This window comes from Vulpes lagopus, chromosome 7 (assembly GCF_018345385.1).
Source record: "Vulpes lagopus strain Blue_001 chromosome 7, ASM1834538v1, whole genome shotgun sequence".
In the NCBI taxonomy this organism is placed as follows: domain Eukaryota; kingdom Metazoa; phylum Chordata; class Mammalia; order Carnivora; family Canidae; genus Vulpes; species Vulpes lagopus.
This window is the reverse complement of record NC_054830.1, coordinates 66,625,281-66,867,395: the sequence shown is the minus strand read 5'-3', so window position 1 is coordinate 66,867,395 and position 242,115 is coordinate 66,625,281. Positions and strand designations below refer to the sequence as shown.

Sequence of the window (242,115 nt, the reverse complement as noted above, 5' to 3'; positions counted from 1 at the left end):
CAGATTTCAAGTTCTATTACAAAGCTACAGTAATCAAAACAGTATAGTACTGGCACAAAAACAGACACATAGATCAACAGAACAGAATAGAAGGCCCAGAAATAAACCCATGATTATATGGTCAATTAATCCTTGAGAAAGGAGGCAAGAACATGCCATGGGAAAAAGACCATTTCTTCAACAAATGCTGTTGGGAAAACCGGACAGCAACATGCAAAAGAATGAAATTGGACCACTTTCTTACATCATACACAAAAATAAATTCAAAATGATTAAGGGCCTACATGTCAGACCTGAAACCATAAAAATCCTAGAAGAGAGCACAGGCAGTAATTTCCCTGACATGGGCCATAACAACATCTTTTTAGATATGTCTCCTGAGGCAAGGGAAACAAAAGCAAAAATAAACTATTGGGACTATATCAAAATAGAAAGCTTCTGCACAGGAAAAGAAATAATCAACAAAACTAAAAGACAACCTACAGAATGGGAGAATATATTTGCAAATGACATATCCAATAAAAGATTAGTATTCAAAATATATAAGGAGCTTAAACAATTCAATACCAAAAAATCAAATAATCCAATTAAACAATGAGCAGAAGACACGAACAAACATTTCTCTAAAGAAGACATACAGATGGCCAACAGACACATGAAAGGATGTTTAATATCACTGATCATCAGAGAAATGTAAATCAAAACCACAGTGAAACATTACCTCGCATGTGTCAGAATGGCAAAAATCAAAAACACAAGACGCAAGTGTTGGCAAATATGTGGAGAAAAAGGAACTCTGGGCACTATCAGTGGGAATGCAAACAGGTGCAATCACTATGGAAGACAGTATGGAGGTTCCTCAAAAAACTAAAAATAGAATTACAATATGTCATAGTAATCATACTACTGTTTATTTACCCAAAGAATATGAAAATACTGAGTTGAAGGGTATATACACCCCAATGTTTATTTTATAGTCAAATTATGGAAGCAGCCCAGGTATATACCAATAGATGAATGGGTAAGAAAATGTGGTGTACATTCATATATACACACATATATACATATATATAATAGAATATTATTCAGCCATAAAAAAGAATGAAATCATGCGATTTTTAGCAAAATGGATGGATCTAGAGAGTAGAACACTAAATGAAATAAGTCAGTCAGAAAAATACCATATTTCACTCATTTGTGGAATTTAAGAAATAAAACAAATGATCAAAAGGGGGAAAAGAGAGACAAACTAAAACCAATATAAAACAAATTTTAAAAACCCTAGACTCTTAACTATAGAGACAAACTGATGGTCACCAGAGGGGAGGTGGGTAGGGGGATGGGTGAAATAGGTGAAGGGATTAAGGAGGGCACTTATGACAAACACTAAGTCATGTAGAGAATTGTTGAATCCCTATTTTGTATATCTGAAGCTAATGTAACACCATATGTTAACTATCCTGAAATTAAAACAATATTTTTTTAAATGTGCCCTGTGAATTAGTAATGAATGAATGAGTCAATGAAAGGTTAAATTTAAAAAATGTAAATGACTACAAAAATTACTAAGGAATGTAAAAGTATTTGAAAAGATGAAAAGACAAATCGTGATTTAAGTTATAAAGATAATTGTGTAAATATTCTTCCCAAAACAACCATAACTTTAATGCAAGCCTAATGAAATTCCAAAGCGTGTAGGAAATTGACAAAAAGGGGCACCTGGTGGTTCCATTGGTTAAAGCATCTGCCTTTGACTCAGGTCATGATCCTGGGGTCCTGGGATCGAGCCCCAGATCAGGCTCCCTCTCTCCAACCCCTGCTCATGCTCCTCTCTCACTATCTCTCACTCTCTTTTAAATAAATAAATAAAATCTTTAAAAAAAAGAAATTGACAAAAATATTCTGCAGTTCACCTGAATGAAAAAAACAGGAATTTTTTTAATCCAGACTAAAAGGGGGAATTACACTACTAGATTAAAATATATAATGAAATAATATTAACAGCAATGTGAGAGATGGGCAGGAAAAAAACCTCAGATGATATTAATCCCCTAAATGATAAGAGACAGAAACAGACCCAAGTGTAACATTAGAATTTAGTACAAAAATCATGTATTGCTTCTCATGATTCTGAAATTTTGGTGGAGCTCCAATCAGACAGTTTATTTCCCCCTCACATTGTGTGGACTATAGCCACTTAGCTGGGGCTGAAAGTTCCAAGGTGGCTTTCACCATGTGTCTGGTGCTTCAGCTGGGGTAGCAGGACTTGGATTGAGACTGGATGGACCCTCTTCCCTCTTCCCTACCCTTTCCCTTCCTTGACCTTCTTTCCTCTCTTCTGTCTCTGTCTCAGTCACACACCTCTCTCCCTTCCCTACCATCAATCTCTCTCTCTTCCCCTGGACTCTTATCTGTCAGTAATCTAGTGTGAGTTCTTTTACACGGTGGCTGATATGTTACGAGAGCAAGAACCCAAGCTGCCTGGTCTTTTAAGACCTACAGCTAGCACAGTGCAGTCATAGCTGCTTCCATTGGCCAAAGCAAGGGACACCAGCCCAGCCTCAACAAAAGGTAACTAACTCTTGACTGGAGGACTTTCATGTGCATACATTGTCCCATTGCTCATGTCTACATTAGCAGACAACCTACCAGAATAAATTTGTTACTATTATGAAATACGTCTGCACACGTGCATGCACACTTGGGCCCATTTGGTTTTGCAGACTAAGTCTATCAAATATTCTCTTCCAAAAGATAGAAAAATAAGGAATGCTCCCCCAGCTCACTTTATATTGCTTATATAATCTTGATTTCAAAAGCATACTGAAGTACTACTGCAGGAAAGGAAAATTCACTGGTCTTATTTAATTTTTTTTTTAATTTTATTTATTTATGATAGTCATACAGAGAGAAAGAGAGAGAGGCAGAGACACAGGCAGAGGGAGAAGCAGGCTCCATGCGCCGGGAGCCCGACGTGGGATTCGATCCCGGGTCTCCAGGATCGCGCCCTGGGCCAAAGGCAGGCGCCAAACCGCTGCGCCACCCAGGGATCCCAACTGGTCTTATTTAAAAATATAAATCAAAAAGTATTCTAATAAATCTTTAAAAAAACAAAAAGTATCTAGATAAAATATTATCAAATCAAATCCAGCAATGTATAAAATAAATAATACATGGCATCCAAATGCAGATGGGTTCACATCTGAAGGTCTAATATAATCCAATCACTCTAATGAAATAAAATAGTGGATGAGGGAATTGATTTTTTATCATTCAAAAATAATTCATGACTTTAAAGAACTCTTAGAAAATAAAAATAAAAGTGAGCTTCCTTAACCTGATAAACAGAATCTACTGAAAGCCAACAACAATCACCCTGAACGGTGAGAAGCCATAGCATTCCTTTTGAACATGATAAGGATACCCACAATCAATACTTCCATTCAACATTGTACCAGACGCCCTAGCCAGAGGGGTAAGGAAAGAAGAAAAGATAAGTGGCATATAGGTTGGAGAGGAGAAACAAAACAATTATTTCCTGATGACATTTTTTAACACTTAGAAACTCCAAGAAGCCCATCAAATGAACTACCAAACACACAATTTAGCTAAGTTGTTGTATCAAAGGTGAATATATAAAATCGATGCATTCTCCTACATTAATAATCCAACAAAGCTGGTATGGGTTATTCAAAAAATGACCATAACATTAGCTATTATAAATTTAAAACAAAATATCCCGTAATCCCAAAGAAACTCTTACAAATTAATGTTAATTTTTTAAAATGAAATTATTGGACTTTCAGAAATTATAGATGAATGTCTATGTAAATGGAAAGAGATTTTCCAAGTGTGAAGGCCATGGAAAGACTCATAAAGCAAATAATTGATAAACTAAACTCCATAAAGTATGTTAAAGGATATAAAAAATAACACTTAAATGATGAACTGGAAAAATAGCCACTAATAAGGCAAATAAAGTGGCTACCCTTAAGATACAAAGCATACGTCTTAAAATCCATTGGAAAAACACTATTGCTGCCAATAAACATAGTAGCAAAGAAAATTCATGCAAGGAAGTATCACTTATAATCATGTGAAAAAAAGGTGAGCTTTACCATAACAAAATTACTTGCTTAGTAATATAACAGTGATGTGTTACTTTTTAGCCAGCAAATGGAAAATAACACCAAGAAAATGTAATTTGTGTGCTATGAGACAGGTCCTCTCCTACACTGCTGTTTGGAGTTGAAAGACTACAACCAGCCCCCAGGCTGTGTTTATGTCATGAGCCTAATACAACACTCTGTGCCTGACCCGCTATCTGGGTCTGTATCTATTTATATATCCCAGAGAAATAATTATATATTTATATTTATATTATATGTATGCATATATTTTACACATAATCATATTTAATATATACTTATATTATGTAGTATGTGAATGCATATATGTATGTACAAAATTGCCCATGATATTACTCAAACTATAGAAAAACTGGCTATGCAACAAATGCCAAATGGTTAAATAAACTACGGCTCACCAGTAACTCATCTCAAATTCTGATATGCTTGGGAACCCTTCTTCAAGGAGAATTTTGTGCAGAAGCCCAATATACAAATTAGTTAAGTGTGGAGCTGCTCTTTGACAAGCACAAGGGGAGCCTTGGCCCAAATGAACTCAGTGGCTTCCCTCCCAATTCTTACTTCTTCCCAAGCCCTGTGGTGGCCCTCAAGACACCTTAATGAATCCCCATGACTACATGGAAAACTGAGGGGAAAAAAAAATACCACTATACTATACCACTATATAGTATAAGACTACTAAAGTCACACTTTGACAAATTTGTAATAAGAGCAAAGGCTCAGGATACAATATCACATAAAAATTAATAAACACAAAACTGCATTCGGTATGATCACAACTAGATAAAGAGATATGACATGTATCTACAAATAGATATTTACATGTATGTAAATATCCAGTGATTTCTTTTTCTACTTTCTTTTTTTATAGTTATCTATAATTTTCAACTTTCTTACCAAAACCATAAATTCCTTTCGTAATTAAGGGGAAATGGAAAATTATTAACAAACATGTGTAGTTTGCAGTCAGGCCCACTAGTTCATGCTAGAATTATTATATGCATCTGTAGGGGAAAAAAATCTTGGAATTTTTAAGAAAGTTTTATTAGAAACAGCTAAAGAGCTCTCCAATAATCTACCTCTGGGACATTTATCTTCAGTGTTATTCAGAGCACATCTGAAATCAATTACAGCCCCCCAACTGGCTTCAGGAGCCTCTGTGCGCCTCGAGCCATCTCCACAGCAAATTGCCTCAGCCGTGGTCAAAGTCAGAATTTCTCAGTTGCCTTGGTTGACCTAGAAATGTTTTATGTAATTTGCCATTATCTGGAAGGAAAACAGTTGTTAGAAAATAAGTCTTTTTTTGGCTTTGTCTTGTTAAAGGGGTGCCAAGAAATATTCTTCATCGTTCAGACATACCAGAAGAAAAATAAGAAATATTCAGTAAAATAAATGGACTCTCTAAAGTAAATTCAAATAAAAATCACTGTTAATCTACCTCTAGAGTGACAACGTGTAGGGTGATTTGTTTTTTAACCTTTGACTATCAGAAGTAGGGCATCTATAAGGACTGAACATGGAAATAAGAGGCAGAATTTTAATTTTTCTTTGCTTCCTCCGTTCACTGCATATTTGCCAAAAAAAAAATCTTTAACAAGAAGATAATATAGTAGGGGCTGGGAATAGAAATTCGTGCATAGTGGAGGAGAGAGTGGAGGCAGAAATGTAAAGAAATGATTGCAGTTTATTGAAGAGTGCTATAATAGAGGTGTGTGTGTAGGCAATTTGGGAAGCGCAAAAGAAGACCACTCACTTTCCTAGGAGTGGAGGAACAAGGAAAAAACTGTGAAGGGGGAGATGGAAGGGAGGATGGAGACAGAACTCTCCAGTGTTTCTAATAACTCATGCAGCTTTACATTGATCACTAATCTGAAATGGTCCCTTAGAGCCTCTGGGCAATTCAACTGTATTTCAGTAGCTCATTACTCGCCTACTCTCCGCCACTGGTTTGTACCCTCTCCTGTCTCCTCAAACCTCCAACACTTCCTCCCCTCCCTCTATCTCAGATGCTGAGACTGCTTGCTTTCGATGTGCTCCCAACCCACATCCACCTCATTCTCCACCATCCCTCCTGTGGCTGTGGATAAACTCGTGGCCTCTGAGCTAAGGCCAACCCTCCACTTGTGTGGTAGATCTCATCCCTCTTGCCAACACAAGAACACTACTTCAACGATTGTTTCCTCTCTCCCCTGCATCTTCAATTTCCCTCTCTCTCTGAGTCATTCACATCAGCGCACAAAAATGCTAGATCTTAAAATAAAACCCTCACTTGACCCCATGTTCCCTCCCAACTACCACAACACGTCTCTGCCGTCCTCTACTGCAAAAATTCAGTTGAAAGGTTGACCTACAGACAGTGTCTCAAATCCCACTCTTCCCATTCTCTCTTGCAAGCATTCCTGTCAGGCTTTCTTCCCAACCACTCCACTGAAACAGCTTTCATAAACATCCCCAAGCCTGTCTCCCTCACTCACACGCCATCCTTCCCCTCCCTTGCCCCATCACCATTTGACATATCATATATTTACTTGCTTGTTTGTTGCTTCTCTCCCCCACTAGTCTGTAGTCTCCAGAAACTCTACCCCCAAGGCCCCAGAACATCGCCTGGCACAAGTATTCAATAAATTTGTGTTATGTAGATAAGTGAGAAAAACAAATTACCATGCCTAAGATTATGCAATGATCCAGTTGGGGAGCAGAGATCTCAACCCAGCCGTACCTCACCTTCACATTGTGTACCCCAAAGCTTCATGGTACAACCTGGGACCCTGGTGAGGTGATTGAAACAGATGGCAGTATTGTTAGTGGCATAGGGTCTATGTCAGGAGGAAGATTTGCCATGGAGAGTTGTGAAATCATTTAATAGTTTGCAAAATAAGCATAACATTAGAGAAATTGCCTACTTACTCAGAGGTGAGTAATCTGGCAATCTCATAGATCTACGACCCAATCCAGAATGAGAAATGGAACAACCACAGTCTCTAAATGACCTAAGCAGATGTCACAAAGCCCAAGCTTACACATGGGGAGCTTAGTGGGTTCTCTCAGGGCCGCAAGTTTAGGGTTAGGTATTCCAACCACAGAAGCGTAAAAGCAACCAACTCTGAGGTACTAGAGGGAGCACATCCCCATACACACACACACACACACACACACACACACACACACACACACACAATTTCCAGAAGCCTCTGCAAGAACTTAAATGACCTAGTGTGGTTTTGCTCAGCCTTACCACAGCCCTTCACACCTCACAGCCCCGTTACACCTCAGCAGTGATTCTCCTGAAAGATGAATCAAATGCAGGGAAGCTTAAGACAATAATTGTTTAAAACAATGATCTGAGGTTATGACTGAGTTGTATTTAGTATCTTCTATTTTTTAAAAATTTATTTTATTTATATTCAATTAATGTATCTTCTATTTTAAAAAGGCAGATAGAGAACCCATATATTTTAGAGATATCCATAGAATCTGGCTGCAAGGTTTTTTGTTTTTTGTTTTGTTTTGTTTTTGTTTTTTTTTTTGGCTGCAAGGTTTTAAAGCCTGAAGTTGAAGAAGCAACATCTCAGTGGGGGGTGGGGGTGGGGTCAAGAATCTATTTGATACAAGAGCCCAACCCCCAACCATTCTAAATAAACAGGACATTAGTGTACTGCTTCAAAGGCTAAAAAAGAGAATCAAAGTGGATTTAAGTGGATAAGTGGATTTGATTTTTATTTTTAATTTGCGTTTAAGTCATGCCAAAGGCATTTGAGAGGTGATAAATATATCACAACTTGCATCATGGAAGTAACATCTGATATCAACAATCCAACACAGGTTGGTACTCACTGGTCCAGGGAATGGGAGGTTGCTGACATTAGGTCTAGATCTTCTATAGAAATATGATAGTCTTGTGGATAATTAAGTATACTTTTTCCAGGCAAGAGATTGAGTTTTCTAAGATTAGCAGTATAGTGTTTTCAAAACTGAAAACATATTAGCAGTACCAAAGAAATCTCCAATAATCAGGCTGTTAACTCTGCAGACCAAAAAGAGAGAGAAAAAAGAGCTTAATATCAAAATTTTCAAATTTTTTCCACCCTTATTAGCACTTCTGGTCTCAGATTTCCCTGCCAGCATTACCAATAGCGTATGGAAGCTTGTTTTTGTCACATATGTGAAGATTTATTTAACTTGAAAGCCCTCCCCCATTCATGTGGATTGAAACCATAACCAAACACCTTGTCACATGTTTCCTATTGTGAATAGGCATACATGGCTTTCCAAAGAATAATTATATCCCAGTGTGCAGATTTTGCCCAGACTTTCAAAAGGTAGGTTATAGATCTTGAAAAACTAAAAAACTTATTTGTGATTTTTAATCAGGAAAAGACTGTTCAAAATAAGACATGGAAAACAACTCATTCTCTGGAAAATAGGAAAATAAAGCTTTGGAAAACCAATTTCCCCTTTTCTTTGAGCCAGATTGTAAAATCTATGGTAAAAAGATATTACATGAGGGGGAAAAAATCTTTTTTTCTGGATTCAGTAGTCCAAATATCATACGAGATACTTTAAAGATAGAATTTTTGCTTTGGGGGGGAGTGGAATGGCTTCTTAAATGTCATTAGGATCATCATTCTGCCTTGTGGCCAAATCTTTCTAAAGTCCCTATAATCTGATACACAAACATAAAATTCAAGGCAATAGAACAAAGGAATTAAGACTATTGGCTCTCAAATCAGACCTGTGTATGAATTCTCGATTGCACTTAATATCCTTGAGCTATTAACTTCTATGACCCTCATTTTTCTCATCTGAAAAATGGGGTAAAAGTATGGCCTGTTTCATACTTTCAGAGTTACTAAAAGAATTAATGAAATAACAAATGGAAACTACCTACCATAGAGTAAATGCTCAACCACTGTTATTAGTGATTTCAGTTATAAATGTGATTGTGAATCATGGTAAGTAGCATAGACGGCTGTGAGTCTTTAACCCTACTTGCCTGCCTGACACATAGTCACATAATGCTTCCTTCTTCAATATTTTATAACAGACTGCTGAAAGGATGAGTTTTAGCCTGGATCCATGCTCTTAAAAGTTGAGAAATGTAGTGACTCTTCTCTATTCCTTTTGATCTGCCCCCATTGTTCCTTCAACTTTCTTCCCTACTTCCAGAAACAACTAGAGAAGGAAAGAATGAGAAGACTTGATGACAAACAAGAGAGGATCTGGACACCGGACAGTATGAGGTTTACTCTTGAGAGAGTTGAAATGGGGTAACATAAGATGAAATACGAAGGACGGTGAGCCCACGTGAGAAAACAAATCCTGACACATAGATGTCAATCTGCGGTATGACTGAAAAGCAGTCTAGCAGCTAGTTTTTGCCCCCACACTCCATGATTGTGCCTTGAGCCTTTTCCATCTCCTTAAGACTAACTCCCTTCATGTGAAAACTGTATTTAAAAAGTACCAGTGGGGATGCCTGGGTGGCTCAGCGTTTGAGCGTCTGCCTTTGGCCCAGGGCCTGATCCTGGAGCCCCGGGATTGAGTCCCACATCGGGCTCCCTGCATGGAGCCTGCTTCTCCCTCTGCCTGTGTCTCTGCCCACCCCCCACTCTCTGTCTCTCATGAATAAATAAATCTTTAAAAAAAAAAAAGAAGTACCAGTGAACAAAAAGCTAAATTAACCCAGTAAATTACAAACCAAGAAATGATGACAACAAAGAAGGTGTCAGCAACATTACTGGAAGAGTGACAAGGAGTGTTCAGGTAAATTCAGTGGGTCCCAGACTTACTTTGTAGCCTTCCCTCCAAATCCTATCCAAAAAATGAAAGTTCAGTCCCTTCTGTTTTCATACGGGGCTTGATGGGCATGTTTTGTCAATTACTCTCAATGACTGACCATGACATTAGAAAATGTTATTTCTTCAAACTAAAAAGAACCTGCGCTGCCCCTTCTCCGTTCTGCTTCCCCTTCCCCCCACGTAACTATGCCCCTTCACCTCTGGTGGGTTTTTTCTTCTTCTTCTTCTTTCTTCTTCTTCTTTTACTTCAGGATTTATAAAATCCTTTGAAACATGTTGTTTCCAGATGTAGGTCCCAAGTGCCCTGTCATTTACTTCCTGTCCAAGCACAGAGCAGATGGAATTACACAAGTTTGGCCGTCTGATTCCACCCTCCAATGCCTTCATTAAACTCCAGGATTTTAAAAGAGTCTGCCCAGTTCCTGGCAGGGACCTTTCCATACTTCCACCCCCAAAGCTGTAAATTACTACCTCATTAAACTCAATTGTAAATGATGAGGTGTCTGGAATGTACTTTCCCTACAGCCTCCGTGGACTAATTACTGCATCCCAGGTCTCCCTCCTTAACTTAGCACATTATTCAAGCGGTAGAGTGTTGGAGTAGCTCATCGAGGGAGATTTTATTTCTCTGAAGGTATTATAACTCTATCTTTCGGTTCCCAAAGTAGAAGATTTGTGATCTTTCAGTTCCCATGGAGCCGTCTCTCTTTTAACAAGAGAAAGCTGTAATCAACAGGCCTTTTTCAAGAATTCATTTTTCTTTCTACCACACAGGCAGTTGCAACTACAGAACTTTTGTTTTTTCCTGAGTATCAGTGAGAAACAACATTTTTAAAAGGCTGCTGTTACTGCCATTAATTTCCACAGGTAGAGGTCACCTGAAATATGTTTAAACATTTGTTGTTGTTGTTGTTGTTGTTATTTTGCTTTTGTTGTTTTTTTGTTTTGGTGGGGGGGGTTGAGACAAAGAGATACAAAGGAAACTCAGGTAACCATTGCCTAGCCACCTAAGTCTGATTCTTTGATGCCCTTTGTTTTACAAAACCTTGAAGAGTCTGGAAAGGTCATGAGTAAAGAGTGGGAGGGGGAGAAAGAGGAGGAGGAGCTGTCACATTGAATAAATAATCTATCCCGTGTTCCCAGCCTGGTTGCCATCACGTTAGCAGAAAAGGTAAAACTAATATTCCCTGAGGGGCAAAAGCTCAGGAGGTCAGTCCTCTTTCTTACGGAGATTTTGCCTCTTTAGTTGATTCATTGATGTAGAGTCAAGATTTTTCACTATGCCTGTCTTGGGTTTCTCTTGACACTTGTTTCACTATAGTCAACCAGTTGTGCTTCACTTTGTCACTGGAATGTAGGTAAAGATAATGACTTGTCATATGGAGAAAGGAAATGAGGGCCATTGAACACAATGCTTTAGCTGAGGTCAAACAAGTATTAGCAATATAGTCATTGCTGAAGTAGAATTTCCACCTTGTATGAAGGAAAATGCAAAAATTGATAATGGAATGGAGCATCATTCATTTCTAACTCAGCCTAAAAATATGTTCTTGGGTATTATAGATGATCCTAAAGGAGATTTGTTCAGATTTGGACATGACACATAAGGGGTGGACCAGGTAACGTAGGTGTTCATTTGTGTGTAGAGAAAGTTCAAATGAACTTTGCTCTTTACTCTCTAACTGGGAAGGAATAAAAGGATATAACTTAGCCTTGGTTCCTAGCCTAGGACCTTGGAGTAGACAGCAGGAAAGAGGTAAAGGAGCTATTTCCCCGAGGAAGGAAAAGAAGCATAGTGTTACACAGGTGACAAAGAGTAACAGAGTCAGGAAGGGTACAGGCTCCTCCCTTCTGCCCACACACAACATAGCTTTGGTGTGGTGAGGACTGAAGGAACTGCAGTGTTTGCCAGACACCGCCAGGGCCTGAGGATTTGGGAAACCATCTTTTGGCAATGTCATCAATGTTGTCATGGCGGACACCAGCAGCAGTGATGATGCTGAGTTACCATTCTCAGAAAATTTCATAAACCTCAGATATTCAAAAGGGTACAGGGTGTGGAACAACAGGAGCTAAAGGAAGACATCACAGAAATAACCAAGACTTGAAAAATAAGACTTGAAAAGGATGGACATCCTTTGTGTTACACAAGTGCCAGTAGAATTTATGACTATAGTCGCCTTATCCAGACCTATAGTCTGGTGAGTTCTGGGAACGTCAATTTACACAAAGGAACACTATTTAAATTAGGACCACAAAATGGGCACAGAAAAAAATTAGCTATTGAAGTAGACCAAATGGAAGCAAAGCCGGCTTGAGAAATACTTCATGTTAACTATGTTTTAAGCGATTCACTCTGATTAATTTTTTATTGCTTTTATTGGATTGTTTAAAAGGCGATTCCAATTTTAAGATTATTTTTCCCCCACAGAGGAGAAGAAATAAAAAAGGATGTATGCCAAAAACCCTACTGTAGGGCTGCAGTTTTATGCAATTCAATTCCAGGCAAAACTAATCTATGACGAGAGATACCCCCAATGTAATTACTTCTGGATTGGGGCTATTGCCTGGGAAGGAACATAAGGAAACTTTCCAGGGATATGAAAATGTTCTAGGTCTTGTGTAGTGGTCATAAGGGATAAACACATTTATAGAAATTCATTGAGCTATAAAATCAAAATTTGAAAAAAAAAAATCAAAATTTGTACATTTTACTATATTAATTACACTTCACTAAAAACAGTGTTAAAAAAAAAAAGGTTTATTGCATATGTATTGCACATTCTTGACTTCATATGCTTCCACAAAGAAAAAACTGACATCCAAAATATCTATGTTGGTGTCTTGCTTAGAGTCATTTTTTTTTTTTTTTTTTTTTGGAGAAAGAGAGAGAACGAAAAAGAATGCACAAAGAGGGGGGGCAGGGCAGAGGGAGAGAAAGAGAATCCTAAGCAGACTCCATGCCCAGTGCAGAGCCCAACAGGGGCCTCCATCTCACAACCCAGAGATCATGATCCACGTGGAAATCAAGAGTCAGATGCTTAACTGACTGAGCCACCCAGGTGCCCCTAGAGTCATATTAAATATCTAAGTTAACCTAAAAAGAATTGATAATATATTGGGTCAACCTATCAGAAACACATTACATCTTCATTTATTCCTTCTTATTTGAATACTCTCTAAATACATTGTTTTAAGCTTTTTCCTCAATTTAAAAATTACTTTTGTAGAAATTTTAATTCTGTATTTTTCCGTCATTTGTACCAGTGAGTTGTTTCTCATGTATAGGAAAATAATAGTATAGTTATTTTAACTGACTTCCTTATCTCCATTACTCTTTTCTTTCTAGAATGTGTCGTTTTTGTTTGCTTTCATTGAGCATATAACTAAGAAATAAGAACAGTATTACCTTGTTCTTGGCTTGAACTACCAAAAAGGTATTTTTAAAAAGTGATGAAAAATATATATGTCAATTGTATATCAGTGAAACTGAAAGGAAAAAAAATGATAAAAGCTAGTATTCCTGTCCTCTTTGTAGTCTTGATAAAATGCCCTTAGCATTTACTACTAGGAGGATGCTGACGTTAAACTGAGAGAAAGATTTACTCTCATATTAAGATATTATCATCTAGGGACACCTTGGTGGCTCAGTGGTTGAGCGCCTGCCTTTGGCTCAGGGCGTGACCCCAGGGTGCCGGAATCAAGTCCCGCATCGGGCTCCCTGCATGGAGCCTGCTTCTCCCTCTGCCTGTGTCTCTGCCTCTCTCTCTGTCTTTCATGAATAAATAAATAAAATTTTTATTAAAAAAAAGATATCACCTATCCTTAGTTTTCCTTCAATTTTTGTCATAGTAAACTACAGAATTTTATATCTCCAGGTACAGAAAATAGGGATAGAAAATTCATCTCAACAGTTCATTAAAACATTCCAATGGTTTCCCTCCTTCGATCTAATAATGCCATGATCACATTGTGTTAATAGAGTTTCTAATATTAAATCATTCCAGATTCCTAGAAATCATATTTCTATGATTTTCAATGTAGTTCTACATATGGTTTGTGAAGAATTTATGGTATTTTTTCCCGCTGGAGTTGTAAATATACAGCTTTATTTTTTATAAGCATTTTAGGTCCACTTCTTTTGCCCCCTATAAGTGTAAATGGTGAACTTTTTTTCCTGTGGTAAGCATTTCAGGAAGTTTGGCCTCAGTGATAATTTAAAAAAAAAAATTTTTTTAATTTTGTATGTTTCGGTATGTGTGCTGCCGAAGCGAGCACAATTTTGTATGCTTTGGTACCAGCTCTTAGCCAGTTTTATACAATGAATTGGGGAACTTTCCTTCCTTTTGTGGACCCTAGAACGTTTCATGTATTGTGGCAATTACCAGTTATTGGAAGGTTTGAAAAAAGTCACATGTAAAAATGACTCAGGTCTTCATCCAGCTTGGAGAAAATTCATTTTGAAGGTTATTGGTGTATTCAATTTTTCTGTATCCTGACTCAATTTGAGCAATATATATTTTCCTAAAAAACTGCCAATTTGGGATCCCTGGGTGGCGCAGCGGTTTGGCGCCTGCCTTTGGCCCAGGGCGCGATCCTGGAGACCCGGGATCGAATCCCACGTCAGGCTCCCGGTGCATGGAGCCTGCTTCTCTCCCTCTGCCTATGTCTCTGCCTCTCTCTCTCTCTGTGACTATAATAAATAAATAAATAAAAAAACTGCCAATTTTCATATGCGTTAATTTTAAATATCATATTCTAACTTTTTATAACTTAAAGTTAGATCCCATTTTAGTTAATACACCATATGTTTTGTACAGGGTGACTTAACTTTGCTGGTGGTTTCTCTGTTTTATCTGTCTTGATTAATATGTCTGCTTTTACCTTTAATCCTTTTCTCTTGCTTGCCTCAGATTAATTTGATTGTTTTCCAACTCTTTGATGATGATAGGTTATTTTCATTCTTTCTGGTTTAATAGAAATGCACTGAAAGAACACATTCTGGAGATACTTTTAGCTTCCGTTGTGTAAGATCTTATGTTCAGTGTCCTCATTACCATCTTTAATAACCTCAGCTTCAATTTTTTTTCCCACTTACTCAAGAAAAGAAACATACTAGTTAGAAATCAGGTCTGGCTTGTGAGAGGCCCTGACAGTGGCTGAAATCAGGTAAATGTCCATGTAGGAGCTTAGGGCTGAGGGCAGTGCAGTCTTTTTCTATATTGCTAGGATATATGCCACCAGTCTCCACAGTATGCAGTTTCCACATCATGATTTCAGATCACTGAAGTAGTTCTTAACATCATAGCCACATTCTAGCCCAGAGAAGGAGCAGAAGAGGGTAGGAAAGGATTTACAAAACATATGTTGCACATATCATTAGAATTTAGTCACATGGCCACATCTAGAATCAAGGGATCCTGAGATATATGGTCTTTCCCTGGTTATCCAGGTGCTCAATTAAAAATTCTATTACTATGTAAAATGGGAGAACAGATAAACAGGGGGAAAGAATTGTACCTGCTTGACAGTTGTTTTTTTTTTTTTTCCTGCCAGAGTGTTTTAAAATTTTTCCAGTGAGCTGATTTGTTTAATTTCTAATTTTGTTTCAGTGGAGCAAACAATGGGATATGAATTATTCCTAGTTTTTAAATTTATTGACAATTGTTTTCACTGAAGTATACTTGACACACAGTGTTACCTTAGTCTCAGGTGTACAGCGCAGTGATTGGCCAAGGCTGTATGTTAACACTATGCTTGCCGGAAGTGGAGCTCCCATCAGTCACCATACAACACTATTATGATTCCATTGACTATATTCCCTGTGTTTTACCTTTTATTCCTACAACTTATTCTTTCCATAACTGGAACTCTGTACCTCCCACACCCCTTACCCATTTTGTGCATCCACCCACCCCTTCCTCCCACAAACCAATACTTCTGCTAGTTTCCTTTTACTTGCTTCCGAGTTTTCTCCAGCTTCTCTGAATAGATGCTTAGAAAAGGCAGAGTTAGAGGGAGATGACAGTTTTATATATCCCATTGTCATAATTCTGTTAAATGTAACTTATTTTAGAAATGGCTGGTTTGCTATTTTTCACTAATATTAATAAATATCTTGGACAAATATGCCTCTCTAATAAAGAATTAGGGGCTACATTTACTCAAATAATAATTTGGGCTTTTTTTCAAGTTGTAGTTTCACTATAAATTCTTGTTCCTAAAAAACATTTTTATTTTTTTATTTTTTTTCTAAAAAAAAAACATTTTAAACTAATATAATTTGGGGTACTTTTAATTAAAAATTTAGACACTACTGTACCTTGTTGCCCAAATTTTTATACAGCCTTTCTATATTTTCCAGTGTTAATAAACATTATTCCATGACTATGGCATGTTTCCACTATTTTAGATTTTTAAAAAACTATACCAGTATTTATTTTATTCATTTTACAAATTATCATTTCAAATATTGCCGAAGACATTGTGTAATATTTTCTAACAAATCCAAAATTTTTCATTTTATAAAATAGAGCCTCTTGTAATTAAGGCAAAACTGGGAAGTTAATAATGAGATGTAGGTCTGCAGCTGATGAAGAAATATGCTAAAAACTCTGTAGAGTTAAAAATTATAAAGGCTAAATTGTTAGTCAGAAGATGTTTTCCCAATGTCAGGTTAATAATTTTGTGTGTCTGGCACTGTGGTTCAACTGTAAAAACAATAGAACTCCAACAAGATGGGATTGTTATGGGGGAGGGGAAGAAGAAAGCCAAGAAGGGCGAGGAGGATATGATTTTAACATCTGAAACTCAACTTTATAATGAGAAACAGAGGAGACATGATGTCATACTGTAGAAGGTAACTCCACTGTATTTTTTTTTTCAAGCTGGCCTGACCTGAGGTTTTCAACAAAGTCCAGATGGAAAGAAGGGAGAAATACATATATTCCAAGTTTGAAACAAAGACTTAAAACATGGGGTTTCTCACTCATGAATTTAACATGCTTGCTTTTAATACGGACCAAATAAAGCCACCTCATTATTCCCTCTTCCTGGCCTCCTTACCCCAAATCTGTTAACCTCACGCTGAATTTGCAGGATGCTGTCTGGCCTGGGTAGTCTTCTAACCACTAAGTGAGGGAGGAGGTTCCTTCTTTCCCACTGATGGAAAAGTCATCTATTGTCCTTCATCAACTCTAAAGATTCAGGTTTGGTTTACTGTGTTTAGTTTTTGTCCTTGTTTGGTTTGGTTTTCATATTTTACCACTTCTGCAATCAGGATGGATCTAACAATCTATGATGCTTTGTTGTTTGACTGGCAAAGGATTTTTGTTGTTGTTGTTATTTGCTTGCCTGCTTGCTTTTCTATTTTCCTTAGTGAAATATAAAATAATGCTGCGCCCATCGTTAATGCCGTCTTAAAATTTACAAAATATAGTAACTCTAATGCAGTGACTGATGAGGCACAAGGGCTTTATTTGCTTTGTTTTGCTTGGCTTTCCTTTTATTCTGAGGTGATATATTTTTTAATTTATTTATTTCTGTATGTGTGTATATATGTATTTGAGAGAGAACAAGGGAGAGGGGAAGAGGGTAAAGGAGAGAGAGAGAACTCCAAGCAGACTCCCTATGGAGCATGGAGCCCTACACGGGGCTTAATCCCTTGACTCCTAGATCATGACCCAAGCGGAAACCAAGAGTTCAATGCTCAACTGACTGAATCACCCAGGCACCTCCTAGGGTGACATCTTAATTGAAGACACCCAGAAAGAAGCTCCCCATGACCTGGTCTGTGTTCAGTGAAAGTTCACTTCTGCGGCTGCTCTTGATTATGCAAATATAAAGCCAGCAGTTCTTTTTCACCTGGAGAAAGTCTGTCCATCTTCCCTGAAAGCTCAAGGTAGGAAGTGCATCAACTTGCTTAAGAAAACCAGAGTCTACAAAGAAGAAAGGATAGAGACTGCAGCCCCTGTCCCCCTTAAACTCCAAAGTCAGGGAAATGAGGGATGAACCAGGGTGCCAATGAGCAAGAGATGCTGGAAGAAAGTGCAAGTACATGAAAGGAGAAATTGTTGAGAGAAAACGAAAAAGGTTTTTTTCTTGAGTAGGTGGTACAGCCTCCAGACAAGCCTAAGTTTTAGGGAGAAAAGCAGTGGGTGGCTAGGACAATAAGCCCTGCAGACTTGACCACTCTAGCATACTGCTGAACTTCTTGAAGAATAGTGACCAAGCCCAGGGCACAGCAGCCCTGCCAGGAACCACTGCTGCACTGGCAAGAATCCAGACCTTTAAGAGCATTTCCTCAACTGCAGACAGGCATCTATCTGGCTGAGCAGGACTAGCCTTATAACAGCAACAACACACTGCAGGAGCCAAAGCAATGGTCCAACAAACCATTCAACTGGCTAGTCCCCCTTCTCCCTCTGGCATTTGAAAGACTGACACCCTCTGGACTGGGTATGGCCCTGCATTCATGGAAAATTCATTGAAAATGAAGACACCTGCCAATCTTTGTATCCCAGCTGCTAGAGCAGACCATTCACCTAACACGTACTTAGTACTTTTTTCAGATCAGACACCACAGAAGAAGCTTCTAAAATGTTCCCTACAATGAATGACAAGTTGTGATTATTCTAAGGAAACAAAGTCACAAGGGTTTAAAAAAAAATGTTGTCCAAAGACACAAAGCTAGTAAGCACTGGATTAAAAATTCAAAGGAAGGCCAACCTGACTTGGAAAGTCATACTCTTTTCAAAATATCATACTGGCTATCTCCGGAGAGATGAGAATTCTTACAAGGTCAAGTTCCTCAGAGATCATCCACAATGCTTAACTGGTTGTTTTACTCTGGATTAGATAATATAACCTGGGTTTAGAATATGAGGAGGCAATAGCTAGGCCTAGAACCAGCCATCCCTTCCAGTGATGCAGAAGTCGCCAGTCAAACTTCCTTGGGTTCACTGTGAACTGATGAATATGAACAATTGACAAATGTAGGAGTTCCTGAAAGTGTCCAAGGTTTTCTGAAAAACAGAGGAGACTGACTAAGCTTCCTCAGAAAGAAATACACAAGATGCTATAGAGAAGCCCTGAAAATCTGTCTTTCATAGTCTTGTTTCATATGTCAATAAGGAAAGGTAGAGGGGTCTGTCACGAATCTAAACTCCATTTACTTGGTTGCCTGAGGGGTGGGAGAGTGGGAGAACGGGCCACCCAGGTACAAGGGAGTGGGAAATATAGGCTTCCAGGTATGGGATGAATAAGTCAGGAAAATAAAAAGCACAGCGCAGAGAATATAATCAATGACATTGCAGTTGCCTTATATGGTGACAGACTATGCTATGCTCATGGTGAGCATAGAATAAGATAAATCACTTTGTTGCACACCTGAAAATGATGCAACATTGTACATCAACTACAGTAAAAATTTTTTTTAATAAATAAAAATAAAATCCACCAACTAGAGGATTGATGGGGCACCTCTAGAACTTTCTGGACATTGAACTTCTTAAGGCAAAAGAGACCACTAGCATTTTTCGCATTATTTTTATATCCTTTTTCTGGTTATAAAATATGACATGACTTTGTGTAAATTGTGGGATGAAAACCATTTCCATGAATAAAAGGTATAACAATAGTTGATCCATAATCTTCCCATGAAGTGATAAGAAAAGTTACCAGTTCAAATTACTATTTCCAGTCATAGCTATTAAAAAAATCATAATTAGTACCACACATGGAAAGAGTTGTATATCCTTCTGCTCAATATTACATCATGAACTTTCCCTTAGCCATTACAAATTTCCAGAATGTGCCAAGCTTGTAATTTTGGGCATGGGCCATCAAGGATTCTAGTCAAAGAACACAGTGCCTGCCTGCTAATAGGTTCATAGAAAAAGGCAACCATAGTCAGCAAAGGGGAGGGCATGCCTGCAAGGCAATGGGAAACCTGAAGTATTTTAAAAGGCATGAGTAGAAAACAAAACAACAAAAAAAATCAGAAAACATCTGCTCCACACAATAGGGAACATGGGTTAAACTAGGTAGGGATTTAAAACTCCATAGAGATTTACTGGGATAATGACACCCGGGGAGGGGGGGGGACCTTTTATACATACATAATTTATCACTCAACCTGGAACACTGTTGATAATTGCACTGCAACGACAATGGCAAACAGGACATTCCTAGGGAAACTGATACAAATAGTTGCCTTATTTATAGTTCCTTTAGAGCCAGTCAAGAAGATAGGAGGGTGAAGAGTCCTTAAGGGCTCCTAGACTGCTTGCATATTCTCACAATGGCAATAATTCCTTCACAATACTGTGTACTAACAATGGCATTAAGAATTCTTATTCTGATTCTGTTTCACTGTTTTCACTATTACATACTGTGCTACTCACCGATGGAAGCAATGCTTTAATGTGGTACACACACACACACACACACACACACACACACACACGGTCCAGTGGGATTCATGAGGCAAAAACTAGAAAGTTGCCTAGGGGGTGATAGTGCACAAGTGCCCATTGATTATGCAATGCTTTTTCATTATTTCATTATTCAGTATTTTGTAATTACATAAATAACATTCAGGGATCACTGGGTGGCCCAGCGGTTTGGCGCCTGCCTTCAGCCCAGGGCATGATCCTGGGGTCCCAGGATCGAGTCCCGCGTCGGGCTCCCAGCATGGAGCCTGCTTCTCCCTCTGCCTATGTTTCTGCCTCTCTCTCTCTCTCTCTCTCTCTCTCTCTCTGGCTCTCATAAATAAATAAAAATAAAATCTTTTTAAAAAATAACATTCATTATACAGTATTGGTCTCTGCACTATTGTGTCAGTCCCCACAGTCATCCCAGAGCATCGTCATGATTCCAGGATTTCCCTATGTCTTTGGTCCATTCTCTGTCACAGGAACGCTAAGTGGAGAATGAGACTTTGGTGGGATAAATGAATGAGAAATAGGGAAAGATAGGGTGGATTTGTGTGGGAAAACCACCTGGATCCCAAAGGTTGTGGGATTGGCAACTCCCACTATGACTCCTTAGGGACACAGATAGCATGGAGCCATTGGCCAGCATGAGAAGCTAGTGTGTTGGAGGCAAAGAGATGGATTTTCTGGGGTCTGAGTTGGTTGGTGTACATTTTTGAACTGTCCTTTGCTCAAGAGGGGATACCCAGAGGATTTTCCTATTACTTCAACATTCTAAGGAATTTTAATAAAGACTTTTTCTGCTTTAATCAGCCAAAAACATTTCTATTGCATACAACTAATCCCTCTGACTGATAAAGCTATTTAGACAGAGTGTGCCTTTCATCCCAACAACTCTCTACTAGCTGTATTAAATCCTTATGCCCTGAACACATAAAGTGGCTATCTTCCACATAGTTTCTATTGTCTTTCATATGCAGAGAAACGTATCTAGAAAGTAACTTCGAATTTGAAATAATTTTATACTTAAGAAGGTGCAGAGAGGCACAGGAATGGTGGTGGTCAGAGGAGACATGCCTTAAATCTGTAATGTTCTGATTTTTAATGAAAAGAATATATTACTATGTGTGCAACAAAAAATTCATTTAAAATGCAATTATAGGGGCAGCCTGGGTGGCTCAGTGGTTTAGCGCTGCCTTCAGCCCAGGGTGTGGTCCTGGAGACCTGGGATCAAGTACCCACGTCAGGCTCCCTGCATGGAATGGAGCCTGCTTCTCCCTCTGCCTGTGTCTATGCCTCTCTGTCTCTCATGAATATATAAGTTGACAATAAATAAATAAATAAATGAATAAATAAATAAATAAATAAATCAAAAGCAACTAGAATATCTAGCATAGATCTAGCACAGGTATACATTCAATAAGTACTTTCTGGGAGAATGGGCAAATATCGAATAATTGCAGACTGTTATTTTAGAGACAAAGCAGATGACACTGTAAACTGTGGCTGGTATACAGCACCACTGTGCTCGGTCTGGAATGTTAGGTGTCCATGTTTGGGTAATAAATAAAATGGAAGTTTGGTAGTAGGATGGACCTAAAATGTATGGAGACGCGGTCATGTTACTTTTAGTTGGTTGTGGAGATTTATAGCCATTAGTTACAAGCAAAAGGATAAATTATGGCTGAATTAAGTGATAAGAAGTTTATTAAAATTGCTGGGAAGTCTTTTCCTAGCAGAATGAGGGCAGGCTGAGCAACTTGACCCCAGCCAAGATCACATCAGAGGACCAGTCTGGCACACTGCTATCACCACTGAGAAAAGTTAAGCAACCTGCCCAAGATCCTACAGCTAAGAAATGGTAGAGCTGAGCAGCCGGATTCCAGACTCTTCACTACCCAATTTAGATATGTGGAATCTGTAAAATCTACTGCACCAAGAGGAATGGATGGTATCTTTAGGGTACTGTGAACAACTGCTTCAAACTCTCTTGCTGGCATTTTTGGTGACCTTGTATCTAATCTGAATGCTCTCTGAGCTACTGGGCCTCTAGGGTGTCTTGTCGCTCCCAGGGCACGGCGAAGACATGGACAAGAACAATCCTCACCACCTCTTGTCTAATGTGTATAACAATGCACTAACAAAAGAGAATGCAAGAGCATGTGGCAACATTCATCGGCAGTGAAAATTGAGAGAAATCTAGGGCATTAGATAAGAAAATGGTTTATTTGTTATCAAAATACAGAAGAAAAAAATTAATGACTTGATAATCTCATTAGTAACAAATGTTAATGCTTTAAATCAATCACACTCTAAAATTGTCCTACTCTAAGTAGTATTTGTGTCAACAATCTGTGTGTGTGTATGTGTCTCTCTCTTTCACTCAGCATCATTTCAAAGTCAAATATAGATGGTCCTTAGTTACAATGGCATGTTTCCTGTTCCTCAATAACTCAGCTCTTCGGAAGGAGTTAATGTCTACCATAAATTCTATTTTGTCTTGCTGGAGTAAAATTCCAACGGTAAACCACCTTTTTCTGTGACAAAGCTTTCTGGCTGAGCGTTAAACTTTTTTTTTAATTTATTTATGCATGAGAGACATAGAGAGAGAGAGGCAGAGACACAGGCAGAGGGAAAAGCAGGCTCCACACAGGGAGCCCAACATAGGACTCGATCCTGGGTCCCCAGGATCCCACCCCAGGCCGAAGGCGGTGCTAAACCGCTGAGCCACCAGGGCTGCCCAACAAACTTCTTTATAAAAGACAGAGACCAGGAACATGAAGAAGACCCAAGCTAAACATTGTGCACACAGTTATTGAGTATGAGAGAATCCAAAATATGTTTGACAGAAAAAATGTGCTCCAAAAAAAAAAAAAAATGCTCCATTTGTTACATACACCATAGCAATACACGAACTTGAAACCTTAACTTCTCAAAAAATTTTCACTGAGATTCGTAACAGTCACATCAACTTTCACCACACTCATCTGTTATTTAGGGATGCCAGATTAAATATTTATAAAAGTAGAAGAAATTTTCAGCCTTATTTTCTTTTTAGGATAGAGAGTGCCTGATGGTGTGTGGAGCACATACATTTTAAGAAATAATCTATAGCCTTTCACATTCTCGAAGAATTCTGGGAAAAGACTATTTTATACAGAGAAGTGTCTGGAAATTTCCCTTAGTCTTGAAATGCTTTCTAAACAACTATTATACTATTGAGAATTTAGACATAATAAGATTTCACAGCAACTATGGCAGCACCCAAAATGTTGGTAGTGGAGTATAATGAGCACAGTATACTGCAATATTCAACTGATTGTGGGAGAGAACATCTTTGTTATTAGAACAGGACTATTTGGTGATAATGAGGCAGCATGACATGGAGAAAAAAACAGAATCTGGAGATAGTCAGATCTGGGCTAAAAAACATGTAGTTAAGAATGCCTGTATGGGGCAGCCCCAGTGGCTCAGGGGTTTAGCGCTGCCTTCAGCCCAGGGTGTGATCCTGGAGACCCAGGATCAAGTCCCAAGTCGGGCTCCCTGCATGGAGTCTGCTTCTCCCTCTGCCTGTGTCTCTGCCTCTCTCTCTCTCTCTCTCATTAATAAATAAATAAAATCTTAAAAAAAAAAAAAAGAATGCCTGTATGTCCATCTGTAAGCCCCCAACCACCCTTCCTCTATAGAGATAGAAACACTCCTGTCTTCAGGGACACTATGTCAGAATGGGTGAAAAGTCTGCAAATGGCCACGAGCTGCTTCAAAAAAAAAGAGTGCAGTGTAAACATCAAATTATTAATTCTTCTATGGGTCACAGATCATTCATTCTTGGCCCAGGGATAAATATGATAGTGTTTACCCAGGATGCTGAGTGGACCATTAGCCTAATAACATACAGAAGCATTCTGTGTTTGCAACCTGGCTTGGACATTCTAAGTATTATTACTTTTTGAAGTTTTATATTATTTTAGTCTTAGCGATTTGGCTACTTCTGTTAAAATAAAAACTCATCTCATGTATTCATTTATTATTGCTGCCCCTCCAAATTCCAAAGAGGATTTTAAGAGACTTAAAAAGAAATGAAAGGAAAGACTAACAGACATTGTATGAAAATGGTAGACTAAGTAATTATGGGAGAAAACTATGTTGAGGAAAAACTTTCTTTTTTTAAGTAGGCTCCACACTTAGGATGGAGTCCAACATGGGGCTCGAACTCACAATCCTAAGATCCTGCGATGGAGACCTGAGCCGAATTCAAGAGTCGGACACTTACCCAACTGAGCCACCCAGGCACCTCAAGGAAAGATATTTCAGTTGAACACAAGACTTACATATTTCCACCAGGTAGAAGGAAATATAAGACTTTGGTATAAAATGGCATCTACTTAGCAACTTCTGTAGCAATTGTTCCTGAAAACATTCTGACACTGTGGTAAAGATTCCAAAAACGATGAGGGCAGCAATAACATTAATAGACGCTATAGTGGAAATGTGCGGAAGGAAAGGAATTGTCACTGACTAAAATGTCAATGGAGCTGGATTGAGAAAAAATAATCCAGAGCTTCTTAAGCCTCAGCAAGTGAAAGAAAGTGCTCTGCTTAGTTGAAAAATGACAGTACAGACACTTCATCCTTCTGCTCTCTTTCTCTAGCTCCAAACAAGGAGAGCTGTATCGCAAAGGCAAAAATAGGGAGAGAGCCTTGATAAGAGGGTACAATGCTGGCTGTGATGTTTCACATGCCCTTTGGTTCACAGAGTGGAAATGGGAGAAAACCATGCCCTGTCCCAGCAATATGTACTCTATAAGTGTATGGAACATGGTGCCATTTTGGCTATAAGACGCCTAATAAGATGGTGCCCAAAGTTCAAGGAAAATCCACTCACCTTGACTGATGAGATAAACATCAGGTTTGAGTAGGTCTTTCCATTTATTAAAAAGAAGAAGGGGCACGTGGGTGGCTCAGTCAGTTAAGTGTCTGCCTTTGGCTCAGGTCATGACCTCAGGGTCCTGGGATGGAGCCCTACATCAGGCTCCCTGCTCAATGGGGAGTTTGCTTCTCCCTCTCCCTCTGCCCCTCCACTCCCTGCTCATACTCTTGCTCTCTCAAATAAATAAAATCTTTTTTAAAAAAAGATGTTTAATGTCAATTTCTTAATTTAAAATATTTTCATTTTAAAAATAAATAAAGTATTTTAATTTGGATATTTAAAATGGTTTTAATTTTGGGATGCCTGGGTGGCTCAGTGGTTGAGCACCTGCCTTTAGCTAAGGGTGTGATCCCAGGGTCCTGGGATTGAGTCCCACAGTCCCCTGTGGGGAGCCTGCTTCTCCCTCTGCCTATGTCTCTGCCTCTCTCTGTGCCTCTCATGAATAAATAAATAAAATCTTTTAAAAATATAAAAAGGTCTTAATTTTAAATTTTTTTATTTAAATTTTTGTCAAAATTTATAACTTCAGATTTCTTCCAAAACAGAAAAAAAAAAAAAAAAAGCAAATGGGCCCTGTGGAAAAAATAATGCATCACAAGGAAAACATATTATCAATCTGATGATCTAAAAGAGACTTTCCTATCTTTGAAAATGGTATTTGGGGATCCCTGGGTGGCGCAGCGGTTTAGCGCTTGCCTTTGGCCCAGGGCGCGATCCTGGAGACCCAGGATCGAATCCCACATCGGGCTCCCGGTGCATGGAGCCTGCTTCTCTCTCTGCCTATGTCTCTGCGCCTCTCTCTCTCTCTGTGTGACTATCATAAAATAATAAATTAAAAAAAAAAAGAAAAGAAAATGGTATTTGGTGGGAACCAAAGGATAATTTCATACAACTTGGCATCTTCAATAGGGATGCAGGACAATGAGCAAATGTGAAAGAGGGAGAACAGGAACTGGTAAAACAGTGCAACAAATTGAGAAACCAGGATAGTAATTAGAGATAAACAGGGGTTGGAGTGAGAGAGAGAAGAACAAAAAGGAAACTGGTACGGAAATAGCAGAATTAAGATCTGCAAAGAGAAGAAATGATGTGGCAAAGAAACCAAACATGAAAAATAACTTGAAGAGTTATTTCAAAAACATAGTTGTAAAGGACAATGAACTGAGTATCATGTGGGAAGTTATAGATATTAAGGATTTATAGGACAGTCTAACCAAGGAATCAATGATGGTCACATCTCTAAGCCAGAACAATTTTAAGTCACATATCTTCTCTGAGCTTAAAAACACAAAGACTAGAATATCATATCAATAGTAATGAACACATTCTATGTGAAATTACCAAAAAGTGACCTATGCTGAAATTTCTGAATTACAAGGAAAAAGAAAATATCCTGTAAGATCGAGCCCCATGCTGGCTCCATGCAGGGCATGGAACCTGCTTAAGATACTCTCTCTCCCTCTCTTTTTGCTCCTTCCTCTGTTTACACACACACACACACACACACACACACACACACACACACACACCTTTCAAGCTTTCATGGACACAAAGAAAATTTAAAAGACCACAGCAACAACCAAAAAAAAAAAACCCAAAATTATACTATACTATAATAATATAATATAATATAATACTATATTATACTACTGGCCTCAAGATTTTCTCCAATTTAAAAAAAATCAAAACAAAAGAGAAGTCTATAGGATTTTCTGGAGATAAAGTCCTAAAGTAAGAATATCATTTCCATGTAAGTTGTTACTCCTCTGTGAAAGAAAAAAATCATCATTCCAGATATAAAAAAAAAAACAGAAAATATAGAATCCAAGTGCCTTTATTTTGTAGAATAAACTTTTCCTTTCTGATTATAAAATGTATATAACAAATGCATTATAAAAAATATTTGAATTAGCAATAGGTATGACAGCAATCACCCTAAGTCTACCACCCAGAGATGACCTTCTAGCTTCAGATTGCAATATGTCCCAAATTGTTGCCCATCTCATTAAAATTTTCCCATAGCATCATTTATAATGTTGGGATTAGAAGTTAAGGTTCATTCCAATATGAAAAATAATAAATTATGAGTGTGCCACCATTTATCTAATCTATTCCCTGTGCCCTAAATGTCCACTTGGTCAAAAGTCCAGTGCCTTCTCCCAAGATTTTGCATATTTCTAGGGAAATTAAATTCCAATGTTACCCCTGGCTTTCAGCTCTAGCTCTCCACTGAGTTCATTTAGAACATGATTGCTTTGGCATATGCTATATTTGAGCCTGTCACTTCTCTGCTACAAACCTTATAATAAATACTTTTCCATTGCCCTTGTAATAAAGTGTAAATTACACAGCCTGACTTACAAACCCTGCCTGTGACTCCAGCCTCATTTCCAGACACTGCCCCTTCCCACTACCTATTCTCCTCCTTTCCCCTCTGTTCCAACCGCATGAACAATTTTAGCTTCCCAAATAAGTCAAATTCTCTCTTACCTCCAGACCTCTGGCAAGTTGTTCAAAAAATATTTACTAATCTGTTTTCTAGGCACTCTGCTAGAGACCTAAAGGCCCTGGTCCAAAACAGACAAATCAGAATATGTAGCAAGAACAGATTTTCTTATGTATAAGAATGTAACACATAACATATATAATATGTTACAAAGTGTCACACACCAGTGGAAACATAATTATCTAACAAATATTGTGGGAGAACCTTGGCTTCCATCCAGAAAAAAAATTCAAGAATAATAAAGATGAAAGCCCCACCTAACACTACATATAATAATTAACAAGCGAGATTTAAGAAGGTAATGTAGATGGGAAACCCTTAAAAATGGAAGATTTTACAATCAGTTATTTAATTGATCTTGAGGTGTGGAAGGAATCTCTAAGCATATAGTAACAGAGGTATCTTTACAGGAAAAATTTAACAGATTGGATAACATAAAAATTAAGAACTTTGGCAATTAGGGAAAACAAAGAGCAAATAACAAACTGAGCAATGGAGTTTTAGTTGTAATGAATGCTTTATATTTTAGGGGACTCCCAGCTCACTCAGAGAGAAGGTCCCAGTCCACATAACCCAGCAGTTCCATGGCCTCATTTCCCCCCTGCCAACCCCCTTGACTCACAGCCACATGAACTCCTTCCTGTCCTTCAACTCACCCCGCATGCTTCTACCTCAATGCCTTAGTCCTTGCTACACTTTCCTCTGGGCTTCCTTTTTCTCCACTTACCTATAAGCCTTTGCTTCTTTCCTATTGCTGCTGTAACAAATTACCATAAGTTTAGTGGCTTAAAAACAATCTAAATTTATTATCTTCCACTTCTGGAGGTCAGAAATCTTAAAATCCAGGTGCCAGCAGGGCTGCATTCCCTTTTGGACACTCTAGGGAGAATCTGTTTGTATGACATTTTCAACTTCTAGGAGCTGCCTGCATTCTTCGCTACATGGCCCCTTCCTCCATCTTCTAGCCAAGAGCACAGCATCTTCAAATCTCCCTTACTTTACTTCCCCCATGTTGTATCTCCTTCTCTGGTTGACCCTCTTACCACCCTCTTATAAAGACCCTCAGGCCTTGTAACAATCCCTTACATTGGGCCTAACCTTCCCATCTTAATATCATTAACTTAATCACATCTGCAAGTTCCCTTCACTTGTAAGGTAACATATGTACAGGTTTCAAAGATTCAGACATAGAAATCTTTGGAGGGGGGCATTATTCTGTCTACAAAATTTCCTTCTGATCTTTCCTCAAATGTTACTTTATCAGAAAGACTATGCTGCACCTAAATAAAACAGAACGAGCTTCTGTTCCACCCCTAAACCTATGCTTCTCACTGTATTTTATTCTTCTGTGTAGTACTTTTGCCAACTAACTTATGCAATCTCCATCAGGCCACGGATTTTTATATTACCTACCCATGTATTCTCATAGTTAGAAGAATGGGAAGCACATGGTAGGTGCTCCATACATGTTTGCTGAATGAATAAATGAACCAGAAAAAATAAAAATGGCTTGTTTCTAGGGCAAACAAGAAAAATACCAGAGGGACACCTGGGTGGTTCAGTCCATTGAGCATCTGCCTTTGGCTCAGGTCATGATCCCAGAGTCTTGGGACTTGAGCTCCCTGCTCGGTGCGGAGCCTACTTCTCCCCACTCACACTCTCACCCATTATCTCTGTCACTATCTCTGTCTCTGTCTCTCAAATAAATAAAATCTTTTTTAAAGGAAAGAAAGAAAAATACCAGAAATGATAAATTTTCTCTTGTATCAAGAAAGAAAAAATAACAAAAAGAAAGGAAGAAAGGATGGACTGCCTCTTCTTGAATAGCTGTTGAATCATGGAAGTTCCCTATTATGGGTCCATAAAACTTTCCCTAAATCATGCATTAGATTTTCTTTAAATTTGGGCCAGCACAGGATAATTCACTGTAATGATGGCAAGATGTGAAAAGTCTATACGTTTCCCAAGGAAAGTCTCAATTCTTAAATGTTCTTCTTGCCTCCATGGTAACCTAAGGAAGGTAACTCTAAGCAAAATCAAAAAGGGAGAAGGAATGTTGGGCCCACATGGCCAGTTCACAACAAAAGTCTGTTCCACTGTGATTTGTAGTCTGTTATTCAGCAGGAAAGAATCTTGGAAAAACAAGCATCTCGTTCTTGGAATGTCAGAGAGAATCAAAATAATTCAAAATCCAATCAGTGGCTTTGAGAAAAACACATATTCTTTCCTCCTGCTAGATCTGGACAATAATTCCTCACACAGGAGATTTTATAGAGCTTGAGACTCTACTGCAATAATGAACAAGTCTAGGGAAACTTTGAACCACACTGGCTTGCTAAGAGTTGGGGTTGGTGCAGGGTTCTACTGGGAGACCAAGGGAGGGAATGGAAGAGGGAGCAAAGTGTGAGATGCAAGAGTGGATTCTGGCAAAGGAATTGCCTGCTCTGGGATTTGCATAGCAGAATGACACTTGAAACCTTTGCTTTTATTTTTCCTTAAAATGTATGAAGCCACATGATTGCTACAGTCACTCTTGCTGTATAAAATGTATCCCATGGTTTAGTGGTATAAACTTCAATCATTTGATTTTGCTCACAATTTTGAGAGTCAGGAATTTGGGAAAGTCTTTGCTAAGTCTCTCTTTGGGGTCTCTCATGCCATTGCATTCAGATGTCAACTGAGGCTGCAGTCACCCAAAGATTTGCTTGGCTACACATCCAAGTTCGCTCAGTCACATGGTTGGCAAAGTGAGGTCTTTATTGTATCCAGTACATAATTATTGAACATATATCACCTGCTAAGCACTGTGCTAAGTAATTAGAATTATTACTCACTGAAGTAGGAAAAAGGAAGGAGGGAAGAATTTATTTCAGTTTGTCACATTTCACCTTAAAAATAATGTTCTTCTTGGCATGCAGATAAACTGTAGTTCACTTGGGCTTTTGTCCTCCAAAATTCCAAGCATTTAAAGGGAGACCTTAAAGGATTAAGTTCATAAATCAATGTTTGGGAATAGCAGAAAGAAGAGTGTGGGGCTTCCACTTGCTCTCCACCCAATATCAGAATCATGTTCCCCTGGATAGAGTGAAGAACACAGGAAGCAGGAAGTGGAAGCGGTCTGCATGGGACTTATCTCCAAAGTGGGGCCCAGGAGTAGCAGAGAGAGCTATGTGGCTCCCCCTGTATGGCAATGAAGCAGGGGTCTCCTGGTTGGGAGAGAGGCTTTGCAGAAGACACAGGGCTTTCAGTACCGGCCTCAGTGACCCAATGACCAAGGGGGAGAGAGGCCTCCCACGCATACCTTAGTTCAGTGTAAGCCCTCTTGAACTTCAACACAACCCCAGGAGAATTGGCACAGAACCCACAAAAGCTAAAAATAGATTTTCTATCTGTCAGACATGATAGGACTAGAAATAGAAATCTATTTAAGTCATCAAAAGTAAAGCACAGCTCTTCTTCTTCCTCCTCCTCCTCCCTTTCACTATGCTCTCTGCCTCTGTGGTCACACTGCTTCCTCCACTTCAGTCTGTGTGTCTGTCTAACCTCACTTTGCCTCTCTCTTGTAAGGACTTTTGGAGCCTAGCTGGATAATAGAGAATAATCTCTCCAGGTCAAAATCCTGAACTTATTCATGTAAAGATCCTTTCTCCCTGTGTAACATCTACAAGTTCCAGAGAGGAGAACCTGGTACCTTGAGGGCTATCATTCTGCCCATCTCACCCACTAAAGTATTTGGCAGTAATGAAGCATCAAGTTGACAAATTTTCCTTAAATATTGAGACTGTTTTTCCTGTGCTTCCAACTTTTTAATGACTTTGTTTTAAAAAAAAAGAAAATGCAGTTCAGTTGTGGTCTGAGACTCTACCAGCTGCATTATATCTACTTGTACATAGTTACTACACACACCTACATATTTACATACACAAACTATTAAACTATTTACCTACACAAACCTAAGAAGTTTAGGTCATGTACCCAAAGACACAGAGCCTCTTCCGATCTACTTACTAACTTGGGAGGCAAGAGAATTTTTCTACTGCTTTTGTGGAAGATTTTAAAGGAATGCCCACCCCCACCCCCCGCCCCCGCCAAAAAAAAAAAAAAAAACTCTCTTCCATCTCTCTCTATTTTTTTATTTTCTTTTTTTTTTTTCTTTTGGAGAGAGATAGATTGTGGGCACATGAGCAGTAGGGGAGGGGTGGAGGGAAAGAGAGAGAGAGAGAACCTCAAGCAGGCTCCACACTGAGCACAGAGCCCTACCCGGGGCTCAAACCCACAACCTGAGCCGAAACCAAAAGTTGGCCACTCAACCAACTGCACCACTCAGGCTCCCTTCTTCTCTCTTTTTAAAGTACTGATGTGTACGTTATAATAAAATGTTTAGCTATTCAGTGTACACTTCACTGAATTTGATACATGTATGCAACTGTGTAACTACTACCCCAGTCAAGATATAGAAAACCTCTATTAACCCAGAAAGTTCCTTTGTGCTCTTTCCCAGCCCTTTTTCGGGATATGACAAATTAAATTTACATGAATGTTCATGTCAAAGTTTTTATGTACATGGCTTTTCATTTCTCTTGGGTAAATAGAGTAGAATTGCTAAGTCATAGGGTACATGTACATTTTTAATCCATGCTCTCTTTTTTGCCAATACATTATTCACGGGGGGTTCTTATTCTCTACATTTTCTTCAGTAATAAGTTGATAATAATCTTTAACCTGTTTGACTATCCATTCCTTTCTTCCTTGGTATGCCAAGCCACTGTTCCTTTAACCAGTCTTTAGTCAGTTTAACTGTTCCTTTCTTCCTTTTTTTTTTTTCACTTTCAAAAATCTGATTTTATTTTTTCTGAATCAAAAGGAAGTGTATTCACGTTAAATGTAGAATGTTTACTGTCCATTGATCTCTCAAAACGCTTTCCAGATATTGTTAACAGTGCTTAGAACTGTGTAAAAAGTCAACATCCAATACTATGTTTTAAAGAAAAAAGTTTAAATGTAGGACTCATTTCTAAGAAACCCTTCTCAAAGGTCAAGGCATTGGCAATTCCAATTTAAAAAGAATTTTAATCATTATTGGAAATTTAAGTGACAATGGTTTAGCTAAAAATCAGATCTCTTTTAAAACAGAAAAAATTTTAATTTCTGAGGGACTTGGTATATCTCACTTTGAACAATGCTCCACTTGTTTTATGCTGGAATGTATTGCTGATTCTTAGTGGTTATCTTTGCAATTTATTTGCTGCTTAAGGGGGAATTTGCTTCCCTCCAAAATTTGCCATACGATGCAGATTAAGCCTATGCGATGCTGCAGCTCCCTGTGTCTCTATCCTGAACTGATTCTGCCTTTTTTCATAGGCAACTCTGTCTTTCTAACCCAATGACCATCCTTTGGGGAAATGGAAAAAAAGAATATAAATGCTCCGTTTGGTTCCTCAATATGTGCTTGAAAGATGTCATGAGGTTTCCTTTGTAACCCCAATCATCATTTTCCTAGGTAAGTATGCCACTCATATTGCCATATAATCACTTCCTACACAATACTATGTAGGGTACAATTACTATGCCAACTGAAGCTGTTTGCACTTAATTCCATCAAAAAGTATCTCATGATATGAAAATACTATGAAGAATTACTCACAAAGGAAAACAGATGTGGAAAAAAAAACTAAACATGTCCTTGAACTAAGCCTAACTCATCTCTCAGATTTATATGCTGAGTATGACTCTCTCCATATACCCCTGAAGTCATCAAGATTATTAGAATGTCACCAATGGCATAAGTGATTAAAAGATCAGCATAAAAAGATCTTGAACTATACTGGAGGTACATCTTCCATATTTTTAATAAATAAGCTGAATTGCTTTATTGGATTATCCATTACCTTCTTCAGTATTAATTTTACAAGAAAAAAATGAAGATCCTTAAAAGAAATCTTGAAGGCGTGCCTGGATGGCACAGTCAGTTAAGCACCCAACTCTTAGGTTTCATCTCAGGTTGTGATCTCAGTGTTGTGAGATTGAGCCCCATATCAAGCTCTGCACTCAGGGCAGAGTATGCTTAAGTTATTCTCTCTCTCTTCCTCTGCTCCTCCCCACCCCATAATGTTCATTCAACACTCTCTCTTTCAAGTAAATAAATAAATCAAAGAAAGAAAGAAGAAGAAGAAAAAGAAAGAAAGAAAGAAAGAATCAATCGAAGCCTTGAAGATTTCATTTGTAGCAGCCTTTGTCTTTGTCTTTAAGGGAAAAATCATTTTTATACTATATTGTTTCACAAAGTGGTTTATGATAATGTCTAAACTATTTAGATTGCTTTGGGGACACATTTTAAGCCTTCATAAAAAAAAAAAAACAGCTGAACCTTGCATTACAGTAACTCAGTGATCCCTGGATCCTGTGTGTTGTGGGCTTACAAATGGTTTCTTTTGCATTACCATTGTGAAATTTTTTCCAATGAACTCCGTGCAACATAATGAATATCCACATTTGGGATATAAGAAGTCACTCTGGCCTCTAAACTCCATTATGTGAACACCCATTATTTCTTAAATATGGATTTTAACGTTCACAATGAAAACATGCATGATTGTGTGGCATGACAGACCACCAGCCTAAGGTAAGACCATCCTCTGGATCTAGATAGAACAAAATCAATGTTCTATGTCTGTGACCTTGTAAGACTAGCTGATAGAGCTTCATTCCTGCTTCCTCCCACCTCCTCTTCCTCAGCTCTTGGAGTTTCCAGAAAAATTCCTGATGGCTCCAGAAGTCTCTGCTGTGACCAAGTTACTTCCTCACAGCTTGTCTCATTCAGCCATGGCTGCTTCCTCTCTCATCCCTGCCATTCCTGCTGCTCTGCAGTCCTAAGCAGCTGTAAGAGCAAAAGGGAATGAGGCATTCCCATCCCAAAATGGGTTGTACTATTGCCAAAAGCCTGAGGCCCCAGAAGCATCTGGGCATAACTGTATGTTCATGAAGAGCTTTCTCTTACTTCTACTTCCTAGGATGTGGCATATCAGAAATCCATAAAGAATAAAGGAGAACTTTCCACATTTTTTCAAGGCTAAGAAATAACTTATCACATAATGACTTAAATATTGAAGCAGAAATGGAAAAACAAATTATATGAGCTAAAGACATGGATAAACTATAAACATTATAGTGGTTGATCTGCTAATTCCTTCTACTGCTCTTTCTATTCCACTAGATGAAAAGATTAATAACAACTGGAAACTTTCAAGGATGATGTTCAAATGCCTGGTAGTTTGAGAGATTTTCTTACTGTAAATAATTTTTGGAAAAATTCACCTCTGGCATGCAATGATCTGGGAATACTTTCTGTGAAAAACAAAATAAGAATGCCTTTTATTGGTATTGGTACTGGTTTTTAAAAATTACAAATAACAGGAACATATATTATTCCATTTGATCCTCAAAGCAACTCCACAAAGTATACAGGAAATTCATACTATGGTCACCATTTTAAGATAAGGAAACTAAGGACCAAAAAATCATAAAGCTCCTGATCAAGATCTTATAAATAGTAAATGGCAATATTTGGTCTTGATCTCAAGTTCGGTGTATTTCCCATTTAGCCATAATGCCCCTTCATCTAACTCTTTTTTTCTTTCTGGAAAAAATCAAGGCACTCCTGTTTTTTAAATTAAAAACTTGTTGAATTTAAAGGAAAAAAACTTTCTCCTTTTTAAAATTACATGAACAACAGATCATTACAGAAAAAAAAAAACTTTGAAAGGCAAAAGGGGTAGAAATCTTTGAGTTATCACCTAGAGACAGCAATAACACATAGAATTAATAACTTGGTCTATTTCCTTTCAGAATATTTCCTATGCAAGTTTTTCATGTAAATAACTATGTATTTGCTTACAAAAATGGTACCATCTTTACAGACTGCTTTCATGCATTGCCTTTTACATTGAATATATGTGGAACAACTTTTTATATCAATATTTAAGTATCTGTAATTATCATTTTGATGACTACATACTATCTCATATTATATGTTAACTTATTTAATCAAACCCTTAAGATGCCAGAGTTAGATTGTTTCCAAATTTTCTCTATTATAAGTAAGTAATGTGACTGTTTCCTTAAGAAACATCAGACAAATCTAAATTGAAGAACATTCTAGAAAATAATTGTCTTCAATCTCCAAAAAATCAAGGTCAGGAAACATAAATAAAAAAATGAACTGCTCCAGATAAAGAGATGAAAGAGAACAAGAGGTAAATGGCTATAAAAGACATAATTGGATGTCAACAAATTGGACAACCTAGAAGAAATGGATAAGTACCTAATAACCTACCAAAACTGGAGCAGTAAGAAAATTTGAACAGACCAGTTACCAATAAAACTGAATCAGTAATTTAAAAACTCCAACTAAAACACTCCAGGACTAGATGGCTTCACAGATAAATTCTATCAAACATTTAAAAACCATTAATACCTATTCTTCTCAAACTTTTCCATAAAATAAAGGAGGAAGGAAAACTTCCAAATCCATTCTATGAAGCCAGTGTTACTCAGATACCAAAACCAGATAATTGTACGAGAGAGAGACAGAGAGAGAGAGAGAGAGAGAAGTACAGGCCAATACCTCTGACGAACATAGATGAAAAAAAAAAAAACTTCAATAAAATATTAGCAAACCAAATTCAACAATACATTTAAAAAATCATTTACCATAATCAAGTGGGACTTATTCCAGGGATGCCAGGGTGGTTCAATATTCACAAATCAATCAATGTGATACATCATGCCACTAAACAAAAGAATAAAAATCATATGATCATTTCAATAGATCCAGAAAAAGCACTCAACAAAGTACAAATTCCATTCATGATAAAAATCCTCACCAAAGTTGATTTAGAGAGAATATAGCTCAACATAATAAAGCCCTTATATGAAAAATGCACAGCAAACATCATACTCAATAGGAAAAACTAAGAGCTTTTCTCCTAAGGTCAAGAACAAGACAAGGATTTCTATTCTCACCATTTTTACTCATCATAGTATTAGAAATCTTAGCCACAGCTAGGAAAAGGAACAAAAGGTATCCAAATTGGTAAGGAAGAAGTAAAATTTTCACTATTTGCAAGTGAAAGTTTACTATTTCCATATACAGAGAATCTGAAAAACCCCACTAGGGTGCTGGGTGGCTCAGTGGTTGAGGATCTGCCTCTGGATCAGATCATAATCCCAGGGTCCTGGGATGGAGACCCACATCAGGCTCCCCACAAGGAGCCTGCTTCTTCCTCTGCTTATGTCTCTGCCTCTCTCTGTGTATCTTTCATGAATAAATAAAATCTTAAAAAAAAAAAACTCCACCAAAAAACTACTAGAACTGATAAAGGAATTCAGTAAAGTTGTAGGACACAAAATCAATGTGTAGAAATCCATTGCATTTCTACACACTAATGAAGCATCAGAAAGAAATTTTTTAAAAAATCTCATTTACAATTGCACCAAAAATAATAAAATACCTAGGAATAAATTTAACCAAGGACGTGAAAGACCTGTCCTATGAAAACTATAAAACATCAATAAAAGAAATTGAAGACGACACAAATGACTGCAAAGACATTCCATGCTCATGGATCAGAAGAATAAATATTGTTAAAACGTCCATACTGCCTAAAGCAACCTACAGATTTAATGCAATTTGCATCGAAACACCACCAGCATTTTCCACAGAATGAGAACAATCCTAAAATTTGAATGGAATCAAAAAAGACCCCCAGGAGCCAAAGAAATCTCAAAAAAGAAAAGCAACAATAGAGGTATCACAATTCCAGATTTCAAGTTCTATTACAAAGCTGCAGTAACCAAAACAGTATGGTACTGGCACAAAAACAGACACATAGATCAACAGAACAGAATAGAAGGCCCAGAAATAAACCCATGATCAATTTATATTGAGAAAGGAGGCAAGAACATGCCATGGGAAAAAGACCATTTCTTCAACAAATGCTGTTGGGAAAACTGGATAGTAACATGCAAAAGAATGAAACTGGACCACTTTCTTACACCATACACAAAAATAAATTTAAAAATGGATTAGGACCTAAATGCTTGACCTAAAACCATAAAAATCCTAGAAGAGAGCACAGGCAATAATGTCCCTGACATTGGCCATAACAACATCTTTTTAGATATGTCTCCTGAGGCAAGGGAAACAAAAGCAAAAATAAACTATTGGGACTATATTAAAATAGAAAGTTTCTGCACAGTAAAGGAAATAACAAAACTACAAGACAACCCACAGAATGGGAGAATAGATTTCCAAATGACATATCCAATAAGAGATTAGTATCCAAAATATATGAAGAACTTAAACAATTCAATACCAAAAAATCAAATAATCCAATTAAACAATGGGCAGAAGACATGAACAGACATTTCTCCAAAGACGACATACAGATGGCCAACAGACACATAAAGGTGACACATGAAAAGATGTTCAATATCACTAATCATCAGGGAAATGCAAATCAAAACCACAATGAAACATCACCTGAATGGCTAAAATTGAAAGCACAAGAAACCAGTGTTGGTGAGGACGTGGAGAAAAAGGAACCTTCTTCTACTATTGGTAGGTATGCAACTGGTGCGGCCACTGTGGAAGGCAGTATGGAGGTTCCTCAAAAAATTGAAAATATAGTTACCATATGATCCAGTAATCACACTACTGGGTATTTACCCAACGAATATGAAAACACCAAGTTGAAGAGTATATGCGTCCCTATATTTACTGCAGCTTTATTTATAATAGCCAAATTCATGGAAGCAGCCCAAGTATCTGTCAATAGATGAATGGATAAAGAAGATGTGAGATATATATATATAGATAGATAGAGATAGATATATAATGGAATATTATTCAGTCATAAAAAAGAATGAAATATTGCCCTTTGCAATAAGATGGAAGGATGTAGAGAGTATAATGCTCAGTGAAATAAGTCAGAGAAAAACAGATACCGTATAACTGATTTCACTCATAGGTGGAATTTAAGAAACAGAACTAATGAACAACAACAACAAAAAGAAAAACCAAAATAATGAGACTCTTAACTATAGAGAATAAACAGATGGTCACCAGAGGGAGGTGGGGTGGAGGGAATATGTGAAATAGGTAAAGGGGATTGAGAGTACACTTATGTTGATGAGCCCTGAGTAACATATGGAATTGCCGAATCACTATGCTGTACACTTGAAACTAAAATAACACCATATTCTAACTGTACCGGAATTAAAATTTTTTAAAAGACATAATTAGAACAATTAAAATTTGAATATAAACTGTGGATTAGATAATAGTATTATATCAATGTTTCTGATGTTGTTATTTGCTGTATAAAAGAATGTTCCTACTCTTGGGAAATATACATTGAAGTATTTGAAGGTAAGAAAGCATGGTTACTTCCATTTAGTCTCAAGTGGCTCAAAAAGTTTACCCACCCACATACCCACACGCTCCACAGAGGGAATGGGAAAGCAGATAGGACAGTAATGTAAAATATTGGTGATCTCAGTAAAGAGATAAGGTAGTTGTTTGTCAACTTACCTTTAAGTTTGAAATTATATCAAAATAAAAAGTTACCCCCAAGCAACCATGAAGAAATCTATACAAAAAGAAATCTATACACAAAAACTTGATATAAATAAATTAAGATGGAATCCCAGAAAATGTTCAAGTAACCCACAGGAAGGGGAAAAAAGAGAAATAGAAGAAAGAGAGATGGAGGAAACAATCAGAAGCAAACAAAACACAGACTTATGCCCTAATATATCAATTATGACCTCCTGATGTATGTTAACTAGGCTTATTGTCATTATTTCACAATATGTACAAATATTGAAACATTATGTTGTACACCTGAAACCAAAGTCAATTATTTCTCATTTAAAAAATCACCTTCAATGTACATTATCTGGGGATCCCTGGGTGGCTCAGCAGTTTGGCGCCTCCCTTTGGCCCAGGGCATGATCCTGGAGTCCCGGGATCGAGTTCCGCATCCAGCTCCCTGCATGGAGCCTGCTTCTCCCTCCTCCTGTGTCTCTGCCCCGCCCCCATCATAAATAAATAAATAAATAAATAAATAAATAAATAAATAAATAGTAAATCTATCTTTTTAAAAAATGTACATTATCAAAAAAAATGTACATTATCTAAAAATACCAATTAAAAGGCTGAAATCGCCATGGTAGATTTCTTTTAAATGATCTATCAATATGAGGTCTATAAGAAACTCACTTCAAGTATAACTGCATAGATATGTTGAAAGTAAAAGCATGAAAAAAAAATGGATCACATAAACATGAATCCAAAAGTTGCCCCCACCCCCAAGAAAGTCAACTGATGTTTAAAGCACAAAGAATGACAACAATGGTGGAGCTTAAATATAGGACAGTAACATCACAAGGAAAATGAGAGGGTCACATCTCCTGAAGAACGTCAGAGGCTCCCCATTTCACCAAGAGTTAAAGCTGAAGTCTTAACAAAGTCCTACAAGCCCCCATGCCATCTATCCCTGTTAATTCTCTCACTTCCTCTCCTACTGTTCTCCCCTCTTGCTCACTATGCTCCAATCACACTAACCTATGGGCTGTTTTTAGGACATTCTGGACAAAGTCCCACCTTCGGACCTGAGACTGGTGGCTATCTCTGCTCAGAAGACTCTCCCACCAAGATGACCAGCGGCTAACACACTTCTAAATGTGGACCACCTGGATGAATCTAGGTACAGATGTACCCACACAACTCGTCCCTAGTCCCATGCCCTACTCTAATTTTTCTCATAGTGCTTATCATCTTTTAACATACTATATAATTTCCTTGTTTCCTGAGTTTATTATTCATTTTCTGTTTCTCCCTGCTAGGATGTAATAGAGTATGAATTTTGTGTGTGTTTTTTGATAAATGTATTCCAAGGCCATATACCAGTGGCTGGTATATAACAGTTGCTTTAATATATGTTTATTTGTTGAATGAATGAATATTTGCTGGAGGAGGGAGAGAGGGAAATATGTTAGTGATACAGTATAAATATTACTGAGAACACAGAGCACCAAAAGAGAGGACATGGCTACTAAAGTGGGCAGTTCAAACTCATTTTAGCGTTTTGTATAAAGGAGTGTCCTGATGAAAATGGTATTTTACGAATATCAGTTTAGCAGAAGTTAAACGAGTTTAACTTCAGGTACAAGTCTATTTTTTACAAAGAGGATACCACGTAAGTGAGAAGCCACACGGTTCAACTGCATTCAACTACATTCAAACCGCATATCCTACGCTTAAGAGTCACCTGACGTAAGAATAACATGTTTGCACATAGCACCTGGATGTGTGTGTCCTTCATTCTCTATTCCTTTTATTCATTAAAAAAAAAAACTCATTGCACATAAAATGCTAAAAGCTAAGGGATTTGCAGAACATCCATTAGAGATAAGAAACCTCTAGTTGCTGTTTGTTCATTTTCAACTAGCAGACATCACTAGGCATAGGTGTCACCCGGAGTAGTAATGTAAATAGGTCATTTAAACAAGGAATTCAGGTAGAAAATGGAAATCATCGAAGTACCATTAGTGCCCACGCTGGCTTGCTTCAGCTAGAAACAAAGAGGAAATATGCACCCACCATGTGAGCTGATGGTCACAGGGCACATAAAATTGTCCTATCCTTCTACAAGCCTGCTAGCACCTGGGTAGCACCTACCCAAATGAAAATGTAGTCAGTCTTCAAGAACCAGCTCAAATGTTCTCTCCTTCATGAAGATTAGGTGATTCCCAAAAATGAATGGTATACTGGCTTCTGTTGGACCCTAGCACCACACTGATATCAACTTGTGGCACTTACCTTATCTCTTAGATATATAGGTATGGGTATTCGATATTATTACCACCATGAGGGCAGGAATCCTGGGTTTTTCATCTTTTATATGTCCTTTGGCACTTCACACATATATCCAACATTCCTCATTGAACCAAATCAAAGGCTTCTAATATGATCTCCCATTCCAGTAGGCCAGCAAAGATCTTTGTATATAGTAGGTATCTGCTGAATTAATTTGGATGGAATCACAAGGAGATTTATATTTCTGGAAACTCTTTTTCTACTAGTTCTGAGCCCAAGTAGACTACTAGTAACAAGGCCAGCAGCTTTCACTTGGTCTTATTCTTTCAATTAACCAAAATTTTTCTCTTTAGCCAAATTTTATTGATTTCTGATATAAAATGGCATATGGTCTGAATGGTTGCCTAAATCATTCAAATGTAGACTCCATGAAGACAGCAGAGTTTTTTGACTCTTGGTTTACTGCTGTTACAATGATTAAAACAGTCCCTCGGGGCACCTGGGTGGCACGGTTAGTTAAGCATCAGACTCATGGTTTTGGCGCAGGTCATGACCTTAGGGTCATGAGATTGAGCCTCGTGCTGGGCTCTGCACTCAACATGGAGTCTGTTTGAGACTCTCTTTCTCTCTCCCTCTCCTCCACCCTCAAATAAATAAATAAGTCTTAAAAAGAAACAATCCCTGACACATAGTAGATATTCAATAATAATTATTGAATGCAGTTGTTCAGGAAACCATGAAAACCCCAGCTTTCTACCAACGGACTATGAAAAGCAGACTTACGACAAACACAGTGGCAGACCATTTCCTAGGAGCCTCCAACTAGTCCTCCATCCCTGTAGGCACATATCTCTCTGCACATTAAGAGGGAGAGTTTCCTTTCCCCTTGAGTCTTAGCTGGCCTTGTGACTTGCTTGGAACAAGAGAACGCATGGAAGGGATGTTCTGGAACTTACACACCCAGATTTTAAAACACTTGTAGCCTCTGCTTTCTCCTTCTTGGGATCCACAGAATAATAAGAACCCATGGAAAAAGAGAAGTCTAGCCAGTAGGCTCTGAGCCACCCGAGCCATCCTAGCAGAAGTTCCTAACATGGAAGTGATCTTAGATGTTCCAACCTCACCCAAGTTCCCAGCTGAATGCAACTACACGAGCAACTCCAGCCAACATGTGGAATGAAGACAGGCAACCTACCAAGCTCTGCTCCACGGCCGAATCAGGGGTAAATAACTGAACTTTGTTGCCATAGTCACAAAGTTTAGAGATGGTTTGTTATACATACTACATAATTGGGGCAATCCTAATGTATTTGTCGATGTGTCTGTCCTGTTTATATGCATAAAAGATACTGTGAAATGATTGTCACTTAATATGTGTTTCTGGGTGGTAACATATTTGGTGGGGCTTTTATTTTATTGTCTTTAGTTTTTTGCTTAGTACTTCATATTGCTAGAATTGCATTAATAAAATATATTTCAGAAAAACAGTAACTATTCTATAATCATTTAAAACATTTATAGATATAAAAAGAATGTTTATAAAATATACAGAGAATATAAACAATTTTTTAAATACCTGTATACCCACCACCCAGTTTAAGAAATAGAACGCTATATTTAAAGCTTTCTTGTGTGCTCCTCCCATGACCCCACCTTCCCTCAACTTCTGCTTCATCAACTTTGCCTTGCTTGCCTATGAAAATTTCCCCAAATAGGATTATGTATCCAACTATAAAATCATATGGTCTCACGTTTGTGAATAGAAGGAATTCTATTTTATTGCTGTATTGTATTCCATTTCGTTAACACAGTATCCAGCTCCGTCCAGGCTGCAGAAACACAACACCGCATAGTGGGTGGCTTGCAAACAGCAGCAGTTTATTTCTCACAGTTCTGGAGTTTGGGTAGTGCAAGATCAAGGTGCCAGAAGACCTGAGGTCTGATAAGGATGTCCTCCAATGGCAGCAGGGGGGACAAAGCTCCCCTGGGTCTCTTTTCTTTTTTAATATTTTATTTATTTATTCATGAGACACAGAGAGAGAGAGAGAGAGGCAAAGACACAGGAGAGGGAGAAGCAGGCTCTATGCAGGGAGCCCGATGCAGGATTCAATCCCGGGACTCCAAGATCACACCCCAGGCCGAAGGCAGGCGCTAAACCGCTGAGCCACCCTGGGATCCCCCTGGGCCTCTTTTATAAAAACATTCATTTTATTCATGGGAGCTCCACCTTCATGACCTAATCACTACTCCTGCTACCATCATATCGAGGATCAGGACTCTAACACACGAATTTGGAGTGCGGGGGTGGGGGAGAGGGTGGACACAGACATTCAATCTTAGAACACGCCACAGTTTATTTATCCATTCTGCTGTGGTTGAACACTTCTATCTGTTTCTAGATTCCACCCATCACAAAAAGAGCTGCTATGAATATTCTTATACAAGTGCCCCTGGTACAAGAATTATCAGGTACATGCCCAGGAGTGGGAAATACTCTGAGAGGCCATATAGTTAGAGACGTTAAGATGAGACTCTAAAATCTAAGAACGCTGGATTCCAACCCCTACTCTATCACTCCATCAGCCCCAGGCCCTTGCACTGGTTACTTAACCACTCTAACGGTATTTCTAACCTTCAGTGCACTTGGTAACCACCTGGGGAGCTCTAAAAAATTACAGAAGCCCGGGTCCCACCTTCAGAGGTCCTGATTTAATTGGTCCAGGTGGATGGTAGCCTAAGCACTGACCGTGCTTTAGAGCCCACCCCCACCCCCACCCACACAAATGGGCAGCCCTAGCCAAGAACCACTTCTCGAAGGCCTGGTTTCCCCATCTGTGAAACCCGGCTGAGAAGGCTAAAAAGGGTTGCCAGAAGGAGGAGACACAGTGCGCGTGACAGGGCCTGGTAGTCAACAGCTTTAACTCTTATGGTTAAACCCATCACTCTATTTCGTTTTCAAGTTTGAGTACAAGTGATATTGAAGTATCATAAGAAATAGGATTTGAGGGGCACCTGAGTGGCTCAGTCGGTTAAGCATCCAACCCTTGATTTTGGCTCAAGTCATGATTTCAGGGTTGTGAGATCGAGCCCTGGGTCGGGTTCTGTGCTGGGCGGGGAACCTGCTTAAGATTCATTCTCTCTCTCTCTTTCTCTCTCTCTCTCTCTCTCTCCCCCTGCTCCTCCCCCTGCTCTAAAAAAAGAAGAAGAAAAGGAAGAAGGAGGAGGAGAAGGAGGAGGAAGAGGAGGAGGAAGAGGAGGAGGAAGAGGAGGAGGAAGAGGAGGAGGAAGAGGAGGAGGAAGAGGAGGAGGAAGAGGAGGAGGAAGAGGAGGAGGAAGAGGAGGAGAAAGAGGAGGAGAAAGAGGAGGAGAAAGAGGAGGAGAAAGAGGAGGAGAAAGAGGAGGAGAAAGAGGAGGAGAAAGAGGAGAGAAGAAGAAGAAGAGGAGGAAGAGGAAGAGGAAGAAGAGGAAGAAGAAGAAAAAAATAATAGGATTTGATGACAAGCTTGATACAGAGAAATAAAAGACAGGAGGTAGGTGTGCTCCAACAGAGTAAGAAACAGAAAAGGGAGCAGATCAGTCTTTTGACTCGAACTATCTAAACACGATCTTGCAGTTACTCTTTGTTATAATTCTCTAAATTTATGTGAGGGATTCAAAACCCAGCTAAAGGCTTGGCTTTATTGTTTGCTGGCCTTACTGTGGGTGGAATCTTAGAAATGCTAGTGTCTTACAGAGATAATGTTCTCTTTGTTGGAAAATTTTGTTTTCCAACCAAGGAAATAATTAATTAAGCTTAAATTCTCCCATCCCCCCTCGATGCTCTTCTAAACAGCTGGTACTTATTTGGGACAGAATATTAATTTTATTTGGAATCCATGGTGACAGTATTTGTTTCTTGCCATGAACATATTACAAGGTAGATTCATGATTTTCTAAACCAATCAGTAATCATTCATTGCACTAGGAAGCTTCCTCCATGTAGACAAAATTAAAAATTCACCTCAATCTCAGACATCAAAATTATATATATATAATTATATGTATATAATTATATATATATATATATATATATAATTCAGTTAATGAATTAGTTAGGCTTCCAAGTGAAAAAAAAAAAGCATTAAATCTCTGAAATTCATAGCAACATGAAATTTTAAGTAAACTGATTTGTCACTTTTAAAAAACCACTTCAGTTGAAGAGGTTATTATGCTTATTCCCTTAAACTGTCGGTTAGCAAATAAACACTGAAGTAGAATGTTCACCAAAAGGGACAAAAATGTGATGAGATGCCTTAAAAAGGGAGAAACTTATGGGGATGGCGAGTTAAGGGAATCTGTGGACTGGCTGGGCTGGGCCCCCAGCTAGATTTCATCTCGTCCACCTGTCAGATGCCAAGAAAAATAAGTGCATTTTGCAGAGGCTGATATCTCTAGCTCTCCCCCTTTGACCTCCTTCCTTCCTGACCCTTTGACCTTCCCTGTAGGAGCTGCTCTGAGCAACTGTGCCCAGCACCTGGGAGGCTAAGCACTCTGCAGAGGCCAACAAGTCAACATTCCACTGGGAACACTGGGGCTGGATAATTCAACAGATTCAGCTGTTAGCCTCACCACACCCTCAGTCGAGGCTTCCACCCAAGCCTCCTCCTTCTTCACTTATGAAAATCATAAGCCAAGGCCCCCCAGGCTCTTTCCTCACCCCTTCCAGCCCACTGCCCCCCTGCTTCCTACCCCCATGCCTCGCTGTCTGCAAGCCTCCCCACGGTGCCTTGTGAAACCTCAACTCTATAAGGAACGAACTCCCTTTGATCTACAGACATTTCCTTGAGCGCTCCCCCAATGTTACCAATAAGTGGTTTTATTAGCTTCCCTCTCAAACCTGTCATTCCATTAGGCACAGTCACCCCCTTCGTCACGAAGACACTAACCATTAGAGTGAACGTGATTTTCTGCCATCTGCCTCCTGTATCCAGTCTCTGGCTGTGTCTTGACAACTATAACTCCAGTGACTTCATGAAGCAGGGAACTAGTTGGGCCCATGTTCAGTTATTAGCCCTCCTATTATTTAAAAGATCTTTTTGGGGATCCCTGGGTGGCGCAGCGGTTTGGCGCCTGCCTTTGGCCCAGGGCGCGATCCTGGAGACCCGGGATCGAATCCCACATCGGGCTCCCGGTGCATGGAGCCTGCTTCTCCCTCTGCCTGTGTCTCTGCCTCTCTCTCTCTCTCTCTGTGACTATCATAAATAAAAAAATAAAAAAATAAAAAATTAAAAAATTAAAAAAAAGTCTAATAAAAAAAATAAATAAAAGATCTTTTTGTTATGAAAATTTTTAAACATACTTAAACATGGTGAATGGCACAAAAATCCCACATCCCCACCACCCAACTTCCTCAGATCATAACATTCTACAACACTGTATTTGATTCCATTTCCATTCAATGCTTTTTCTTCTAATAGATGATGCTCAAAAACATTGAATGACTTTCCCCAGATCGACAGCCCACAGCCAGCACACTAAGACACATATGCAAAGCATCATTCGCTCAATAGCACTTGCCTAATTTATGAGCCTCCTTGAGTCCCTTGGGTCCTTTTTCTCCCTATCTCCCTTGCCAATCTGCTTCCTTTGAATATATATATTTCCGTGTGCCTTGTCTCTCAGTATTTTCCTTGTAATATCTTAATATTTTCTATGTATGGTATCTCCCTATTTCCTCTTATTTTTTTCTCCCCATGCCATTCATTCTTTAATTTGAGAACTATGTCATAAGCACCTACTATGTACCAGGCACTATGCTAAGCCCTTTGGATATGCATCTGCCCACCCTTTTTTCTAGGGAGCTTTCTCTTTGCTGAGAAAGAGATTTTCAGACCGTCTGTCAACATGAATTTCTTCTCCTTTTTCCTTTCGTTGTCTCTACCTTCATCAGCTCTTCCCACACTTTTCTCACCTCGCTGATTACAAAACAGAACCATTATTTTACTTATTGCATTCTTACACTAGAATGATGCGTTCTCTGTATCCTGATGTTTAACGATTAAAAAGATAATATCCTATTGAATAATATTCAGATATTTGACAGCAGCACCAGGTCTTCAAAGAAACTTTAATTTCCCACCAAGCAACCTGTATCCCAACCATACCTGGATATCCTCCATGCTACAGATTCATTCCCAGGCCTTTCCTTATGCTGGTCCTCATTATATGGGATGCTCTCAACCTGGATTTGTCAAGGTTCTCGTGAGACTTGGCTGCACTGTCTGCTTTTTTTGGCCATGTCTCCGTCTCCAGCATTTAGCACAATGCCTGGTGCACAGGAATTGCTCAAGGAATGCTCGTTGTAGTTTTTAACAATTAGGATTAAAATTAAGTTACTCATTACTTGGGACAGCATATTTTCTTTTAGCTGCTGGGCCACCTCAGAAACAAATCTTTCAGCTTGAACGGACCAGCCAAGATGGAGAAAGAGAAGGTAAGAACAGACAAGGAAGAGAAACATGTCACTCTGAGGAGGACTGAGAAACTCAGAGGTTGTTCTTTCTCATGGGGTTAAAGAACTGTCAGAGGTGGGGCAGGAACAACTGCAAATAGTTTGCCTCCCTCTTAATCCTTCAGGGGAGGGAAACCTGTTCTAAGTAGAAGATGTAACAGCTGCACTACTACCAGCACATTCCACAAAAGTCACAAGAAAATTGATGAGAATTCAAATACTCCGATAGCAGCAAGAAAAAGCCTCCGAAGGAAAACACCAGGGAAAGGGACTTGGAGACTTTTCTCCCTTGGAGAGGTGAATGGCTAAACCACATGCATCTGGTAGACCGCCAGGAATCAGAGGTCACAGAGCGGCCTCGGATGCCCCAGTGAAGGCTGACGCCAAGGGGCACAGCACTGGTGCGAAATCAGACAGCCAGAACTTTAAGAACTATAATAATCTCCCCTCTCTAGACGCCACCCTGGTCCACGCTGGTTTAGAGCACCAGGGGTGAGGTCATTCACCTGTACCAAGAGATAAAGCCCTTTGCGGATCATTCCCTTAGGAGCTTGGCAATTAAGATCATTTAGAAAATGAGTAAGAGCTGTTGGAGAAGACAGGCATTCCTGGTCAAGCAGGGCTGCAGACTCCTGGAGCAGCTGGATCTTTGCCGGGGTTGCGGGGGGCAGTGCTGAGTAAACCACATCCTTAGAAAAGAACGATATTTTGCAGCACCTACCTGCAGTGAAAGCGCCCAGGGTGTTTGTTAAGAGCTCAGATCTGGGGGGTTGGGGGGCAACTCTTTTGAATATCTAGGGAGTTTAGAACGAAGCAAAACAAATCTCTCCTGTCTCCGCCTCACTCAGATCTAAACTGCTTTATGACACTTCTGTGAGATCTTTCATTTCCACACACAGAGAGAGATACCGTTTGTGAGGGTCAAATGTGTGTCAGCAAGTTTCCCTGGTGGTTAACACCCACTAAAGTGTGAGAAGAGCCCCAGAGGTCTGAAGACCATTAACATGGTACATGTAAAGGGCACCAGCCTTTCATGTGAGCCAAAAAGCCACCTGCCCTGAGGTTTCTCTGCTCTGGGACCATCCTCCCCTGACCTCAGGCCTGAGGAACTGTGGTCAGGAAACCCTTCCTGTGTTTCAGAGCCTCTATGTCCTTGCTTTTTTTTTTCTGAATTTTTATTTATTTATGAGAGACAGAGAGAGGCAGAGCTCAGGCAGAGGGAGAAGTAGGCTCCCTGCAAGATCCTGATGCAGGATTCGATCCCAGGACCCTGGCATCACGACCTGAGCTGAAGGCAGACGCTCAACCACTGAGCCACCCAGGTGTCCCTATGTCTTTGCTCTTGCATAGAATTGTTACATTGAGCTTTGTACTCCTAACAGCTGCTTATATCTGTCACATTATCCTATTTAGTTTTCTCTTTCAGCAGATTCATGTACTTTTTTGATATTACTATTTCATTATTCTAATGTACTCTTCTTGCTAAACTCGGATTTCTTACTAAATTGTAAAAATAATTCATCATCCTTGCTGTTTAAGTGATATAGCAAATCATTATAGCATCTAGGTAGTGAATTTATTGCTTTTCACTGAACAGTTCTTTAAACTTTCTGTATGTTTAAAATTTTGCATAATATAACACTGGGGAGGAGGAATTCTGAAAGTACAGAAAGTGAGAGAATGAAAAGTAAACTCCTCCCCTCTCCTTATGCTCTCTTCAATCCAATTCCCAGAAAATAGTCACTGTCAGCAATTTTTTAAATGATATGTTTCAGAGGTACAGCTTTATAATTTGACATCTGTACATGCTACAAAGTGATTACCACTACAAGTCTAGTTACTATCCATCCCCATACAGTTGAACCCCTTCGACGTTTTCTTATATATTCTTCCAGAAGTTGTCTCTGGATAAAGAAGCATATTTTTTTCTACTTGATAGCATACATATGACATAAGTGCCTAACAGCAAGTCCAAACTTGCTTTTGTCAATAACTGGCATATCAGGAACTTCTTTTCAAATAAATGTAAAGAGACCAGTCCATTTTCTCTAGTTTCTATATAAAATTTCACTTTATGAATATACATAATTTGAGCAATACCATGCTGAGAGATATACAGGCCATGCAGACAGTTCACAGTTTGGTTATTCGCTTTGTAGATACATATACATAAAAATACAAATGTCACAAGGAACAACCTCATGCTATCCTTTTACATTCAAGTATTTGTACAAGATAATATCCTAGAAGTGAAAATGATGGGCCATATTTGCATTGAAATGTTTTAAAATATTGCAAAATTGAATCCTAAAAAGTCACACCAATTTATACGCCTATAAAGAATTTGTTTCCCTACATCTTCAAATATGTTTAATATTTTCAAATTTTTTCCTCTTTACTAATCCGATAAGTGAAAAAAAACTCAGATTTTAATTTCATTGATTTAACTAAACAAAATGAGCATCTTTTCTCATATTTGCCATTTGTATTTTTTCCATAAGCTGCTGACTCATGCTCTTCACCTAAATTATATTAGGGTTTTCAACTTCTTTGTTGATTTATTTAAAAGCTCTTTGTATATTAAGAAAGTTAACCTATTTGCCATATATGCTGTAAAAAAGACATTGCCAGTTGGTCCTTTGCCATCTTATTTGCAGTATTTTTTGCATTGCAGAAGTTGGGAATGAGGTTTTACCCCAAGAAAAGTTTTTCACAATCACACAAATAAGTGATCATTACAATGAATTGGAACAATGCATAAAGTATCAGGTGGCCGACCTATATGTGGAATTTAAAAACAAACAGCAGCAACAACAACAAAACTATATCCATAGTTACAAAGAACAGACTGATGGTTGCCAGAGGTGGAAGCTGTATAGCTGGGGAATTGGATGAAGGTGGTCAAAAGATAAAAATTTCCAGTTATAGAATAAATTCTGGTGATATAACATATAGCATGGCAACTACAGCTAGCAATATTGTATTATATATTCAAAAGTTTCTAAGAAAGTATATGTATATATAGAGATGGATGGATGGATGGATGGATGGATGGATGGATACATAGATACAGAAAACAACCTAAACCATTTATATGGTATAACTACTTCTATAGGTCATTCCTATAAATGGAATATCATGCATCCAATTAAGAAGTGTATTGTAGTTTGTCACATGGAAAAGCAGTTTACAAAAGCATACACACTCACACACACATACAATGCTTTGCTATTTACAACCTACATCCCACCATGTGATACATCCAACAACTCTGAAATATGCCGCTGTCGCCATCCTATAGGTGATAAAGCAGAGTCATATAACCAAGTGATTTCTCTGAATTGACATAATTAATAAATGTGAGATCCAGAACTTATACTTAGAACTTCTAACTCTACATCACCTGGTTTGTTTGTTTTTCACTTTATCATGCTACCTCAGCGGGGAGAGCAAGAATGCCGCATAGTATTTATATGGAGTGATGTTTCTATAAGTATGTAGGAGTCTTTTGAATTATCATGGTAGTAGCATATATCCCAAATCACACATTTATTTTCAAAATTCAAATTTTCTTTCTTTTTTTAAGATTTTATTTACTTATTCATGAGAGACACAGAGAGAGAGAGAGAGAGGCAGAGACACAGGCAGAGGGAGAAGCAGGCTCCATGCAGGGAGCCTGACGTGGGACTCGATCCTGGGTCTCCAGGATCCTGCCCTGGGCCGAAGGCAGCGCTAAACCGCTGAGCCACCCAGGCTGCCCCAAATTTTCAACATAATTCTAATGTACACAAATTACTGAATATTTATTAGGCTCACTTAAAACTTATCTTAAATGTTTCCCAAAAAAAAAGTGCTCCATAGGGAATGTGTCTAGTGACACACACCATAATGATCCCCCACTCCCTCATATTTCTCATGAAGCAATATCTTTTATTAAAACCATCAATGACTAATATAACAGGCAGTCCTCCCTTGTTTTCTACGTTAAATTAGAATTGCATTTCCTCCTCTGTCAATTCAATTTTGTTTTCCATAGAAAGTCAAGAAGGAACATTTGGTGCTAAATGTCCCATTAGCATTCTCTGACCTTCTGCACAGTTGGGCTGCAACTGTGAACCCGCTGTGGCCACTGAGACACACAAAAGAAGTGGAAAAAGCCACTTAATGTCTAGAGTGATCCAAAATGCCAAGGAGCAACTAAATCATACCCGGTAAAGGAAAGAAAAGAACTAAGTAGGCCCTTCTGGGCTACTAGAAATAAAAGAGGCAGGAATCCTCAGGATCTGGGGCCCAAAATCATCTTCATCCAAAAAGAAACCCCCCAAAAAACAAAAATAGAACGACAAGGACACCTTTGCAGAAGCTGGTAACATAAACACATATTTTAAAATCTCCTGTTCATAAAATGGACTATATTTTTTTAAAAAAAAGGAAGCATAATTATTAAATGTAATCCATGTAAAATCCAAAGAAAAGTTCCAACCTCATAATGCCAATGTCAACAAATATTGAATCCACTTATCACTGTTCTTGAATAACTGTGCAGTGTGGTATGATAATGCGGAAGAAACTCGGGGGTAAATGCTAAGATCCTCTAATTTAGAGGGACAGAGGCTTGAAGGCAGTAGATGCAGAAAAGAAAACCCACTTAGAGCCACACCCCCTCCAAGCAAATTTTTCTCCTCTGCATAAAAACAGTATTCTGAGGCCACGAATTCTCCTATTCTGGGCTAGGAGAGTTTTCTCTAACCAACAGATGTTGGGAACAAAGAAAGTGGCAGATACCAGAATTTAGCTGACCTACCTCCTTTTCTAACTCCTTTCTTCTTTGCCTGCCTCTCCAACAGAGTCTGTAAAAGATAAAGACTCAATCTACCTTGCTCCAGTGAGCTAGGAGTGGCAATGAGACACACTCCTAACCAAAGAACTGCAGGCAGAAGTTTCTTGGTGTTGCCTCTTCCTCTCCTTCCTTCTCCCTCCTGGAACCCATGCACAGCCTGGAGGTGCAGCAGACTCCATAAAAATGGAAGGGCAGAAAGGTAGAAAGAACCCACACGTGATGGCATCATTGAGTCACCCAACAAGTCCTAGACTGACCACCTCTGTCTTCTTGTTTCCTGCTTAAGCTACCATAGAATGTTTTAGACTATTTGAAATTGAACACAATTCTAATACAACAAAATATCTCCTGGAGCCAAGCCACTATTCAACTGGATGTCAACACCGTAAGAGCAGTACCGAAAATAGAGGCAGGAAGATCCAGCAGGGGACTCCTGCAATAAAGAGTTAAACACGATGGGATACAAGATAAGGCAGTAACAGTGAGGGCGGAATAAAAGGGATAGACTTAAGAGATACTTGGGAAAACAGGGCTCAACTTTCCTCTTTTCCCCCTGAGCCCCATGGAAATGGGAAAAGGAATATAAAACTGGGAGAAAACTTGCATCAGTGCTAAAAATTGAGACAGATGTTTTGTACAGCTTCTGAATGGTTCTAATAAAACCAGATGGAAAGACAACACCTAGAGACAACATTTATGATCTGCTAATGAGAAAAAAAGTGAATAGACAACTTCCTGGCAAACCCTACTAACACTAGCAAGTGTTCAGGAACGAGGGCTGGGAGGAAGGTAGCGGTGGATAAAAGGGAAGCACCGCCTAGAATTATATGTGTAGCCATGGGTGGGTACCACTCCAAGCTATTCAAGGAGATCCCCAGCAGCATGTTGTTATTCCAGCAAGCAGGAAGTTGGCACTGTGGCAAAACTTCTCTGAAGCAGTGTCATTTCTCCCCAGCGAGGCAAGGCTTCTTTTTGAGGCGTTGGCCAGCAGAGCAAGGACGGAGGACAGACAAAGCCATGCCACATGGAAAGCCCCACACAAATCGTTTGCAGCCAGCACAAAGGAAGAAGATAAACACTAAACTCTTGCCCAGGTGTTAGTCCAGGATCCTGCTCCTTCTCCACATAACTTAATCTGCTGGTAATATAAATATATGCCAGTCAGTCTTCAAGCTTAAAATCTAAAACAAATAATTACTATTATAGCCATTTCTATTATTTTAATAGTAATCAGATATGCAGGGAGAAGATCCAAAGATAATTCAACCACCCTGTTGAAACAGGTAAACACCAAAGGTAAATAGACCTCTCTTTATTCAAGAAGACACAAACAGCAGAAAAAAAGGAGCCTATAAAACATATGAGCTTATGAATATGAACAAATTCTGCAGAGGAAGCATATGCATTTGAAAAAGACTTGTAACAGGAAAAAAAATTTGCTTTCCAGAAATTTGAGAAAATATAGACTCATGATTACAGACTTACAGGCAGAGGCTAAGAAATAGGAAGAATTCTTAAAATACACCTGAATTTTGTAACAGCATTGATGGAGGGGGAAGACAATATAATAATAGGAAGCAAAATGTCATTAGAAGAGGTAAGGACCAGAATATACAATGTCAAAAATCAAATTAGGGACAAAGGGGACAAACACTGGAGGTTTTCTCAGACGACAGAGAAAAAGATCAACATGCTGAAATTTCAAGAAATGAAAAATACAGATCATTGGTCTTAAATATATATTCAACATAGGGGGAAAAACAGAACAAAAGTGGTATTAAGAGATATAAAAGAAACAAGCTCTTTTTTACAGATTCAGGCAAACCTATGAAAGAGATACATCAACTTAACCATATTCTGCAGGCATTTTTGAACTTCATGGATGAGAAAAAAAATCTTACAAATACTCAAAGGAGACAAAGTGGATTCATTACTACTGGTTAAAAGTCCCTTGAGTATAGGCGAAAAAAACTCAAATTAGCTTAAGAACAAGAAATTAGCGGAAGCAAAACAAAACACACACAACAACAACAAAAATGCTGTTTGGATTATGTATTCTGGGAAGTTCTGGGAAGTGTAGGATGAATTTGGTTTCAGAACTCAGTTCCAAATGACACCTTCAAGGCTCTCACTCTCTTTCCATTTTGCAGTTCTGCATGCATCTATCTGCCTACCTTCATACCCATATTCATTCTCTCAATTTCTCTCTCTACCTCTTTCTATATCTGTCAGTGTCTGTATCGATCTACCTATGAGTCTAGATATATCTGTATAAGAAGTTAGGAGCAATCATTGTTTCTGCTTGATCTGGTAAGTAAGCAATGAGTCTGGGGCTATGGGGGTTACTGGTAACTATCTACCTTTCTTATCATCTTATCTAGATGTACTTATTATATCTAATATAGAGATATTATATATTGATAGATAAATATGTAATTATATCTGTAGATAGGTAAATAGGCAGGTAGATGGATGGATAATAGGTAGGCTAGGTAGGTAAGTGATAAACAAATAGATAGAACAAGGTACCAGTAACCCCAGTAACTCCAGACTCATATTGCTTACTTACCAAACCTAGCAGAAACAGTTATTTCTCCCAACAACTATATTGGAGTTCCAATTGGTCCTGATTGAGTCAGGATCCCATCTAGAAGCAATTACCATCTCCAGTGATCGTAGCACTCTGCTGATTAGCCTGTATATGAGGTGTGGGGTGGGACCTGAATCACATCATTATTAATAGACTCAGAACCATGTGGATTTTCCCAAAGGAAACATTAACTACCACAGTCTACTAGATATGGTAAGAGAAAACTCAGTCTGGCCCCAGATACTGCTCCGCAACAATAAGTGCTATGCAGCAACGTTTTTCTGAGTTTTGGGCGGGTGGGGACACAATAAAAAGAAATCAGGTATTATATGAGGGCCCCAGAATGATGCCTCCTGAAAATAACTCAAAAAAAAGCATTGTAAATAACAGAGATGAGAAAAATTAAGACAGCTAATGAACAATAAATGTAGGCTTAAAACCAGCAAAACATAACCAAAGCCTCACCTTGCCCACTATTGTAGACCTCTGGCTGAGACAAAGTAGGTCCACAGCAAGATGAAAGAACAGGCATAGAACACATAAGAGAGGGAGAAGGCTGAGTAGGAGAGTATGGCAAACAGTGAGCTGTGGGAATAGAAGATGTAAGGGATGCACACACTGGGTGTGGGGGTGGAGCTAAGGTGTAGTCCTGGAAGCAAGTGTCTGAGACACATTAGACTTTAAAATGTCAAAGAACTATGAAGATAGGGTCCTGGGCCACTGTCCACACGGACACGGTAGTTTCTCAGACAATGCAAGGACTGAGCCAAGGCCCACCTCCATGGACAGGGGAGCAGCAGTCACGGATGACATGAGCCATCTGGAGCTGGAGGGTGGCTTAGCTGGATGGTATGAACTTCACTAGAGGGAAAATTTCCAATGGACCTGGAAGAGGAATGGGGGGGGAGGACCCTTTAGAAAAGAGAGTGAAAATAAGCAGAGTTTGATTAGTAAGGGATGAAGTTCCAGAAGGCACACGGGAAAGGGGTGGGAAGGGGAAAGGAGTCGTGTGAACGTGGATCAAGCAAGAGAACCCTACAATGTTATCAGAATTCGAGCACATAAAGGAATGAGTAAGGGACAAGAAGGGTCTGTATTTTGAGAGGTGGCTGAGGCTGGTAAGAATGCGAGGCCTGGCAGGATTAGACCTCTCCTGTCAATGATGACTCTGGGCAGGCGGACAATAAGCAGCCTCCGAGGTCGGCAGGTTCGTCACCCGTTCCTGCCGCCGGTTGGTACCTGCAGTACAAGATGGTCCACCCGGGACAGAGCGTGCCTCTTAAATCCAACGCTAGCAATACAGAGCTCTCTTGTTCTCATGTCCTAAGCCAGAGGTCATTATTCAGTTTTGGAATCAGGAGCCAGACCTGCTCTCAATCCTGGTGCTTTTCCTCATTCCTGCCAATCACATTTTTCATTTTTCAAGAGGAAGCCTTTTGAGAGGCTGTGTTGACCTCCTGTATTCACCCATGGGGACCAGACAAACAACCGCAAGGATCTGGCTCATGCTTCACTGAACAGCCTTGGTTCTCAGAATGCTGGGAGCTTGCTGTGCCAGAGGTCTCTTGTTCTCGTATGAATTAATTTTCACTCGTGGGGTTCATTTGAAGTTGATAGATCCCACACAGTCTACCTTTGTTCGGCTGCAAGGGTTCTCATACTGCATTTTACTTCATAAAGACTAAAACAGCACAAGATAAAATTGTCCACTGAAACAACACAATTTCAAAGTAAGCGACTTTCCATACTGTCATCTGTAAAGCGAATTGTGGGAACCCAAAGGGTTGTAAACGCCATACACTGAGATCATTCAAAGTAGCAACATTTAGGGTGTCTACAATCAAAAAGATAACAAGCGTTAGCAAAGATTAGAGGAATTAGAACCCTCGTTCATTGCTGCTGGGAATATAAAGTAATACAGCCACTTTGGAAAAAGGTTTGGTAGCTTCTCAACATGAAGCTAAACTTAGAGTTTACATATGACAAAGCAATTCTACTCCTTGCTATCTACCCAGAAGAAACTTGGGCATGAATGTTCACAGCAGCATTTATAACAGCCGAAAAGGAACAATCCAAGTGTTCACCAACAAATGGGTAGATAAAATGAAATGCAATATATCTATAAAATGGAATGGAAATTGGCAATAAAAAGTAATGAAGTATTGACACATGCTATATGACATGAGGGAACCTTGCAAACATTATGCTAGGAGAAAGAAACCAGACATGAAAGACCATTTCTTGTGATTCCATTTATATTAAATATCCAGAATAGGCAAATCTATAGGCAATTTCCAGAATAAGTAAATCATATAAACTGTAAACTTTACATGGGTGAATTTTATGGTGTATGAATTATATCTTGGTAAAGATATTTTTTAAGTGGCAAAAATGAATTCTACGAATTTTATAACCTAGGCCTAGCATATGACAGGCACCAGTAAGTGTTTGCTGGATGAAGAAATGAAGGAATCAGTGGGCTTAAATTCACAGGGGCTGCAAACTGTGTGCCTTAGTAAAACTTCACTGGAGCATCATTTTCACTATATTAATTTGAAATCCACAACAACTGAGGCAGAGACAAGATTGATGTTCACACAAGCAATATCAGTACTTTTGAGTGTGTCAAGCCATTCAAAGTAGCCCTGAGAATGTTTCTTTTAGTGTCCATCATCTCAGCCGCCAGTAAATAGTATTTTCCATAGAGACATCTAGCCCGATAATATGAAAACAGAGTTAGAATCACTTATCACTACCTCCAGAATTCTCCAGAACTACTTCACATTCACTCATTCAGATCTATGCACCTGTCATTTTTCCTAGCTCACTAACTCTGGGTGGTCACAAAGTTGGGATCCAAGTTGAACTGTATGGAGGCTTCTAAATCTAGCCTCATGCCAGCTTCTTGCTCTTATTGCCAGTCTTAGCCATGCTTCTCAGTCTCAAACGGGGCATTGTCCCTCAGAATTCTGGCCCTATACACAACAGCTAGGAGAAGGAGATACTATGACCCAAGCTAGCCTCCACTACAGGGCAATGTGAATCAGGCATTATTCCAGAAATCCTCAACCTATCACTCTGTCCGAAGATAGTAGGTGATATGACACCTTTAAATCCCTGCCTGTGGGGATCAGAAACAGAAGAGGACTTGGCATCTCTGAGATACTGTGTAGATTTAAACCTATCATAGAAATTCCAGCCCTAGAATAAAAAGAAAAGTCTATCAGTCCTTCTCCAATTTAATATTGAGAATAGATACCCAGACACCCCATAAAAGTCAACTTATAAGTAACTGTAATCAGAGGCCCAATTCTTAGAAAAGACTCTGCTGTACTAATACTGCTAGCTGCTAGTCTGCATAATATTGAAGGTGAAGTGCTGAAAGAGCCATATTCATGAGCTACTGCTGCTGGAGAAATGTTGAGTAGAGCTACACAGGAAGTATCCCTGCACTATAGAATCAGACGAGTAATTACTTTTGGCATCCAACAAAGACGCGAATTCCTACCAAAAGAAATAGCCTAAAAAGTTCCCCCTTTAACTCTAGAGTAACATTTCTCAAACTAGGCTGTGCACTTTAGAGTCACTTTGGAAAATATACTGATGTTCAAGTCTCATCCCTACAGAGTACGATTAGTTTTAAAAGATCCCCCCAAGTGAGTCCAGTGGGCATCCAGGGTTCAGAAACACTGTTACAGATTGTCGGACAGCGAAAACCCAGCAGACAGAATTAAAAGCAGGACGGAGCACCAGAGGTTCAGACCTTTAGACCCAGCAAACAGACTAATACCTACCCCCAAAGTTAACATCAAACATATGGTGAGCATTTTACTGCACAAATCGTAGAGGATCAAAACTCTGTTCAGAAAGGGAACTCTGAACATTCATAGATGCAAAACTTAAGAACTGTGTGCAAATCCTGATGTGACACCTGAAACAGGCAAGGAACATCCTAAAACAGATATGAAGAAACACAATTTCGGATGCCAGGCTGGATCAGAACCAAATCATTCAGCTTCTACGGGATATCTCCACATACTAAGCAAAGAAAACTTGAACTGATATAGGAATCCCATTTAATAACGTTTCCATGTAGTTATATGTGGATTTTCCCAATTTAGGGCACATAGTTCTTACTTCAGCATGTGGATTCTTGACAAATTATGCCATCATCCTCAAAAGGTCCCGTAAAAATTATGACCAATTGTAAAGCACTTGGACACTGCTTGACTCTTAGAACCAAGAGTTGGCGCTCAAGTGGATAAACCAGGTAAGAAGCCTATTTTACCAACACCTTATCCTTCCTATGTCCCTCCCCTAAATTACACACAGAGAAGGTATCTTGGGAGGTCCTTTGAGTCTTGCGCCCTCCACAAACGCTCAAGATTTTGACCCTTGAAAATCATCAAGTCTGGTTTCTCTGCTTTTTAAAAATATTTTGGAACTTCATCTTTAGCAGAAGCCAGGATAAATTACAGGTTTGATCTGAAAACTGGAAAAGCTCATCCTAAGTCAAAGGACAGCATAACCTCTTTGTCAGGAACTCCTCAAAGGTGGATTGAGGCACTCTGGTGAAATGAGCCTTTTGTTTTAACATTGTCCAGTCAAGTTGATTTGGAAAGTTGGGAAGATTCTAAATACGATCATTTTATTTTTAAATGCTTTGAGGTTCAGGGAGGAAGCAAGATCCAACCTGGCACTCTGCAAGACAAACAACAAAACAAAACAAAATAAAACATCTCTGGGTTCTGAAGGAGAGTGAGACCAATACGAAAAGACAATTACTCTCTTGTACTAAAATCTGCTAAACAGGAAGCATACTAGGGGTTACTTCTCACACTCTCCTGCCTGATCAGCTTTCAGAGGAGAGAGAGAAAGCAGAAAGGTTGCCAGAATATTGTACCAGAACTTGCTGGAAGCTCTGACCCATCTGACAACAGCTTACATCTTCCTGACTCTGCATAATAAAGATAATGGACTTTCTCCTTTATTTTTTTCTGAGCTTAGAGATCATCTACACTTTAGAGCTTGGAGACATGTTCACCCTACTTTCTTGTGTGGTTTATTTATGCTCAGTGTTTTATTTCTTATTATTATTACTAATGTTCACCTTACTTTTGGTAGTCATGAATCTAATTTTTCAAGTTGCCAACTATTAGTAAATGCTATATTTTAAATATTTTTATTACAAAATACTCATAAACACTGAATCCATACAAAGTGGTTTTTTTTAAGATTTTATTTATTTATTCATGAGAGACACAGAGTGGGAGAGACAGAGGGAGAAGCAGACTTCATGCAGGGAGCCTGATGTGGGACTTGATCCCGTGACTCCAGGATCGCACCCTGGGCCAAAGGCAGGCGCTAAACCACTGAGCCACCCAGGGACCCCCTGAATCCATACAAAGTTTAAGAAAATATTATTAACATCTCTCTACTTTCATTCTCACTATCTTAAGGCAAACACAACCACAAAGCATTATTTTTCCATAATCTCTATGAGAAATGAATATATAAATATATTCATCCACAAATATATATGGTTTTATTTTTGTTTTTATAAAAGGAGTATTAAATATACTCAAATCTGGGGGCACCTGTGTAGAGCTGGTTAAGCATCCAACTTTTGATTTTGGCTGAGGTCATGATCTCAGGGTCATGAGATCAAGCCCAGCATCAGGCTCCATGCTCAGCACGCAGTCTGCTTGAGATTCTTTCTCTCCCTCTGCCTAGGCCCCTCCCCTAGTCACATGCTCTCCCTCAAAATAAAGTCTTTTTAAAAAGATAATTTTAGGGGATCCCTGGGTAGCTCAGTGGTTTGGTGCCTGCCTTTGGCCTAGGGCACGACCCTGGAGTCCCGGGATTGAGTCCCGCGTCGGGCTCCCCGCATGGAACCTGCTTCTCCCTCCTCCTGTGTTTCTGCCTCTCTCTCTCCCTCTCACTATGTCTATCATAAAATAAGTAAATAAATCTTTAAAAAGTAAAAATAAAGAGGTTTTAAATTTAATTAAATTTAAATAATTTAATAATTTTAATAATTTTAAATAATGTTAAAAATCTTTAAAAGTCAAAAAATATACACAAATCTGGCACGCGCACATGCACACACACACACACACACACACACACACACACAAAATGCGCCCTAAATTCACAATAACACGATCTGACTGACTCTTTCCTCTTGTTGCCACCTATTCAATTCTCAATCTCAGTAAGATCGCTAATGACCTCCCAACTGGCAAATCCAATGGCCACTTTTCAATCTTTGTCACATTTTAGCATCTTATCCTTGGCACTTGCCAACCTCAACCCCACCTTCTTGCAGCTCCTTTAACACTCTTTCTGTACCATTCTCATATTCCTTCCCTTCATCCTTTGTTGCTCCTCTGACTTCACATATCCTCTCTCCTGAATCTTTTTAGGCCCCTTTTCTCTCACTCTGGCCTATCTCATCATTGCCCACGACCTCAGCTAGCATACAAGTGAAGGAGACTCCAAATTTGCAATTCCCATGGTCTCTCTGTTCCCAATGGTCAACTAGAGGTCTCATATGTCTCAGACCCTAGGTCCCCCACAAAAACCTTTCTCTACTCTGTCACTCCCTATCTCAACAGTCTCCCCATCCATAATACCACAGTAGCCTGAAACTTTCAAGTAGCTTTGTCACTTCACTTTCCTAGCCCTTCTTACCCACCACCACTAACTTCACTGCCACTTTTGCCCTTTTTTAGCCATCCCACAACCTGAACCTAGTACGAATCCTTCTCATTTATTATCTGAATTACTGCAAATCATCTGTCTCTAGTCACTTCCAAAGCATCTTTTATGACACCCTAAGAGTGGATTTTCTTTTTTTTTTTTTTTAAGATTTATGGACTTATTCATGAGAGACAGAGAGAAAGAGTCAGACATAGGCAGAGGGAGAAGCAGACCCCATGCAGGGAGCCCGAATAAGAGTGGATTTTCTAAAATGGCTAGTCTCACCTTGTCAGTCCTCTCAAGATTCCCCTTGATCTCATGGGTAAGTCCCTTTACCTATCAAACAATATTTAAACTCCTTCAGGTAATTCAATATAGTTTCAGTCAGCTCTCCAAATTAGTCTGCAGACACTCCTCTGGTGTAAACTCTTCGTGTGTGAAAACGAGCTCCTAGTCCGTCAAACAAGTTATCTTTGTCTTGTTCTCCCCAGAAAATAAGTAACAGGGATAACTAATGTTTATTGAGTGTGAGCTATGACCTATATATCTGCCCTTTGTTACTCTTTTAGCCTTCATAAAATCCCTGTAAGATAACCACTCTTATTATCTCCACATTTCGGGTAAGGAAACTTGCCCCTGAATGAGAACTCCCAATCTACTCACCCAGTAATAACCTACTTATCCCTCCAGGTGTGGCTCAGATTTTACCTCCTTCCTCTCCTAGTCTTCTTCCAGTCAGAAGTCAAAACATAAAGGATGCTCCATTTGCTGAATGGAATAAGGACAGAGTGGCTGGAAGGTAACTTATCATTAAGTCTTGCATGGAATTCTGAGTGAAATATTCACTGGTGTTTGGGGTTGTGTGAAGCCTTCTTCCATGAGAATTCAAATATCACATATGTGATATTTGAATTCTCATCTGTGCTTGCCATTTTAGTCCCTGGCACTCTTTAGAAACAACTTGTCATATCATGTATGTACCTAAAGAACCAGAGATGATGAGATTCCCTCAATGTTCATTGCCTTCTAAGAAGTAGGTCAGAAACATCATATTTGACATCTTTTCACCGTCTTGAACATATAGAGAACCATTATCTCCCTACTGCCCGAATGGTCCCTATGAAGATGAAGAGCCTGGATAAACTGGCATATAGTGCCAGCATTCCCACAGAAGAAGATTGGCTCAATCCTTCACCATTAAACCCTTAAACTTGGGCAGCCCCGGTGGCGCAGCGGTTTACTGCCGCCTGCAGCCTGGGGTGTGATCCTGGAGACCCAGGATCGAGTCCCACGTCGGGCTCCCTGCATAGGGCCTGCTTCTCCCTCCGCCTCTCTCCCCTCCCCCCCACCCCGTGTGTCTCTATGAATAAATAAATAAAATCTTTTTAAAAAAATAAAATTAAATTAAAAAAAATAAACCCTTAAACTTGAGAATCCCTGGCCTTTTGTGACCATGTTCTTTCTCACAGAGCAAGGCTTTCCTGGAGCCAGGGGTACATGGTCCTACACAGCCTGCATTTCTCCCTCAAGACCATGCTTTTCATACCTGGAACCCTGAATGCCTTGCCAAAATGGCCCTGAGCCTACTTTCAGGCCAGAGCTGGCCTCTTCCCTCAGCCCCATCTCCTGAGTGCAGACTACATCAATGAAGAAAATATTTCTAAGCCCAAAAGGTGGCCAAGAGAGGCCTGTTTGTGAATGTGGATGGCACTTATACCTATAGGCTGGGGTCTCCACACACATGCACATGATCCACAGAGTGAGAGTGAGAAGAGAAGAGAAGAGAAGAGAAGAGAAGAGAAGAGAAGAGAAGAGAAGAGAAGAGAAGAGAAGAGAAGAGAAGAGAAGAGAAGAGAAAGAAGAGAAGAGAAGAGAAAGTCAAAGTATGCACTGGGGGTGCAGGTTCCCTCATGTTGCCATGTTCAGGAGTGGAACTCTTAAAAGTCTAAGAAACTTGACCTTCCAACTCATCATGAAGATATCTAAGTTAAGGTAGGTGGACAGAAGATATTTTATGTAACGATGTGTTAGCTTAAAATATAAGTTATAAATATTAGTCATCATACTATGTGGGCACTCATTTGCATCTTTGCACTAAGCTTGGCAATTTGAGGCAATGGGCCTGCTCTTATACTACAAAGAACTGTTAAGTGGTTCTTTGGTGGCACTCAATAGAGAAAGCTAGAAGAGGCAGGATCAGGAGTCAGGCAAGCAAGGGGTGAAGAGTACTGAGAGCACTTGCACACACACAGAGCATATGCAGGAATTAATTCTCTGTGCTAAACATCTGAGAAAAATAAATCCAGAGGTCTGTAGAGCTAAGTTCTGAATCTGAAACTCCTAGAGAAGGCATAAGGAAACGTCTATGAGTCCTAAGAGTTCTAAGAAAGAAGTCTGGGCCAGCGTCCAGGAGTATACACCAAGCAGGAAGAAACAGGCAGGAAGCCAAGTCCACCCCAGGAGTCAGAGACACTTCATTGTTTGCCCCCGGGAGAGCCATTTGTGATGCTCACTATGTGAGGGGTACCCTGGTGTTTGTACAATGCTGCAGCCCTGCATGGAGGCTAGGAATAGCATTTCCATGTTTCCACAAATATAGATGATCCCTGCAAGTGCCAGCAACACCAGTTATTCCTCCTTTACTCATAATGTCTGCTAAATACTAAGAGCCAGGACCAGCAATACGAGGCTCTAGTAATATAGGTCTCCAGAGGTGGTAGGAGCTATTGACTGGGCTCGTGGGGCTAGAATAATGTCACACTAAGCACATGTAATTGTCACAAGACAACTGTAAATCCTCAGAGTGCTTCTCGATGATCGGAGAGCCAATTGAGCAAAAGTTAATTTGGTATTCCATCCAGCCTGCTACATATTCCCAGAAGAAATGAAACACGGTCCATCCTTTCTAAGTCACGCTCCATATCAAGAGACACAGATGGTTCAATGTCTTACTCTGTCTAGATTCAGAAAAAAAAAAAATCAAATCAGAATATGTGTGGTTAAAAAAATAAAATTCCCTGGAACAATCTCTCAGGAATTCCCATCTCTCGGGATGGACAAGTTTCAGTGATTCTCAGTGCTTTGTTTTCTTTATACAGGAATTTGGATTTCATGAAAAAAAAGCACTCAACTGGCCTAGTCAATCAGCCTACTCAAGGTGAGGCACATGACTAGGCTTGATAACAGGACACCCTGACTAACCGTACTACAAAACAATATCAAATCAGGAAAGTAGCAAATTTTCCCCAAAAGATTACCAACAGAAGGTAAAGTGGACACAATGTAGTCAAAAATTAGTAAAAGTCACTGCAACTTATCATCTATGTGAATATAAGCAAATCACCTACTGCTATGGACTGAGTGTGTGTGTCCCCCCGAAAAATTCATATACTGAAACCCAACGCTCGATGTGATGATATCTGGAGGTGGGGCCTTCGGGAGGTGATTAGGTCATGGGGGGGGGGGCTTTTATGGATGAGATTAGTGCCCTTATAAAAGCCCCACAGTGTCCACTCAAAGGGAAAGCCCCTCACCCCTCCTGCCATCTGAGGACCCAGGGGAAAGACAGCTGTCTGTGAATCAGGGAGCAGGCCCTCACCAGATGTCAGATCTGCTAGCGCCTTGATCTTGGACTTCCCGCCTCCAAAACTGTGAGAATCCAATTTCTGTTGTTTATAAACAACCCAGGCTCTGGTACACTGTTATAGCAGCTCAAACTAACTGAGATACTCACCCACTTTTACTTTCTGCTAAAATGTGACTTCACAGGTCAGGGGTCTTTGTCCTGGTTTATTCATTGATGTATCCCAATTTCCTCAAATGAAACCTGACACATAAAGAGCACTTAGTAAGGGGATCCCTGGGTGGTGCAGCGGTTTGGCGCCTGCCTTTGGCCCAGGGCGCGATCCTGGAGACCCGGGATCGAATCCCACGTTGGGCTCCCGGTGCATGGAGCCTGCTTCTCCCTCTGCCTATGTCTCTGCCTCTCTCTCTCCCTCTGTGACTATCATAAATAAATTAAAAAATTTTTAAAAAAAGAGCACTTAGTAAATATTTGCCAGAACAGCGAATCTCTCCAAGACTCAGTTCCCACATTTGAAACTGAGCGGCCTTGTAGACACATGTAAAGTGTCTGTTACAGCGCTATAACGTAACAGTTCTCCAGAAATTCTGGTTTAGTTCTTGCTTTTCTTGGAATAAATACTGCTAGAGTTATTTACTATAAACAAGTAGAAAACTTCTTCGTGACTAGGACAGCTTACCCCGTGACACCACTACACAGAAGTTATTCGTGATTGATTCAACGAAGCCTGTTACTGAATTTCAGAACAAAGTAAATCATTTGACCAATGATGTAAGGATATGAAAGGAAATGGAAAAGTGAATTTTAAAAAGCTAGCATGTCCTCGGGGGAGTCTGGCAGCCTAAGAGTGGCACCAATCTATCATGAGCTCCAGACCCAAAATGTAATAGCCTGACGATCTCTGGGCCCTCGGTGATGCTCTATCATTCTTTGCATCCATTCTCAGTTGATTTCATTTTCCTTACCTCATACCGGCTACTCCAACAGTATTTGTCCGTCTCTGGGAGCCTCTATTACAATCCATTCCTGCCTCCCTCCCTCTCCAGGGTTGGCCTTTCCATTTCTCTTTTAAAACTAGAAGGCATTAAACCAAATAAGAAAGAAGAGAGGGGAAACTGGGCAGGAACATCCATGACATTCAGCCACATATTCCCCCCGCCTTTCTTTCTGGTTCCATGGAAAGAAGTTTTTCTTCTCCTTTCCAAGGCCTAGCTTTTCCACCCAGACTCCCAATCATAGTTCCCTCTGCTTTTTCCTGGGTGTTATTTCAGAAATCATCTTCCCTCCTTCCTCTGAATATAATCCAGCTCGCCATTCCCCTTCCTAAAACTTCTTCATGACCCTTCTCTCTTGCCATCACTGAGCTTTTTCTCTCTTTCCATCACCAAGCTTTTTTTTTTTTTTTTTTTTTGCCTTTGCCTTTGCCTTTGCCTTTGCCTTCACTGACAAACTGCTTACAAAGCTCTCTCTACACTCACGAGCGCTCCTTCCCACTGACTCCTCAGCCCACGGATGCAGTCTGCTGCCCCCACCACTCCACTGACACTGGCGACAAATGTCTGCAGTGACCTGCCAACTGCCATCCCAGGGCCCACGTTTAACCATCCTCCAGTTCCACACAGCAGATACTTCCATGGGTCCCACTCTGGATCCCCTCCCAGGTATCTGACTGCAAAATTCTAGTTGTTTTCTCTGGTTTGGTCTCTCAGCAAACACAAACTAAGCACGTATCAGGCATGACCCAGAGTGCCAGGAAATAAAAGTAAGACCTAAAAGCAATCAGTATCCTGAATTGAATTATGAAATAGTGAAAGGACAGCAGTGGAAAAACTGATAAAATCTCAAGCAAGTCTGTAGTTTAGTTAATAGGATTGTGCTAATGTTACTTTCTTAGTCTTAAAAAAAATGTACCATAGGGACCTCCTGGACAGCTCGGGCGGTTAAGCATCCAATTCTTGATTTCAGGTCAGGTCATGGTCTCAGGGCTATAAGATTGAGCCCAGTGTGGAGCCTGCTTAGGTGTCTCTCTCTCTCTCTCTCTCTCTCTCTCTCTCTCTCTCTCTCTCTCAAAAATGAAAACCAAGAAAAAAATGCACCATAGTTTTAACATCAGGGGAAACTGTGTAAAGGATATACAGGAATTCTCTATAATATCTTTGCAACTTTTCCACATATCTAAAACTATCCCAAAATAGAAAGTTTTTAAAGGTAATAAAATACGGCCTCTGCCTTCAGAGATGAACCACAGCCTCAGTATAAAAGAGGGAGATAGTCAAATAATCTATGAACCACAGAATCTTCTTTCAGGATTACGTACAGAAACCAATCTGCTTTCCCCAGCATTTTTCCTCATCATGAGTGGTATGATTTTGCATGCACCCGTGCCCTGTGCTCTAAGCATTTTACGAGAATGGGATGAAGGTGTATGTGTATCCAAGGGCCAATTTTTACATTCCTAGTAAATTCTGAGGCTTTGGGAGAGCTCTAACTGATTGAAGCCAACTCTAGCTAAATCATTCCACTTTCTAAGAAGCTGAATTTAAATATGTTACCTACATTCTTTCTTTATTCTTCTCAAGGCAAATAGTTCAAGTTTTGAGGGAGTAGCAGGCCAAATAGAGGTGATTTTTCAGCCTTCTAATTGTCTGGCTGCCAGGGTTCCTGGAAGTGGCAATTTTTAATGAGCTCTTTTTCTTCTGGAGGAGACTTTGATGTGGTTGAAAACTTATTTTCCTCTTGAGTGTAGGCAGGGCACCAATTAATCCACACAGAGCACCCTTGCTGTCCTCCCAGCTTGGAGTTTATTACACTTACTATGCAGTGTATAAAACCCATTATCTCACCTCCTGTTATGCTTCCCTCCTGTGGACTTAAAACAATTTCTAAAGCAGCTTTTGGCTTTCTTGGTCTTTTAAATATCTCCATTTTGCCTTTTCCCACAAATAAACGTATCATAGCAATGGAGATGGAGAGAGGGGAAAGATGACATAGGAAAGCTGCTGCTCTGACCCGCCAGTTGGGTCAGCAATAGTCTAATCACCTCAAGATACATCTGTACGGAACCTACAGCCTGTAACTCAATCGGAGAAAGACAATCATCATATGGTTTCACTCATATGTGGAATATAAGAAATAGTGAAGGGGTGTAAGAGAAAGGAGGGAAACTGAGTAGGGAAAAATGAAAGAGGAAAACAAACCATGAGAGACTCCTAACTCTGGAAAACAAACAAAAGGTTGCAGAAGAGGAGGTGGATGGAGGGATGGGGTAACTGGATGATGGGCAGTAAGGAGGGCACTTGATGGGATGAGCACTGGATGTTATACCGTATGTTGGCAAATTGAATTTAAATTTGAAAAAAAAAAAAAAGAAAGAAAAGAACCTGTGGCATGACAGACATAAAGGTATAAAAATGAATGAAGTAGATATGGACCAAAGACTCAAAGTTTAATGATGGAAACTGTCACAATTTCATATATAACTGTAGTATAAAGCAGAAGGAAAAGAAGGCTGGAATTATTTCCCTAAAATAATTAAATGTAAATAACAGTTAACATTTAAAAATTGTTTTATACAAAACGACATTGCCCTTGGTTAAATGGGAATTATGTAATTCCATGAATTTAAGACTCTTTCAATCTGGTGGTTGGAAACGAACTAAGACAGTTGAAGAAATGTAATTTAAATGTGAAAGTTAGAGGCATCAGACCAAACTGTGCAAGGCCTTGATTTGTCAATATTCTCTCCTCCCCTACGGCTCCAGCATGTTGACTCAGGCTCTCTCTTCTTGTTCTATTTAGGGTCCCAGGAAACTAAAAAAAAAAAAAAAAAAAAAAAAATTTTCATTAAAAAGTCCAGGGGCACCTGGGAAGCTAAATTCATTGAGCATCTGACTCTTGATTTCGGCCCCGATCATGATCTTAGGGTCATGAGATCAAGCCCATGCTCCATGCAGAGTCGACTTAAGATTCTCTCTCTCTCTCTCTCTCTCCTTCCCTCTGCCCCTCCCTACTCACACTCTCTCTCTTTAAAAAAAAAAAAAAAAAAGATTTTAAAAATAGTCCATTCCTTCATCACATGACATTTATCTGCAAGAGAAACTGATAAGTAATTTCCAGCTAAGCAGCCACTTGGCTTTCCAAAATTCCTATTACTGATAGGAAGATGAAAAGAATGACTACTTGGGGAGAATTAGCAGTCTCTGCCACCACAGAAGAATGAAAAGAGTTAATGTTCCCTAAATACAAATTCCTTACCTTCAGTTCAGACCTCGTTTCTGATCTAGGCCTATAAATTTCAAATATATACTGGACGTTTCCATTTGAAAATCAACATACATATGTCAAGTACTGCTGGTTGTTCTCCACTATCCATTCTCCCCTTATTCCTTTAATAATAGAAGACGATCAGGATGCCTGGCCTAGTCAGAAGAGCACATGACTCCAGATCTCCTGATCTCAGGGTTGTGAGTTGAAAGCCCATGTTGAGTGTAGAGATTACATACATACATACATACATACATACATACATACACAAACTTTAAAAAACATAATAGAACATAACGGCCACAGAGCCACCCAAACTAAGACTTTGCCCAGCCTCCTTCACATCTAACTATAGTCCTGTGATTCAGATTGGTCAATGGATGTGAGCAGAATGGATGTAAGCAAAAATGACAAGTTCATCTTCTGAATCATGCCTTTGAAGGAAAGGTGTGTGAACAATATGTATCCACAATGGCAAAGATGGCCCAGCCGTCTTAGATCTTGACATGGAAACCACATGTTGAGAATGACAGCAACAAGAGAGAAGGAGACTAGGTCTCCAAAAGTTTTGAGTTCACTAGACCACCTGTCCTGACATTTACAGGAGAGAAAAATAAACTTTATCTTTTTTTTAAGCCACTGTGTTTTGACGTCTCTATCAAAGGAGCCTAATCTAGAATCCTATTGCTAAGTCTTTACTTCTTTACTGCCTCTCTCTGGGTGTATGGCCACAAAAGTCACTGAGCTTCCCAAGCCAGAGGCAAGAAGTAACCCTTGACTATTCCCTTCACTTTCTCACTTCCAATACCAAAAATATCCATTTATGTCAGATTTATCTCCTAAATATTTTTTAAATCTGTCTCAGCTCTCCATCCCAACTGATAATGCCTATATCCATCTTCTATGGCTTGGACATCTTCATAGCTGCTCTCCATACCTCATGCCTTGCCTACTGTCAATACAGCCTCCTAAGGAACAAAAAAAAAAAAGATCATATCACCCTCTGCTTGACACCTTTCGATTGCTCCCCATTCTCAGAAATGTCAAATCCAAGCTCTTTAGCAAGACACCCAAAGCTCTTTATGATACAACTCCTATTCCCCCAACTGACCTCCCCTTATGACTCTAACACCCCACATTCTTTTATACCTCTGTGCTTTTGCATATACTATTTCCTCTGCCTAGAATTTCTCTGTGTTCCCTTGTCTTCCTGAGGGAAAAATATATTATTTTATATCTTTAAAACTTAGCTCACCTACTATTCTCTCCGAAGTTTTTCCTGAAATTAGCCAATCTCTAATATGCTGCCCTTCATTTTGTACATGATTTTGTTATGTTTATCACATTAAACAATAAACTATGAGAGACTCTAGACCAAGACGGTGACATATGGGGCTCCCCAATTCCCTCCTCCCATAGACATACCCACAGCTACATATGGAGCAATTCATTTTTTTTAATAAATTAATTTTTTATTGGTGTTCAATTTATCAACATACAGAATAACACCCAGTGCTCATCCCGTCAAGTGCCCCCCTCAGTGCCTGTCACCCATTCACCCCCACCCCCCGCCCTCCTCCCCTTTCACCACCCCTAGTTCATTTCCCAGAGTTAGGAGTCTTTATGTTCTGTCTCCCTTTCTGATATTTCCCACACATTTCTTCTCCCTTCCCTTATATTCCCTTTCACTATTATTTATATTCCCCAAATGAATGAGAACATACACTGTTTGTCCTTCTCCGATTGACTTACTTCACTCAGCATAATACCCTCCAGTTCCATCCACGTCGAAGCAAATGGTGGGTATTTGTCATTTCTAATGGCTGAGGAATATTCCATTGTATACATAGACCACATCTTCTTTATCCATTCATCTTTCAATGGACACCGAGGCTCATATGGAGCAATTCATATGGAGCAATTCAATTAATTTCTCTGAAAGAAATCCAGAAGCTAGCTGAGTGACCCCTACACATCCAGCAAATGAGAAAAAAATCCACACAGAAATGAGTAGGAAAGACTAAGACACAATCTCTCCATAAGCTACACTGCTAGCACACTGAAGTTGGGAGGGAATCCCTAACTCCCAGCTTCTCCCTGAGAAATGAAGGCTTTGGACCATACTTTTAGTGCCCCAACTCTTACAGTTCTAGAAACAAAACCAAAGAGTAGGCAAGAATACCTACTCTTGCCACTTTTTTTCAACATAGTACTAGAAGTCCTACCTAGAGTATTGAGGCAAGAAAAAGGAAGAAAAGGCATCCAAATCAGAAAGGAATAAGTAAGACTCCTTCTATTTGCAGATGATGTGATAATATATATAGAAAACCTAAAGACTCCACCAAAAAACTGTTAGAACTAATAAGTTCAGTAAAGTTGCAGGATACAAATTCAATATAGAAAAATCAGGAGGGCAGCCCGGGTGGCTCAGCAGTTTAGCGCCACCTTCAGTCCAGGGCCTGATCTGGAGACCAGGGATGGAGTTCCACGTCAGGCTCCCTGCATGTGTCTCTGCCTCTCTGTGTGTGTGTGTGTGTGTGTGTGTGTGTGTGTGTGTGTGTCTCATGAATAAATAAATAAATAAAATATTTTCCAGAAAAAGGTCATGAGGAAAAATCAGTAGTATGTCTATACACTAACAATGGACTATCAGAATGAGAAATTAAGAAAGCAATGTCTTTTACAATAACATCAAAAGAATAAAATACTTAGGAATAAATTTAACCCAGGAAGTAAAAGATCTACACACTGAAAACTATAAAATATTGATGAAAGAAATTGAAGACACAAATAAATAGAAAAATATTCCATGTTCAGATTAAATTTGTTAAAATGTCCATACTACCCAAAGTGATCTACAGATTCAATACAATCTCTATCAAAATTCCAATGGCATTTTCACAGAAGTGGAAAAACAATCCTAAGTTTATACAGAACCACAAAAGATCCCAAACAGCTGAAGTAATCCTGAGAGAGAACATCAAAACTGGAGGTATCATGCTTCATGATTTCAAACTATATTACAAAGCTATAGTAATTAAAGTAGTATGGTACTGGCATGAAAATAGATGCATAGATCAATGGAACAAAATGGAGAGCCCAGAACAAGCCCATGAATATATGGTCAATTAATTATGCCAAAGGAGCCAAGAATGTATGATGGGGAGAGGAAAGTTCTCTTCAATAAATGGTGTTGGGAAAACACCAATATCCACATGCAAGAATATTAAATTGGACCCCTCTCTTACACCATATATAAAATCAACTCAAAGTGGATTATTGATTTGAATATAAGACCTGAAATTGTAAATCTCCTAGAAGAAAATGTAGAGGGTAAGTTCCTTGGCATTGATCTTAGCAATGAATTTTTGGATGTTCACTGTAGCATGATCTACAATAGCAAGGCATGGAAACAACCGAAGGTGACAGATGGATAAAGAAAATGTGATATTAGATATATAAACACACACAGATATATAATATGATGGAATACTATTCAGCCTTTAAAAAGAAGGAAATGTTACCATTTGCCTGGAGGGTATTATGCTAAGTAAAATAAGCCAGAGAGAGAGAAACACAAATACTGTATGGTATCACTTATATGTGAGTCTTAAAAAAAAAAGTTGAACTCACAGAAACAGAGAGTAGAGAAAGGTGGTTGCCAGAGAATAGAATGGTGGAGAAAACAGGAAGAGGCTGGTAAAGAATACAAACTTTTAGTTATAGAATGAATCAAGACTGAGGATCTATATATGACATGGTGACTATAATCTATAATGCTGTATTGCATAACTAAAATTTACAAATACAGCAGAACTTAAGTATTTCACCAAAAAAAAACTTGAAAAGGTAAATACTGAGGTGGTGAATGTGTTAATTTACTCAATGGTGAATGCTTTCACTATATATACCTATTATCAAATCATCACATTGTATACTTTAAATATATCACAATTTTATTTGTCAATTACTTCTCAATAAAGCTGAAAAAAAGGAATCTAGTAAAAAATAAAATAACATAAATGGATGAATGGATGGAATATGGACAGATAGATCTATACAATAAATGAAAATAATACATTTAAGATTAGAACACAGATTGAAAATTCCATCAGATCTGGCAATAGTAGTAGCTCAGTAGCTTGCCCTGAAACTGGGTCATCTAAAAGTAACTTTCAGCGCCATCTTAAAGACATTTCCAGCTGTTTCGTTAAAAGGAAACTTGGGAAATGTAGATCAGGAACAGAACTATGACTTTTTAACTTTCTGGACTGTTACTTGAGCTATACCCTGTCTTCTTAAAACAGTAAAACTCAAAGCCGTAAAGACAAAATTGCCTCCTTTCAGCACACACACAAAAAAATAGGACCTGAAAATAATAGGGCACCTGGGTGGTTCAGTGACTGAGCCTCTGCCTTTGGTTCAGATCATGATCCCGGGGTCCTGGGATCGAGTCCCGCATTGGGCTTGCCACAGGGAGCCTGCTTCTCCCTCTGCCTATGTCTCTGCCTCTCATGAATAAATAATTTTTTAAAGGATCTGAAAATACTGAAGTTTATGTCAAAAAAAAAATCTGAGAGTTCTATAAGCACAACAGAGACATTTGGAATACAGCTGAGTGCCCTGGGACCTGAAAGGAAGATTAAAGACTCCTGGGAAGCTTACCTTGAACACCCAGAGTTTTCTGATGTGAGTCTTAAAAATATCAATGCCCACCTGCTCTTTTCACCAATTCAGAACTCAAAGTGAAAACTCAGTTTTCCCAAGTTTATACTATTCAGTAGCAGAACTAGACCTAGATCATATAAGAAACGATAAATGTATCCAGGGAAAACCATCCTGTAAGCTACCAAACTAATTCATGGGAAGAAAAAAAAGTGTCAAGATTTTACATAATCATATCGTCTATTCAAAGTTCACCATATGCTACACCAATACCTCCCAAAAGTTTGTGTGAGGGATGAGGGAGTGCAAGTGGTATCGGTATAACAGCATTTAGAATGTGCTCATTCTAAACTGAGATGGGTTGGGGCGTGACTAGATGTTTGGTGGAGGGGCCCATCCAGCGCTGTCTACTCTTAAAAAGTGAGAAGCTTCTTTGTTAAAACCCATTGTAAGAAAAGGGAACAAGGAGCATACACGTTTGGGACCAGAAGTCAGTGCCACCTCCCAGACAGTGTCGTGTGTGCTACTCAGATTTGTCCCAGCACCATCCCTCTCCCCTAAGGCTCTGTGTTGAGGCTCTATGGACAGTGAATGGTAAAACAGAAAAGGGCTGAGTCTAGAAATCTCTTAGGTCACTGAGACACTAGGCAAATTTGCTTCCTAAAGAATTAATCAAGGCGGAATGACGTGTGGTCCAAAGGAATGGGAGAGATGGCAAACGGTATTTTCTGTAAGCAGCAAGCAGACTTCAGGAGGAGGAATGGGGACTCAAGGGAGGCCATTGGCCACAAGATCTGAGGATGTAACAACGGGAGAAATGAGCCACCTCCACCTAGGAGACAGAAGGGACATTCTCAAATCTTGCCACTTGCTTTCATAGCGTGCATTCTTCTTTTACGTTTTTCCTTTCTCCCTAAAAGTTTATCATTACCAATTTTTCAAGTACTTCATGGTCTTGATTTTTCACTGGCTTCCTTACATTTGTTGAATATTTCTTCACCATAAAATTTGTGGAACTATCCCCAGGATTTAAACATTTAAGCTGTTTCCAATATTGTGAAGAAAATGTTCAGGCTTTTCCTGACTCAAGGCATTCTAAATTCTCAGAAGGGGTTGGTTAGTGAATCAAAGTGATGAATCAATTTTGAGTCTTGATAGATAGTGTTTCAATTTGACTTTTTTTTTTCTCTGCAAAATGTACTCATCAAAAACAAAAACAGGGGCACCTGAGTGGCTCAGTGGTTGAGTGTCTGCCTTTGGCTCAGGGTGTAATCCCAGGGTCCTGGGATTGAGTCCCATATTGAGCTCCCCACAGGAATCCTGCTTCTTCCTCTGCTTCTCTCTCTGTGTCTCTCATGAATAAATAAATAAAATCTTTTTTAAAAAATAAAAAATATATATTATCATTTTCATTACTCCCACTTCAAATTTGGGATGCTTCTCCCTCTGCCTGTGTCTCTGCCTCTCTCTCTCTCTCTGTGACTATCATAAATAAATAAATAAATAATAAATAAAGAAGAGCTCCTTTAAAAAAAAAAAAAGCATTCAAGTTCTAGGTGACAATTTTCCTTCTTTCCTTTGTTATTTCACTAAATGTGAGGTGGTATCTATTAGCTCCTTTCCTTTCATTTCAAACAGAGATTTTTTTGCCACAATTATTTAACTTCATTATCTTTCTAAATTATTTTTTCTTTTCCTTTGTCCATTAAAATTCTATTTCACTGCCCTCTCCGGTAATTTTTTTTAATTTTATTTATTTATTCATGAAAGACACAGAGAGAGAGCCAGAGACATAGGCAGAGGGAGAAGCAGTCTCCCTGCAGGGAGCCCGATGTGGGACTTGATCCCAGGACCCCGGGATCACAACCTGAGCCAAAGGCAGATGTTCAACCACTGAGCCACCCAGGAGTCCCTCCAATAATTTTTTATAGGTTTTAGATGACTCTTAATCCAATATTTAGACCTTATGCCCAAGTAGAAAAAGAATCATAGATGCAGGTTATAAATTAATATAAAATGGTATCTACATAAATAATTTGTAAGTTACAGATTTATAATCTTATACTCTTTAATTGTATAAGATGTTTTTGTTATTGACAAAATAAATTGCCAAGGCTAATATAATGCATGCAATTTCTGAAAAAGATGGCAAAAGATGTAAGAATCTGTTTTAAAATTATGTAAGAACCCAAAAGTATGTAATAAAAGTACAATTCATGAACAAAAAACATGCATATTAATAATAGCATTAAGTGAACACTGCTAGGTGCCTAGAATTTTATTTAAAAGACTTATAACAGGGATCCCTGGGTGGCGCAGCGGTTTGGCGCCTGCCTTTGGCCCAGGGCGCGATCCCGGAGACCTGGGATCGAATCCCACGTCGGGCTCCCGGTGCACGGAGCCTGCTTCTCCCTCTGCCTGTGTCTCTGCCTCTCTCTCTCTCTCTGTGACTATCATAAATAAATAAAAAATAAATAAAAACGCGTATGTCAAGCGCTTTGTGTATAAAAAAAAAAAAAAGACTTATAACAAGGACGCCTGGGTGGCTCAGCAGTTGGGCTCCTGCCTTGGCTCGGGTCGTGATCCCAGGATCCGGGATCAAGTCCCACATTGGGGTCTCTGCGAGGAGCCTGCTTCTCCCTCTACCTGTGTCTCTGCGTCTCTCTCAGTCTGTGTCTCTCATGAATAAATAAATAAATCTTTGAAAATAATAAAATAACAGGCTTATAACAAAGTGGATTTTATGCATAAGGAAACTGAGGCTCAAGGTTACATTAAAAAACAATTAAAATCTTGGGGATCCCTGGGTGGCGCAGCGGTTTAGCGCCTGCCTTTGGCCCAGGGCGCGATCCTGGAGACCCAGGATCGAATCCCACGTCGGGCTCCCGGTGCATGGAGCCTGCTTCTCCCTCTGCCATTCTCTCTCTCTCTCTCTCTCTCTCTCTCTCTGTGTGTGTGTGTGTGTGTGTGACTATCATAAATAAATAAAAATTTAAAAAATTAAAAAAAAATCTTGATTGGCATGATTTCATGGTCTTTTCATATGATGCTCTTCTTACCATTGGGTAGCAAATTAAGTCATATGAGTTAAAAGGTCATAAAGCTCCTATGTCCTCTCTAGTCAAACAGTCGTAATTTAATGCCTTTTTAAAAACTGTGTGTTAGTTTGGGAATACGTGCAATTAAATAAGATTCTAATTAGACAAACACAATGCAAATACTAAGACCCTGGAATTGTAAATATTGTTTATACCTACCAAAGTACATCCCAGATATATTTCTTAATCCAAAACAAGTCGAAATTCCTTTTTCAGATAAAGAACACTGACTGACCAGAAATTATTAGGATGAGCTCTCTCTGTCCCAAGGAGAGAAAAGATCTGCCCAAAGTCTCCTAGGAGTCACCAGTTGTTGCATAATATATTATGCAATAATTTCTAGATCAAATGTAATAATAAAAACATAAGCATTCTCTAATATTGGAAGCTGATTTCCTGACTTTCCAGTTTTAAGGAAAATCCCATAGAATTAGTATTGTGCAATGGATACTTTCCTGTTTTAGCAGCTTAGGACAGAAAACAAAGTCACATTTTTTTAATACTTTATCTCTCTCCACATACCACTGCCACATCCAAGATAAGCCAACCAACACCAGGAATTGACTCCTCAGTTCAGGACCTCAGTCCTGGTTATAAGTCCCTTTTAGAGACAAAATTTCATCTGCCAGACAATTCTGTTCTCTACCACCTGGGCCTGACATTGCTACATGGTGTCCCTGTTGAAGCCCAAATAGTTCTACCACTTAGGCATGATCCAGATTTATGGTAAAATGGCACATACTTCCACCAAAAATCTTTCAACCACTGCCAGGGATAGTTCCCTCAGCTCAGGCTTTCCTACCAATGGGAATCAGACTTATCTGACTGAAGTTTATTCAGTTAGCTTGTAGAGTACAAAAGACTGAAAGATAAGCAACCCATGTAGGGAAACTGTGAGAATTTGGACATCATGAACCAAATAAATGACCACTTGTTCAATCATTGCTTTCATTAAAATAAAACCCCAGGAGCAAAATAAAGGAGGGGGCGGTAAACACAGCCCACATGCTATACTGTCTGGGTTCATGTCACTTGGGCTCATGGGCTTCTGGACCTCTCAACACACTGTTCAAATTCAATTCAGCCTCTTAGTTATTTCAGGCTTATCCATATGTCCAAGCAGCCATCTTCTCCAGGACACACTCAGGACCAAATGACGAGATCCAAGATTTCAGATCTCAGCATCTGAAGAATGCTGAGATCTCCTCTCTGCTCTCCTTTCCTCTCTGCTCCCTCTCTCCACCTCTCTCTCTTCCCCTGTCCTCCTCTTTCCCATTCTGTCTGTCCCTAAAATCCCTACCGCCTGAGAGCAGAATACTTTGTATCTTCTCATTCTCAAGATCTGTCCTCCTTTTCTATCTCCAGGAGGTTTTGTTTTTGTTTTTGCTTTTTCAGGAAAAATCCAACCATGTTATAATTGAAAAAGTCTCTTTCAGTGTCTTTTTTGTTTGCAAAGAAATTGTGTCGAGTTGCAAATCTAGCAATGAGCAAATAAATTCATATTGTACGTAAGTCCATCCATGGAATAGGTTCAAGAGTTTGGGATGTGATGAATGAAATATGCTTTGGGGCACAAGAATTTCTAAACCTTACAAGAAGATAGTCTAACCTATGAATGTGTATTAAAATAACACACTTGGGGATCCCTGGGTGGCTCAGCAGTTTAGTGCCTGCCTTCGGCCCCGGGTATGATCCTGGAGTCCCAGGATCAAGTCCCATGTCAGGCTCCCCGCATGGAGCCTACTTCTCTCTCTCTCTCTCTCTCTCTCTCTCTCTCTCTCTCTCTCTCTCTCTCTCATAAATAAATAAATAAAACCTTTTTAAAAAAATAAAATAACACAGTTTGGGCATAGCTGTCTGCTTATGTTAAGAACCTGAATGAACATATTAAATCACCTATTAAACACAGAGCTCTCCAAGGAACTGTCTCTAACATTAAACACTGCTTTCTCCATAACAAGAAAAAAAGCATTAGTACCTCTAAAGAAGGGTCTCAGAGTACACACAAACTCTAGAAAGTTCAGAAAGTGATTATCAAGGGACCTTGATTTTTTTATTCTCTAAGTAAATAATGCACAACAGTTAGAAATGTTTGGTGACATATTAATGAAAGTCAGCCTGCATAACTCTAATTGGGTACTGGAAACTGTTCCTTGCATTGCCAACAAAAACAGATGGAGAATATCATTTCAAAGAAAGAGGTAATGAAACTTCCCTTAAAGAAATTGCTTAAGAAAAATGGTAACACTTGACAATAGAATTAGCTTTATGAACACACACCATATGACATTTAAATGGAAAAAAAAAGAAAAGAAATAAGAGTAAACCAGCTAACTTCATTCCTAACATGTATCAATCTGATGGCTCGAGAGTGCCAGCTTCTTACCCAGCAACTATCTTGTCATTGTACCTCTCATGATATTGCCAGTTACAAGGAAGAGAATGTTCTGGCCATCTGCTTCCTCTGAGGTTTATTCACACAAGTGGTAGAGAACCCAAGTCTAAAAGATAAGGAACACATGTAGGCAGATTATGAGAATCTGGACATCATGAACCAAATAACTTACCAATTGCTTAATCCCTGGCTTCATCAAAATAAAACTCCAGTGGAAAGAAGACTCCCATGACTCATGGGGAAGGGAAATTTTCTCATTCCAGTAAATGAATTTCTGACACATATCCACAGCTGCTAGATAGCCGTAATTAAGACTGGGAATTAGACAATTCAATTTGTGTAGATAATCTATCATCAATCATTCCAAAACAAATAGATACTCCCAACAAAACATATCTTCGTGTGACATTTTAGAATAGCTAGCATAACAAATGCTACTGACTCCTTCAAGTCCCCAGCCAACCTCTTGTGACAAAGCATCACTCTTTCCTACACCCTAGTTCATGTTGTTTTCTCTTATTGTCCACTATCAGCAATGTCTCTGATTCTACTCTTCCATCCTATCCTTGAGCTCCTGGCATCATGTCCACCACAGATGGCCAATTGATCAACTTGTGCTTGATTCACCACTGAACAGTTGAAAACTCATTCTAACTCTAGTCCCTAACATCGGGAATACTGTCTCTAAGCTGATTCTGCTTCTACCTGCCTTTATGGCCTTCAGTGAGTCATGACACTTTCTGGGTTGTAATTTCCCCACTGTTAAAGTGAAGGGTAAGACTTGATAACTGTAAGACTCCCTCCAACAGTCACACTCTCATTCTAGAACTCATAGTAACATCAGACTGGTTTCTAATTCTTAAACTCACTTTCAGTAAATTCATCGCTGAATTTGGCCTTCATACAGCCCCTTGAGATAGGTAAGGTGAGTGCTACTAGTCCCATTTTGGAATGAGGGAGATGGGGCTCAGCATTTTAAACAGTTTATTGAAGGGCCACCTGGGTGGCTCAGTCAGTTAACCAGGAGACTCTTGATTTCAGCTCAGGTTGTGATCTCAGGGTTGTGGGATCCAGCCCTGTGTCGAGCACTGCACTGGGCATACAGCCTGCTTGGGATTCTTTCTCCCCCTCTTCCTCTGCCTCTCCCCTGCTCCCACTCGCATACTCTCTCTAAAGAAATTTTTTTAATGAAAAGAAAAAAATACAATTTAAAAAGTTTATTGAATCCACACCACTTGCTGGTGACAGAAGTCTTCTGAGTCCTAATTTAGTGCTTGCTCCATTCCACTGTGCTATTCCATGATATACTAAGATGAATGGAGGCTTCCAGTAGACATGCCTGAGGACAAGGATGATCAGGATTGGGTTTTCATTTGGTTCACTGCCTTCAGGTGGCCCTTTTCTTGATGGGTGCCTGAATGATATATGCTGGTAGAGTTCTATGAGGGATGAAAAAGGAGATGAAGAGCTTCAAGCAAACAGTGAAGAAGAATAAGAGAAAAGGGAGAAATATAGGAGCCACCATATGGAATGAAACTTGAGAACTTTTCAAAAGTTTTTTCTAAGGCGTGCATTGAAACTTCATCTTCCTTATGCACAAAAAAACAACAGCAAAAATCAACCTCATCTTTTAATGTTTTTTGAGTTAGAGATGTGTTTTCTTCTGATTTTTTAGATGTATGAATTTCTCAGATGGGTCCTAACATTTGAGTTATAATAAAAAATAAAAGGAAGAACAGTTTTACATATCATCAGTCTCACTGAGCAAAATTAGACAAACAAGAAGTTCCCCCACCTCTCTCTCTCCCAATCTCTCTCTCTCAACCTCTCTCTCTCCCTCTCCCTCACACTCACACAAAAAGAAGGTGTTGTTAGTCATTATTTTGACCTGACAATATGTAAACCTCTATTTACCTTTTTACTGAAGGAAATAGCAAACTATGAGCCCATTAACTGTCTGATGCACCTGGGAGAAGTTGGGCCATAGAAGATTACAGATAAAATAGGAGGATGTGAAATTGCCCTTCCATCTGACTCCAACTTAATGCTGAACTTTCAGGGTGGTAAAACTGGTGCCCATTATCCAAATCTTGAGGATTCGTCTGGACTTTAGGGAAACACAGTGTCCTGAAAAAATAAATCAGCATAAAGCCAATGGAAAGATTTGAGTTCCCTGATCTAAATAAGACTCTTTCAATGCTAAAAATGTCTCTCAAAGGGCAGTATTTCCCAATCTGAGAGATCTGAAACTGGAGGGCTGCAAACTGTCTGCAAGGAGTCTACAAATTGATAAGGCATATGCATCTTTTCAACAGATACCTAAAATACAACTAAGGTGGGGAAAATGACATTGCAAACTCAAGAAGTTTATAAACTACTGACATAAGAAGAAGCACAGTGAAGTCCAACTTAATTTCAGATCAACTTACAGGGACTTTTTTGTACTTCACAGCTTCAATCTATCTTCCAAAGCTACTCTTAAAATTGGCCATGCACAAAAGACAACAATAAGTATTTAGCTAATTTGTTTGGCAGTTGAGAGTCTTTTACTCTTTCACCTTGGGAAACCATTTAAAAAAAAAAAAGCACATTCAAAGGAATAATTTTCATAGGCTAATGGGAGTAAAACAGAGTATCTCAAATTTCTTACTAGAAATGGCTGAATATTTAGAAAGCATTCAAATTTAGCACAAACGATGTAGTTACAGTGAAACTCCGGAGTTTCATCTATTAGTTACATCTAATAGTTACATCTATTTCTTTGGATCCACACAGAAAGCAGAAACTTAGACTTTCTGGGTTCCTTCGACATGGCAAGTCCTTCAAGTGTACTACTTATCACTACAAGCTTAAGAGCTAGGTATTATTATTCCCATTTTCAGAAGAAATAAGTAAAGTAAAGCTTAGGTAAAATGCCCAGGGCAACTCAACTATTAAATGATAAAGTGCTATTTACACTTAGGTTTCTCTGATTAGTCTCGGGTGCTATCTCACTATACCATAATCCCACTCCCAACGTGGTCTTTTCCCTCTATTGGAACAATTCCTTCACAGAGTGAGTTGTGTGTACCACAAAGTACAAATATATACCCAGTTTATGCCTCACATTTAGCTCATATTCTTTTGCATTAGAAAAAGCTCATTAAGTGTATAGAGGAAGATGTGGATTTGCACTCCAACGGCATAATGCATTAGGATTTTAAATTACTTAAAGCTATTAGAAAAGCTGCCTTCATATATTAGAGAATTGAGAAAGATTGAGGGAACCCAATTATATGGCATGACTCTTTCTGCCTGAATTCTGAACCTACTGAAAGAGACAGAAAAAGTGAGCAGAGGAGTGCCAAAATAGCTCCTTTATTTCGGATAAAGGCTGGAGGGAAGGACATGGCTTTTGGTCTATATACCAAGTGGGCTTTCTAATATAATATGTAACCCCAGAATCAGGCAGCTTCTCTCCCCACTCCAGACCAACTGGACAATGTCAGCCCTTTCCTCATTAGGGGCCTGTACTTGTAGAGCGCACCACAGAGGAGCCAGTCAGGACTTGGGCTCCCTCAGATAGGCTGTTCCTAAGAAAGGGAAGGAAATAAGAGGCTGAGTTGTGCATGCCCCACTTCTTTCTCAAAATTTTAAATCAGGGGTGCCTGGATGGCTCAGTCGGTTAAGCACCTACCTTCATCTCAAGTCATGACCCAAAAGTCCTGGGATTGAGTTCCACATGAGCCTGCTTCTCACTCTCCCTCTGCCTGCCGCTCCTTCTGCTTGTTCTTTCTGTCTCTCTCTCTCTCTGTCAAATAAATAAATAAAATCTTTAAAAAAAAAAAAAACTTAAATCAGGTAATTTACTCCACCCATGACTGTGTGAGAAGGGTCTAAGGAAAGAATCTAAGAGGAGCATGTAGGAAAAAATCTCATTAAAACCAGGAATATGGAGGATACATTACCTACCTAAGTCGTTTCAATGCCTAAATACGATTTGCTTATAGGGAGGTTGGGCAGCAGAGATGCTAAGGGGCAAAAGCTGGCTGAGCATGTCCTCTACCAAGAACTATACTCAAGCATCCAGACACAGAGACAGCAGGAGACCAGAGAAGGGGAGCTTGAATGGATCAAAACAAGGGGTGGTCAGAAGCCAGTATCTGAAGCTAAAGGATGAAAATCAGAGAAATGGGTACAGAAGGAAAGGGTGAAGCAATGAACAGTAATAGGTGAACACCTGACACAGGCACTATTGTCTATGCCTGTGTTTTACAAGCTCACTGCAGCATGCTACATCAGAAAGGTGCTTACAATCATAAATCTAAAAATGTGCTGACATGAGAAAATGCTCCGCATCACTGGCCATCAGGGAAATACAAATCAAAACCACAATGAGACACCACCTCACACCAGTGAGAATGGGGAAAATTAACAAGGCAGGAAACCACAAATGTTGGAGAGGATGTGGAGAAAGGGGAACCCTCCTGCACTGTTGGTGGGAATGTGAACTGGTGCGGCCACTCTGGAAAACTGTGTGGAGGTTCCTCAAAGAGTTAAAAATAGACCTGCCCTACGACCCAGCAATTGCACTGCTGGGGATTTACCCCAAAGATACAGATGCAGTGAAACGGCAGGACACCTGCACCCCGATGTTGATAGCAGCAATGTCCACAATAGCCAAACTGTGGAAGGAGCCTCGGTATCCATCGAAAGATGAATGGATAAAGAAGATGTGGTCTAGGTATACAATGGAATATTCCTCAGCCATTAGAAACGACAAATACCCACCATTTGCTTCAACGTGGATGGAACTGGAGGGTATTAAGCTGAGTGAAATAAGAGAAGGACAAACATTATATGGTCTCATTCATTTGGGGAATATAAAAAATAGTGAAAGGGAATAAAGGGGAAAGGAGAAAAAAATATGTGGGAAACATCAGAACGGGAGACAGAACATGAAAGACTCCTAACTCTGGGAAACAAACTAGGGGAGGTGGGCAGGGGGTGGGGGTGACTGAGTGGCAGGCACTGAGGGGGGCACTTGACAGGATGAGCACTGGGTGTTATTCTGTATGTTGACAAATTGAACACCAATAAAAAATAAATTTATTTTAAATAAATAAATAATAAAAATGTGCTGAAACCCACCCTTCCCTCACCAATTAAAGTCAAGGTTTCCTTGGGTTTACCTAGTCAGAAGCTTTTAAATATAGAGGGACATCCTTGAGGTGGGATAGAGTTCCATCCATGAGTGTCACTCTTTTTAGCCAGGGCCCCAGGTTCTGAGATTTCCCACAGCACCTGGGGTTTCCCATCATAAGGCATCAGGGCTGGGTGTTCAAGCTTAAAAGTAGAGAGGCGCACTGGGTATGAATGGAGAGCTAGAAGCTGCGATCGGAGCTGAAAGGCCGTGGGCTTGGTGATCTCTATTGGTCTGACAGGTGGTGGCCCTTCGGTTTGGAGCACAAATTAATGGGACATGCATGTCTTAGAGATTCTTTAGAATGTCCTGAAGCTCCCCCAGAAATTAGGTAAATATTGATATAATGTAGATATTATGAAATTTTAACTGTTTAACCATTAAAGTTAGGAATTAGTTTAGTGATTATGAGTAGAAAACTGAAAACAATGGGTTAATCAAATTAGAAGTTTATTTTTTCTGCTACATAACTGACATCCTAAGGTAAGGAAACCAAAGCTATTTTGGCAGTTCCATGAAGCCCAAAGACTTCACGTAGCACCACTCCAGAGACCCAGTTTCCTTCTGGATTTATTATGCCATAATCCCTCAGGTAATATCCTCATATTCATGCTTTTCACGTGGCTACTGACACCCTAGCCTAGCAGATGTCTGCTCTTTTAAGAAACTTTTCAGTAAGCCCCATCTGACAATTTCTGCTTCTATCTCACTGGGTAGAATTATGTCAAGGGCTATCCCATGATAGAGGAAAGTGGCGATTTGCATTGTTTCAGGTGGGCACATCACTAACCCCAATAAAATCAGGTCTGTTGGCAAGGAAGCCAGAGAAGAATAGTACTCAAACGGCAACCCACTATCTCTTACACAGAGGTACAGGGAAAAGGGATGAGGTGGCCCAAAACTCATTATTGCTACCTATGTGGACATTCTGGGTAAAGGATTACAGTGACTTACTAATACTACGCAGATTCTATGGGGGTGCCCCAGGGAAGTTCATGTCTCAAGAATGCGTAGAGCTACTTAGTTCATAAATTTCTAGGCCTGTCCTTTCTGCAGATGCAATATCACAGTTGTCTTGCACTAAATCAGTGGTTCTAAACTGTATCTTTTACAAGAGTGCTGGTCTCTCTATAGCAAATCACCATAATACTTAAACTTACACTCCTAGATCTTGCTGCACAGACACAGTTTAGGCACCATGTTCTATGTGGTACCAAATCAGAAAAGGCTACTAAATGCCATCATGCACTGTGGAGAGGTTTTACTGCAGGGTGTAAATGACTCCAGCTGCAAAGGTCCTCCTGGGCAGTTTGGGCTACCTTTGGAGACAGTGGCAGTATTCTCTGCTGAGAGAGAGAGGTTCTTAAGATAGGACAGCCTCACTTTCCTCCTAATGATGCAGCCTGAGGGACAGAGGCCTTGGCGGGCTTTAGAGCCTTCACAGCCTTCATAGCATTCTTTCAGGAGAGAAGTCAGACCTCTCAAAGAGGAAAGCTCACAATCCCAGGTATTTTGCTGATCCTCCCCCTGCCCCAGCCTCTGCCTCAACTACTTCATGCTGGGAGCACTGGAATGCATCAACACATCAACCAGGATCTTCTTGGAAAAGGTTTTCCCTGCCTCAAAAGTAATCTCCTGCAGCTAGCTAAATCATTTCTCACCTCTTAGTCTCCACACACCTTAAAATTCATCTCTCTACAGATAAATAGTGTTCCAGCACACTGACAGGTACTTACATACATACACATATAGATACATACATAGAGGTTTAAAAGTCTTATGTTAAATTATTCTTTCCTTTAAAAAAATCAGTCCTTTGCATAGAAAGGAAAAGGCTTTTAAAACAAAAACATTTTAAAGGTATAGATCGTATCTAGAAGATAAAACATGAGATGATGGGAAAACACAGAGAAGACGGGGGAGGAGATGCAATATGTGCTATTTACCCCCACATATCAAACTGATCCCAGCAGAAGCTAATTACAAGATCTAAGCAGGAAATGATCAAGCTCCCAAAACTACACTCCTGTCTACATCTTCTACCATGTTTCCAAACCCTATACTAATTCTAGGCCCTTCCTCAAATTCTATTCTTGTATTTTTACTCCATTCAGTCACCATCACATAATAAGCACACTGGTATGAAAACCTCTGTTCTTAGTGGTCCGGATATCCCTTAAGCATAATCTCCCATCTTGACTTCAATCTCACTAAAGTCCAGTCATGTCCCTACCGTAGACATTCTCCAGTCATCTGCCCTCCTTGCAGCCAATTAATGCCCTTGTGTACCCTTAACAGAAATTATCAACATGCTTGTGCATTCAGTGGAGGAACAATGACATTTTAGAGACTGTCACAAAGGAGTGGAAACAAAGGAGCTGCCATTTTATCATCCCCTAGGCTGACCTACTCATGATCTCAGAGTTCACCTGCAAGTCATATTTCATTTTAGTGAAGCACTTATTCATGGTAGCTGGCTAGTTTTTGTAAAAAGTAATTTACATCCATTTCCTCTTATTAGGTCATGTGCCCCACCTATCAGTCCTTCAGGCAGTTATTAATCCATTGTTTTCTCTTGAGACACATTTCCTTCAGCTTTCATAATTTTCATAATTTTTGGTATCCTAATATCCTAAACAGTAAAGCTTCTAAAAGTGACTTAGCCTAAGATGTTACTCATACATCAAAACAGCAGTTTTTTAAGAAATATCTTAAACAGGTAGCTCCTTTCCTCAGATGATTTCTAATGCAGAAATTTGATGTGTAAGTGGCTCTGTTTTTAGGGGAGAACCCAGATAGGTGGGCTTGGGCTCATTCTTGACCTCTGAGGCTTCCCGGAAGGACCTTTCCAGAAATCTGAATCTGTAGACCACATCTTGAAAACACTTGTGCTAAAGGAATCTGAATTCTTTAAATACCTTATAAATATTGACAACTTTTACCCTGATTTGGAGACCATATCCTGCTTGGATAGATTTCAATATTAAAAAGCATATGAATAGCAAATAAGTCAATATAGAATCAAAGAAAATATACTGCAACAAAGAAGGGAGCCAAACATGAAACCCCAGTAAAGAGGTGCTATTAAAAATAACAAAATCATTTCTATAAGAACCAGAAAAAATTCTGGCAACTAGTGTTTCCAAAGATACAGAAGATATGACCTTTGTAAAACAGAAATAGCAAGCTATAATGAAGAAAATAATTGAGTGAGGAAAGATACTGAAGAAACTAGAAGGGCAGGAAAATCCAATATATCATAAGAAAATTAAAAATTCATTGAAGGAGGTCAAAAAGTCAAAAGAAAAAGTGATACTGAATGTACCTGGAACAATAATATTAAAGATAAAGTTGAGAAGATATTACTGCACAGAGAGGAAATGAGAACAAAAATTTTGATAGTGACAAGAAAAAAAGTAATTTTTAAGAACATGGAATTGGCTAGATCACTAAAGAAAATCACTAAAGAATCACCAGCCTTAAACAACACATTAGACCAGATGAACTTAATAGATATCTACACAAGAATAAGGAATAAAATCCAACCTAAGACTGATAGTGTTTTGAACAAAGAAGTCAGAAACAGTAGGACCCTAAAACAAACAAACAAAAAAAAGATAGAAAGAAGAAAAAGAAGAAAAATTTTCTGGATCTTAAAAGGGGGGTAAGGCTGAATCTATTTTTTAAAAAAACAAGGTTCATCGTGTTCCAGGAACAGTTATTGAAATAGAAACCTTTCCTAGACACAAAAGGAAAAACTATTTTAGTTATGTGGATAAAGAAAAGTACTATAAGATTTAAGAAGAAAAGCTTACCTAGAAAGGAAAAAATTCAAGTTTGCCTCAGTCTTCATCACATGTTTAAATTCCACAAGAAAATGGAGGTGTGTCGGCAAAACGTTGAGGGGGAAAATCCTAGTGAGCCAAAATCCCAAACTTAGTCAACTTCTCCTTCACAAACAAAACCAACAGAGAGAACTTCTCATGCGAGGATTCAGCACAAATACCACAAATGTACCCTTCATAGAAATGTCCAGAAGAACATTCTACAGCTGACAAAGTTGAAAGAGCCTTTGAGAAGTCAAAAGTCAAACTATAAAGGCACTGCTGTTGGAACATATAGAAAACCATTTAATGTGGAAAATAACTACAAAGCTTATTGCAAATATAATTTCAAAATTTCATTCAAAGCTAAAAAAAAAAAACTTGCAAGGAAACTTTCACTGGTTAAAATAAAATGCTGTTTAACTAATATCATCCTCAATGGAGAAATACTGAGAGCAGGGGTACAACAGTGTCTGCTCTCACCACATGGTTCAGCATAGTACTAGAAGTCCTAGCCTCAGAAATCAGGCAACAAAAAGAAATAAAAGGCATCCAAATCACCAAGGAAGAAGTCAAACTCTCACTCTTTGCAGATAACATGATACTTTATGTAGAAAACCTGAAAGACTCCACCAAAAAATTGCTATAACTGATAGAGGAATTCAGCAGAGTCATGGGATATAAAATCAACATACAAAAATCTGTTGCATTTCTACACACTATTAATGAAGCAGCAGAAAGAGAAATCAATAAATTAATCCCATTTACAATTGCACCAAAAACCATAAGATACTTAGGAATAAATCAATCCAAAGAGGTAAAATATCTATATGCTGTAAACTGTAGAATGCTTACAAAAGAAATTGAAGACACAAAGAAATGGAAAAACATTCCATGCTCTTGGATTGGAAGAACATTGTTTAAATGTCTATGCTACCCAAAGCAATCTACACATTCAATGCAGTCCCTATAAAAATAACATCAGAATTTTTGACAGAGCTAGAAAAAAACAATTCTAAAATGTATATGGAACCACAAAAGACCTCGAATAGCCAAAGTAATGTTGAAGAAGAAAAACAAAGCTGGTGGGATCACAATTTCAAGCTTCAAGCTGTATTACAAAGCTGTAATCATCAAGACAGTATGGTGTTGGCATAGAAACAGACACATAGATCAATGGAACAGAATAGAGAATTCAGAAATGGACCACAGTTGTATGGCCAAGTAATCTTTGACAAAGCAGGACAGAATATCCAAAGGAAAAAAGTCTCTTCAACAAATGGTATTAGGAAAACTGGACAGCAACATACAATAAAATAAAACTGGACCACTTTCTTAAATCATACAGGAAAATAAATTCAAAATGGATGGAAGACCTAAATATAAGACAGGAAATCATCAAAATCCTAGAAGGAAAAATAGGCAGTAATTTCTTTGACCTTGGCCACAGCAACTTCATACTAGACACATCTCTAGTATGTGGCAGGAGAAACAAAAGGAAAAACCAACTATTGGGACCTCATCAAAATAAAAGCTTCTGCACACCAAAGGAAACAATCAACAAAACTAAAAGGCAACTGACAGAATGGGTGAAGATATTTACAAATGACATATCACATAAAAGGCTAATATCTGAAATCTACAAAGAACTTACCACACTCAACATCCAAAACACAAATAATCCAGTTAAGAAATGGGCAAAAAGGGATGCCTGGGTGGCTCAGTGGTTGGGTGTCTGCCTTTGGCTCAGAGCATGATCCTGCAATCCAGGATCAAGTCCCACATCGGGCTCCTTGCAGAGAGCCTGTTTCTCCTTCTGCCTGTATCTCTGCCTCTCTCTGTGTGTCTCTCATGAATAAATAAATAAAATCTTAAAAAAAAAAAAAAGAAATGGGCAAAAGCCATGAACAGACACTTTTCTAAGGAAGACATCCAGATGGCTAACAGACACATGAAAAGATTCTCAACATCACTCATCATCAGGGAAATACAAATCAAAACCACAGTGAGATACCACCTCACACTGGTCAGAATGGCTAAAATGAACAACTCAGGAAATAACAGATGTTGGTGAGGATGCAGAGAAAGGGGAACTCTTTTTTACTGTTGGTTGGAATGCAAACTGGTGCAGCCACTCTGGAAAAGGAGTACAGAGCTTCCTCAAAAAGTTAAAAATAGAACTATGCTACAACCCAGCAATTGCACTACTAGGTATTTATCTAAAGGTATAAAAGTGCTCATTTGAAGGGGCACATGCACCCCAATGTTTATAGCAATACTATCAACAACAACCAAATTATGGAAAAAGCCCAAATGCCCATCAACTGACAATGAACAGGTAAAGAAGATGTGGTATATACACACAATGGAATATTACTCAGCCATAAAAAACAATGAAATCTTGTCATTTGCAACAACATGGTTGGAACTTGAGTATATTATGCTAAGTGAAATAAGTCAGTCAGAGAAAGACAAATATATGATTTCACTCCTATGTGAAAGTTAAGAAACAAAACAGATAAACATAGGGAAAAGGAGGGGAAAATAAGATAAAAAGCAGAGAGGGAGGCAAACCATAAGAGTCTCTTAACTACAGAGAACAAACTGAGGGTTGCTGGAGGGGAAGGCATGGGGGATGGGCTAGATGGGTGATGGGCATTGAGGGCACTTGTTGGGATAAGCATTGGATGTTGCATGTAAGTAATGAGTCACTAAGTTCTACTTCTGAAATCAATACTACACAATGTTAACTAACTCAAATTTAAATTGAAAAAATAAGAAATTTTTAAAATAAATAAATAAATAAATAAATAAATAAATAAATAAAATGCTGCCTAGAAAGAACTCCATAATAAATCACAGAAAGGACAGGGGATGCCAAAGCTAAGTAAAATTTCTCACCATGAATCAAAAGGAGTTGGAAAGTAACTTTTGAACTTGATTTTTATTTTTAAGGAACCATAAGACTCCCATTTATGATATTCTAATAAACTCAAAAGAAAACTCATTCTACAAGTGGACCCCTACAGGAATCTGAAATTTTGAGGAAATGAATTGTCTGACAACCCGAAACTGAAATTTTAAAGTTGTCCCACTGAATTATTAGTGCCCCCAGGCTCCTCAGAGAAGGAAACAGATATCCTTTTGGAATGAACCAACCCTCAACACAGGCCTCAAAGAATTTTACCTCCCCCCCAAGTATATTCCAAGGATGATGAACAGCATACAGGCAGAAATCACAAAATATACAAGGTGCCATAAGAGACAGTCTACAGTAATAATAGAGAGCAAAAGCAGACTTTCAAAGAGTTCAGATATTATAATTATTAGACATAGAATATGGAAATGTACACTGGATTAAGATATTTAAAGAAATAAAGAAGTGGCTTTTAAATATTTATTTATTTATGATAGACACATAGAGAGAGAGAGAGAGGCAGAGAAACAGGCAGAGGGAGAAGCAAGCTCCATGCTGGGAGCCCGACGTGGGACTCAATCCCGGGACTCCAGGATCAAGCCCTGGGCCAAAGGCAGGTGCCAAACCACTGAGCCACCCAGGGATCCCCTAAAGAAGTGTTTAAAATATGATTAAAGAGGAAGCGGAGAGACTCCTGGGTGGCTCAATTGGTTAAGCATCCAATTATTGGTTTTCGGCTCAGGTCACTATCTCAGGGTCGTAGGATGGAGCCCTGCATGGGGTTCCATGCTCAGCACACAGTCTGCTTAAGATTCTTTCCCTCTGCCCCTCCTTCCACTTGTACTCACTTGTGCTCTCTCTCTTCTCTCTCTCTCTCTCAAATAAATAAATAAATCTTATAGAAAAAAAAAAAAGAGGGGGCATATTGGCAAATGGCCTGCAGAGCAACAAGCCTAAGTTTTATTGTGACTCCTATGACACACACCTCACCCATGACTCTCCCTCTGTGACGAAGACACACTGCAGTGGTAGAAAACACAAAGAGAGGAGATCCCTGGGTGGCTCAGCAGTTTAGCGCCTGCCTTCGGCCCAGGGCATAATCCTGGGGCCCCGGGATCAAGTCCCGCATTGGGCTTCTTGCATGGAACCTGCTTCTCCGTCTGCCTGTGTCTCTACCTCTCTCTCTCTCTCTCTCTCTCTCTCTCTCTCTGTGTGTGTGTGTGTGTGTGTGTGTGTGTGTCTCATGAAGAAATAAATAAAATCTTTAAAAAAAAAAAGAAAACACAAAGAGAATGTGCAAGACTACTATCAGAAGTGGATGAAAGAGTAGGCTCAGAGCTGCATATCAACAAGGAAAGATACCTCCTATTCCATTCTCTGCTCTTCCTCCTGCAGGGACAATGATCCCACCTCTTTCTAGTCTCCCAGGTATGATGTCAGTACTCCACGTGGGGAGCCTTTCCATGATGCCAATGATGGGCCCCTCCTCCTCTTGGATGACACCAGTGAGATGTGCTCCTGGAATGAGGCCACCTATGAGAGGCTACATGCCAAAGATGCCTGGGATCCCAATGATGAGACCTCCTACCCTTCCCACGATGGTGCCTTTTCAGTCAGAATGAATCCACCAAAGAGATAAGGAGAGAGGGGAACCTCCATATCCAATTTAATTACTTGTTCTACTTCACCAGGAGATCATGGTGCTGTGACTCTGAGTGTTTTCTAACAGCATAACAGGGAAGACTTGCTCCCCCTTCCTATCAAAGAGAAAATAGTTTTGGCAAGTGACTAATCGGACCCCCCCCCCAAAAAAAAAGCAATTTTCATTTGTATGGAATGTGGAAATAAAATTGTCAATTGTTTAATTTACTATTAGATAATAATAATAAATAATAATAAAATATGATTAAAATAAATAATAATAAATATGATTAATAAATAAAAATAAAATATTAAATAATAAAATATGATTAAAAATAATAAATAATAATAAAATATTATAAAATAATAATAAATAATAATAAAATATGAAAATTTCAATTTCAGGCAAAATATATCCAGTAAAAAAGAGATTTCAAAACACTAGACTGAATGCTTGTGTCCCTTCAAAATTCATATGTTGAAACCTGACCCCAATGTGACGGTTTTAGAAGTTGGAGTCTTTGGGAATTAGTTAGATCATGAGGATTGAGCCCTTATGAATGGATTAGTGACCTTAAAAAAGAGACTCCAGAGGACTCCTTCACCCCTTCTGCCATGTGAGGACATAGTGAGAAGATGGCTGTCTATGAACCAGGAAGCAGGCTCTCACCAATGCAAACCTTCCAGCACCTTGATCTTAGACTTCCCAGCCTCCAGAGCTGTGAGAAATAAATGTTTGTTATTTAAACCACTCAATCTATGGTATTTTTATTATGGCAGCCTGAAGAGACTAAGACAAAAATAAGCAGATCTGAAAAGAATAAATTGTATTCCTAGTAAAAAAAAAAAATTAATAGTAAAGTCATTGAAACTAACAAATTCCATGGAAGAGTTGAACCAGAAGATTATGCACAAATAATAGTATTAGCAAAATGTTAGGTAGTTATGAAGAATTAATTCAGTATGCACCTTACAGAGACAAAAATATGGAAAACATAATAGGTAGGTGAAAAAAAAAGAAGATAAAGTAAATGTCTAACATAGGTCTAATTGGAGTTTCAGAAGAAAGGGAGAAATAGAATGGAGATGAGGTAATATCTAAAGAGATAATAACTAGTAATTTCTCAGAAGAAACCATACACAGTTTCAGGAAATCCAGCAAATTCCAAAGAGGATAAATAAAAAGAAATCCATACCTAGATTTCATCATAATGAAATATTAGATTATTTAAAAGCAGAAGAAGATTTTTCAAATAGCAACCAGATGGGAAAGACAAATCAGTGTCAAAGAAGTGACAATGTTAACTAATGACCTATCAGCAAAAATGGAAATCAGAAACAGTGAAACAGTATATTCAATGTGATGAGAAAAAATTTAGCAAAATATATCCAGTAAAAAAGAGATTTCAAGAGCAAGTGTAAAATAAATTTTCAGACAAAATTTAAGAATTTGCTACCATTAGAGCATCATTAATGAAAATTCTAAAGCTAAGTTGACCATTAGAAATATAATGAGCAATATGTAAATCTAAATGCTCTAGTATAGAGCCACATTTTTAAATGCAAAAAAAGGTAAAATTAATCTTAATAACAATCTATTTTAAAAAATAAAAATAACAATCTATTTAATCTAATAGATCAAGAATAATTTCAATCATTAATGAGATATTTTACCCTTTTTTGTACTAGGTGTTTGAAATCTAGTATACACCTTATATAACAGCAAATCTCAATTCAGACTAGTTATTATATTTCAGGTGCTCAATATCCACAAGACTGGTGGTTTACCATATTGGTCAGTGCAGCGCTAAAAGATAGAAGGAAAATTATTCCTGGTGAAATGGTAGAGATGCAAGAAGAGAGGATGAGCAAAACAAGTGGGGAAAAGGTGGGTAAACCCAATGTTCCCAAGGAACACTGACTGTATAAAACAATAATTGCACCAGAAATTAGGGAAAGTTTTGACCAGATTCTGTTTGAATCGTTTCAGGCAAGAATACTTCACAAGGATGTTGTATGCCTCATATTACATCACATTAAGAGGTACACAACATCTCATCAGAATTAATAAGTGATCTCTACTGATATTGGACCCAGATCCCATTGAAAGCCTTGGGCCATTTCTCTGTACCCACTCCCAGCCCCAGCTTCCTTCTGCTTTTGCCTCTATGGAACCCATCTGTGACTATCTTCAGAAGATTGCCCTCAGCCACAGACACCATTTTGACTGCCTGCTTGTGCAAAAGGCCAAAAGCATTTAAGAGACAGGGTACCCCTTAGCTTTGTTTGGGTGGCTCTGGGCCATTGAATGACTTCTGAAAGCCCAGATCTTTCAAGTTGGGACAAAATCTGAGCTATAATTTGCTCTCCAAAGCTTTCGGTACAATCCAGCTGAGGCTAGAACTGTGCCAGAAATCGTACCCTTGCTTGGATTCCTTCTTGTCACTGATCCGTTTCTCCTACTCCCTTACCAGTTTCCCCTGAGAGCAATTCCCTAATAAGTCACTGGCACATAAATACTCGATTCAGGGTTGGCATCTGCAGAACCTGACACAAGGCAATCCCTAACTTTGTATGCCATGTTACATCTGGGATACATATAAGAAATACAATCTAATTTTATATACACGTGTGCAAAATGGAACACAAATAGGAATCCTTTCTACTTCCATTTCAAGTGATTGGTTTCTGTTAATACACACTGTAAATAATACATTGTGACTGATCAGTGCAAGGCTGATCCATGAGTGGCAACTACCAGCCAGGGTACAACACTGTACACACCACAGTGTTAACTTGCACTCATACACACAGTATTAGCATTATTGAAAACTCAGCTGTGCATCACTTTTCTGGATGTGTAAAACTTCTTTGGTTCTTGAATACAAGCAAATCACTCACCATTCCTAAAGACTGAATGTGGTGCTTATTGTTTCAGAGACAATGAGTCTAGTGTTTGGCGCTCAGACTACATGTTTCAAAGGGAATCTTTGTCTGCTTCACATGAAATAAATCAGACTCTATATTTATTGGGCAAAGAGCAATCCAGCAAGCTTCACTCAAATCAGCCCTGGCAGCCTTAAGTTACAACTGAGGTAATACAACTTGGGTAAAGCCATAGGTAGCCGTTTAGTAACACAAGACAGAGCCCTTTAAGGGGGGTTGAGAAGAAACCAGTAAATAGAACCTACTCCTCACCTTTCTCTAGCCATTTTTAATCACTGAGAATTTTTTTTGCAATTATGTAAATTATTTTCAAGTACATTTCTACAGGAACTTTTTACAAACCAAAATTTCTCCCAATGACACTATTTAAATATTTACAAATATAAGCACATGACTGTCTGAAGTTCCACAAATAATGTAGAAAAACTTCATCAGGTTAGGTTCTAGTGGCTTATAAGAAATATTTTGGAGATTATCTGCTGAGGTTCATTATTATCCTTTAAGGGACATACATACATACATATATCAATAATGAAACAAGGTCATTAAAAAACATTTTACTATATATAACCTTACATTAAGGTTATATTATATAATAACCTAAACTTATATTAAGGTTATATATGATATAATAACCTTATATTAAGAGTGTAACTTTGGGGGGTACCTGGGTGGCTCAGTCAGTTAAGCATCTGCCTTCAGCTCAGGTCATGATCCCAGGGTCCTGGGATCGAGCCCCATGTTGCCCTCCTTGTTCAACAGCAAGTCTGCTTCTCCCTCTCCCTGCTCATGTGTTCTCTTTCTCTCAAATCAATAAATAAAATCTTTTTAAAAAATACATATTTGGGAGGGAGGAGTTTAGATGGCAGAGTGGTAGGGGGTCCTTGGGCTTGCTTCCTCCCTCTAACACAGCAAGATTAACACCAAATCATTTTGAACTAGGAAATCAATCTGAGGATTAAGAAAACAATCTGTACAATTGGAAAGAGAGAACATGGCAGATGCAAGGTTCAGAGACGTGAACTAAGGGAAAGCACCACGGTGCTGCAGAAGGTGAGGAGCCCTTTTCATGGAGGTAAGTCAGAGAGAGCAGGAAAGAGCAGGAGAGAGAGCAATGTGTAAGGTAAGGTTGGCACAAGGCGTCTTGGTGTAGGGTGTAGAGATCCCCTGGGAGAAAACATTCTCCTTCCTGGAGGACATAGGGATTGCATTAAACGTGGCTCTCCTCCTGGGAGTGGGTCCACACCTTGCCAGGTCCTTTAAGATTTGTAGTTTTGGGAGCACCTGGGTGGCTCAGTGGTTGAGTATCTGCCTTTGGCTCAGGTCATGATCCCAGGGTCCTGGGATTGAGTTCCACATGGGGCTCCCCACAGGAAGCTTGCTTCTCCTTCTGCCTATGTCTCTGCCTTCCTCTCTGGGTCTCTCGTGAATAAATAAATAAAATCTTAAAATTAAAAAAAAGAAGGAAGTATACAGCAATACAGGCCTCCATCAAGAAGCAAGAAAGTTTCAAATCCACAACTTAACCTTACACCTAAAGGAGCTGGGGAAAATAAATAAATAAATAAAGCCAAAAATCAGCAATAGAAGGGAAATAATTAAGATCAGAGCAGAAATAAAAGTTACAGAAACAAACAAAAAACAGTAGAAAAGATCAACAAAACTAGGAAAGGTTCTTTGAAAGAATTAACAAAACTGCTAAACCCCTAGCCAGCCTTATCAAAAAAAAAGGGAGGGAGGGAGGGAGAGAGAGAGAGAGAAAGGACACAAATAAATAAAATCACAAATGAAAGAGGAGAAATCACAACCAACACCACAGAAATACAAACGATTATAAGAGGATATTATTAGCAATTATATGCTAACAAATTGGGCAATCAGGAAGAAATGAATAAATTCCTAGAAACATATAAACTACCAAAACTGAAATAGGAAGAAATACAAAATTTGAACAGACCCATTACCAGCAAAGAAATCGCATCAGTAATCAAAAATCTCCCAACGAACAAGAGTCCAGGGCTGGATGGCTTCCCGGGGGCATTCTACCAAACATTTAAAGATGAATTAATATCTATTCTTCTGAAGCTGTACCAAAAAATAGAAATGGGGGGGGAAAACTTCCAAACTCATTCTATGAAAACAGCATTACCCTGATTCCAAACCCAAAGACCCCACTTAAAAGGAGAATTATAGACCAATATCCTGGATGAACGTGGATACAAAAACTCTTGACAAGATACTAGCTAAAAACTACAGAACACCTATGAAAGAAACTGAAGAAGACACAAAGAAATGGAAAAACATTCCATGCTCTTGGATTGGAAGAACAAATATTAAAATGTCTATACTGGGATCCCTGGGTGGCGCAGCAGTTTGGCGCCTGCCTTTGGCCCAGGGCGCGATCCTGGAGACCCGGGCTCGAATCCCACGTCAGGCTCCCGGTGCATGGAGCCTGCTTCTCCCTCTGCCTATGTCTCTGCCTCTCTCTCTCTCTCTCTCTGTATGACTACATAAATAAATAATAAAAAAAATAATAATAAAAAAATATAAAATAAAATGTCTATACTACCCAAAGCAATCTACACATTCAATGCAATCCCTATTAAAATAACACCAGCATTTTTCACACAGCTAGAAAAAAACAAACCCAAAATTTGCATGTAATCAGAAAAGACTGCAAATAGCCAAGGTAATGTTGAAATAGAAAAGCAAAGTGGGGGATCCCTGGGTGGCGCAGTGGTTTGGCGCCTGCCTTTGGCCCAGGGCACGATCCTGGAGACTCGGGATCGAGTCCCACGTCGGGCTCCCGGTGCATGGAGCCTGCTTCTCCCTCTGCCTGTGTCTCTGCCTCTCTCTCTCACTGTGTGCCTATCATAAATAAATAAAATTTAAAAAAAAAGAAAAAAGAAAAGAAAAGTGGGAGGCATCACAATCCCAGACTTTAAGCTGTGTTTCAAAGCTGTGGTCATCAAGACGGTATGGTACTGGCATGAAAAGAGACACATAGATCAATGGAACAAAACAGACTACTCAGAAATGGATCCGCAACTATGTGGTCAGTCTTCAACAGAGCAGGATAAAATATCAAATGGAGGTGCTCATGGGTGGCTCAGTCAGCTAAATGTCCAGCTCTCGATTTGGGCTCAGGTCATGATCTCAGGGTTGTGGGATCGAGCCCCCGATTAGGCTCCACACTGGGCATGGAGCCTACTTAAGAGTCTCTCTCTCTCTCTCTCCTTCTGCCTCTCCCCCCTACTCTCTCCCTCTCTGAAAAAAAAAAAAAGAATTTCCAATGGAAAGAAGAGTCTCTTCAACAGCATTGAGAAAACTAGACAGCAACATGCAAAAAAATGAAACTGGACCACTTTCTCACACCATACACAAAAATAAATTCAAAATGGGACAAAGGCCTAAATGTAAGACAGGAACCCATCAAAATCCGAGAAGGAATAATAAGCCACATCTCTTTGACCTCAGCCACAGCAACATCTTACCAGACACATCTCTGGAGGCAAGAGAAACAAATGCAAAAATGAACTACTGGGACCTCATCAAGATAAAAAGATTCTGGAAAAAAAAAAAAAAAGCTTCTGCACAGCAAAGGAAAAAAATCAACAAAACTAAAAGGCAACCCATGGAATGGGAGAAGATGCTTGCAAATAACATATTGGATAAAGGATTGGTATCCAAAATCTATAAAGAACTTATCAGGGTACCTGGGTGGCTCAGTCAGTTAAGTGTCTGCCTTCAGCTCAGGTTGGGATCCCAGGGTCCTGGGATCAAGCCCTGCATCAGGCTCCCTGCTCAACTAGGAGTCTGTTTCTCCCTCTCCCTTATCCCTTCCCTTCCCCCCTCCTCCACTCATGCTCTTTTTCTCAAATAAAGGAAAATCTTTAAAAAAAAAAAAAAACTCATCAAAATCAACACCTGAAAAATAAATAATCCAGTTGAGAAATGGGCAGAGGCCATAAATAGACACTTTTCCAAAGAAGACATACAAATGGCTAACAGATACATGAAAAGATGCTCAACATCATTCATCATCATACAAAGCAAAACCACAATGAGGTTACCACCTCACACCTGTCCTGTCAGAATGGCCAAAATGAACAACTCAGGTAACATTCAAAGGGGCATATGTACCCCCAATGTTTATAGCACTTTAGCCAAATTATGGAAAGAGCCTAAATGTCCATCAACTGATAGCGAATGGATAAAGAAAATGTGGTATGTACATACACTGGAATATTACTCAGCCATCAAAAACAATGAAATCTTGCCATTTGCAACAACATGAATGAACTAGAGGGTGTTATGCTAAGTGAAATAAGTCAGTCAGAGAAAGACTAATATATTATTTCACTCCTATGTGGAATTTAAGAAACAAAACAGATGAACAGAGGGGATGGAAAGGAAAAATAAGATAAAAACAAAGAGGAAGGCAAACCATAAGAGTCTCTTAACTATAGAGAACAATCTGAGGGTTGCTGGAGAGGAAAGTGGTGGGAGGATGGGCTAGATGGGGATGGGCATTAAGGAGGGCAATTGTTGGGATGACCTCGGGTGTTGTATGTAAGTGATGAGTCACTAAGTTCTACTCCTAAAACCAATACTACACTATATGCTAACTCACTTGAATTTAAATAAAATAATAATAATAACAATTAAATAAAAGAGTGTAACTTTGTACTGTTGGAAAAGACAAGATATGCCCATCATCTATGACAGACATGCCCAGGAATGCTAAAAAGTAATTGTCCATGCAAACAGGATATGTCTAAAGCCAGTGCCAGAGTACCTCACAGAGGTTCTCACCAAACTAAAGTTGTCCTAAAGGAACCAATTAAGAGAAAAACTAGTTTTAGGCTTTTAGAAGCATTCATTTACAGGCAAAAACTAATGTGCCAATTAAAATCATTCATCTCTATTCACCAGGCAAGGCCTCCAAAGATATCAAATGAGCTCTGATGCCTTACACTAGTCTTCAATACTCTGTGATCTTTAATACAATCCATTTCTATAACCCCTACTGGTCGCCTCCAACATTTTTAGGATATTTTCATTGTATTTCTTTAGCATAAAAGAGAAAAAGAAAGAAAAAAAGAAAAAGAAAAAGGAAATCCAGGAAAAAGAAAGAAAATCTTATCTTAAAATGCAATTTTCTAAATACAAATAAAAATGGGAATCCAATATATGACAAATTCTATGTTTTTATAATCTTGAAGTGATTTGGTTACAGAAAAATGTAAAGTGGCTGCATATGAAAATTCACGTAAGAAAAGCCAAAAGATAAACATAAAGCTGGAAAAAATTTCACAACTCAAATTACAAAGGTCTTGTTTTCTTAATATATTTTTTAAAAATGTTTTTAAGATTTTATTTCTTTATTCGTGAGAGACATAGAGAGAGGCAGAGACATAGGCAGAGGGAGAAGCAGGCTCCATGCGAGAAGCCCGATGTGGGACTCGATTCCAAGACCCCGGGATCATGACCTGAGCCAAAGGCAGATGCTCAACCACTAAGCCACCCAGGTGCCCCTATTTTTAAATATCCTAAAACAAGACTACGAGTCCAATTTCACGTATGTAAAGGATATGAAAAGGCTGTTCACAGGGGAAAAAAACAAAAATGAATCCTAAAACATAACTAATATCACTCATAATAAAAGCGCTTCATTGAAACTGCACTGAAATATCATTTTTACCTAACAAATTATTATCCAAAATGTAATAAATAGTACTGCTAAAGAATATAGGCATTGTTGTGGCTATTACGATAAGTGAAGTAAGTCAGAAACTGTATGATTTCACTTATATGTGGAATTTTAGAAACAAAACAAAACTCAAAGATACAGAGAATATATCAGTGGTTAACAGTGGGGAAGGGGGCTGCAGGGTGTGCGAAAAGCATGAAGTGGGCCAACTGTAAGGTAACTAGACTTACTGCTGTCACCAATCTGTAGTATGTACAAAGATCAAATTACTATGTTGTACATTGAAACTAATACAATGTCATATACCAATTTTTCCTCAGTTAAGAACAAAAATTAAACAAAAAAAGAATATAGGCATTAATGATAAAAATATATATATATTTATATGGGGGGAGGATATAAATATCCTCTACAGAGGGCAGTTTGTTGGTATAAAAATTATAAATGCGCACCGCCTTTCATGTGGCAATTCCTTTTCTAGTAATTTATCCTAAATCTATATCCCAATGAGTGAAAAGATTATATCTACATCTATAGCTATGTCCATATCCACATCCATTTATCTATCTATCTACTCTCAACAGAAAGGTACTCAAGAATGTAGCAGAAGCTGACTTTAGGAAGGGCTGTGAGTAGTAGAGTGCTTTATATCTACTTATATTCATTTGCACTTACTTCTCGGGCTTTGAGCCCTATTATCTTTTCAAAAAAAAATTTTAACAGAAATTTTCAAAAATGCCATGTTGTAAGCATGAATATGAGGCACTAACGAAATAGAGGCTCTAGTTCTGTTGGCTATTTGGTTTATTTCTTTGATTCAAAGTCATTCACAAGACTGATTAAAATACTCTAGAGTGCAGCATGTATTATAAATAGCTCAAATTTATCCTAGGTCTGGGATAGTAGTTATACTTTTTCTTTGACACTGTAGTGCAAGAAATGTGCATACTGTTTTGTATTATTTTCTTCACCCTTGTGAGATTTCTCCGGGGTGATATGGGAACATACAACAATACATAATCACTGGTCTTAAGTAGATGAAAAAGGCAGCATGCTGGATTCCACTGAATACTTTGCTACCTTGACCACTTGACATTAGCGCATTATTTAATCTCTACAAAGCCATTATCATCTGATGAAAGTATTTTTATCCTCATCAGTCTGAGATTCAGAGAATCAAACAAGTGGCCCGAGAGAGCCAGAGGACTAGCAACCCACTGGGGTGGGAAGCAAATTTAGATATATTGGGTGCCTCAGTAGAGTGTAGACAACAGGGGAACAAGAATCATAAATAACTAGCTGCACTTGGTAACTACATAAACAAAGGTGTATTTTTAATAAATGCTTTACAATGCAAATTAATGAGAGCTCATCATTCCTAAAATATTTGTGAACTGATAAAAATGTATTAACTGCACATAGGAAAAAAACAGACAGATCTGATTCTGTTAACATACACAAAAAAAATCAAACATAGATTTAAGAATCTTCTGAGGTTCAACTGGGATAATATGGAAAACAGTTTAAATGCTCACACAACTAGCTTAGCTTTACCAATGAGAAAACTCAAATTGCCCCTAATCAGTTGTGGGGTTTTTTTTTTGTTTTTTTGTTTTTTTTTTTTATTGTGTAATGGTATATCATGATACTGGTCAAATATTTGTGGCTTATTTTATCCCAAATCCCATGAGCCCATTGAAGTCTCAGTCGAAAGGACTTGGGTTTTTAGGTTTACTTTGCAGTGTCTGGTTGAAAAGGAAAAAGGACTCAACGTTACAGCAGGCACCAAACGAGAGAAATAGCAGGAAGGACTGAGAACATGAATTCTTTCTCAGTCCCAAAGAGACGCTGTTCCAACAGGACTCAGGTCAGAGGGCTGGGCACTGCTGGGGCAGGTCACATGGCTGATCTGGGCAAACATGTTTTGTGAAGAAACAGATGATTTCTAGCTACAAGGCTGTTGTTCCTATAACTTTTTAGCAACAGTTAAATCCATTAAATCCAGCAGTTAAATCCATTCCAAAATGACAAGCGAAAGAAAAGAACATTCTGAATAAACTGCAGATGAATGGAGTTCTCTCCTGCCTCCTTGGGAATATTATGAGCATCTTACAAAAGGGGCCATATCCTGTTTCCTTCTCTGGTTGCTACAACTGTGGTTTGTATATTGGCTGTATCGCTAATGTGAATTTATAACCCCAAAACTCCAAAAGAAAAAAATTCAGTACTCCTTCACAAGTATGCATTTTTCTTTCTCTAACTTTCAACAAGCACTGTTTTAAATCATCATTATTTTTTTTTCTGCGCTGGAAGCAAATCTACACGTCTTTTTCATATCCTACTGCTAGCACAGAAGGCGAAATACTGACATAAATGAAAGGAGTTGCAAGTTCAGCATTAATACACACCAGGCAAACTTTACTGGGATATTTAAGACTCAACAGTGCCTCCTAGCGCACCTATAAAAATTAGCAGGAGCCTAAGATCCAAAATACATCCGGCTGGGGGGAAAAAAGTAAATTAGAAGGCATTAATGAATTTATCCTTTTAAATAATCCAGGAATTGGTCTTCGGGGATGAACTTATTTATGTTAACAAGATACGAAAATTACTTTCAACTAAAAAGAGGGTGTTAAGAAAGATCCATATTCAGGCAGGAGGAAATGGCATGAGGGCACGTGGAAAGAGATAATGCAAAATATAAATACGTGTTTTGAAAGAAAGAGAGAGAAAGAAGGGGAAGGAGGAGGAGGAGGAGATGGAAAGAGATTCCTACTGCTCCCCAGAGCAAACCAACTAGAAGAAATACCAAGAACTTGGATTATGATAACATGGCATTTTGCTCTGAGCCAATACCCAGCTTTTTCCTCTTAAGAGAACTCCTATTCTCAATGTTCTTCTTGCACATCTGTTAGCATCGGTAACCTCTGGGCACCAGAGCTCTTCACACCGCTATGCAATTACTGGTGCTTTTTTTCCCACCACAGCCCCTGAAGTGGGAAGTTCGTTTTTTTCTATTTAAATGATCATAGCTTTTTCCAGAAGTTTCTGATATCTGTGGGTCATCTGGGGATCATGAAAACAAATAATGCCATGAAACCCAACAAGAAATTATCCGGATGACCACGGGGCACTTGGTTAACAACCCTAGAATGCCATGCTCAAAAGAATTTCCCCTTGCTGGACCCAACTGATGTCCCCAGGTCCATCCAACATTTCTACTCTCATATCTTCATTCTGTCCTTGTTTCACCAAAAGTTTATGTGGAGTTCTGATCCCTTCTTTGTTTGGATTCTATTGTCCTTCACATTCCATTCACTGTTTTGAAGAAATCTTCCTTCACTGGTACTTTATCTCAATGTCTTCAAAAACGTCATGCAAATTAAACTTCTTCATGACCACTATATAGAAAAGCATCAACAGAACCTAAATTACTTGGGAAGAGAAATCTAAGCCCAATAGAATAAAGAAAGCACTCATAATTACACGTCAGCTGTAAATATGGATATGTTTGTAGTATATAATTCTCCTTAAGTTGACCATTGAAGAGATTATGTACATTTCTTTTCCCATTTTGCCATTTTCAAAAGGTTCAAAGTAAAGGCTCCCTCCATGTAATGATTTGGAAATATATTTTGATGGAGCCAGTCACACTTGACTATTCTATTCAACATTCCATTTTCCAAAATGCAGGGAGGAAAGGTGAGCAGCCCCATCTGTCTTAACAGAATTAATTCTTACTGCTGTGCATATTCTCTGTATTGTAAAAACCACAAGGCACAATAGTGAATCTGTACCATTTTCACACCAACTCAAAATTCTCATTGAAAGAGTCTGCATGTTTTAAGGAAGTAAGAAACATTTATATATTATTTACATATATCCTATTCCTGAGAGAATGCTCTCAAATTGATGAACTTTCCTTTCCTCTACCTTAAATCTGGATCCTCTCCTCTTGATCAGGGACACTCAAAACCCAACCCCATGTTCTCCTAGCTTTTGCTGGAACATGCTAGCTAAATACTACAGGTCCTTTGAGATTATGTTGCTTTTCTGTCTCCAGTACATCCCCTGTGGGTAATGTTGTAACTTAATCCTAATTATAGGCTTTGGGTAGTGAAGGGAAATGGGGGTACACCCTGATGGAGGTAAGGGAGAGTCATCCTTGCATCATCCTCAAGCAAGGAAGGAATTCTAGCCTTTATAAGTAAAGCAGGTCACTTCTGCAGGCTCAAAGACTCAGAAACGTCTGACAATTCACAATTTTTAGGAGGCGTCAATATCACTGTCCCCATCCAAGATGTTGGGGTTCTATTCTTTCCCAACCCTAGTATTAAAGACCTGCTTTGGTTTAGAACTCAACTATTCACAATTAATCTGTGACCCTGGTCCTTTGTTTTCTCTGCCTTCTAGCTATAGGCTATGAGAACATTTGCCTATGATACCAAATAGGCCCTCTGGCTTCACATTAGCTTGTAATTTCAATTATTCTTTCTTAACTTTTCATTATCTTTTTCCAAGGGTCGATTGAGTTTAGCAATAAACATTCAATTTTATTACCCTTATGGCTGCTTTTTCTCTCATTTTTATCACCTGCTTCACACTTCGTACCTGCTAATGCATTACTTTCCACTGATCCATTGTTCCAATTACCCAACAGTGGATGTTTTCCACTGCTTATACTGCTTATATTTGTCAGAGGCTCACCTATACGATTAATAGTCCTCTTTGCCAGTCAGGTAATGCGTGATTCTGCTCCAGGATCTTAAGCCCAGCATGTGTTTTTTGTTTGGGTCTGGTTTGGGATTTTTTTTGGACCACCCACATCAACTCCCATGGATAGGTTCTCTGGCAAGTTATCTTTGAAAGTTTAATTGGGAGTGCTCTGAGAATCAACACATGGGGAAGGAAAGGGAGGATGAGGGAGTAAGATTAAGCAGAAACTGAGCAGTGATACCCTATCAACAGAAGTCTTAGCTGATCTGCTGAAGAGTTCCAAAACTTGGATTACACTTGAGAACTATCCATCCAAAAGGACTGGACTTTGACACCCTCATATGAACAGTCATTGGAGGAGACCACCTGGGAAGAGGGCATGGCCTTGGCAAGGCAGCTGACTTGAGTCAAGGCCATCCCGGATGGCATCTGAGAGTTGCGAATGGTTGGCGGGCAGCACCTCCACAGCTGAGAGTCCTTCACTCCTCATGGGGATTCTGATCAGCGCATCACAGCACTGCCTGCAGAAACTCAGATCCATGCAGCCCCCTGGATGTTCTTATCTCAAAAAGTATACATCTTTTTAATTAAAAATAATGACTATCAAATAACAAAAATCTCAAATATCAACATACGAGATGAGAGAGAGGAAAAAAGGAGGGATTGTATGAATTTTTTTTTAAAGTTCATCTTGTTAAAGGGAAGAACATCCTGGTAAACTGGGTCATTATTCTAACTGTTCTCTTTCCTTAGTAATAGGATCATACACCACACTCTTTGTCATGTAATTTTGCAATGTTCTCATGTTGTCTTCGAGTATATTCCTTATCCTTTTATTCTGTGCTAGGACATGTGACTTGTTAGCAGCTACGAATCAACCAGAGTCTTAAAATGGGCTTCACAGTTAAGCTTACCCTCTTGTGCCTACACCATTGCTATTAAAACATAACCCAGCCTGGTGTTCCAAGAAGAGGATGAGAGACACATGGAGCACAGCCACCCAGCCTCTACAGTCTGAAACAAAGTCATTCCAATCAACCGACAGAGCTACAATGAGTAGCAGAGCTATGTTGCCAAGCCCAACCTAGATCAACTGAATCTCAGCCACTGCACAAATACATGAATGGTGAAAAAGACTGCTATTATTTGGGTTTCTTTGGGGGATAGCCTATTACACAACATCATAATAGCATTAACTAACTTATACAGATGTAGGTATTAATTGATAGACGTTAGAAAACATAAGCTTAAATATGTGTATGGCATTACTTCTAATATATCAGCAGGAGAAAATAAAGAAATAATCAATTCAATAAACTATAGCGTGGGGATGGGGAGAGAAGTAAAAAAAAAAAAAAGAATAGAAAGAATGAGCAAATAAGGGTTACAAACAGGCCTAACTATAAAATAACAATAAATATGAGTAAGTAATATTGATTTTAGAAGACAGACTCACAGATTGGGGGAGGTTAAAATTAAATTCTATTCTATTTAAGAGACAGGCTTAAAATAACAAAGAAGGAAGGAAGAAGATAACAAATCAGGAACTGGAAAACACAACTTGAGTCAGAGGGAAAAGCAATCCCCAAGCCAATGATAAAGACCATAGTTCTATACCAAGTCTAGAGAGTGGCCAGTAAAGACTATAGTAAGTTAGAGGTCTCTGGAGAAGTTTCTGAGGAAAGATTTGTTCAAAAGATGAAACTAATATAATAATTAATGTGGGTGAATATATTAACAGAAGACATATACTCTCTGGCTGATGCTTGGGTTTGAGTTAATAAAAAGAACATTAAGAACTAAACATTAAACCAACAAGTATCAACACAAATAGTTATGCAAGAAAAAAATCCTAATAAATTATAGTAAGCACCCAATAAATTAGAAGAATATACATGATATTCTGTAGGAGCTTAAAAGAAGATGATAGACCCATATGTACTGCCATGATGCTGTTTCCAAGACACATTATTAATTTTTAAAAGCAAATTACAAACAGTACAACATTTGCATAACACCATATACATAAAGTTACACTAAATATTTCTACACCACTTCCATACCATATGCCAAAAGTAAAATGTGGTCTGTGGGCCAGCAACATCAGCATAATTTAAGATCTAATTAGAAAAACATATTCTCATTTCCCACCCAAACCTACTGAACCAGAATTTCTAAAGTAGGGCTGAGGAATCAGGCCATTTGCTTACCACTTGCTTTTCAGGTAAAAAAAAGCAAGTGTCTTTTTTTTAGACACAGCAAAGTTTGAGATCTCCTAGAGTATTGCCTAAGAAAGGTCTGATTAGAGGAATTAACTCTGAGGGTGGTACTGGGATGGAAAGTGGATATATTCAAGGGAGAAGTCTGCTAAAGCATTTTGCTTTAATGGTTTTTACAAGGATGTATTTATTCGTTGACTCTGCAACTTAAAAATATAATAGAAGATAAAGTAATTTTTCAAGGAAAATGTACTTGGGAAAAGATGTGCATAAAATATGACATAGCCCCTGTTTATCAATGTCTCTCTTAAATTGGAAATGCTGTTTCCAGATGTAAATTCCATCGTGCTAACTTCTGCCTGTGGCTGCAAGACAGCAAATGCTAGAAAGGAAATTAAAAAGAATTTTGATGAGCTACTAAAACTCTTCCCCTTGAAGCACAGCTGGCGGGCAATGTGATAGTGGAAGGAGCCTCCCAGGACTGCTCAGAATATTCGAGTAGGTGGTACATTTCCTTTAAGACTAGCAAACATCGCAGGCAAAGCTCTCTGACCCAGATGGAGTAGAACGAGACCAGCCTTAATTGGTTCTGGGCACCATTCACACAACGTCAAGGAAGTGGTCTTCCTGTACGATGGGTCATGAGGAAAAACAGGAAGGGAGCAGAGGGACAGAGAGGAGGTGGTGTGCTGATACTACACTGTGGGCTTGGAAGCTGGGGCCAGAACCTGGCAGTGATGGATACAGGCGGCCCCTAGAAGCTGGAAAGGGTGAGGTACTTGATCCTCCCTGGCCTCCAGAGAGAACCAGCCCTGCTGACATCTTGATTTTAGCTCTTGAAACTGATGTAGGACCTCTGACTCCTAGGATGTTGGTCGCCTGCATCTCTGGTGATAACCGGTCAGCAGAAATGATGGAACGCCTCAAGCAGACAAATGGCACACCCCCACTTGTGCACGCGGAGATGGCTGCACCTTCACAGCTTGGTCCAAGTTTACACCCTGCACCACGAATTGTGAAGCAACCCCAAGGCTGTGGTAACAGCTCACAGGGGAAAACAGGAAGGAGAAATGCCAGGATTTCTGACCTGTACCCTCTTGTGGAAACGGAACTATGCCCTTGTGATATATTTACTTCTCAACCTTATAGAAACTGGTCAGATTGCATTCTTCTAGAAGGCAGAAGGGCTGTCTCAACGAGGATTTCGGGTACAAGGAGACTATAAAGAATGTGCAAAAAGCATGAGCTTTGGAGTAGCAGCTGCTCTGATTAAAAATGGCAGACTTGTTGACCCCTCCCACTGCTGCCCCTCTGATCCCACAGGGAGATGGATGAGGAGCAGTAGATGAGAACGTACATACACAGCCCAGGAGGTGTATCCCTGGTCTAGAATTGGTAGCTTTGTTCTTCAATATTTGTTTGAATATTGAAACAATATTTGTTTTAGCTCTGCTTTGTCAGTAACACGCTGCCTTTCATACAATATAGGCATTTGGAAGGCTCACATCTGTATCTCATTGATTATTTGGAATGTGATTACTTTGGATTCTTGACTCACTTGACTCTACACTTCACCACTGGCCACTTGTTTCACTGTGGATGAGTGCAGTTGCCCTACTTCACTGAAAAAGCCATGTCTAATATGAAATATTAGAATTTTGTGTTATATTTTTAGTGCTCTGATCATACATACGAAGGCATCCAGCCTTGAATATCTCCTCAGTAAGTTGACAATATACCAATGAAAAAGCTCATTTAAAATGTCTCACCAAAAAAAAAAAAAAAATGTCTCACAATAGGCAGCCCTGGTGGCCCAGTGATTTAGTGCCGCCTTCAGCCTGGGGTGTGATCCTGGAGACCCGGGATCGAGTCCCACATTGGGCTCCCTACATGGAGCCTGCTTCTCCCTCTGCCTGTGTCTCTGCCTCTCTCTCTCTCTCTCTCTCTCTCTGTGTGTGTGTGTGTGTGTGTCTCATGAATAAATAATAAAATCTTTAAAAAATAAAATGTCTCACAATATAATATATAAGTATACCCAAATGAATAAAATAAAAGTGTTGGGGGGGAAGTAGGCAATTTGGGAGAGTTTTATGAGCTGTTAATTAGAGAGAAGACTGTCTTTTTTGAACTTTGGGGAGAATTTGAAAGGTATGGGTGAATGGAGAAAAGAATGAAAAATAGATACAAGTAGGGTAAATGTTGATGTGGGAGGCTGAGACTAATGATTACAGTGGAACTTGTGAATTTCATACTCTAGTTTGTGGCTTTTTTTTTCTTTTTTTTAAGACTAAAAGCATTAGGAATTTTACAGATAGTATGAAAGAGAATTCACGTTTGACTTGTTAACTATGGTGGAAAAAAAGATTTGTTTTTGTGTGTGTGTGTGTGTGTGTTTTGTTTTGTTTTGTTTTTATTGGAGTTCAATTTGCCAACATATAGCATAACACCCAGTGCTCATCCCATCAAGTGCCCCCCTCAGTGCCCATCACCCAGTCACCTCCACCCCCCGCCCACCTCCCTTTCCACCACCCCTAGTTCGTTTCCCAGAGTTAGGAGTCTCTCATGTTCTGTCTCCCTCTCTGATATTTCCCACTCATTTTTTCTCCTTTCCCTTTTATTCCCTTTCACTATTTTTTATATTCCCCAAATGAATGAGACCATATAATGTTTGTCCTTCTCCAATTGACTTACTTCACTCAGCATAATACCCTCCAGTTCCATCCCCATTGAAGCAAATGGTGGGTATTTGTCGTTTCTAACGGCTGAGGAATATTCCATTGTATACATAGACCACAGCTTCTTTATCCATTCAGTCTCTGCCATGAAAGTCTTATGTTCTAATAAGCTCTTACAATAATATTAGAAATAGTAAATTGAATTCAGTTCTAACATAGAAGTCAAATAAATGACAGTTTGTCTTCATTGCCAATGGATTAGCTATTCTTTAAGATATGCTCTTATTATTATATAATGAAACTTAAGATTTAATAACTTTTTAATGGATGACATCATGGCTCTGCTTCCTGGGTTACTCTATAAAATTGTTTTCAGTGACTTGACTTGGAGAAACATTAAACACATCACAAGCAAGTAGTGGACCCATTTATGGAAGGCAAAGTATTTGACTCTAAACTTTGTTTCTCTGGGTTTTTTTTTAATATGTTTAGGTTTATTTCCTAAAGACTGCTTTTCCTTCTTCCTATTAAAATATCTTTGACTTACAATGTTGTGTAAATTTACGGTGTACAACATGTTAATCTGACAGATTTTTGGATGGTACTGATTCTAGCGTAGTGATAATTAGCACCTCTATCACATCACATAATGTGGTTGGAATAATTAAGTTCTAGCCTCTTAGCAAGCTTGATTATAATGCACTATTGGTTTGCATATTCACTATACTGTGCATTAAATCTCTAGGACTTATTTATTTTTTTAAAAAAAAAGAGGGAAACATAGGGAAAATTTAAATTTTTAAAAAGTAGGGAAAGTTGTATTGGTTAATCTGGAGGTAAAAAAAAAAGAAAAAAAGAAAAGAGCTACACTGGGAAGATACTTCTTTGCTCAAGGGGCAGTAAAATGCATGCACACCACTCTACTTTTCTTATTCCATATTCTCCACCACCCCTCTGAGATCTTCCCATGGGCCTTTGGGAGAAGCAGCTACTTAACTCTTCAAGTAGTGCAAGAGCATGCCTTTGTTGACAAAACCTACCTAACCAAGACAGTCGTAATGCTTTTCTTTCTCTGCGCCATCTCAGTTCTTCATTATGACACTATTCCCACTACACAGGTACAAGTCACAAACTAGTTCTCACTGCCCTAGAGGGAACTGTGTTTTAACCAAGATTCATTACAGTTTAGAACCCGAGGGGTGTTCATGCCCTGGAAGTGCACGCAGTTAAATAAGACGCTGTGGGACTCAGCCCCATGGGTTAGGCAGTAGGTTAGGAGCAAAGTTGGAAAAATCCAACTAAGACTTATTAGTAAGAGACCTTTTCTTCTCAGAAGTTTCTCCCAAGGGAAGTCTGAAGTGCCTTCAAAGTGCAATAATCTAAAAAAAAAAAAAAAGTGAAATAATCTCTACTTATGAGTAACAGTGAAATATTGAAAGGTGGAGGTGATTCAAAGTACTCATAAAAGGATCCAAAGATAATATCACTCTCAAGCTTAAGAAATTTCCTCTATTTTATACATTGCAAATACCATGAAGTCTCATACTCTGAATGATGCCATAGTGATGGCTATAGGTCACTATATATTTGTACACACTCACAGAATATACAACATCATGAGTAAACTATAATGTAAACTATGGATTGTGGGTGATTGTGATGTGTCAATGTAGTTTCATCAACTGAATAACAAATGTACCCCTCCACTGTGGGGTATTGATAATGGTGGAAGTTGTGGGGACAGAAGCAGGGAGTATATGGGAAATCTCTATGCCTTCCTCTCAGTTCTGCTGTGAACCTAAAACTACTCTAGAAAATAAGGCCTAATGAAAAAAGAATTTTAAGAGAGCCAAGGTACCATGTTAAAGAACTTACCATTTAATCAAGGACATAATAGAGACCATAAAATAAAATGAAATCGGCAAAAAACTTTAATAAACATTTCTATAGATATACAAATGTCCAAAATGTATATGAAAAGATGCTCAGCATCTAATCATTAGAAAAATGAAAGTCCATACCTTACATCAATTAGAATGGTTAATGTATTAAAAAAAAAAAGAAAAGAAAAGAAAAAAACAGAAAGTCACAAGTGTTGATGAGGATGTGGGCGAACTGGAAACCTTGTGCACTGTTGGTGGGAATGTAAAGTAGTGCAGCCACTATGGAAAATAATATGGAAGTTCCTCAAAAAAATTGAAAATAGAATTGTCTCATGATCCAGCAATCTCACTTGCGGTTACATATCCAAAAGAACTGAAAACAGAGTCTCAAAGACATATCTGCACACCCATGTTCACTGCAGCATTATTCACAATAGCCAGGAGGTGGAAGCAGCCCAAATGTCCATCGATGGACGGTGGATAAAGAGAATGTGTCATCTACATACATGGCAAAGGAGATCAAGGTTGCAGATGGAATTAAGGTTGCTAATCAGCTGACCTTACAAAGAGAGATTACCTGCCCTGGCCCAGTGTCATCACAAGGGTCCTTGGAAGTGGAAAGAGAGAGAAGTTCGAAAAAGACATGATGACCCAAGCAGGGTCAGAGCGATGCAATATGAGAAAGACTTAACTCATTTGCTGGCTTTGGAGATGGAGGAAGGGGCCATGCGGTATCTACTGAGGCTACCACTACGACTACCAAAGACCGGGTGACATAAGCAAAGTAAAGAAATTTACTTTTGTACAGTTCTAGAAGCTGGAAGTCTCAGCTTCAGGCACCAAACGGTGAGAGGACAGAGAGAGAAGAGAGGCAATAAGGACTCCTCCCATGCTCTTGGGAGCCACCGTCCCTCCGGTCAGGAAGAAGTGTTCTTTCCTAAGGATTCCAGCTGCCTACCCAGCCACCACTGCTGGTGCTGCCACTGTCACCATGGTACTGGGGATTTGGGCAAGAGGCATAAAAAAAAATCAGGGAATGTACTTCACTCTTTCTGATGTACAGGAGCCCCATTTCTCTCTTTCCAGACCAAAAAGGAAAAGAGAATGTCTCCAGGAGAGCTCTCTGTCTTTCTGTCTGAACTCAGTGTATGGGTTTGGGTTTCAGCCTTCCCTTCAGTCAAGGCCAAGAGATACTGGGGGAGAAGAGGAGACAAGACAGAAAGTCGCCATGGGTTCATTGGTAGCTTGCAAGGTAGTTTCCTTCCTGGGTCAGCTTGCTATCTTACTTTTCAGAGTCCTCAGGTAGCTGCTCCACACATTCCATCTAGAGGATGGATGGATGGATGGATGGATGGATGGATGGATGGATTTATGTTTATTTTCTTTTAATCCCAGTGTAGTTAACATACAGTGGAACATTAGTTTCAGGTGTACAATATCGTGATTCAACACCTCCAGAAATCACCCAGGGCACATCGTGACAACTGCCCTCCTTAATCCTCATTAGCTGTTTCATCCATCATCCCACCCACCTCCCCTCTGGTGACCATCAGTGTGTTCTCTATTGTTAAGGAATTGTTTCGTGATTTCTCTCTCTCTCTCTCTCTCTCTCTCTCTCTCTCTCTCTTTCTCTCTCTTTGCTTATATGTTTTGTTTCTTAAATATCACCCAAGTGAAATCACATAGTATTTCTCTTTCTCTGACTTATTTCATTTAGCATGATACTCTCTAGCTCCACCCATGTCACTGCAAATGCCAAGACTTCATTCTTTCTTACGGCTGAATAATATTCTATTGTATAGGGATCCCTGGGTGGCGCAGCGGTTTGGCGCCTGCCTTTGGCCCAGGGCACGATCCTGGAGATCCGGGATCGAATCCCACGTCGGGCTCCCGGCGCATGGAGCCTGCTTCTCCCTCTGCCTGTCTCTGCCTCTGTCTCTCTCACTGTGTTCCTATCATAAATAAATAAAAATTAAAAAAAATATATTCTATTGTATATATTGCATATATACACCACATCTTCTTTGTCCATTCATCAGCCGATGGACACTTGGGTGCTTAGAGTCTTTAACTGCACTCAGCGGGAGGAACAGGATGGTGTGCGCTTACTTCATCTTGATCAATACTGGAAGCTGAGTCCTGGCTTTTGTCCTCTTCCTACTTAGAGTTCGCTCCCTTTCAATGCCCCTTTGTTGGTTTTTCCTATTTGATGGGCTTTAAATAGGGGTGTTTCTCTAGTTTCTTCTTAGGCAATTTGCTCACTCTATACTCTCTCCCTCAGTTCATGCCAACCACGTTCATCACTTAGCTACAAATGTGCAAATATGTCACGAGTTTGTATCTCCAGGCTGATCTTTCTCATTAATTACAACTGACTGCTTGATATTTCTACTCACATATCTCAAAATCATGGCAAATTCAACATGTCTAAAACGCAATTCATGATTTATCCTTCAACCCACCACCAGCTTTATTTGACACCTAGAAGTCACCTTTGACACTTTCAGGAATGATCGAGTACCTCATTGAATAGCCATCAAAAGTTTATTACATGCATATTTTTATTCATCAGACGTTTACTGGGCAATTGGTCCTTCACAAAAAGTACACACTAAATAAATGCCTTCTCTGTGCCTGACCTTGTGCTAATCCTTAGGTATACAAAGTTAATGAAATTGATACTGCACACTAGTGCAACCGGTATTAAACAAGCAAACCCACAAATTATTATCAAGTTACAAATTATGATAACTGTTCCTAATAAAAGCAGCAGCAAGATATAACACAAAACTTTCATGAAACTAAAAGGAGTTGTGTGTTCCTAGAGCAAAGGATGTAAGTGGCGGATAATTAGATTAAGAATGTCCTTAAATGTCATCGTAAGGACTTCAACTTTTAAGGCAATAAAAGCCACTAAGGGATTTAAGCAGGGAAGTAACATGGTCAGATTGTTCTACAGCGTATATCTGGTTATGTAATCATTCAGGAACTGGTTCTCTCTCAAATGTCATTTTACCTTCTCTGTCAAATATATTCCTCTTTTTAACAATATCTGAAAAGGATCCCTTACCTGAGACTCCAAAAGTTATGACTGCAATTAGCACTGGTTGAGATGGAATCTAATCCAAATGAAGGAATGTATCATTTACCAATAACTAACTTTAGTATCGCCTATAATATATAAAGCATATTTATATTCACTTTGCTTTTCTTTATTTTTTCACTTTGTTTTTCATAGCAACTTTACGTACCATATGGCTGTCACTACTGTAACTCCTAATATCTTGGGCAACAATTGCTACAGAGAGATCTGCCCGGGTCCCATCGTGAGTCCTCTTCTGACATCTGGGTCACTTCTAATCTGTTTTGGTCCCACTTGGGTCCGTATCCCATTCTGAAATTCTTGTTTCCATGACAATTTGATCCATCCCTTGTGTCAAAGTTGGTTACTAATTACAGAGGTTGCTAAGTTGTTGTGTCTTTCAGTTCTCGTAAATCACTCTTCAAAGTAAAATTTTCAGCTATCTCTATAACTCTGGTTATTCCTGTTTATATTTGGTACCACAGATACTACAACTAATTGCGGGAGGCAGATAATCCGTTCTACTCCAACATAAATCCAGCTCTACCGTAACAAAACTCTACCACAGAATGCCACTTGACGATGACTCTGAAATGACCAGGAAATGAATGTGGTATCTAGTTGTGAAGGTTGAGGTATCTTGGCAGAAAAATAATTACTTCTGAGATGAAAGCTTCCTGGTCAGCTCTCCTCTGCTACCCCAAAGCCATTTACTCAAGTCTTTGTTTTCATCCTCCACTATTAAACATCTCTTGGCATCAATATCCTCCACTATCAAATATCTCTTGGGCATCAATTTTGTCCCCTTGCTGCATCACCAGAATTTTTTTAGAGGGAGGGAAGGGCAGAGGGAGAGGAAGAGAAAGAATCTGAAGCAGGCTCCACACCCAGCACAGCCCCTGACTCGGGGCTTGATCCTATGACTCTTAGATCATGACCTGAGCTGAAATCAAGAGTCAGATACTTCACCGACTGAGCTGCCCAGGTGCCCCAGCATTGCCAGAGTTTTGCTGTGTGATTACTTCACATCTCTTGTTGTGTGGGTTACACACTCCTGAACATGTAACAGAAGCCCTGGATCCAAGGGAATGGTCCACGAGTGAAATAATCCAGAACTCAACATCCAATACTAAAAATTTTTAGGTCTTTCATATGTCAAAATATGTCAAGTGAGTTACCCTTCCCCCACTCAAAACCCTCTCCTCCTCCCTACCCTAGAAGTAGAAGTAGGCAAATGAGAAAGTACACAGGGAGGCACGAATGATGGAAGGAAAAACAAAATTAAAAGGCAAAAGGGGAGAAAGGAGAACTAATCCTACTTTTATTTTGGAATGGTAGATTTTTGCTGGAAACAACGTTTCCCCAAGGATGGTCATCTCAAAATCTCTACCAGAATTTCTCCGGATCTATTTTAAATGCAGACTATCAGGACCCTACTCCCAGAGCTACTAAATCAGAATATCAGAGAGCAGAGGCCGAGGGTCTACATTTTTAACAAGCAATATTTTTATATGAATAAAAGTCTTAAAGCAATGAATATAAATCTCATCTTCTGTAGCCATTGGATAGACACCTCATTGCCCTCTGTTGTTCCTTCATTGTTGTCACAGGTGGTACTTACTTCTCAGCCTTAGTTTAAGGCTGGTAAATGTTGTTAGTTTATCAGATGACTGCTGGAAGCATGAAAGATATGATATAACGGGTTTCCTTGCCCTTGTAAAGTCAATCATCTAATAAGGAAAACAGAGACTTGGCACATGGGTGGTATACAGGCAAAGAAACAGATACAATTTATGCAAGTACCTATGTGCTTAGAAAAACAAGGTTGGCAGGTGAGCAACTCAAATAGGTACTAGATGCTTCAGTCCAGAAAGCCAGGAGCTTGACTCAGGAGTTTTGAATGAGGAAGGATAATCAGGGAACCACCACAGTGAGGCAAGTCCCACAAAGACACAAGGGTGAGAGTTGCGGTTCCAGTTCTGCAACTGTGTGATGGGTCAGCGAGTCTTTTCATTTTTCTTGAATGTTCTCTATTATGCATAATCAAGGCCAATCTCTATTATGTGTTCCTTTGTTCCTTATGCTCCCACCTCATTCTAGAAACGACCAAAGGCAGGGAACATACACAAATTTCCTCTGGAGCCAACATTCACTGACTAAGTTCATCCAAGTTTCCTTCAGGGCCAAGTGGGTGAGGATGCTACAGCCCAAAACTTCTCCAACCATGGAACGCAAAAGACAGGAAATATCACCAAATGCAAACTGGAACCCACTATTGTCCATGGGCAATCACTTCGGTGTTCACATATCTCACAACTGTAAAATTACACGGCTAAGGGTGAAACCAGTGTGCGAAGGATGGGGACACTGTGTAGACTTTCTGTGGTGAATTGGGTCAGGAGCACACCTCTGACAAAACTGCTGGCATCTGGTCAGAGATTTTCATGTGTTTGATACAATGGTGTCTGGCCCAGTACTTTTCTCACGGCACCTTTGACTTCTTTGTTTCTTAAACTGTAAATTATGGGGTTCAACATTGGGGTCAGCACTCCATAAAGCAGCGAGATGATCTTATCTACTTCTTGTGAACTTGATGAAGAAGGCTTTAGGTACATAGACAGGGCGGCCCCAAAATACAAGATCACCACAGTCAGGTGGGCACCACAGGTGGAAAAAGCTTTGTTTCTTCCCTCTGCTGAGCTGATTCTCAGAATAGTGGAAAGGATGAAGACATAAGAGATGCAAATCAAGAGCATCGGAATAGGCAGGAGGAGCACGCTGACCACCAGCATGATCATGTCCATGAGCAGTGAACTTGTGCAAGCTAACTTCAGCACGGCCAGGATTTCACACGTGAAGTGATCGATGAGATTCCTACAGAGGGGCACCCGCAGGGCGAAACTGGTTTCCAGCAGGGCGGTCGCACACCCCGTCACCCAGGAGACAGTGGCCATCTGCACACAGACCTGCCTGTTCATGATGATGGGGTATCTCAGTGGGTGGCAAATGGCCACGTAACGGTCATATGCCATCACAGCCAGGAGCACGCACTCTGTGGAGCCCATGGCGAGGGACAAATACATCTGTACCATGCACCCAGAAAAGACAATGGTTTTCTGGGATGAGAGCAAGTTCACCAGCAAAGTGGGAATCGATGCAGATGTGTAACAGATATCCATGAAAGACAGATTTCCAAGGAAAAAGTACATGGGGGTTTGGAGGCGTGAATCTAGGACAGTGATCAAGATCAGAGTGCTGTTGCCCAAGAGAGTTATCAGATACATCACAAGGCTGAAGACGAAGAGAACAATCTCTAACTTCGGGTATCTAGAAAAACCCTCCAGGAAAAAAAAGCTCCAAACGGTGAGGTTTCCTCCTTTCATTTCCCTTTTCTTTTTTTTGCACCTGTAGTTATTCTAATATTATAATTGTGTTCAATTCATCTGAGGACATAAAGAAATGGATCGAGCATCGTGTTCAGTTAGGAAAAGACTTTCAAACTTATTTTCACTATTATAAACACAATTTTGCTACAAGTGATCACAAGCCTTATCTATGGTTCTAAAGGGAGGGGGAACAGGTTTGATCTACATAAAAAGGTGATTATTCTACAACGAAATTTAGAAAAGAGTGAAATTGAAAACAAGATAAACGTATTTCATACCTGAATTTCAGTTCGTTCTCCTATGCTTGGCATAGAAGTTTTTCAGTACAGATTTGAAAGTACTGTGCAACGAAAAATATGAGTGAACACTGACTAAATGGGGCATAGACTAAAAAGTAAACCAGATAAGTGAAGCAAAGAAAACATGTCTAGGGCAGCCCTGGTGGCTCAGCAGTTTAGCGTCGCCTTCAGCCTGGCGTGATCCCAGGGTCCCGGGATCGAGTCCCACATCGGGCTCCCTGCATGGAGCCTGCTTCTCTCTCTGCCTGTGTCTCTGCCTCTCTTTCTCTCTTTCTCTCTCTCCCCCCACCTCATGAATAAATAAGTAATCTTAAAAAAAAAAAAAAGAAAGAAAGAAAACATGCTTGTACAATAAAAACCAGTAATGATCTTCAGTGTAAGAAGAGGAGGGATATTGAAAGAAGCAAATAAATGACTTTGTTCTGGGTCTAAATAAACTCCTTCCTTTCCAGCGAATAGCATGGAGGTCCATACACTTGTCTCAAAAAAATGATGACACTGTTGAAAGCATTGGAAGTACCCATTCTGATTATATTTAAGTACCAGTTTACAAGTCACACAAAATGAGCCACCTTATTTAAACACCGACACATGCACAGCACAGTCTCACTCCTCACTGAGACCCCTACCTTCGTGAGTACGTAAATGTTGCTAAATATTATTCCCAGGCGAAACTCTTCTCATATATTAAAGCCCATGAAGATCTGGAAGATGCAGAAATTAAGCTCCCTTTTTAAGCTCTCTTAAAGTCTCTTGGAAAAGATTATAGATCATCTAGGTATAAACAAGACGCTGAATGTTTGGGTTTTTTTTACATTCCAGTCCATTCTATCTGGGTTTTACATGACACTTCACATTAATAAAAAGAAAAGACAAAAAAGTACCTTGCCTCTGCACTGATACCGCTCTTTATCACCCTTGATCATTTCCCTTTCCCTACTAGTCCTTTCCTTCCTGTTTTCAGATATCCTGGCTCTGCACCATCCCGGCTGGCCGTGTTCCCTGTGCACACTGCCATCCTACCTTTGCTCTTTCTCTCATAGGCAAAGTCCTCCGTGACATGGTTCACCTTACGGTGTTTCGCTCCTCACTTTCTCATCGCCGGGGTTCCTTCGTGGTTTCTCCCTTTCTGCAGTGTTACCCTTCATCTCCCCATTCCCCATATTTCAAAAGTGGGTAAGTGGGGTGATGGTGGAAACGATCTTGTCCTGGGGCCAATATCTTGTATCATGCCCCTAGAGCAGGAGCATAGGATTTTCCCCAATAGTTTCCATCATAGGATGTTATTCTCTGTGACTTCTGCTCCACCGTATCTCATTCCTAGCCTATTAGCAAGCCCTTCCGTTGTTTCCTGTCTTAGTCATCAGTCCCCAAGCAGCTTGCATGGGGACTAAGTCCAAACATTATCTGCTCCAGCCCAGTAGGCTGTTGGTTTTCTAGGGAATGCCTATCAGTTTGCCTTTCCTCTGCGGTACTCGAGTGGAGTTTGTACTTCTCCTTCTACGAGTTCCATTTTTCCTACATCACAGTAGATAATTCTCATTCATTTCTTAGATAACAGGTCCTTTCATAGGGATTTCTCTGCCAGATTTTATATTTAACAAACTCTGTACAAAAAAATTGTATTATATTATCATAGAGATTATTTTAAAGAAACTGAGCATGTGTGTGTATGTGCATGTGTGTGTTACTCTTAAGACTAGCCAAAAAGACACAATTTTTTTTTTTTTTTAAGAATGAAAAATCAGCCCAGTTGCCTGAGACATGATATTTTCCTACTGTTTCAAAAGGGTGCCTGCCTGGCTGGCTGAGTCAGTAGAGCATTAAGACCCTTGATTTCAGGGTTGTGAGCTTGAGCCCCACACTGGGTGCAGACATTACTTTAAAAAAAATTTTTTTTAATCTTTAATAAAAAAAATAGTAACCAGGAAAAATTTGTCGTCCCATCTGAATTCCCTGTTGCCAACTCCAAATAAAATATTGTTTTAGGATGAACTTCATAAAGTTAGCTACGTGCAAGAAAGAATGAATGTATCCATGTTAAAAATGCTAAACATATTATATAAAAATCAACATTGCAATTCATTTCTTTCAGAAGTATTTACTGTCACCTCCATAACTAAAAGTGCCAAAGGACAGCAACTGACATACTACATAAATTTAAATCATCTGTTGTGTGGGGGGAATACCTGTTGTCCCTGAGCAATTTAAATTTCAGCAGCTATAATATGCACAGGTTTGAAACTGCAGATCCTTGAGGGATGATGTCCCAATGATCCAATTATATCAAACTTTTAAAAATTGAGAGTGAGCCATAGTTCTCCAAAATAATTTCAAGGAACTCATAAAAATAAAGTCTTCTATTCCTCCCAGTCCATCCTTGCTTTATCAATATTTTTTTTCTTGAATGACTACAATGTATATTGAACAGTATTTAACAGTTTCTGTATTTAACAGTCTACAAAAAAAAAATCCCTAGAATTCTAAGATATATATTTTTTTCATTTGTGGGACTACTTCCTAGTTTTCAGGGCTTAAGGAATCAAAATTTACTCTTTAAGGCACTTGTGCTAAATAAGTGATCGGAAATTTTACTCAATGCACATATATTGAAGAGGCCCTTAAAACAATGAACCCTCAGGAGCTAAAGACAGACCTAGCACCCAGGTCTTGGTTCTAAATACAATTCTCACCTAAAAAGAGATGTAGTTTTAAGGCTGGAGCAGGAAAAGGACAAGACAAGCTACGAGAGTAGCTTACTGCACTGGAATACCAGGAAGTATGCCAAGAATGACAGGAATATTTCAAAAGGCGGTACGAACCCGTCCGATGAGGCTCCCATTGGCCAAATCTGAGACAAATCCTTTTGAGCATCAAAATAAAAAATGGTTAAAATAGATTATAATCCAGAGAATAAAATAAGAAAGCATGAGTTCTTCTGAAGGTAAGGAAAGTTCTTCCTTACAGGAGGATGCCAAAAAATAAATATGAAAGAATGATGTCATTAGAAAATCATTACGGGTTGTTGTAGTAATAGATTAGAACGGGTAAAATGTTACAGGAGGGAAATGTAAGCTTCATAGTTGTCCAAGGTCAAAGTTGGATGAGAAACAGGGTATTTTACAGGGTGTTGGAGTATCACTGCACAAACTACGAATTAATTTAAAAAATAAGACACTAACAGCTTTACAGCGAGGAGCTCTGGAGGACAAGCACCTTCGCATCACCAACCACGGGACAAACTGACTCCATGTACCTTCTGACACGATGGGCATAGTATCACGTCTACCGTATTCCCACCAAAAATACACGACCCGGGGCAACCCTGGTGGCTCAGGGGTTTAGCGCCGCCTTCAGCCCAGGGCCTGATCCTGGAGACCAGGGATCGAGTCCCACGTCGGGCTCCCTGCATGGAGCCTGCTTCTCCCTCTGCCTGTGTCTCTCTGTGTCTCTCTTGAATAAATAAATAAAATTAAAAAAAAAAAAATACACGACCCGAATCTAAGTACGAGGGAAAACCAGACAAAATTAAATTAAGGGACATTTGAAAATGAGCAACCTATACTCATCAACACTGTCAAGGTCAGGGGATCCCTGGGTGGCGCAGCGATTTGGCGCCTGCCTTTGGCCCAGGGCGCGATCCTGGAGACCCGGAATCGAATCCCACGTCGGGTTCTCGGTGCATGGAGCCTGCTTCTCCCTCTGCCTGTGTCTCTGCCTCTCTCTCTCTCTCTGTGACTATCATAAAAAAAAAAAAAACACTGTCAAGGTCAGGAAACAAAGAAGAAGCCTAAGAAATGTTCCCGTAAACAAAACAAAACAAAACAAAAGAAATGTTCCCGGAGATTAGAGAAAGATGACAACCAAACGCAATGCATGACCCCGCCAGCACTCAGTATCAGAGCGGGGGGGGGGGGGGGGGGGGGGGCTCTAAAGCGTATTAACAGGGCAAGGGGCGAACCTGGAATATGGGCTGTAGCGTAGATCGCAGCGTGTATCATAGTGCAACTGCCTGATCTCCCTAACTACAGCGCGTGGGAGGCAGGAGAACGTCCTTGTTCTAGAACACTTCCGTAGCTGGGGTTCCGGGGCAACACGTCTCCGACTTACTGTCAGAGTCCACAGGAAACACGCGCGTCAAAAGTGGGCTCCCGAGGGGCTGGCCCTGCACGTGGGGCCTGGGCTCCCGGAGCAAAGTCCTGGGGGGCGGCGGTGGGCGGTGGGGTCACAGGCCCCGGGCGGTCCCCGCGGCCCAGGGGGCGACGACGCGGTCGCCCCCGGAGGGCAGGCAGGCGGGCGGGCGGTAGGGGTGCAAAGCCGGGGCGTGGGGCCTGTCCTACGGCCTCTGGGACCCCCACCGCCCCCCCCCCCGAGCCAGGCCCCCACCGCCTGCGGTGCATGCCCGGCCCCGCCCCGCCCCGCCCTCGCCCCGCCCCCTCCCCAGGCCCCGCCCCACCAGGCTCCGCCCGTGGCCCCGCCCCACCGCCTGCAGTTCATGCCCGGCCCCACCCCCGCCCCGCCCCTGCCCCGGGCCCCGCCCCCACCGCCCTTAGCCCACCCCCGGCCCCGCCCTCGCCCCGCCCAGGCCCCGCCCCACCAGGCTCCGCCCGTGGCCCCGCCCCCACCGCCTGCAGTTCATGCCCGGCTCCGCCCCCGCCCCGCCCAGGCCCCGCCCCCACCCCGCCCGCTCCCCCACGGCCCCGCCCAGGCCCCGCCCCCGCCCCGCCCCCTCCGCCGGCGCCCTCGGCTAGCACGTGCGGGGCGCGAGGACCCAGGCGCGCAGGGGGCCGCGCCCCACCCCGACCACCGAGGCCCAGCGCCCCGCGACCTGCCAACCTGCCGCGCCCACCGCGGAGTGCAGGGGAGCCTCGGTGGGGAGACTGTGCGGGGAAACGAGGGCCTCGCGGCCCCCCTGCCAGGGCAGGGACACCGGCCCCTCCTGCGGTTCTTCCTCGCGCTCCCCCCGCGCCGCTGCTCCCGACGGGCCCCCGCAGCTGCGGAGCTCGCGCCCGCGTCCGCCCCGCCGCCAGGTCGGGTGAGCGCGGCCCCGGAGGCCGTGGTCCCGAGCTCCCCGCTGGTGACCCGCCCAGCGCCCCTCTCCTCGCCGACCCGGGCCCTTCGGGTGCGTCTGCTCCTGCAGCCCCCGTGTCCCTGCCGTAGCGCCCGCGTCCCGCCGACCTGGGGTCCCTCTGGCCCGCGGCTCTGGGCACACTGTCCCGTGCGGCACGTGGCTGGTGTTTCGTGTCGTATCTCGTGTGACCCCTGGGGGTCGGCCCGGTCCCCGTCCCCGCCGGGGCTCGTCACCCTGGGCTGCGAGGCTCAGCGCATTCCCGGGGCTGCATCCCTGCTGCCCCCTGCGCCTCCCACCACTGGGCTGGACCGGCCTGGCCTTCCCAGGGCGCAGTGACCCCGAGCCTGTTGGGGGGGGGGGTTACTGCAGTCGTGGGTGAAGAGCAGGTACATTCATTACCACGTTCCTTCGGCGAGGTACGCAGTTCCCCATCCATCCTGTGTCCCTGTGACGGTCCCCACGCTCCGGATCGCCAAGGGTGAATGGACACTCCAGATAAAGAATGAGCAGGGGAACTTGGTCATACCACATGAATAAGCAGATGTTTTCCTTCTTAGGAAAAGAAGTAAGAAATAGATGGAATAATATGAGAATTAAAAATAGAGGGCACCTGGGTGGCTCAGTGGTTGAGCATCTGCCTTTGGCTCAGGTCGTGATCCCGCGGGTCGAGGATCGAGTCCCACGTCGGGCTCCCCGCATCTCTCTCTCTCTCTGTGTCTCTGCCTCTCTCTCTCTCTGTGTCTCTCATGGATAGATAAATAAAATCTTTTTTAAAAAAGAATTAAAAATAGAAATAATTAGTTTGAAGAATGACATTTGGGGGATAATGGACTTGAGTGCCTATTCATGATAAGCTTGAAATGGTTAAACCTGCTACATACACCCCATTGGCTTGTCTGACTGTAGAACACAGGAAACAACACGGAGTTAATGACTTCACAGTGTTAATAAGATTGATCTCGAAATTCTACTTTCCTAAACATCAGCACTCGCAGTAAATCTATCACCAGGCAACAGCGCAACAATAATTTCTCTAGAAGATTGACAATGGGATATTAAGTAGAAATAACAGGCATTGATATTGGAGAAAAGGAGATAAAATTATCACTTGCAAACTGTATGATTGTATGTCTAAAAAGAAGAGATCCAATTAAAACTGTTCCCTAGCAATCGTTTATTAAACTAATAACAGAAATAAATAAAAATCAGTAATTTGCCTGTGGCCAAGTTGGAAAACTTAGAGACCAGAAAAAATTGCTATTATCAATTATATTAAAATTGTGAGGAATCTTAGAATGACTCCAACAGGAACAGTGCAGAAGTTACATGAAGGGAAAAATAACATTTTTAATAACAGTAGTGACATAAGCAGTAAACTAAATGAATCCTGATGCAAAATCTAGAGTCCACCTGCGTTATTTTGATCAATAAATAAAGATAATTCTTTTCTGAGGGGCGCCTGGATGGCTCAGTTGGTTAAGTGTCTGACCCTTGATTCTGACTCAGGTCATGATCTCAGGATCATGAGATCAAGCCCTGTGTTGGGGTCAGCACTGGGTATGGAGCCTGCTTAAGATTCTTTCTCCTTCTCCCTGCACCCCTCCCCACTCCTCCCTCAAAAAAATAAATAGTTCTTTTCTAGTAAAAACACACAATTACTATATTAAAATCATACCTTCAAAATTGAAGCAGAAGTTTCTAAAAAAGATGGTACAGGTGAAAGAGACTTACAGAACCATTTCCCACAAACCAAACAAAAGAACTTAAAGGAAAAACTACTATTTAATAGTAAAACTGACTCTAGCTAATTCAGCTTTCCGAAGAGTAGCATCATTATCTCATCTCCTGGTTGTGTGGTTCTTTTATTTAGAAAAATACCTCTGGGGGCTGTTTGATTGTGAAAGCAGGACCCGGGCTCGTGCAAATGGAAAAGACTATGATAAAGGTAATTAAATTATTCTATTTAAAACGAAGTTATAGGATTGTAAAATTCAATCCTGGCTTCTTCAGAAGGGATTTGAAACACTGGACGAGAGGAGACTGGAGAGAGTCTTAGGAAGAGAGCCTAGAAACCTTGGAGACTTACAGGAATCAAGAGAAACTAGCCAATGAGAAATGTCTAGTTGCAGGGAAGGCTAAGGATATATTTAAATACTGATATGTCATATTGAATTTTAGATTGTTGGCTGGTCTTAGCTATTTTCTACTTCCTCTATTACTCCCAAAATTTCCACTAAAGTCATATAAACACAACAGTCTTGGGTGACAGAGCTTTGGGTAATGGAAAAATAAGAGTAGCTACCCGAATGGAGAACTTAGGCGTGTAATCACTAGCCAACCACGAAGCTAACTGAGCAGAGCCTTCAGTGGTCACATACAATAAAGAACGGAGACCTTACAGAATTAGTTCAGGAAATCACTAAAAAAGAAAACAGCAATAACAACAACTCTTGAATGAGGGGAATCGATTTCCTGAGTTGCCACATAACATTATTTAAATGTCCGATCCTCAACAAAAAAATAAGACAAGGAAACAGGAAAAAGTATGCCTGTGTTTAGTAATGATGGAAGGGTTGATCTATCAAGAAGACATAATAATTGTAAAAAAATATATATATATATATACTTAAAAAACAGAGCCCCCCGGGCACCTGGGTGGCTCAATCGTTTGAGCATCCAACTCTTGATTTTTGGCTCGGATCTCAATCTCAGGGTTGTAGGATTGCGGCTTGTATCAGGTTCCCCACCCGGAGTCTGCTTGTCCCTCTCTCTCTGCTCCTCCCCTGCTCATGCTCTCTTGCTCTGTCAAATAAATAAATAAAATCTTTAAAAAAAAAAAAAAACAGAGCTTCGAAAGACTTGAAACAAACTGACAGAATTAGAGGGAGAAGTAGACAATTCAACAGTAATAGTTGAAGACTTTTAACATACTCAGCTCTCATAACTAGACACCTCTCAAGGATAGAGAAGACTGGAACACTAAACCAAGTAGACTGAACACCATTTCCAGAACACCCCACCCAACATCAGGCACATGCATAACAAAGTAACCAAAACTTAGTGCCTTTGAACAATAGCCATTTTCTTTTATCTCATGGTTGTCTGGGTCAGGAATTCAGACTATTTAAGGGTAATGTTTGTGACAAGCTATGTCCTCCCCTAACCATGTTTCCTTCTCTGCTGTTTCAGTTACCCACAGGCAACTGAGGTCCAGAAGCAGAAGATCCTCCTCCTAATGTAGCATCAGAAAGTCAATAGTAGCTTAACACTAAATAGATTTAATTAAACATTAGTAACATTTCATTAATTTATTAATAATTATGTCATTATTAATATTCCTAGAATGGTAGTCATTAAATTATTAACAGATACCGGGTGCCTGGGTGGCTCAGTCAGTTAAGAGTCCAACTCTTGATTTTGGCTCAGGTCATTATCTCAGGGTTGTGAGATCAAGCCCCTTACCAGGCTCCATGGAGCCTGCTTAAGATTCTCTCCTTTCTTCTGTCCCTCCCTCTCCCTCTCTAAAATTAAAAAAAAATAATAATAATTATAAACAAAAGATAGTAATCTTTGGATAGTTGCATATAGGTGATCTTTCTTTTTTTTAAGATTTTATTTATTCATGAGAGACACAGAGAAAGAGAGGCAGAGACACAGGCAGAGGAAGAATCAGGCTCCTAACAGGGAGCCCGATGTGGGACTCGATCCCAGGATCATGCCCTGAGCCAAAGGCAGATGCTCAACCACTGAGCCACCCAGGTACCCTGTGATCTTTCTTTTTCATCTTTAAAAAGTTTTGTTATGTGTGCAAAAAGCATTACCTTTGTAATCCAAAATAAACCTGTAAAATCTTGTCCTTAGATTTATCTAAAGTGTAATTTATTTTTTATTTTTTAGAGCAGTGTTAGCTTCAGAGCAAAGTTGAGCAGAAAGTACAGAGATTTGCCATATCTTATCTGCCCCCAAACATGAACAAACTCCCCCACTATCAACATTTGTCATATATTTGTTACATTCAGTGAACCTAAACGGATGCATCATTATCACCCAAAGTCCATAGTTTAACAGTAGGATTTACTATGGCATCACACACCATCGTTGTAGTATTATAAAGAATAGTTTCACCGCCTAAAACTTCTCTGCCTTATTCATCCTCCCTCTTCACTCCTCCCTGGTCACCACTGATCTTTTTTGCTATCTGCATAGTTTTGCCTTTTCCAGAACATCATATAGTTGGAATCATAGAGTATTTTAGCCTTTCAGATCTCTTTGACTCAGTAATATGCATTTAAGTTCCTCCATGTCTCTTTTAGGCTTGATAGCTCGTTTATTTTTAGTGCTGGATACTATTCCATTGGATATTCCAGTTAACATATCCATTACCTACTGAAGGATATATTGGTTGCTTTCAAGTGTTGGAAATTATGGATAAAGCTGCTATAAACATCCAGGTTTTTATGTGGACACAAGTTTACAATTCACATGGGTAAATACCAAGGAGTATGACTGCTGGATCATATGGTAGGAGTATAATTATTTTTAATGTAATTTATAAACTTCCCAGAAGACTGACCCTCTTACATAACACCTATAATCTCTAGACAGACTACAGAAACTAATTCTCTTAGGACTCCACAGAGTCAACAAAGGTAGATTTTGGAAAAGAGCTAAAATATGAAAGGGATCAACACACGGTGAGCTTCCTGGATTTGGGGGCTTTGTCTGAAGCGAAACAGCCAAAATGGGGCCAAGAGTTGCTGACATTCTCATTGAAAACCACTTCTTTCTGGCCTGAGGGAGGCAGAGCCCAAGAAGGGAAGTGAAGGGAAAACTCAGGAAAGAATAAAGAGAGGGGAGTTCCACATTTTATGTGTCAACTCTGCCCCAGTCTCTGGCTGACCTCTAAAACCACACATGTTGCAGAGGAGATTGAAAACAGCTCTGAGGGGGGGAAAAAAAAAGAACTGACATCTGAACTGCCACCCACCAAAGGTAAGATAGTTTGCAGTTTGAGTCTAAGCCTGTTAATTTCCTGCTAAAAGAAAAGCAACTCATTGGAGGAATATGTTTAATAGAGTCCAGATTCTCTATAACATGACATTCACAACGTCCAGGATATAACCTCAGAACACTGGACATATGGAGAATCAGGAAAAGGTGGGGCAGTGGGGGGAGGGGGAGTGGCGACCAATAGAGACCAAATCCAAGATGACCCAGATTTGTCACTATCAGACAAGAACTTAAAACCTGTTATTAATATTATAAGTATGTTTTGTGGGATCCCTGGGTGACACAGCGGTTTAGCACCTGCCTTTGGCCCAGGGCGCAATCCTGGAGACTCAGGATCGAATCCCACATTGGGCTCCCGATGCATCTTTTCCCTCTGCCTGTGTCTCTGCCTCTCTCACTGTGTGCCTATCATAAATAAGTAAAAATTTAAAAAAATAAAACACCCTGGGGATTTAAAAAACCTAAGTATGTTTTGTGAACTTTAAGTTTGTAATGAATGAAAAGATTGGAAATATTAGGAAAAGAATATAAAAAAGAATCCGGGGTGCCTGTGTGGCTCAGGTCATGATCTCAGGGTCCTGGGATTGAGCCTTGCATCCGGGCTCCCTGCTCAGCAGAGAGCCTGCTTCTCTCTCTCTCCCCCTCACACTCCTACTCATGCTTTCTCTCATGTCTCTCTCTGTCTCAAATAAATAAATAAAAATCTTTAAAAAAAATAAAAAAGAACCAAGTGGAAATTTTAAAACTGAAAACAATTGGTGAAATAAAAATTCACAGGATGGTATTTAATACCAGAATGGACATAGCAAACAAAATGTCAGTGAATTTAAAGACAGATATTTTTTAAATGCCTCAGAGATCTTTAGAGCAGTATCAAATGTTTTCTCTAAAGATTTATTTTATTTTATTTTTTTAGAGAAAGAGCACAAGCAGGGGGAGGAGCAGAAGGAGAAGGAAGAGAATCCTCAAGTGGACTCTCCACTGAGCGCAGAGCCTGATGCAGGGCTTGATCCCAGGACCCTGAGATTATGACCTGAGTCAAAAATCAAGAGATAGCTGCTCAACTGAGCCACCCAGATGCCCCTAGAACAGTATCAAATGACTTAACATAGCTTTAGTTGGAGTCCCAAGAAGAGAGGAGGGAGCAAATGGCACAGAAAAAAAAACAAAACTTTTGAGTAAATAATGGCCCCAAATATCCCAAATTTGGTGAAGCACAAAAATTTAGAAATTTAAAAACCTAAGCAAACCTCAAATAGAATAAATACAAAGAAAAGTACACCTTGGCATATCATAGTTAAAGTGCTGAAATCCAAAAATAAAATCATGGAAGAAGCCAGGAAAAAAGGACACATCCAGGGAAACAACAATTTGAATGACCAGTTATCACACTGGAAATCATGGAGGCTAAAAACAGTGAAAATCTCATTTGACAAAGTACAGCATCCTTTCTTGATTAAAACTCTTCACAGTGTAGAGGTAGAGGGAACGTAAGTCATAAAACCCATCTACAGGGGATCCCTGGGTGGCGCAGCGGTTTGGCGCCTGCCTTTGGCCCAGGGCGCGATCCTGGAGACCCGGGATCGAATCCCACATCGGGCTCCTGGTGCATGGAGCCTGCTTCTCCCTCTGCCTGTATCTCTGCCTCTCTCTCTCTCTCTGTGACTATCATAAAATTAAAAAAAAAAAAAAAAAAAAAAAAAAAAAAAAAAAACCCATCTACAAAAAGTCCATAGTGAATATCATTCCCAATGAGGAAAAACTGAGAGCTTTTCCCCTAAGGCCAGGAACATAGCAGAAATGTTCACTATTATTACCACTGATGTTCAACATAATACTAGAAGTCCTAGCCTCAGCAGACAACAAAAAGAAATAAAAGGCATCTGAATCAGCAAAGAAGTCACACTGTCACTCTTTGCAGATGACATGATATTCTATATGGAAAACCAAAAAGACTCTACCCCGAAATTGCTAGAACTCATATGGGAATTCACCGAAGTGGCAGGATATAAAATCAATGCATAGAAATCAGCTGCAAAAAAAAAAAAGAAAAGAAAAGAAAAAAAGAAATCAATTGCATTTCTATATACTAACAATGAGATGGAATAAAGAGAAATTAAGGAGTCAATATCATTTACAGTTGCACCCAAAACCATAAGATACCTAGGAATAAACCTAACCAGAGAAGCAAGGAATCTGTACTCCTGAAAAAAATACAGGAAGACACAAAGAAATGGAAAAACGTTCCATGTTCATGGATTGGAAGAACAAATATCATTAAAATGCCTATGCTACCGGGAGCAATCTATACATTCAATGCAATCCCTATCAAAATACCATGCTTTTCAGAGTTGGAACAAATAATCCTAAAATTTGTGTGGAACCAGAAAAGATCCCAAATAGCCAGAGGAATTTCGAAAAAGAAAAGCAAAACTAGTGGCATCACAATTCCAGACTTCAAGCTGTATTACAAAGCTGTAATCATCAAGACAGTATGGTACTAGCACAAAAGCAGACACATAGATCAGTGGAATAGAGAACCCAGAAATAGACCCTCAACTCTATGATCAGCTCATCTTCAACCAAGAAGGAAAAAATATCCAATGGAAAAAAGGCAGTCTCTTCACAGTGTTGTGACAACTGGATAGCTATATGCAGAAGAATGAAACTGGGCCATTTCCTCACACCATACACAAAAATAGACTCAAAATGGATGAAAGACTGAAATATGAGACAAGAATCCATCAAAATCCTAGAGGAGAACACAGGCAGCAACCTTTGTAACCTCAGCCACAGCAATTCCTTCCTAGACACATCTCCAAAAGCAAGGGAAACAAAGACAAAAGTGAACTATTGGGACTTTATCAAGATAAAAAGCTTTTGCACAGCAAAGGAAACAGTTGACAAAACTAAAACACAATCAACAGAATGGGAGAAGATATGTATCAGATAAAGGGCTGGTATCCAAAATCTATAAAGAACTCATCAAAGCCAACACCCAAAGAAAAAATAATCCAATCAAGAAATGGGCAGAAGATATGAACAGACATGTCTCCAAAGAGGACATGCACATGGCCAATAGACACATGAAAAAGTGCTCCACATCACTTGCCATCAGGGAACATAGAGCTTCCCTATGACCCAGTGATTGCACTACTAGGTATTTACCCCAAAGATACAGATGGAATGATTCAAAGGGGCACCTGCACCCCAATGTTTCTAGCAACAATGTCCACAAAAGCCAAACTATGGAAAGAGCCTAGATGTGTATTAGCTGTTGAATAAAGATGTGGTGCACACAATGAGATGCCACCTCACACCAGTGAGAATGGTGAAAATTAACAAGACAGGAAAAAACAAATGTTGGAGAGGATGTGGAGAAAGGGGAACCTTCTTGCACTGTTGATGGGAATGTGAACTGGTGCAGCCGGGACACCTGCACCCCAGTGTTTCTAGCAGCAATGTCCACAATAGCCAAACTGTGGAAGGAGCCTTAGTGTCCATCAAAAGATGAGTGGATAAAGAAGCTGTGGTCTATGTATACAATGGAATATTCCTCACCCATTAGAAACGACAAATACCCACCGTTTGCTTCGATGTGGATGGCACTGGAGGGCATTATGCTGAGTGAAGGAAGTCAATTGGAGAAGGACAAACATTATATGGTTTCACTCATATGGGGAATACAAAAAATAGTGAAAGGGATTAAAGGGGAAAGGAGAGAAAATGAGTGGGAAATATCAGTGAGGGTGACAAAACATGAGAGACTCCTAACTCTGGGAAACCAATAAGGGGTAGTGGGAAGGGAGGTGGGCAGGGGGATGTGGTGACTGCGTGACAGGCGCTGAGGGGGGGACTTGACGGGATGAGCACTGGGTGATATGCTATATGTTGGCAAATCAAACTCCAATTAAAAAAATATACAAAAATAAAGATGTGGTATGTATACAATGGAATACTACTCAGCCATCACAAAGTGCAATCTTGCCATTTGCAACGATGTGGATAGAACTAGAGGATACTACACTAAGTGAAATAAGTCAATTAGAGAAAGACAATGATCTCACTCATATGTGGAATTTAAGAAACAAAACAGAATTATAGGAGAGGAAAAAATAAAACAAAAGAAAGAAAGGGAGACAAACCATAAGAGACTCTTAATCATAGAAAACAAACTGAGGGTCGCTGGAGGGGGGATGGACAGATGGGGTAACATGGTGATGAAAAAAAAAAAGATCACATTCACAGGTTCTATGTACATAAGTTTTGGGGAGCCACTATACAACTCTATACTGGAATGGTGACATTTTTAAAGTAACTCTTTTGAGCTTTTGAGGTATATAATCATATCATTAGAAAATAATTATAATTTGTTACTGTATTTCATTTTATGCCTTACAGACTGCCTAGACCAGAAAAAGTTTTAATAATGTAAATATTCTTAATATAATCTTGATTTTAATGAAAATATTTTGTTCCCTTCAATTTGTTCAATCATCTATGAGATGTTAAAGTTCTACCATTCTATATATTACAGAAATGGGTGTTAAATATTTTCAGCACCTAAGAAAATATTTTAAAAATAAAAAGAAATAAACATAAACCTGTCACTAAAAACAGTAAAAATCTTTATAGTGTTGAAATAAAACAAACCCTTAAAAAAAAGTATTTGCTTCATCTGACGTTTAGGAGAGATTTTGTATTTGAAGATAGGTCTAGAATCAAAAATTACATAATAGAATTATGTATGTAACTGCTAATACCCAAAACTGGTTTTAAAATACTCTTTTCAGGAATGCCCAAACAAAAATTAAGTGTCCTTCAACCACCATCTGTTTTCTCCCTGTACTTTTTAAAGGCAACTTTATCAATGGTCCATAAATGTAAAAGTAATGTGTCATTTCTTAAGATAAACTTACATTTTTAAGTAAGCATTGTTGAAAAGGCTGATTATTTCCAATTTTTGTAGATTATTTTCCACTTTTTAAAAACCAATTGTTAACCCAAGCAATCAATCTGGAACCTTTCAGGGAAAAAGAAAGCAGAAGGGAATGACGTAGGCTTGTTAGCTGCTACTACAGGTAAAGCAAGGTAACTTGCACCTTTTAAGCCTATGTTCCACAGGGTCAAGGTTTGCCTGGCAGTGTATAGTACAGGACGTGCCTGTACCTCTGACATTTTATGTTCATAGCCATGACCATGTATATCTTGGTCAAAAGTAGAACTGTCTATTGTCTGTGTGTTGATCTGGATTACTTTCCTGAAAAAACAAAAACCCACACAAAGAAGACTTCCAATGATTACTTTTCTCCAAGTATTTGACATTTCAAGCGTCCTGCCTTTGTTTCTGCTTTGACCTTGGAACTTCCAGTTAAACCAACAATGTCTGCTCAGTCGAGAGAGCTCAGGATATGACAGGCAATAGGGCCCCTTTCGGTTTTTGAAGTGTAACTAGTCAATTCCCTGAAGTTGAACTCTTTTCCTAGAGAACCAGTAAAAATTAATGTGCTACTTCCAAAGCACTGATCATGCAGCCTTTATTCACCACTTAGTATCTTCTCAGGCACGAGAAGGATTCTCCTTTCAAATAACATAATCCCATGCATCACTCTCTCAGCACATATTGCAAAGGATTCTATGAAGATCTTACATATAAAATACAAAAATCTGTTACATATACATCCAGTTAACAACGGTTTGTACATGACAATGAGTTCCAACGTCCAAATGACTCCCTGCACTTCACAAGCAGCGTGAATGTATTGTGGCAGCAGCCGCAGAAACGCCCCTCATAGGCCAGCGTTCAGTGTAGTCGCTACTACAACATAGATCAACAAGGTCACATCTTTTTTCTCTTGTGGGTGCACACACAAGACAGAAGGGGAGCGCAGGGGAGATTTGGTGGCAGTCCGTTTCACTGGCAGGTAGACTGTCACAGGCAGACCCAGCGGCACTTGTAAACTGGACACAAACGTTCATTAAAGAAACTGCTACTCTTTATCACCAAAAACACAGTTTTATACTTTCATTGTTCTGGCTCCCAGTTGCCAAACTTCGGGTCCCTCCTCACACACCGATACACCTGTGACACTCTAGCTGGTACCCTGAATTCCAGGAATAAGGCATTCAGTAATTCGGCTCTCTGAATCCGAGGCCTGTAGGACAAGTAGCACTGAATGTTCTAGGAAGAAGTAACAGGTATCAGTTCCAGATAGCTGTGGGAAACGAGAGCCAGATCTAAACACACATGGGTCCTTTGGCCACACATCTGCCAGTATGAACATCCCACAAATTCCCGGTGATGAATCCTTTTAATAAATACGTGTACACCCGACACAAGCTGCATTGGGAGACCATGATTTCGCACTACTAGTTGTGCAAATGACTCGGCTGGTCAAGATGATGGCATTAAGAGTGTAAATCAGACTTGTGCTTATGGAAGGTGACAATAAATGAACTAAAACAGCACTGCGCCCAACGGTTCCGGTGTCAGCACCACTCTGAGCACCACGGGAAATTCCCAGCAGTAAATAACAAAAAGTTTGAAAAGCCTAAAACTCGATGAGGTGTAACAGTCCGTATGGGCCTAGAGCACAATTCTTGCCCTGATCTTCTTAACTTTCTGACAACAGCCGGCCGGCGTGGCCTTCTCACCTCGGAGGCGTGTCCCAGGTCCTGTAAATCAAAGTCAGAGGGCACTCAGCAGAGCGGGAAATACTGATCTGGAAAACCCCAAAATTCTATGAAGCCACACGCTTTCTGAAAAACACCCAAAGTTGATTCCTCCCTGCCCCCAAGCAAAAGCCATTCTTGGTGGAAGTCCATGAGAAGCTCCTTTCAATTCATAAGCCTACTCAAACCCACAATCATATTTCGTACCCGCTAGGAGGATGTTTTGATAATAAACACCTGGATTTTCATTCGTAAACCCCCTTCCCAAATCAGAAGTGAACCCAGAACACAGTACACCCAGCCAAAGCCTAAGTCCTATTTATGGCAGGGTTTTTCAAACTGTGCACTGCAACCAATTTCAAAGTCAGGATATGAATGTAGTGGGTCTGAAGAACATTTAAAATGGTGTTGGGGAGGAGGGATCAAAATATATTACACATAGTTAAGAGCTGTGTATTGTTTCACATAACATTTATTTCAGTTAAAGATTTTATATTCACACACACACACACACACACACACACACACACAATTATTCTGGGTTAGGATGTAAGAAGTCATTTTTATTACAGTCACAGTCAATATAATGTCTGTAGAGATCACCAAAAATAATAACCATGGACTTTTCCATCCTGGTATTAATGTCAGTAAGGGGTCAGTCTTGACTGTAAAACCAATTTTGTGCTTGGAATCCAAGGTGAGCTAGAGTTCTATTTACCATAAGTACTTGTCTTAGATTTAGTTTGTCCCCTGACCCTACGCCCTTAGGCAGGGGAATGAGCAGTGCAAAAAAATAAAAAAATAAAGAAACCCTAGCTGCAATTGTTTACTTTGAGTGATATGTTATTCCCAAATGGTTAATTAAGATGCTTGCCTTCCTCCTCTATAGTCATACTGTCAGCACAAAAATGGGTGGAAAATTTTAAATGGTCTTTACAGCTTTGAGATTATAAATGGTCTAAACCAAAGCAGTCATGATTCTGTTGTCGATCTGGCTTTGGCAAAATATGCAACCACACATAGATCCAGACAAACAAGCAATCTTGTCCTAATCTGCTTTCACCTGCCTGTGAAAGGACGATCAGAATTATCACATGGAGGCCAAAGTCTCTCTCAACCTGCGAAGATGCTAAACAATCACTTTCTAAAAACTGATCATCTAAACAAATGACAGTGTTCAGCTTCTCAATTACGAGAACCCAGTGGTACTTAGACATGGGTCAGTCCGACTGCAGCTCAAGGACTGTGTGCACCTCATCTTGGGAGGTACCCGGGCAGCCCAAGGGCAACGCTGATTGACAGCAGCTTATAAACAAAGTGCACTGGGCAGGGCATCTATACCTGGCTCCCAGCCTCAGCACAGGCCTCAGATGGGAAGCCAGGTCATCTCCTAGTCTATTTCTACAGGCGTAAAGCAAGGGACTGAGTTACAGAGTCCCCTCCTGAAAGAACTTTATTTAACTTGGATGTACTTCTAAGACTTTAATCCAGCTTGCTCTGCAACTCTACTGCTTTAATAACAGCTTTAATTCTTTTCCTATTTCTGTCAGTTTCACCAATAACCAACTCTCAAACATCCGAGGTCCCATTAAGCTCACTTGGCCAAGACACTTTTTAAAAAATCAAGAAAAATAAAGCTAATAAGGAACAAAACTTAAGGCATTTTTTTTTTATTTCAGCCAAGGAATGATGCATGCTACAGATTAAACTTTACTTTTCCCCACTTGGTTTTTCAAAGAATACCACCATTTCAACCCCCAATGAACATGGCACTTGTTTCTTTCTTCCCCTTCTAATTTATTCCAGATTTTCAAGTGTTTTCTTCAGTAACGATGCTTTCTCCTGCAGCTCGGGTCTGCTGTCTGTCTCCATAGTAGCTAATGACTCGATCAGGAGCACTCTGCACTCAGATGTCAAACTTTCCCACTGTTTAGATTCTGAATAGAAAAAGAAGAAAAGCAGAATCCTTACAGAATGAGCAAACACAAAAACTAAAGCTATTCTTTCTGCTTTTCCTTCATACAACCTATCCCCCAAATAAATGCAATAAATGATAAAAGTCCTGTATGTGATAATCAGTTCGGTGGTTGTCTCAAAACCTAATTATTGACAATAATCTGAGAGCACGTCAGGGGTTACTGGTGGGCAAAGACAATCTAGGGATGCTGGAGCACACAGTAACTAAAAAGCCATTAACAACACAAAAAAACCTCTTTATAAAATATGCTCAGTAAAAAATAATCTTCAATAGATTTCCCGATTGGGGCACCTGGTTGGCTCAGTGGTTGAGCACCTGCCTTTGGCTCAGGGATCCCGGGGTCCCAGGATCGAGTCCCACATTGGGCTCCCCACAGGGAACCTGCTTCTCCCTTTGCCTGTGTCTCTGCCTCTCTCTCTCTGTGTCTCTCATGAATGAATAAATAATTTTTTTTTTTAATTTCCCAATTGCAAAGTCAGTCTGAACAGATGACTTTATTACGATGCTCTTTAAAGCACCAGAGATCTATACACATACTGAAAATTTTAGAAACTCAGAAAGTATACCAGATCCTAAATCTTGTCTATGAGGTTCTGCTACTTTCTACTGATACGGTTTCAAGCAAGTTGTCTTGCTGCTTGGCCTCATTTTCCTCATCTACAATACATTCATACATATCTGGCTGTGAAAATTCAGTGATGTGACTCGGTGCCTAGCTTTTATTTCAACAAGGAAAAGGAGATAATAAGATGTGTAGCATTACTGAGTCTAAAAGGCCTGCTTCATGGAAGCTTACAAGAGGTCTTTTAATTGCTAAGCAAAGAGAGCAGTAGAAATAGCAAACATACAAGACTCTAGAGAAAACTGTTCCATCTTCTCCTAGTCTATCTCTTCAGGAGTAAAGCCAGATCTATGAGCTTAGAATAATTAAAAAACAAGAGAGAGAGAGAAAAGCGGCCTCCTTTGGAATACACTGCTGGAGAAAATGAGAGCAGTTTTCTTTTACCACTAGAAGAAATCTGCTTATTGATAAAAGATTAAAAAAAAAAAAAAAAAGGAAAAACAAAACAAAACCTAAGATTAAGAAAACTGCTGTCAAATTTGATGACCTGTATAGATAAGCATTAAAAATGTTTTCCCAACTGCACTCTTCACTGTCACTCTTTGCTCACATGTGTACAGTTAGCTCCACTTGGCCACTGTCAACTACACACCGTAAGTAACCCAGATTAAATCAGGAGTCATGGTGGAAACAAAACTTGATTATTTTAAGATAACTATAGCTTCATAATACATTACAGGCATATAAAAAAAAAAGAGTATCAAATTTAAACACAATAAAATGTAAAGGTTCTAGCTTTGTATATTTCCTCAAAGGTACATATACTAATGTGTATTTCAGAATATATGCTTATTAAAAATAAAAACAGAAAAACATTCCTAGAACATTCGCCATAAAGGATTCTGGCTTTCTGATCCTCCAATAAGAAGAATCAAGAACTCACCTTCAAGTTTTTTAAGCAGTAATTCTATCACAGATAAAGCTTCTGTTCTCACAGATGAGTAGGTCTTATTTTCTAAGAAGAAAATCAAATAGCTCACATTATTTTATATGCCTTACAAACTGAACCTCCAAGATTAAGCTAGTGTTGCTGCAAGAAAGATATTTAGAAATTACAAATTCAGGGAGAGATAACATCTGTTCTTAAGTAAGCTTCACTTTGCTCATTACCATCAAATACTTAAAATGTGTTATATGTCCATATATCTTCTTTAAAAAAACTGTCACACAAATATACCAATCATCACAACAAATGGCAATATTAAAGAACCCATTTTAGAAGAGAGAAATCAAAGGACACTACCTTTGAGGACACTACCTCAAACACAGAGTTGTCTTCACATGATGCCTAAGAAAGGTCTTTAGGTTTGTATGACTTGCGCATTTTATCAGAGAACATCACACAACCCCGGACGGTTAAGGGCAATCAGGGACACGACAAAGACTAGTGTCTTAGCTGCCGGTTTTTTATTCAAAAGAATGCTACTTCCAAGAGGTGCAACTGAAACAGGCTTCCCTGGTGTCTATTCTAGTCACAGCATCTAGTTCAGAGTGAAACTGTCTACCAAAAAAATTAATACACAACCATACCTGAGGCAAGGAAAGCACAATATGAGCTTATAACATCCTTTTTATGCTACTAAGTATAGAGGTGCCTAAAGGGATGACAGTGACCTGCCAATAAGACATAGGAGTCAGTTTAAAGGAGCCAAATCTGGAACAATCTGAGCAAGGTTAATTATAAACCAGGGGAGGGGGCACAAATCAGTACTGCTAACAGATTATAAAGAGGTAAGTAGAGGTGGGATCTTTTTACAAGAGGATGCCAACTGCCAAGTGGCAGATAGTGAAGAAACTGCCAGAATTGGAAAATCACACTAGTAAAAATTGGTTCAGGGAAAAACCATCGATGCATGCTAAGTCTAAAGAGGGTATTTTGAAGAGAAGCAGTGTATCTGCATGGTCTTCGGGTAACTGCTCTCTCTGCTGGTTAGACACAGTTTAGAAGAGGAGTGGAGCATCTGGTCTTAAAGAGTCTTCCCACAGACAGCTAATCAGACACAAGGGAGAAAAATAGTAACTATATAATAAAGAAAACTGAGTAGTACCTTAACCAGGTAATCAAAATTAACATCACCAAGCAGGGCAGATGAACACTATGTGCCTCTTGAGGAGAGAGGACACAGCATCACTTTCAGAGTATCCCAGCTGGGAACTCCTAACCTGGATCTAATCATGAGGAAACATCAAACAAACACCAAATGAGAAACATTCTAGTTAAAAACAGGAGGAAGGGCTTTTCTTCAAAATTGTCCATGTCATGTGAGATAAAGGAAGGCTGAGGAAGTGTTCTAGATTCAAGGAAACTTGAAAAAGACGGACAGCTAAATTCAATAAATGATCTTGGATGCCTTGCTGAAGGGGAGAGGGGAAAGTCTACAAAAGATCATTGTTGAATCAAACGGAAACCTGAAATATGAATGGTAAAAATCTGATTAAACTCACTGCATCAGTGTTATCCTACCTACAGCTGTTACCTGTACTGTGGTTGTAACAGGAGGGCACACTGAAGAACCCAGGAGTAAAGGGTGTGACATCAGCAATATACTGTCAAATGGTTCAAGTAAAAAAGATATGTATACAGAGGTACAAATGATGAAGTAAATGGGACAAAATATTAACAGGTGATTTCAGGTAAAAGATATACAGGTATTATATGTACTATTACTGCAACTTCTCTGTAAGTTTGAAATTATTTCCAAATAAAAGTCAAAAAAATTCTTATCACAAATATATTCCTAATCTAGGGGTTAAAAATCCTAAATTACAGTTCTAGATTAATATACCACAGTGTCGGCCGCCCAGGTGGCTCAGCAGTTTAGCGCCACCTTCAGCCCAGTGTGTAATTGTAGAGACCGGGGATCGAGTCCCATGCTGGGCTCCCTGCATGGAGCCTGCTTCTCCCTCTGCCTGTGTCTCTGCCTCTCATGATTAAATAAAGAAAATCTTTTCAAAAAAAAAAAGGATTAAAAAAAGAATATATATATATACACACACACACACACACACACATACATACACCACAGTCTGGGGACACATGTCAAGTATATGAAGTAGTTCATCAGCTGTTCCATAAATCTAGCTCCTAGCAGAAGGGAGGGAGTATCTGAAGCTTCACTTCTTGAGGTTTAAAATTAGGACAAGTTCTTAACAATCTCAGTTCACCACACTCACCTAAAGAATATGTGATTGATTTACAAGTTTCAAGGAGAATTTCAGCCAAAGCCTCAGGATCTGCATGTTCTTCTTCCAAAAGCATTAATCTATAGAAATCAAAAAGCAAGATACAAATTGGAAGCTACTCAGAAACACTCCAAAACCTGTCTGGCACAAACAATTTCTATCTGCATGCATCACTTTATAATGTCACTTCAGTTTTTCAGTTCTAAGATTTAAAAGAATTCCATTGATCAGCCATAAAATGCTAGGGGGGGAGGGAAGGAGGGAGGGAGAGCCAAACAGAGGACTGAACTATGAAGAAAATTACCCCTGAAAAAAGGCATTCATTGACTGCAGGACTCCGAGCTGCACTTGCCACGTGCTCAGTTTTAGCCGTTCACACATCAGCTTGCACAGCTCCCGACGGTAACACCCTGGGGAAAACAGACAGAATGGTCCAGAGCGGGACAGCAAGTGTGCAGGAACAAGGGACAGAGCAGGTGAGGGACACAGGAAGGGAGGACAGAGAGAAATTGGAGCAGAAAAGGAAATAGGGACAGAGAAAGGAGAGCGGGAAAAAAATAAAATTACAAATGCCTTTAATTAAAGCCATGAAACCTCAAAAAAACTTGAGCATGACTTTGCACCCAATTCCCAAGTTTCCCTGATGAGGATCATCCCCCACCACCCCCTTAAAGGGTCCTACATAACAGTTCATAAATGTTCCTTCTCCAAGGAACTAACACAGAATCTTAATGACACTACCTGTCAGGTACCCCAAGTGATCGCCAAAGAAAGCAGAACTCTGGAGGCAGAGAACACAACTCTGGACACTCACAAGCTTCTGCACAGGGCAGGCTTATCATGAGGCAAAACACTTTATTCCAAACATGTTATACCAACTGTACTTGTTATAATTATATAATTAATATTATGCTAACTGATGAAAAGGAGTATAAAACTCAACAAAGCACTCATTCCTTAAATGCTGCAAAATTTAGTAAGGTTCACAAATGTAAAATTGCATGGTGGTAAAAGTCAAGAGCTTTGCACTTATTTCCTAAGAGACTGTAAGTTCTTTTTCTGCTCTAAAGAAACAGAACCCAGAAATTATAGATGCCATGTTACAAGTAAGATATACACAAGAAGCCAATATGGAACAGTTAACCTCTCAAAGGCCATGGCCCGCCCCTCAATGCATATGAGTGGGCATTCCTACACCTTATATGAAAATAAACCACTTTGTGTGTGTATGTCTGCTGGCGTTTCCATAGAATTCCCTACTTTATTTAACCTTTCTACCTATCAAGAAAAGTCAGGAGTCCTAATGGTATCAAATAAAGTGGGCTTCAGCTGTAGTCCTCAACATGATACCAAGAAATAAGACCATTTAACAAATCTCCGTCTTTCAGAAAGTCCTTCCAATACAGAGCAAATACTGGATAACGCTCACACAAAAACCAGCAAGGCTCAGAGACAGCCTTAAATCTGAGTTTAGACATATCCAATCCCGAAGGACCAGCAATGCTCTGGATAATGTTTGAGAATACAGATGTTCAGCAGGGTACACAGCCAGCACGAGGTGAACTTAGGAGCTGCATCGTCCCGAGTCTAAGGCCCTCAGAACTAACTACAACCTAAATCAATAACCAAGGTTTAGTAGTTATTTACTTAATCCTTTGGAAATATACATTCAATTTAAAAATCTCTCAGAAAGTTTCTTCGTGAAATACAGATTTCACTTGTTTACTGAAGATCTGGAAACAAAGGTCTTTAATTTCAAGATAAAAAGAACCCACTCATACAGATTCCTCACAACAGAGCATTTAGAGTAACAGAATTCTTTTAATGGCCAAACTATCTACATAAAATTTACCATGATTGTTATAGGTTGAACTGTGTCCCCCAAATTCACAGGTCGAAGTCTCAATGCCAGCGTACATCAGAATGTGACTGTACCGAAAGCCAGGCATGGGGTCTTTATTTTATTTTATTTTTAAATTTTATTTTATTTATTTATGATAGGCACACAGTGAGAGAGAGAGAGAGGCAGAGACACAGGCAGAGGGAGAAGCAGGCTCCATGCACCGGGAGCCTGACGTGGGTTTCGATCCCGAGTCTCCAGGATCGCGCCCTGGGCCAAAGGCAGGCGCCAAACCGCTGCGCCACCCAGGGATCCCTGCATGGGGTCTTTAAAGAGGTCATCAGGGTGGGCCCTAATCCAGTCTGACTGGTGTCCTTCTAAGAAGGGATTAGGTCACAGACACTGACAGCCATTTACAAGCCAGAGAGAGAGGTTTCAGGAAGAAGCCAACACTGCCAACACCTTAATCTCAGGCTCCCAGCCTCCAGAACCATGAAAAAAATCATTTTTGTTGCTGAAGCCACCCAGTCAGTGGTGCTCTGTTATAGGAACAGCCCTCACCAACCAGACACAGTAGTCAGAGATCACCTGCTAAGGTAGGAGTGCAATTTACACTGGATTCGTACTACTCATCAGTCAAGCTCTATAAGAAATAGTAATTATAATCTGTCGCAAAGAACATCCTCTCCCACTCAGTAACCTATGGTTACAGCACTTCTTCAAATGTAGTTTCTGTGCTTACGTTGGGTCTCCACATTTCGGGGCCAGGCTTTGCCCAGGCTCTCAAAGGCTCCCAGCAGACACTCCAGCTGCAGCTCCTTTTCCTTCTCATTCTCATCTTCATTTTTGGTTGTCCGAACACCAGTGCTTTCAGGTGAATTCTAGGACGTATTATTAAAGCAAAGGAAAGCAAAATTTATTTTCCCTCAAAATTACAGGTATACTACAAAACAATCACGGTGCCAGAGGAGGAGATGTTAACCAAGAATTAAATGCGAAATTCTCTAGCATGGGTTTTCCTGTTTGTAAAAGGAATTTGTTACAGAAATACTATACCTCTCTAATGAATTTGGAAAATCCTTTAAAGGAATCTGTTAGGAAAGGTGACCCCCCCCCAAAAAAATACCATAAGTACACTTATTTTAAGTATAACATAAAAAGTATAACATTTAAGTAGAACATAAAAAGTCTTGCATTAGAATCATGGGATTAAAGATCCAAGAATTTGGTAATCATCTAAATCCAAACTCTTTCTTAATAAGAAAGGAAAATGAGCTGAGAAGTGACTCATCCAACTAGCTGGTGATATCATCAATTTAAAACACAAGTCTCCCAAATCCACATACAATCATTATGTAACAGAAATAATTTAAACAGCCTTTTAGTGAAACAAAACTGCAGATTAGCAGCAATACAAGAAATAAAAGTTATAAAGTATTTCATGTTTCACAAAAAAATAAATGATAAACCACAACCTTCTTTCCCTGACCAAGTGCCTAACCTTTAAAAATGAGGATTTCATTTTCCAAATGAAACCAAAGTATTTTTGATCAAAGTCCCTCAATATATGACAGAGACAATTAGCAGTGACACACCGAGCCCTGTGTACTCACTCTAGGATGCCTGGGGTGCCTTCTGCACACGCTTAAAAGGCAAAGCACATCATCACTACATCAGAGACTGTTCATTCGCTCCAGCATTCACTCCTGGAGCTCACTCACAGCCCCCACAGCCTCGAGCTTCCCGGCATGCAGGTTGAAACCCGTGCAATAAACTCCTCTTTCGGCTCTGTTTACAAAAACCACTCACTCTGTCCTCCTGCCACAGAGGGCAAATGGAAGCCTAGAGGACGCCTTCCCTAGCCTCCCACACAGCAGGGTGCGGCTACCTGGCTGGGGACTGGCCAACGGAACAGAAGGGAGAGTGCCACGCAGCTCCAAGAATGTCCAAGAATTCTCCCCGAGAGAGAACAGACGTGCCTACTTGGACCATTCATCCTTTCTTCACTCCTCTGCCATCACTGCTTGGAAGGCAGTTACACCACGGACCACCGCGACAGTGGCCTGTTGCCCGCACTGCAGGGACTAGCAGCTGTGAAGAGCCAGAACCCCTAAACTATTACCTGGCAGACAAACGTCTATCTTGTTTGAGGCCACGATATTTTGGGATTTTCTGCTATTTGCAGCCACACTAATCCTAGTAAAATTTGTAAACAGAATACCAGGAAAACCTTCCTACCTTTTCTTTCCTTTTTAAATTTTAGTTCTTAAGTATAAAGGAGACCTGAGAGGATACGGGCAGGTGATCATTACCTTCTTGATGAGAGGTATGACAATGTCAGAAAACTCCTGGAATCTGTCTTCTTTGGTGGCCTTCAAGACATCTGCCGCACAGCTGATTGCTACGATCTTGTACTTAAGATTCTCTTTGCAACACTCCTTCAGAACAGCCTGGAGAATTTCATTTGTGCTGGGTTGATTGGGCACAGGCTTTTCCAGCTCTGCACTACAGGATCCACAAAAACATCAGGACAGTTAATAAAGACTTCAGCTTTCAGGTTCAGTTTAAGAAATGGCATCTTCACTGAAAGAACATTTACCTGCACGCTGTCACCACACAGGCAACGGCTTTCAACAGCTCTTCCTACAGGGTTGAAAGATGAGGGAATGCTGTTAAGAACACGTGTGTCATTTACATTCTATGCACTCTGACTACATTACCACAGGAATACTTAATAATCATGATGACAAAAATTAACCAGAGTCATTTTACTATTTAACGAGCACGTCCACAGAGTTTTAGTCCAAACCACAAAAGCAGGACAAGTGTCTTCATCTCCATTTCATAAAGCCTAGAGACCTGACTTGCCCAACGTCAACAGGTGGACGTGTCATTCACGGAATTCTGATTCCCAGTCCAACACTTCCTCTACAGCACTGTGCTGGCCACTACTGACTGTGACATCAAGCAGATCATGATATACTACCACAATCTCACCTTCCCACTGAGTGTTCACTTATAGTTATCCCACCGCCACCTCTGTGTATAATGTGACTAATTCATAGGCTTCAGAAATGGGCACCCTCAGCTCCAAATTTAGACATAGCTAGCTAGCCTTGCTACTCAATTTCACATGTGTCCAACCCTGATCTGTTTATAGGGTCAACAGGGACAAAATGGCGACCAAGTGATTAAGACTTCTCTTAGAAAGCTAAACATGATACATAAAAATCAATCCCCAGCATTACTATTACAATCCCCGTGTATTCAAAAACACACAGGGTTACACTCTGATGACATAGCATATGTAAGCAGGCAAAGTTTACCCAAAGCTTCCCACTGGCTAGGAAATCTGGTTCACAAAAACAATCCATCTGACATCCCACAAAACCAGATTCTACTTTTTAAAGAAAATGAAAGATGAAATCATAATCCTTTAAAGGATACCTTAAATTTAACTGGGCATGAATGGTTCCTTTACCTTTCCTGCCCATGTTCTTCCAGCTAGGCCTTGCAGTAATGCGGTCAGTATCATTCCCAGATATGGAGGTACTAGGGAGCTGGTTTGTTTTGCAATTGATGCCATGGCAATTGCACCCTGGGCTTTCATTTTCCAGGACTGAGACTGCAAAGCCTTCTGGGTAATGGTAATCAACTCCTGCAGGTATAACCGAATGCCACCAAAGGAACCTAGGTTATGGAAAGCAAAATTAAAGCAACTTTTAAGTGACAAAAAAAATTAATCAGCTTTTCTTTTCCAAATCTGAAAAAAAAGTCAGTGACCATCAGCGGTAATTCCCAATGGTTAGATCACACCACTCTCTGAAAGAGGGTAGTGCTGTGATACATCTTTACAGCAGCAGAACTTTACAAACTTGAATATGTCACAGAAGGGTGTCATGGTCGTCATCTGTTTATACATGTGAAGGTAAAGTATGGAATGAAGAAGCATCACTCTAAAATAATACCCTAAGACAACATAAAATCACCACTCATTCATTCCCAACTCAAGTCAGTAAAGCTCTTCTTTGCTTGGGCAGAGGTTCTGCTCTGTCGCATGGGCAGCAATCAGGGAGGAGAGAGAAGAGCCGAGTATCAACCTTGAGAATGCAGCAATTTGGATAGGCTTAAAACCAGACAGGACACATGCTGTTAAGGTCCTGGGAAAGTAACTATCGGAGTTTTATAAATGAAAAATAGGAGTAGAAACTCCAGCTGTGGTTGAATTCACAGGCGCTGTTTACTAACCAGGTACGTTTTCCTGCCACACTTCAGTCCATAAGTCACACTCTTCTTTCTCTGACTTCTCCTCATCAGCGATTTCATGCATGCCCAGAAATGCCAAAGGCAGCACTTCTTTGGCATGGTTCTTCAGTACATCAGGGCTGTACCGTCCAATAGCATGGACGGTCAAAGCACAAGAGGTCTTATAGACAGGTTCTAAAAAGGAGCAGAAATACAATAATCTTTATGATACTTACTGTTGTTAGGATAACTGATCTAAACAGATTGCTCAGCTTGCACCACAGTAAAACAAATCAGTAAAATCAATCAAATTCTCCTAGAAAAAGCACATAATATCACAGAAGGCAAGAGCTGATTTGTATCGTTTTACTATATTGTTAACAACTAAATTAAAAATAATAAAAGGGCGCCTGGGTGGCTCAGTCCAATTCTTGATTTCAGTTCAGGTCATGATCTCAGGGTCATGAGATGGAGCCCCACCCTGCATCCGGCTCCTCACTCAGCATGGAGTCTGCTTCTCTCCCTCTCCCCTATGCTTCCTCCCGCTCACACACTCTCTCGAGCATGCTCTCTCTCTAAAACAAATAAATCTTAAAAAGAGAGAAGAGAAGAGAAGAGAAGAGAAGAGAAGAGAAGAGAAGAGAAGAAGAGAAGAGAAGAGAAGAGAAGAGAAGAGAAGAGAAGAGAAGAGAAGAGAAGAGAAGAGAAGAGAAGAGATCAGTGAAGCATCTGCCTGTGGCTTGGGTTGTGATCCCAGAGTCCTGGGATCAAGCCCTGCATCGGGCTCCCTGCTCAGAGCGGAGTCTGCTTCTCCCTCTTCTCCCCACTCATGCTCTCTCTCGCTAACTCTCTCTCTCAAATAAAATAAATAAAATCTTTTAAAAAAATAATAGAAAATAAAAGGGTACCTTCTTTCTCCATGTACCAGCCATTGAGCTTCTGCAGGAGTTTCTCAGTGCTGCTATCCCGCGAGGTCTGAAAACAAAAACAATCCCTATTTATTTCTTTATAGTTATCAAAGTATAATTACTTTATTAAATAAGAAATTCAACTCACCCGAACTAAATGGCCCATGGCAAACGCACAAGATTTCTGAATTACACTGTTCCGATCTGTCAAGCCACTAAGCAAAGCACTCATAAGTTTACCTATCAGAAATAATGAAGAAAAACCCGATACTTGGTTGACCAAATGTTCTTCTCTAGTTCCAGGATCCAAACAAACTTAACTCTGCAACTTAACTTATTCCACGCTAGTTTAGAACCCTTGTATGTCACATGTGTAATATTCACTTATTCCTTTCACCCGATATAAAATTAAACACTAATCTGTGTCTAGAATATTCTGGGCTAAGTTGTAAAAATTAAGAGGTAAGTATATAAAGTTCATTAGCCTTATATGGGAGTCAATCCAAAAAGAGAGAAATACTGACGTAAAGTTAGGTATAAATGGTAAACAAATCCTACAAAATGGCAGATACATTCACCTCCCTATAACCAGTAAGAATTAATCCAATATTTTTAAAATAGGAACACTTGCTAAACTTGATCATCCCTGCACCTCCTGCATGTGACAAAGAAACAAAGGTAGAAGGGGGAGTTTAAAGGGAGAAAAACCATACGGAAGATCACAAGTGTGTCTGAATGATATTTAATTTTTTTAAAAACCTTGTCACACAAGACATGGCCATACCAAAGTATCACCACACATGATTTTGACAAACTCACCTGAGTAAGGTGTTAGGTCCTGAGGACACTGAGTAGTTAATGACACAATGACACTGGCACAGCCTCCCTACAGGGTTACAAAGGCAAAGGTCTAAATTTGATGGTCACAATGGTCTCTCAAACCCTTTGTCTTATGTGTCAATGATTTAAAGATGAGAAATATATGAAGCCTAACAGTCCCTGCAGGATTCAATCTCGAAAGAGGAAGGTCCTTTTTTAAATTAGCAATGCAAAGATTTTCTTTCAAGGCTTCCAGCAGAAAGATGTGTGCTCTCAGACATGCTACAGGTAAGAAAGAAAACTGAATCTTTTGGGATGGTCACATAGGTCATCTTAGCCATCCTTGTTCTAACATTTCCAATTCTAAAAATTTAATCAGGGATCCCTGGGTGGCGCAGCGGTTTGGCGCCTGCCTTTGGTCCAGGGCGCGATCCTGGAGACCTGGGATCGAATCCCACATCAGGCTCCCGGTGCATGGAGCCTGCTTCTCCCTCCGCCTGTGTCTCTGCCTCTCTCTCTCTCTCTTTGTGACTATCATAAATAAATAAAAAATTAAAAAAAAAATAAAATAAAAATAAAAATTTAATCAAAGGAAATAGCTTCAGATGTGTCCAAAGACATTCATCACAATGCTTTAATATCGAAACAGCTGAAAACCAATCAGATGTTCCTTGATGGACTAAAATAAATGATGCTACAGCCACACGACAGAGTACCCGATAGCCATTAAAAAGGATGGTGTAGCAGACACATACGTGCACAGAAAAGAGACTGGAAGAAAACACTGTGGAATAGAAACAGCAATTACATCTGGGTGCTAAACTTAATGGACAATCTTTAACTTTTTCCTGATCTATAAATGCTAAATTTTTAAATACAAGTATTAATTTTGTCAGGAGAAAAACTAAGAGTTGGCTTTTAAAGTGTGGAGACAGAGTTTGACCCTTGAAAGATCTTGGAGAGGAAGACATTTTTCTAGCCAAATACCTGTTGGCCTCTGTGAAAATGCTAATCACCACCTAAAACCACCGGTTCCTAATACCTACATGAGCATTTCCATTAATAACTGATTGTGGCGAGGACCCAAAGGGCATGTACGTGGCAACCAGGGGACAGAAATGAACCCAGTAAAAAAGTCAGACACTATTTATTGAATAAGTCACAGGTTTTCTATTCTGAGTGAGTTACATATTTTAAGTTATTAGTGCAACCAGAGAAACAAAATGGTTAATGTAAAATATTATTAATTTTAGAGAGAAATATGAATTTCAAACATGATGGCAGTTATATTTTTATGGCCCCAACTAAAGGAGATGCAAATTCCTCTTGTGAAAAATACACTTACTTACCTTAGTTCCAAGACCCACACCACTTCTGATCAATTCACATAATCTAGGAACGAGCTCACCCAGCACCGACACGTCAAGATATTGCAGGCACTTTGGGAAAAGAATAAACATAAGGTTAACCTTAGAAACCTTAGAAAATGATGAAGTCAACTACTACATCATCAATTAAAAGCTGCCATGTCAAGTATGTACACACTGGATTTGACATGAAAAACTGCTGGTTTCATTTTGCACTGATTTCAACATAAAAAACATCATTTTACTACAAAGAGAAAAACCATTCGTCAGTAGTTCAACATTAAAAACAAAACAAAAATTGGGGCACCGGGGTGGCTCAGTTGGGAAGCGCCCGACTTAATTCTTGCTCAGGTTATGATCTCAGGGTCGTGAGACCGAGCCCTGAGTCTGGCTGGCTCTGTGCTCTACATGAAGTCTGCATGTCCCTTCTCCGTCCCCTCTGTACCTCCCCCAGCTCACATGCTCTCAAAAAAATAAAAATCTTTTTTAAAAAAAAAATCATGAAAACACTGACTTACTAAAGAAGAAAATACATTATGACTCCCTAAGAAGAAAGGATTTCTCTGGGCCTATTCTTCCCCTTTACTAATCTCTGTTTTTTAAACCAGACTAAAGAAGATTAGTCTACCAGAGACTAATCACTACCAGAGATTGGTGTAAAAAACAGAGATTAAAACTGACCTTCCACGGGCCTGCTCTACCAAACCATCTTAGTAAAGTCAACTTCTTAGTTGAATTTGCTATACTATGTTTTTAAAAAATGCAATGACATCTATTCTATCATTAATGAGCATATCTGTAAGGTGTTTGCTAATCATTCCTATTTAAGATTTCTTTTCCCCTCAATAATCCTTAGACCAAATTTTGGTGACAATCAAGGCACTAAAAAATATCTTCTTGGGGTGGCTCAGCAGGTTAGCGCAGCCTTCAGCCCAGGGTATGATCCTGGAGACCCGGGATCGAGTCCCATGTAGAGCTCCCTGCATGGAGCCTGCTCCTCCCTCTGCCTGTGACTCTGCCTCTTTCTCTCTCTCTCTCTCTCTCTCTGTGTGTGTGTGTGTGTGTGTGTGTGTGTCTTTCATGAATAAATAAATAAAATCTTTAAAAAAAAAATCTCTTGTCCAGCCTTACGATCTGCTTAAGAAAACAATTTCCAATTAACTCATGAGTTGTCAGTTATACTCCAGGGTATGCACAGCAGAGCTGGCTCTAGACTTTAGAGACCCCTAGTCCCAGACTCCAGGATGTTTAGAATTTAGAACCTCAGTGCCAAGCAGCTCTTTTCTACAAATCCCTTCTTACTACTTCTTACTACCTCAACATTTCAACATTGCTCAGCTCTCTTTCCCTATTTTTTATGCTGCCTACCCTCACTGAATATCTCCAGCTTACACCTTCCTAGGTCCTCCCAAAGACAATGCTCAGGCAGAGACAACTATGTGAACCTTTCTAAACAGGTAGGCCAAAGGCATATAAATAGATTTACAGAGAAATCTTTTAATACACTGTTCTTCTATGTAACACAAATCTGGACTAATAGATTCTAGTATTTGAAAAATGATTTATTCCATTTAGTAATCTAGAAGAAAAAAAGAATTACACTAAGAAAAAAGTGGAGTCCATAGCAGCTTGACTCATCCCGTAAATCTCTATTTCACGTAACTGGCTGTGAAGAGAGAAAAACTGTACCCTAAGATAAGAAAATAAACCAACTTTCTTATTACATTAGGCACTGACCATGTTGATTGTTTCCATCATGGGAGAGGACTTGGCAGCACTGAGTCGAGCACTATCCATCGCAGCCTGAGGACACAAATTCACGTCACTCAGCATCAATTAAGAAGAACCCCCCCACACACCCAAAATGGGGCTTTACTTCTAGAAGAAAAAATTTTTAATAATATATATAATAAAGCAAGGTCAAATATAAGTCCAAGTCTAACTTCTTTTGAACTGCATTCAACAATTACCTATAGAGGCAGCACCTCACTGCAGGTGAGAAGTTCAGACAATAGTTAGAAATTAACTGCAGTTAGAAATTAACACAGTATGGCGCTGTCATCGGCCTTCCTGAACCTCATGTTCTCCATCCACTAAATAAGGAACAGGCTAAATAAATTTCCATCTAAGGTTTTGAAAAATTGTATCTAAGCAATAAAAAAATACATTTATTGCTTTAACTTTGTAAAGAGTCTTCATATCTACAAAGGTATGTCAGTCTAACAATGGCGCTAGCAAGAGAGGCAAACTAACCATACATAGTAATGAGCAAAGGCTGGCCTAGAGAAGTGACTAGCTGAAGGCTGCAAGTTTGGGCTAGACCTTGTTTCCTAATTCTGAGCACAGGTTAACACTTGTGGGAACCTAGGAAGGACAAGTCCACTGTTGAAAAGGAAAGAATGATGAATAAGAAGAAACAGCAACATGAGAGGCAAAGGGAAAGAGCCAGTTTAGCCAAAGTAAAAACCAAACAGCAAACTGAGAGAAAGCATTGGCAATGTACATGACAGAGGTGTGACGGTCCTAATAAACAGAGACCTACGTAAAAACATCAACAAGTACCAAAAGAGGCATGGAGTAAAACAGACCATTCACACAATGTAAGTGACTAACACAGTACGGTAAGACGATGGGCAGCACTAGTACCAGGAAGGTGCAAATCAGAACAATGAGATTCCTGCTTATCAGACTGATGCTATTCAACGCTGGCAAAGGGGTGGAGGAAACAGAAGAGGAACAACCCTTGATGGTGCATAATCTAACAAAAATCTTAAACGACCTCACTGTAGAATACTATTAAAAGGAATGGAACAGCTCTACCTACAGATATGATATACTGTTAATAACAAAAAGCAAATTGTAGAACATTCATAGTCTATTTTTAAACCAGTGTGTGTGTTTGGGTTTGTAGCCTAGGACTACACAGGAGTTTCAAAACAGATCTCGAAGACTGCTGATGGTGGGTACCTTCCAGAAATGATACCACACCAGTAGCGGAGAGGGGACTCCTAGGGGATTACTTTCTATCCTTCTGCATTATTTTTTCACAGTAAATGTTTCATCTACAATTTTTTAAAAGAACTTTGATCAGTTGAGGCAACTACAGTATATATGAAAAGCGGAATAATTCTGGACGCTGCTAAAGTCTAGATACAAATCCTCTTTACTTGTAGAGCAGGAGTGGTCTACTTTGAAAGCGTAAAACCAACCCCTAAAAAAATAAACAAATATGTACAAAAAACTGGAAATGCATTTTTGGAATGGAAGTGTTAATTTTTATCCAATTCACAAAACAGGATGCAAACCTTCCTCGTGCTCCCTCCTACCCCTAGAAAAATACATTTCATGTAGTCATGGGAGCCGAGTTATTTCAAGCATGGTGAAACTATCATTCGAGTCACGGCGTTTGTCTGAGGACACTGGAAAGCTTGTTCCAATGGAACTCAGTACCTTAGCAAGGCTTTTCCTCCTTGATACTCACCAAGATGTCTGTGCTACCAACTCACCTTTTCTTGGTCTGTAGCCCGAAGGCTCAAATAATTGAGAACTTGGGGTTCCAGTACACTTAGGGATTCCAACAGAGCTGGGATGAGTTTCGGTGCATGTGGTTTCAGCATGGCTCCTGCACTTTTGCTAATCTTCACAAGGGTGTTAATGCTACAGACACAGAGAACACAACTCCTAAGTCCTTTTGACAAAAGCTAGAAGCTCTACAAATCTAATCATGAGGACCTTTTGTAGTTTATTGTATTAGGAATACATTCACATGGATGCAATATCTGGTCTTAGCGCTATTTTTTTCTTTACTTTGTATTATAGAAATTTTTGAGCATATGTGAAAGAAGAGAAAATCACAAATTAAATTCTATATATTCTCTACTCAGTTCAGCTATTTGCAACTTTTGACCAATTTTGTTTCATTTTATCTCCTCCATACATACAAGGACACTTCCCCCCTACATATCACATTATCTTGAAGTATCCCCTAACTAAACTTCAGTATATGCCACTAAGAGGTGAGAATTATTTACTATAATCAAAATACCACTTTTATGCCTAGAAAATACTAATTTTTTTCATATAATCTGATATTCAAAATTCCTTGTTTCACAAATGTCTTCAAGAGTTGATTTGTTTTAAACTCAACACCCAAGAAACAAACAATCCAATCATGAAATGGGCAAAAGACATGAAGAGAAATCTCACAGAGGAAGACATAGACATGGCCAACATGCACATGAGAAAATGCTCTGCATCACTTGCCATCAGGGAAATACAAATCAAAACCACAATGAGACACCACCTCACACCAGTGAGAATGGGGAAAATTAACAAGGCAGGAAACAACAAATGTTGGAGAGGATGTGGAGAAAAGGGAACCCTCTTACACTGTTGGTGGGAATGTGAACTGGTGCAGCCACTCTGGAAAACTGTGTGGAGGTTCCTCAAAGAGTTAAAAATAGACCTGCCCTACGACCCAGCAATTGCACTGTTGGGGATTTACCCCAAAGATTCAGAGGCAATGAAACACCGGGACACCTGCACCCCGATGTTTCTAGCAGCAATGTCCACAATAGCCAAACTGTGGAAGGAGCCTCGGTGTCCATCGAAAGATGAATGGATAAAGATGTGGTTTATGTATACAATGGAATATTACTCAGCCATTAGAAATGACAAATACCCACCATTTGCTTCAACGTGGATGGAATCGGAGGGTATTATGCTGAGTGAAGTAAGTCAATCGAAGAAGGACAAACAGTGTATGTTCTCATTCATTTGGGGAATATAAATAATAGTGAAAGGGAATATAAGTGAAGGGAGAAGAAATGTGTGGGAAATATCAGAAAGGGAGACAGAACATAAAGACTCCTAACTCTGGGAAATGAACTAGGGGTGGTAGAAGGGGAGGAGGGTGGGGGGTGGGGGTGAATGGGTGACAGGCACTGAGAGGGACACTTGACGGGATGAGCACTGGGTGTTATTCTGTATGTTGGTAAATTGAACACCAATAAAAAATTAATTTATTAAAAAAACAAAAAATAAAAAATAAATAAATAAATAAAGAGTTGATTTGTTGGGGGGTGCCTGGGTGGCTCAGTCAGTTAAGTGTCCAACTCTTAATTTTGGCTCCGGTCATGATCTCTCGGGGTTGTGAAATTGAGCCCTGCATCAGGCTCCTCACTGGGCTTGAAGCTCACTTAAGATTCTCTCTCTCCCTCTCCATCTGCTCCCCCCTCAAAAAAAAATAAGAAATGAAAAAATAATAATACGTTGGTTTGTTAGAATCGGATCCAGAGTCCACCTACATATCGCACATTGCAATTTACTGTGTTTCTTAAATCCTTTTTAACAATGTCATCCCTCCTCTTTTTTCTCATAATTTATTTGTCCTCAATAACTATTCCAATGGTGTCATTTAACATGTTCCTCTATCTCTTATACAGAACTTCAGGCTAAATCAGATTCAGGTTCAATTTTTTTTTTTAACATGAATTTTTTCTAGGTGGTGGTGTATATCATCACATTAGGATGCATGTAATGTTTGCTTATTCGTTTTTGTGCTATTAAGAATGATTAGTGAATTCAAGTTTGGTTGGCTTGACCATCCATTTAAAGTTTCCCAACAACCTTTGAGCAGTGGATTTAGAAGCCACTAATGATCTTTACTTAATATTATTTTATGGAGAACAGCAAATCAGTAATATCATTTTTATTATTCCTTTGCCTTTGTTATGTGAATTCTTAAAAAATAAAAAATTAAAAAAAAAAAAAAACAAGGTAGCCCAGGTGGCTCAGTGGTTTAGCGCTGCCTTCATCTCAGGGCCTGATCCTGGAGACTCGGGATTGAGTCCCACATTGGGCTCCCTACATGGAGCCTGCTTCTCCCTCTGCCTGTGTCTCTGCCTCTGTGTGTGTGTGTGTGTGTGTGTGTGTCTCATGAATAAATAAATAAAATCCTTAAAAAAAAATAAAAATAAATTTAAAAATAAAAAATAAGAAAAAACAAAACAAAAACAACCTTTGGGGCACCTGGGTGACTCAGTCAATTGAGTAGCCAGCTCTTGGTTTCAGCTCAGTCATGATCTCAGGGTCCTGCGATCCAGCCCTGGACTCTGCACTGAGTGGGGAGTCTGTTTTAGGATTCTCTCTTCCTCTGCCCCTCTCCCTGCTTGTAAGCTCTCTCCCTAAAATTAATTAATTTAAACAAAACACCTTTCCTCATCAACTATTAGTAGTAGTATGAAATAGTTACTATTAGTATGAAATACTGGTGGTACTACTAATTGACCTAATTTTAAGAGTGAAATAAAATGATGGATAAAATTCCTAGCTAGGACTCTAGTTTAAAAACAAACAAACAAAAAATATAAACTAGAATCCCTCACTGTTGAATTTTACAAAATAGCCATATATGCCTAAACATGTAAGTGTATTTTTTAATATTCCATTGTTGCAGGTGGTACAGTTTATTTTTAACTTAGTAACTGGTGAAATATTACTAAATGATAAAACCAATAATAAACCTCCCAAAGACCTGTGGCATAACAGAAAGATGTGCTTGCTGGGGGCAGAGGCTGATGGCACCACAACAACACACCTTACACAAAGTCAAGGCCGAACAGCAGGATGCGGTCCAAAGCAACGTCCCCATGATAATGTTTCTGTGAAAATGTTCTGCCTCAGAGCTTTTCACCAAATGCTCCTGAGTCACTTCAATGGATTCCCCTCAACTCATTCTCTCCATATTTCCAAGAATCTAACACTCAGAGAAACACCATTTCTGCTGAATGGCTAGGAACTAAGGAAATCCATTCATTTTATCAGCTGATTCAAACCTGAGAGCTCGAACTTCTGTCACAGGACTCATCATTCCTTTGTCCAGAAGGCAAGGTAGAAGGACAGCAATGGTTCTCTGGCCAGCTGCTCCTTTGGCAGGGTCACACATTTTCACACAAACCTGACATACACAGAGCATGGAAATTAGTAAAACTGACCTCTTCTTATCCAATAAAGCATTCATCAAACACAATACTTTCTACTTCCCACAGCCATAGAAAAGAATAAGTAAATCAACTTTCTATGACACTTCAGGGAAAAACAGAAAAAGAGTTCTCTGCCAATAACAGGGAATTGGATAATGCCTTCTACTATCTACAGTTCGGTCTTCTCATTTGTAAGACATGGAATGGTTGAAAATAAAGTGAGAAAATGCACTTCTGGACTCTGCAGAAGCATTAAGGTATTATCACCATCATTAACTTTGGGTGGCAGCATAACACAGTGATTAGGAACACAAATCAAGAATAAGAAACACTTGGATTTAAAATCTGTTTTTACTACTTACTAATGATGTGATCTATGGCAAGTTATATAGTTAGAATGTAGAAGTCCCTGAAATACCACAAAATCAAGTTCAAGTAAAAAACTAGTTGTAAAAAGCTTGCCAACCCCATCTGCAAGGCAGATGAATACGAAACCACAGCAACAGTAAGAGGTGAGGTAGATGTGGCTTGAACTAAATGAGTAATGTGTTCTTCAGGGTCAAGTGAAAGTCATACTTTATGCAAAGGCCCAAAGAAGCTGACCATATAAAGAGACCAGACACGCACTATGCTAAAAATACTAGTATTCTAGCATAATGGCACCCAGTTCCCCATTCACTGTAAGAACACTGAACCATAACATGAAACCCATTACTTCATGTTGCTGCAACTCAATGTCTATTTATATGAGAAAAAATAAGTCATTGCTGTCCTGATCACAGGACAAAGCCCTGCCCCACTTCACTCCCAATATAAGATAAGAGTTTTCACCTTGCTCAGAGTTTTCAGAGCTAGTTCTGCAGCTTTCCGTACAGATTCCTAAAAATGAGGAAAGTATGGCATGATACCGATTACTTTTATTCCCATCCACCCCTCAATGTACATTTAAATGCCTCTGACTCTACACAGTTTAGTGAAAAAAAAATCCTACTTTCCATACCAGGTAAAAAAAATGGTGTTTTATTAGGTTCCCTGCCCATTAAGGAACATTTTATAATGGCAAATATTTTTTTCGGTATGACCTATTTTGACCTTACGAAAATATAGCTATCAAGTATAATAGCTTAGAGTGGGTGGAATAGTTGGTTAAGTGTCCAACTCTTAGTTTTGGTTCAAGTCATGATCTCACAGTTCTGAGATGGAGCCCCACTTGGGGCTCTGAGCTCAGCACAGTATGCTTGGGACCTTTGCTCCCTCCCCCTCTGCCCCTCCTTTTCCTTTTCTCTAAAAAACTAAATCTTAAAAAAAAAAAAGCAATACAGTTTAGAAACGAAATGTATTATAAATGCAAATATATAAATATCTCTGTGAGGATTCCAAAAGACTTTTAAAAATTTCTAATAAAGAAAAAAAAAGTAAAATTAAAGTGCCTAATTCTGATGGTGAGATATCAAAATATCTAAAATTTAGATTGCCCAGGAAAAAAAAAATCAAAAGACTTGGTCCCATTATTTGGAAATAACTGATCCAATTCATAAAACTCATCAGATAGAAGTTGTCTGAATTATTTCCAAACTGTTATCTGTCCTAATCAATAGCATCATGAAATAGCTAGTGAAAGAAAGGCTGTAGCGACCTTTAAGAAAAAGTCAATTCAGTTTAGATCTAAGGATACCCAACCTCACGAACACATCAAGACTGAAACTTTAGGAGAAAACTGTAGTCTCTTAAAATTGTCTAGAGAGTGAATTTTGAAACACCTCACATACATATTTCAACAATCCCAGTTAAAGTTATTCTATGAATGAAGGCAGACTTATGTCTATAATACCTTGATATCATCTTGCACCCGAAAAAGAGTTTCCCAAATTTCTGGAAGTTTATCAATGATGTCATCTAGGGGTCTTCCTCTCAATAAATCATTCAGCGCTAAACAGCTGAAAAATAAACAATTTGATTTTCAAGTTTATGATCAAGAAAGCTCAATCTTCTACTATGAAATATTCACACCAAATAAGAATATGGATTCTACCTACATTTCCAGTTCTTGGCACCTCACTCCTGGAGAGCAACGCCCATTCTCTCCTTGGTGCCTTAAATGCACCACAGGTATATAGCATTTACACTCATCAAATGTCTGTGACCCACAACTCTAACACAGCCTCTTAGAGAAAACATCATTTTTTATTTACTGGTGTACCCCCACATAGCACACTGACAAGTATGTAACAGGCAATGAAAAAATTACATATAAATATAGAAAAAAATGATACCCTACAAAGTCATGACAGTATCTATCTTGACGTCTACTAACTTAACAAGTGATCTTTTATGTCATATAAATTAAGACAATTTACATTAACCACTGCCTCGAGTTGGTTTTTTTTTTTTAGAACCTTAAAGATAACTGTCTAACCCAACTAAAAATATGTTTTTTAGTAACGCTAATTTATTTCTTTTGCATAAAGTATAAAGCTTGGAAACTTGAAGAAAAAAAAAACCAGTTGCATTTGACTAGTCTTGTATTTCCAAAAACAGTACCTGGATTCTCGAACTCGCCACATATTGCTGGTAAGGTTCTTAACCAAATCTTGAAGAATTTCCTTCAAATATTTATCCACCTAATGAAAGAAAAGGATAACATTTAAAATGTGAAATTTGGGGGTGCCTGGTGGCTCAGTTGGTTAGGTATCTGTCTTCAGCTCAGGTCATAACCTCAGGACCACAGGGAGCCTGCTTCTCCCTTTGCCACTCCCCTCACTTGTGTGCTCTTTTGCTCTCTCAAATAAATAAAAATTTTAAAAAATGTATCAGCAGTCAAGTTATTAATCTCTCAACTTTACTGACCATGTCTCTGTAGGTAACAGACTAAGCATCTCTAGACATCTTAGCCCACAAGTCTCTTCACACTCTGCTTGCTTGAGCCAGATCAAGAGCTGCCAGAAAGATCATTCTAAAATGCAAACTGGATTCTCTTGTCTTCCTCAGTACATGAGAATAAAATCCAACCACCCAACATAGATAAAAAAAAAAACCCACTGTGATTGATCTAGCTGCAAAGTTATTATGTACGCTCTTGCCTTTATGCCTTCATATATACTACCTCTCCCTATAATCCCCTTCCATCTCTTGCTTGCCTGGCTAATTCCTACTTGTCCTTCAAGATTCAAATCAGCCATCACCTCTGCAGAGAAGACTGGCCTACTCTCCCCTGTGTTCCCACAGCACCTTCTTAAGCATGTCATATCAGAATGTACATAACCACTCTGCTCCATCACACTGAGACCTCAACCAAGGACAGGGATAGCATTTCACTTATCTTCAAATCCCTGGTAACATGCAGTCTGGCACATCAAGAAGTATTACGACTGTTCAGAATGAAAGAGGATTGAATCTTTTAGCCTGTTTTCATTTGAATACACACTTAACAGTTTGGTAACAACAAATACCTTATGGTAGGCTCAGTTTTTAAACTGATCTTGGGGCGCCTGGGTGATTAAGTTGGTTAAGCATCTGACTTTGGTCAGATGATCTCAGGGTCTTGGGATCAAGCCTCATCGGGCTCTGCACTCAACAGGGAGTCTGCTTCCCTCCCTCTCCTTACCCCTTACTATGCCTGCTTGTGACTTCTCACTCTCTCTCTTATAAAGAAATAAATAAAATCTTTAAAACAAACAAACAAAAAAAAAAAAAAACCAAACTTAAGGCTTTTCCACTTTTACTCTTGTAAGTAGGAAAAGTTTTCTGATCTTCACTTATATGGAAGAAAACCAAGACAGGAAAGTAAATAACCCACCTAAGATTTAACAATAGTGATCTCATCCATACCATCTCATCTCTCCAGTGAGACAGACTGATCTCATCTATCACCTTTCACTCATAAGGAGATGATACATCTCGAGAGCGTCGGCCTGTGCACTGGACTCAATCTGTAAAGCCAACTGGCCTATTAGATCTTGACTGACCCAGTGGTACCAAATACTCTCCTCCTAGAGCCTTCAAAGCTCAATTCTCAAATGCCTATCACCAGAACAGGAGCACACTCAACCTGACACCAAACTGAAGAAGTGGAAAAGGCCACATTATGGAGAGACTGCAAAGATAAGGTAAGGATCAATTTACCTAAAGTGAACTATGAAGCCACTAAAGGATTTTAACCCAAAATGGCACAATCCAATTTTTTTTTTAATCACTCTTACTACTGATTAAATGAAGTAAGGCAAAGAGAAGAGAAAGATGACACACTGTTCACCAGGAAAGAATTACAGAAAGAAGAGAGTAGGTTCAAGAGATATTCTGGAAACAGAATCAACAGAATTTGCTACTAGATTCAATGGAAAGTAGGGACACAACAAACAAAATTCAAGATGACACCAAGTTTCCTGGCATGGGTAAATGGACGAATGCTGAGAAGAGAAGGGAAAGGCTGTTTTTTTTAAGTCCTGTCCTGGACATGTTAAGTCTAAGGTATTGTGAAACAACACCCAAGTGAAGATATCAAGCAGGCAAGTAGGTGTGCAAGTTAGGAACAAAAGTCATGTCTGAGCCAAAAGCATAAGAATGGAAACATCACAATTAACATGACATTTATATTCACTGGAATGGATGAGCTCAAAAGATAACACTGAGACAGTAAAAGGTACTCAGAGGCAAGCCCTGAGAAATCCCAATACCTCAAAGTGGAATCAAGTATGAGAAGCAGCCAGATACGAGAAAACCACATATGGTAATTGCCTGTTTCCTTGTCTGTCTCAACAAAGTGATCTCCTTGAAGGCAGAAATATGACCTGGTCTCCACGGTCTCGATAGTAACCTATCGACTCAGTGTTCTAATTGTGTGAATACACTGCCACTTCCTTAGCCAGCCATCCCATGGACATTTAGATTATTTCTATTTTTGAGATTTTAATAAATGTTGCCACAAGCATCTTTGACATCTTAAAAGAAGGGAGAAAGCAAAGAATGAAAGCAAGCTTGTTTGTTTAAACAAGTAAGTATACAAAGTAGAAAGGACGATGCGCACTGGGTTTAAATCCCATGTGTAATTTTGGACAAGGGTTCACAGATACTCACCGTTGATTTGTCAGTGACCAATGCATTCCAAATACTTGTCATGGCCTGTCTAATCCCCAGGTTAGGATCAAACTGATAACGATAAAGACGAGGAACTAGCTGAGGCAGAAAAGGAGCCAGCTGTTCTCCGGCTCTGGTGGCAATCACATTAAAACCAAAAGCAGCACCCTAAAAAGGTAAGAAGATAAAGTGACTCAGATACATCTACTGTGTTAAAATGTTAACATATTAAATATATGAAGATCACAAAGTTCTCTCTCCCAAACTTGTCCCTGAATAGAATCTGATATATTAGGTGTCCCAGCTTTACCAGACATGTGGTAGTCTGGCTCTCTCTAATCCCAGGCTTCTGAAAACACACTGCGTTATCAGTTAGTTGCCACTCTCTGCCAAAGCATCAGGCTTGATTTCAGAAGTAAAAAATAAAAACCGGGATCCCTGGGTGGCTCAGCGGTTTAGGGCCTGCCTTTGGCCCAGGGCATGATCCTGGAGACCAGGGATCGAGTCCCACATCAGGCTCCCTGCATGGAGCCTGCTTCTCCCTCTGCCTGTGTCTCTGCCTCTCTTTCTGAGTCTCTCATGAATAAATAACTAAAATCTTTTAAAAAAAAAAAAAAATAAAAATAATAAAATAAAAACCATCCAGTGATAGCAACTTACCTTCCTAGAGTTCCACATTGCATGATGGTTGGCTAAATTCATAAATTTATATACCAGATCTGGCTGACTAAGATCACTTGCCAGAGAACAGAGCTCCTTGTAAGTAGAGAGGCCCTGGCTTGGAAACAAACAAAAAAGCATACAATTATTATTTCTTTGCCCCCAGCCTAGTGAAAGTTACACCATCAATATTACCAGAACATTTTAAAATTATGTTTGCAATCTTATCACCACACAGGAAAAGAATGAGGTTGAGAGGAATATAAAAAGTCACCTAGTTCAATTATGGATAATGCCAAGTAAATGATCCAGAGGCCTCTGTGATTCCCATGAAGATGGAACCCTCACCATCTGGGAAGCAGCTCAGTAACTCATTACATTGTACACTAATTTTTCTCAGAATTAGGAGATCCCTTAAAGAAAATTCTTTTATTTTCTTTCTCTTTCTTTTTTTTCTTTTAAGTAAAGGGATAGAAGTTTATTTAGTAAAGATACAGAGAAAGCTCTCGGATATGAGAGGGGTCCCGACAGGGTTGCTCCCTTAAAGAAAATTCTAAGTCTTTTCTAAGCGACAGCACCCTGATTGTTTTTTAAGTTTTTATTTTAATTCCAGTTAGTTAACACAGTGTTATATTAGCTTCAGGTGTACAATACCATGATTCAACACTTCCATAAATCACACTCTGCACATCACAAGTGCCCTCCTTGATCCCCATCACCTATTTCACCCATTCTCCCCCTCGGCCTCCTCTCTGGTAACCATCAATCTGTTCTCTATAGTTAAGGGTCTGTTTCTTGGTTTTCTTCTCTATTTTCCCCCATGATCATTTGTTTTGTTACTTAAATTCCACATTAGTGAAATTATACAGAATTTGTCTCTTTCATATCTTGACTATAGAAACTAAGGCTACTATAAACAAAAAGGTGCATGTATCCCTTTGAATTAGTGTTTTTGTATTCCTTGGGTTAATACCCATAGTGTGATTACTGGATCATAGGGTAGTTCTATTTTTAACTTTTTTAGGAACCCCTATTCTGTTTTTCACAGTGATTGCACCAGATTGCATTCCCACTGATAGTATAAGAGGGGTTCTTTTTCTCCACATCCTTGCCAGCATCTGTTGTTTGTGTTGTTGATTTTAGCCATTCTGATGGGTGTGAGATGATATCTCATTATAGTTTTGATTTGCATTTCCCTGATGGTGAATGATGTTGAGCATCTTTTCAGATGTCTGTTGGCCATCTATATGTCTTCTTTGGAGAAATGTCTGTTCATGTCTTCTGCCCATCTCTTGACTGGATTATTTGTTCTTTGGGTGTTGAGTTTGATAAATTCTTTATATATGTTAGATACTAACCCTTTATCAGATATGTTATTTGCAAATATCTTCTCCCACTCTGTCAGGTGCCTTTTAGTTTTGCTGTTTCCTTTACTGTGCAATAACATTTTATTTTGATGTAGTACCAATAGTTTATTTTTGGTTTTGTTTCCCTTGCCTTAGGAGACAAATCTAGAAAGAAGTTGCTTTGGCCAATGTCAAGGAGCTTACTACCTATGCTCTCTTCCAGGATTTTTATGGTTTCAGGTCTCACATTTAGGTCTTTACTCCATTTTAACTTTATTTCTGTGTATGATTTAAGAAAGTGGCCCAGTTTCTTTCTTTTACATGTAGCTTTCCAGTTTTCCTAACACCATTTGTTGAAGAGACTGTCTTTTTCCTACTGGATATTCTTTCCTGCTTTGTCAAAGATTAATTGACCATATAATCACAGGTTTCTGGATTTTCTATTCTGTTCCACTGATATATGTGTTTATTTTTGTGTCAGTACCACACTGGTTGATTACTACAACTTTGTAATATAGCTTGGAGTCTAGAATTGTGATCCCTCCAGCTTTGCTTTTCTTTTTCAAGATAGCTTTGGCTATTCAGGGATCTGCTGTGGTTCCATACAAATTGTAGGACTGCAGCACCCAATCTTGAGATCTCCTTTTGAGTTCTGTTAACTTTCCTCTGAACAAATAATATTTATTCAAATAGCCAATCATTTGTGTTAGTTATTCTGTAAAAGAAAACTCAAAAAAAGTCTATAGGGAGAGTAAGTGGAACAAAAATAACTTTTGATGTGGAAACAGTGAACTATGGGAGAAAGTCAAGGACAGAACAAATGGCTGCTTTCTGAGGTTTTAGATGACACTAAAGCAGGGCTCTGTAATACCCCAGTAAGACCCAGTCAGCTTCACAGTTTGACCTGAGGGTTTTTAGAGGAAAAGCATTAGCATAAAACCACAATGGAATACTGATTAAAGGAGGGAGATAGGCTCCAGGAATTAATTTGAAATGGTAAATTGGTGGACCCCAAAATACCAAACAGAGTCCCCCCCAAAAAAAACAAGGTGTAGTGGATGCCCAGGTGTGCTGCCAGATTGTCCCACAGGACTCAGCTGGCTGGAAGCTACCAGAACTGCCCTCAGTTCAAGGTCAGGTCCTTCCCCAGGGCAGCCCATCACCAACAGCTAGTCATTAAGGAGATGTAAAGGCAAATGAGGGGACATAAAGTTCTGGCCCCTCAAAGCAGGACAACTCTGAAGGGCCAACCCAGCCCAGTTCCAGAGGTCAGGGTCTTCTTAAGTGCTGGCGGCAGGTCAGTTCCTCATTGGGCCACAGGCCCTCTCCTGCCTCCTCACTCCTCCAGGTGATAAGCCTGGGGCACTCATCAGCTGGCTTCCAGCTGACAAACCTCTACCTCAGAGTCTATTTCCCAAGAACCCCAATCTGAGCCTTCTCCCCAGAAGTTTCCTTCTTCCCTAAAACATAACATTTTCCAGGAGGGTGGAAATCAGTGTCGTGAGAGTTCTATTCACCAGACTAAAGGTATTTATGATGACTGATCAATGGATTTGGCACACTTACCCATCGGGTGTTTTGCCAAGGCTTCCCCCTTGAAATACCACTGTCTCTCCAGAAACTTCATGTTTAGCTCTAAAGCAAAACAATAAGACTTTAAATTAGCCTCAAAATTTTCAGACCAGTATTCAACTAATTGATTCATTTCTTTGATAAACTGATAAAAATAAAATTCCATAGCAAGATCTACCATGTGTAAGATGTAAAAGTCAACTAAATCCTTTCCCATCAGCCTGAGAATTCTGTAGAACTAACTTTAGGGTGAACAAAGAGATATAAAAGACCTTCCACATGAAATTAAACTGCATTACAGGGGATCCCTGGGTGGCGCAGCGGTTTGGCGCCTGCCTTTGGCCCAGGGCGCGATCCTGGAGACCCGGGATCAAATCCCACGTCGGGCTCCCGGTACATGGAGCCTGCTTCTCCCTCTGCCTATGTCTCTGCCTCTCTCTCTCTCTCTCTCTCTCTGTGTGACTATCATAAAAAAAACAAAAAAACAAACAAAAAAATAAATAAACTGCATTACATGTGGTCACCCATTAAAAACTATCCTCCCTGCAAGGAAGGTTGCTGGAAGGAAGTTTGGTGACATAAAGCAGTAACCAATTATAATGTTGCCCTTCTCATCCTCTTCACAGATCAGACTATGAAAGACATGTGAGCTTCCCCTCTGCGTCTTCATTTTCATTTAGCTAATGGCAATTACGGTATTTTTGTAATCCAATGCTTTGACTATCGTAAGATCATTCAACCTTCAAAGCTTGACCTACTGGCATGTTTCTGAACAGTAGTTTAGTTTACTTTACTGTCTAAACAGTATCCACTGAATAATTAAACTGCTATCCACCGCATAACAATCACTGACTTCTAATTTAAAGACTTAACAAACAGGAACATCACCTGGATGTTTTCCCTCTTCTAGTGCATATGCTCAGTATGTGCAAAGCTTGCTGTACATGTTTAAATCTGAAATGTACAACTCCAACTGTACCTTTTGCCAGTCATAAGTGTCTCTACAAGTGTAGAAACCAATTCTTGTTGATCTTGTTCATTGCCCAGTTCGTATACCAACCCAAGGCCTTTTGAGGCAACATCTTGGCTAAGTTCTGCACAAAAGTCAGACAAAACAGTATTACTTTAAGGAAAATCTGTCTTCTGGACATCGTCAAATTTTTTTAAAAGCTGTAACAGAAAACCAAAATGGGGACACTTGGGTGGCTCAGCAGTGGAGTGTCTGCCTTTGGCTCTGGGCGTGATCCCAGGATCCAGGATCAGGTCCCACATAGGGCCTGCTTCTTCCTCTGCCTATGTCTCTGCCTCTCTCTTTCTGTGTCTCTCATGAATAAATTAATAAATCTTTTTCAAAAAAATGTTTTAAAAAAAGAAATCCAAAGTGATTTCAAAGTAAAGACAAAAAAACATAATCTGGGATACCTGGGTGGCTCAGCAGTTTACCACCTGCCTTCAGCACAGGGCATGATCCTGGAGTCCCAGGATCAAGTCCTGCATCAGGCTCCCTGCATGGAGCCTGCTTCTCCCCCTGCCTGTGTCTCTGCCTCTCTCTCTGTGTCTCTCATGAATAAATAAAATCTTAAAAAAAAAAAAAAACATAATCTGCCTATTTTGTTAAAACATTAAATCGTCTCGGGTGACAGTACCAAAGGTCCCCGTAAAAGAAAACTACATGCACAAAAGATCCAACCCATAAACCAAGTGAACACTGCTGGGCCTCAGTGTGCAGTGCAAGTGACAGAGGATCCATACACTGCCAATCACACACATGAAAAGTATAGCAGCCTCATGGGATTCCAAAATAACCACATCCCATTTTTTTAAAAATAAAAAGTCAATACAAAACCGTATGTTTAAAACAATTTATAAAACAAAGCTACCATTTAAATGTCTAACACATTTGCTCTCTCCGGGCTTAGGTCACATAGAGAAAAGAAACCAGAAATAGAAAAAGGCTATTACTTAGAAGTACTGATGTTAAAGGCAGCCTTGGCTCCATTTTTAAATGTAAAATTGAAGAACATGATCTAATTAATCAAATCAATCAAAAAGAATCTACTTTCCTGTGCCCTTCTTTTTTGTTCCTTAATCTAGATTTTTCAAAACTTAAAAATACAAGCTTAATGAAGTTTGGAAATCAAATATTTACCAATAACTTACCATCATTTTCCGACAAAATGGAAACAAATGCACTCTGAATTTCTTTCAGGTGAGACTGAAAGAAGAAAATAGGCATTTAGAACACAAACTCTACCTCCTAGAAGATAAGGGAGGGCACACACACCTCATTAGATTCTTCAGACCTGAGGCAGCCACAAACCCTCTTGTGCTGTCTCTGAAGGCAGCCAAACTACCTCAAGGCTGTAAGTTTACAGATAGTCTAATGCACACTCTCAGCCTCCCATCCTGACCACCTGACTTTATGCCTTCAAGATTCAAATCATCTTCCAGTCAATATACATCAGGCTGCCTTCCTTTATGCACAGCTTCTTCCAAAATATCTGTTACTGGTTAATGGCCTTCACTACCAGCACTGGCCCTCACCTTCAAACACTTTCCTTCCTACCACCTTTTCATTATAATATTTCAAAACTGATTTCCAGCAGTGCTGAGCACATTTCTAGCATGGCTTACCTTCACTTCTTTATGGGTACTTAGCTTCCTCACAAGGGAAAGGAGCCAGATGCAGGCCGCTTGCCTCACATGTGGGTTCGGGCTGATGATATGTTTATTTAAAATCACATCCAACACCCAGGGGACCACATCATTCACTTTGGCTCCTGGGGGAAAGAAAGGAATGATAAGCAACAATTAAATGACTAAAATATCCTGAAATATTAAATTTTCCTCTATATTTACTCAATACAACAATGGAGATCATATTCAAATCTAAATGACTACAGTGTTTATGTTGCTGAAGGACAGATAATCATCCATTTCAAAACCACAAGACCTGTGAAATCCCAGGATCTCTAACAAGGGGCCCGAAGCCACACACTCCCTCACCCGTGGGGTCGCTAAGAACCAGTGCACCTGCAGTGCAGAGGTATAAGGAGCACGAGCAAAACATCCCAAGGCTTCACTATGTGATAAAGGACTGAGGGACACATAACGTGGAAATGTAACTCTGCCTTGACTTCTGAAACTGACTAAATATACCAGTCCTCCAGAAAAGAGTACAAGTTTGAAGATAATACCTAGAACTCCCTCTTTGCTTCCGAAGAACTAAAAAAAAAAAGTTCTCATTCATTATGCTATGTTCACTCTCCTTAAACCAACTATTTCTCTTGGCTGAACCAAACTGATAAGGCATGTACAAATATTCGAAAAAGAGTTAAAATGGAACACATAAATTTTGTTTTTTGCTTCAAATGTGGTACCAAGATCGGAAAGGGCTACTTGAGGATTATGAAAGGATTAGCTGAGCATGTGGTACCAGCAGGGGGCGTATATTCTTCTTCAGTCACCAGCCAGGCATCCCGGGCAGCCACGGAGCTGGTTCCTATTGCAGCGCTGGTAATGGCTTCGCCAATAGTGAACTGCAGTTCTATCTGCTTGGCCTGCAACAACGGAAACAGAAGCCATGAATTGAAGAGAACATTTCCCAAAAACAGCCATTTCCACAAAAAAAGCTGTTTAAGATCCTGTCTGTCAACATGCTGTGTTTTTTGACTCTTGTCTAGATTGTTTTCCCCTAAGGTGGTGGCTCAGAGGGCAGGCGAGGGGTGGAAATAAGAATCTTCTTCCCACCCCATGTTGCCCTCTTCACCCTCAGCAGAGAACCACGGAGCAGGGATTTTTAATCTCTGGAGGAAAAAGTCATGGACTGGGAAGCCACACAGATCTCAGGGCAAATTCTAATCTGTCACCAGCTACATACACTTTATTAAATAGCCTCAACTCTGTAAGGTAAGCATGACACCACAGCCCACCTCGTCAGGCCATAAGAAGGAAATGAGGTAAAGCTTCTACATAAAGCTTCTAGCGGACATGAGGTGTGCAGTCACAGCACAGTAAACAGCAGGCACTATGACTTATTACCACCTCCTCTGTGCACTGTGAAATTACACAGTGTCTGCAAGTTACTCTACACTGGTTTCAAAAAGAGAGAGAATATGGTAAAATGGTAAAATCTGGCATCTCTGGATTAAAGAGTGTAGAAGTACAGAGATAAATGGAGAGCTAGATAGCTTCAATACAAGTTAATAATCCAAACAAGAACAGGAGCTCGGATTATTCTCACAACTGCACTGTAAGTTTGAAACTGTTTCAAAAATCAAACATTAAGAAAATTCTATATAGTACAGAATATAGTATATATGCTATATACTATATTATCAAATTTTTAATAATTTTTTTTAAAGAGAGAGAGAAAGCGAGCAAGCTGGGGAGGAGAGAGGCAGAAGGAGAAAGAGAATCTTAAGCAGGCTCCACACCCAGCACAGAGCCTGACACGGGACCTCAATCTCACGACCCTGAGATCATGACCTGAGCCAAAATCAAGAGTTGGTGCCATCCAGGTGCCCCTCAATTTTTTTAATTTGGTTTAGAAATTTTGACACATTGGGGTGCCTGGGTGGCTCAGTCAGTCAAACATCTGCCTTCAGCTCAGGTCATGACCCAGGGTCCTGGGATGCAGCCCCAGGTTGGGCTCCCTGCTCAGCGAGGAATCTGCTGCTCCCACCCAATTCATGAGCTCTCTCAAATACATAAAATCTTCTAAAAAGAAAAGAAAAGAGAAAAGAGAAAAAAAGAGAAAAGAAAAGAGAAAAGAGAAAAGAGAAAGAAAGAAAGAAAAAAGAAAAGAAAAGAAAAATTTTAACACATTTCACAAGCATGAATCACTGACTCAACGTGGAATTGGACCGGTTTTAGTTCCCTTTGGCCTCGTTCTCTGTTTACTATAAACTGGAAAACAACCAAGAATATGGGGAGTAAGAAGAGACTGAAGATCAGAGAGTCCCCACGAGGAGCATGGGAAGAGTGACCTCTGGGAGAATCTACCAAGCACCGACCATGGTGTAGCCAGCCATTTCTAAGCTCAATCAACCAAATGTTCTCATCTCGATGAGGTGTCACATGCTGATACCAGATGCTTCCTACTCTGAGGAAATAGAATTTCAGGGCTTCTTCAGTACTACAGTTTCCCTGGTCAAAAGCTTCTTTGGCAACTCTAAGCAGAGAAAAGGTGTGTCTACATAGAGGATCCTATACTAAGGAATCAATCAACGTGCCTATTTTCAAAAGTTTCCCATTGTTACTAATAACATAACTGGCATTATAAACAAAAACAAAACTCCATTTCTGAATGACATGATACCTAGACTTTGCTTCAAATATTCCAAAAATAAAGGATCAACAGATGAAATAAAAACAGGTAACTGAGGGATTATATTACTATTATGTCTACTTTTGTGAATATTTGAAATTTTCCATGATAATTTGTCCTAGATTACTGTGAATACATTTTGCTTCTGATTCCTTTTTCCCATTTTTATCCTTTAATCTCTCCATCATGTTTCTAGGTCTTCATGGATCTCTGTACTTCCAAACTCTTAAAAAACAGCTTCAACAGCAACTTAACAATACAAACTACTCATTCATTCATTCATTCATTCATTCATTCATTTTTTTAGAGAGAGAGAGACTGCTGAGCATGGAGCCTGCTTAATATTCTCTTTCTCCCTCATTGCGCGCACACACATGCATTCTCTTTCTAAGAAAGAAAGAAAGAGGGATCCCTGGGTGGCGCAGAGGTTTGGCACCTGCCTTTGGCCCAGGGCACGATCCTGGAGACCCGGGATCGAATCCCATGTCGGGCTCCCGGTGCATGGAGCCTGCTTCTCCCTCTGCCTGTGTCTCTGCCTCTCTCTCTCTCTCTCTATGTGTGTGTGTGTGACTATCATAAATAAATAAAAATTAAAAAAGGAAGGAAGGAAGGAAGGAAGGAAGGAAGGAAGGAAGGAAGGAAGGAAGGAAGAAAGAAAGAAGATAAGAAAGCAGACACCTTAAGCTTTTCCCCAAGTGGTTACGATGCCAATGACACCGGGGAGAACCTTATGTGGGTATAGTTTATTCTTTTAAAAATTCACATTAAAAAAATAATAATAATAAAAAATTTTAATTCACATTAAAAATACTAGATTAGGATCCTTAAGACCTGGATCCTAACACTGGCTCTGTCACTCAGAGGCCTTAGTTCTCAAGCCCAACCTGCTTCCTGCCTCCTGCCCATCCTTGCAGGCCCAGTAGCAACCTTGCCTCCAAAAACCTGTATACCAAGCCTCCCAGACAGCAGCACTCACACCCTCCTCTGTGAGCCTACTCCCTTACATGTAAATGTCTTTTCCTTCAGTTATTCTTCCCACATTTACTAAGGTCTTCCTACTACCAATCACACTGCAAGGCACTTGCTTCATAGTGAAGATCAAAACAGACTTTGCCTTCAGTCTAGTGGGCAATTAGAAACTGTGACAAATGCTGTGAAGAAAAAGTATGGAGAATCATGAGAGTTCAATATCTAAAGAGTCTACTCTAGTTCAAAGGGATCAATAGCAACCCCAAAAATGAAGTATTCATCTTTCAAAATCTCAAAGCAAAGAAGGACAAAGAGGCTGGTGTACAAAAATGTGAGCAAGTAATGAGAATCAAGCCTAGATGAGGGGCTACATCAGGTCATGTTAAGACTTATGACACAAAGCTAGCAATTGCCTGCTTGTAGGTCTTCCCAACTACTATAAAAATTTTCCAGATGACAGAAGCTTGGCCACCTGACTCAAGAACAACTGGAATACCAGCACCCACTTCCCACACTTAGCTGACGAGGTGAGTCTCCACTTCTACCCATATTGCACTGGGTTTTACTCAAAAACTAAAAGGCAAGGACTTTCCCACATACATGATTTAGTCAATGCTCTGCCTACCAAAGTGGTATAAGCCCAAGGCTGGTAATCAGTAAGTACATGGTGAATAAATGCATAAAGGCTTAATTTAAAATCTCACAGCATGAAGGGGCGCCTGGGTTGGTTAAGCAGTTAAGCGTCTGCCTTTGGCTCAGGTTGTGATCTCAGGGTCCTGGGATCAAGTTCTCCATCAGGCTCCCTGCTCAGTGACGAGTCTGCTTCTCCCTCTCTTTCTCCTGCCCACCCCCACTCCTGCTCTCTTCTTCCCTCAAATAGATGAAAATATCTTTTAAAAATAAAATATAAAATAAAATCTCACAGCATCCAAAACTCCAGCTAAAAAATATCTTTTATTTGAATAACTAACAATCAGATAGCAATATAAATACCTCCACAGAATCCATCAGACCTTGCAAGAGGAGTTTCTGGTGAGGAAAATCTCCATCCCCAACTGGAAAATATCCCAATGTTTGGATTGCTCGTTCTTTCATCTAGAAAACCAGTAATTTTTTTTTAAACAAAGTATGTAACAGTTTTATCCCAGAACAGTGTTTCCAAAATGAGATGACAGGGAGGGCAGTCTGTCTAAAGCACTTATGCATGCAAGTTTTTTTTTAAAGGATCTAATTTTACAGAATTACATCTCTAAGACATTAGAGGTAAAAAGACATAAAACTGAGTTCACTAAAGATCCGTGGTTGCAAAAGAAGAAAGAAGAAAGCCTTTAACCAGGTTTATTACCCTTCAAACTATTTATAAATGTAGATTCTGGGCCAGAGGACAGGACCTAAGATCAAATCAGACCTTAACCATGTTAGCAGCCTTTAAAGGTATATGACCTTAGGCAATTTTCTCCACCTCTCTGTGACTGTGTTTCCTCCTCCAGGAAAACAGAGATGACAACTATACCTACTTCACTAGTCCTGGAGAATTCAATAAATGTATCGGAAGCATCTAGCATACACCTGACACATTACAAGTGCTCAACAATGGTTGGTAATCACTAATTAATTAATAATAGCTAACAAAAACTACAGTGTGATATTCCTTAGAAATTTAAAATATTTGCTAGATCAAAAATAAGATTATGTGTTTATTAACCTTACAGTAAACTGACTTATCTGCTCATTAAATCATGTTATAATTCAACACTGAGGTACTCTGATCACAAATATGTCTTAGTTTACAAAAATGTTTACTGGAAACTAAAAACTGATAAATGTCCTTCTCAGGTATTACTCACACAGCTTACTAACGCCCAGACTTCTTAAAACCAAATTCACTATCAGAGGTTAAGATTTAGATTTGGTCTAAAATTACAAAAGTGGTAAAAACTATTGAACACTTTACTATCCATTTTTCGCATGAAAGAAGAATTAATTACCTCATGCAGCTAGTTCCTTACCAAATCCTAACGCTGTGGGCCTAAACTGGAGCCACTGGCCCAAATGCTGCATGTGCAGAAGTCGTACAAATCACCCCTAAATCGGGACACCTGGGTGGCTCAGCAGTTGAACATCTGCCTTTGGGTCTGGGTGTGATTCCGGAATCTGGAATCGAGTCCCATATCGGGCTCCCGGCGAAGAGCCTGCTTCTCCCTCTGCCTGTGTCTCGGCCTCCCTCTCTCTGTGTCTCTCGTGAATAAATAAATAAATCTAAAAAAAAAAAATCACCCCTAACTCAAAACTAAATAGTCGCCTAGACTCTCTCAGTCTTTTTTTTACATTAAGTCCTTCTTCCAGCTGCACTGTCATGTGTCCTCATTACGACTGTGTATTTGTTCATTTATGTATCTATGAAGCACAAGAATTTCAGAAAGAAAGGGGAAAGAAGAGAGACCTACCTTATTTGTCTCTTTACTGGAAGGTATTCTATTCAGTAAACTTTCTACAAGATGCAATTTGGTGAAGCCAGATCCCTCACTGGGGATCGGGAGGGGGCCGTTTCTGCCGATTTCACCCAGGGCTGTACAGGCAGCAATTGCCAGGAGGGGCGACGTACTGTCCAAAAACGAGCCTGTGAGCACAGTGAGACAAAACTGAGAGGAATACACTATTGTTCTTGGGGCCCAGGGCTAAGGGCAAGGAACTCCAGACTGTTTTCAAGGTGGTAAAATGAAATCAAAGTCTACATTTCCTTCTAGTTGATAATTTGTTAACATTCCACTCAGTAATAAAACATGGAAACAAGGCATACAGCACTGTCCGCTTGTAAACGTTTATGTTTTTTCCCATAATGCGATCATCTGCTGTACCAGAACACACAGGAAAAAAACGTACAGAAAAACTAGAGTACTTCCACTGTTATTAAAAACACACATCCACCATCAAGCAAGGTTTTCTGCAAAGACTTGTGCCTTTAAAGTGTAATGCTGTCAAAAGAAACTGAAACGCTGTAATAAATTTTAACCTAACTCAGAAACTATGGCATCCAAGTCAGCATGAGCACGTGACACATGACATACCTATCGTTTCCGTGGCATTCTGAATGAGCGCCTCTTGTTCCGGCAGGAAATCGGCATCTGTCTCCAGGTCTTGTTGCTCTGCCATTCTCATTTTCTTTTTGGCCAAGTATCTTCCTACCGTGAATCCCAATGCAAGCAAGGATCCGTGCTGTATCTCTGGGCTCTGAATTTAACCACAAGATAGCTGTCACTCTCTCACATATGCAAGAATGCACTGAAATAACTGTTTATTACAGCCATCTCGCCAATAAAACGTAAGGCCAGAGAACAAAACGATCATTTGAGGTTCTACTGAATGTTAACAAACCTGGAGTTTCTAACACTCAAGAATTCCGAGAAGGCAAGTAGAGTCTTGATTCGCTTCCAGTCATCCCCTAACCCGACACCCACTGCACGTCTGGGTGAAGTGACTCTTCTGCGTGCTCCCTGTAGCACCCCATGCTTTCTTCTAGCTTGGAGCACTTATGTAACTACACTACCATAATTTTCAAGCATAATTTCTCCCCACTGCCAGTGAAATACAATGAGCAGATACGATTTCTAATTGTTAAAACCTCAAAACACAAAGAGGAAGTTTGAATACTTGAAAGCACGGGTTTCCTGACAGAACAGGCACGATGATAGGTGGAAGGAAATGGGGAAGGAGGAAGGAACTAGGATTTCAGCACCTGGGAGTACTGGGTATGTGCTCCCTGCTGTACTCCTAGCACCCGCCACAGTGCCTGTCAGATACAAGGCACTCAAATTTGTTTACTGGACTGAACGAATCCATGTATTATCAATCTCACTTATTCTTCACAATCATAGAAGCTCCTTTTAGAAATGAGAACACGTATCAGATGCTTTTTGGGAAAGCTCTACCATCTCCCATAAAAAAGAATGAAGACAAAACTGATAACATACATGATTGTCTTTTGTGGTCTTTATAAGCTGTTCTATCATTGACTTCAGCTCATTTCCCGACACTGTAGATACCACCACAGAATAAAACAAGGCTGCCAGTTCACGCATCTCTTCTTTACTGCTATTCATCAGACTCTGAGTGGTGTAGAGAAATAAATATACACGTGATCTACAATCATCTTCCTACTGACAACATCTGACATTTAAAATTAAAAGAATAAATGATACACTGTATTGTTCAATCTATTGATATCTGTGAAAAAGGAGCACAGTAAGTGATTTCGAAATAAAATAAAAGCTGAATTATACGCCAAAAGCTTCTATGCATTTTCATCAAAAACACAAAACACAGGACAGAATTAATACAGATGACTAAAACAGAGGTTAATAAATGTTTTCTGTAAACGGCTAACCAGGCTTTGTAGGCCACACAGTCTCTGCTGCAACAACTCCATTCTGCCACTGTAGTGCAAAAGCAGCCACAGACAATCCAGAAATAAAGGGAGTTATCTGTGTTCCAATTTGGAACTATCATTCTTTTGTCAGATAATGTTATTCATCTTTTGATTTTTTTTTCAACCATTTAAAAAACGTGAAAACCATTCTTAGCTTGCAGGCCCTACAAAAACAGGAGGCAAAGCAAATTCAGTACAGGGACCATAGTTTGATGACCCCTGATCTACATGATCAAAAGTCAAAAATTCTCAGATCATTTTACACTCAGCAAATACTCATAAGGAATAAAAAATCCTTTTGAAACCAGAAGCAATTGCATGAGACTAGATATTCCAGAAAAGCACAAAACTCACACCTCTGGATATATTACATTTATGCTTTCACACTAAGAGATAATCTGTACATTTTACCATAATTCAAGTTCCATTTTCCAAAAAGAACTGCTTTATACAGCCCAAGAGGTATATGAAACTGTATGAGCCATGTTGGTACTAAAAAAATTTTTCATTGTTTATGTAAAATTCAAATTTAACTGAGAACCTTGTATTTTTATTTGCTAAACCTGGCAATGCTTTTGGTGTGACCACGAGACAAGAACACTCTCCTATGTGGCTGGCGGGAGTGTAAATTGGTACTGGAGGATGTGTACTATCTATCAAAATTGCAAAAGTCTATGTCCTCAATTCCACTTCTGGGGAATCCATCTAAAAAATATACCTCCTTATATTCAAAATGATAGACTGTTCATTGCAGCAGAGTGAAGGCACCCTAAATGACCATCACTAAGGTTCTAGAATAAATTATGGCATATTAATACAATGGAAAAAAATGAAGTTGTAAAAGAGGATGTTCTTTCTATAGTTCTATAAAATACCTCCACATTCTCATATTAAGTGAAAGTACAAAACAGTGTGAGAAGCTAAATTAAAACATGAAACATTAAAATAATAAAATTACAACTATATGTTAACCAACTAGAATTTTTTTAACCAACTAGAATTTTAAAAAAAACTTGAAACAATAATAAAACTTGAAAAAATAAATAAAACTGAAAACTATGCACTTTCATGTAAAAGAAGGAAGAAAAATTTTAAAATGCTTATTTTAGTTTGTGTGTATATGCATAAATAAACTCTAGAAAGTACACCATCTATAAATAAGTGATGACTTACATGTTTGTCAAGTGAGAGAGGAAGGGGTAGGAAGTTGGGAGATTTGGATAGGTGGGTGACAGTTTACATATTTTTTTTACACAAACCTATTTTTATAACTCTAACAGAATATATTTTTTTTTTCCCTTATGTGATTCTCAGTGCATCTCTCCCTGTCATGTAGATGGATCACTGAGATACACTGACCTACATGTTTCCAGGAAGTATTTGAGAAGAGTTTTCAAGATGACCTAAAGGCAGGAAAGGTCATAGCAACACTAGTAGAGAAACAAATTATAAGGCTAAAGTAAAATACACAGAATCAAAGAGAAATATACATGCATAGGATGTACCTTTATCCATTCTGTTTTGTCTACAAATTTCGCAGCCAGTTTTTCTGGATACACAGAGACAGCTTCCAATAGACAGTACATGACTGGCAAACCTAAGTAAGAAAGAATTCACAACCATTTTTGCTTCAAGACAAGTGATAAACACAGAGCTCACTAAATTCCTTTAAAGTATAAGAATACTGCTTTATGAGGCATTCCCCAGTTCCACAAAACAAAAATCAACTTAAATGTAGTATGTGATCCAATACAGCAAATTTACGGACTCAGTATCTATAAAAAGATGCCCTGTTCTTCCCACCCATTTCCAAAGTAAAACATTCTCTATTGTTAGCATTTCTTTCCAAGAAGAGTAATAGAGTCTATCAAGAATGAAGCAAATAAGTTTAGAAAAGAAACAAAGACTAATAACGTTCAGTTACAGTAGTGAAGGTAGACAATAATTTTGCTATAAACTCTTAGCTGAGTTTAAAATTAGATTTTTGCTTAAGTGCTTTAACATCTGTCCTCAGCAGCAGGACCTCCTACCTCCAACACCTGCCAGCAGCTGCTGAAGCAGGCCAATGTAGATCTGAACAGGGTTGGTTTCTCCACTCTTGGAAGAGGATGATGAGGATGTCACCTGGCTGCCTGACATCAAAGTCCGTATGTAGCGACCAATGGCTGGGGCGTGGTCTTGCATGTCAGCCAAACTCTGGGAGGTGGGCACCACTCCTGCACTGTGCGCTAGGCACATGCGCAAGTACAGGACTATCTGAAAGCAGAAGGAAGATACCAGACAAGCTCCTAAAGAAATCAGTGTGGGAGGGTGCTCTTTAACGTGACGGTCTCCCATTTTCATTCCCCCGTCCTCCCTCATAAAGCTATTCAACAAATTCTCACAAAAGCTGGAAAATATGACTCAGGATGTTAACTGAAATTACCATAATGGAGCACGATTTACATAACAAGCTTTTATAAATCCAGAGTGTTTTTAGTGGAGTTTAATGGAGTTAAAATGCAAACTCAACTTTTAAAGTCTAAACAATTACAGGGACGCCTGGGTGGCTCAGCCTATTCAGCCTCCAACTCATTTCAGATCAAGTCGTGATCTCAGAGCCATGAGATGGAGCCAGGCGTCGGGCTCCATGTTCAGGGAGGTAGTCTGCTGAAGACTCTCTCCCTCTGCCCCCCACCCCTGCACTCGCATACACGCACACACACAGAATCCTGGAGCCAATCATCTGTTCCTGTGAAATTCCAGTCGTATTTAATATCCACCAACATAAGGATTTGAGAAAATGGATTCAAATCATCTAAAGAAGAGTCAAGACAACACCATAAAAACCTCTGATATAAACTGGCTACCAAGCAGTCCTCTTGAAGCTCCTTCTTGACAGTTAAAATAGGTAGTAATTCCATTGCAGGTACTCTTACTCACTCTGAACAAGATTACCTCTTGTCATTTGAGTAGTACAAGTCAACCACCTAAACAACAGATAATCCAAACAACTTCAACATAGCATTGGCTTTAAATCTAAAAAAAGGGGGACCTCTGGGTGGCTCAGCGGGTTTAGCGCCTGCCTTCAGCATGATCCTGGAGTCCCGGGATCGAGCTCCGTGTCAGGCTCCCTGCATGGAGCCTGCTTCTCCCTCTGCCTGTGTCTCTGCCTCTCTTGCTCTCTCTCTGTGTCTCTCGTGAATAAATAAAATCTTTAAAAATCAATCAATCAATCAATCTTTAAAGGGGGGGGGACGGATCCCTGGGTGGCTCAGCAGTTTGGTGCCTGCCTTTGACCCAGGGTGTGATCCTGGAGTCTCAGGATTGAGTCCTGCATCAGGCTCCCTGCACGGAGCCTGCTTCTCCCTCTGCCTGTGTCTCTGCCTATCTCTCTCTCTGTCTCTCATGAATAAATAAATAAAATCTTAAAAAAAAAATTCAAATCTAATTTGCTATAAAATCACAATAGTAATCAATGCGGAACACCCAGTTCTTCCACAAAGAGAATCTCACTGAGACAAATACATTTACAGACTTCACTACAAATTAAAATAATAGCAATTACCAACAACTGTTTTTCTAATAAACAATCTGGTGAAGGACAATGACATCACAATATGGGTTTACTGAGAACACAAAAAAAATTCAGACATCTCTTTGGATGTAACATTATCTTTTACAATGTTTAGAGAGCAAAACAGGAATAGGTCCAAGTCCTACCTCTCCAAAGGCTGCTGGGTTAAATGGAAGGACAGTGGTCCCAGTCATATACTTAGCTGGAGTTTTCATTCGATGGGAAGCCTAATAAAAATAAGCCGAAAACAAACACATTACTAAAACAAAGAGCATGTGTGCCCTTCCTCAATTCAAAAATAACTGCATTTCTAACGATATTACTGTTTGCTACTGTTTTTTTTTTTCTAATCAAAATATTTTTCCACCAATCATACTGATTGCATATGTCCCTCAAACCCTAAATGACAGGTGTGGTGCTTTTTCCCCTTCCTGTTTTTAATGGCTTGTTTAAAAAAAAATAAGGGACATCTGAGTGGCTCAGTTGGTTTGGCATCTACTTTCAGCTCAGGTCATGATCCCAGAGTCCTAGGATGGAGCCCTGCACTGGGCTCCCTACTCACTGGGGAACCTGTTTCTCCCTCCCCTCCCCGTTCATGGTCTCTCTTGCTATTTCTGTCACTATTTCTCAAATAAATAAAATCCTAAAAAAAAAAAGAATAAACCTGAGTGGCTCAGGGGGTTGAGAGTCAGTTGAACCAAGAATCCGACTCTTGGTTTCAACTCAGGTCATGATCTCATGGACATGAGACTGAGCCCTGAGTCACATTCTACGCTCAGAGGAAGTCCACTTGAGATTCTCTCTCTCCCTCTCCCACTGCCCCCTCGCCCTGGGCACACATACACCTTTGCACTCTCTCTCTCTCTCTCTCCAATAAATAAATAAATCTTAAAAATAAATAAGCCTGCTCTAGGCATCTACTACTAACACAGTCACCTCAGGCCACTGCATGCCAGTTATTTTCATTACAACAGAGGCAAAAGGAAAACAGGAGCACAGAAGCATCTTCTGACCACAAACATGACTATGCCTCAGAGAAAAAAACCACAGCTACTTAGTCCTGACCTCCAAATCCCTCAAGATGCCTATCTAAATGAAAAGCTAGGACCACCAGCATACTCAAAAAAAACACTGACATAAAAAGTGGGACAGAAAAAAAAAAAAGTGGGACAGGATCAGGACTGGGGGGTCAGGGCAGTCTGTCTGACCTACCAGCAGAGAGAACTGCACAGACACAGGATGCTTCAAAATAGCAGATGCGATGTTTCTTGTGATCACAATGGAAAAAATCTAAACTGTTCCCTCAAGCATCCTTAAACTTATAGGTTCTAAACAATATCCTTAAAAATATGTGTTTTTTAAAAAAGCAGGCATTTTTCAGCATGCCATACCATGGAGAAAATCTTTAAACCCATTTTAAACCCAACCAAAATGTTGAGGAGCATAAAGGGAATTTAAGTAATTCAGCTTGGGGCAAAACAGATCGATTTTGAGAATTACATTTTTCTCTTCATTTTGTATTTTCTTCCTCTCACTTAGTATAAATACTACCGTGGTTAGAAACCTTACTACAACTCAACATTGTGATAACATTTTAAAGGTGTCACCTAAAAAAATTCATGTTTATTTTCATCATTCGTTATATGACCCAAACTAATTACCTGAGGTTGAATGCCATACCTTTTCTTGGATATAATACACCATTTCTGGGAAAGAAGGCATCTGCTTAGAAGCACTTTCTTTTTTGTTTCTACCAGGAAGACACCTTAATACTCGCTGTGCTTCTCCATGAACTTCTTCCCGTCTTACAGAAAGACAAATCAGAATAAAAAATAAATCACAATAACGGCAGAAAGATTGTTTGATGATTAAGAACAGTCATTTTATTTGACAGCTTGGAATCTGAGAAAATGTCTTAAACATATTCTTGGCTATCGAAGCAGAGAGTCATAAAATATATTATAAGAGACAACTTCTTTTTGGAAATGTCTTGAGATTGGAAGTGACGTGGCTTGCATCTTTAAAATTTACCCACAGAAATAAACAAGATAGGGTATAACTACAGCTCTGTGCCATGTCAAGGGTCATATTTTTTTGACTCTTGAACAAACTGCTTCTAAATTCCATAGAGTGATAATGAAAGCAATACAAATTTTAGTAATTTTCAAATAATTTAAAATGAGCCCAAGTTCAAACAAAGAGCTTTTGAAACTTACGGATCCCCTGCAGCTAGTAAGAGCAAGTATCTGGAAGGTATGTGATCTGAGGGAAACACCGTACTAGCAAACTTCACAGCCACCTGTCGAACTTGAACCTCAGGCTATTTGACACATAAACAACACACACAAACACATACAGATGTTAAAAAAAGGAGAAGAATCCAATTACTAACAGTTCATTCCAGTCAAGTATGCCATCTTAGTTGTAAACAATCAAAACTGAAGCCGTTATTTTTAAGAAGTATATTGAAGTAAATAAAATCAAGACAAATCACTTGGAAATCTTTACTCAAGTTGTTTAAAAGTCTCTGGGACAGTGACTTTTAAAAAGTACTTTTCTGAGCTAAAAGGCCCTTCTGAGTAAAGCAGGAAGACCCACAAAGGCCACAGCCAGAGAGTCTCTATACGCGCACATCCTCAGCCCAGCTTTGGGGCCATGGTCATTGTGAACAGCATCTGGTTCCCCAACTCTCAAACCGTCAGTCATGTGAATGAAATGAAGATATGAGGCAGGGAACACAAACAGAGGTTACTTGGAATCTCTACACATTGGAAGCAACCTATCTCCACGCTTTTCAAATTAGCTCTAGTTTAAACTGACTCCAAAGGAGTTTCAACTACATGAGTATATTCAGTTCACCTAAACAGATTAATAAACTAATCTATGAATACAAAGTTCAACCAAAGAAGCAGCTGAAGAATCTTTATTCTGAAAAGCCTTTTTCTCATGCACCTTCCCCTCGAGTCATTCCCCTAGTCACAAACCTAACACAGTGAGAGGAGAGGGATATTAAATAATAGATACTGTGCTATTCACTGAGGTATTCCTGCTCTTTAAGCATTCCTTGAGTTGTAATAAAGAGCAATGATACTAAGGACTAGTTAATGTGATTTAGCCTAGAGTCTAGTTGCTTTAAATGTAGTCTGAGAAAAGGGATGCCTGGGTGGCTCAACGGTTGGGCGCCTGCCTTTGGCTCAGGTCATGATCCCAGGATCTGGGACTGAGTCCCACATTGGGCTCCCTGCATGGAGCCTGCTTCTCCCTCTGCCTGTCTCTGCCGTTCTCTCTCTCTCTCTCTCTTTGTGTGTCTCTCATGAATAAATAAATAAATCTTTTTAAAAAAAAATGTAGTCTGAGAAAAGACAAATTAGCTTTGGTTTAATAATATTGCTACATGATTAGATCTGCATATGTATAACCAGCACCCACATGCAATATACAAGCATCACATCTCCTTGTACCTAGGGAAAAAAATTAGGTATTCTATTCTAATGAGCTTCCAAATAACCCTACACTTCTTTGCCCATGGTATAGGACAATGAACCATGTGCACTGGATGCTATATGACTATGAACCACATACAGGAACTTCTGACAATGGAACTCATCTATTTAACAATTTTGCTGAGTGTACACAGTAATCCTGTCATATTTCAATAGAAACCAGATACCCTTTTGAACCTTTAGTAATTCCCTTGATATCAGTGTAATAAATACATCAGCCAAATTTCAGTAGGACAACTAAATATTAATTGTACCAATACTTTTCGACATCATTCCTTCTTCTAATCTCTCTCTTTCTACTCCTAGAAATGGAAGACAAAGAACTGACTATAGCAAATACATATTACTTTATACTGTACATTATATACTATATATACAGATGTATATATAGATACTCAAAATTTTCTACAAACTCCCATGATAGGCAATAAAAAGATCTAGAAGGAAGAAGACTACATATGATAGTGCTGGCTTACTTCCTACGGACTCCATTTTAAGGTATAAAATTTGTCTTTTTTTTCCTTTTGCTTTTCCCCTGGTGTTGGCTGGAGAACACCACCCTAATGGACTGTGGTGTTCAGCTACCAGGTTAAGACAAAAGACTTCCAACTTGGAGGACACAACATCAAGAACACTTCCCAACATGAAAGGCTTTAGACATAAAACCTCAGAATATCACCACTCCTTGTAATGAGCGCTGGGTATTATATAAGACTGATGAATCATTGATTGACCTCTACCTCTGAAACCAATAATACATTACATGTTAACTGAATTTAAGTAAAATTAAAAAAAAAAAAAGAATATCATCTCTCTTCTATCCCTAAGCCAGATTCTCATCATTAAGAATTAAAAATCAATCATAAATCACAGTCCAAGTGAAAGCAAATATTCCTCTTGTCAAGATAGTTAAGAAGAAAAGCAATTCAAATTTTGTTCTTAAAAATGTACAATATCTCTATCACCAACCATCACAGTTCACACAAATGGACCTACCTTTATTAAGTACGAAGCCACAAGTGCCTCCATGAGAGTTCGCTGTGCTCCCTCCAAAGTACTATAAGCTCCAACCATCATAGATAATGCTTCTTGAATAGCAAGCCGAGTCTCAGGCTCTTCCTATAAATATGATAAAAAATAGTGTTTCCCTCCTGTCAGGTTTCCAGGTCAGGATCCAAATGGAAAGCATAAACTAGCTGGGTGTTTCCCTACCTTACATAGGGCTTCAAAAAGCTGCTGCACAAGAGCTATATCCTTAGTGAATAAATGGGGCATTCGACTGTAAGAGAATATAAGACCACTGCTACAATCATAAATTTTCAAGAGGCTAGAAGAAAATGTAACTCAACACAAATTTTCTTGAATTGCATTTTCATCTCTAAACATGTCAACATCATTAGATTACCTCCCCAAAGAGCCAAATATTTTTAAAAGTAAATATTAATTCTTCAACTGTCTAACATAAGTAACTCATGATTAAAATACACACTATCCAGATATTCCCTTTAGAATATTCCATGCATTCAGTTAACATTTCTGATTTTAATATAAGAAAAATAGACAAGGCCAAACCACTATTTAAACTAAAGGCTGTCATGTAAGTGCTGTATCAGGTGATCTAGGGTGGCTTTTTTCTGAGCCCCAAACATCTGTTCCCTGCACAGACAGAAGAAGAGCAAGAGCTAGTCTACAGGCCAATCCAGGACCTGTGTCATGGCTGGAAGTACCATATAGTGCCACTGAGGGCGCTGTACCTCTATCTCCTTGCTTTGAAATCTACTGAAGGAAGAGGAAACCAGGAGGAAGTGGGAAGGAGGAAATCATACTATAAGCAGAAGAAAAAAAATTCACCTCTACAGGACCACCCAGAATCATAATATAGCACTATCAGAAAAGAGAGTCAAGAGATAAACCTTGATGATTGTGATAAAGACTAGTAGTAAACAGCAACAAGAAAACTTAAGGTCAATCAAATGTCTCCAGGGTATAAGAAAAAGTAACCCATTAAGACACAATCCAGTTCAAAAATCTCATTTCAAGACTACCATTTAATATAGAAACATATCTTAAAATGTAGTGTCTCACATCATTTTTCCTCTATAAGGAAAACATTCCTAAACAACCTATGGCCGTTAAATACATTTCCTTTCAAAATCACAACAAATTTATTCTCCATTCATTATTAAATACCATGTAATTTTTCTTAGTTTACCCGCAGGATATCTCTCACTGAAGAAGAGTTTACTCACCTGGAGAGTTTTCCAACAGCTGAATATGCCATTGACAGTAGCTTAGGGTCCTTGAAATTAGGAAGAAAAAAAAAAAAAAGAACAAAAAACAGACAAAACAAAAAATACAGTAAACGGCAAAACCTTTTTGCTGCAATTACATGCATTATTTTACTCCTTATTAAACCTGGTCTCACTCTGCCTAACTACATGATATTGGCATGTGAACAAGACAAACAAACAAAAGTCCAAACCCAGAATCACCACACTACTAAAAGGAAAAACAAAAAAAAACTGCTTCTCCAGCTCACTTCAAAAGGAAAAATGCAGAGGTTATATATGAAAGAATTCTCTTAGCTGGTGCTAAATTCAGGATATCTTCAACACTATAACCTGCAAACACCAAAATTCATCTTCAACACACTGGGAAAAGTTTAACTTAGAAAATCCACCACTGCTCACACAGACTAGGATCCTCCATCTCTCTCCCCCCAAAATTGCAAAAAGCTGGGGAACAATTACCTAAAAATCTACATGATAATAAAGCTTCCACTCATATCTTCCATTATGAAAAACTAAAGGATCATAGTCATCGAGTGAGGTTCCCTCCTCAAATAGACAGAATTTTACACTGCTTTATGAAAACCAATAGTCTAATTACTCAAAACAACGTAACAGCTCTGTGAGTTGAATTTCATACAATTAACATTAAGACTCACTCTTCCACACCCGGATGGGCACTCTTAAGGATTCATCTGTTGGGGAAACATGCAGGTACCTCCAGGAGGTACACAGATTAGGGCCCTACAGGTTATCTGGCCTCTCTAATTTATTTTAAATATACAGATTCTCCCCTAAAAGCCCAAAAGCACTTTTATTTCTACCAACCATCCCAAGCATCTATCTATGCCATAAAAATAATCTGAAAGGTTCCACAGGCCTCAAAAACCATGCAGGCACTATTCAAGAAGACAGGAGAGCCAGGCCTAACGATACCCCCAAAGCACAACTGCACATGAATGAACAGCTTTTCACTAAAAATATCTACTAGAGTGCATTCGGTGCACTGAATAACTTTTGTGTATTATCTCATTTAATCTTCACACTATCTCTCTCTGTGACTATCATAAATAAATTAAAAAAAATTAAAAAAAAAAAATCTTCACACTAATCCCAACGAAGAGATACTTTCATTTATCTAATAAAGAACAGAGCTCCAAAGAACTTAACTCATCAAAGAACAAAACCAGGATTCAAACTCAATTCTAACTCCAAATGGCAGAATGTTAATTACTATACTACTACAAACATGCATTCATGTTTAGTTAAGATTTAGGAAAATAATGCTAACTACAGTTCTTGAAACATTATTTCCTTTAGCAAATTCACCTGAACTAATGAAGATGGTAAGAGTGACACAGCAAGGACAAACAGGATTCAAAAACCTACATTCCAGAGATTCCTCATCCCACTTAGCTTAAGGAATCAAAAACTTACTGAATGCATGTTTTTATAGAATTCTGAATTGGTAAAAACTCAGCCCTTAAGAACTAACACTATTTCTAAATATAAGCAAATCCAAATAAAGATCCATATGGAAACAAATCATAAAATAAAATGTAATTTTTTCCATTCCATTTTTGCACAGTGCCTAAAAGCAGAATAAAATGCAATTGCTTTAAAAGATGTTATTTAAAGAAGCGATAAGACCCTTCAAAATTTGTATCACATTTTTAACTTCTTTCCAAAAACAAAACAGCAAAAGTTGGCAATAATTTCTAAAATTCACACCACTTCAAGTAAAAATGTTAAGAAATGATGGAACAATTAGCAAACTGTAACTAACTAAACAAACATGTAGACCAGAAAGGTAAATAACAGAAAATATTTTAAAATATAAAATGTTAACAGTGTTTAAAAAACAAGTCACTTACTTCTTTATATTCATTGATTAGCTTGGTGAGGCCATTCAAAAGCATTGGACCTAATGGCTTAATCTTGATTTCTGGACAACTTTAAAAAAAAAAAATAGCACACATATACAAAGCAAGATAAGAATCTCATTACTAATGTATCTTTTCAGATGATGATTTAAAATAGAGACACAACTGAAATAAGTTAAAATAATCTATTAAAACCTAAAATTATTTTAAGATGAGTAAACATGGTTTCTTTCTGGGTAAGAAAGAAATACTTGAATTATTTGGTCACTCCCAACAGCTTGAAATTTTACAGTCAAATAATTTTAAAAACTTACGTTATACAAATGTGATGCACAAACTGCAGGGATAATGTTCTCAATTTTGAATTTGTATTTGTACCAAAAAGTCCATCATACACCACCTATGAGAAACGGACAATGTCAAGAACACCAGTTAATAATAGCAGTTTGCTATTCTCAAATATGATTCAACAGCCAATCTTGGGCACTACCTCTCATTTTTTAAAATTAATGCAGTTCTTTTTAATACAGATAATCATTTTAGCTGACCAACTTAGGAAGCCCATCTGTAGCTCCAATCAGTAGTCTGAGGCATAACAAACACAATGGTTGATCTTAAAAGTCCATAAAACTTGTGGGTCTACCAGCAGAAAGCCCTTTGGTCTGCCACTCTGTATCACACAGGGGACTTTAGCAGATAAAGCCACTTTGGGAATATTAGGTTCCTTCAGTACATACGGAGTTAGCCACTCCAAACAAATTATAATAAAAGCTTCACAGAAAATGTCAAGATTAAAGCAGTCTACAAGCGTACAGTCAGGATACAGGCATTCCCTGTATTGTTTAGCCAGGTCTAGGTGGCAAAAGATCACATAGGTGAGTCCTGTATAGCAATGTCAAAGAAATCTAAACTCCTCAAATTCCTACTTTTTAAGATAGTCTTACACTTAGGGAAAAAAAATCTCCTCACACTGGCTCCTAAAACTACTAGCAATATTCTGATCTCACTTAACAATGATGTGTGACTGAACAGGACTGAGCCTCTGCTAGGTAACCGACACAATGCCGGGTACTGCGAGATACAAAGAGACAAGTATTGCTTCCAAGGCACTTGATCTGGCTGAGGGATCAAAATCTACATACATTAAAAATGGTACAGGACAATATAAATCACATGCTACCTTATTCTGGAAAAGACTTCTGGAAAATTTATCCAACCATGCTATATTATACAGAATAAAATGGTAAGATAAAAGAAGCAAAAAGATTAATCAGAACACTAAAGATTTATTAGAAAAAATAGAATTCATGGTGCACATATTACATGCAAAGACTTATGCTGGGTGCTTTCATATGTTCAAAATCAAGGTGAGGTAACACATCCCTAGTTAAAGTCATTGGTATCAGGAAAAAAAAAGGCTCATCTGAATGATACCTTGAAGGATTTCTACTATTAACAGGGGGAAAATATAGGGAGTAGGGCCAATTATGTAGGAAAATAGTAATACAATCATTAAAGACAGGAAAATAACCAAGAATATGTGTGAAGGACAGTGAATTTGTCTTTGTTGAGTTTGTCTTTCAATATACCAAGTTTTAGCCAGATTTATTTTGAAAACATATAAATAACTACAAATAAAGCACACACCTATAGGATGTCTATGAATATCTTGTCATCAAATTCTAGCTGCTTAGTATGTAATGTAATGTTACTATCACCAAATTTTATGACCCAAAATTATCAAGACATTACCTGGGAAACAGTGCTGGCAAACACCAATTACAAAACACCAATCACGAAAAAGAAAGGAAAGAAGCTCTACAATAATTTTATATTTATGGAGACACAGAAGAGAATACTTTAAGGTAGTCAAGTACTAGAGTGCCAGATATGGGGAATAAAAGTTTTATCATCTAGGAGAAAGAAGCAATCACTTCAACAACATAAGCCTTAAGAGAGAGAGGTGTTAAGACAGAAATCTATGTCCACCATACAGCAAACACAATGGAGAGTGTCCTCACTTTAGGACTGAAAAAGAAGAGTGGCAGGAAATGGGAACATTTCAGATGGGAGGTGGCACACTGGAGTGAATCCTGAAACATGAGTAGATGTTTACCAGGCTAAAGGGGGAAGGGGAGCTCTGCCAAGCAAAGGGAGCATCATGAGTGGAGACACAGAGCCATGAAAACAGTGTATTTAAAAGACGAACAATCTTCTGTTGGAGCATAAGCACAGGGTAAGGGGGTGGTGAGACAGGAGACCAAAGATAAGTAACTGCTAACTTTTCAGCAATTACCAGGAACTTAATAACAGAGTGAGGCCTAACCACTGTGATCTACCCTTTCTATTAATCCATTCAGTCTTTACATTACAATGAGGTAGCTGCTATTATTATACCCGTTTCACAGATTTAAAAAAAAAAAAATTTTTTTTAAAACACGCAGAAGCTTATTTAAGATCAACAGCAAGTAACTGACAAAATTTAACTCAAATCTATCTGCCACCTCAGCTGAGCTGGTCACTCAGATAAAAGGCAGGAGCTTTTGCAGAGGGACTCATATCCCACACCAACAGAGACTACAAGGATTTCCAACTATAAAAACAACAACAACAACAAAACACCTCTGCTGGCAATAGAGAAAATACTGTCTTTAAGGCCAGAGGAAGGGAAACAAGATAGAAGAGTACTGTCATAACCCAAATGAGAAGTGACAGTCTCATGTATCAACAGCATGAGAGATATAGGGAGGTGAAGACATTAAAGCAGAATCAAGAGAATCTGGCCACTGCCATTGCATAGAGGTTCAGTTAAGGCGGACACATTTTCCACTTAACGGACCCACCCAGAAACTTGGTTGCTTAAGAAAAACATTTCTGGAGAAAAGCCACCCAGCAAAGCACTAGTTTGAAAGGACAGTCATCACATTTAAGTCAAATGTTAACTATATATAGTATATATTCTATAATAAAAAAATCTTTAACCACATCTGCAGCTAAACTGGAGATAGAAAAAAAATCTGGAATCTCATTAATCTTGCTACATACATCAACATACCTCCTGAATATCCATTAATGCAGTTCTTTCTGTAATTAAACAGACACAAAAGTTGTAAACAGGCCATGTCTCTTTGGAAAGAATGAATTACCTGAATGTTAGCTGGGAACGTTTCTGCAGCTTGTCTAGAACGAAGGAGATGGGGGACAATCTTTAACTTAACCCTTGTACTGACGGGGTCCCTCTTCAGCTCTGGTTTCAGAACTGCTCCCTGTTAAAAATATGTTTAATTATAACTTAGCAGTTCAAAATTACTGTGCACTGAAACATTCTTGAGAGGTCATCTAAATCAGTGGTCTTTCAAACTTTTGTTTCAAGATTCCTTCTTAAAAACTAAGAAATACTCCAAAGAGCTTTTTGCTTATACTAGAACACCTATCAATATTTGCTATATTAGAAATTACAGCTGAGAAATTTTTTAAATATTCACTTAAGATTATATTAATAAATCCATTATATAATTTTGTAAATAACATATTTTTAAGAAAATTAACTACAATTTCCGAAACAAAAAACTGTACTGAGTGGCACTATTTCATATTTTCTATAATATCTTAAAAAAAAAAAAAAAAAAAAATCTTAAATGTCTCCCTTAATACAAGAGAGTTGGAATCTTTTATCTTCTTTTGCATTCATTCTGTTGTGGCACGTTGTTTGGTTAAATTACATTTAAAAAAACTAGCGCTGAGTGGGAGCCAAAAAAAATAAAACCCAGTTTCATAAAGACAGGTAGTTGGAAAAGTGGGGATGATTTTAACTTTTCAGGTAATTGTAGATATTCTTTGATCCTACACCAAAACTTAATAAATGATAGTTTCTTTATGGTTAGTTACAATTTGGATTTGAAACTATCACAGAACTTTTGCATACTGTGTTATACTAAATTCCAATGATCTATCCTGCCCACCGAATAGTCCCCTTACCCTTGTAATGCTTCTGTAACATCACTGGTCATTTGGAAAATACTGGCTCACTGAGTTAAGCATTTCATTACAAAACATTTGTTAAAATCCCATGTTATTATTACCACCAATCTCATCAGAAAAATTGTAGGTACTGACAAAGTGTCAGGCTCATTTTGATGGATACAAGTTTCCCTAAATTCTAATTTTTGCTTGAAAGTCCAACTTTTACCATTGCCAATAAACCACGTGAATTGTTTTTCTTGGAACCTCATTTCTTCATTTTAGAGAACATGTCTGCCAAATACCATCTCAATATCTACAGTTTCCCTGTCTACAGGTAAGATAATTTTAGGGCTTCATCAAAGATATATTCTCTTTTAGGATTTACTTTAGAGAGAGAAGAGTGAGACAGAGAACAAGCACAAGCAGGAAAGGGAAAGAGAATCTGAAGCAGACTCCATGCTGAGCACACAGCCTGATGGGGGCTCGATCTCATGACCCTGAGCAGAAACCAAGAGTCAGCCACTCAAGTGCCTCATCAAAGATATTCTTAAGCTGAGCTTTCATCTCTCTCTTTTAATTTTTTACATGAGTGCTGACAGTTTAAAAAACACAATAACTACTAGTACTATTTAGTGACACAGTTTTGGTTTGTGCTAGGACCCCAGCAGTTACACCCATCACTGTTTGTGCACCATCAATGCAAATATCAATACAGTTAAAAAAAAAAATCTCCCTATGACCCAACAAGGGTGCATAGACTACATTCTAGGAACCACTGATCTAATCAAAACCCTTTGGTTTTCTCCATGAAGAATATGAGGCCAAGAAAAGCTCTGTGATTAACCAACTCTCTCCTCCCCAGTACATTTATGTGCAGCCATTCAGGACTAGGATCCAGAGGGAGGCTCCCAATTCCCAATTCATTGTTCTTTCTACCACATCACATTCAATCTAATTGGAAAACAGTATGATGGGGGAGGGGGAATTATGATTTTTAAAACAACTATTTATAGTTTAAAAAGCAAGCAAGCAAACTAATTAGTCCTTGTATGTCTGCATCTGGACTTGAGAACACTTTCAAATACAGTGAACTAAACAGAACTTAGCTTATTAAGCAAACACCTTACTTGGAGGCTTCAGAAGAACCCATCTACTGTCCTAGATTTTAGACCAGAGGTCAACAGACTGGAGCCAATGGGCCAAATCTAGCCCACCATCTGTCTTGATAAAGCCTATGAGTTAAGAATAGTGTTTATGTTTTCAAATGATTTTTTTAAATCAAAAAAATAATATTTCATTATATGTGAATATCACATGAAATTCAAATTTCAGTAATCATGAAGTCATACTGGCATACAGCCATGCACCTTCATGTGCTGCTGTTGCCTATGGCTGCTTTCATGTGAGAACAGAGTTGAATAGTTGCTGCCTCAGAACCACAGGGGCAGCAAAGCCTCAAAAACCGACAGATAAAGTATGTGGATCCCTAATCTAGACAGTGTACCATCATTTTTTAAGCACAGAAATTAAAACCATTAGCTCAAATTAACTAAGTTACCAAGAAATTTTAATCCACCCAGACTTACATAGCTTAAAATTAGTATTTCCTACAGGATAGGTTCAGTTTAAGCCAAAATAACTAGGAGAAAAAGTTCAAATATATGGAGCTCATGTCAACCAAATGCTTTTTATGATGATGTGAGAATAAACCAAAACAACCTACCTCTTTTGTCTTCAGTGGTATATCTCCAAGGTATACTTTGTACATCTTATTAATGATGGCAGGATTATTCCAGTCAATCAAGCTACAGAAGGTTTCAACACAGCTTGTTAAAATTATTTTTTCTGTCTCACTTCAATGATTTCAAATAAATACACAGCCCCAATATTTGTTACCAAAGGAAAATGTTAGAAGAAATACACAAATGAACTGGGCAACTGACATTGTAGAAGAGAAGGAAAGGGATTAAGTTATAAGTTAGATCAAAGTTAGTATTTAAACAGAAATACAGGAAGTCACTTATCCCACCCTGATTCAATAGATCATTACATCTATGCCCTAACTTGCCACCACACAAAAAACCTGGATTATAATTCACTCTCAACGCCAATGCCTTGGAGCAGCTCTGACAGGGCAGAGCTACAGTACACTTGTTCAGAGAGAACTGAGGCAAGCATCATTCTTCTGTTTAACTAGTTGGAAATTCAACAGTGATAAAGAAAGTGACCAAAAAAAAAAAATTTTATCCATTAAAGTCACAGCCCTAAGAAGCTGGTAGCACATCCCATTTCTCTTACATTGTGTCACTATGATCCCTAGCCTCCCTCTCTTCCTTATCTGCCAACACAGATTTGCAGCTTTATCACCTAATTCTACACAGCAGGCATGATGCCATTAGTCACTGAGACTTGCTCCTACTTGGGCCCCACTGTCAGGTAAATCAGAATACAGCACTGACTGATGATTGGCACCCAGCCTCTCTCTCCAGCGGCCCCTCCCAGTCATTTTATAAACCTAGCAACACAGCAATCCTGCATTTCACTCAATCAGTGAGATTTCACCATCCTATCTTCTGCCTTTTGACATTGGTTCTGCTTCAAGCTATGCTCTATCTGTGCAAACACAATTTATGATGCTGCTTTGACAGTGTTTCTAATCCATCTTCCTTTCATAGTTTAACAATCTGCCTCTTCCTCAGATATCCACAATTCCACTATTCTCAAAGATGTTCATTCCATGATTCTATTTTAGTTATTACTCACTTTTCTCAGATGACTGCTACTAACTAATCCTCAAGCTCTATCTTTGTTTCTCTTCTATAAATATGTCGGGTGTAGAGATTATTGACAACATATACACATTTCAGTAAAACAAAGGAAAACTTAATAGTAAAAACAACTAAAAACTAATAAGGATAATTTTCACTGTCTTCTACTTTTCCTCTTGCTAGCTTTCTAGTTTTTTTGATTACATGTTTGTTGTGTAAATTCAGAAATGTATAGAAATTTATAATCTGTACCATACCCCCTTCTCTATTCCTTTTCAGTAACCACAAACTTGGTGTATCTTTTCCTAGTCTTCTTTCTTATGCATGTAAAATAGGTGGATAGTATAGCAGGTAAGTAGATCAATAAAGAGAAGCATCACTTGAAAAGAGACTTCAGGATTTTTCTTTTAACAAAAGTGGAAAATATCTACATGTTGTTCTCAACTTACTCTTTACCTCTTAACAATGTTACACTCTTTATATGAAAAAAATGTACACTTGTTTTAACAGACAAAATCAAAACGATTTGGAATACTGCTGCACCATATTTACATTTCCAACAAACCAATGCACTACATGGTGTAAAGAGTGGGGCCAGCTCAAACACAATGAGAAGTTTTAAAGAAAGTTTTTTTGATACTCCAAATCCACATAAATTCTTTGAAAGGGATACCAGGAGGATGCAGTGATAAGCAGCATGAAGGAATTTTAGACCTGAGGGAAATGTTAAAGTACATTCTAGTCCTTATTCCACAGAGTGTAAGCCCTGGCAGATTACAAGAGTCTTCCAAACTCCACCAGCGAGGGGCATGACCAGAATTAATTCCAAAACAACGCAGTCTTCCTCTAGGCTGCCTCACCTGACCTACAGGGGTACACCACTCCCAGCTGCCACCACACGTGCTGTCTGCTTACTGACATGTAACCACACAACCAAAGACACAACGACCTTAACTTCCTTACTTTGTTCCACCCCCTTTATTGGTTTCTTTGAAGAGGAAAAATGCAATATATGCACTCCACTGCCTCTCAGCATGTTACTACATTAAGCATTAAAACAAATGAAGAACATAACTATTCCATAATTGGGATTTTTTTCAACCAGGTAACTTCAACTTCTCATGCTGTTTCTCAGGCTTCACACATCTCATGTTTTAAATCAATACACATATTATTTTATATTCTGATGTGTTCATTTGCCATTACTTGGGGATAATTTACATGTTGCTTTATAACTTTCATAATTATTTTGGCAGATATATAATATGCCATATAGAGACACATAGTTAATTTACTACCATTTCCATATAATAGTGGAAATTTGAATTTTTTTCCATTTTTCTTAAAATTACAGGAAATGGTATAATGAGTAAATCTATAACATGTTTCTATATAAAACCTTTTTCTTCTTTTGAACGACTGTCTTAGGATAAATTCCCAGAAGATTTACATAAAAGATTATAAATATTTTTGTGATTCATTACATACTGCAAAGTGCCTTCCAAAAATTATTTCGGTTTATAATGCCAATCAACAGACTACAAAAATAGCAGTTTCAATAGAAACTTAAATGGAGTTTCAACTGTTACACAATTTTATTTACCAATAGGTACAAATTGGTACACCAGTGTTTCATTTTGTATTGATTTTATTGCTCGCACAAAATATTTTCTCTGAGCCTATTAGAATTTGTATTTTCCTCCTGTGTGACATAAGATTATTCAGCACCTCTTTTCATGGGACCTGATTTTTACCATATTAGTCTTGAAACCTACATATCCTTTATTAAAAACAATCTTAAACGTTTTAACTAAGAGGGAGAATAAAAAATGAACCATCTCTGGGTTTGGGCATTCTTCTTAACATTAGTTCTTTAAGTCCATTTACCTCGCTGACAAAGGTCTCACTTCTTATGGTAATAGTTCTAATCCATTCAAGTTTAAAACTGCTTCTCCAGGGATCCCTGGGTGGCGCAGCGGTTTAGCGCCTGCCTTTGGCCCAGGGCGCGATCCTGGAGACCCGGGATCGAATCCCACGTCAGGCTCCCAATGCATGGAGCCTGCTTCTCTCTCTGCCTGTGTCTCTGCCTCTCTCTCTCTCTCTCTCTGTGACTATCATAAATAAATAAAAATTAAAAAAAAAAAAAACTGCTTCTCCAAACAGCTTTTCTTCTTTGTCTAACACAGAATCCTGCTCCTAATAAGCAAACTGTCTTTATTACAAATTAGGTACATTTCATAATCTCAGAAATTGAATGTCTCATTACAGAAAATCCTGAAAGGATAAATATGTGTCAAGTGAGCATCTAGAAATATAGCCTCTTTTTATTTTTTAAAGGTGAAAAGGGTATATATATATATATATACAGCTTCTTTTTATTTTTTAAAGGTGAAAAGGGATGTAGTTTACCTTTGCTTGCTTTTCAATTCTAGGTCCGCTGCTGTCGCTACACTGTGGCGTGTGTCACTAGAAGCAATCACCAGGTGGAGAACAGCTTCGAGTTCAGGCACCTGTTCAGCTTCTATGAATTTCACTATCCCCAGTTTGCACTGCAGATAAACGAAGGGAGGGAAAAACTGTAATCAAAGAAACAAATACCACCAACCAAACATTAACAGTAGCAACAGGAGCAGCTCCTGTTTAGGCTTAAATGTGCCAGGAACTGTATGTAATGTACATTCATGATTTCATTTAACCCTCACAGTCTATGACATAAGTAAGATTATACTCATTCTTCTTACAAGGAAACTGAGGCAAGGCTTAAGAGACTCAGACACATAGTAAGTGATGAAAACAAGATTCAAAGCCAAGTCTCTCCAACTCAAAGACCATTATGACACCCAGCCTTCCTACTTAGGTTACAGTCTCTCTGGAATGATAAAGCCTTGAAATGAAGTCCAAATTTGGAGCCTAAAGGTAGGAGTGTGGTACATTATGAACAGAGTAGTTCGTGGACTGTTCAGACAGTTCAAAAAAAACTAAACCACATTCCACAGAGGTTCACCCTATTGTTAACATGTTCATTCTGTCCTCAACATTCTTATAGACTGAAAACAACAGGATGTTAGACACACTCCAGTCAAGGCAAGTGAAATTTTAACCAAACAGTATTCAATCTAACTGAAATGAAACACAGACTGAAGAGGGATTCTAATTAGAACTTCACGGGATGTGAAGGCACTATGAATTCACAACAAAGAACTCTAGGGCAAATAGATCTTAAAACTACCTTTATCTTTAAAAATCAATTACATAATAGTTCTTATGTATATGAGTCAAGATTGAATTTATAATTATTAAATGACAATGGATGCAATTTAAAAAGGTATATAAACAGATCATAAAATGCTTGTCTATCCTCCCCTTGTCAACACAACTTACTTGTCGCAAGAGCTACAATAGAAAAGACAAACACTTACTGAAGCCACAGAAATACAGTTATGGACATTAACTACATAAAGATATAAACAAAAAAAAAGTGCAAAGAAAACAGAAAACTGTTTTCTGATGCTAATGTCCATCAAGAGACAAGTTAAAATCTTATGTGGTTTACACATAATTTTATATAAAACATTTAAAAAGATGATTTTTTTAAAAAACCTTATATATTGTTAAATGAAAAAAGTAAACCACAAATACTGTATTATATGTAAATGTATGTAAGTGTACAATGTACAATATATAAAGTGTACAATATATAAAAATGCATTAAAATGTATCATGTAAAACTGTACTTGCATATATATATATATACACACACACACACAGACACACACACACAGTAGGCTGTAGAATGACACACTAGGGTGGCAGGATTCCAGGTCATTTTTCATTCTCTTTGTGGTGTTCTGTACTACTTGAATCTTTATATTATCATTTTGTCATGAGAAAAAAATAAAAACCATTTTATTTAAATAAAAACTATTTTATTCCATCCTTGAAACTAAATAGTTCATTTCCACACTAGATTATAAAACTGACAAAAAACACGGATAGGCCCTTGAAAATTAGCAAATAATTACCAACACAAGACTATAATTTCATATTAACAATTATTCTCTAGCACGTAGAGCTTTAGTCCTCAGGAGACCTAAATTCAAAGCCTAGCACTTGAAGTGAGATAGTGATACATCTCAAAACCTCAGTTCCTTTTACAAAATGAAACGATTTCTCTTATCTCAGCTGGGTTTAGGTTGTTTTAAGGATTAAACAAGACAACTGTATTCCACGTGCTCAGCATAGTACCGGTCACATAGCTCAAACCTAATAGAGAGAAGCTGTTACTACCATTTACCTTTCTTACTTATATCATGGTTTGAGGAGGGAGAAAAAAAAATCTATAAAATATAAATCTAATCAAGCATAACCCTCACTGAACAAATCATTCTGTAAATCTGTGAGTGGCTGCAATGCCCCACCTGCCTTTTCCCTCTCCTGGGGAACACTTTTTTTGATCAGCAGTCACTTACATTCCCAAAAAGAAAAAATATCCAATCATTTAGACTGCCACGGAGAGAGAAAGGGAGGACTGGAAGACTGACCCACGTTGCTTGAATTCCAAAATAATTACATACTGAGCTCATCTGTTCTTCCCTGAGGTGCCTGGTGACACAGACACACTGAGGCAACTTCTCTGGAGAGCACCAGTCTTTTATAAAAGCTGCTCAGAGAACATCTGTGTCCTGTTTAAATTCAGAATACAATGCTTAATGCCAATTTTTCAATTCCCAGGAAGAAACAGAAAAGGGAGTCATGCTTTTCTCCCATATTGTCACATGTGAGTATAGGAGTTCTTCACTTTACATAAAATACACAGCCCTAAAAAGCTGAACCATCTAAGATAAACTGCATTTTAACTGTACCAAAATAGCCCGGGTGACTATTAAACCCATAATTAAAAGCTAAAATGAAAGAAGTTAAACATACTCAGTTTCTAAGTGGCTGTATTTCACCCTTGAACTATGTACATAATGGTGGATAAACTAAAGAGCACTTCCCACTCCTCCCTTTCTCTGGGGCTGTACCAAATAACTGACACAATGAAGAGAGCACATTAGGTCATCAGTCCTTGCCAAGATGTTTCTTTAGAGAGACTGAAGGCATGGGAATTATGTTACACATGCTTCCATGGACCTCCTAGGGGCGAGCATGTGGGGTGAAGTTCCATTATGAACAAGAAGTGATACCTGTTCCAATTGTTCAGGTGTCCACGGGTTATCACCAATAACTCGCTTAGCTGCATAAAAACTCATTCCTGGGGGAGGTTGTGGTATTCCAGAACCTCCCCCACTATTTGAAGAAGAACCCTGTCCTGAAGATGAATTTTGGCGACTCTGGGATTCATTTAACACATATCTGAAAAGGAAAGAGACATTTAATCTCCTTATTAAAACACCTACATAAACATGTACATGCACATTTAATATATTCAATCGTATACTTTTCCCCCAGAGAATTTTTCTAGAATACCTGAAATTAAAATTTCACCATAAAGAAAAATTCTGAAGGTATCTAAAAAAAGGTATTTACACCTTTGGCAAATTAACCATAACAGTCCATCTGTTCAACTTGGTTACAAATGAACTATTACAGTTACCAACAATGAATATAAATATTTTGCTTTCGGGAATCCCTGGGTGGCTCAGCAGTTTAGCACCTGCCTTCGGCCCAGGGTGTGATCCTGGAGACCCAGGATTGAGTCCCACATCGGGCTCCCTGCATGGAGCCTGCTTCTCCCTCTGCCTGTGTCTCTGCTTCTCTGTGTGTGTCCCTCATGAATAAATAAATACAATATTTTTAAAAAATATATTTTGCTTTCAATTTATAAACTTTTCAAGAGCTACTATGGACCTACTGCATTTTGAGTTTTGGGTTGACAGATACAGAGAAAGGTCAGTTGATGATAAGAAGGATTTAAAAAAAAAAAAAAAAAACAAGCATTATTCTGTACCCGAAGCACAGAACATTTTTAGTCATTCCCATTTCTGTTAAGTTGCAATTCACCTTTAGTTCTCCTTCTATCCCTGCATTAGAAAATCCACTGAAACCTCCAAACCACTTACTACACAAGCACAAAATGCCCTCAAAAGGAAAAAAAATTCAAAAGTACTAGAAGAGGAAAAGCCATAACAATTAGATTTTCCCACTGTATGCTCAAAGCCCTTTGCAGCCACTTGTTTATTAATTTACCATTCTATTTTCATTTTTGGCTTCTATGGATTAAAAATAAGATTTCTGGTAAATTTGTTTTGATTCAGTTAAACTGGTATTTCTCATCTACAAAAGGAAAACTTTGAAAAAAATTTTAATTCAAGTCCCTTCAAACCCTAATAAATTTCTATGCTGATGAATTATCAGACTGGATGTTAAAATGAAGTATCTGCTATAATAAAAATTAAAACACTTATTAGATCCTGATGGTATAGTAAATTATTCCACATTACTTATATGCTATATCCATTCAATCCTAAGTCTATTTTTAAAAAAACGTGTTAAGGAATCATTTTAATATTTTTATAAAAACAAGGCAAATTCCCACTGTAAGAAAAACTGGATTGAATACATTATATGCCTAAGTTAAATTTGGATTTGTTAAGAAAAACTGGATTGAGGACATTGTGTGCCTAAGTTAAATTTGGATTTCAAAGTTTATTTACCAAAGCCATCATCACCTGCCAATTCTGGCTGCCTCCTGATTTAACAACTATAAAAAGGAGGTTTTCATTTATTTCTCAGTTAAACCAAGACTGGTGGCAGTAAGTAAATGAATCAGTAATTACTGAACAGCTAACATTATGCAAAATACCATTCTAAGCACGAGACAGAAGAATACCAGGAAGTGTAAGATTGAGTCTCTGCCATCTGGAGCAGGTTGGGATAATAGCAATACATATGACAGCTTTGACATGTTATCACATGACAAACAAACTACCAAGAAATAAGAAATGATATGACACGTACTAAAAGTGAACAGGTTAGAGGTAGTGGAAGTGTTTTAAGGTCTGGAAAATAAAGCCACCACACTAGATGTATAAGGGGAGCAAACCAGAAAGGAAAGAAATTATACAGCATGAGCCCTCCTGTGTCTGGATGGGGGTACAGAGGATATGAGGCTCCACACGCTAAGCTTATAGTACATAGTACACTTATGACTAGGGAAGAAACATAATGAAAGCAGCATTTTAGATAAATATCTCTTCAAGCAAAACAACCTAGAAAATCAGTAGCCTAGAAGCAGATCACAACCTGGGCCACTGAAAGGACCAGAGCTCTGACTTCAAGGAGTCCCCAAGTATATTAGGGAAGATGGACTTGTCAGCAATACGATACAAACACAACACGAGGGGATTCCTGGGTGGCTCAGTGGTTTAGCACCTGCCTTCAGCCGGGGGTGTGATCTTAAGAGTCCCAGGATCGAGTCCCACGTCCAGCTTCTGCATGGAGCCTGCTTTTCCCTTTGCCTGTGTCTCTGCCTCTCTCCCTTTCTCCCCCTTTCTCTCTCTCTCTCTCTCTCTCTCTCTCTCTCTCCCTCTCTGTCTCTCATAAATAAATAAGTAAAATCTTAAAAAAAAAAAAAAACATGGCAATACAGATGTATGGTTAGTGTAAAAAGGACCCGGAATATAGCATCCTCTGCCCAGGACAGGAAATTTATGACAGAGACACACACACCTGACACCTCTAAGCTAGTCTGAGATGCTTTTACAAAGTGGTTGTTCTGGCTGTTGTTTTCTTTCTTTCTTCCCTTCTTTTCTGATGGGCATTCTAAGCAGAGAACTGTATTCTCTTAAAACATGAAAGGCAAGGACACAGGAGAATACATGAACTGCATGCATGTATATAACGACTGGAAAATAATACCCCAAGGATTTTAAAGGTATGATCTGGTAAGATGTGTGTTTTAAAAATCAGGGATCCCTAGCAATTTCTGCTCAAGTCCTAATCTCAGAGTCATGAGATAGAGCCCCACCCCCTAGAGGAGTCTGTCCCTCTCCCTCTACCCCTCTCTCCCACTCAAGCATGAGTAGGCTCTCTCTCTCTCTCTCAAATAAATCATCTTTACAAAAATAAAAAATAAAGTCAGGGATCCCTTTGGCAGGAATAGAGTTTTAGAGAAAAGCAGCTGGTGAGAAAGTCATGAAGAGAGCTGAGCAGAAATGAAGCTAGCCCGCAGTGGGCAGTGGTGAGAGTGGTTCTGGGACGAGTCAGTTAGCAGGGAGGGGGTATCAGGGGGCTGGTATTAGCAACAAGAAAAAGGAGGGCTGGAGGCGTTTTTTAACCGCACACCAACGAGGCTAAGAGAACCATCGCAGCACTGACAGCAATTAAAGAAAAGGAACTTTTTTTATGGGGAAAGACTGATTTAGCTGGGACAGGTTGAGTCTGAAATCCTAAAGCAGCTCCACACCTATAAGGTCAACAAGTGGTGAGGCTGGGGTTTAGAAGAGGTGAGGGCTACAGCAAAAATGAAAACCTGGGATCCCTGGGTGGCGCAGCAGTTTAGCGCCTGCCTTTGGCCCAGGGCACGATCCTGGAGACCCGGGATCAAATCCCACGTCAGGCTCCCTATATGAAGCCTGCTTCTCCCTCTGCCCATGTCTCTGCCCCCCTCTCTCTCTCTGTGTGACTATCATGAATAAATAAATAAATAAAATTTAAAAAAAAAATGAAAACCTGAGACACAGACATTTTCAAGTGAAAGCTGAACCATTTAAAATAGTACTTAACCCTACACAGTGAAAGCAGTCAATAACAAGGTTGCTATGTTTTTCTTTTTTAACCTACCCATAAGGCATCAGAAGGACATCTAGCATGAAGTCCAAAAGCAGCTGCACAGTCTTTGGTTTCTCAGCAAGATTAAACGGAGAAGCTGATTTTGATGATTCAACAGGGTATTTCATGTGAAAAAGGGTTGGTATTAAAAGATGCATTAAGCTGAAAAAACAATTACATTTATTGCAACTACTTTAAAAATAAGTCTTTTATACATGCACATAACAGACAAAACAAAAATCACTAACAAAAAGTGGCAAGTGTAAGGGCCCTGCACTTTCAAAACCACCAACTTACAAAGTCCTAATTTAGGAGCTGGCCTAGCTTTGTTTCTTTGCCATTTTACCAATCTGGGTCATCACCAAAAACACTGGGAAAAAATGTTTATAATATGCCCTCAGTGTTAGTATCTAAAGTTACCAAAAGAGATTTTCTATTAAACTTTAGGTATAGTTCAACTTATAATATGTTCCTTCAATAAATTTTTTCTTTTCTACAGTTAATTTAAAAAGTTATTCTAGGGATCCCTGGGTGGCGCAGCGGTTTGGCACCAGCCTTTGGCCCAGGGCGCGATCCTGGAGACCCGGGATCGAGTCCCACGTCAGGCTCCTGGTGCACGGAGCCTGCTTCTCCCTCTGCCTCTCTCTCTCTCTCTCTGTGTGACTATCATAAATAAATAAAAATTTAAAAAAAAAAGTTATTCTAAATCTAAAGAAATTAAAAACCGATCATGGTACTATTTTGAATATGAAAATTTCCAACGTGTGAACTTATGTAACAGAAATTCTTTCTTTCATTACACATGAAAACTTCAAAGAGTGCTTGTACTGTTTATTAATTTTATTTGTAAATATCCGTATTACAGTCTCTCTTTTAAAAATACATGTGCTCTAAAAGGCAAAGTAAACCATCATTTAACTCCACTTTGCCTCCAGTTTCTGTGCTCTTCCTGATGATGCTGACCAAGCTACACTACAGTACTTAGAGCCAAATCTGAAACTAAGAGTGTTATGCAAATCTTTTCACCCCTCCAATTCCCATATTAATAGAAACAAGTGATCTGTTCCTTTAAGAAAACTGCTCTAAAACTTCATATACTCCAAGATAGAAATGTTTTGATGAAAAGCACTTTATAACTAATTTGTGCAATCACATGAAATTAGCTTCTTCAAAATAATTGGCAAAATAAATGCATCTAGACTGAGAAACATGTTGTTAGTTCCGCATACTTTTCAATATGCTCACATCAAGAAATTTGATAATTACCAAAACAGTAATGTTGAGGTAACACAAAAAATTCAATCAGGGCAGCCTGGGTGGCTCAGTGGTTTAGCGCCACCTTCAGCCCAGGGTGTGATCCTGGAGACCCGGGATCCAGTCCCACGTCAGGCTCCCTGCATGGAGCCTGCTTCTCCCTCTACCTGTGTCTCTGCCTCTCTCTCTCTCTCTCTCATGAATAGATAAATAAAATCTTAAAAAAAAAAAAAAAATTCAATCATTTGTCAGCTGAAAGAGCTCAAGCCTTCACACTGGCCCAAGTAAAACCAAATGTGTGACTCTATGAAAAGTAGCTGTTGACTCATGCAGGTGGGAGATAAGATAACTGAGGAAACCATACCTATCCTGCTGTGGCTGAGGCTTCCCTTCCATGGCAGTAAGAAGCGTAGGGGCCAGTTCACATTGTTTTTCCACTGGTAGGCGAGGATAGCCCATCTTAACATAAATTATCGTAAAATTCTAATGCAATGAGAGAAAAGCAAGTGAGTGTGAAGGAAATGCTCTAGGATTTCAATGAAAACACAAGGTTGATAACTCAGGGAGTTATAGCAAAGAAATCACCTCTCTCCGTATGCTTATCACATGTTTATTACAGCTTGATCAACTATTACATCTCAGGAAGAATGCTAGCCCTACTTACTAAAAATGCTTGCTTTAAGATGTGCTCATGTAAGGGAGCACGACCTAATCTAAACCACTCACACATGTATCAAGCATCATGTTTTTTCATTTTAAATACATACAATTTTGTCAATTATGCCTCAAAGTTGGGGGGAGGATAAAGCATGCAAATACGCAATTTTCACTGAGAAGAAAAAGTAAGCATTTGGCCTATCTGCACCTATATACCACATGTTAGCACCAGAGCTCCCGGCATGTTGCATTAATCCTTCCAAGCAAAGGGGAGACCCCCTGTGAAAGCCTTGGCCGCTGTTTCCCAACTGGTCAGTCACTACAGCCACCCTGGTACAAGGCAGCACTCTGGTTCCTCACTGATAACTGAACAATGGATGATGAACCAAGGGAAACTGAGTGCTGTAGGTATGTTTGTATCCCTAGAATCCATATGAACACTGCATTTTAAGCAAACTCATAAATGTATATCTGGATCTATGCATACGATAAAGATTTGCTTTTCTGAAGGGCTCTTCACTTTAGAACAGCCTTCATAAGGTTATTCTTTGGAAGACATTCTATTTGGCAGTTTTACTGACACACAATGTTTCTATTTGCTTGAAGAAAGGAACATCTGTAATGAAGCTTTATGTCCAGAGTAGGCAAAGAGAGATGTCTGGACCAGTAGGTGGCTCCAAAGGTTTGGAATCCAGATGTCAGATAGAACTCGATAGATTCAGCCTCAATGCTAGGGCCACAAAAAGATCATCTGACTTCACACGGCATCAACATCTTTATACATTTACTTTTCATGAACACGACAATTCAATGGGAACATTTCTTACCAGCCTCAGTTTACTTCACTTTTAAAAAGGATATCTTTCTAAATATATGAGAAACAGATAGAAATTTTAACAGATTTTAAAATTCAGCTTCCTATCCTTGCCACTTACCCTTTCTTTTCCTTCTTCTATTATTGCTTATCCATGCCTAAGCTGCACAACCCTTTCTTCTCTCTCCTCATACAACCTTTGACTAAGAATCAAATCACTCCTTTGTATATCTGCATACCTGACAAGTCATTTCACCAACCTTCCTTTGGCCAGCAGAAACGTCCATGCCTTATATCCTGCTCCTACCACTTCAGTGGAAAAACAGTGTGTCATTTGAAGAAAAACCTCTCATGTTTCATTTAGAATTAGTCTAAAGTGAAATCCTAAACTTGCCCATGTATTGATGACATCTAATAAATGTTAGGAGAGAAAATTCACTGTAAGTCAGAAAGTAGTCCAAAAGAACACTCACTGTGACAAAGGAAACTGCAGCAGGGTCCTGGTATTGAACCAGTAGTGTCTCTACCGGGAGCTGTATCTTAGGGCGACTTTTTATACGCTTATTCAGATGGACCAGCAGTTCCATTACCTAAGATACAAAAAGATATGCACTGAAATTATTGATACCTTTAAAACAAATTCATTTCTCAACTGTGACTTAATGTGATAAGAAGCGGCTACTTTGTGCTTTTCAAGGACATAAATGTGACATCCCAGAAAGGGAATTTAAAAAATCAGGGTCTTACTCCAAAATGCTGTGTTCCCCAAAGCCAGGATCCCGTATGAGCTTATACTGAGGCACAGCCCCCAGAGCCCCTGTGAATAAACAACTGCAGCACACCGGGGCCACAGGTGGAATGTTTGTGTCTCCCCAAAACTCATCTGTTGAAGCCCTAACCTCCAGTTTGATGGCTTTAGGAGGTACTTAGCTTTGGCTAACATCATGGGAGTAGACCCCCCATGATGAGATTGATGTCCTAGTAAGGGGATGACAGGATCAGAGTCCTGTCTCTCTTCCTCTTGTGAGAAAGCAGCAAGAAGGCTCCCCTCTAGCAACCAGGAAGGTCCCCCCACTAGGAATGCAACGTGCTGGCACCCTGACCTTGGACTCCCAGCCTCCGAAACTATGAGAAATCAAGTGCTGTTTAAGTCACCCAGTCTGTGGCCTTCTGTTACAGCAGCCCAAACAGGCTAAGGTACACTGTGAACGCAACAAAAAGGGAAACATACAAGACTCTGTGGGTTTCCAGAACAGAAAGACTGCCAGATCAAGGAGGACTTAGAAGTGACAGGAACACTAAATCCTGACAACCAGATGAATTTCCAAGCAGAGAATCGGTTACAAGAAGGAATGAGTTCTAATGTGACACACTGCATGTGACTGACACGCAGAGTGATAAGAGATAACAGCAGCGCCCAGGTTACAAAAGGACGCAGGTAAAATGCTAGAGAAGTTTTACTTTATGCTGAAGATCATCTGATTCTACTAAAGAGCTTTAAGTAATAACAAGCTTCCTGTCTTTCAAGTGGGAAGAGAGAACAGAAAGAGAGATCTGCAAGTCAGTAATTCCTGTGGGTGGAAAGCAAAATCCAGAGGCTTATGTCAGATGGCCCCGCTCTTACTCTAAGAGTGAGATTATCTTGCTCAAAGAGAAGAAATGGAGCATTGAAAAATAACATTTGTAGAAAGCCTCACCTGAGAAAGTCTCAGATTTGAGGTATCTGCTCTGGAGGGCCAGGTCTACACTATTTTCCATCATTTCTGAAATGTACACTCTACCCTCAAAGCAAGTACTAAAGAGAGTTGTAGTGGGGCGCCCAGGTGGCTCAGCTGGTTAAGCGTCCAACTCTTGATTTCTGCTCAGGTCATGATCTCAGGGCCATGGGATTAAGCCCCATGTGGGGCTCTGCCCTCAGCCAGGACTCCTCTCATCCCATTCCCTTTGCCCCCCCTCCCCACTCACATGTATGCTCAAGTTCTCTCGGTCTCTCTAAAATAAATAAATAAATAAATCTTTAAAAAATAAAGAAAGTAAGTTGTAAGACAATTTCTGACAACAGAAGTTCAAATGAACCTAGAACAATAATGAAATGTGAATTTTAAGAATAACAAATCTATAATCTGTCTGTTTAATGAATCATAATGAAATTGTTGACATTTATCAACAGTTTCTGTGCAGAACACACTTCTGCATAGCATTCTGTATTTCCTATCTGATTCTCACAACAACCAGAGAGGTAGAACGGCATTCCCATTTCATAGGTAAGGAAACAGAGGCCCAGAGAACTGAAGTAACCTGTCCGAGGACACTGAGCCACTAGGTAGCATAGCCAAGATCTGACATCAGAGCCCATCCTTTAAACCTTTCCAACACTGAGAGTTGAGTTCAATTCATCTGAAGTGTCTGTCTGTCACCATTAGACATTCTCGGAACCACTGATACCTTACAGAGACCTAGAAACTTGCATTAAAACTTACACACATATTTTCATCTCAACTTCCTCACTGTCCAGACCTAAGATCCAGCTGACTGACAGGGAAAGAATGAGGAAGAACGAGGCTCAAGGAAACAGTCCTCTTCTGATAATCTATCTAATCGAGGCTGAGTCCTAGAAGGACTCAATGGGAAATCATTATTAATAAGACAATCATGCTCATAGTCATACACTTTTTTTAATCTTTTTTTTTACTTTAAATAAATGAATAACTTAGTTTTCTTCGAACAATATTATATTAAATATTAATTTCCTAAGTTTGGTTATCCACCTTCTGAAACCCTCTATAAACCCATAAATACAAAAAAATTTTTTCAACTTGGGATGCCTGGGTGGTTCAGCAGTTGAACGCCTCCCTTCAGCCCAGTGCATGATCCTGGAGTGTCCTAGGATCAAGTGCCATGTCAGGCTCCTTGCATGGAGCCTGCTTCTCCCTCTGCCTGTGTCCCTGTCTCTCTATGTCTCTCATAAATAAATAAAATCTTAAAAAAATTTTTTTTTCAACTGAACCAACCTCCTCCATGGACAACTAGGTAACTATTAACCTATCAGTAAACTACAGAATCACTAGCCTTGGGTATATAGTATCTTGTCCATATCAGTTCTTAATACTCATGCATTTATATTCATTTATTCATTAATACGCTTTTTGAATTGAAAGTATAACACATAGCTAAAGTGCACAATTCAGTGTATGGCTCAATAAATTTTCATAAAGTAAATACACTAGAACCACAAAAGCCCTGCACCTCATGCCCCCCCCAACTCACTATATTTCTTTGCCAAAGTAACTACTATCCTGACTTCGAACACCATGTTTAAATTTTTGTAACTTATATCTGAACATTTTCCTCAACATAACTGAGATTCATCCATGTTGTTGCTCATAGCTGGCAGTTCACTTTCACTGCTCTAGTAAGAAAATACCACAATTTATCCACTCTCCTACTGATAGACATGAGATTATTTCCAGTTTGGGCTATTACCAATAATGCTGCTATGAACATTCTTAGGTAGGCTTTTAGTGCACACATATACAGTATTTGTTTTATATAAACTCAGGACTGGATGTGCTTCGTCATGGAGTATGCATATGATACACTTTAGAGTAGAAGTTTTCCAAAGTGGTTATGCTAATTTACACTCCTAACCAGCAGTCTGTGAGAGTTCCAGTCCAACCTTGTTAGTACTTGGTATGGTCAGTCTTTAATTTTTAGCTATTCTAATGACAGCCTAAATTTAAAGTTGGCTATAAGGTAGAATTATACATAACAAACCTCATTTTCCTTGAAACAGCAAATGTACTCTAATGATATGTCATGAGAAATCTGAAACTTTTATTTCTTTCACTCAATTTATCCACAAATCACCAGCTACCTTGAGGGATATCTTGGTTAAGTCTAATGAACATCATGACATTAATAGTTAGGAACCCAACATTACACAACTGAAAATCAATGCAAATTTTCATCACTCACAAAATTTCACATGTTGAAATTATTTACATGTGAGTTTTCAAATAGCTGCCCACTGGAATCCCTATTTCTTCTGCCCAATGTCTGACCTATCACTCCTATCACTGAGTGCACGTCTGCCCTTCAGCTCCGTGAAGGCGTCACCAGCTGTTCCAACTCAAAACATCTGCATGGGGCCTTCTGTGTCTCCTATGGTCTCTGCATGTCTCTGTCTGGCTACTTCCTACACACCACAGAGGCCTTCCTTATGCCCCACATTCAGTTTAAAGCAAGTCCTCAAATATATTCTTTCATAGAATTGTTTTCTATCTTGGCATTTATTACAATTTATATCTGGATACTATTTGCCTGATTTCTTTAATACCAGTCTTCCCAACTAGATGTTTCTTTCATTCACCAGCATATCCCTAACACCTGGCAAATACAGTAGAAAACACTGTCCCTAACACCTGGAATACAGTAGAAAGCACTGTCCCTAACACCTGGAATACAGTAGAAAGCACTGTCCCTAACACCTGGAATACAGTAGAAAGCACTGTCCCTAACACCTGGAATACAGTAGAAAGCATTTAGTATTTGCCAAACGAGTGATGAGACTGAAGAAGCTAAATAAGTAACCAGAAACCAACATGGCTCTTTATTATACCTTGCTCTCCTGAGGGTAATGGAAGGCCACAGAAGAGTTTTAAATAGGACAGTGACAAGATCAAATACATATGTATTCAGCAAGGCAGTGTTAACAACCCGGCATGTCAAATACCGGACAAGAATGTCCTGTCTCTTCCTACAAACATAACAGACATTCTTAAGGATGTTTTTTGTCCAATGAACCCAAATTGGGCCTCAGAATCCCTCTCAGGGCAGACCTCCAAGGAGCCATTGTCAACCAATCAGGGTGGCCCAAGGGATGAAACATGATGACAGCTCTAAGACCTGAAGGTCTAGTATAAATACACCAGAAGACTAATGAACGATTTTAAAAATGAAGGGGACAAATGTTCCCTGTAGAACATTTAGATTAAAAAGAAAATCTTGAGGAGTGCCTAGCTGGCTCAGTTGGCAAAGCACACAACTCTTGTCAGGATTCTAAGTTCGAGCCCCAGAGTGGTTGTAAAAATTACTTAAAAATAAAATCCAAAGAAAAGGAAAGGGAGAGGAAAGATCCTGGGGCGCCTGAGTGGCTCAGTCAGTTAAGCATGTGCCTTCGGGATCCCAGAGTCCTGGGATAGAACCCTCCCGGCTCAGCAGGAAGTCTGCTTGTCCCTCTCTCTCTGTCCTTCCTCTCTACTTGGTGCTCTCTCTCTCTCAAATACACAAAAAAGAAAGGGAAGGGGAAGGGAAGGGGAAGGAAAGGGGAGGGATAGGGAGGGAAAGGGGAAGGGAAAGGGGAAGGGGAAGGGGAGGGAAAGGGAAGGGGAAGGGGAAGGGAAAGGGAAAGGGAAAGGGAAAGGGAAAGGGGAAGGGGAAGGGAAAGAAGGGGAAGGGAAAGGGAAAGGGAAAGGGAAAGGGAAAAGGGAAAGGAAAGGAAAGGAAAGGAAAAAGGAAAGGAAAGGAAAGGAAAGGAAAGGAAAGGAAAGGAAAGGAAAGGAAAGGAAAGGAAAGGAAAGGAAAGGAAAGGAGGAAAGGAAAAGAAGGAAAGGAAAGGAAAGGAAAAAGGAAAAAGGAAAAAGCAAAAAGGAGGATCGATCTTGATGTGACAGTTATCTAACTTTTGGTGACAGTACTTTACAGAATCCTAAGACAGGAGCTGTACAATATCTTGCTTTAAAAATATATATATTTTGCTTAATTTTAATGAAGGTTGTATTCACAGTCATCTAATGCTAAAGAATAATTTTGCCCCATTACCACCTGACTTTCACACTGGAATCAAGGGCATGGATTTTTGATCAAGCCTCCACATATTCAGAATAATTATCTCAATTATATCATCTGGCACTGATGCCAAGTGTACAGTTGGTACTAAATGCAGCTGTGCTAAGCATACAAAAGCTACTTTTAAATCATGTAAGCTGGTCCCAGACTTACTCTCCATTTTGAAAGGCCATAATGAGATCATAAACCTAGATTTCAATAATGAGAAGAGAAAACTCACTTCATAATATATATCCATTTACTCTCACCATTTAATTCCCTCAACTGTCCCAACATGCTTACCTTTTTGCGTACTCCTTCTTGGGTGCTGGACAGCTTGAGCAAAACAGGAGGAAGGAATTTAGATATAATATTCTGTAACTGTTCATCTGTTTCAGCATGGCCAAGTCGTAAAAAGACCCGTTCAAGCTGATCTATAATATAAGAAGAAAAAAAGAAGAACTTAACAAATCAAACACAACCAAAACTAAGTATTTTTATAGCATAATCCTTTTTCTGTACTGCAGATCTGTCATGATTAACCACAACTAGCCCTGTAGGCAGATGACTCTGACACACTAGGTAATAACACTAAAAAGGTTTACTAGCTAACTATACTTTCTTACAACTGTCCTGGTCAATTAGCCCCTAGAGAGGAAAAGAAAGCCAAAAATATCAAAATTCTCTCCTACATATAGTTATTTCTTTCTTCCAAAGGATTTGTATACTGAAAAGAATACAAATTTTTAGTTTTGGAAGAAATCTAGATCTAGATAGCAGAGGAAGGAGAACTTTAATCAGACACCAGGAACAATATATACTTGGTGAGGCCATCCTACTGAAGAAGTTTCTCCAAAGACAGAACCACTGCCCACTAACCATACTGGGATTACCTAAGCAAAATGTGAGAGACCAGTCTCAACCAAGAAAGCCACTATGAGAGAAACATGTTCACCACCACCACCATGATGTTCTCTGTAAAACCCAGACTGTGACAAAGTACAAAACAAGTAACCAGGACATTATGAGGGACGGGAGGGGTAGTGACAGGGGAACCTACCAATTGCAAACAACTGGGCCTTTTCTTTTAAGGAATTACTGTTAATTTTTTAGGTATAATAATGGTATTGTGGTTTATGTTTGTTTTTAAAGGTGATTATCACAGGTGATTAAGAAGACTTCTAGGGGGCTAGATAGGACCTGTATCTTGTTCTGGGTGATGGTTACAGAGATATATATCTTGATAAAAATTCATCAAGCTCTACACTTTCATACTTTCTATCCAGTTATACCTCAATTTAAAATTTTATTTAAGAGAGTCTTTATTTTTCAGAGATCAAGACTGAAATATCTAAAGGTGAAATAATTCGGTTCCTGGGATTTACTTGAAATAACCAAAAGTGTACTAGAAATTAGCTAAGAGAGTAAATTTTGGATGTTCTCACCACATATACAAAAGGTAACTATGTGAGAAGATATGTTAATTAGCTTGACTACAGTAATAATCCCACATGTACATGTACATCAAATCATCACACTGTACACCTTAAATATGTACAATTTTTATTTTTTTAATATAAGTAAATAAGGAGACTCATGTCGGTCCTCATAAAAAATAATAATCAGGTGCAGAAGGGTGAGGAATGGGAAGAGGCCGTATAAATGAAACTAAGATTGGCCACCAATGGATAAATATTCAAGCTGCATGTTAGATACAAAGAATTTATACTTCTGTATATACTTGAAATTTTCCATAATTTTTTAAAGACACACACAGGCACACGCGCACATACACACACACACACACACACAAACACACACACACACAAACACACACACACTGCAAGAACATAGAGGCAAGACATTCTGGTAGCAACAAGCACACCCTGCACCCAAATCTTGGTTTTGAAATACCACTTTCCAATGGTACTGACTTGAAAAAAATGACTGATTCTGGAGCTGGGGCAGTGAAAATAAGCAAGATGAATCTGAAGGATCTGGTAATGCTAAAAGAAAATGGGGCCTGGAACATGCCAAAGGTCTACAGGAGCCACCTGAAAGAGTCTCAACATGGACAAGACCAGAATAATCTGAAGGAGAAAATAAATAACGCAGAATTGAATTATAACCCAAAGTATACAATATATCTACATGAATCCATGCTGATGTAAATAAGTGATTAAATGATTAAATTCCCTGGGGAAAAACATTCTCTTATAAAAGAATTTCAAATAATATATGTAGATACGTCCCCCTGCTGGAGGTACAGCTTCATTTCTACCTCCACCCTCTTAGAGAAAGTAGACTAGATTTAGTGACTTGCCTCCAAAGATAAAAAGAGGAAAATGTTAACCCTACATTGGAGACATTTGATAAATACTATTTCTTAACCAGGTGATCAAAGCTAACACCATGACTGATGTCACATGGATATCACGATCCCTGATAGGATGTGACAAGAAGGGCACTGCACCTCTATGGTGTTTTTTCATAAAGCCCCACACCCGCTATCTAATTATCAGTAAAACAACTAGAAAAATCCAAATTGGAAGACCTTCTACAGGATACTCGGCCAGTACCATTCAAGACTTTCAAGATCAGGGGATCCCTGGGTGGCGCAGCGGTTTGGCGCCTGCCTTTGGCCCAGGGCGCGATCCTGGAGACCCGGGATCGAATCCCACATCAGGCTCCCGGTGCATGGAGCCTGCTTCTCCCTCCGCCTGTGTCTCTGCCTCTCTCTCTCTCTCTGTGACTATCATAAATAAATAAAATAAAAAATAAAAAAAAAGACTTTCAAGATCATTAAAAACAAGGAAAGGCTAAGAAACTGTCACAGACCAGAAGAGATGGGGGAAACCGGACAACTAACCGTAGCATGGTGCCCTGGGTTGGATTCTGGAACAAAAAGAGGACGTTAATGGGAAAAAGTGGTGAAATCCAAATAAAGTTTAGCTTTTAAAATCAATAATGAAGAAAAGAAGGAGGAAGAGGAAAGGCAGGCAAGATGGCTGTGAGATTAGCAGACCAGATGATTCTACGTGGTCGCTAAGAAATCAATCCACAATATCTGTGCCAGTTACAGGAGGCTCTGCCCTAGTGCCTCACAGATCTTCGGCAGTAAAAACTGCCCAAGGATTTTAGCTACAGACACTATGGAAGGGAGCGCCTGGGTGGCTCAGTTGGTTAAGCACTGGCCTTGGGCTCAGGTCCTGATCTCTGGGTCCTGGGATTGAACTCTGCATTGGGCTTCCTGCTCAGTGGGAGTCTACTTCTCTCTCCCTCTCTCTTTCTCTCTCCCTCTACCCCTCCCCACTGCTCATTCTCTCTTAAATAAAAAATAATAAAATCTTTAGGGGAAAGAAAAGAAACTATGGAAGAATTGTTCTGTGGAAGACAGCAGAAAGTTAAATTCTTCATAACAAACTGACCTAGAGTTTGTACTAAAGGCTTAAAAAACCAAGTGAAGCATGTCTCTTTCATTTTTCATACAACCATTCGGTTTCTTCCCATGTATCCCCAGTATAGTGCTAAACTTTCTCACTCTCTAGAAAAGAAAATGTAGCATTCTAAATCCAATAAAATTATTTATGATGGGAATATGGGAATGCCAAAAGGGCACCAAACATCAGGTGGGGTCCCTCCAAAACAAATCAATTGTACCTGAGGAAGAGTTCAAGCTTGCTACACTCTTTGAGGATCAGTGTAACACTCTAATGCCATCTTAAGATACACATCATATTTTAAATAAAAGGTAATTAATCATGTTCAAGCTTTATGAAAAGAAATGTAAATAAGTGTTGATATAATCAAGTGCTAAATTTATCAACCTGTCAAAGCTAACAAAATAAAAAGTAAAGATTTAGCCAAGTATAGTCCCTGAATCTTGTTTTTTAGAGGCACAGAAAGAATCTCAACTCTGGGGCGCCTGGGTGGCTCAGTCAGTTAAGTGGCTGCCTTCAACTCAGGTCATGAGCTCATGGGTTCTGGGATTGAGCCCTAAACTGCCTCCCTCCTCAGTGGGGAGTCTGTTTCTCCCTCTGCCTCCCCCACCCCACCCCCACTTAAGCTCTTGCTCTCTCTCGAAATAATAAATAAAATCTTAAAAAAAAAGAATCTGGGACGCCTGGGCGGCTCAGCAGTTGAGTGTCTGCCTTTAGCTCAGCACATGATCTTGGGATCCTGGGGTCGGGGCCCGTGTTGGGCTCCCTGCAGGAAACCTACTTCTCCCTCTGCCTGTGTGTCTCTGCCTCTCTCTGTGTGTGTCTCTCATGAATAAATAAATAAAATCTTTTTAAAAAATAATCTAAATCTGAACTCTATGCCCTTACCCAACCCAGGAAACAACCTCATCAAAGTGGCAAGGCAACTTAGGCCTAGGACCCCAAAAGTGTATAGTCAGAAAAAGGACCGTAACCAAAAGTTCTGAAAATTCAAAAAAAATCCAACACTCAAATTCATCTTTCACACAGACTCCGTTTTTAGTTGTAGGAAGTGAGATCCTCCAGATACTGTTGTGATGACAAACACTACTTCAGAGTCAGAAGCAAGTTTCATCCTCTCTACAATTCTGACCTTTATCGTATATAAACTCTTATCAAGTTATTTTCACTTACAAAAAAAGACATTGCAATAACCTCAGACAATTACTGTTATATGTGGAGAATATATTCTGAGCTATGATTTCCTGTTCATAAAACTAACATTATTTTAACCTAAAAACTGGAATATGACATAGAGTATTTTACAGTTTGCCTTTCTTTTTTCCTTTGAACACAAATCCTTTATCGGAAACCTTTGGAGCAATATATGTCTCAGAATGTTTTAAATTTTAGAATGATAACATGGTGTATATACTGTGTATTTCAAATAACCCTATCCATCCAATTGGTTCTAGAGTAGTACCTGTAATCAAATACATTCCTATTTCTGTAATAAAACATATGGACACTCACACTAAGTGGGACAATCAAAGATTATAAAGAACCACATATCCATTCAGGTCAGGTTTTAAATACCAAATAAAGAACACTAAAATGTCTGGGTACATATAAAATCTTAAATATATTCCCATAGTACTAAATAAAAATCCAATCGTTAATGGCTACCTGGAAACTTTGTCTATCCTAATCCTCTATTCCTGTTATTACTAGTTTTATAGTACCACAAACAATGCTTCAAAGAACATTCTTATCCATGCACCCGTGCACTTACATGGGTGTCTGTAAGTTAAAACCCTAGAAATGGAACTGCTGAGTCAAAGGGTAGTTGTGTCATCAAGTTTAACAGATTTTGGAAAAATACCTCAAAAAGTCTCTGCTACTGAATAATGTACAGAGTGCTGAATCACTATACTGTATACCTGAAATCAGTATAATACCGTATGTTAACTATACTGGAGTTAAAATTAAAAACTTAATTAAAAAAGAAAAGTCTGTGCTAATTCATACCACCAACAGTGTATGTAAGTAGCAATTTCCCCATACCCACTCCTACTCTGAGTAATCAATTTTATAAAGACTGTAAGCAATCAATCTTAGCTGAATATGATAGATGAAAAGGGATCACACTGTTGTCTTACTTTATACCTATCACTGAGGTAAAGTACTTTCTCAAATATTTATTGGTTCTTTGAAATATCTTCTTCAGCAAATTACTCATTATTCTTTTGAATTGCTGACTTGTAAGAGTTTTTAAGTATTGGGGAAAAATATCTGCCTCTATTCTCCCACACATCATAAATACTTTTTTCCTAGTATGCCTTGTGACTACAGCACTTTCTTTTCATTTTATTATTATTTTTTTTTTTTAGTTTTATTTATTTATGATAGTCACAGAGAGAGAGAGAGAGAGGCAGAGACACAGGCAGAGGGATAAGCAGGCTCCATGCACCGGGAGCCTGACGTGGGATTCGATCCCGGGTCTCCAGGATCGCGCCCTGGGCCAAAGGCAGGCGCCAAACCGCTGCGCCACCCAGGGATCCCAGCACTTTCTTTTCATATTAAGTTTTTAAAATATAAATTTACCCTTCCTTCCTTTTATGGCTTCAGAGCTTCTAGTCATGCTTAAAAATGCCTTTCTTACTCTAAGATTACAAAAACAAAACAAAAAAACAAAACAAAACAAAACAAAAAAACAGTATATTCTACAGAAAAGAGTTATTAACATAGCAGGCCTGAGACTGCTATCCTTAGAAATGTCTGCCTGCCAGGCTGGCCGTTGGCTGGCATATGGAGATGGATTTCAGGAGAGATCCCCCCACTCTCAGAACTGGTAATAGTGGCACTGTGCCTGAGCCCTTTGTCCAATAATATGGTTTATGCTGAACACCTGCTTTCCTTCTCAGAACCTGGAATTTTGGCGCGTGTTAGACAGAAGATGCCAACATGACCGGCACTGATTAAAAGCCCTCAGCAGAGTCTCTAATGAGCATCTCTGGTAGACAAGATGTCACACATGTTGTCAGAGCTCATTGCTAGAGGAATTAAGCATGCTCTGTGAGACTCCACTGGGAGAAGACTTTTGGAAGATTGTACCTGGTTTCCTCTGGACTTTGCTCCATGTGCCTTTTCTCTTTGCTGATTTTGCTCTTTATCCTTTCGTGATAATAAATCTTGGACATGAGTACAAATATATGTTGAGTCCTGTAAATTCTCCTAACAAATCACTGAACCTGGGGGTGGGCCCTGGAGATCCCTGTCATTATCTACTGATCTATAGATTTCTCTTTCTTCTTGCTCTTATGATTTTGCTTTCTGCATTCAAGTCTTTAATCTAGTTGGAATTTCAGGGAATGGAAGGGGGTGTGCCATGTAGATGTAAGAAACCCAGTCTTGTGGGTTTTAAAAATCTTTTTCAAAAAAATAAAATAAAATAAAATAGTCTTTTTCATTCTGAAATAAAACATTTCCAAAAGTGCACAAAATATAAGTGTGCAGTTTCATGAATTATTATAAACACCCATGAACCTACTATCCAAGAAAATAATTTTTGAAACTTGTACTACAAAGACTTCTACTGAACTCACAGCTGGAAAGGACTGAAAGACTGTTCAACATAAAAAACAGTGCATTTCAGGGACCCGCCTAAGTTCAAAGAGGTAATTAGCAGCAGTGCAAGAACTAGAACGGAGCCTTCTGACCTTCAGTCTAAGAAACCTTGCCTACCCTATGCAACTGTCCGCAACAATCATAGGGCACTATGCTACCCATACCACATCACACACAGGAGCCCTGTTTGAGAGCATCACCAAAAGATCACGTGACTTTGTCTCATTCAAGGGACAGCTAAGACAAATCCAGAGCTAACACCAAATGTGTCAAGTTGCAACTCATCCTTCCACCTCCTCCCTGTTCATCTAAATTCTCTCCTCCTGCAAGGCCAGGTACCCTCCTACTTCCACTGTGAAGCAGTAACTTCCCTAGCTGGGTCACTCATGTACTCATTCAGGTATTTACTGAAACCTCACTGTGTCAGAGCTTGGTGGTCACAGATTACAGAGTGAAGAAGGAAGAGGCAAGGATGTGGCACAGGTTTGCAGCACTTGTATATGCTAGTCGTATGCTGAAAGAAAGTAACAGAAGGCCAGAGACAGACTGCTCAAGACAACAGCATTTAAGGATAAAGGAAGAAGAATTCAAAAAATGAAATGATAGTGTACAAAAAATAGGAAGAAAAACTGAGTATGAGGTCAGAAGAACTAGGGAAAGAAAAAACGAACTAGTCAAAACTGGAAAAAAAAATTTTATTACCCCACATAGAAAAGAAATACCTAAAAATCCCTTGCAAGTAGGTTAATGACATATGTAAAAAGCAGAATTTTAAAGATTTTAAAATAAAACTGAGAAAGGAAAATTAAAACTCAAGCACAAAACATAAAAGACTAATGGGTTAAGAGTTAAAAATATCATAAAACACACCATAAAATAAAAAGTTATAAATAGCAATAATGCTTTTATTGAAAGACTTGAACACAGGATACTTTAAACATTTCTGCAAATCAAGTTTTTCTTGATTAATTAATCCAAAATTTTAATTAAAAAGGCCAGAAGCAGGCAATTCAAAGATGAGACTCATATAGTAAATAACACATAAAAAGATGCTCAATCACACTGGTCAAGAGTATGCAAAATTAACACGATAAGCTACAATATTGCACCTTTCACATCAGAAAAACTTTGCAAATCTAACTACCAATTGTTGGCAAAGACTGGAAACAAACCAAGAGATTACCTGAGTTCACTGCTGATGGAGTGCAAACCCATACAATCTCTGAAAACAAATCTGAAGCAATGCTACTCCAGGGTAACATACCCTAAAAGCAGTGCTGTTCAAAGTAACCCAGCTGCAAACTAGCACCAGTCAGAAAAAGATAAGGAACACTCTTCCTTCGTTGAAAAAGTCTTACTAGGGTAAGAAAAGTTAAATTAACAATGATTCTTTCACAGTTCCCCCAATTTGCAAAAAATATTTCTCCCGTCCTCAGACCACGTTTCATGTAACCTTGTCCTGGAGAAAAACTCTCCTAGGGAATGACAAGCAGCACAAGAACAAAATCAAAAAATAAATAACAAACTCTTTTTTTTTTTTTAAGATTTTATTTATTCATTCATGAGAGACAGAGAGAGAGGCAGAGACACAGGCAGAGGGAGAAGCAGGCTCCACGCACGGGGAGCCCGATGTGGGATTCAATCCCGGGTCTCCAGGATCGCGCCCTGGGCCAAAGGCAGGCGCCAAACCGCTGCGCCACCCAGGGATCCCCAACAAACTCTTTTAAATAAATAAATATCAGTCAACAGGAAAATGGATAAAGAAATTGTGGCAGGGTCATATGACAGCAAAAATAAACAAGAGTTAAATGTCACATGGACCAACAAGACAATATCTAAAAACCTAAGATCAAAGAAAGCAAGTACAGAAGGATGTGTACAGTTTGATTCTACTTATGTGAAGTTTTTATTTTTTTTATTTTTTTATTTTTTTAAGATTTTATTTATTTATTCATGGTAGACATAGAGAAAGAGAGAGAGAGGTAGAGACACAGGCAGAGGGAGAAGCAGGCTCCATGCTGGGAGCCCGATGCGGGACTCGATCCTGGGACTCCAGGATCACGCCCTGGGCCAAAGGCAGGTGCTAAACTGCTGAGCCACCCAGGGATTCCCTATGTGAAGTTTTTAAATGCAATGTAAATATGTCGTATAGAATATACATACAACACAGAAATGACAACCTCTGAGCTAGAAGGAAGGAAGGAAGAAGTAAAAGGGGAGAGAAGAAAAAAAAAGAGAATGAAAAAAACATTTGTAAGGGGTAGCACAGGGGGCTTGAACGGTATATATATATCTCTAATATATATTTCTTTTAAGAAAAAAGTTTTTTGCTAAGAGCAAAAAAAATAAAGATTTTACAAAGATGGGTGGGACATACAGAAGTGTTTCTAAGATTAATCTCTATATTTTCTTCATACTTGAAAGATTTCATTATTTTAAAAAAGAATATATACACCATACTAATTTTGTTTTATGATACAACTATATAAAAGGAGGAAGAAAATATAGCAGTAATTTTTCTTCTTTATACTTTCATGTACTTTTCAAATATTCTTCAGTAAAAATACATTTCTTTTTTTTACAAAAAAAATTTTGAAAGAAGTTATGTTTCAAGGATAAAGAAATAAATTTAAATCACAGAATTTTATAGCTGAAAAGGAGCCTTAAAGAATATGGAAGAACAAAAATAAGAATATTACTGGTGGGGATGCAAAATGGCATAGTCTTTGGAAGACAGTTTGGAGGTCCCTTACAAAACTAAAAAGTTTCACCATATGATCCAGCAATTGCACTTCTTGGTATTTACCCAAAGGAGCTGAAAACTTATGTCCACACCAAGACCTGGACAGGGATGTTTAGAGCAACTTTATTCATAATTGCCAATTCTTGGAAGCAAACAAGATACCCTTCAGTAGGTGAGCGGATAAATAAACTGGCACATACAAACAACAGAATATTTTTCAGTGCCAAATAGAAATGAGCTTTCAAGTCATAGAAAGACATGAAGGAACCTTAAAGGCAAAAGTGAGAGAGGCCAATCTGAAAAGGCTACATACCGTCTGATTCCAAATGTATAATATTCTAGAGAAGGCGTAACTGTGGAGACAGTAAAAAGATCAGTGGTTGCCAGAAAGGAATGGGGAAGGAGGGATGAACAAAGAGGAGAAGAACACAGGATTTCCAGGCCAGTGAAAATACTCTGTATATTATAAAGATGGGTATAAGTCAAACCCATACAATACAGAACACCAAGAGTGAATTGTAATATAAACTATGGATTTCAGGGACTACTGTTGGCTCAGCAGTTGAGCATCCACCTTCAGCAGCTCAGGGCGTGATCCCGGGGTCCTGGGATCAAGTCCTGCATTGGGCTTCCCGCAGGGAGCCTGCTTCTCCCTCTGTCTCTGTCTCTGCCTCTCTGTGTCTCTCATGATAAAATAAATAAAATCTTAAAAAAAAAAAAAAAAAAACTATGGACTTCAGGTGATTATATGTCAGTGTATTTTATCCTCAGTTAAAAAAGGTTCCATGCTGGTGAGTGATGTTAGATGGGGGATTCCGTGCAGTGGTAGGGAGTTGCGGGAGTGAAGCAGAGGATTACATGGGAAATCTCTGTGCCGTCTCAATTTTGTTGTAAATCTAAAACCGCTCTTAAAAAAGATAGTCTGGGGATCACTGGGTGGCTCAGCGGTTTAGGCCTGCCTTTGGCCCAGGACGTGATCCTGGAGTCCTGGGATCGAGTCCCATGTTGGGCTCAGAGCATGGAGCCTGCTTCTCCCTCCTCCTGTGTCTCTGCCTCTTTCTCTCTCTCTCTCTCTCTCTCATAAATAAATAAATAAATAAATAAATAAATAAATAAATATTTTAAAAAAAAAAGCAAAGTCTTAAAAAAAAAAAAACCTTAGTCTCAGGGGCACCTGGTGGCTCAGTTTGTTGAACATCCAACTCTTGATTTCAGCTCAGATCATGATCTCAGAATCATGAGATGAGCCCTGCATTGGGCTCTGCACTGGGCATGGAGTCTGCTTAAGATTCTCTCTCTCCCCCTCTCCTCTGTACCCTCCCCACTCCTGTGTGCACGCACTCTCTAAAATAAATAAATCTTAAAAAAAAACAAAACTTAGGTCTCAAAAAAATATATCAAAACACTGAAATTCTTCAATCCCCAAAACAAAAAGAAATTTCCAGTTTAACTATGTCAACTATTATATTCACATAGGAAAAAAATCCTACTAAAAATAAATATATTCATTTACTTCCATTAAGTATTTCTATAATTCATATTATTCACCTGTCTTTAATTTCTCTATGTAAAGACAAAGAAGGGACCTTCCTTTCCTCTACCCCTCACAAGGAAGAAATAACCAGTAAAGGTTCAAGGACTTCACTCACTTCAGCGTTATCCATTAACCACTGATATTTCTGAAAACATGTAACTATTCCTGACAAATAAAACTGTCCACATAAATCACTCATCCTTCAGATCACTCCAAGAAAATACAACTTTGACTTCTGAGGTAATTACGGAGGAAAGGCTATTTTTTCACAGTATTAGAAAAAGCAAACACTGGTTTTTCACTCACATCATCACTTCTAGAAAAGTTGAAAGAAAGGAAGAAAGAAAGGAAGGAAGGAAGGAAGGAAGGAAGGAAGGAAGGAAGGAAGAAAGAAAGAAAGAAAGAAAGAAAGAAAGAAAGAAAGAAAGAAAGAAAGAAAAGAAAAGAAAAGAAAAGAAAAAGCAATATATCCATTTCATCAGATGTATCATCTTTTCATAACAACTTGAACATAAAAACATTCCTTACAAAAAAGAAAAAAAAAACATTCCTTACAAAGCATGCAATGCAAAGATATACCATCAAAAAAAAAAAAAAAAGGAAAAGTCACTAAATTTAAGGTACTGGTTATCTCCGTGTGGTAGATTTTCAGAGGATTATTTTTTGGCTTGATTAATTTTAGGTCATTACTAATTTGCTTCATGAGCATGAATTACTTGTTTTAATTAAAAAGAGAAAATAGGGGATCCCTGGGTGGCTCAGCGGTTTAGCACCTGCCTTTGGCCCAGAGCACAATCCTGGAGTCCCGGGATCGAGTCCCACATCGGTCTCCCTGCATGGAGCCTGCTTCTCCCTCTGCCTGTGACACACTCTGCCTGCCTCTCTCTCTCTCTCTCTCTCTCTCAGTCTATCATAAATAAATAAACAATTCTTTTAAAAAAAGAGAGAGAGAGAAAACAGTTATTTCAGGGTAACAGGTTTAGGAAAGTTTTTAAGGCTGCTTAAGTTTTCTACAAAGAACATTATTTTTTCTGAATATTTTAAATTATAAATTGTAAATTGCAAATCAGGTTAGAGCTTAAGTGGAAGCTGAGACTGAAATGGAAAGCTGAAAATACCTAGACCGACCCACTGCATCATAAATCAATTAATAATCTAAAGCTGCAAGATATTTTGAGAAAGATCTGTCAAGTTACCATAGAAATACACTAAACTAGAATGGAATAACATCACAAGGAAATACTCTCCCTCATGGTATTTACTTTCTTCTGATTCATACATACATACACACTATAGTCATAAAGCAGTTTCATATGGTCTTTTGAGCCTCAAAACACATCAAGGGGGCAACTAACTGTCTGCATTTATAGATGAAAAACAGGCCAGAGATCTGATTTGCCAAAGGTCACCAAGCTAGTAAGACTAATTTTAAGTTGAGCCAAGAACACATTAGAATGCAGTACCTCCTTCAAAAATAGTATTTATGGAAGTCGGGTAATATTAGCTCCAACTTACAGATGAAGAAACAGACCTAGAATTAAGAATGAAAAACAAACAAACAAACAAACAAGAATGTTGATCAAGACTACAAGGTAGAAAGTGTCAGGGCTAGGGTTCAAACTCCAGGCCAGTTCAACCCTAAACCCAATGCTCTCCTTCCAGCATGCTAAATTGCAGTACTATGGAAGCAGAGAAAGGGAGTGGCAATGATATGAAGGCTTGCTGGACAACAACATACAACATGACTCTGTACCCTGGCCACAGTCAATGGGTCAGGATGGGTCCTGACTCAATTCATACCTTCCTCAGCAATTCAGAAGTGGGACCAGAAAGTCAAGCCTCCCTGAGTGCCCGGACCCAGAAGAATAAAGCCAGTGGATAGCACATGGTCATCTTTAGCCTACTCTAGGGAACACAAAATCAGAAGAAGCTGGCCTGAAGAAAGAATGGGCACAAAGGCAAAGAGAACAGCTAGAAAAACTGGATGATTTCTAGTTCTTTAAGGCCCCTCCTGCTTCCATAAAACTCCCCAAAGTAAGTGCCCTGTTTTTGCTTAAGCCGGCTTACAAGTGGGTCCAAATACAAACAGACGGTCTTGGCCAAAGGGGATAAAAAAAGAAGGACCTCTATAAAAGTACATTAAAAAAAAAACATAAGCAGCTAGCACATGCCTAGGGTGAATTATGAGATCAGAGAAAGAGTCCTTCCTAAGTATGGACCAATCTAGCCCCAAAGGAATCTTCTCAACCAAGGCCCCCCCCATTACTCCGGCAACAGTGATCCAAACTGTAATCACTTAAGCATGCCATGTTTTCCCTGCTCAATTATTTAGTCAGCCAAGTATCCCAACAGGGAATACTCTCCCAAGCTCTCCTACCTCTCCATCTCCACACAGCCAAGTCCTCCCACCCAAGATCCAGCTCAGATATTACCTGCGGCACACTTACACATCCCATCTGGGCCTTACAAACTCCCATAGACCTCTTCTGCATCTCTCCTGGCACTCACTGTGTTTTGCTACACATTATGTAACTGCCCGATCTTCTCTTCCTAGACCAAAGCAGTTCTCTGAGGTGTGATCTCAATCTGATTCCACCTAACTACCCACTTGTACACTCCATCCTTCTAAAAGAGCTCTTGGTTGAGAAACTGTGACTTAAGTCTCTTGGTATCCCAGCACTTAATTCAGTCCCATGCAGAGAGTAGTTGCTCAAGTACCTGTTGAATATATGAAATATTAATTTCCTGCATTAGAAAAGTTACTTAAAGTTTATACACTTAACATCTATAGCAAGGGAAAGGAGGGGACTGGCAACAATTTATAATACCTGACATCAGAATCTCTTGGAAAAGGGTCTACAACATGTATTTTATTACTGTGACAAATACTTAGGGTTAAAAAAAAAAAAGTGGGAGGAATTCTAGAAGGTCTGATTGTGTGGCAGAACCGGTCTGCTTCAAATCAGAAGGGATACAGTGGTTACTACAAAGTGCAGAGGAGAAAACAAAAAGATGGAGAAAGAGGATAGACCAGTGAAAGAATAGAAAGTCAAACACTCTATACCAAGCCCTTCCTCATGACTCACATCTTCCAGAGTTAACTAAATTACTGAAACGCTTGAAAGTGGAGTGTGTATGTATTTAAACCAGTGAAACAAGTGGGTTTTCATGTCCAAACTGACATGAGTGGCACCAAAATATCATTTTCAGAAATGGGAACCTAACACCTAAGAAAAGCATAAACTAAATTCTAGGAAATTCACAAAAACAAGATGTGATGGGGGAGGGAGAGTGATGGAGAGATGACCACCTCTGGACTTTGACTATCTCTGTGATTAGGAGTGTGAGGCTGAAACTACAAAGAGTAAGGAAGGCCTCGCTGCCCTCTAGACTTTTTTTTTAAGATTTTATTTATTTATTCATGAGAGACACAGAGAGAGAGAGAGAGAGAGAGAGAGAGAGAGAGAGGCAGAGACACAGGCAGAGGGAGAAGCAGGCTCCACACAGGGAGCCCGACATGGGACTCAATCCCAAGTCCCTAGGATCACACCCTGGGCCAAAGGCAGCGCGAAACCACTGAGCGACCTGGACTGCCCACCATCTAGATTTTATACATAATAATCCTTCCTGGTAGATCAATCCTGTGAACTATCAATCTAACCAGATACTAACCAATGTTAAAGTAAAGTCCACATTATCTTTTGAGTTCTATATGCCATTTAGATTCATTAAATGCCAGTCTAATACTTAACAAAAATCCAAATGAGGCCAGCAAGATACTTCTTCAGGAATTGATGCTTTCAATTTTGATCTCTATTCCCAGGTTTTTAAACAGATGTTTGCTCCCACTCCCCACCTTAAAAAATAAAGTATTAAGTACAAACATACTCAAAAAGAGAATATCAAGGAGTACCTGGGTGACTCTCTTAAGTGTCTGCCTTCAGCTCAGGTCATGGCTGCAGGATCATAGGATCAAGCAGCACCAGCTCCCTCAGTGGGGAGTCTGCTTGTCCCTTTCCTTCTGCCCCTCCCACAGCTTGTGCTCTGGTGCTCCCTCTCGCTCTCTCTCTCAAATAAATAAATAAAATCATAAATAAATAAATAAAATCATAAATAAATAAATAAATAAATAAATAAATAAATAAATAAAGTCAGCGAGTCCAGTAGTAAACATCAACATAGGCCAGGGGTGAGGAGAGGACCCATTCCATCATGGCTCTGCAGGAGCTGCCTCCCCCCAGCCAGGGCTGCCCAGAGGGGAGACAGATAAGAACCTCTGCAAGAAATGAGATTTGGAGCAGGAGGCTCTTGCTGACACAGTCGCTGCTGGTACCCCTTACTCCCAAAATTAAGGCAACCAGACAGACCAACTTCCTGTCCTCTAGCTCACCATCTTACCCCCAGGACCCAGGCAGATACTCCAATATGGAAACCTCTGCACCAGGATGCGCTCTTGACTCTGAGCAGGGAGGAGGAAAGGAGTGTTTCTTCTCCTGCCACTTCCAAAGTCCTAGCCACCTGGATATGAGGTCAGGCTACTTTAAGCCCTCTCCCAACCCAGCCTAGCCCCAAGCAAGACTCCCCTCTCTCTCCTGCTCACACACACACCCCACTGCCCCCTTACACACACACACACACACACACACACACACACACACACACACGCACAAGCAGGGAGGAAAGGGAGAAGTCATAGGGTTAGCTTGGCAGGGCTGGGCAAAGTGGTGAGACAGAAAGGCCTCATCTGTACCCTAGATATAATGAATAAGTGCCAGACTCCAGATGCACTGAGTGCCACAAACACTCCCACCTCCCAAGGAAGCCCTTTCCCCCAGAGACAGCAGCTGGCAGGTGCCAGTTAGAAATCAGTGTTAATAAACTGATGAGCAGAAAGATTAGTTCAGCTTATGAAAGCCAGCTTAGAGGAGACAATACATACTATGCAAGAGTTCACACTGCATAAAAGTCAAACGTGTGATAGTTAAGATGCGCTCAAAGCAGCTAATTACTTAGGACAATGCTCATTTCAATGTGTAACCTCTAGAAAATTCTTTATTTAACTCACTATTTAAATTCCAGCATTTGTGGTTTGACCTGCTTGCCATCAGTATATCAAAATTTCATTAACACATCTGTCACAGGCCCAAAAGCACTGAGAAAGAATCTAGGAGCAAATAAACAATGTTCTCATTTCTCTTCTAAACAATTCCTCCAACCTCCCAGTTTTCCATTTCTCTATAATGGAATGAAGATATGCGAGATAGTAAAAATAAACCAAAGTTTATGCTAAAGTTGAGCTTTGATTTATAAAATATCCATTCATTCTATCCCTCAAAATTCCACCTGAGTTAAGCAATCACACCATCATCAGCAATATACGCACTGAAAAACAGAATGCACTGGGGGAAGGGGAAAGCAATAATTAAATTAGAAGAAAGCAACAGATGCACCTTTGGATTGAAGCCACAACATCCCAGGTACTCACTGGATATTGAGTTCATGGTATCAGAGAATTGCGATCTGAATTTACAGAGTTTCAATCAAAGGACCATCCAATATCACCCAAGAATGACACTAACACCAGTCTTATTCAGCCCCAGAATGAAGTAGAATTTAGTGGCTTTTCCATCATAGTACATGTCAAAAAGGCAAAATGAGGAATACCCAATTACTATGATGATGCCTCTTTCAATGCTTTTTTTTTTTTAATTTTTACAAATAAAACAACTCCAAGATGACATTCCTGGAGCATGTAAAATCTTTTTTTGTGGTTGTAGCAAACAATAATACTACTTGTAAACTACCACTTGCAGTCTTTTCCTTGTGCACACTGGTAAGTAATGTCTTCAAGTTTTATCTTTTCCTCTCTCTTGCTAATTTTTTAGAATTATGTTTATGCAAAGACAGAGAATAGAGGCTTCAGGAATATATACACTAACATGCACTTCACTAACTCTCTTGGGATAGCTAGAAAAGGAGAAAAACCCATGATGATCTTGGTTGAAAATCACTTGCTACTTGATAACCTATGCATTTTTAAATGCTACTACAAAAAAAATGCACACATCCTAAGGAACTAAGGAACTACTAACCTCTACAATCAATGTGATACATGGTTTATCCAGTCTTGACAAAAATCCTCTGGATCACCAATGGTAGGTTCATCCACTCGTACATATGCAATTGTATAAAGAATCTATTATTTAGAACACCAGGAAAAAAAACAATTAAAAGATTTATACTCATTGCTACCATTAAGAAATCAAAAAAAGCACTTTTCATTTCTATGCTAAGCTCTAATTTGATGCCCTGCTTTTTGCAAATTCAGAATGAGGAGGAAAAAATTAGAGTGATTATCATATTGGAGAAAGAGTAAGGAGTATGCCCACAAATAAAATTTACTATATAGAAGTAACAGGCTAATACTTTAAAATTATTCACCAAGGACTAAAAAACTGAAATACCAATACAACATAGATTTTATCATATATGTATATGTGTACATATACATATAAATCATAAACATACAAAGCCTTACATGAAAATTAGGAGGAAGCATAATTACATAACAGTTTTAATAAGAAGAGTATTAGTAGGTGGGTACACGTTATCGTACATTACAACTGAGAACGCAAATGGTTAACATTCATAACCCTGGGAACCTGTGTCCTCTCTCAACACTCCTGACCTTCCCTGATTCTTCTTGGTCTTCTTCTCACCCCACATATGCACAGCCCCCAGACAGCTGTCCCCTGAACGATCTGCCCATTCCCCTGACTCTACCATCACCCCCACGCTCTCCCAAGTTTCAGAACAAGTTCCCACACCCAGAAAGCCACACGTCTAGCATTATGCCAAGTTTTTAATATGCATTATCTCTTCCCACTCTTATAACAACTCTGTGAAATAGGTTTGGTTATTATCCCACTTAACAGAAGAGAAAACCAAAGCCCAGAAGTTAGGTCCTTCATTCAAGGATATTAACCAAAAAGCAGCAGGACCAGGATTCAAAACCATTTCTGACTCCACAGGACATTGCAGCTACTATTCCAGTCTCCCTAAACAACACAACTTGGGTGCCTCAATAATTCAACTCACTCACTCAACAATTTATTTGTTGAACATAAACCTGTTTTCACTCTACTTCCACCTCCCTAAATCTGTCTAGAGACTACACTCTCTACCACCACCACCACTACCACCACCACCACCACCACCACCACCACCACCACCACCCCCACCACCACCACCCCCACCACCCTCCTACCCCCCGACTAACCTCTCAGTGAGATTCCTGGGATCATCTCTAACTCCTCCCTCTCTTGAACAACACTCATCTACTTGGCCAATAATTTCTGCCTATTTTAGGGACTCTAAGTTATATCATCACCTCCTTGACAAATCCACTTCCACTGTCCCACTTCAGACCCTAGGTTTCTTTCACTTGGCCTCCCAATTAGTATTGCTGCTCTTGGTCTCTGGATCCACACAATCAGTGTTACACCACTGCCACCTGTTATCCTCATAAAACAGATCTACTCATGTTACACTCCAGCTTAAAAGCCTTTGATGGTCCTCTTCTGTCTACAGAACAAAGTCCAAACTGGTTGTGTTGGCATTCCCACACAAGTTGGTCCCAACCTATCTTCCCAGCTTCATCTCCTACTGCACCCCCCAACTACATAATAATAATAACTTACATAGAGCTTAATTGTTTATACAGTGCTTTTTCACATACACTAATCATAACAACACTGAATATTTTGTATTATCCTAATTTTATGAGAAAGAAACCAAGACCTAGAAATGTAAAATAATTTGCTAAAGATCCCAAATTATAAATAGAACATAAAAGGCAGAAAGGGTCAAGTATCAAACTCCAAATTTTATCTCCTTTCCCAATATTTCTCACAGCCATAGCACCCTTATTCCAGCATATCAGACTGAAATTTACCCTTAAAATGCAGGATACTTTCCAACCTCTATATCTTAGCTCAAGCTATTCTCACTTGAAATGTCCAAAGAACAGTGGGAGGCATTTTTCATTATTATGTTTCATATTAGTTCTTCCTATTTGTGTAGAAACCTGTATCTACTGTGAATTATAAGCCCTGTGAGGATGGGATCAAAAGTTAGTCACTCAACTTTTGGAAAGTGTGTAGGGGAAATAAGCCCTATAAGACAGCAAGCATCAAGGCAGAGACTGGCCAGGCCTGAAACCAGAGACCAGAAACGTGGATCAGACCATCTGAGTACACTGGCGGTGCCAGTAATTTTAACATCTATCTTCCGAACAAGGTCGAGTGCCCCAGTGCCAACTATTCTCACTGACACTGGCCTTTATTAAATATTTCAGTTTATTGAAAGCATAATTCAAAACAGAATGGGGTAAAAGTGAAGAATTAGAAGTTGATAAAAAGCAGAAATATTATTTCCCATTTTAACTTTCCATTTTGACTAAGTAACCAAAATTTGAACGGTACATGCTTGATTTAGCCTTCCTACAAAGATCGGCTCAGCTGCACGGGTAGCTGTCTCTGGGGCTATTTCAGTAGGCCGCAGAATCACGTTCACCTACACAGCTTCCCACATCTCACCCTCCAGAGGAGCCGCTCGGCTTCCTGGCACTGGCAGAGAGTCTCTCAGAAGGTATTTGACATGTTGATGTTCTGGCCAACTTTTACAAGTGAAGTTCCCCATGGTTATGTCAAACTGAACAGTGTCAATGTGCTTGAAGATTACAGGCCGTACTCCTTCCTGGCTTGTCTCTATCCCAATAAAGATCAGATGCTAAGGATGCCTTATAATTATAAAGCCCAGAATATGAAACCACTGAACAGCTGACCAGGTGAAAAGTCTCAAATGCTTCCTTCCCTCTGTCAGAAATCTCCCTGTCCACTGCTGAAACATAACCACAATGTCAACTTTTCCATGAACTGGCAGAGGATAATATTAGAAGAAAAACTAGCCCACATGCCCTGCACTGAATTCCATTCCATTCCAAACAGTTATAGCACCCTAAATATAAAGGAAGAAAACTACAGACTTATGAGCTTAAGTAACTTACAAACCCAGATTTCAGAATTATCTTTGACGGAACTAACTGGTCTCTAATGTGGCATCTCACCCAAAAATCTAATTCTACTTCTATTCAATGAATAGCAGAACACTGCCACTTTCTGTACACTACAGGAGATTTCTTCTGGAGGCCAGTAAGACATGGGGGGGAGGGGGGACATGCTGCTCTTGTTATAAACTGTACATTTTCGCCTTCAGAGATAGTAATACAGCAGCATTAATATTAACATCGACCGTGGAATCAGAGAATCTGAATTCAAGCCCTAACTCCGTAACATCAAGAAAGTTCCACCGCCGAGACAGTGAGAGTACCACACTCACTGGGGCGTTGTAAGGATTTGGTCAGTAACACGTCCTGAGTGACTAGAACACACAGACAGCTTTCAAGAAACATTAGCTTTATAAATCACCTGACCCAAAGCGACAATTACATGAGATTTGTGAAAGGATAACAAATTCTAAAAAATCCCACCCCAAGACTTTCCTGCTTACCTTCTGGAAACTTCCCTGTGTCAACGATACTAATCAATCAGTCAACCAATGAAAAATGAAATACAAGAGAAACCTAACGGCTCTGCCCCTCGGGGCTCCCACAAGGCGGGGTGGCACACACCAGTGACAGCAACTGCAGATTTAACTTAAATGTATGGCATGTGTATCCCCTCAAATACAAACATCTGAAATCGACAGAAACCCAGTGTTACCAGCTATACATCCCTAAACAGCAAATGTGGGAACCACAGATAATAATATTATTTTAGCATTACCTCTGTTACATAATCACACACTTTGGTCCTACATATTTGTTTACACATATGCTTCCTCTTTCCTCTCAGCAGTATTACAATTCTGTTGGTGGACTATGGTGTTTCTTTTGCACCTCACAGCATGTTAAACAGCAATCAAATAGCTGGACTAAGGTAACATCTAGTTAAGAAGTCAGCAGCCTCTCTGACTAGATCTTTCCATGAGCACGAACCCCTTGACTTTGGTACTCAGAGGTAACAGCCCAAAGCCTGGCTGAGTGCACGCCGGAGTCTGAGACACCTGGGATCTGACTCCACCACTCACTTGCTGCAGGACCTTGGCCACCGAAAAAGTCTTTTCCATTCCATAAAACGGCAAACATAATTGTACCCACCTCTTAGGATTACTTTGACAAATAAAATATATGCAAAACACTTAATGCTAGTCCTGAAATAGCGAGGGGAACATTTACAGAAGTCTCCAATTTACTTTGAAATGCATCAAAAAAGGATGGGTTTTGAGTACTTAGTGCCACTGAACCATGATTAAAAAATCATTAAGACGAGGAGTTTCAATATGTATATTTTACTAGTTTTTTTTAATTAAAAAATAAAATAAAATTGTAAAAGGTGGGTTGAAAGATGGACAGATATGTGATAAAGCTGGTAAAATATCAAATGCAGGATCTAAGTAATGGGCATATGAATAATCACTTTCAACTTTTCTGTATTTTTGAAGATTTTTACAACAAAATATTAGGGAATGGGACACCTGGGTGGCTCAGCAGTTGTGCGTCTGCGTTTGGCTCAGGGCATGATCCCCAGTTCCTGGGATCGAGTCCCGCATCGGGCTCCCCACATGGAGCCTGCTTCTCCCTCTGCCTATGTCTCTGCCTCTCTCTGTGTCTCTCTCATGAATAAATAAATAAAATATTTTAAAATAGGGATCCCTGGGTGGCGCAGCGGTTTGGCGCCTGCCTTTGGCCCAGGGCGCGATCCTGGAGACCCGGGATCGAATCCCACGTCGGGCTCCCGGTGCATGGAGCCTGCTTCTCCCTCCGCCTGTGTCTCTGCCTCTCTCTCTCTCTGTGACTATCATAAATAAATAAAAAATTAAAAAAAAAAAAAAAAAAAAAAAAAAAAAAAAAAAAAAAAAAAAAAAAAAAAAAAAAAAAAAAAAAAAAAAAAAAAAAAAAAAAAAAAAAATATTTTAAAATATATATATATTAGGGAAAAAAACAATGCTGGCATCCAGTAGTTTGTTTTTATTACCACTACTTGTGAAAAACAATAGCCAGCAAATATTCAGATTCTTGGCTTCTTTTTTAAAAATTTTTATAAAGCAAAAAAAATTTTTTTATAAAGCATATTTTTATCAGCCATCTCTCCTTTTATTATAGCCATTCTAAAACTAAAAGTGGCTTCTTTGAAACTTCTTAGCCAGTACTTATGTAGGTGATTTCAAGTTAAATTACTCTAAGGTATCGGCTGCCAAGCATTTAATCTCTTCCGAAGAAACACAGAAACCAAGTCAAGAGATATTTGTGGTCGATGATTGATGACTTGACCAACCAAAACAATGGAAAAGCAAGGATTGGAATTACTTGTTCCTAACTTTTTCGGTAGCTGCTGAAGCCGTATGTTCCAGAAGTACTATTAAAGTATTACCAGGGATCCCTGGGTGGCTCAGTGGTTTAGCGCCTGCCTTTGGCCCAGGGTGCGATCCTGGAGTCCCGGGATCGAGTCCCGCGTCAGGCTCCCTGCATGGAGCCTGCTTCTCCCTCTGCCTGTGTCTCTGCCTCTCTCTCTCTGTCTCCCTCTCATGAATAAATAAATAAATCTTAAAAAATAAAAAAATAAAAATAAAGTATTACCATAAGTACTACCAGCACTCTACCAGGTACCTGATGTACAGGCTGCATATACACAAATATGAACGATACCCAATTTGGGATGCCTGGGTGGCTCAGTTAATCATCTGTCTTGGGCTCAGGTCATGATCCTGGGGTGCTGGGATGGAGCCCCTGTTAGCCTGGCCCCATGCTCAGCAGGGAGTCTGCTTCTCCCTCAGCCCCTCCCTGTGCTCATGCTCTAATAAATACATAATAAAATCTTTTAAAAAAATGATTAATGATATCCAATTTTCCTCTAGTTTTTTTTCACCATTCCAACTGGTAATTCAGACTTTAAAGTGCTTAGTGGCACTACAAGAATTCAGGTATCATACAGTACAACAATTTAAACAGACCACCTCAAACCCACTGCGATGGCTACTTTCAAAAATACAGAAAAGAACCAGTGTTGGTGAGAACGTGGAAAAACTGGAACCCTTGTGTACTGTTGGCAGGAACACAAAACCATATAGCCACTGTGGAAAACAGTATGGTGGTCTCCCAAAAAATTAAAAACAGAATTACCATATGACTAAACAATCCCACTTCTGCATATATACCCAAAAGGACTGGAAGCAAGAGATACTTGTACACCCATGTTCATAGCAGCATTACTCACAACAGGTAAGATGTGCAAACAACCCAAGTGTCCATCAACAGACAAATGGATGAGAAAATGCGATATAGACACACAATGGAATATCATTCAGCCTTAAAAACAAAGAAAATACTGTCGCATGCTACAACACGGATGAACTCTGAAAGCATTAGGCCAAGTAAAATAAGGCAGTCACAGAAAGACAAACCAGGTATGATTCCACTTCTATGAGATACCTAGAACAGTCAAAATCATAGAGCAGGATGGTGGTTGCCAAGTGCTGGAGGGGGAGGGGGCTGGGAGAGGGAGTTCAGGTTTAATGGGTATAGAGTTCCACTTGTGCAAGATGAAGAGTTCTGGAAATGGGTGGTGGTGGTGGTGGTGATGGTGGTGGTGGTGGTGGTGGTGGTGGTGGTGGCGGCGGCACAACAGGTACTTACCACCACTGAACTATATACACTTAAAAATGGCTATGAGAGTAAGTCATGTTATGTGTATTTTACAGTAACCAAAAAAAATGCAACAAATGAGGGAACGGATCTCCCCCAGAGGCCTGGTAGGGTGCTCCAGCTTGGGCCTGACAGAGAAGCAATCAACTCTGGGGCCCTCACACCAGGTCTCTCTCTCTCAACACACCATGGGCCCGGCGTCCACTCAGACTCTCCATCCCGCCCAGGGTCACACTGTTTATTTCAGCTCCAAAATGAGCAAACACGACTCTTGCCACACCAGTTTTATGTCGAAGCAGCGAGGAGCTTCACCTCTCTAAACCCGCCTCCTCTTTAAAACAACGATAATTCCTACCTACCTACCTGCCTTACAAGGTTACGAGGGCGCAAGAGTGAGATCACCGATACATAAAAGCAGCTTCAAACTGCCAAACACCAAAGTAAAGCAGAAATTTTACTACGTTTAAAACTACTTTCGTATGGAAATTCGGGAGGGATTACACCAACAACTTCACAGGGCTTGCGACACCTCACCCCTGCTTCGTTCCACTTACAAACTCCCATCGTCTCTAACACCGTTTTTTTTTTTTTTTTTTTTTTTGGAGGGGGGTGTTTTGTGGTGAACCGAAGGGCAGCCCCTGAGGAAACAAGCAAACAAAAGCTTTAAGCTGAGCATGGGCGTCTAACCACCCAGACGCGATCAGAAGTCATCCCACACGCCCTACACAAAAATCCCATTTCTCCAGGACCCCAGCGCGGGCCTGCGGCGCCCTGGAACTACACTTCCCACAAAGCATCGAGGTGAACCGGGGCGGCGGGCGCGGCGGCCGGGCACTCGGGGCGCCCACCGCTGTCCCCCGAAAGGCTGCGGCGCGGACGGGCGAGGGTGCGCGGGCGCTGTCAGCCCCCCCCCCCCGCCTGGCTCGGCGACCCGCGCCCGGCCCTCCCGCCCTTCCTCCTCCACCTGAGGGTCACCGCCTGGGCTTGACCTTTCCGCTCGGTTCCGGGGGGTCACCTTCTCCCCTGCCCCCAGAGCTCCGTTTCCAGAACTGCCCCCCCCCCGCCCGCCCCTCACACAGTCGGGACCCGGGGCCACCGCGGGGTCGGCGGGACGGGCCGGCGCAGCCCGTCACCCTCGGGGGGGAGGGGGGAGGCCCCCGGCCCGGCCGCCACCCGAGCGCCACGGGGCCCCCGCCGCCGGCCCGGGGCGGATCGCGGCCAGAGGTGGCTCCGCCCGGGGCTCCGGTTTCAATTTCGCAACGTGACGGTGCAAACCTGAGGCCTACAGGCGCCGGCGCCCCGCCCGCCAGGCCCGAGCGCCTCAGCCCCCCGCCCGCCGCCGCCGCCGCCCGCCCGCCCGGCCCCGGCCGCCGCCCCGGGCCCCTGCGCTGCGCCGGCTCCGACTCGCGGCCGCGGCTGCCGGTGGCACTTACTCAGCTCGTCCTGGGAGGCGGAGGCGGCGGCCGCAGCCATGTTGCGCCAGGGAGGGAGGGAGGGGCCGAGCGGGAGGGCGCGGACGGGCGGCGCGGGGGGCTCGCCGCTCGCGGTGCGGCAGGGGCCGGGAGCCGCCTCCGGTCGCGCGGCGCCCACGAGGCCCGCCCGCCGCCGCCGCCGCCTGCGTCCCCCTCGCCGCGCGCGGCGCTCCCGCGGTCCCCCGCGAGCCCGCGGCCCGGGCGCTCCCACCGCCGCGCGCCTCTGCGGGGCCGCCGCCGCCGTCTGTCGGCCGAGTCCCGGGGCGCCCGGCCCGCGCGGCGGCTCTGCGGCTCCGCGCCGCGCTCGCCCAACTCACGCCGCTTTTATATTTAGAAAGAGCTGAGCCATCCTCCCAGCGGCCCCCCCGCCGGGCCCCTCGCGCGCCCGCCCGCCCGCGCTCGCTCGCGGCTCGTCCTGCCCACCTGCCGCCGCCCGCCCCGCGAGCGCTCCCCGCGCGGACCCGGCACGCGGCGGCCTGCGCGGGCGGCCCGGCCTGGCCTCCCCGCCCCGCCGCGCCGCGCCGGAGCAGCCTGCGGCGGCCGTGCGGCCACAGGGACGCGCGGGCCTCTGACCTGAGTCCGAGCCGGTCTCCATGCCGGGGATGCTGCGCGCGGCGCCGCGAGGTGGGCGCGGGAGGCGAGGCGGCGGGCGGCGGGCGGGCGGCGGGCGGGCGGCCCGGGGGGGCGGGGGCGGGGGCGGGGGCGGGCGGGGCCGGGCGATCGCCCCGGAGGGCCCGGCCGGCCGGCGCGCGCTGCCCCGAGCCGGGCGCGGTGTCCAGGCGGGGCCCGAGGCCCGTGTCACGTCGGCCGCCGCCGACCTGAGGGAACACGCCTGTCCGGAGGAAGAGACGTGGACTCGGAGAAGTCGAGCCGCGCTCGCGGGCGGCGGGAGGAAGCCCCGCCCTGCGCCTCCCGCGAACTTCTCGGCCCCGCGCGCCCGACGCCGCGACCCGGCGGCCCGGCTCCCGGCCTCGCTGGCGGCCGCGGCCCAGCCTGGTCCCCGCGCTCGCCCGAGCGGGCCTGCCGGGCGCGGAGAGCCCCGAAGCCCTCCCGGAAAGTCGCGGGAACCCAGAGACCCAAAGTCCAAATTCGAGTATAGATGCACATTTATGTATATGCCCTCGAATTTCAATATGTTTGGATATATATACGCATGTATGTATGCTTATATGGGCTTTTTTATTATTATCATTATTTTTATCGTAGTGCCCACGCTCTTTCCGGTCACCCCGAGCGATTCGTTTTCAAGGTACCGATTTAACTTTACGCCTTAAGATTGTCCATGAGGTAGCGTCCCTGAGAAGCCCTTGCAAAATGGGATTCAAATTAAGGGGTTGCATCATGCTGTACTTTTAAGGGATGGCACCGTCACAACAAATTAGATAGATCAGATGCCTTTTTCGTTTTTTCTGTTGTTTTTTGTTTTTTTGTTTTTGTTTTTTGGTATGAGAGCAAGAAATCAAGGCCCTACACGGATTGAAATTGCATTTATTCCTAAAAGAGCTCGGTAAAGCCCTGGTTAATGTCTCACAAAATGAATATATTGTTATTCCAGATGTAACTTAGACGGGCGAGGCACTTGCATTTTCCTTTATTGCTTTAATATGGAAATTATACGTGATTTTTGGGAAATTTTTCGAATGATTCAGGATACCGCAGAATTAAAAGCGAAAGGCCTTCCACTCTCACCACCCCACTCCCCAGAGACAAATGTGGTGGACAGGTCCTGCTGAGTGTGTATTCTCTGAGGCCTTGTCCACACACATATCTACACCCACCCACCCTCCCCCAGAAGTGACTACGATGGAGAGAGGCTCCTACAATAAAGTTCTGTATCCTTGTTTTCCCCTACAAACGTTCTCCCCCATTAATTCAAAAAGGTCTACACCGCCAGTCTTTTTATTAATGACCTCGTACCACATTAGGTCAACCAATTCCTATTTTGAGGATATTTTGACTCTAGTTTGATATTGACATAAAGTCAGTGCATGACAAACTATTTGCAAAGACTACAGTACAGAAGTGTATAAAAGTAAAGGTTGTCCCCCTCCTCCCTGACCACCATCCCCTCATCGTACTCCCTGGAAATAATCCTGTTAACAATTTGGTGCATCCACCCTTTCCTGACTGTGAATTTATAAGGTAGCTGCACCAAGGATTGGTTTGAGGAAGCCTTGACTTCCCACAACCTCAAATAGATCCTTCTAAAGCTACCCAAAAAAAATGTAGAGAGAATATAAGTTTATAAAAAAAAAAAAGTTTGTTAGACAATATTAACTTCCAGACAAGACTAGTTAGCATCTCTTAAATTCATCCTACTAGAAATTTCAGAGTCCATACATATGCAAATCATGGATATATGGGTATGCACAGATTTGTGTTTGCTTTAACAAAAATG

At 39.7% G+C, this 242,115-nt stretch overlaps 2 protein-coding genes and 1 pseudogene across 10 annotated transcripts; 1 reads left to right on the top strand and 2 right to left on the bottom strand.

Moving 5' to 3' along the window:
• The first annotated feature begins 86,699 nt into the window (after positions 1-86,699).
• Positions 86,700-93,864, top strand: LOC121495167 (annotated as a pseudogene).
• A 25,685-nt stretch (positions 93,865-119,549) lies between these two features.
• LOC121495855 (olfactory receptor 2K2) lies at positions 119,550-120,503 on the bottom strand. Its single transcript, XM_041763898.1, has one exon. The coding sequence runs from the start codon at positions 120,498-120,500 to the stop codon at positions 119,550-119,552; it is 951 nt and encodes a 316-aa protein (XP_041619832.1). The 5' UTR covers positions 120,501-120,503.
• An 18,706-nt stretch (positions 120,504-139,209) lies between these two features.
• ECPAS (Ecm29 proteasome adaptor and scaffold) lies at positions 139,210-240,398 on the bottom strand. Of its 9 annotated transcripts, none has more exons than XM_041761243.1 (50): positions 240,291-240,308; positions 231,575-231,678; positions 214,463-214,593; positions 208,807-208,923; positions 207,227-207,345; positions 205,621-205,770; positions 202,023-202,191; positions 199,246-199,385; positions 195,792-195,873; positions 193,252-193,371; positions 190,420-190,505; positions 190,097-190,175; positions 188,184-188,233; positions 187,147-187,213; positions 186,931-187,053; positions 184,648-184,751; positions 184,112-184,235; positions 182,578-182,658; positions 180,906-181,131; positions 180,381-180,472; positions 178,421-178,555; positions 177,518-177,680; positions 176,897-177,069; positions 175,443-175,544; positions 171,588-171,711; positions 170,786-170,931; positions 170,312-170,366; positions 169,131-169,245; positions 168,146-168,214; positions 165,234-165,351; positions 164,574-164,741; positions 162,042-162,121; positions 161,332-161,437; positions 160,332-160,379; positions 159,354-159,475; positions 156,024-156,174; positions 154,255-154,320; positions 152,500-152,589; positions 151,151-151,217; positions 150,480-150,571; positions 150,332-150,398; positions 149,427-149,618; positions 148,660-148,868; positions 147,778-147,821; positions 147,491-147,683; positions 145,921-146,059; positions 143,643-143,748; positions 143,330-143,418; positions 141,039-141,110; positions 139,210-139,492 (listed from the first exon to the last, which is right to left on the bottom strand). In XM_041761243.1, exons 2-50 carry the CDS (start codon positions 231,594-231,596, stop codon positions 139,353-139,355), a joined length of 5,523 nt encoding a protein of 1,840 aa, XP_041617177.1. In that variant the 5' UTR covers positions 231,597-231,678; positions 240,291-240,308; the 3' UTR covers positions 139,210-139,352. The 9 variants fall into 9 exon arrangements, with proteins under 9 accessions (XP_041617177.1, XP_041617175.1, XP_041617174.1 ...); XM_041761241.1 differs by lacking the exon at positions 240,291-240,308 and adding an exon at positions 239,679-239,697; XM_041761240.1 differs by lacking the exon at positions 240,291-240,308 and adding an exon at positions 239,210-239,463.
• Positions 240,399-242,115: the final 1,717 nt, after the last annotated feature.

What these genes read in the sequence shown, in the direction of transcription:
- LOC121495855 (XM_041763898.1), bottom strand. Translation starts at nt 120,500, where the DNA reads ATGAAAGGAGGAAACCTCACCGTTTGGAGCTTTTTTTTCCTGGAGGGT.
- ECPAS (XM_041761246.1), bottom strand. Translation starts at nt 239,718, where the DNA reads ATGGCTGCGGCCGCCGCCTCCGCCTCCCAGGACGAGCTGA. An exon ending in CCAGTAAAGAGACAAATAAG is followed by an intron (nt 175,545 to 176,896) that starts GTAGGTCTCTCT and finishes CTGGTTTTCTAG; the next exon opens with ATGAAAGAACGAGCAATCCA. An exon ending in ACTGCTTAAAAAACTTGAAG is followed by an intron (nt 139,493 to 141,038) that starts GTGAGTTCTTGA and finishes TTTTCTATTCAG; the next exon opens with AATCTAAACAGTGGGAAAGT.